Source organism: Pseudochaenichthys georgianus, chromosome 7 (assembly GCF_902827115.2).
Source record: "Pseudochaenichthys georgianus chromosome 7, fPseGeo1.2, whole genome shotgun sequence".
Lineage (NCBI taxonomy): Eukaryota > Metazoa > Chordata > Actinopteri > Perciformes > Channichthyidae > Pseudochaenichthys > Pseudochaenichthys georgianus.
The window spans coordinates 27953853-28242210 of NC_047509.1; the positions used below are offsets into that span (position 1 = coordinate 27953853).

Genomic DNA, 288358 nt, shown 5'->3' on the forward strand with positions numbered 1-288358 from the left:
CCACGCCGCTCCTCCGCTCCCTTCAGTGGCTTCCGGTAACTGCTAGAATTCACTTCAAGACACTGGTACTTGCGTACCATGCTGCAAATGGATCTGGCCCTTCCTACATCCAGGACATGGTTAAACTGTACACCCCAGCGCGTGCTCTACGGTCTGCATCAGCCAAACGACTCGCTGCACCCTCGCTGCGAGGGGGACCCAAGTTCCCATCAGCAAAAACATGTGGGTTTGCTATCCTGGCTCCAAAATGGTGGAACAAGCTCCCCATTGACATCAGGACAGCAGAAAGCTTACACACCTTCCGGCGCAGACTGAAAACTCATCTCTTTCGACTCCACCTCGAGCGATAGAATTACTAACAAATAACTGCTAACAGAGCACTTATATACTAATAAAGGACTGGCTTATCTATAGCCAGTTGAGTAGCACTTGAAATACTTGGCTCTATGAAACCTGATGTACTTATATGATTCTGTTTTCTTCAAGGTTGTGTCTTCCTGGTCGAATGTACTTATTATAAGTCGCTTTGGATAAAAGCGTCAGCTAAATGCAATGTAATGTAATGTAATGAGATCAATTAGGGAGGATTTATTAGGGGACTTAATGTTAGGGCGAGTAGGACTGTCAACAATCTGAGTAACATTCAAAGAGATACAAAGGTTTTTAAAATCCTCTGATACTGCAGTTAACCAGTCCCAGTTAAAATCTCCAAGTAGCACTATTTCCTTGTAGTCTAGTTGCGATAAAAGATTTGCTAGCGAAGACAAGGAGTCCTTGCCAGCTGAGGGGGGTCTGTAACAGCCCACCACCATGACCTGTTGACCCTTTGCCACTTCTATATTTAAGGCTACAAATTCAAATTGCTTTCTGATAGATTTGGAAACTAATGTGGTTACACTGAACTTATTCTTAACATAAATGGCAACGCCACCACCTTTATTAGGCCGGTCGGAACGATACACATTATAACCATTTAAGGCAATGTCAGAGGCCAAAATAGATTTATTTAGCCATGTTTCTGATAAAACAATGACGTCAGCATCAGTCGAGCTCGCCCAGATGCGGACAAAATCTAGTTTACCTAACAGACTGCGCACATTCAAGTGGATGAGACCCAACCCAGACCTAGCTTTAAAATCAGCAGGAGTAGCGATCTGACTACTACTACTGGGTGGACTAGGGTTAGGTTGTACATTTCCTGACAGTAATAACAACAACAAAAACAGGCATCTTTTCCTCTTAAACGACACACATATATTGTCATCTACTATAGAAACACCGGAAAAGTCTGCAAGAGTGTGATTAGAGCTTAAGAAGCAGTCCTAAAGAACCATCATCGCAGGAAAACAACAAAAAAAAACATATTTTGTCGAGCAGATTGTCTGTGGTAACTGGTAATTGTTTGTGCAACACATCCGAACCTTTGCAGGGGATGCCCACTGCGGGTGGCAGAACAGACCTGAATCCAGTAGACTTCTCAGAATGACTAGAGATCTTCTCATAGTCCAAAACAGTTAACAGGCACAGCAGAATCCTGATATGGGCCATTTTCCCAGACCAGCACACAGTATCCGCGATGTTCCTGGAGCAAAATCAGCACAGCAGCAAAGGACAGGCGAAAACAGCAGCGTGGAAGCGCTCCGGTCCCTCCGTGGTATCCCCGGGGTGAAAGCAGGCCTCTGCAACAGCAGAACCAGGACAGGTGAAAAGCAGGCCCCAGCCGTGGTAAAATCCTCCTCCGCACAGCAGCACACGCCCGGTGGAAGCAGGTCAAGCCCGAAGCGTGGATCCACTCCGTCTCTCCTCGACGACTCCGGGGTAAAAACCTCTCCAGTACAGCCGTATTCTACAGGTGGGAGCAGGCCTCCGTAGATCGCAGATCTCAGGCAGCAACAGGTGCCTGCGATCTGTGATTTGAGGCTACTATGCTGGAAGAAATATAAAAATGTAAAAAAAATTGTGCAGGCCGCTGTGTCTGTAAATGCTTTGGCTAAACTTGGTGTATGACTGTGTTGTGATTGTGTGTTTTAAAATTGTCTGTAACTGTGCTTTAACCATTCTTGGGCCAGGACTCTATTAAAAAATAGATTTTTAATCTCAATGAGACCTATCCTGGTTAAATAAAAATAACGTTTTTGAAAAAACTGGAACTGAAAAGAGGCCCCCCTTTGTGCAGGCTGGGAGAAGGTTTACATTATCTGGGATATATGGTTTAATCTTCACTGAACTTTGGCATTAATTAAGAGAAAAAAGCGTTGCCTGTAAGGCCACAACATAACTGCAAAAACAGATGTTAAGTTTGTACAAAAAAAGAAAAATCATAAAACGAATGACTAATTAAAAAGAAATATTGTTGGTATTTTTAGGAAGAACTTAACCCTTGTGTTCGAAAGCTGTTACCGTTCATGGTGTTCACGTGTCAATTCTGACCCATGATTTATCTCAGTCCAAAATAATGACTATCATCCAATATTGTTTTAATTACATCATAACTAACTCATTATGCATTCATAACCGTAGAATCCTGTTGTTTTTTTATTTTATGGCCCCCAAAAACATTACATCACATATTTAAGTAAAGCATGTGATTCAATTCACTCATTATATTTCCTATAGTGAAGACAGTGGATCATTACGTTATCTGACTATAATAGGCTCATATTAGAATACAATCTCCTCAAAAAAAGTTTTCAATTATTGTTATAGTGGGTGGGGGGAGGTGTCTAAAGTCAAAGATGAATCTTGATTGGGCCAAATTTGACCCCGAGTCACCCAAACAATTCTGCTGGGTCTTCCCAGACCTGAACACCAAATTATACACTTTTCTTTTTAGAGACCTTCAGACTTGGCTAAAATTGTCCAAATCAGTTTTGTAGTGCTTACTGTATATAGCTGTTGTGGAGGATATCATGAAGCCTTGCTCCGTAAAAAAAAACTAGAGCGTAGTTATTATACAATTGTAACTTGAAACGGGTCACGGGAGACCCGAACACAACATAAGGGTTAAAAGCAGAATCAACAATAAATTAATACGTGCTTCACTTGTCCATCCACTGCATGCGCGTCTTTCTGTTTAGTTCAGTATCTGTATATTATTGGCACAATAAACCACAACCCACAAACATACTCACTTGAAAGCAGACCTTTATACATATTTACAAAAAGAAAAAGACTCGCATGATGAGAGGATATCAGTTTAAGACAGTTTCATTCCTGCAAAGCAGTCGTTGTGGAATATCACACAAGAGAAATATTGACACTGAGATGTAATTACAGGAAAACAGAGTGAAACACAAGAGGCCGTTGTAATGAAAGAGGAGCAGCTCTGCACTTACGTCTTAAATATTTAAAATGGTGCGCAATAAAAATGTGTCTTAGGACCTCTGCCTCCTACTCGTGTGCTGTTTGGATCTGACACAAATAAAGACTTACACACACATTACACACTCATACTCACACTATCTCCTCAGGCTGAACACCATACACGCCTTGAGGTTGGATTTGATGCTTGCTTGTCAATATATTTGACCAGCCTGTATTTTGTATTTGCCAAGCCTAACTTACATACCATTAGCTTTTGTAATGTAATGAACAAAACCATTTGTTTAACTCTCTTCATGAAAAGTTAAACAGTCCTTTAGGTTTATGACGATTTTTAAATGTTTTTTTCCGACAAGGTAGCTGCACTTCCTGTTTTTAATCTTTTTGCTAAGCTAAACAATTTCCGCGGTAGCTTTACGATGAAATAAGAATTGTATTAATGTACTCAGCAAAATAAAAATAAACATATGTTACAATTTTAACTATTCTTTGTAGATAGATTGGTATTTTTTAACTGAATTGGATGATAGCTCCAAAAATGTTGGCAAAGATATTTCAGATGTATTTTGTTAGCATTAGCGACAGCTTCCATGAGGGAATATGCTAATATCTAAAGGCTTGGAGTCATTGGATATGTTGAATTGGATGCTAACAATGTAACTGCCACTTTTATGTTGGTTACAAAGTGTTTACATTTTATTACAATTATGGATAGTTATTTTTCGTGTACAGAAAACAGCAATATCATGTTTACAATACCATTTTTACTCAATGAAGAACCTCATTGAGATATAGGATGCTAATGGATAGCAGAAGCTAAGAAAGAAAAGCTAAACTTTCTCTTTCTTGACATTTATGTTGTTGTTAACATTTATCAGCCCAGTTAGTAGCCTATGTCAATGTCTACGACTCATAACAATATTTACTTTTCATAACCTACATTTCAGATTTGCCAGCTGTCTGAGAACACACTGGATCCTACTGCCAGCTTCACACTCACACCCTTTCATTTTGAGGTGTGTCTGCACCTGACACTTTTAACATAAACTCTCTCTTTCTTTACTCAAATACACATTCAGAAGTAGCTCAGCGCTGGTTAGCTCTTTCATGTGGCCAGAGCCAAGAAAGCCAAGGAGCCCAGCCCATGTTAATTTTCTGCTCTAAGTCAGTCTGGTTTATTTTTCTTACAGCATCAAAAGTGTCTCCGATCCATTGCTGAGATCCCTGTTTGGCAGATTTACTGGCTGGCCCCTGCATTTCAGCTCCACTCACTCCGATCCTACTCTGACAAACACACACAGATCTATACTTTACAAGAACACACACAAATATTCAGAAATACATACAACCAGCAGTGCAAAGGGTTCAGGATCCTGCAGGACCCAGCATGGGTAATATGTAATCTAATATGTGCAGAATTGCGTGCATGACTTCATCGTTGTTGGGTGAAATTAAATATATGGAGATATTGGAGGCTGTAATTGTTGGACTAAACCAGGCATGGATAGTCTTCCCGTGAAGTAAGTTTTAATTAAATTAGTTGTCTTGCTTTCTCCATGTCCCTCTATTCTTACTGTTTATTAAAAATCTGAGTTCAGAAGTTTCAGCATTTGGTTTCTATTAGTTGTTCTGAGGAACTGTCAGAGAAACAGGAAGACAAAGCATCACATTTGGAAAGAAAAGTGTAGTTCCTGCTGCTTTTTAAATGCTTGCCTTATGGGACGGTTAAAAAGATAAAATAACCGTGGTTGCAGGCAGGTACAATCTGAATTTCCACAGGTGGGAGTGGAAAGGTGCGTCAAGAGAAACAGATGGTAACATTTGGAGATTTTACAAAACAAAAAAATACTGTGCAGAGTTCAATGTGTGGGCATACAAACATACAGTACATACATACAAAGACAAACCAACACAAATGTTAAATTAGCAGCCTGTTTGTGAGACATCATGGCTGAATTGGCAAAAAATTACCACAAAATATCTGACCTCACAACTTCTGAAACAAGCTGTTTCATTCCAGACTAAACAAATAAATACCAATAAGAAAAAGTTAAATAGAGGTGGAACGCTTTGTGTTGGTTTAACATTTAAACATTTAGAGAAAATCACAATTTACTGCCTTGGAAAGTCACTGTAGTCGTCTAAATCCCTCACGTCAGAGTCCACTTGACGCCAGTCCTGTTCAGCACTTTCTCAGGTTCCACTTTGTATAATAAAGGCGTCTTTATTAAACATCGGGCCTGCTTCATAATTTACAACCAAATGTCATTACCAGCTGCAGCTACGGGACCAGCGGTATATTACTCCACAGTTTTAATTTGGCTGGAACCCACACAAAGTCACCAACGGCCCATTTTAGGTCCAAAGCCATGGGTAAAACATGCATTTTCTGTACAAAGTCTATTGGCATTTCAGTTCACACCTCAATCCTCAATGAAAACATATTTTTAAAAGCATCTCGATATTTTACTCAGACATGTTCAAAGTTCAGCAAAAACAGATTCTTTTTAAATAGCCTCTAGAGGTTTTCAAGTGCTAGAAATATCATTTAAAATACTACCAATTAAAATATCCGTGCCTTTTGCCAAATAACCCTTGTTATGTTAATCTAAAAGCGAGATTTCAAGAAACTTAAATAGCAAATATTCAAATGTGTACATTGGTGTGCAGATGTTACTTTTGTCCTACAATAAACATGTTTTCTAAATCTGTACACTGTACTCATGTGGGAGAGCAGGGAAACTAAACCAACACCCAGAATAGGATTTTCTCTGACGTTATAAAACCCACCAGATCTACTAGGTCCTTATTTTCTGTTCACTTTTTCCCACACCTTTATTCAGCTGCGTGGCCGTGCCATAAATGAACACTACCAGCCAACATTTCTGAAGCTTTCAGGAGAACGGAATGGAAACATCTCCTGTCGCGAGTGTGTAAAAGAAGATGTGTAACCTCATCAAAGCTGTCGCCCTGCACACTCAGACCCCACCTATCTGAAGAAATAACTCTCTGTACTGTAGGTGAATTGTTGGTATATAGTAAACTATCATTTTGGTTAAAAATATGCATAATCAGTGCTATTTACCTTCTTAAAGGTCTTTAAACAAAATATCACTGCTGATTATTTCCCCAAAAATACCGTTAAACTTATTTTGACAGTGAACAATAGTTTACTTTTTGTCCCCATGTTTTCACTTTCCAACAACAAAGCTAGACAATCAAAATGTTTTGAGAACACCAAGGATGGACTGTCCTTGAAACGTGAACGCCACACATAGCAACGTTTGTAAAATGCTGATTGCAACTTTCGAAATAATTTTGCATGTTCCTGTGCGATGGTTTTCAAAGTAATGTAATGGAAACCAGTGTCTGCCTGGAAGGTACGAAATCAATCTTAAAGACATCTGTTCTGCTATGGAGGATAATTGGCAGACTCGATATGACTTATGATCAAACATGCAGAGCCACCGGTATGGTGCTTTAAGGCAGCAATCATTTCAGAAGGGTTGGATGATTTTTCAAATGTGGAATATCTACGTTTGGATTTTTTTTTCTCTGTAGAGGCTACACATCCAAAATCCCATGTCCTTGTCACGACAGGTAAACTGAGACGTGTTGCTTCATCCTTCATTCTACACGCTACGCAGCCTAAGGGTTTCTACTTTTTCCTTTTTATTCACAAGTCTTTTGTCCAAGTGTCTCTGTTGTTCTCCCCCTCCTGTACATACTTCAGTCAGACAGTTTGTCACTATAATGAAAGGATGCCTTTTTTGTTTGTAGATAAGTGCATGCGCATGTCATAGTCTCTTTATGTACAGTGTGTGTGTATCAGTGTATAAGTTAAGTGTGTGTACGTGTGTGGACGTTTATGTGTGTGTTTTTTTAAGTCACTTAAATCCGCCCTCCTGTTCCGCTACACATTCAAGCGCTCCTTGGTGCCCTCTGCTGCGGCTTGCTCCTGCTCTTCCTCCCCGCTGCTCTTCCTCCCCCTCCCCCTCCACCTCCTCTTCCTCCCCCGTGCTTGTGCCTCTCCCCCTTCTCTTTCTCCTTCTTCTGCTCCACCTTGATTTCAGTGTAGTGACGGTGGTTGCGTGGGGGGCGGTATCCTAGCGCCTTGCAGTGCTGGCCGATGTTTCCGGGGTGAACCAGCGCCATCACGTCTTCGTACCAGGGCTGGCTCCCTGTGCTCTGATAGGATGAGGCGGACCAGGAAGCGAGGACGCGATTAGCCGAGGGGCTCCAGACGGCGAGGCGCACTGTGACGGCGGTCCAGTGGTAGCCGTGCTCCTCCACCTGGCAGTGGTAGACGCCACCGTGAGTCAGCTCAGCTCGACGAATCAGGACGCCCCGTTCAATTACCACCAGCTGGTCACCTGTCACCACCTGGGGGGAGAGACAGAGGGCATTTTTTTAAAAAGGTTGCAACCTGCGTTCTTTATTCAAATACAGTACATGGGTGGTATAGGTATTTGAGAGTATCTTTAAGTGTTGAACAAACTGTGTATCTTGTCATATTCTCATTGTATTTTCTTTTTTGTATATTTATATTTTTTAACATATTCATTTTACTTTTATAATAATTTTTAAACTAGTTCCATAACATCACATTATTACATGTCATAGCCTGACACTTTTATCCTAATGGACACTATACACTTCAATAACGTAGACATGCCTACATGTGCCATTATACACCAAAGTAAATTCTAGTATATGTAAACTTAATTGACATTAAATCTGATTCAGATTTTCATATTGATATTTGATATTGTCCAGAAACAAGGGTAAGGCATGTGTGTGTGTGTGTGTGTGTGTGTGTGTGTGTGTGTGTGTGTGTGTGTGTGTGTGTGTGTGTGTGTGTGTGTGTGTGTGTGTGTGTGTGTACCTGGTTAAGTTCGGGGCTGTTCTCCCCTGCCTGTTTGTACCAGGTAACAGCAGCGTGTCTGGATCGGGGGAGACACTCAAGATAAGTGCTGTTGCCCTCAGCAACCATCATTATCCTCTGCTCCGCCTCCACCTGCAGCCCGGCTGAGTGACAGCAAAGGACAGATGTGACAGGTTAGAGATATGCTTTCTTATTTCCCTGTTCAGATTGCTTTCCTTCTTGTTGCAGAAAAACATTATTTTGTCAATGTATCACTGATCTTTATGTGGCTTATTCACAAAATGCATGTTCTTTGCAGGTTTTGCTCATTGTGAAGCTTGTTTTAATTCTAAGGAAGGAGGGTCTCGTATGTTATGTAGTATGTAAAGCTCATCAGGTTTTCAATCACATAATTGTTACTTTTGGTTATATAAATAAAATGACTAGAATCATCTAAATGTATCTGTAGCTGAGGCATTATTAGAGATCAAGTATCACAGTCAATGCTTGCCAAAGGTTACACAACAGTGATTGTATTTGTTAGCATTTGTAACTGAACAAACACTTTAGAGTGAGTTAGCTCCTCACCTCCCTGTCTGACACACTGCGTGAGGGGATCCTCTTCCTCCCCTAAGTGACGAGCATTCCTTCTGTCGAGAGAAACACGTCAAATGACAGTAAACAAAGAGTTACAGCCTGATAGTTGATCTTGACGCTTAATACACCCTGTAAGGACAAAGTGTTGGACTTGGACTTACACTGACATTAGTAAGAAGGTTTAATTCACTTGGAAGTGGAAATGTTGGCTAATAAGTAATAATGGTGGCACTAGAGGAAAGGGCGTCGTCATCAAAATATTATCATTGGGAACTTTTATGGAAATATATCCAACTGTCATACTTGGAAATGGAATAGTGTTGGTCAAGTGGAAAAAATGCCTAACATTTAATCCTAAAGTAGTTTGGATGTGAATTTGAGTCACATTCTAGAGACTATCAACACATGTGGTTTGAATTTGATTGGAAGAGATTGACTCCATGTGTTTGTCCTTTATTTTTTCAGACATTAGTGGGATAAAAACATATCTTACATATTCCAATTAGTGCTGTTTGGAAGGACAGATCTAACCTGCGCACGGTGGGCATGTAGGGGCTGCAGGCGTGTCCGTCCCAGGTGCAGTATGGGTCTCGGGCGAGGCAGCACTCAGCACAGGCCTGACCGTACAGCTCACACTGGTACAGGGCCAGCTGGGAAACACCCTCCCTGGAGCCCACAAACAACCACTGCTGGAGGAGGAGGAAGTGAGAGGGGGGGATGATGTATAGGAATACAGATGTACGGAAAAACAGTGGACATGGATGGTGGAAGAGAAGACGGAGAGAGGAAAGGGAAAAAAGAAGTAGGAAAGAAGAGGAAAGTTATAAATGAAGAAGAGCCCAGAGAGAAAGAGGGCATTCAGTTTGCTCCCGTGAAACAGGGAGAAGTATTGACTATCAAGCAGATACATCTGCACTGCGAGTCACACATCCATCTCACGCTGTAACAATGTCAGTGTGTGGCCACAGAGTGTGTGTGTGTGTGTGTGTGTGTGTGTGTGTGTGTGTGTGTGTGTGTGTGTGTGTGTGTGTGTGTGTGTGTGTGTGTGTGTGTGTGTGTGTGTGTGTGTGTGTGTGTGTGTGTGTGTGTGTGTGTGTGTGTTGAAGACACATCATGATGCTTGCTTCTATAATCTTGACACGTGTAGGCGAGTGTGAGCAAGCGTTAGATTCTTATTTCATGAAACTCAGACTATTTTAAAAATGCAAAGGGTGTTTCTATGTGTGTGTGTGTGTGTGTGTGTGTGTGTGTGTGTGTGTGTGTGTGTGTGTGTGTGTGTGTGTGTGTGTGTGTGTGTGTGTGTGTGTGTGTGTGGCATATCATCATTACTGCACCGACTGAGGTTGGGTAACCATAGCAACTGGTGATGAAGCTGTCCTTGGAGATACAAGGTGGAGAGATGAGTGATAAGTGTGATGTTGTGTGTGTGTGTGTGTGTGTGTGTGTGTGTGTGTGTGTGTGTGTGTGTGTGTGTGTGTGTGTGTGTGTGTGTGTGTGTGTGTGTGTGTGTGTGTGTGTGTGTGTGTGTGTGTGTGTGTGTGTGTGTGTGTGTGTGTGTGTGTGTGTGATGTAGTTTGGAAGTTTTAAAGTTTCTGTCTCTCTCAAATCTGTTACCTTTTTCTTTGAGAGCGTCATGGCTGTCACGGGTGATTTGTGCTGCGAGGAAAAGACAAAGAAAATTGAGTTTAAATTGAGACAAAGACAGAAATACACTGGCTCGAAGAAAGAGACAAACAGAAAGACAGACACACAGATATAAATGTCAACTAAAATATTGAATTTGTTTCTATGGAAAAATAAGGAATGTGTGGGTGCGCCTGCAAACCACAATAATGTTAAACAGTCTTATATTATTTACAGAACTGATCTCATCATCTGGTTATCATCCATTTCCCTTTATAAGGGCTTAACAAAGCACAAGCTTCACAGTGAAGAGCATTAAAAAGAACCTCAGACCTCACTTAGACAAAGAAATCTCGACCACATCAGTCGAGAGTGAAAACAGAGCCTTCATTTGAGCCTCCGTTGGACATAATATTGAGCAGAACTAACTGTGAATATTGTGAACTGTGGTTAGAGGAATCATAATGTACTATAGTCTGACAAGATATCTATGAGGCGTGTGGCGCAGTGGATAGAGCTGGTCACAGGTTCAAACCCCACTGCAGCCAGCATGTAGTTGTGTCCCTGTGCAGACACTTCGCCCCACATTGCTCCTGTGGGGATTGTCCACAGTATTGAGTATGTAAGTCGCTTTGGTTAAAAGCGTCTAACATGTAATGTGCAAAACACAGTGTTAAAATGTGTTACAGTCTTGGTGCAGTTACTTTTTAGATAAAAGCTTTTACTTAATTTCCTGTTTAATGGTATATATGGGTGAAGATTTAGGTATGATAAACAGAACAAAAAAGATTATTTCATGCATGCTTTACTATATTTCAGATACTTTGCAACGTAAGCATTGATGTCAAAGTGCTTCAGACTGTTTAAGCTATTGGTTGCCATTTATATGCATATCATATGAACAGCAGATCGTTTTTAGTGTAGAACACAATGTTTGCATTTATTTCGGTCGCATGGCAATGCAGTCTAATGTGCAGACTTATTTAAAAGGTCTGTGCTGCATTACCTCTTGACAATAACGTAACTGTTTAAGCTTGAAGAGCCTGATACTTGAGTTTTAAACCGCAAAGAAATGGTTAGAAAATTGCTGCGTGAAAGCCAGGAAAAAAACATTTAGAAAGCAGTTTATAATAAATGGGTTGGAACATACACAATGGTATGGAGATAGCACTGTGTTTTGTTCAGAGGGGGCTGTACCTGGAAGACCTGCATCTGCTCCAGAGTGACCTCCTGACCCTGACCGTGTTCTCTGGGGAGATGGATGGCCTTCAGCACGAGGCCCGAGTCTGCAGAAGTATACAAAAATATCTTATCCATTGTGAAAAAAACACACACATTAGAGTAAAAGCGCAGGGTAAAGGTCCAGCAAAGACAATTTACCCGTGCCGATGAACAGGACGTCGTAGGTGCCGTCCACGGCCTCCACTCTGTCCACCAGCAGTTTGCTGAATTTGTAGTGAACACCCACTCTGACCAGGAGGGGGCGCTCTCCCAGAGGCAGCACATTTTCCTGAAACACAGTCACAGTTTAGGGTTTTGAATTTTAAAATGCAAAACATGTGGACGAACAATGGGGTTTGTTTTATAAAGTTTTCTCATATTTAACAACGCTAATTGCATTTCTAAATTCCACATATGAATTGGGACAAATAAAAGAGGTTTGAGGCCATGCAAAACTAGAGTGCAATCTAATTGAATAACATTGTTGTAATTTAAAACAGTGAACTATCATTTGTACCTGCAGCAGGGGGTGAGTCCTGCTGAAGAAGATGACGTCGTCAGGATATTCTCTGGTGGAGCTGTAACTTCCATAAGTGCTGCTGGGACACTACGAGAAGAAAGAAGAAAGTAAAAGAGCGAACAACACAACATGGCACGTGTGGAAGACATGGAGTTTTTGTATTCATGCCTGAAGGAGTAACTTACAGTTCCTGGTCGCGGGTAAGGCACCTTGCCCGTAAACTCTGCCCACTTATACTGAGGCCCCTCCTTATGAAGGAAGTTTCCTTTGAAAGCCCGAACAACATCCTCCATCCGGTAGACGCACACTGCTGAACCATTCAGGATATCACTGCGGAGACATGAGAGAAGGGGAACTGTTAGTCCCTGCGGCGCACATGAATAAAAACATAAACTGAGCAGGTCTTTTAGTAATTCACTTGAGCAGTTACCGTGGTCCTAAAGCAGTGCATTAAATAGGAGAGTGATGTAGTGTGTGCACTGCATGGAGGCTGTGAGTCATTGTGGCTTTCTCAGCTGGAACGCATCAATTCACTGAGCATGGTCCAACCCAAAGTCCAGCCTGGATGAATGCGCTGCTTTCAGCACATCATGGTTAGGATTTTTGCCTAAGTGTATCTGAACTACAGAAGGCAGTTGATGAGCAGAGCTGCTAGAAACAGAGCAGGGAGAAAGGCAGGGCTGTGATCATGTGACTGACACATACAGTTTCTTTAGTCTCATGTTGCTCTGGAGAGAGTGTGTAAAAGTACTTGGCAATAAACTGGATTCTGATTCTGAAACAAACCACATACTGCATATGATAGATGGTCAATCAAATGAAGAAATACAAAAACTAAATGATACAAGTAACAGTGAGGGATCTGCAGCCTGTGCACTTAACTTCCTCACAGGGGCACAAACGCCTGTGTGTGCATTCATGGTTGAGCAGAGGGAGAGGTTTCCATTCAGAGGCGATGACCTCTCTGCATCCTGCAGCTCTGTGGTGGGGACCCCACCCTGGGTGATGCTTTGGATTTCTGTCCATTCCCCGCTGAGATTTCAGACACTTTCCAAAAGCCAGAAGCGGACCCCGCTCCGCCGGCCAAGTGGCGTCATACCTCTGTTGCTACTGTGGGGCCCTGGCTGCAGCTCTGAGTTACTGTCAGTGCGTGAGGAGCTTCAGTACGTTTGGAAGAAATGAGAAAGTGCAGGCCTTCTTGTTGCTCACTCGCTCATATGTTCTGGATTTTCCTCTCTTTATAATACCTACCCCTTTTTTCAACCACTGCTTAGTTTTCAGTATATGTATTGTTTGAGTGTGAGACATTTTTTCTAACTAACTGGCTTCTATCGTGCAGTCTGATGTGCTTGCGTCATTGCTGTGAGCCAAAAACAATATTTGTTCTTCCTATTTGTTATGATTACCATTTTGTAGATACTAACAGAAAGCATATTGTCTATAGTGTCTAATCAAATCAGTATTGCTTCATATTTTGAACGTTTTGTTCAGGCATGTTTCACAGCCTGTTGTTTATCTGGTCTGATAGAGCATATTGCATTTTGAAATGTCTATTCCTGTGTTTCTCTTCATGTTTCATGTTGTCTCCTCAAACAATCCCAGAAAGAAAGGAACAATAAAGGGAGAACAAAGCGAATCCAATGCCTAGAAAAAAACATTTCATGCTACATTATCTCACACACTGTACATACTTTGTGCATTACAGTCGATACACTAATGATGATGATGAGAGGACGAAGGCTCACATGAGCTCATTACAATGAATGTGTTTCATTCATTGGTCACAGGGACGGTGGACTGTGTGTCTCTCCCAGTGTGTGACATCATCTCTGTCAGTGTGACATCGCATCATGTCACTATGTGAGCTTCTTCTCCATACAACATACACCTGTTTTATAGAAAAACAGTTTCTTTGTTTCTTATATCAACTTTTTCCTCTTTTAAAATAGTTTTTTTTTTTTTAATTATTATTATTGTTTTAGTATCCTCCATAAAAATGTCATCTTTCTGTCGGGTTGTGGATTATTGATCAGGTCAGTTGTGGCAAATCTTCACTGCATGAATCCTGAATAACTTAAACGTCATAATCATGTATTGCCTAATGCTGTCTTTAACAGTTTCAGTCCCCATGATCAATAATTGATTTCTAATTAAAAAAAAAAAAGATGTATACATTTATACCTAAGGGGCCTGTAGTAACTCACCTAGAGCTAAATGCCTTCTTTAAACTCAAGAGTATTTCCTTTTCCAATCAAAGTTAAATAGCATTTGCAGCTACCACATCCCAGCTCAGCCTCAATGTATCTATAGGGGTTGTAGGGTGGCTTGTTTATTTTTGTTATACATGTTTAACAGCAATCAATTCATCAAATGCTCTCACAAAAAAAGAAACAATCTGTTATTCACAGCTGTTGCAGGATTGTAATACTTCTGCCCAATCATTTTATGTATCCTGATCCTTTTCATAATAGTTATTTTGGTGGTGGCCTGAAGGGACGGGCTCTCAGTGTTTCCATCTATTTTCTTGCTTGGTTTAGCAACATTTGAGCCAGTGCTTGGAAAAGCTTTGGCAACATTAGGCTGTTGTTTAAGTTTGATCATCTTTTTCCAATCTTACCCACCCTGGATTAAATCACCGATGTGTCAATGTATTTCTTTCCCAACTATGAGCAATCTCTGTAGGAATGAAAACTCTCCACTCAGAGGAAATTCAAGACACTCCCAGTGCCATCATACTGGGACTCAAACAAGAGTGCACAGACGACAAAACGCTGTTTAATTGATCTAAAGCAGGGGTCTCCAACCTTTTTTAGGATGAGAGCTACTTTCAAAAAATAAAACGAGTCGTGAGCTACTTTTACTCCTCTTTTTTTGTTTTTTGCAGATTTATTATATTTAGCACATTTTCACATTATTATATTCTTACCTTTAACCTTTGTGTTCTGTTTGGATCTGTAGGACCCGTTTTCAGTGTTTACTAAAAGAAAACGTATGCAATTTAATGATTTTAACCTGCTTTATTTGGGGGCATGCTCCCCCGGGAAGATTTTTTTTTTTTAAATGTTGAAGTTAAATGCATCAATCTGGTGCACTTTGAGCACAACATGAATTTATTGATACAGCTCTCAACACTCAGATGATAGAGAGCTGTATACTTTTCAATAATCTCATAACTTTATAATTTAGGGTTTAATGTAATTGTAAATTCATTGTGCCACTGAAAAGACAATAACAACTCAGGAGGGAGCCAGTCTAGGGTTGCGTTCCAATAGTCCATTTAGCTTAGGAACCTTCCTAACCAAGTGAAATGACCCGGAAGTACGTTAGTGGCAGCCATGATAAGCGCCGTTCCAATTCTCCAAATGAAAGGAAAGGAGGTTTCAAACTTCCTTTATAACCTCCTTTAGCTTAGGAACCACTGGACCTCCCTTGACGAAAGGAGAGGAGAAAATGCTGCCCCACAATGCATTGCAGCCGCAGCATTTGCCGTCACTCAACAGTCGGCCGTTCACGGAAACAACCGATTATGACCGAGAAATGATATCATGAACGTTACGGTGCTTATTAAGCATTTTAAAATGTATGTGGTAAGTTGCCAAAGTGCTTTGTTCTGAACGTTCATCAGTATTATAATCAAAAAGAGAAATATGAACGTTAGTTTTTACTGAAATTATCAAATAAAGTCAACATTTCACAGTCTTTACTGAGCTGTGTGGGGTTTGTTCAACTTTTAAAAGATGTTTGAATGGTGATGTACACAGTGATAGATGTTAAGGACTAACGTTTATAATAAATACATTTGTATTGATTTTAAGATATTTTCATAGTTCATACAATCATACGTATTGGGATCATTTGTATTAATGTGGACCGGAGGGAGAGGGTGACGAACATAATTTCACTTTCCTTTTTTGTTTCAATTCCAACTTTGGTCCTGAAGAATATGTTTCTCTGTTGTCCACGTTCATAAAGCAAAGCAGCAGCATCAGAGCACGGTGCAGAGTCTCTAGATGAGTTTACAGTAGTCCCTCCTTCTTATTATATATCCATGTTGTAGTCCGCTATAGAAAACTGTAGTTTCCATAGTTTCCCCACAGCAGCAGACGCACATTCATGACGTCCGCTGGCGCATCATAAACACGTCAGATAGTGAAAGTGCATTCGGATTCTCTAAAGTACCGCAGTCTCTTCTCCTAAGTCCTTTTGAATTCTCCTATCCACTATCCCTTAACCCCGTGACGTTTCACTCAGAGGTCAAGGAATAGGAGATAGGGTTAGAATTTAGGAGCTGATTTTTGGATTATCGGAACGCAACCTTGATTTCCTTTTGAGGGCCACCAGCTGCAGAGAGTTAACTAATTAAAGGGGCGTGGCCTCACAGCTGTAAGAACTCAGCAATCAGGTGTCCATGTTAGGTAGCACTTTCCTGGAGCGTCAGACGAAGACTGACAAAGACAAAGGAGTCCTGCTGGAGTCAAAGACTGACAAATACAAAGGAGTCCTGCTGGAGTCACGAGGGACGCAAAGAGGAGGCAAATCCAACTTTGATTGAGCCAAGTATTGCTGGGGTTTTATTTTCTTTAGTTTTTTAGCCCCTCATGCTATAATTATGTGTATTTTCTCCATCCCTGTTTATGTGTCGTCTCGCAATTATCACTGGCCCTGTGTATCTCCTAATCGTTATAACCGGCCTGCTCTCGTCTATCCCACATGCTCCACTGACATCCAACATCTAGTTTCAGGCGGCCTGTGGAACTGCCAGTCAGCTGTTCCTAAGGCTGACTTCATTTCTGGCTACGCCTCCCTGCAGTCTCTGGATTTCCTTGCTCTCACTGAGACCTGGATTACTCCATCCAAGTCCAACACATCCACCCCAGCAGCTCTCTCCACAGCATATTCCTTCTCCCATACACACAGACCCACTGGCAGAGGAGGGGGCACTGGTCTCCTGCTCTCTCCCAAATGGAGCTTTTCTCTCTTCAAGCTACCTAACTTCACTCCTTCCACCTTTGAATTCCATGCCGTCACAGTAACCCATCCTATACAATTAACCATTGTTGTTCTCTACCGTCCACCAGGCGCCTTGGGGGACTTCTTGGAGGAGTTAGATCATCTCCTCTCACACATCCCTGAAACTGGCCCTCCCGCTGTACTTCTCGGAGACTTCAACCTCCAGACAGGGAAGACATCTGAACTAACATCTCTTTTAACCGCCTTTGCTTTCTCGCTGTCTCCATCCCCACCAACTCATAAAGCTGGCAATGTCCTTGATCTCATATTCTCAAGGAACTGCTCTACTTCTAACCTCTCTGTAAACCCGCTACACACATCCGATCACTTCTTCATTTCATTCTCTCTACCCCTTTCCAAACATAACAAACTAATCTCTTCTCATCCTGCACCTGTCCGCCGTAACCTTCGTTCCCTCTCCCCCTCTACCTTTGCCTCATCGGTGCTCTCAGCCCTCCCTTCATCTGACTCGTTCCAACTTCTGCCTCCAAACTCTGCTGCAGAAACTCTCCTCTCTACACTCTCATCCTCTCTGCACTCTCTCTGTCCTCTCACATCTCGGCAGCCTCGTCAGTCCCCTCCTGCTCCCTGGCTAAATGACGCACTGCGTGCTAATAGAACCGTCCTTCGGGCAGCAGAGCGGAAACGGTGGAAATACAAACACCATGACGACCTCCTAACCTATCAGGCTCTCCTCTTTCTCTGCTTCGATCTATCAGGCAAAAAGCACTTTCTTTCAAGATAAGATCCAATCTTCCTATTCCAATCCCAAAAAACTATTTTCCATCTTCTCCTCCCTCTTGGACCCTCCCAAAGCCCCTTCCCCCTTCTCCCTTCTGTCAAGCGACTTTGTTAACCACTTTGAAAAAAAGGTTGATGATATTCGCTCTTCTTTTTCTGACTCACCTTTACTCACCACTGGGTCACCTGAGCCACCTTCAACCGGCACACTAACCTCCTTTTCCCCTCTCTCTCCAAGTGAGGGTCTTACCCTCATTACCTCTGCCAACCCTACCACCTGTCCTCTGGACCCTATCCCTTCAAACCTCCTTCAGACTATCGCTCCTGATATTGTACCGTTTCTCTCCCATTTAATCAACACTTCTCTAACTTCTGGTCACTTTACAAACAGTCTCAAGGAGGCAAGAGTAAACCCTCTCTCAACCCGTCCGATGTTATAAACTACACGCCTGTCTCTCTCCTCCCGTTCCTGTCTAAAACGCTTGAACACGTTGTCTTTAAACAACTCTCCTGTTATCTCCATCAGAACAACCTTCTGGATCCGCATCAGTCTGGTTTCAAGGCAGGTCACTCAACAGAAACTGCCCTCCTTGCTGTCTGAGGAACTGCACACTGCTAAAACAGCCTCCCTCTCCTCTGTCATCATCCTGTTGGACCTGTCTGCTGCATTCGACACGGTGAATCATCAGATCCTCCTTCGCACTCTCCAATAACTTGGAGTTTCAGGCTCTGCACTTTCCCTCCTCACCTCATACCTCAAAGACCGCACCTACAGGGTAACTTGGAGAGGGTCCGAGTCCGACCCTTGTCAATTAACTACAGGGGTCCCTCAGGGCTCTGTTCTTGGTCCCCTCCTCTTCTCCCTGTACACAAACTCGCTCGGATCTGTCATTAGCCCGCATGGTTTTTCATACCACTGCTACGCTGACGACACCCAATTAATTCTGTCCTTTCCCCGCTCAGAGACCCAGGTCGTCGCACGCATCTCTGCTTGTCTAGCTGACATCTCTCCGTGGATGTCTGCTCATCACCTCAAGCTCAACCTTGACAAGACTGAAGCCCATCCGCTGTATGAGGCGTTTGTTTACATACAATATATATATATATAATAACAATAGAAAATCGTTACCACTCTTATTATTGTGGTCTTTCATTTTTTTATAGTCCTGCCTGAGTTTCTTTATTTTTACCCGGCATCCGTGTGCACTGTGCACGATTCCCAGCTCAAGTAGCGAACATCGCTCAAAACATTTGGAGTTGGGAACTGCTTTCTGTAGAAGCTGCTGTATCCCGTCCTTGGAGTAAATTGCCAGAAGCGCCGACACTTCCTCATCATTCCACCGCTCCGGTGTTGTAGTACGTGTGGTCATAACTGCTTTAAAGTACAAAAAAACTACTCGCTCAGGTGTGGATGTGGTTTTGTAGCGAGGAAAAAAATGGCTGCCTAACAAAACAAATTCAGAGTCTAACGGGGCGTGGTTTGCAATTCGCCCAGCCAATAGAAATAGAATAGAAATTGGCACTCTTTTGTCACCAGGTTCGTACCACCTCTCTAGCAGGGACTAAAAAGTACCAAAAGAGTTCCAAAAGAGTTCCCGGCACTGAGTAGTCCCGGCGGTGTGAACGCGACATTATTGGTACTAACGGAACTAAAGAACTAAAGTACCAGGGAAAGTCCTGCGGTGTGAACGCGGCTATTGGTACTTGCGTACCATGCTGCGAATGGATCTGGCCCTTCCTACATCCAGGACATGGTTAAACTGTACACCCCAGCATGTGCACTCCGCTCTGCATCAGCCAAACACCTCGCTGCACCCGCACTGCGAGGGGGACCCTAGTTCCCATCAGCAAAAACACGTGGGTTTGCTATCCTGGCTCCAAAATGGTGGAATGAGCTCCCCATTGAAGTCAGTACAGCAGATAGCTTACACACCTTCCGGCGCAGACTGAAAACTCATCTCTTTCGACTCCACTTCGAGCGATAGAATTACTAACAAAGAATTACTATCAAAGCACTTATATACTAATAAAGGACTGGCTTATCTAAAGCCAGTTGAGTAGCACTTGAAATGTTTTAGCTCTATGAAACCTGATGTACTTATATGATTCGATTTTCTTCAAGTTTGTATCTTCCTGGTCGAACGCACTTATTGTAAGTCGCTTGGATAAAAGCGTCAGTAATGTAACAATCCAAGTAATGTAACAATCCAAACATCTTTAGAATATGATTATAACAAATCATTTAAACTTGTTTATTCTTATCTTATGTTACCTAGTTAGCATTAATTATTTTTCATTAAGCATATTTTACTAATCACATAATTTTGAAATTGTTTTTTTTTTTTTTTACTCTCTTATAGTACACTTTATTTTTTACAACTATATTAAATAGATAATAGTGTGCTCTCTCTCTTTCTAGCTCACAGAGGCAGTGTGCTCCTCCGTGGCGATGACGGCTTGCGGTAATAAATAATAATAAACATATTTGTAAAGTGGGGGGACACAAACGGGATTTTGAAAAGTGGGGGGGACATGTCCCCCCTGTCATGCATGTGTGTGCGTCAAGTGCAATAAATATATATGCAATACACACACAGTAAAACTCTGCCCCTCATGTGCTGTATAGAATGGCACGACTAGGCTGTTCAATGGGGCTGATGTGTAGTGTAGATTCTGCCAGAAGGAAAGGTCACACTCCTTATGAAGCGGTGAAGTGCCGCTCCACACTTTTCTTCCCGACTGCAACGCTGGTCCCGCAAATCAAGCAAGAACGTGATTGGTCGATATTCATTGTGGGGTGGGGGGAGGAGGGATGTTAGATAGATATAGAGTTGTAGTAAGTAGATAGAGTTTGCTATGATTGAGGTTTCGTTTATGCATAGGGTAGATTATTTTAATTACATTTCCTTTTTTTTGTGTGTATTTTTTACATTTTGGATTTGCTTGGCGAGCTACTTATTGAGGGCTTGCGAGCTACCGGTAGCTCGCGATCGACGTGTTGGAGACCCCTGATCTAAAGTATATTCTATTGTTTTCTGCTTTACATTTGGTACAAACCTGGAAGTGGTGAACAGGCCATAGATGAGCGGGTTATTCTTGTCTTTGGCCTGGAGGATAAAGATGTCTTCTGCATTGAGAGAACAAGGAAAGGAGGAAGAGGAAGGAGACAAAGAGGTAAAACATTAGTATAGTATTCAAACTAATGGAGAAGTTTTGAGAAAAGTCACACCTGTATGAGGGTGTGTGACGTGTGCATCTATCAGTGTGACTGTGTGACTAATAGCGCTGGGCGAGCTGGCAGCATGGCTGACTGACTGCTGGAAATGAACCTGTAGCCATTAATTACAGGCCGCTGTGGGAGAGATGAGCACGGGATCCGCCACAGGAGAACAACACCTGCTGCGCACGCACACACACACACACACACACACACACACACACACACACACACACACACACACACACACACACACACACACACACACACACACACACACACACACACACACACACACACACACACACACACACACACGATCATAAAGCTGATATGTTTCTCTCACTCCGACTGCTGTGCCTAACGCAGCGCAATCAGGAGGAGTCGGTTATTGTCTCCATCTGTCTGTCTTAAAAACGTGTTGCATGAAAACGTGATCTCATACAACACTGGCAGTAGACTATAGATTTTTTTAATAGTCTTCTAGCAATTGAGTTACAAAAATGACTCCTTGGCGATGTTTATATAAACATATATAACAAAGTGAATAAGTTCTTTATTTATTTTTTCCAGTTGTTTTTCTCTTGCTTGTGTAAAGTGTTTTTTTCTATTGTAAGTGTCTTTGAGTACTTAGAAAAGCACTATTCAAATTAAATGAACTACACTGAACACAAATATAAACGCAACACTTTTGTTTTTGCTCCCATTTTTCATGAGATGAACTCAAAGATCTAAAACATTTTCTATATACACAAAAAAAACATTTCTCTCAAATATTGTTCACAAATCTGAAAAGATCTGTGATAGTGAGCACTTCTCCTTTGCCGAGATAATCCATCCCACCTCACAGGTGTGGCATATCAAGATGCTGATTAGACAGCATGATTATTGCACAGGTGTGCCTTAGGCTGGCCACAATAAAAGGCCACTCTGAAACGTGCAGTTTTGCTTTATTGGGGGGGTCCGAAAACCAGTCAGTATCTGGTGTGAGGGGTAGGGTTAGGGTAATGTTATGAATCGAGTGGTCCAAGGTGGTGGTGGGGTTATGGTATGGGCAGGCGTATGTTATGGACGACGAATGCATTTTATTGATGGCATTGTGAATGCACAGAGATACCGTGATGAGATTCTGAGGCCCATTGTTGTGCCATTCATCCACGACCATCACCTCATGTTGCAGCATGATCATGCACGGCCCCATGTTGCAAGGATCTGTACACAATTCCTGGAGGCTGAAAACATCCCAGTTCTTGCATGGCCAGCATACTCACCGGACATGTCACCCATCGAGCATGTTTGGGATGCTCTGGATCGGCGAATACGACAGCGTGTTCCAGTTCCTGCCAATATCCAGCAACTTCGCACAGCCATTGAAGAGGAGTGGACCAACATTCCACAGGCCACAATCAACAACCTGATCAACTCTATGCGAAGGAGATGTGTTGCACTGCGTGAGGCAAATGGTGGTCACACCAGATACTGACTGGTTTCGGACCCCCCCAGACCCCCCCAATAAAGCAAAACTGCACGTTTCAGAGTGGCCTTTTATTGTGGCCAGCCTAAGGCACACCTGTGCAATAATCATGCTGTCTAATCAGCATCTTGATATGCCACACCTGTGAGGTGGGATGGATTATCTCGTCAAAGGAGAAGTGCTCACTATCACAGATCTTTTCAGATTTGTGAACAATATTTGAGAGAAATGGTTATTTTGTGTATATAGAAAATGTTTTAGATCTTTGAGTTCATCTCATGAAAAATGGGAGCAAAAACAAAAGTGTTGCATTTATATTTTTGTTCAGTGTATTTATTATTACTAAGATATACGTATATCATACACCAAATCTGATTTGAAAAACGTTTAAAGAGATGGTGTATCAATGCATTGCACTTAATGTCCTTTTCGAATGAGAAATTACATTAATTATAGCTCTCTGAAATAACTCGGCACAATCAACAATCTCCACAGGAGGTCAGAATCAATCAGCTGCAGCATGGTAAATGAGAATTTACTTAAAATACTTTGATCACAAAAACGTTTAATTAAAAGCTATCCTGCAGAGCTTTTGATCTCTGGTGGTACGATAGAACTAGGCTTTGATGAGCAGGTCCCAGATTTGTTTCTATGTTTTTATATATCAGCATTACGTCCATCAAAAGTAAAGGGTTTATAATTAATGTTGGCAGACTTGGAGAAAAAAACATTAAAGTGGTCCCTGAGATGAACAAAGCAAACTGCTATTCCAAAAACTCCATATCCTATCATTGATCTCCTGGGGCTAATCACTGTTTTCAAATGAAAGTGCAAATGAAGCATGTCACAAATCAATTGAAATAATAATAAACAGACTGACAGGAATGAAAGAAATAAACAGATGGCAGCAGTCAGGAGAATAAAAAACATATTTTAAAAGTCTCTCACTAACAAACTAAATAACAAATAAAAAATACATAATTTGTTTCCAAGAAAACTCTACAGGGTCGGAGTGAATTCTTTTCTCACATTTGAAAAGGCTTATAGTTTAGTATTGTAAAGTATAGAACAGTATGCTATTGTATAGCATAGTATAGAATGGCATAGTTTAGTATAGTAAACTATTGAAGTATATATATATAGCACAGTACAGTTAAGTATAGTATGGTATAGTATAGTATAATTTTGTATAGCATTGTAAAGCATAGTATATTATAGTATAGTATAGAATAGTGTAGTCTAGCATAGTATAGTTTGTTAAAGTACAATATAGTATTGTAAATGATAGAATAGTATAGTGTATTATGTAAGGGATAATGTGCAGCGAGGGGGTCATTATGGGTTCAGGAGCCGGACGCGAAGCTTTAACTGTTCGACCGGGCTTCGACCGGGCTTCTTTCTGCAGATGTGAGAGCATAGTGTAGCATAGTATAGTATAGCAGTGTAGCATAGTTAAGCGTATTATAGTTTGGTATAGTTTGGTAAAGTATAGTATATAGTATAGGTAAGGATAATGTGCATATTACTTATATCACTACTTACTTCGAGTTCAGTTGACACATTACTAGCCCATTAATCAACAGGTTAGAATTACACATTTTGGGGCTCACAAATTGAAAGGAATCTTGGAACTGTTTTCTTGTGTTTAAAAATAAATCACAGTCGCAGAGACTTGAAATGCCAATCATATTTTCATCCTTTTTGCCCCTGTGTTTCTAGTGTTGTATAATTCAGTTGTCAGCTGTCACAGCACAGAGGCCGCACAGTTTATTTAGCTCACAGGTGTTTTGTTTTGCACTTTTGTCTCAGCTAAGAGTTGGGGATGTTTTCATCATCATATCACAACGGAGGAGAACAGAGCACTTTGTCTCCGGTGTGGCATGCTGTGATAACCTATAAATACACAACTTGACTCTGCTCCTAGGTTACGGCGGGACACATCACTTTAAAAGTCTTAGAAACTCTATAAAAAGGCACAAAGAGTTTTATAACCTTTGTAGCCGTGAAGGTTGAAATAAGATGTTTTAAAACAATGTTTGGGTGCGCTCTACACGTCTCTGATTTTATCCTCCTCTCCTTGTTTCCTCTCCGATGAAGCAGAAATGTTGTTGTGGTGGCGGAGACAGTGAAGCGTATCACTGTCCCCACATTCCTGATGTTCCCGCTGCTCTAGATGGCCTCCATGAAACTACAGCCCTGCAGGACGTCTAATCTCATCTCATCACACACACCACACACACACACACACACACACACACACACACACACACACACAACCACACACACACACACACACACACACACACCACACACACACACACACACACACACACACACACACACACATACACACACACACACACACGCACACACACACACACACACACACACACACACACACACACACACACACACACACACACACACACACACACATGCATGCACACACACAGGGATTCAGGAGCGCATACACATCAAACAAAGAGATATAAAAGCATGCATTGCCCCCCACACACACCAAGCAGCAGGGACCAGAGCACAGAGACGAACACATGCTGATACTGTACGTATAGACAGACACATATACAATCAGTAGGGCCCCTCAGGGCAGAGCAGAGAGGATTATGGGTAGTCTGCAGCCTGCAGCATATCACTCCTTCCATTCTTTATTTAAGGTTTCACTCCTTTATAATTAAGTTTGCTTTATCGCTTCTGCTTTTAGTAAATGACAAGGCAGAGGTCTCATTTGTGCATCTTTACTTCTGTTCTGGTCCTCTATCCTACATATGTTAGTCATATGGTAAATCATCCCTTCTTTTCTTCCACCTCCTTTCTATAATCTCTAACTAGTTTCCTTTCCTTCTCACATCTTCCAAAATATCTCCCTTCTTCTGTCATCAAAGCCATTATCTTGGCTACATTTTCTATTTTCCCCTCCTTCTACTTTTCTTTATAGTATTTTTTATCTGGATAATATATACACTCTTTGGTGACGCTTCCACCCAAAGCACATCAAAGTGTTTTCTACGGAGGGATGAGTCAAAAGAAGGGCACAGGAAGATTTACATCTTAACCTGCAGATGTGAGTTTTATAGCCACACATACAGAATGGTGGAAGACCTTTCTGCACAGATCAAAGAGAGAATGTCTTTAAACCTGGCACAAACAACCCCAAGAAAACCCATTTGTAAGTGTGCACTCAAACTCTAATCATCAAAATCACATCTTTAGAGGCAGTCAGCCATATTTGGCCACATTGACGACAAAGTGTTGATGCAGTTTATCTGAGGAATGGTAAATAAACCTTCATGTGAAAAGGTAATGAACAAGAAAAGAAGATGCAGCCAGTTCAGATACTTGTTTCTTGTTACTGGAACCTAAGCTCCAAGTGTTTACTTTAACATTTACAGAACACATCTTTTCTAGTCTGTGCATGAGAGAAAAAGTGTCCCGATTTAGTCGTCTGATGGCCGAAAGACATTGGTTCATATTAAGCTAGATTTGGATTAAAAGTGACCAATTTAGTGTACTTATATATTGTCTGTATCTTTAATTTGGTAGAAGAGTCTTAACAAATTGGTTTTTATAATAGGTGATATAACAGCACTATGTTGCTATGTATTATTTTTTCTGTGTCTTTGTAGCACTACATACTGTATATCAGAGCAAATGTGTAAACCTATTTGGTAATCAAACCGATTCTGATTGTGAATCATTCTAGAGATTAGCTGAGGTACCTTAAGTAGATTACAAAGCTTTAAAGGATTTCCGGAATAGACCTCCTTTGAAATCAATTGAATCACAGTGTAATGAAATTAGCCTTTGGGAGGCCTAGTTGTACCTTCCAGAAACCATTTAAGAGGTCTCATCATTTGCATGGTTATGAAATGGTTGACAAGCCCCCGAGTCGCCTTACATTTTGGTCAGTTGATTCACTCAAATGTTTTCTCTTTTTTAGCAGGGCCACTGTAAACAAAGCAACGCCGAATACTACAACAGAGCCTCTTGGTTAAAAATAATTGTCTACACTATTCTGTTTGTTTTTAATATCATTAATGACCTGTGTTAACGAACTCATGAGAAAAACAACAGATTGAAAAGAGAATTAATCGCACAGAAAAAACGTACTGGTGTTTTAAGGCGTGTCTTCACGCTAAAAACAAGTTACAGCTGTGGGTAATGGGAACATCAATTTTCTTTTCAATTCTTGGATAGGGACATTTAACCTGTTAGAAGCACTAGATGAAAAGTGTGGCTACATCAAATTTCATAGCAATTATTTTAACAGTTTTTGAGGAACTTTAGTCGAAAGTGGTTCAACTGAGAGAATCAACAGACTGCTAGCATGGCTAAATATACTCAACAAAATGTTGAAAGCCATGTAGAAAACGATTCCACGTCTCAAATAAAGTTAATAGACTCAGTTCAATATTGAAAAATAACTTTGTGAACTTAATACAAACTTTGGTAAAGCCTGTAGGGAGAGATTCAACACCTGCCTGCTGCTTGAAAGTTACCCGGTGTCTCTTTCTTCTCTGCACCTCCCTGTGCATTCAGCTTCACATGAATACAAAGTTAAACTTCGGAAGACGAAGACAGAACAACAATTTGCCTTTCCAGACTTGAAGAAGACGTCTCGGTTATTTACAGCTCAGTTCGAGAAAAAATCCCATCTTATCTCTCCGTGACAAGTTTTAAATCATGTCCTGATTTAGTGAAGTTCCTCCTTGCTTATACATCTCCTGCCAGTTTGATTTATTAAACTGTAGTGACTTTCATGTCATTAATCTTTAACGGGGGAGGGAAAGCAAACACACATTCATCACAGTGCAGTAAAATATGAAGCCAATCTGCTTCTGTCTCAAAGTTATCTGACCAGGTGAGGCAAGATGACCGTTTAATCATTTATCAAGTTGAAGGAGTGCAGAAATAATGTTAATAATGTGTCAAATAAAGCATTTTAATGGTGTTGCAGTAACAGGAAAGATATGCATGCCTTTCTCCTCTCTGTTCTTATCTTTTTAACCACATTATTTTCTTTCACTGTCAGACAGCAGGCCACTATCATTACATGTTACTCATATACTATCGTAACAGCAATCTCTTGTTTTGAGCTTCTTTTCTCTCTCTCTGAATCCTCTTCTCGCCTTTTCTTTCTGTCTCCTTATCTTTTCATCAGGTGCTCATCCCTCGTCCCTTCTGCTCAAATCCACCTGGACTTCCCATGATCCCTTTGGGTGTATCTCATTCTCTTTGTTTCTCACTTTTCACCATCTTTCCCTCCCTCCCTCCTGCTATCTCTCCCTCCCCTCCTCTCCCCGTCCATCTATCTGTCTGGCCTATATTCTCGCTCTCTTGTGTCCTCTTCTCTATAAACAAAGCGGCTGTGTTCCCCTGAGGGCCGATAGTGCTTGTCTGGCCCGTAGACCTGCAGCCCGGCCCCTATCATCATCTTCCTCCTCATAATTGTCTGGCCGCAGCCTCCCAAGGCGTACACCCCTATCTTCATCATTTCTCCACTACTCCCTGAATGCCAGCATCCTCCCACCTCCCTCCTCCTGCTTGTCATCTATCTGACCACACTCCCTTTCTTTTGTCCCTCCTCGCCATCTTATAGTAATTTGCCAATAATAGCCCTGCCTCCATCTTGTCTGGTTCTTTCCCCCTCGGCTATTGGCCCTATTCCTTCTGGCCACTGCACCTTTTTTGTCTCTGTGACACATTTTCTTCCCCTCCAGTGGCTGCTGTTATCCCCAGCCTGATGTCTCTCTCTATTTCACCGTTTATATCCACCAAGGGATCCATTTGGAAGAAGCCTACTCTTCCAAGGTGGCAATGAAGGGCGTTTGACTTGGCGGTAAATGTCATTGCCAGGAACCTTTCATCTCTTAAAATGCCACTGATCAGCAAATCTAAATGAGAAAGAATATATAAATCGACCAATTATGTATTATGCTGGAGGACACTTTGAATAGTATGGCAGTCCTTTCGACGCCCATTTCGAAAAAAAGATATTTCTTGAACTCTCATTAAAGACTGGGAATCTAGCCAGCAGCTATAAGGCACTTGGCTGAACCCATCCGTAGTTTAAGAGGGTTATGACTTTTAAAAGCGTCATAATCTGCTTTACATTGAAAAAATGTGTAAAAATCCATTATTTCTGCGCACTGCATTTCCTACAGAAACCCTTTTTGTTGTCGTCCCCCTCCTCTCCCCTCACTCTGTACCTCACTATCCTTCCCTATTGATCCCATTCCCTCCCGTCCAGTCTCCCTCCCACCACTCCTCACACCCTTTAAGCTTCACTTCACCTCACTCTGCCCCCCTCCGTGTCCTTTGAGGAACAATGCCTTTTGTCTGGGTTGGGGTATTTCCTGCTGCATAAATCTCACCTTCATTATTTTGGGTGATTCCTTCTCCTCCTATTCTGTCTTTCCATTGCACCATTTTTATTTAATTGCAGACCTTTTGGTAGCATCAGCACTTAAACTAATTTCCAACACTCGAGAGAGATTTAAGGAAATGCACTGCCAACGTTAAGTGTGGACTTTTCTTACTTTGATTATTCTTTCTCATCCAGACTTCTGCACTTAGCAATCAGCCATCTCATTCCTCTTTGTAATAAGACTTCACTTGTGTCACTTTAGGGCCACCATAGCTCAAGGGGAATAGGAAACTGGTGCCAGCGGGGAAGGCCGGAGAAGCCTCTTAGGCATATTCCGCCCATGCTACTGCAATTTCCACCTAAGAAGTCTTAAATAACCTTTAAATACCAGACACATCTCACTTTCTTTATCCCCTTGAGGAATAGACTCTTTAGACCAGAGCTCCTCTCTAACCAAACTTCTTCATCATCCATTTTCATTGTGTATCCTACCCTGAAGACAAATGTATTTCTTATCATCTTCCTAATCAGATATTCCTTCTCTTTCTCCTCAACCTTCTCTTTCACAGTGTTAACACTTTGATAACAGTTTCTACTTCTTTCCTCGTCTCCTCCTCCTTTTTTCCTTTCCTCTTGCTCAACACCTTGTGATATAACCTCTACCCTCTCCCTACTTGTCCTACTTTTATTCGCTGTCTCCCCCTCTTTCTAAACCCACCTGCCTCCTCTCACCCTCTATCTTTCTCCTCCGTTTCTCCTTCTGATGAACGGGGCTTCCATTCAAGTGTTTTCACACAAGCTTTGACGGATTAAGAAAAGGCTGAATGCAGGCGTCAAAACATGATTAATTTCCTTCAGTATCACAAAACATGTTTTCATACCTGCTTTAAACAGAGAGTGTTTTGGTTGATGAGGTAATTAAGCAGTAAATAGTGGAAATGCATTACTCAGGTTAATCTGACAGGACCGAGCGACCTGGTGACTCAGTAATACCGGCAACTGCTCTTTCCTCGGGTTAAATATGGACTGAGATGTTATCGCCCCCTCCACTCTATTTTTTGACCTTTTTATTCCATCTTTATTACCCAGTAAAGTAAATGGACCGAAAGGAAAATACAATCAATCCAAATAAAGCTTTAATTCCAAACTGTCTAAACATGTGTAAAGTGTTGTCTACAGAATCCTGCAAAAGCCTCTTAGTGAGGTCCTTTGCACTGATGTTAGTGAATGTATGTGAACTTACAGGCAGGTCTTATTTGTTCTTCTGATTTTCATATCATTTTCTGACAAAAAAAATCCACGACTGCCTTTTTGAGATAAATATTATGTCTGTGTAGAAGCACACTGTGGTTGGTTTATTTGTTGTGGCATTTCGAACCAATTTCCATTTGTTTTGAATTGTTTACGACTATATTTGTATCCAAGCTGTCTTAGGGTAAATATAGCTACAGTCTATCTTTCTCTTCATCCTCCTTCAATCCTTACCACTCCCTTTTTTCTTTTTCAACTCTTTCGATTTGTCCAAGACTTTTTTCTGGCCTTTGCAGATCTCATCATAACGGGGTGTGAAGATGACACTTCTCATGTTCTTCATCTTCCCTCCCTTCCATTCGTCATGTTTATCCTCTAAGCTAGGAAAACACACTTCATATTCTTACTCTTCTTCTGCCCAATTCTTCTTTAGTCCACTCATCTCCCCAGTGACGTCCAAATCACATTTAAATATTATTTATTTCCTGTTTGCTCCTCTCCCTATTCCCTGCCATCGTCAGTGGGTGATGTAGTGACACAGATATGGGTGTTGTCCTATGACGGGAACATTGAATCTATCAGACACAGACAAAAATAGACTATAAAAATGCCCAAAAAATACCTCAGTGTCTCTACATGCCATTACGCTGAGTCCGGCCACAGAGAGCTGTCTGTCTCCGGGCAGAACAACCTCATAGCATGACTCTCCTTCACAACAACTACCACAACAGGGACAACAGCAGTAAACAGCCCAGAGTCCTCTTCCTCTGAGCTGGACTCGTGAGTCATCTCAGATTGAATGGGCAACAGGAGGAACGTCTGTCCTCCATGACAGAGAAAATATGAAACACACGACTGGAGGTTTATTTGAACAATTGTGGCTCAATGACGCTGGACGTATAATTTCACTCAATAAGTGACATCGTAAACATGTGCGGTGAGCCTCATGAAAGTGAACCTCAGACACAAAATAACTGAACAATCAACTTCAGGCTGTCCTGTGTCATGAGTCAGTCCCTGTGGCCATCACTCACCAGATGCTCGTTTCAGAAGAAAGCCAACATGAGTTCAACATCTTAAATATGTGAGTCAACAATTACCAAAATAACACTAAAGGAAATACAATTGGTATTCCTCCAATATCTTGTGCTGATCTAGTGGCCCTATTCTGCTTTATGGTGGCAAAGTCCATAGGGACTTGGCTTGGGAACTGGAAGGTCACAAGTTCAACTCCTGGAAAGACCAAGTGCTCCCGAGGTGTCCCTGAGCAAGGCACAGTTTCCCACACTGCTCCCCGGGTGCTGTACATAATGGCAGCCCACTGCTCCTAACACTAGGATGGGTCAAATGCAGAGACCCCTTATATTTCCCCTCTGTGGGACAAATAAAGGTATTGTGATTCTGATGTTGATGAATAGCTGAAGGAGTTGCATCTTGTACAATGTACAATATATATATATATATATATATATAATGTGTATAATACAATGTACAAGTACATTGATTTATTTATCTGTATAGCTATAATCTGGCATATAACATGTCTTCTCTTTTTGAGATTAATGTATTTGTATGCATGTTCTTTGTTCAATAAAGACATACAATAATCCAAGTAGGGAATGAGTCCTTACCCCAAGTGAAGGAGTTCAAGTATCTCGGGGTCTTGTTCTCGAGTGAGGGAACAATGGAGCGTGAGATGGGCCGGAGAATCGGAGCGGTACTGCAGTCGCTTTACCGCACCGTTGTGATGAAAAGGGAGCTGAGCCAGAAGGCAAAGCTCTCTGTCTACCGGGCCATTTTCGTTCCTACCCTCGTTCCTACCCTCACCTATGGTCATGAAGGATGGGTCATGACCGAAAGAACGAGATCGCGGATACAAGCGGCCGAGATGGGTTTCCTCCGCCGGGTGGCTGGTGTCTCCCTTAGAGATAAGGTGAGAAGTTCGGTCATCAGGGAGGGACTCGGAGTTGAGCCGCTCCTCCTTCGCGTCGAAAGGAGCCAGTTGAGGTGGTTCGGGCACCTAGTTAGGATGCCACCTGGGCGCCTCCCTAGGGAGGTGTTCCAGGCACGTCCAGCTGGGAAGAGACCAAGGGGTAGACCTAGGACCAGGTGGAGGGATTATATCTCTTCGCTGGCCTGGGAGCGCCTTGGGATCCCCCAGTCAGAGCTGGTTGATGTCGCCAGGGAAAAGAAAGTTTGGGGCTCTCTGCTGGAACTGCTACCCCCGCGACCCGACCACGGATAAGCGGGAGAAGATGGATGGATGGATGGAATAATAATAATAGTAATAATAACAACTATTTGTTGGGCTTCTTCTCCATAGTACAGTAACGTGTACGTGTACATGTACATGAACACAGCACAGCACAGACAGTGAAATGTGACCTCTGCATTTAACCCATAGTTCTAGGAGCCATGCTTAAGGGAACCACGGCAGTGCCCAGATATACTTGTAGCTTTCCAACTATCAGTTCACACTGCCTACTCGTACACTGTCTGTTCGGGCAGAGAACCTGGGGGGTATACTACGAAGCAGGATTTTCGCTTAGCCGGCTAAATTCAGGGAAAACTCCGGCTTTCCGGTCCTATGAAGCTGGTTCTCTTTTTAGCAGGCTAGATCTCCATGGTAACTTATGCTTAGCGGCTAACCTGGTCGGGACCAGGTTAGGTTGCAGGCTAAGAGCTCAACTCAGTGAAAGCACCGCCTGCTGACCAATCAGAGCTCAGTGTGCGGAGTTTAAAGCGATCAAGTCATATTACAGGAGAAAGGAAATACAGAAAAGCTGCCGTTGCAGGAAAGACGGCCGGCAAAAATCACCGACTGTGTGAACGTGAACATTAATAGAATATCACCTCCATCTTCAGAGCAATCTGACTATTATAACATTAGCGTTAAGAAAGCACTTAAATATCTGTCACAACATAAGTAACCGGATCAGAGTAACATTAAGTACAGTCCACAGCATATCACTTCATAATGTATCATATATTTCCTTATCTGAGTCAGCTGAGCCGTATCTGGCCGTGCAACACTCACAGTGTCACATACTGTATGCAGAAGTATTATTTTAAGCAACACATTAAGTTGAGGAAACACTCGAGACAAATGTAATGAAAGTCAGATCGTGTTTTAGACGGGCAGTGATATCATAAACCTGTTAATGTACGCATTCAAACACTTTTTCTGTTACCAGCTGTATTCACCTTGCAGGTGCAGCTCTGTGGCTTTGATCCTGGATAAAGTGTTTAAGTCATGTTTAAAGTTTAACTTCTTCATATGTCTAATATTATAGTTGACTTTTCATTCAGGAAGTATGACGCTGCGCTGTCAGTGCGCTTCTCCATGTTTGTGATTGGTCGAATGCTCCAAATACCACCCCTGTCATATGAACGTGCACCTAACTAGATAGGACACGGCTGGCTTGTGCGATCCACTTGATAACCCGCGTCGTAGGACCGTTTAGCGAGAGCGCGTATGTTTTGGATTAGGCCAACCGGCTAACTCAAACATATCCAGGTTAGGTTGAACCAGCTTCGTAGTTCAGGCCCCTGGTCCCTACAGACTGAGCCTCTGCCGCTCCAAAAGCAATTCGACGAGGATGGGATTCGAACCCACGCGTGCAGAGCACAATGGATTAGCAGTCCATCGCCTTAACCACTCGGCCACCTCGTCCTGTGTACCATCATTTTATGCTTATAGATCGAGAAGGACTCTTGCTGGCCAGAGTATTTGAAGAGACAAAATGTATTTTGCTGGTAAGTGAGAAGCAACTGTGCCATCCAATATGTGAACAGAACAAAATAAATAAAACGTTTGTGATGGATTTGACCCACATGGTGTTGAATACTTTCACCTGCAAAAACAGTATCAGAGCTGACAGGAGCTGAAACTAAATATGGCTGTTTTTTTGTACCTGGTTTGTGTTTTACACAAATACACACGCAGAAAAAAAGCGCAAAAAACCCACTCACATTTGTTTCACTAAAACGCAGCAATTACATAAACATACATTACAAACATATGTAATTATAACAACATAGCACACTCAAAATGTTTAGCAAATTGTAATAACTTTCACACGCCCTCTCACCAGGTGGTAACCTGCTATGAGGGACCCGCACACTGTCAGTGGTTTATGGGATTTGTAGTGTTTCTGTGTGGTGGAGCGTGGCAAAAACACAACACTGACCGCATTCTTAACCTGATGGGTTCATCTCCTGTATATGGGTTTGTGGTTTTGTGTGTGTCTTGCTGGAGTGTAATCACAAACAAATCTATGCACACCCTTATCAGATGAGTAAAACATGGCCACAGGCATGCAGGTCAGAGATGTTTATGCTCCTGACAAGTCAGAACGGTCTTGTGTACACAGGCGGAGGCGTAAGTATGTGTGTAACAGCGCGAAAGCTGTGCGAGTGCGTTCAAATGTGTTTCTGCATAGAGGTTTGACTATGTAAAAGAAAGAGTGTGTGATTTACAGAATGCGTTATTGTACTGTATATGTTCACATAAACAGTAATTCTGTGTGTGTGTTATGTCGTTTATTCTAAGAATCTTCTGTTTACAAAAACAGCAAAGATAAGAAACCGGTCCTGTCTCCACAGCGCTCCCGCTCTCCGTCTGCCAGCTCTCACCGAGCAAAAGGTGAGCCGTGTGGGGCTGACAGCAGAGAGGTGCAGCAGAAGTGATTTGTATTAAAATCATCCTCTTTCAAAATCAAAGTGAAATTATGGCCCTGTTTTATACCTAAATAAATCATTTTCTCGGTTGTCTCTCTTGCACTGGCCTCCAGGGGAAAACGCAACAAGCAGGAAGAGTCATGGCAGAGAAGAAGAAACGCTCCAGACAACAGTGCTGATTGTAATGTCTGCAAAATGCTAATTACAAGTCAGATAAAAAAGTAAGGTTAGATTCTAAACACGGCGGCGCAGTGACGACACATTTCAAACACCAGACATACACAACGTGGACCTTCGGCTGCCCACCCACTTTGGACAGGTTTATATGAGGCAACCATCTCGCCCATCCACATGAGCGTCCACGCCCCCCCTCTCTCTTCTCAGGGAAGTCGAGCATGTTATTTTACCATGACAAATCCTCAGTCCAGACATTACAAGTCAGCAAAACAGGGTGCGCGGCAGACAACGACTGCTGAGCACGATGGCATTGTTGCTTTACTACAACACTCCTTTGTCTCATGTTCCTATTTTTGAAGAGCTTTGCTTTGCCACGTTTGCTCCCTACTGTGAATGTCCCTCTGTGCATTGTCTAACTTGTCTGTTTGACACTAACAGGTACGCCCCAGTGGCCTAATGGACAAGGCACTGGCTTCCTAAGCCAGGGATTGTGGGTTCGAGTCCCATCTGGGGTGATTGACAGTAGGGTAGAGTGGTCCAAGAATTCCATGAAACAGTATGCGCTCTTTAAAAAAATGTATCCTACAAATCATAATGAACACAACTCTGTTATGGCAGTCTTGGAGTACAAACAGAACGATTTGAGTAGAAAGTCCTCTTCATTATTGAGACAGAGAGAGAAATATTGCAATCAGAAAATAATGTTCTTCCCTATTTTACAACCTGCTCTTCTAATCACAATGTCTGCTTGGATCAGATCCACAGACATGCATAAATCAACACTATGGGGTAACCAGCTGTGGGGCCATCTTGATCAAAATCATAAAGCTCAAGACTCCAATCTGCAGAGTTGTGGGGGAATCTGGCAGCTTCTTTGCCGTCCTCATGTATTGTGCCATGAAGTGATACCGAGCAGATTTAACTTGGCAGTGCATTCAAGATTTCTGCAGTAAAATGTGGGAACACTCCTGACCTGTAGGAATGTAGTGTTTAACTCTTTCTGAGCCAGCTAAATCAAACCATAGTGAATAACTAACAAAACAGATTCATTTTTATCAATTCGGGGGGTTTTCAAAACACAATTTAATAACCAGTATTAAACAACTGCAGACTCCTGTGTGGGTGTGCAGGCCCTTTGAAATGCTACTCTACTTTAAAGGCAGGAGATAACCGTTCACACTTTGATAGTACTGTGTTCACCACCACTGAAATATTACAAACTGGTACATCTTCACCTACAAGTTCAGACAGAGAGCAAAGGCAGGCTTACATCCCAATTTGCTCAAAATACACATGAAAAACCCATGCTTCCTAGACCTCCTGCTGAGGACACACAGACACACACGCAAGGACACACACACGCACGGACAACCGGAGGACACAGGCGCGAATCTTCGATAATGAATAAACCCACAGCAACTGAATGTTGAGGCCAGTTTCCTTGGTTACCGAGGCTGAGGCACGAAGACGGACCTAAGGTGACCGACAGGGCTGTTGATCACCTTGGTAACTGTGGAGCCAAGCAGACTCATGCCATGCAAACTCTCCTTCGTCATTTCAGAATGTTTGTGAGAAGTTCCGTCTCTTTGTGCATCACGCTCATAAACACAAACATACATACCGGGTGGTTTTTGAACTCAATTCCTCTTTTATGAAGCGTTCAGTGGTCGAGATCCAGCTGTTGGTGTGACTGGTGGCTGTTGAGGCCTGTCTGATGTGATTAGTTTTACTGTGCATGTAATGGGCTTCTCATTGGATGCTGGTGTGTACTCACGCAGCTGGTCGAAGTGTGTCTGCAGGCCGTCTGGTCCCGGGACCGAACACACCATGCGGGCCTTCTGGAAGGTACTCCACTTGTTGACCAAACTCCTCTGACCTCCGATGTCATTCTACACACACATACAAATATTAGTCTGATTAAAACATGTGTATTTTATATCTGCTTTGGGTCAATCATTACTAATCGCTCTCTTTTGTAACATAGATGTCACTGATTTCACCTTATTTTCTAAGGAGATTAAATATGAACCTCAGGATGACTAGTCAGCTTGTTGAAGCTAAAGGGGATTTAAAGAAAGAGTAAAGAATACAAGCTAACAACATACTAACATTTATTTGTCTATAGTTATGACCTAATATAACTTTAATTTACAGTTTTACACAAAACACTTACTTTGCTAACACCAAATACAAAAGCTTTTTTATGGAAAAATGTGACTGGCTGATTATTTCCTGGTTATTTAATTAGTTGTCTGGTCTGTAAAACATCATACACATGTAAAAACATTACATTATGTTTTCAGATTCTATCTATTTCTACTATCTTGGGCCAGGACTCTCTTGGAAAAGATCCCAATGAGACCTATGCTGCTAAAATAAAATAAAATAAACATTTTTGGTTAACCAACAGCATAAAACTTAATTATATTCAATTTACTAAACAATTATATATATGTAATACTGATAAAAGCAGAAAACCTCACAAGAAACCTAACACCATAATTTATTTTGTTGCAGATTATTGTGTTGTTGAATAAGAAATGTACTATTTGATGCAAAATGTGTTTACTTAATAAAACATTTTTAACATGAACACAAAAATGTGCATACATAACAAGGCAAAAAGAAATCATACAAACACAGCCATGTATGTTTACACATATCCACATAAAAAGGCATGAGTACAAACAATCAGTGCATCAGAAGACACAGCAAACATAAACCGTCCCATATACACAGACATCGAAAGGCCCATCTATACGAGCCGGCAGAGCTGCTCTTAACGTAAACACTCTCTGAGCAGCACGTAGCTTCTCTATGCCTTTTCGGACCATCACGTGTTTACGTAAACTACATGCAGACAGTTTCTGATATGAGCACACACACACAAACCTGGTGCCTATCTTTCTCCCACAAACACAGTCCATACCTTGCACACACGTGCCACTCTGGAGTAGAGCACCTTCCCAGCAGCCCCGTCTGCCTCCTGAGCGCGCTCGGTGAAGAACACGTAGACCTTATCATCTTCTGGGTTATCAGTTTCAGACAACGGCACTACCCGTACAAACTGGGCATCTGCGGAGAGACAGGCAGAGCTGCGTTTACAAACAGCGGAGAGTCAACATGTGTCTTGTTGTTATCAGCTGCACCCGCCGACAGACTGGCCTGAAAAAGCACGAGATGCTTTTAGAGATGTGGATTTAGAGCAATATACATTTGGTTTACAAAGCAAAATGTAAAGAGAAAGACGGTTGTTAAATGAATATCAATCTATTGACAACAAAGAGAAAACCTCACATGAGAGAAGATGCAGAAAAGGCACAGATAAGTATCTAGGAGTAGATGTTTAAAATCTACTGATTATTATTTGTTTACCTGCAAAAGAGCAGTAGAAATTAAAATGTTGGTCTGTAAGCTATTAGCAGTGTGCCACATGTTTTATAACACAACGTAACTAACACAGTACAAAGAAGGCAATCAAGACAAATCCTGGGTAGCATGCTTACAAAATGACTCAACTTTTTGGTCCTCTCAAGATGAAAAACGATTTAAGTGAAGTTACAATAGTGGCTGAATTATAAAAGGACCAGCCATCCCAGGAGTCTTGCAATTCAAAAACTGTGTTTCAAAGAAAAATAAATCCATTCCTGCACGCTTATCTTCTGTGAATTGATCGACCTAAAAAGAGTCGATGCTTGTGATGCTTCAGTCACAAAGAAGGTGGCAGTACTTTCTAAATACATCAAGAGAGAGGTGATAAGTGTTCGCTTTTTTCTTTGTAAAAGAGACCAGCAAGTGTGCCTCTTGCCTTCTAATCATCTTCTTACAAAGACTTTGAATCTTCTTGTGTCATGTGACCTTATGTTACAGATCAGTACATGTAGGGACTTTTTAAACTTTTCTTTTGGTTCTCTTTGCCCTTACCCTGCAGCCAGGTGGAGTCATACTGCTCGGTGCGGATGACGTGGCGGTTGCCGAGACTACGGAAGAAGGCGGAGTCCCGGCTCATGAAGTCCGAGGTGATCCCAGCATACAGCTCTCCGTCTACACACATTAACAACAGTTTATTTAGGTCACACAGAATGGATAATGTTTAATGACATTTGAAGGTGAAGTTTATTCCAAAAATATTCTCCTCTTTTTGTGAGAGCCCCAGTGCAGTTTTTTTTAATGCCAGCACCAAACAGACAATAGTGTACGAGAATAATTGTATGTCGGTACTGTCTGTAGATGTCAAGAAACGGTGTGCAGCAAAAGAAGACTGTTGTTTCAGTACATTACTGCTTCTGTGCTATGTTACCATGTTTTCATTCATTTGCTTTTTTGTTTGCTCCCAGTTTAACGTCCTTTTGAGTTCAAGTCCCATCTGGGGTGATTAACCAGCACTTATTTGGAAATAGACAATACATTTAAATCACATGAAGAGGTATAAAGTTGGGATTGAACATCTTAGAACCTATAAGTCAGCTCTTACAATTGACCTTTTTAGGTAAAGTTCTTACAATTCCCATAAACCTGAAAGTATATAACCCACAAACTGTTTCTATGACTACAAATATAAAGATCGCCAGTTTTAAGGTGGCTCCTGCCCATGCATCTCAGAAAACATCACTATGCTGTCTCTTTATTGTTGTGCCATCTCTGACAGTGGCTCAGTAACCTGAGGGGCCATTATGGACTAAAGCCTATGTTTGTGGCACCCCCATTGCACTAGGGCGGCTGTGGAACCCTTTGTTTGTGAACGGAGTCGGTAAATACAGTGGTGTGCAAAGCCCCAGTGGCCTAATGGACAAGGCACTGGCATCCTAAGCCAGGGTTTGTGGGTTCGAGTCCCATCTGGGGTGCTTCACAGCTGCTATATGTGCTGGAGAGAACCTCAACATCATACTTTCACTGATTCAAGCATTTCCACACCATGAGCTTCTGTTGAATGCAGAGGAACACTAAAGCCTTTGGAATTTGACATGATATTTCAAATAAATAAAGAAGTACTTAAGTTTGTATTGCACTTTCATAAAGAGTTACGAGCATCTTAGTTGACCTTAAATAGGTCAAGCTCATAAAACATTTGGTCTGAAGCCTGAGAGTATATATTCCACAGACTGTATCTGTAGACTGTGCCAATACAAAGACACAAAGTGGAGTCAAATGTCTGACCACATCGCATCTTTTTTGTTTGATCCACCCTTACTGGTAAACGTGCATGTCTTTCAAACACAATGCAACCAGTTTGTAACACAAGCTTTTTTGTTCAAATGTGTACTGTCCAGCCCATGCTAACTTTGAAAAGACATCACTATGCTGTCTCTTCATTAATGTGCCGTCGTCCACCTCAGTGGCCTCAGGTAACCTCAGGGGCCATTGTGGACTCAAGCATATGTTTGTGCAATCACATTTGTTCATTTGTAGTGGAACTCTTTTTACTGAATGGGTCAAAATTATGTGTGCATAGCCCCAGTGGCCTAATGGATAAGGTACTGGCCTCCTAAGCCAGGGATTATGGGTTCAAGTCCCATCTGGGGTGATTGATAGCTGCTATTTAGCTCTATGCTGTCAGGGATTTACACATTTCTCCCAAGTCTGTGTTGCATGCAGTCAACATTCAATACTGTGCCTGAATGCATCCTGTGTAGAAACAGACGGAGCACTAAAGCTGCTGCTCAGGCTGCGCCTCCTGTAGAGTAGTCAGGGTGTAGGTATGTGTTATTCCTCTTTGCGCCCTCAGATTTAATTGCAGATATTATGTTAAGATGGCGTAAAAAAAAAAAAAAACATCCAATCAAATTGGTTGTATGATTAACAAAGTCAGTGTACTAATATTTGTCCCAGTAGGTGTTTTATCGTGCTGCAACAACAAGCCTATAACTTTGTCTCAAACTGGTCTTCCACACCAACCTGAAAAGTCACAGACAAGTCATATCTGTTCCTATGATAACTTACCATTCAGTTTATTTGTGTTGCTGTTTGAGGAGAAAAACGGTCAGCTTACCAACGACAGCAGAGGCTGTTTTCTGGAACGGATCATAGGGGCATTTCCCTTTCCCACACTCTGTCTGGCTGTAGGAGAGAGTCTGGTGCTCCGCCTGGCAAGGAGAGCAGAGACAGAGGTCACTCAGGCAGAGAGGGAGAAAATCAGCCGGACAGAAGAAGACACACCAGAGAGAACAAGTTGTTTGGGCAGACTGACAGGCTGTGACTCTTTAATTTACTCTTTCATCTATGAATTATTTCATTCATCCACACAGAGAAGCATAGAGACTTTTTCAGCCGGTAGAATTAGTCTGCCACACACACACACACACACACACACACACACACACACACACACACACACACACACACACACACACACACACACACACACACACACACACACACACACACACACACACACACACACACACACACACACACACAATATGGGCGCCTAATTGAGGGTAACCAGGGTAAGTGGGGGATTTTAAAATGTGTGAAGTCCAATCTTAAACCTGCCAGCAACACTAGCTCCTTTAAGCACCTCGTCTGAACCGTTCGGATCTCACACCACCTTTCATGGTATTAGCTGTTCCCTGACACACACACCAATACAAATGTAGGAATTCCACATTCCACTCACACATAAAATCACACATGATGTCTGATCCCACAACTACAAAGGTTTAAACCTCACACGGATTTTTTTGTATTCTATAGCGGAAGAATATTAAGAACCATTAACCTATTTCTGACAAATTACATCCCACATGTTTTTCAATCATGTATCAGCTACTCTGGGAGTAAAGGACACACACTTGGGCTCTAGAATAACATTCACTTTAAAGTGGACCTATCATGCTATTTTTAGGCAGTAGCATAGGTCTCAGATATATAAAAACATATAAAAAACATGTCTATGAAGTGTTTTGCTCAAAATACCAAACAGATCACCCATTCTAGCCATGCCTTATATCCCTTTATTTCCTAAAAATTGATAACAAATAAAAAAGGAGGGGGCTGAGCTCATGCGGGACCCGGCAGCTACTGTACTGTCTGAACTAAATACTGCGGTGATGAAACGCCATATCATGGATTATCAAGGATCCTCTCTGAAACAGTCTGGAGCTCAAAGGCTTTCTCTCTTGCCGGTTATACCACAAGGTGAGTTCCTGTTTATTTCCTGCTTCTTCACACACATGCTCTCCAGTACAGGTTAGCTCTGAGTGTTAGCGATGTTAATGTGAACATGCACCGACCATATGTGACCTGCTCTATCGAAATCAGTCGCATTGACCAGAAGACACATTTTGAGTTGTATACACTGTTGGAAAGAGGATATTCCAAGCTTTATGATGATATCAGGATTGTTGTTGTACTCCAAATACAAAATATGTCACATGACTGTATATAATGACTGTCACCGAGTCATCATTTTGAGAAAAAGGCCTTCAAAGTTTCCTCTTCTCTGAAATCCATTGATCTGATTATTATCGGAGCAAATGATCAAAATAGTACGGAGGGAAAATATTTTTGTTTGGATTACTGGTCTGGGGGGAGCTCGTGAGTGTGTGTGTCTATGTATTAGGGATGGGAATTTGAAAGCAAATGTATATTTGAGTATTCAACCCCCAAAAAAACGGTTAACCAATTAACCGAAATGTACATATCCTATATAAAAATTCAAAATAAATGTGTAAAAAAATAAAAAAATATATATAATTTTGAAAGATAAATAAATACATGTTCAAATAAGTATAGAAACCAAGTCGAATTTGTCAAATGTATTGAACTGGTGATCACAGTTTGAATAGTTGACAGCTATAGGCTTTCATGCTTAAAACATAACTTGGTTTTTAAATGAAAGAGGGATCAAACACGAACAACATAACGGGTTAGGGTAACGTAACCCTATTACAACAGAGATCAACAACCTATAACAGGGCCTATGCACAGAATGCAGCTATTCAATACTCATTCTTGTTTAAGAATATGAGCATGTCTACATGCTCAGCGGTGAGGCGGGTGCGGAGGCGATTCACAATCAGGCCAGCTGGAGAGAAGACCCTCTCAGCTGGAATGTGGGCATAAGATGAGGTTTGAGTCTGCGTGATCTGCGTGTAGGGAGGGGCAGCAGCCATATCATTGGCTAGAACTAGCTAGATCTGATGGATTTGGACATAAACACGAGTGAAGTATAACCGGACGCAAGAGAGAGATCAGCACCTGCAGCTCTGCCCGCTGTGAGGGACCGGTGAGCGGAGCAAAACACACCTTTAGACCCAACACATTTAGCTATGGCACTGTCGTATACATTGAATTATTCCATTTGATAATATGTAATCAACTTAGGCACCCCTCCCAAAAAAATGTAATAAAATAAATAAATAATAATTACAATACAAATATTCATAACTCATATTCTCATATTTGAATGCCTGAATAATTTCGAATATTCTAATATTCGATTAATCGTTCCCATCCCTAGTATGTATGTGTGTGTGTGTATTTTTGCGTTTGTGTGTATTGTGTTTGTTTCCCGGGGAAAACACTCACGAGAAACACCGGCTGTTGTTGTGCCTGCTGTGACGTCAAGTTACTCCGTTCTCCGCTTGTAATTATGCCGTTACAAGCTTCAAAGTTGTATTTATCACCTGAATTTGCCGAAACAAGTTTAATATCCTGAAAGCCAAGACTTTGTTTATTTGAAATCAGATGAAAACAAACTGTCCCGGACCCTGTCGTGTTATCTATGATTACTATACGCCTTACATTCATAATTTCAGCGGAGGGAGGGGAAGCAACGCTGCGGAAGAGCAGAGCGCGAGGGAGAGCTGTCATCTTCCCTTTCCAAGCTTCAAACATGTATTTATCGTGTGATTTTGGAAATAAAATTTCATATTCTGAAAGCCAAGACTTTGTTTATTTCAAATCAAACACAACACCAGAACCCCGAAAAACTTGTTTTTTATGCAAATCCACGTTTATTTTTAAATGAGCCATTGCGACTTCCGACTGATTTCGATAGAGCGGGTCACATATAATACGTCCAAAACAGTCAGGCATTGTTTCTGATAGCAACGTTTCTGATAGGCCCGTGGGTGTAAAGCCAGCCTACATTTCCGATATAACGTCATATCGGACGCAAATCTGGATCAGCTTTGTTGTTGACCCGTCTTTAGAGATTTGCGTACGGAGGAAAAGAGAGAGGGTTTTATTTTCTGACGCTGTGTGAGTTCCCTGACACACCGGGGACACATATTTATGTATAAAAGACATCAAAAAGTGCATTTTGCATGATAGGTCCCCTTTAAATTTGACGTAAACATGTTCCCCATAACATGTCTAAAGTGTCAGGTGGTACCAAGAGTACAGCCTGAAAAGGTACACTGTATATATTTTAGACAGATGGCACAAGATGACCTTAGTACATGTAGATATATGGGCATGGGGGCAGACACCACACACATGATATTTCAGCTGCTGATAGGTAACTGTATAGGGGCTGGGAGTCAGAACACACACACACACACACACACACACACACACACACACACACACACACACACACACACACACACACACACACACACACACACACACACACACACACACACACACACACACACACACACACACACACACACACACACACACACACACACACACACACACACACACACACAGGATGGTGGGTGGCAGGAACAGCATTGCTTCCTTTATTTGGCTTTTTTCATGTTATTTATTTAAAACCTGTTTATATATTATAGATCATAGTAGAAACAGCTTGAAATTTGCTTATAGGATAGCTAACTAAGGAGTTTCATCGTTTGAATGTGATAAAGGTGAAAAGGCCAGTTACATTTTGTGAGCTAACACATTTCATCAACTAGGAAAGCCTGCACACATTTTATATTTTAAGGCGCAGAAGAAGAGACTCAAAATAGTGATATCCAGATCAAGGTTTTTAAGCTGCTAATACTGATCTGATTGTATACAATAATATATTTAGCAAATAAACACCCATGTCTTTCAAACACCATTCAACCAATTTGTAACGCAGGCCTTCTATTGAAAACGTTACCCTTCAGCCCATGCCAACTCTGAAAACATCACTACGCTGTCTTTTTATTGTTGAGCCCTCTCTGATATACCCCTTTCCCAAAGAAGCGGTTCGAACAGAAAATTAAGCGACGTAAACTGTGATGTCATGACGTGGCTCCTAAAGGGCTTTGGTTGGTGGAAAAGCAGACAGTTGGCTCAGCATTGCGAACCAATTATGAACTGAACCATCGCCAGTACTGCTGAACAAGCACGTAACTCATTTCAGTGGAAAAGGGGTAACAGTGGCTCAGACCCTGAGGGGCCATTGTGGACTAAAGCCTATAACCCTTATTGTCACTTTGTAGTCAAACACATTTTTGGTGAGATGCTAAAAATGTGGTGTGCAAAGCCCCAGTGGCCTAATGGATAAGGCACTGGCCTCCTAAGCCAGGGATTGTGGGTTCGAGTCCCATCTGGGGTGATTGACTGTCAATTATGCTGAAAACATGACGATTTTTTATGGAATAAACCTTGGCTGCAGTCGAATAGTCCAAAAATCAGCTACTATCGTCTATTCCTTGACCTCTGTGTGAAACGTCACGGGGTTAAGGAATAGTGGATAGGAGAATTCAAAAGGACTTAGGAAAAGAGGCTGCTGTACTTTGAGAATCCGACTGCACTTACACTGTCCGACGTATTTATGATGCGCCAGCGGATGTCATAAATGTGCGTCTGCTGTGGCGAAACTACAGTTTTCTATACAGCGGACGACAACATGGATGTATAATAAGAAGGAGAGACTGCTGTAAACTCATCTAGAGACTCTGCGCCGTGCTCTGATGCTGCTGCTTTGCTTTATGAACGTGGACAACAGAGAAACATATTCTTCATGACCAAAGTTGGAATTGAAATAAAAAAGGAAAGTTAAACTTATGCTCGTCGTCACCCTCTCCCTCCGGTCCACATTAATACAAATGATCCCAATGCGTATTATTGTATGAAAAGATCTTAAAATCAATACAAATGTATTTATTATAAACGTTAGTCCTTATCATCTATCACTGTGTATATCACCATTCAAACATCTTTTAAAAGTTGAACAAACTCCACACAGCTCAGTAAAGACTGTGAAATGTTGACTTTATTTGATGATTTCAGAAAAAACTAACGTTCATTTTTCTCTTTTTGATTATAATACTGATGAACGTTCAAAACAAAGCACTTTGGCAACTTACCACATACGTTTTAAAATGCTTAATAAGCACCGTAACTTTCATGATATCATTTCTCGGTCATAATCAGTTGTTTCCGTGAATGGCCGAATGTTGTGTGTCACTGTAAATGTTGCGGCCGCAAGGCATTGTGGGGCAGAATTCTCTCCTCTCCTTTCGTAAAGCAAGGTCCAGTGTTTCCTAAGCTAAAGGAGTTTATAAAGGAAGTTTCAAACCTCCTTTCCTATCATCTAGAGCAGGGGTGTCAAACTCAATTTCATCGCGGGCCACATCAGCATTATGGTTGCACTCAAAGGGCTGGTTGTAACTTTAAGACTATATAAAAATACATATATAAATATATCATATATATATGTATTATATTACATTATTGCCTCTGCATTGGATTATCGGATAAGGTAATAATAACTTCATGATTAACTACGACTGAAAGCAGAAGTCTAGGGCAAATAATTGCAAGTCTCTTCAGTGAGAATGTCACAAAATGATTTAAAAAGAAAAGCCAAATTCTGGAAAAAAAGTCACAATCAAAAAAAAGAAGTGACATTTTGAAGAAAAAAAGTGAAATTCTGAGAAAAAAGTCAAATTTGAGATGCATTGTGCTCCAAGTAGGGGCAACGTGTCTCTGTAAATCGGCATGTAACCGTATAATAAACATATATATATTATTTGCAAGCTCTTGTGGAGCCACATAAAATGAAGTCGCGGGCCGGATTTGGCCCCCGGGCCTTGAGTTTGACACCCCTGATCTAGAGAATTCGAACGGCTCTTATCATGGCTGCTACTGAGGTACTTCCGGGTAATTTCACTCCGTAAAGCCCCTGTCACACTGTCCCGAAATTGACACCAGATGGACCCATGATAAGCAGCAACTTCGTGAGCGGTGGCAAAATCGTTGGCACGCCAAAACAATTGCTGAAAGGTTCATTTTCGTGTTGAATTCGTGTCCATTTTGCCCTTCGTAAGGCACTCGTGAGGGCATCTTGTCCAATCGTGTCATCGGGCATTTTCCGCCTCACGAAGACAATACGAAGGAAACAAGAAGCTGCCCGATTGTCTTAGAAAGGCAACACGACTACGTGAAAACCTCGCAATTCCGTCGTGTAGCCATCGTATTATAGTACGATAACCCTTATTGTCACTTTGTAGTCAAACACATTTTTGGTGAGATGCTAAAAATGTGGTGTGCAAAGCCCCAGTGGCCTAATGGATAAGGCACTGGCCTCCTAAGCCAGGGATTGTGGGTTCAAGTCCCATCTGGGGTGATTCACAACTCATATTTTCTCCATACTGTCAGCAAGTAAGTATGAGTTACACCATGCAAATTGTAGTTTTCTGTTCCTAGCACCCGGTGTGGTCTTCCCATCTGCTTCAAGGTTCCAAGTGTTGTATGTTCTGTGGTGGTCTTCTGCATACCATCGCTTTAACTTGTGGCTATTTGAGTTACTGTTGCCTTTATATCATCTTGAACCAGTCTGGACATTCTCCTCTGACATCAACAAGGCATTTTCGCCCTGAGAACTGGATATTTTCCCTTTTACGGACAATTCTCTGTATACCCTAGAGATGGTTGTGTGTGAAAATCCCAGTAGAACAGCAGTTTCTGAAATACTCAGTCCAGCCCGTCTGGCACCAACAACCATGCCACGTTCGTTCACCTTTCTTCCCCATTCTTATTTTGAGTTTGAACTTCACCAGATCCTCTTGACCATGACTACATGCCTAAATGCATTGAGTTTCTGCCATGTGATTGGCTGATTAAATATTTGCGTTAACCACCAATTGAACAGGTGTACCTAATAAAGTGGCCAGTGAGTGGCCGTTTCTCAATGTCGAGTATACCTGCTGCAGAGCCACTATTTCAAGTATACTACGTCATAGAGTGACGCCGAATGCTGGGCATTTAACATGCATTTTTAAACAGTCCTTCAGCGCCACTCGATGACGTAGTATACTTGAAATAGTGGCTCTGCAGCAGGTTTACTCGACATTGAGAAACGGACAGTGTATGTTAAGGCGCAGAAGGGGAGACTCAAACTAGGGATCTCCACATCAAGTTTCTTTGGCTTCTGATACTGATCTGATAGTTATATACAATAATATATTTACCAACATTCTGAGTACTATAAATATGTATCTGGGAAACTGAAATAAAAGCTATTTTCTTCTAAATGTGACAGGTGGACCACTTTCTAACTGGTGAAGTGTCTTCAGAAAGTCATTGTTTGTGTGCATATGTGTGCTTGCAGTATTACCTGTTGGAAGATGCTTGTAGCTATGAAAGCACATCGGGGGTTGAAGGCGCCAGTGCCACAAACGTAGAGGTGGGTCTGATTAAAAGGCTGCAGAACTCTCAGGAAGTTAGCACACTCCAACTGGACAGAGAGAGAAACACACAAACATTGAGAGGGAACAATGTGAGTATGAAGAAATTATATTTGTAAATGCTTTATTACATATATGAGTAAGTAATGACTTTATATGAATTGGTTGCATTTCTATCAGCAAGTAACAATATTGGGAAAGTAGTAACAAAACGAGCCTGGTTGAATTATATTGAAATAACATAATGGAGGGCAGGATCTGTTGGGCATGTGACAAGTTTCTATGAAAAAAGGTGGCTCCACCAAACAGAAAGTAAGATTTGATTTCTTGATAAGCATCACCTGTTTGTCTTTTTCTTCTCTGTCAAAGTCTTTCCATTTAGTCCCGGACATGTTGTTTTGTCGCCTGAATAACTGATGCTAACCTGAATCTTGATAACTTTGCCAGGATCAGAGCTGTGTTGTCTGTTTATTGTTACCAAATGAATCAGATGCATTCAGCTTTAGTTCCGCTCCAGATTGTAATCTACCATGCCACTGTCTTGCTTTATTGATGCTGATCTCTTCGCTGTTTTTTTTTATGTGAGAGTATATCATTGAATATAAGAAAAAAATATGTTAAACCTGAACTCTGATCTGAACAGATATATAAATGTTCACCTGCGTTTACGGCTACACACTGTAGTACATGTTGCTTTGCTTATGCAATCGTACTGTTGTTGTGTGTGTGTCTCTGTGTGTGTGTGTGTGTGTGTGTGTGTGTGTGTGTGTGTGTGTGTGTGTGTGTGTGTGTGTGTGTGTGTGTGTGTGTGTGTGTGTGTGTGTGTGTGTGTGTGTGTGTGTGTGTGTGTGTGTGTGTGTGTGTGTGTGTGTGTGTGTGTGTGTGTGTGTGTCTCTGTGTGTGTGTGTGTGTGTGTGTGTGTGTGTGTGTGTGTGTGTGTGTGTGTGTGTGTGTGTGTGTGTGTGTGTGTGTGTGTGTGTGTGTGTGTGTGTGTGTGTGTGTGTGTGTGTGTGTGTGTGTGTGTGTGTGTGTGTGTGTGTGTGTGTGTGTGTGTGGTTGTGTTTGTGTTTGTGCTGAATCACCTCTGGATCCTTCCCAGCCATCAGACATTCTTGGACTCGGTCTGGACTGGCTGGCCAGTACAGCTACAGAGAGCGAGAGAGTTAAAGAAAGAAAAAGAGGGGGAGAAAGATATTTAAAAACAGTGTTTGTTACTCACTCAACATTTTCCTGATAAAAATATGTCACCATTGTGTTGGGAACGAGGCAGCGAAACATGACTAATCTAGATTTTAAACAACATGAAGAGACGAGGCAGATTTGAATACCTCTTGGGAGGCAGCTTCAGGGAGGAGAATATAAAAAGTAACTGGCAGCAACGCAGAGTCCTAATGATGAGGCAAGCTGTCAGAGCGGCAGTGATGGTGGCAACATGACAAATGCATCTATTGTTAGACTGTGACTGCAGTGTTAGCTACAGCAACATGAGCACAATAATGCAACTGTTGTCATTAGATTGGAAAAAGCTATCAGTTCATTTTCTTGTTTAATGAATAAGCAAGCCTCTGTCTAAATGTAAACCATTATCATTCATGTGCATACACCAGTCCTAGTTAGCAAATCGCTTTGTAACAGCAGTAAACTATGGCTTAGAGTGGCATTATAGCAGACTCCATTGTTAAAATGCTAATCAATCCTGCTTATAGACAGAGTTTGAGAGCACTTTTTCCAAATCTAAGGACCCAAACTGAATTTCAACTCCTCTTTCTATGTCATGTCAACTTTATTTTTTCTTTGCAACAAGTTTTAAGGGTTTTTCTGACCTAATTTCTGAGAATGTAATTATGAATATTATGTTAAAAAGAACAGCACTCTGGCTAGGTAATAAAAATGTGGGCTGATTTGTTTATGTTCAGCAATGTGCCCACACAGAAGCTAACATTCATGAGTCATGTCTTTTTCCAATCGTGAGCCGTTCCACAGCAGACCAGTTCACTATACTTATAACATCTGTATATTTTCATAATGTATGTAGGCTCTTTGCCCTGTGCATATCTGCCAAAAAAATGACACTTTTCCAGAGGTTAAAAGAAAGACAAATCTGTAATGCAGAAATGAGGTACGCAATGGAACCTGTCAGATGTGCCCCGAAGCCACATATTCAGACGTTAATTAAGGTATTTCGGGAAGGCATGAGACAGTGTTTATTCACTTTTTTCCAAACTGTCTGAATAAATAGGTTGTTCAGGAATCAGGTTACATTTGCCTCAGGCCTGTTTAGGTTTGGACGTGTGTGTGTGTGTGTGTGTGTGTGTGTGTGTGTGTGTGTGTGTGTGTGTGTGTGTGTGTGTGTGTGTGTGTGTGTGTGTGTGTGTGTGTGTGTGTGTGTGTGTGTGTGTGTGTGTGTGTGTGTGTGTGTGTGTGTGTGTGTGTGTGTGTGTTTGCTTTTTTAATAGATTCATCCTGGGTTCAGTTAAGAGAATCACTAATGAAAAGTATTATTTCTAATCAAAGTACATATTAGTTCACCAGTGGACGTATGGACTAATGGAACTAATGACATGTTTCCTTCAGTTGTTGTCTCTATTTCATAAAACTGCCTTGTTTGTGTTAATGATAAGTATATATATTTATAAAATTCCCTGCTTTCATGTCAAGCGATTAGGGCAACAAATAATAGACAGGGCTTTGATAAAGTAAGAGAGAAAAAGAAAATATGGCTTCATGGGAAATGGCAGCTACATGACTAATCTAAATATTTCCCTGAGTCAGTCATTCAAGCAAAGATTGAATTGATATGATAACTCATCATTCTCATCTATCTCTACATACCATAACAACTGCAAAGTTCACTGAAGGAAATGCAGGAACTTAACTCTAAAATTAAAAGTGGCAATGAACTAATGAACTTCTCGAATATCATCATTAATACTCACATAAATAAGATGCGATATGTGCGTGGATATTGGATCCAGAAAATGTAACATCAACTGTTTGAAAGGGACTAATGACAAATGATGGTGCGTTCAGGAAACAATTTATTCTGACCGTCCAGTAATGGCTCTCTGGTGTAGTCATTCCCGCAGAGCCTTTGGCGGAGCAGAGACGATCAGATTAGATTAGAGCCCACGTTTCCCCCTTATCTTCAAATACCACACACTGACCACCACTAAAGGATTCTCACCAGGTAAGGACCCTGTGTAATGGAAATGTACCTCTCTGAGAAAAGCGTGCTGGTTGTCAGTTTATGCGAAATATAGAACTCACCGGGAGGAAAAATCTGAAGGTAATAGATTTTTAGAAATTACTCATTTAAAGAAAGAAAGAAAGAAAATAAATTGGAAACAAAGAAGTACGGAGAATGAATAAAGAATAAATATGCAACAAAAACCACAAACACACACTCAAACTCTCTGTGACCCTTTGTGTAATGTGGGCTGCCAGCTGCACACTCACACAGAAGGAATGTATTGAGGGTTTTTGGTCTGATCAAAGTGAAAATGCAACTGAAGGCAACCGCGTCATGTTTGGCACTCTGCACTGCAATGGGATGAATCGGAGGATCTGGTTACGTGTCCATCTCTCGGTGCCAAAATCAGTTCGATTGAGTCAGTAAGACTGCACATATATAAAAAGTATGCGTGAGGTTTAAATCATGAAAAGAAAGCAATACATAAGTAGGAATGAAGTGGCCTCAAGCTGCACTGATACGGAGCTCTGGGTGTCAGTAGCAGAGAAAACAAACAGGAATGTGGAGAATATGGCACTGAGTGGTTTGAACACCACAAGGGAAGAACTGCACCGAGCTGGAACAGTATACACAGACTATAAATACTGTATGTACAGATGTATGACTTTACAGCCAGCACACCGTTGAGTTACGAGTTTGATATGACTATCTATCTTTAGTTGGCCGGTTGCCGAGCTGAGTGGGTGGCTGGCCAGCTTGACTGCTGTCTGTCTGTCTGCTTCACTGGTAGTTTGTCTGCTTGCCTCCCTGTCAGTTATCTGATAGCTTACGTGTACAACGGACAGATGAGGCTATTGATTAGAGTCTGCAGGCTTTTAAAAAAGCAGCACAGACACTGTCCTTTCTGTAACCCTGAACCTAAGCAGACTGGTTGAAAGAAATGTCACCTTATCCGTCTACATTCAAAATCATAGCTGCAGCATGAAACTGGATACGGTAACAAACCTGTAACTTATGTAACAGTTTGCATCCATATTTTATTTCCCTATGCAGCTATAAGATGCTCTGTTTTCTAGGAATCATGGTTTGGGCCTTACACCCGGGTTGGACATGTTGTGTCATTTAAACCTTTGTCAAGCAGCACTGGAGGAACTAAGTGTGTAGCGACCATATAAGGAGAGTTTTACAGAGTTGGACACACATTAAACGGTTTGCCGTGGTACTTCGATTGGTGCTAAAGAAAATGTGGATTGTTGTAAGTTGTTATGATGACCTCACAAGTCAGTGGGGACAAAGTAAGGTCACGTCTCGCCATGAAAAAGAGTGGACCCAGCTCTGGAGTCGCATAGTTAGCTAATTAGCTTTCCTTTCTCCGGAGCAGTGGAAGACTGGGCAGAGGGGCCGTTAACATCTACCCAGAGTTTCTGCTGGCTAACAGTAAGCAAGCTACCTAGCAGCCTAGCTGGCTTGTTAGTTAACTTGCTAATTGGACCATGTTTTAACGCTTCACAGACAATTATAGCAATGTGTTTTCCAATGCTGTGAGTGTGTGACTGACGCATAAAGTGAATTCATATCACTTATTTCCTCTGGCTTTGTATGTTTACTGCCAAACCTCACCTCTGTGAGTCCTTGACCGCTCTACAAGTCGCAATGGCTCTGCAACACATAAAAATGGCCGCCGTTGTTATCATTATGCTATGTTGATTTAAATTAAAATGGTGGTTCTGCTGTATTATTCTTATGGTAACAACACACATAAGGAATAGAGACTTGTGTCAGGGTGAGAACTTGACCAGCTGAACTCCGAGAGGTCAGAGCAGGGGGTCCACCTCAGGGTTTTAAGGTTTATATCATGAAGCTGTATATGATTGTCAACATGGTAACATCCTGGTCTTTAAACTGTTTATATAAACTTAAAACGAAATGGATAAATCCACTAAATCAGAAATGGCAAGTGAGCAGAAGCCCTCACTATTATAATAAATCAATAAAAAGGCTTCCACATGTCTGCTGTTTTTCTTTAAAGGTATAATAGTGCCCGGCAGAGGTAGGAATTTGGAAAAAGTGAAAGAAATTATTTGTTACTGGAACCCATTATCTTGTTATGTATTGGTCCGTTTTGGAAAGTGACAAATAATGAGACAACAAAAGAATGCTATGCTTCATTGCTAGTACAGTAGTAGTTAAGTCGTTTTGGTTATATTTAAGCTTCAAAAGGCTTTAGTAGACCTCCATTGCCCTATGGAAATGTTTTTGCAATGAGTTAGCCTCGATTTTGTTTACACACATAAGGACGGACACGCACGCACACGCACACACACACACACACACACACACACACACACACACACACACAGAGATGCATCTTGCCAATGGCGTCACAATATTCCAGCGATCAACGGGTTGCAGTAACGTGCCAACATATGCAACAATGCGCTACGTAAGGCAGGGAAGAAGACGACTGCAAGCTAGTAAATGTGGATGTACAAATTGATGGATTTAAAATGCTTTTGCGGTTTTGCAAATGTTTTACGATCAAATAAATGCATTTGACGTGCTTTGAGACCTCATGTTTGTACACAATGTGTTTTGGTGAGTAATATTGAATATACACATCCCTTTTGTTTGTTTACAAGAAAAGTCCACAGGGCACCTTTAAGTCCTACAACTAACACAGGCTTTTTAGGCTTTTGAAATCCCTCCAACTATCAGTGGATAAACTAAACAACACATGGTGGAGAGGCCAAGAAATAAATCCACATTTAGAAGATGTTTTATAGAACAGTCTGCAGCTTTTATGGAGAGGCCAAGTTGGAGCGAGGGACAGATTGTGTAATATACTACTAAACATTGTTTCTGTATATGTGGAAAGTTATTTCTTCTTGATTAGAGTCAAAGAAGGTAAAAACCAGGAAGCAGGGGACTCAGGAAGAAACTGATGTAATAAGAGCAAGGAACTAGAGACAGATAGGCGCTCAGAGGGGTGTGAGTTTCCTCTTCCTCATATTAATCATTAGTGCCATCAAAGCCCTCACATTCATTATCTGTGTTTATCTCCAAGCATTCATCAACAATCTTTGGCATGTGTGTAGTAATGCACCTTGCCGCAGGTGGTATGTGCAAATGAGTGTGTGTATGTCCTCCAGCTCTAACCTTGCGTGGGTTCTGCGTTATGTCATCCAGACTGGTAGACAGCAGGTTATCTTTCATGGCCACGTAGAGGCGCTTCCTGTCTTCGTCAGGCAGCAGATACTGCATGTCTCCGGCCACCAGGGGCAGCGTCAGCAGGCGGCCATTCTGGATCAGCTCTGATTAGGGAGAGGAAGACAAATGAAGGATTAGAATCGAAAATGTGCAAGAAAATCTGAAGGAAGTGAACAATAAGCACTTCTTGCAGGGAGTTAGATTAGAAGACTGACTTCACTGCCATCTGTATGCATTAACTATGGAGCTTATGACAGGATTTGATTCGAATTGCAAAGCTTAAAGACTGGAAGTCCGTTCACAAACAAATGTAAAATTGAAGTTGTTGTTATAACCCAAGTAATGAGTTCCAGACTGCTTCTAGTATGTATGCGAAGTAAAAGTTTGCTAATTGACGTCTAATTCTGGCTTAATTTGAGCAAATAGAGTAAAGTTATCATAAAAATTAGAAATTTGGTTTACACACATGTATGGTGGCAAACAGGTGCAGACACGCTACTTTGGCCAAAACACTTCGATTCACAGATCATTTGTTCACAATTCACAATCTTTACAAAAAGCACTACAGTGAGGACATACTATCATCAGTCCAGTGCAGTTATTTGGTACGGCCAGAGTTTGAAACAGACTAACTCTGTAAACAGTGACAGTTGGCCAACTTTATAATTCCCAAACGTCAACAAGCGCTGCGTTCCCAGCTCTGTGCGGTCCTTTTTAGTGTCCCCATTTCCATTTAGTTTTGAGCTTCTTGCAATTTCTTTTGCAGCAGCAGCATTTTATATTTACAGCGTTTTCATGAGGCAGCGTGTTACTCCTAATGGAAATGTTTTGTAATGCATTTCCACCTGTTGGCAACCGTATGCATGGGTATATGGAACAACAATGAATCCAAACATATTTTTTAAAAGACAGCACCGAATGCAAAGATTTGTTGCGAGAATTCTTTTTTATAACAGACAACCACCTAAACTTAGAAAATGGTCAAAGACTAACTTTCACAACACCCTCAATCTTCCTCACACGGACTATTGGTTTGATTTATTCGTCTTATCCTCACACTATACACACTCAGGTCAAACCAAAGTAGCTACAATCTCTTTTTGTGAATAATCAAACACACTGTACCTAAACTACATCTCCAGACAGACAGTTTGATGACACAGCAGGCATCTTAAACGCTTTAAAATGATAAGAATATTGCACCGTGTAAACTATGAGAACTATGAGAACTATGAGAACACCACACGTCTGTCTGTCTGTCTGTCTTGTGTTAACTTTTATATTTTGACTGCCAAGTGTTCTTCAGTGGATCGGACTTGGCATGGCCTCACAAAGCTAAAAGCACAAACATATAGGCTCTGAAGCAGAACCGGGCTTCACACGTTGGCAGCTCTAAATAGCAGTGAGAGGCAGACAGAGCTTATAAAACACGGTTTGAACTTCAAAACACCGAACAGTGGGCACATTATGTTAGTGAAACGCACGCAGCATTCTCCTGTTAAGCAACCTGGCCGTTCTGCTTTTAGCAAAGGATACCAAAGGGACGAGAGGCATAAGAGTTTCCACTTTGAGTGTATAAACCAGACCCAAAGGAGGAATGGGATTTATGAGATAATAATACAGCTTGTAATTAAGATGAATTATTCCCCAATGTTGCCTTAGCACACAATGTTGGTTCACTCAAGGGAAGATTTAAAGAAGTTATTAATGATTTATCATCTTTCACTCAGCTCACTCTTATTAAAAAATATCATGTTTAGTTTTATATCGTTCAAGTGGTGCTTCCTCCTCTGCAGTGTGAATCCCTCAAGCAGATGAATCTGAACTGACACTAAGATCATCAGAATATGATCGGGTCAATAAAATCCTTTAACATTCAATGACTTTCTATCAGTTGTAAGGATCAAAAGCAAACATAAACCTGCAATGGAAAGCTTACCAATGTACTTTTCTCATAAAGCTTAAACCTATGAAATGATTTCTAATTAGCCAACACCATCCTGTTGTAGGACGATGGGTTATAAAACTGCTAGTCACACTACCTCTGCCTTTTTGAACAGCCTAACAAACAGAAATATCAAGTATTCATCACAATATAAATGGGTTTGCCGCTGACTGAAGCAGACGTGGGCTCTCAGAATGAGGTAATGAATGACTCTGGATGTCTTCAACATGTTGCTGTATGTTCTTGATTTGCTACATATCATGTTAGTAGACATGTGAGTTAGAAAAAGAAAAAAGAGTTTAGAAAAGCTCAAGAGACTTATAGATGAAGGAGACTGGTTGAAGATTGAAACTGGAAGAGAAGGGAAACAGAACAAGGGGAGAATGGATAGGTTGAGAAGTGAGACCCTGTTGAGGTGCAGGAGATCGATTCGAAAGACTTAATAATAAATGAGACGACACTTCTGAGAAGGACCCTGAAAGGGTGACAGACTGGAATCAGATACAAGGATGGATGAAGACATGGCAGGAGAGACACGGAGAGAGTCTTTTATCAGTTTGTACAAATATAATACTCAAGAACAAGACAGGGCCATGCTAAATTCTGGTCTTATCAAATAACCACATTGGACCATGGAGTGCTTTTTGTGGGATTTTGAATGTAATCTGAATAAACGGCACAATAACCATGAAACAAGTAAAGGGTCAGCTACAGCACTCTGGGAATGCAAGTTCTTCTTGTTTATCTCGTTGCCTCGGTAACCCAAGTATTGATCTTTCTTCCTTTGGTAACTATAGCTCCAAGGCTATAATCAATTGACAGAAAAACAATTGCAAAAAATGAAATGATCAATTGATCGTTTAGTCATTTTTGCCGGCAGATGGCCAGGGGCTTTTTTTAGGATCTACAATATGAAGATGTTGTGCTTTTCTCTGTTTAATATCACGTTAACTTTGTATATTTCCGTTTTAGACTGCTAAACCCTATATCACCTTGGACTTTAAGAAACTATGATGCTATTTTTTACTATCTTCTCACAAATTATGGACCAACCGATTAATCGAAAAAACGAATCGATCGATAGTACCCTCGTGTTTTGCATATTAAACTTCATATTCAGCCATCTCCTCACGTGCTTTTAACTGCCATGAGCACCGGACAAAGAGAATGTGGAAAGTCCATCATGCTTAAGTCGTAAACAGGAACTTGAATCAGGACATTGGACCTGGTCCAACTTCATCAAAATGTCTAACAAGGTGGAGTGACAGGTCTGGAAAAACACTGCCCAATTAACAAGCTGCATGCTGGGAGCCCATGTGACTTTTATTTTACAGTTACTGGCTGGTATTTAATGTCAGCAATGTAATTAAGTGATCCGGACAGGACCCACTATTACTAGAGCAGTTTCACTTTTCCTTTGGTACAGAGAAAACTTAGTTGAACTTGTCCGATCTGATCCTTGTATTGCAATGCTGAAATCGTTTTTGAACATCTGTATTCTTCACTATGCACACAAAACAGCAAATCAATGTGAGAAGGGTACAATAAAAAAGCTAAAATCCCAAATAGGAGGAGGGAGGGATGTGGGCATAACGACAGGGCAGACTGACAAGAAGATGAAAACAGTCCGATGGGCGAAAACAGATACGAGATGAGAATAGGAAAAATGTCAAAACATGACATGATGACAGACAGATGAGAGGAGAGGGGAGGAGGAGAGGGGAGGAGGAGAGGGGAGGAGGAGAGCGGAGGAGGAGAGGGGAGGAGGAGAGCGGAGTGAAAGGAAATCTTGATGGAGGAAATTAATAAAAATTGATGGATGATGATGAGGAGGAGCAGGAAGAGGAGCGATGGGAGAAGACAGGTGGAGATTGGGCAGGAAAGGTCAACAAGGATAGAAGCGAGAGCTCATGTGGAGATGACAGGGCTGGGGGGGGATGATGGGCATATGGGAGGATTGAGGAGGAAGTGAGAAAGGAGGATGAAGGGGAAGAGTAGCCCAGAGCGGGAGGGGAAATGGCCCCGTAATAACAGAGGGAATAATGATGGATAGAGAGGTGAATTGAGGAGGAAAAGGAGAGAGGCGGAAGAAAAAAGAGGCAAAAGTGAGAGGAAAAGACGATATGCTGACAGGGTGAGAAATGATGATTGGGTATAGAGGTATAGAGAAAGAGGTGGGAAGACTAGGTGCTAGGAGAAGAGTAGAACAAAGTTCAGAGAAGAAGGGAAAGTATGCAAGGCAGAAAAAAGTCTGATGAAGGGGGAAGAAGAAGAGAAAGATGGCCCGATGCTGCAGACAGTAATAAGAGCAACAACATGCTGACAGTCGGGAGAAAACACAAGAGATGGATGAGCAGAGAGAAAATGAGGAGAGGAGAAAGAGAGAGGAAGACATGACTCCATGGAAATGGCGAGATAATTTGAAACAGTCACAGTAGGAGGAAAAGCTTTGCAGGCACAAAGTAGAAACCTATACTTTAGCTCAGTGGGAAATCCTCGCTTATGAGCCACTGGGTATTTTGTGATTAATATTCAGCCAACGGTCAGAGAGGTAAATTGTTTTTGCCTCACACTGATGTTGCCTTCATTAATCACAGTGGGCGCATCAGCACAGCAGCATTCAGGATTTCTGTTTGTTTGGTTTAAACGTTGCTTTTGTTCCAGAGTCACCACATCCCCACATGCTAGCAATGCATTTTAACAGCCAGATTGTATCACAATCAGCTGGAATGATGACCAAAACTATGGATTTAAACCCAAGTTGTCAACATTGTCTTTTTTATATGTTCCAAGAACTTTTGTTGGTTTTTGAGTTATGACAACGACTTGCAACACAACACTGATTACCAACTTAACCAAATGTCCCAATGTTGTCCCATAACATGTCCCTATACCTTGATGACTTCCCTTATTGGCCTATTGTTACCACTACATTATTAGGTCTGACACAACCTTCTTGTTCGCAGTTGTATTTTGTTTGACTTACATAAGGGTACTTAAGGCAGAGTACAATTACCTTTTTACAGAGAAGGATATTGACATCGGAATGATTAACATAAACCTATTTTCTGGTTGGATAAGCAATAATCTGCATTATGTCCAGATGCATTTCCAGCCGCATAATTGAGACATTAGGATCATCTATTGAAGATGATGCCTGTTTCAAAGTAGTAGTACAGTTAAGTAGTAGTACAGTTCTACAGCTAGCTCGCAAAGTTAGCTGACATTTAAACAAACATCAATATCATGATGGACATTTGAGTGCCAAAAGTTATTATTATTATTATGTATTTATTTATTGCTTTTTTACCTATGCTATTTTTAACTCATGCTCGCCTCTTATTGTGTCACATTTCTGAAAGCTATGATTTAAAAAATGTCGACACTCATTCCGTTATGTGATTGCTTTAATCCACAAAATGGGACTTGCTAAAGTACTTCAACAGTCGTCGATACCATTTTACCTCCTTAACATTTTTCCAAACATGGTGTTGAATTGCAAACATCACACAAAGAAGTAAATACAACTTTGAAAACAGCACAAGGCAATGTCCCTTTCTGTTTCCTGACCGTGTTTTCATGGGTACAGCTATTAGAATTCCAAGCATATCCTACTTAACTTCATAAGATGAAACTACATCCCAACGCCTATCAATAAAGACGTTTATACCCTCGTCTTCACAGGGAATCTAACCCTGGTGGAATTCATGCCTTGCTCTGCCTACTCAAGCATCAGGCACTTCATCTGAATTACAGTGTGTGCCACAAGAACGCCATGACCTTGCCTAATTCAATATAAAAGGAAGAGCTCAGCTTAATTGAATGTGAAACCACGTCTTCGGTGGAAACCCAAGTGACGTTCAGCAACTGTTAGCATCACGAGATCCTATTGGCTCCGACAGGCTGAAATCCAGCTCGCATCTTCACTTAAGAGTGCATTAAATCAGCATTATGGCATAAAGATGACACTCAGAACTAAGAGGGAACTAGGAGTTTCTTTGTAAACACATGCACACACATTTACAAAGATAGAAAGTGGGTGCAATGGTGAGTCAGCAGCACATGTTGAAGACTGAAACACATTTAGATTTAGCTTCCACACACACACATCACAACCTCCCAGTTTGTATACACCTCCTTTATCTATGTCACACCTTCACACATACGCAGAATTGTTCAGATTGTTGTTGTCTCCCATCTTGACCTCACAAAGATGAATGCCTCCTATTGAGTATAAAAACACACACATTCTTTCCCCCTGCCATGCGCACACATACATATGCAAACCGGAATAAGTCGAGAAACACCAGCTGCACCCACCCCACCCTAACTCTTGGGACAGTTGCCTTGGAAACAGCAACCATGCCGACATAATTTTTTGAGGGGGTATGTGTGGTGTGTGTCGAGGAGTGTCTCTTGGCATTGGCTCCATGCCCCACCTTCTCACACACACACACACACACACACACACACACACACACACACACACACACACACACACACACACACACACACACACACACACACACAGTTATGAAGGATTTGGCTCACACCGCTCATCAACACTTTGGCTAAAACACAGAGGGCAGTTTAGAATAATGGAGTGTTTTTCCATGAGATGAAATATGTTAAGTTAACAGGAGGGCACACACACACATACGGTTACGCATTCAATTACACACACATTTCCAGAATAAAAAAAGTGGCAACCTTGCCATGCTGCCTGGCTATCTGTCATGATCAACATTCAACAGGATATTAACACACGCCTGCCAAGACCAAATGAAATTGTTGCAAACACAGTCAGGAAAGGTCGAGCGTTTCACCTCACACAGTCTACAGTCACTTCTGTCTAAATACTTCTAGAAGTGTGAAAATGTAAGTGCATTTTTTTCTAGCATTCATCCGTCTGTTTGTAATGTTGTTATCGACCCTGAGGCAATCTGTTTTTCCAACTCTGCAGCCTTTTCAAAATCTCTGAATTACATTTATTTTATTTTTTTTCAAATGACTTCTCAGCTCCTGAATGCCTTTAAATTGCATTGAAAGCTGGAAGAAAAATCAGATACCAAAAAAGCGAGTTGTGGTACAGAGAGTACAAGACAGAATAACCGAAATCATCGGAAAAATCTATTTAATAATGCTGGAAAGGCTGGTTTAAGAATAAAGAGCGACTGTAATTATATTCTATGAAGAGGTTGTGTAAAACTTCTCTGCGCAGTGTTTCTTCAGAGCTTAATGTTGCAACACTTAAACTATCCTGTAGCCAATGGTGGATATACACTCTAAAAACAAATGCCTTGGCTCAACAAAGAAAATCAACAGAGCAGTTTGCATCGATGTTTATTGAGTTAAGACAACTTCTAATGAAATTGTGTTAAAGCAACAAAGTTATTTGAGTTAGGGGAGAGCATCAGAGGTGTTTTTAATTACCACTTACTTAATAATTGTTATTATAAACACAAGTTTTGAAGTTGATTACTCAAAAAATTAAGTTGTTCCAACTTGTTTTACCGCATGATTTAAAAGGAATTTTAGGTTGTATGTACTTAATTACCATCATTGTGAACACACATTTTTAAGTTGACAACCATTTATAAATGAAGTTGCTCCAAATATATTGTATTCAATAGTTTTTTTCTTAGCTTTTTAATGTTTTTGCCTTTAAGAAATAAACTAATAGATTCCACAACAAAAATATTAGGCAATTCACTTTTTATTTTGAACTGCAGTTGTTTATTTCAACACGTGATGTTTCAATGAGGAGAGAATTCATTTAGTTTGAACATTTATTGACAGATGCCATATGATAAGGTGCATGAACACCTGAAATCACAGCTGACTGCAGGACAGAGGAGAACCATTTTATAGTTTGGCTGCAGCACGTTGATTGGCTGCTGGAGAATGAGGTGAAATGTAATAGGTTAAAGAGAACGCCTGTGATGAGCTGATGATATGCAGCTGCGGAGTGAATGTATACACACCCAGTCTTCCTGAAAGAACTTGCACTGAGCTTCATTTCAATGTTGAAAACATTTTTTATATAGTTCTCTGCATACTTCAATTGTATTTTGCTATTTTTGAAAAAGGAAAAACAGATAAATGACCTAAATGAATATATTCTGAATGGATGACCGCCAACAACTTTCATTTCAATGACAACTCTAAATAACGATCCTACCTCAAGAAGCATGTCCTTGATCTGCTTCACGAGATTTATTTTGAATAAAAAGTTATATCACAATAGTAACCAAAGTAATTTTAATCTCACAGCAGCCTCTACTACTTTGTATCCTCTCACAGAACTATTCACAGTTCAAAGGCTGCTAATTTTGGTCAAACAGCAATTTGCCTATACAGTGCACTATAAGGCTATCTACTGTATTTCAATGACAAGAGATGACACTCACCTTAAGATGTCCTTTGTATATTTCTATTTGTCTTAACTGTGGGAACTTGTCCAGGCATGTTAAGTGGGAGTGGACTTGAACTCCTTAACTCAAGGTGTAGAACAATTAAGTTATCAAGCCAATTGCATTACTTACGACAACTTGAATTTAGTTTTAAGTCAATTAACGCAGAAATCAGAGTTCAAATTACACATAATATTAAGTTGATGTAATTACCAACATTATTACGTCAACACAACTTATAAATTAATGTTTGCAACTTAAAATGTGTATCTAAATCAATTAACTCACATTTTTATCTTGCAACCATGCATTTAATTAAGTGGAGGTGAAAGGTCGCCTGAATTCGTTTTTAGAGTGTAGTAACACTTTTACTTTCATGTGCCACTAGTTTTACATTCTTTAAGTATATTGTAATGCCTATACTTTTGTACTTTTACATTAATGCAAGACCGTTAACTTGTCACAAAGTATTTGTTTAATGTATTATTGCTACCTAAGTAAAAAAAATGGGTTTAACACAGACCACAACACTACAACATTCACCAAGATGTCTGTACTTCCATTTCAAATTTCTAAAAGGGCACATTATGATGTGCCCTTTTAGAGTACATCTAAGTATTTATGGTACGATGGATACTCGTTGCTTTGGGGAGAAATTGTAAGTCTAGGTAGGAGTGATGTGGAAAAAACGTTTTAATCTACTATATTTTCTATAAAAGCAAATATGCTCATTCTGCCCACACGCACGCACACACGCACACACACACACACACACACACACACACACACACACACACACACACTTGCAGCACACACACGCCTGCTGAGAGCAGCCACTCTTATCAGCATCAAGTTGACAGCGGGGTCAACGAGGGTCATGACCTCTGATCCGAGCCAATTGGCCTCTGACTCCTGTCGGTGTGAATCAAAGACGGAAAAGGTTAAGACATAAAAGAACAGAAATTCTAAGACATAATCCTACTGGTATATGCACGCACATGCGGACACACACGCTGAAATGTGTGTGAATGGTTCCTTTATAGCAGTGCATGGAATCAGCCTGTCCAAATTTGCCCCCTTGAGTTAGTTTATTTACTGTTTGTGCATTTATACGTACATGGGTGTGTGTGTGTGTGTGTGTGTGTGTGTGTGTGTGTGTGTGTGTGTGTGTGTGTGTGTGTGTGTGTGTGTGTGTGTGTGTGTGTGTGTGTGTGTGTGTGTGTGTGTGTGTGTGTGTGTGTGTGTGTGTGTTAGATATTTTTATCCATGGTGAATATTAGATTAAAGGCTGCTGGTCATGGGAGCTGTGATGGACCTCTATGTGATTAGAGCAAATGTGTGCCGTGTGATACAGCTAAGAACATTCCTACATTGCAACACACACACATACACACACAACACACACACACACACACGGCAATGCACATGTGGACGGGCTTTCTCATTAACACACACCCCTGCACACGGGCAAACAGACTTAACTTGCCGTGCATGTAAATGTTTCTTGCTCGGTGTTAATCTAAAGTAGATGAATGATGCTTTTGTGCTGATCCAGCTGTTTTTCAAATATTGTTCTGACTGAGATTTTTTGTTTGTTTATTTTACCAGTCATTATGTGTCTCTTAATCACAAGACAGTTCCAGACTAGTCGACTCCAACTATTTATATTAAAGCTGATTGAGGCAACTTTCCTCACTTGGATACTTGTGCAGAATGTACAAGAGGAACAGTTCCAGCGAGCTTGTCATTAACACAGATTAGGCGCAGATGAGGTCCATCAGGACTCTTTTAAATCAATGATCAGATCTGTGTGCATTATCGCATTTACTACATGACATGCATTGCAGACTTTAATCAAATGATCAAAAGAATGAAGCTAATAGTATTTGCATTAGCAGACAGGCAGCTATAGATCCCAGGAGCCATGGCTGCGCTGTAGACACATACCTCATTCACACCAACGCAACTCCGGTTCAAGCTCTGTGCTAGAGCTTTTCAGGTTCAGAACCGGTTCTTCGGTTTAGCTCCGGCTCTTTTCACACCGCCCAGAGTCCGACTGGTGCTGCGTCGTTGCGTCATCGTTTGCGTCATGACGTAACCGTTTGCGTGTCTGCTTCATAAAGCCAAACCGCGCGGAAACCCCTCACAGCTGACACCGACAACAACAACAATGGCCGATTGTGCTCCAGCTTCCTCTGTACCTCTTCGGAAGACCAGATTCCCAGTAGGTAGCTGGTCTCTTCAGTGGACCACTGCTGCTTGTTACGTTTCTCCATCGTTGTGTACAAGCTGGATAAAACGCGGGCTTCTTGTTGTTGTTCAGGAGTTGATCCCGCCCCTGCCCCTGCCCCCGCCTCGACGTAAGCGTGACGTATGCGGTGCTTTTGCTCTGGCCGGACAATTTTTTGGTGTTTGAAACGAACCGGATTCCGGAGCTAAGAGGCTGCTCCGCTGCGGTGTGAACAGGTAAACCCGGTGCTTTTCAAGCTCCAGCTCCGAACCGGCCCCGAAACACCGTTGGTGTGAATGAGGTGACAGAGTCAGAAGCAGACCGAATGTGATTAACAATAAGGAGCTGATCTAAAGATTCCTCTTCCGTTTCTTGTTGGGAAGGCAGTACCTGCTAAAGTTGTTTGTCAATATGTCTTTAGTTATGGTCGACAGTTTAATATCAGCTCTCAACCTATATTAGGTTGCAAGTTACCATAGCAACAGTACTAAAGAGCTAAAGCCAGAGATTCTCACATGATAGTTATCGGCTTTGGGAAGCCACAAATATCCGATACTCACGGACAAATGTGCAATCCTGTTAGGTCTGTCGTGCTTCCAAATATCACAGCTCAAAGCTTTGATGCTCTGGTGCTAATATTGGTATGTTTGTCAAAGTATCTGTCTGTTTGAAATAAGGTGTCATGCCTATTCGGGATGTGTTGGGAAATCAAGATTTATATTTTGACAAATCATTAAATACAAATAAAAGACATGAATCATTGAATAAAATGCTGCTTAGAAATAATCAGTGGTTTGGTAAAAATGTCTGTGTCCTTCTCTGAGCTCCTCAAGTCTTTTTTTAACGATGCTTGAGATGCCTGCAGGCTTTGAGCTCAAGTGGGACTGTGAAGGTGAGACTGGCAGCTGAGGTGCAGGGAGGTCATGGCAACAACAAATCAGATCTGACCACTCTGATAGGTATCCATTATGCAAACAGTGAGCGTTAGCACTGCTTTCCATGCTGGCAGCGCAACACATCAAGGCTGAGATGACAACCTGCACAATGATGGACAGGTAGGAAGTTCGCTAATCTGGTTAGCATGTATGCAGGGCCGGGTTATTCCTGAGTTCCTGACAGTTACAACTTTCCCAACAAAAGGCAGGACTTGCAACACATCTGGAGTAACTGTATGTAGACAAAGTAATAGGTCTGTAAGTGCAAACCAGCAAAGTGAAATACGAGTGACATAATAGATACAAATGAAATAAAAGATGATAAAATAAGTTTATTTTTCAATGGTTATCACACTCCTAGGAATCCAATTGAGTTATTTTCCTGGTGTTTTACAGCATTTCCTCCTGATTTCCAATCACACACACTACACGTATCATTCATCTATCCAATTATTCCCTCAGAGCCGACAGCTTCCTCCATGTCAGTGTGTTGGTAAGCTACACACGAGGGTATTTTGTTTCTGATGTCTGTTTGTGTGTCTGTCTTTGTCCGTCTGTTCATCTACTCGCCGAGCAGCAGGGAACTTTAGCTGTCTGGTGCAACGTTCCCAGGGGGAGGACTTTGTTGGCTGCGCCACCAGAGGGAGGTGATGGTGGCGGGGGCGAGGAAACCGGGGCACATTTCCTGTGGAAATGGGGTTATCACTTCACCAATTACTGGTGCAATTACAGCGGGGGGCCTGCAGAAGCATGGGAACAAAGCCCATAGGCACACAGATGGGCACTTATGTGGAGACATGCACACAAAATCATTTCTAACACATGTACACGTGCATACAGCAGTGACAAAAATCTCCCTCTGAACTTCTCTGTTACGTCAAGATCACATCGCACTACATTTATATCTTTACAAATGGTCACTTTATTAGATCAGGTGTTCTTGGTGCCTTAAATAAAACCACAATTTGTCGTGTCAGAAAGGGAAACCGGCAAGAAAAGTCCGATTTCAAGAATCAGGAACAAACAACAGAGGATAAAATACCAATGTATTATGCTCAATTCAATTCTCATATTACTCCTGTCCTGATGCACCGAGCCTTCAGATTGTACCAGCATCAGGATGACACATTGTATTCTCTGATCCAGTGGTGCCACTGGTGTTTCAACAGGTTAGGCCACGCATTATTATTGCAATATACAGGTTCAGTCTGTACAAAAAGTCAAGCGCATCTCCATCTTCACCTTGACTCATGTACATCTGTGGAATGTGCAGTTCTATCACCTCATTTTTCATTTTGTTACGTGTGTGTGGTTTAAGTGTGTGTATCGCTCCTTTGACATCATTTAAAATGCTTTTCAAATAAATGATTTCATCTACATTAACATGTCTATTTATATAAAATAAAAATAAAAGGTCAGATGCAGTGTTTCCCCTATATACTATTTAAATTTTCTTTGTGGCGACCCTTTTTGATTTGTGATTGTTTGTTTTGTGGATTTGTAGTATTTGTGTTACTGTATGTTCAATAAAGGTGTATTTTGCTAAATCTTGAGACATTGCCACTGTATGTACTAGGCCTCAAGAGCCCTTCTTGTGCTGGCAGACACATAGAAACATATTGGCGAGTTTCGCACTTCACACACACACAAAAATTCCACGCGCTCCGCGCTCACATTTTCCTAGGCCGCGTGCCTTAGCACCGCTGCTATGACTCCATCCTAGGGGAACGACTCATTCTCAAGTAAATTCTTCTTCCTGTTCCACATGGGCTCAAATCATACATACGCATGCACACGACAGAAACATTATACCCAAACACACAGTTGCAGTATGTCTGGACTGTGTCACAGAGACCAGACCCACGTGGACAGCTTGACCTTTGACCTCAATGCGTATGATTATTCATCATCATCAGACTGCTCGGCCCAGCTCGCCCTGCTGCTGCACACACACATTGCAGTCCTTTCACTGTTTGCTTTCTATCTTCTACATCTTTATTTATCCAGAGAAGGTTCACTGAGAACACCCATTGTTTTCTCTGCTGCACATTCACACAGGTACATGGTGGAGCGGCCCAGTGCTGAAGAGTGTTGGCCCAAATGCTTTGCTCATGGCTAGACGGTTAGGGCTAGTTAACAGACGTTTCTCATTGGAAGTTTTATAATAAGTTACTTTTTCTCACACAAATAGTCGGAATGGAATAAAAACAGAAAAGACTGCAGATGATCCCAGTTACTGTTGTGTCTCTTACTAGCATTGAACCCATGGTTTAATTCTTAAAGGAATGGTATGCTCATGACACTCATTTTTTAAAAATTATCATCCGATAAAACAGACCAGTCTCTGCCAGTCTCTCTTTTTTTTTTTTTAATCCGATGACATTATCAGTGATTTTAAACTGATTATATACCGAAATAACATCAACACTGTGGGCGCCGCCATTTCCCGGACGTGACGTAATCCATGCGTTTGGTTTTCGAAGACACGTTGATCTCCATGTTATTTACTGTAGTTTCTCTCTTCAAATATGCCTCACTGTATCGCGAAATATTGCCATAATTCGGATAGGAACAATCCACGGAATGCTCGGTTCCATCTGTTGCCAAAAGGTAAGCATAAGAAGTACATTCGGAGGCAGTGGCTAGCGAAATGTGGCCGGCCCGAACCGAGAGATTTACAGGCTCATGTATGCAGCGAACATTTCACATTTCCGGACGACTACTCTGAGAGTATGATCAAACATAACATGGGATTTAAAGAACAACCATTACTCAATGGAGATGCAGTACCATCGGTCTTTCTGGTGTCATCACCGACCAGGACACCAGTTCGGCCAGTAGAGAAATCGCCCTCTGCAAGTGTGAAGCGACGGAGGAGCAGAAGTAGTGCTCGGAGTAAGAATAAGGTATGTTATAGCGCATTTCCATTGCAGCGGCTAGCCCCGTTTTAACGTCCAGGCCAGGACAGTTTTTGGTGGCCTTTCCATATAGCGTAGTACCGGCTAGTGTGTATTTCCCCCCAGTTTTTCCGGCCCCATAAAATCGTGATTCTATGGCCAGGGACAACGAAGCTGAGTATGCTAAACTAGAGAGGGAATCGCTAGCAAGGGTGGTACTACATGCATACATATAGTATCTTATATCATCTTCCCATTATACACACATGCATTTCCAAACATTTGGACTACCTATGTTGCAAATGTATTATCTTTTCAATTTACACACGGCATCTATTGCACGTCTGTCCGTCCTGGGAGAGGGATCCCTCCTCTGTTGCTCTCCCTGAGGTTTCTCCCATGTTCCCTTTAAACTGTGGGTTTTCTTCGGAAGTTTTTCCTTGTACGATGTGAGGGTCTTAGGACAGAGGGTGTCGTATTGTCATACTGATATGTATGGATGAATTCCCCCATCCAATCTCTTCACATTGGTCAACACTTGTTCCTCTGCTGACGAGTCCGAACTGAAATACTCCACCATATTTCCGTGTGTTGACAAAGTGAACGCATGGATGACGTCACGACCATCACGTGACTACTGAAAATGGCAAACATGGCGGCGGCCAGACGGAATATACAGGTCTTGATAAAAAAGAGCTATAAAATCATTATTTACCGGGGAATATCGCTGATTTCTTCAGGGTATGTTTTAAACATCCATCCATCCATCCATCCATCTTCTCCCGCTTATCCGTGGTCGGGTCGCGGGGGTAGCAGTTCCAGCAGAGAGCCCCAAACTTTCTTTTCCCTGGCGACATCAACCAGCTCTGACTGGGGGATCCCAAGGCGCTCCCAGGCCAGCGAAGAGATATAATCCCTCCACCTGGTCCTAGGTCTACCCCTTGGTCTCTTCCCAGCTGGACGTGCCTGGAACACCTCCCTAGGGAGGCGCCCAGGTGGCATCCTAACTAGGTGCCCGAACCACCTCAACTGGCTTCTTTCGACGCGAAGGAGGAGCGGCTCAACTCCGAGTCCCTCCCTGATGACCGAACTTCTCACCTTATCTCTAAGGGAGACACCAGCCACCCGGCGGAGGAAACCCATCTCGGCCGCTTGTATCCGCGATCTCGTTCTTTCGGTCATGACCCATCCTTCATGACCATAGGTGAGGGTAGGAACGAAAATGGCCCGGTAGACAGAGAGCTTTGCCTTCCGGCTCAGCTCCCTTTTCGTCACAACGGTGCGGTAAAGCGACTGCAATACCGCTCCCGCTGCTCCGATTCTCCGGCCCATCTCATGCTCCATTGATCCCTCACTCGAGAACAAGACCCCGAGATACTTGAACTCCTTCACTTGGGGTAAGGACTCATTCCCTACTTGGAGTGGACAGTCCATCGGTTTCCTGCTGAGAACCATGGCCTCAGATTTGGAGGTGCTGATCCTCATCCCAGCCGCTTCACACTCGGTTGCGAACCGATCCAGTGAGTGCTGAAGGTCGCAGACCGATGAAGCCATCAGAACCACATCATCTGCAAAAAGCAGTGGTGCAATCCTTAGTCCACCGAACTGCAGACCCCCCCCCCCACGACCACGCCTCGAAATCCGATCCATGTATATTACAAACAGGATTGGTGACAAAGCGCAGCCCTGGCGGAGGCCAACCCTCACCGGAAATGGGTCCGACTTACTGCCGAGGACCCGGACACAGCTCTCGCTTTGGGAGTACAGAGATTGGATGGCCCTGAGTAGAGACCCCCTCACCCCATACTCCCGCAGCACCTCCCACAGTAACTCCCTGGGAACCCGGTCATACGCCTTCTCCAAGTCTACAAAACACATGTAGACCGGATAAGCGTACTCCCAGGCCCCCTCCAGGATCCTTGCGAGAGTAAAAAGCTGATCCGTCGTTCCACGACCAGGACGGAATCCGCATTGTTCCTCCTCAATCTGAGGTTCGACAATCGGCCTGACCCTCCTTTCGAGTACCTTGGAGTAAACTTTCCCGGGGAGGCTGAGTAGTGTGATGCCTCTGTAATTGGCACACACCCTCTGATCCCCCTTTTTGAAAAGGGGGACAACCACCCCGGTCTGCCACTCCTTCGGTACCGTTTCCGACTTCCACGCAACGTTGATGAGACGTGTCAACCATGACAGTCCCTCAACACCCAGAGCCTTCAGCATTTCCGGGCGGATCTCATCCACCCCCGGGGCTTTGCCACTGTGGAGTTGTTTGACGACCTCAGTGACCTCCCCCCGGGAGATTGGCGTTGATCCCCCGTCATACTCCAGCTCTGCCTCTAACATAGAGGGCGGAGTTGTCGGGTTCAGGAGTTCCTCAAAGTGTTCCTTCCAACGTCCCAACACTCCATCAGTTGAGGTCAACAACGTCCCATCCTTACTGTACACAGCTTGGATGGTTCCCTGCTTCCCCCTCCTGAGGTGTCGGACAGTTTTCCAGAACAACTTTGGTGCCGCCCGAAAGTCCTTCTCCATGTCTTCTCCGAACTTCTCCCACACCCGCTGCTTTGCCTCGGCCACGGATGAGGCTGCTGCCCTTCGGGCCTGTCGGTACCTTGCAACTGCTTCGGGAGTCCCCCGGGATAACAAATCCCTGAAGGCCTCCTTCTTCAGTCGGACGGCTTCCCTGACCACCGGTGTCCACCAGGAGGTTCGAGGGTTACCGCCCCTTGAGGCACCTAAGACCTTGAGACCACAGCTCCCCACCGCGGCTTCGGCAATAGAGGCTTTGAACACCGACCACTCTGGTTCAATGTCCCCAACCTCCACAGGAATGCCCGAAAAGCTCCGCCGGAGGTGTGAGTTGAAGGCCTCCTGAACTTGGGCCTCCTCCAGACGTTCCCAGTTCACCCGAACTACACGTTTGGGCTTACCAGGTCTATCCAGAGGCTTCCCCCGCCACTCGACCCAACTCACCACCAGATGGTGATCAGTTGACAACTCCGCCCCTCTCTTTACCCGAGTGTCCAAAACATACGGCCTCAGGTCCGATGATACGATAACGAAATCGATCATGGACCTTCTGCCTAGGGTGCTCTGGTACCACGTACACTTATGAGCATCCTTATGTTCGAACATGGTGTTTGTTATGGCCAATCCATGACTAGCACAGAAGTCCAGTAACAAACCACCACTCCGGTTCAGATCAGGGGGGCCGTTCCTCCCAATCACGCCCCTCCAAGTGTCTCCATCATTGCCCACATGTGCGTTGAAGTCTCCCAGCAAGACTAAGGAGTCCCCTTCAGGAGCCCCATACAGGACTCTTTCCAGGGTCTCCAAGAAGGCCGAATACTCTGAACTGCTGTTGGGTGCATAAGCACACACAACAGTCAGAGTTTCCCCCCCCATAACCCGCAGGCGTAGGGAGGCGACCCTCTCGTCCACTGGGGTAAACTCCAACAACGAAGCACCTAACCGGGGACTTGTGAGTATCCCCACACCCGCCCGGCGCCTCACACCTTGAGCAACTCCGGAGAAGAATAGAGTCCAACCCCTATCCAGAAGTAAGGTTCCAGAGCCGACGCTGTGCGTAGAGGTGAGCCCAACCAGATCCAACTGGTACCGCTCCACCTCCCGCACAAGCTCCGGCTCCTTCCCCCCCAGAGAGGTGACGTTCCACGTCCCCAAAGCCAGCTTCTGCCGCCCGGGTCTGGTCCGTCGAGACCCTCCGCTTTCACTGCCACCCGTCTGGCAGCGCACCCGACCCCATCGATGGATGTTTCCCGTAGGTGGTGGGCCCGCGGGACAGAGAAGCGGAGGTGTTGCCCACGTTGCCTTTTCGGGCTGGGCCCGGCCGGGCTCCGTGGCAAGCCCGGCCACCAGACGCTCGCCGACGAGTCCTCCTTCTGGGCCTGGCTCCAGAAGGGGACCCCTGGCTTCCTCCGGGCCGGGTATCCTCACTTCTTGTTTTTCCTTTCATGAGGTCTTTTGAACCAATCTTAGTCTGGCCCCTTGCCTGAGACCAATTTGCCATGGGAGACCCTACCAGGAACACAAGGTTCCAGACAACACAGCCCCCAGGTTCATCAGGGCACACAAACCTCTCTACCACGGTAAGGTGCTGGTTCTTCTAGTGAGGTTATGTTTTAAACATAACGTTTCACTAAATACTGAAGTTTTGATTAATTATCTAATGAGTGGACCATTCCTTTAACCTGATGGAATCTCAACTTTAGTGGGTGCGTTTTCATTTGACAAAAACACTTATATGTTCCTTAGGTAGGAAGACTTGTTGCACTATAGATAAACCTTCAACAAACAATAACAAAACAAAACCATGACATTTGAGCTATGAATGTACCTAAATAAGAACTGCATCATGCTGGTGAGGCTGAGATTAGAAATGTATGAAGTTGACTTATACTGAAGACCAATATTCAAGGAAATCGCTACTCTGTCCCCCGGCATACGAATCAGTACTCAGTACTGCCGCAACATTAATAGCATGAATTGAACTACCTAGGAGTTAAGTTGACACCGTGGTAGAGATTCAGAATGAAAAACCACTGCAGTCTTTAAATTGTCTGTTGCTTCCACTTCTTGGCCTAACATCAAAGCATGTAAGACATTCGCTATGCTTCGTGGCCGTTTGCCTTGGCGAATGGGCCATAATCCAATTTCTACATCTTATAAATGGCAGCCCATAAACAAAATGCTGTCTTGTGACGCTTATGGATGTCTGCAGTGAGTTCAGATTGATACATATTATCAGCTTTCAATGTCAAATGTATGACGAATCCCTGCTTTAAAGCCTGGCCAGACGATAACACCACTATCCGTAGCAGTACATCCTCTCTATTTTCTGATAAGACTTGGATCTCTTTAAACAGGAAGAGGAAGCCTGACTTCCGACCCTTTGTGGCACTTGTCTGATGTTTCCATCACTGACAAAACAGACAGAAACCACAAGAATCTGATTCTTAATTCTTGTGGTTTCATATTGTTTACGCAGCCATGGGAATGTCAGATCGCTAACAGCAAGGATTACAAATATCAGTGGTTTTAGTCACAAAGCTACCCAGTAAAAGAAGTTGCTCCTAATAAAAAAATTCTAAGAAATATCTTAGAAATAATGATGTCCTACTGTTGGGACTGGATCCTGGTAACGATACATGTTTTTCACAGATGATATTAGCCCATTAGAGAGAGCCTTAAGTGGAAGACTACAAGGGAAAAGAAGGAGGACTTTACAGAGGCTTAGAGTTTCTTAAGCAGAGGTTTATGTAGATCTATATGCCAACCAGTGAAATTGATTCCAGCAGAGCTATTTTTCCACTGTTATTATCAAATAGATTAGGTATTCAAATGACCAGGATGGTGCAAGTAGGGACAGGAAGAGCAAAGATTGTGTAGACTCATTTAAAAGTACTGCTCACAACTTCAAATCATTAGCTAGGATATCTTGGTAGATTGTTTGTGAATACAGACCAGATGTGTTGTGCCGTGGGCATGCAGCACTAATCTAAGGATTGACTGGGGCCTATGTGCTGCACCTTGATTTAAAGTCATCTTAGACTTGATGAACTGAATTGATCACATTCTTCACAAACCTACTAGAAAATCTCACAGCTTGATATTTCCTTTAGGAATGAACCTCTGGGATCGACACGCCCCTCACATCCTGCGTGTCCAGCCTGCCCTCGTCTGCAGCTAATGAGGTGAAGTGCTGGTTAGAGTAAGCGCTGTTGATCCTGTCTACTGCTGGCTTTCAGCTGGCCAACGAGTCAAGTGTGTCTTTGTGGATTACATCCCCTCAAGCAGCTAAAATGAAAGGAATGCACTGCAGTGAGAAATCTACGTCTGCACTGAAAAGAGAAACTACCTAAGACATCCGGATCAGGGTCAATACACTTTATCCAGCCAATGCAACCTAAAGGATTCATTTATTTTGCCTCAGCTCATAATAAGTCCCCTGGCCACGTGTGCACCACTCCTGACTAAGGAGTTTGCTGACGCACAGTCAGAGTCACAGGAGAGCTGAGAAACTCGTAAAAGGTCTCAATTATTGACAGCAAATTAATACTTTAGGGAAATAGAAGAAATATGAAGCTTGTGTTTTTTTGTGTTGCTTAATTGCAGGCTTCAGGCTAAAGATAGCCCCTGATATGAACACCAGTAACCTCTTGAGGGTACATTTACCACATGTCCACTGTTGTCAGGGGCTGTTGTTGCCAAAGCAAGAGTGTAATTAGACTCCTTTACTGTCTCTGTCCAGAGAGGAGAAAACCCTCAAACTCAAAGACCCTTAATTAGGGTTTTTTATGTCATTCTAACGAAAAGTAATAGTTATCAGGCTTTAAATACTTTGGAAAAGTTATTTAAACAACAGAGGAGGCTTAAGACTTTTCAAAGACCTAGGTTACAGCTATACTTTATATTTGCAATATTAGCCTTCAAATGACAAAATAAGGTCTTATTCCAAAGAAAACATCCGCTTTACTCTGGTGTTTTTTGAACTGCGGGATGAGCAAAAAGCCGCCGTTTGACTTCAATAGTGACAAGTAATGGTAGCGCCACCTTTGGGGAATGCCTCCATTAAAATGTATAATAGAGAATAGCCTGATCTGTGCCAGATAACAGACCCATTGAAATCCGCAGCTCAGCAACATCCCCAGCCCTGAGCCTGGAAAGCACTGGCCTAGATAGAAAGAGATCTGAAAGAATAATGAATAATGAAATATCTCTTGATTTTTAACTTCCTTCTAAAGGCTTTTGGGCTTTATTAGTACACAGAGAGGAGAGAAAGGTGATGCTGGGCCAAGTGGAAGAACCAGGACTCAACTCTCAACTTCAACGCCACGAAGAAAGTTAGAAATACATAAATAATCAAACAAAACTAGGGCTTATTATATATGTATAGTTGTCTATCTGTTACTTAAGATTATCGTTTCCTTTGAAAGCAGAATTCTTAGACGACAAAACAAAAACAAGCTTTTAGAATCAGTCTATCCTGTAGAAAACGTGTACTATTGTGAAGTCACAACTGATCACAATAGCTTTTAAAAGTAATGTCACCAATGCCATGCCAGAACACGTGTGTTAACAGTTCATTTGCAATGTGAAGTGTCACTTTACAGTTGATTACTTGCTTAAGTTGTTACAGTTTGCATTCGTTGCGGAAGAATTGTTTTTCCTTGGGAAGAGAAAACCAGGCAAGTATTTATTTGTATTGCCTGTATCTCTGAGCGGGATCTTCAAAAAATATATATTTCAAGGCTTAAGAGTAGGTAAAGCTATAATGTCTTAAAATTCTAAGGAATTCCACACTGAGCTAAGGAGTTAGTGAGAACAGCAGACTTTCAAGCAATAAAACATATGATGAGGTTGATATGTTTGACGTGGCCTTTCCACAAATTCATCAAAACAGCTAAAATGTTTAAATACTATGAGCAAATGTATATCCGATCCCCTGTGCCATGAAGGGGATTTAAAATGAACCCCCAAATCATTTGAATCTGTTGTAGACTGTTGTAGTGTAGCTACTGTACAGACACACAACACAGCAGCTGTAGCTACACTACGCCCTCCTATTGTATTACAAACAGAAAGCTCATCTTGGATTCGTATGAAAGCATCCGTCCATGGCCCCTTCAGATTCCTCAACGGTTTTGTTGCTGAGGATAACTAGGCAACAAATGGGCTTTAATCATAAAGTCACAAAATATATAAAAAAATAGGATAGTTAGTAATTGAAGACATTGAGATGCACACTTTTCACTCTCTGAGGAAATCGAAATATAATTGTACAAACATGCAGATGAGCAAACATGCATCTGGACCCTGATGAACTAATCTTACTGTTTAGTATAACCAAGCGATTTGCATGCTAATAGCTTGAATATAAAAAAGGACTCATTTGCATTTACATTACAAATTGGACATTTCTCCAGGAAGACACTGGGGGAAACAGCAGGATCAGTTTTAACGTCTGAATCCCAACCATCCCAAGTAATCAGCCGTAAAGAGGTCAAAGGTCAGAGCCAATGCCTCCTTTTAAACAAGAGAGACTCATAGGATTCAATTCAACTCATCTCCAGTCAGTGAATTACATTCAAATGTGTACAGCAAAACAATTCGCTACGTGATTGTTGTATGAATAAAACATGAGTGTCTCCGTGTGGGGAAATAGATTCACAATGACGTACAGTAATAACTGTGAGGCATCTATGGAGCTTTACAATGACTCTTTATATTCTCATGTGACAGTTATGTGTTTGAAAGTAGCTGCAGGTGTAGCTGTGACAGCTTAGGGTGTTGTGTGTGTGTATACATTTTCCATAAATGTGGGTTTGCATAAGTACTTGCTTCTCTGTGTCGTGCGTGCCTTTTGAATGCTGCTTCTGCTTTTGTTCGGCTTGCAGGAAAATGTCCCTTGTTATTTTGTGTGTGTGTGTGTGTGTGTGTGTGTGTGTGTGTGTGTGTGTGTGTGTGTGTGTGTGTGTGTGTGTGTGTGTGTGTGTGTGTGTGTGTGTGTGTGTGTGTGTGTGTGTGTGTGTGTGTGTGTGTGTGTGTGTGTGGTGTGCAGAGACAATATCTCTAACTGCCATCTATAGTCAAGAAAATGACACTACCTTCCACTGAATGGCTGGGATAATGGACTCATTACACACAAGTTAGTGTGTGTGGCCGTGTGTGCGACATGAAGTTTGAGTGAATAACTGGGATAATTTAGTCATTAAGAGAAAAATAGGGGGGGTTTAGGAGGTAATCAGGCATGTATTTAAGTATTTAAAGCTGTTTTTTTCCCAGACACATGAAGCTGTCTGGTCAGTCGGTCTGATTACACTCCACCAATCAGAACAAATCTCTCAGACAGCGAAAGGGCTGCTCTCTCTCCGGACTAACAGCTCTGAATGCCTGGCTCTGATGGCAGTAGCATCTCCATCTCTTTTATACTTAGTAAATGAAATGATTGCACTTCAAATGTTATGCTAAGACATGAATAAATGATTTGATGCATTTAATTTAAACTACGACTTTGCAAAGCTGCTGTACATTTTGTTATTTCATTTTGCACTCATGCAGATAATTCTAAAATGTAATGCAGCAGAGCACGGAATATCCTGAGTTTAAATTCCTTGTTTAGGTAAAAGTCGAGGAACACTAGATCCTAGCCTTGCCTGCCATTCGATAGCCTCTTTAGTTAGACCCTGGTAAACGCCCCTATCTTTCAAACTCCACGACCCCTGTTTTCATTGTAGTCCCATACTCAAACGGAGATACTTTAAGATCCTCCCCATGGAGCCACAGAAGACATTATAGCTCTTTTCCCCAGGCCAAGACAAGACAAAATATGTCATGTATGACATCTTTTGGAATGTCAGTAATTTAATTGTGGTGAAAGATAAACACAGCTTATACTAGTTTAGAAATTACAACATCTCTATGTTTTCCAAATTTGCAGTATCCTCCTACTCTCTGTGTTTCTCTTAATTTGTTTTTGTTGTCTCTCCGTTTCTTCCCGAGCAGCATCAGGGCCCTTTGTTGCTTTTTTGAAAGCCGATATTTGTCCCATGATGCTGCTCTAATATAAACACATGACTTGATCAAAGCCCCAGTGGCCTAATGGATAAGGCACTGGCCTCCTAAGCCAGGGATTGTGGGTTCGAGTCCCATCTGGGGTGATTCACAGCTCATATTTAACTCCATAATGTCAGAGATTTACACTAAGTTTGTATTGAGTGCTGCCAACGCTCAATACTATGCCAGATGCCTGCGCATCCTGTGTAGACACAAGGCTCATCTCAATTGAATATTTCACCTCCTCCTTTCCCTCACTCAAGTCCCTTCCTTGCGTCTTAGCTCCACCTCCGTAAGACACGAGGAAGAGACTCGAGGACAGAGGAGTCCTCACGTATTAATTGGGATTTTATATGTGAGTAGTGAAAACACTTCCGCGTAGTCTGCTCTCCTGTATCCTCCCTTTCGTCTCCTCTGGAAGCCTCCTCCCTCACCCCTCCTCGACTCCTCCGTGTGCATTTCAGCAATTGGGATGTCCTTCAACATGGTGTGTCTTGATCGATTTCCGGATCAAGTCCCGGAGGAGGGGGAGAGAGGAGTCGAGGAGGGACATTGAGATGAACCTATGAATAATATAGGATTACTATTGCTGTATTTTATTGGCTATTTGTATCTTTTTTGGTAATGTATAAATAATTAATGCAAAAAATCAAACAGAAAACCAAATAAAATAACTTTTTGGGACCGAGCACCATCCGCTCTGCTAACATACTTACTCTACGCCCCCTGTAGAGGAGACACAGGTGGCCTATAACCCAGATGAATAAATCATCCTCTGGTAATTGTTTGTTAGGGGCTTTCTAACTAACTAACATGTTTAAATCTGTGTTTGTAGTCACTCTGCATAGTTAACCGGTTTCAATCCAACCAAAGGTAATGAGTGGATATCACAAAGATGGTTGGGTTGTCTCTCTTTGTGTTACCTGACTTCACCATGCCTAAAGGCCCTAACACACCAATCCGATTATCTGACGTCGGACAATTTTGAGCTGTAAGTGAGTGTCTGTCAAACTGTTTTCTGCACCGTCAGCACTTTTCGGCCCTGTCCAACGAGTGATGGAGCCTAAGCGAAGCAGTGTAACGGACATGAGAAAAAACTAATATATGAATTTTCATTTTAATGTCATCTAATTTTCATGGGTATTTTCACACTAGAGAATGAATGAAGCATGGAGGTGAGTGAGAGGGTGTCAAAGTGGTCGGCAAGCTCTGCTTAGTTCAATGGTAGTATAGTAACAGTTTGTTTTTATGACAACGTCCTCTGCCAGAGTTGTTTACGCTCTGCAGGCGTAGAGTTTGCACTGAGTCTTTGTTGACATAACTTGTCAATTTAGTCTGTCAAAAGCCCCAGTGGCCCAATGGATAAGACACAGGCCTCCTAAGCCAGGGAGTGTGGGTTCTAGTACCATCTGGGGTGATTGGCAGCCAATATGCGGGCACATTTCTACTTCAATATATTCTTCTTCCAATATAGTTGGAAAACTGAAATACATACTTCCTTGTAACTCCAAAAAAGAAAGCTTTACACAATGCAGTCTTTGCAGGTGCATCACAGCATAACTTGGCGTGTTACGCGGCTGTTGATCGATGGATTGAGTTGGTCACAGGCAGCTATTTTTACCAACAAGTTTCTTTTAGATTTCTCCAGATGTGAGCAGCCCCTCCATCTCTGTTGGGCTTTGCATTCTGGGACATTAGCGGAATCAATAAGAATGACAAAGTGAATATAGTCTGCATACAGACATCTGACTGAGTGAGTATCAAATCTGTCCATTCCAGAGTGAATTCAGTTCATACCTAAAGCCCTGTTAGACTAAGAAAGCAGCGCAGACTTGGGACAGCTTCAGTCTTATGTTTCAACCGTAACGGCTGAAAGGAATATAGTTTACAAGTGCTGGCAGGTGAAACGTAACTATGTCAAAAAAGCATACTTTTCAGCTTGATGGATTTCAGACGTTCTACAGTGTGGTTTTAAACATGCTTTAAAAGCAGAGTGGCCAGAGCAGCCAGTACAGGAAATCTAAATGAGAAAATCAGCAACATTTTTGCTAAACAGTCTTTTTTTGCCAGCAGAATTTTACAGAGCACCATTTTCTTCCAATCATTGACCAGTTGTACAGAATCGTTGCAGGAATGAAAGTAAAGCAACACTATTACAGTGATGTGACAGATTAACATCCTTGTTTGCTAAATATGCAGATGTACTCATGTGTCTCATGCCGTTTGTACACTGGTTGTCAGCTATGCATTCAACAGATGAAGGGAAATCCTAATGAGTGTCTCTGAACTGCCAAACAACCTCCGAGTCAAAGTGTTTAAGTTGAGCTGAAATCCTTCGGTAATTACAGCGATTCCCCGACAAAAATCTCCTCCCTCTTTCTGAGGAAAACCTCCGTAGAGATGGGAAGGGAAATGACCACAGCATGGAGCTCCCAGAGAGAGAGAGGGAGAGCGCGCACACACACAACTCACACACACACACACACACACACACACACACACACACACACACACACACACACACACACACACACACACACACACACACACACACACACACACACACACACACACACACAGGCATGATGGTGAACAGAATCACTGCACACATCATCACATCACACATTTCTTTTTGTTCTCTTCCCAGGCTGAGGTGGGCAGAGATCCTGGAACCTAAAACTGCTCAATTTAAGCTCACACACTTCATACACCCCACACACACATGCTGACAAACACAATATGCAGCTACTTCAGCAGCTCTTCACATTTTCTCCTTCAGACTTCATTAGAGCTAAATTCCCACCTGGGAGAATCCAACAAGGTTTCCCTCTCTCTGTACTTTCTAGGTCACGGTTGGTCGACTTCATCCACTTCACAGACCCTTTGTGTTTGTTTGGCTTATGTCAGAACGTGTAATCAGTTGCTTTCTTATTCTACGGTGTCCTCTGGTAAACATGATTAAAGGGACATGAGTGTATCGCCCCGTAACTAAAGGCCAGGATACCTTAAAGCAGCTTTTCATTTGAAGGCGATTTGCTTCAAATATGGCTGAGAGGGCAAAAGACTGAACCCCAAATCCTTTTTTAATGAGAAGATGCAACCTTTGCTTTCTCATTACTTTTGACCGACACGTTTGTTATACCCAAACATCCAAACACTCAACATGGGTCAATGTGTTGAACCCCATCCTGCTTGGAGGAGTAGATGCTTCAGGATAGGGCTGCTCGATTATGGCAAAAATCATAATCTCGATTATTTGGGTGCTCACTCACACCAAGCCCTGGCAGCACATCAGCCCCACCCTGATCCACCTCCACTGGCTCCCAGTCAAGCACCGTATCACCTATAAACTCCTTCTTCTGACTTACAAATCCCTCCATGCCCTCGCCCCCCAATACCTGTCTGACCTTCTCCGCTACCACACTCCATCCCGGAAGCTAAGATCATCTGGACAGGATCTCCTCTCCACCCCCTGCGGGGGGTGGAGAGGTTGCGGACTTTTGGTGACAGAGCCTTCAGTGTGGCATCTCCCACCCTCTGGAACTCTCTCCCCCCCGAAATCCGCAGCGCCCCAACCCTGGACATTTTCAAAAAAGCCCTCAAAACGCACCTTTTTACCAAGGCTTTCCCCACTGTATAGTTAGTTTAATAGGTTTATTTTTCCGCTACTTCCCCCCCCCACCCCCTTAACCTGTCTGCCTTTTTTCCCCTATTCCCCCCCCCTGCCCGACTTGTAAAGCGACCTTGGGTTTCCTGAAAGGTGCTATAAAAATATTATATATTATTATTATTATTATTAATAATTGATATCACGATTATTAAAAACGATTATCCGTTTACTTTGAAAACATCAATTTATTGGAGAAGAAAAATGTGAAAAGTATGTTTTTAACAGTTGATTACCCTGAACTTTAAGTATAATTCAACTGAAAAACCAAAAGAAAAAATTATTAAAAAAAATAAAGTAATAATAATAATAAAAAAATAATCGTTTTATTTCGATTACGGTGTTTTCGTAATCGTTGCAAGCCATAATTGTAATTGCGATTACAATACGATTAATTGAGCAGCCCTACTTCAGGACATCTCAGAGCGCTTCAAAAACGTGTTCAATCTTCAGTTTATTCTCCAGTGACGATAACCACACCCCACTGCTGCACCAACAAGGTAAACAACGCAAACAACTAATATATGATCGTGGGGCACGGCTGAACAGAAGTCCTGTTGTTTCTATCCAACCATGCATAAGCTACTGACTATGCTTCTGTTAAACAGCGACATGTTGATTAAACAACATGTGTTTATACAACGTGCTGCACAGAGGCAACTAACAAGTGCATGAAGGTAAAGACATTGAGGAAAAGAATATTCAATACAGTACATCAGAATACCGATGCACAATCCACAATGCTGAATACAAAGCTGAAGGTTTGTATTTTACTCAAAGAATAAATATGGCTTTCTTTTCCCGCTCTGCAGCAACCTCTGCATGGATTGCTCTGCGGTTGACGGATCGGCCTGAGGCCAAGAGATAATTAATTTGGTTGTGATCAGGATCTGGGACTTCTGCCATCAGATAATTATTTCTTTGTTAGCCATTACTGAAACTAACAGACATAGACACTCGATTTTAAATCCTGAGGGGGCGTCTGCCTTGTCAATGAATGACAGTCGCCATGTCTTTGGGTGTGAGGCTTAATTGCTCAATTGATTCAAAGATGTTGATTTGACTTCTATAGAAAATGTAATGTGTATCTTAATTAGATACAAATGGCCTCCTATCTGCATAGATGTTGTAATTGATTCTTTTTCTTGTGAGCCTTGAAAGGCGCCTATTTAAATAAATGAATTATTATTATTATTATTAAAGACACTACATTTAAAGGTCCCATGTCATGGCCATTTCTACTGATCATAATTCCATTGTTGAGGTCTACTAAAATAGATAAATTGTGCAATTTTCCAAACTCACATTGGTTTCTCATACAGCATCTCTGTATAGTATTCACTCTCTGTCCTAAACGGCTTGTTGGAGCCCCCCCCCCTGTGAGCCCAGTGTGCTCTGATTGGTCGGGACGTTGCGAAGCTCATTGCTGCTCGCCGCTGCTTGGAGCTGCTCCGAGGATCGGACAGGTTTCCAGGTCGGCGATACAGCGAGAACAAGCGAAACTCATCCTGAGCACACACAAACACTCACAGCCGAAGTAAAAACAATAAGTGTGGCTTGATATTGAGTAAGAAAAAGGTTTAGGAGAGCATTTCTCCACAGACCCAACTCGTCTATTACTCTATGCAAGTCAATGGGGACTCCCTGTTAGTTAGCCAAGGGATCCTGGTGTGTGAGGTGCTCCGCGGATTGGTCACAGAACCCAGGAAGCAAACAATGGAAAATGAGAAATCTCCAACGAGGCGTTTTGGGGAGGTATTTTCTGTTTTAGAGTTTACTCGCTACAGGGTGTACTTTGAGGGTTTTTGACTCTGCAGACCGTTCACATGCATAAAAACCTTCATAACACACAAGGGGACGGGTAATAACCGGAAAAGCATGACATGGGCCCTTTAAGATCTTTAAATAAGAGATTACATTTTCATACTTTTGTTCATTATGTCTATCAGTAAATTGAAGTTTTGTTAAACAGCACGAGAAACAAAAAGTCAGGCGATTAGAACCCCGTGATAAATGTAGAGAGATAATATGTAGATAGTAAAGCTTTAATACAAACTGTCCTTTGTAAACATCCACCTCAGATTAAAGCCTGACTCACTATTGAACTTTGAGGCACTCTACTTTCTGTAAGTGTGTTTGTACACAGTTTTGATGTGTAATCATAGAGAAAAAAGCAACATTTCAGTTTATTTAGGCTACAATTACTTAGTTATTAGTGGGTTTGGATCATCTGGTTACAGTATTTGCTTGTTTACAACCTGTTTGACTTGTTTTTTGTCGCAATGTAACCATATACCCAGATCTGAGGAATGTAAAATGTTATCATACCTGAAAGAAACGGGCATAACTCTGAGATCAGACCTACATTGGAATAAGCTCAAACTGTGCTGGAAGGTGTCTTATATACCCGACAGCTGCCATAACTGTGCTGTGGGAACCAATTGAAAAGACAAAGGTGTCATTAGGGGGGAAAACTCAGTTTCTAACACTGCGAGTGTGTTGGAGAGTCAAAATAAGTAGTTCAATTATTCATGTCACTTCTGAAGACCAGGCTTTTACAGCGAAACTTGAGTACTGGAGATAGATGAATGTAATGCAGGTGATTGAAAGGATAGAGGAAGTGAGAGAGTGTGGGAAAGAACCAAAACAAAGAGGGACAGAAGGGCAGTGGTATCATTTCTGCTCAAGATATCGCATGACAGTTAGTGGGCGAGAATCCAACATGAAAGAGAGACACGTGAAACATAAGAAGGTGTGTGAAACCGGTCACCTGCATGGTGTGTGTATGGGAAATGAGAGCGGGACAGATTAAGTAAGAGTGAAGAATGATGGCAACAAAAAAAGTGTCTTACCGGAGTGGGTGAACTGCAGTCTTGGTTGAGATGCCCTCCATGCACCCGTAAAGGAAGCCCCGAGGTGGGCGAGCAGCACCGCTGTCACCAACCGATACATCCTCCTCCTCACACACACACACACACACACAAACAAACGCACACTGAGTCCAAGTGCTGAAAGTGTCAGTCAAAATCTCACTGCTGCATTCAACACACTCTTTATCCAAAGTGTTGCACTGTAAGAAAAAGTCCAAAGATGCTGAATCCAAACGCGCTTGAGTGAGTCCAGATCCTAAAAATGATTCAACAGCAGCACTCACACTTCCCCATCTGTGTGTGTGCGTGCTTGTATCCTTTGAGTGTGTGTGTGGGCTTCAGAGATGGAGGGAACATGTATTCCAAGAAAAAACGAAGTTGTCTCTCCGCTGCCTCCTCGCAGCTTGACAGCTCTCTTCTGTTCTGTCTCTCGTCCCAGCTCCTCTCTGCGTGTGACTGCTCTCTCTCTCTCTCCCTCCCTCTCTCTCTCTCTCTCTCTGGAAGGCGGAGGGAGCAAGATCGCAGATCCTTGTGGCCACCCTGCAGACACACAGATGCAGGCACACACCCCTATTCACTGCTCCAGTAAAACCTAGTTAGAGTGGACAAATGAGCTTTCATCATTATTCACAATGTTTCTAATGCTCTCACTCCCTCTCTTTAACTGTTTTTCCCGTGCTCTCACTCACTCATTTTCTTTGCTATCATTTATTTGTTTCTTTATAATATTTAACTCTTGAGCTTTGGTTCCAGACAGAGGGTGAAAAGAGGTGCTGCAGCACAGGCAGTATGAGGAGAAACACTTCCTATTTTTAAATCCCGACTAAAAACGCACCTATTTGCCGCTGCTTTTAATTGAGCTGCCCATACTCACACTACAGTATGCCTTTTTAGTCATGTATTCTGTACCTGCTGTGTTTATTTATTTATTTTATTTCATTACCTTTGCTTATTATGCCTTTTTTTAAATGCCTTTTTAATAATGTATTTATGCTGTATTTGTTCTTAAATGTCTTTTGCTTTTAATCTGTAAAGCACTTTGAATCGCCACGTGCTGAAAAGTGCTATATAAATACAATTGCCTTGCATTGCCTTTTGAACATTAGAGCATGTAAACATGTCACAGTAGAGGCATACAATACAAATAAGAACCTTGAAAATGAGCGTAATAGGGCCACTTTGAGATATTCAAAAATGCAGATCAGAGTTGAGGTGCCCAACAGCAAAAGTTCTGCACTGATTGTTTCTGAAGGTTTCATGGAAAAGCCAGTAGGCTCTTCTTGCCTCAGGACCTCAGAGCCGGCTGGGGAAAGAGACTCAAGTGAAACTGGGGCCCAGTAATGAAGAGCATTAAAAGTAATGAGCAAAATCATTAAATCGATTCTAAAACAAACATTCTCCTTAATATTCTCAGTACCAAAGTCTCTCGATGAGTCTCTTTCCTCCTCCTCCTCCTCCTCATTATTATTTTCCTTCGTTTCGACTCCCGACCCAGATGCAATAAGTAAAGCCCATGCCTCTGTTCTCGCTCTGCTGTTGATAGCTGCGCGCTGGGCTACGGCAGCACTGACTGCATTTTTCACCAGCTTCAAGTTCAATCACGGGCTAACCGGGACAATTTATTCATTCTCCGGGATAAATAATGAATTTAGGTTGTGTGCAAATGAACAAGTATAGACTATCTCCAAGGATTTCTGAATCGTAAATGATGTATTCTCCACACTTGTTTGCAATTAGTGAAGATTGTTTGTTTAATATATGACCCAGCAGTTTAACATTACAATTAGAAGTTCTGTAATGTGTTGTTTAAACAGCCTTATACAGCTTTGAATGGGCATATCTGCTCAGACCTGCTGGATCATTAAATGACTATTTAACAGAAGAAGAGGACGAGGTCGCTTCCTGGTTCTCCTCCACTGATGGCACGTGCCCTGCTAGAGTGACCCCTAATGAAGCTTCATGTTTTAATAATTACATGAGATGTGTGTGCATGTGCAGCTCAGTATCATTCCCTAAGGATGAAAACACTTTTGCTCAGTTTTAAGATCAACAAATATACATTCAGTGTTTCCCCTACCATTGTCTTGGAGGGGCGCTGCGCCCCGCCAACGGAGCCCCGCGCACCCCCTGATCTTTTTTTATATATATAGCACCAAATTGCAACTAATCTATATCTACTGTCACTTTTCACATTGAACATGTGCTCTTTTATTAAATAAACTAAACACTTTCATTTTAAGTTGTGTTTTTGACCCTAAGAAACACTGATAAATTAATCAATAACCACAATCCACAGCTCCTCTCTCTGCTCCAGAAGATTTACAAAATATATATCCCAGTCCCCCCCGCTCAGGCAGCACCCCCCCCCCCCCCCCCCCCAAAGCAGTAAACCTAGGGGACACACTGACATTTATTATTGTTATCAGTAAGTAGTTATATTCTCTGCTGTCTACCGCTCATTGTTGTAATGTCTCTATTGTGGCCCAAATCTTCTGTCAGTCACCGTAAAGCAACATTATACAACTGGAACTGGTATTTTTGCAATTTGTCACCCTCCATTTGTGCAATGAACCTATCCACCACTGTTGTAATTATTGCATTTGTATGATTACGTTCCTTATGATCAATGACTAGCAAGACAACAACTTTGCTAAGACAGCCAAATAGCAAGAAATAGCAAGCTTGCAAATATTACATACGAGCATGTTACGAGATAAATAACTTACATAATGGCAAGATCTTATATACATTTTAAATTATTTGGTAACATAAGAGTCACCAATCCTGTGCGACAGATGATATTCAACAGAAAGTCCTACAACAAGCTGTGTGTTTGAAACTGCAAATGTAGAGGCTGAGTTACCAATGTGTTAATCCAGTCGGTGGTAAAACACTTGCAAAGTGCACACGTAAACTATTTCAAAAATACAGTATAAGAGAACTAAAATTGTTAAGGTTGAGATCTGCAAATTAGGGAAAACCTGAATAGTAAAGTGTAAAGGTTAAAAGTGTAAAAATAGGTTCTGATATTTTGAACTGGCACTATTGCAATATCAAAGCAGGAAACAGCGGACGCTGCAGTCATCATTTGAACATGTGAGAGTCACTATGAGTCGCTGCTGCTTGTTGCATGTTTTATAATCATGTGGTTGCTAGTAACAAGAAAACTGCAATCATCTCATAAAGCTTTCATTTGACCTGATAGCCATGTACTAAAAAGCCAACCCTAAAAAAGATCACGAGCCACTTCAGATGCAGATTCTTCTTTGGAGGTGGGATATATGGCCAACAAAACAAAAGAGTTGTTCTTACTGCTTAAATCTCCCTGTGCATCACATCGTTAAGAAAGATGGAAAAGACAGGCTTTTAGCAAAGTGTTGTCGGTTTAAAATCTCCTAATGACACTTCTCACTTTAAGCTGTCGCCAGAAAGCTGGCTAACATGGACATCCTAAACTCTCGAGTCATGGAGACAGGATAATTACAACCTCTTTACAAACTTTTCCTGATCAGTCAGCTTGTTAATCTCAACTAATGAACTCCTAACAAAGGTGAACAAAAAGCCTCTGATTTCTCTGACAAGGGACGCAAATTTGTTAAATTAGCGTAGGAGCTCTGGTCTCATTACTGGCCTCAGATCTCACCGCTTCTATTCTGTACAAGCCAGAGACACGTCCATTTACTCATGGACATTGCCACATTCCCTGTGTCCTGGGTTGAGTGAGAATGCATCATTTAATGAGCGCTCTTTGTCTTCTCCTTCTATCTTGTTGTCCTTTATGTTGAGTTTCACCAGGCTGATATGAACCCTAATGTCATCAATTCACAGTGTATATGATATGATGGATGATGCAAATGGCAAAGAGAAGAAAAAGTATCAATTAGGCTGTTTGAAATATGACTGAAGGTTGTCATGTTGTGCATTTGTGGCAACCAGTGCAATCACAGTGGTGGTTGGAAAACAGTATTGGGTTGGTTATCACAATGGTACACATCTATAGTAGCAGAAGAAAAAGGGGCAACCAACAGACATTTTTTAACATAAGATTCAAACAAGAACAAGAAAACTTAAAAAAAGAATGATTACTAACTCCCCTTTCAAATCGATTTAAATCTTTCAGAATCCCCAGACCAAATAAACATTCAAAAGTAAACACAAGTACATTAAAAACACGAGTGAACCAACTTAATCATTCGACCTAACTTTGTGACTTTGTGAATGATGCAATCCAACTACGTCACCTATCACAGACTTGAATATGTTACAACTAAATTTAGCTAATTTATATATCTATTAACTGCAAGTAAAACATTTTACATAAGTCCACAGACCATTTTTTAGAACTTACTACTATGAAACTATTAACCTAACCAGAACAGTTTGGGTTTATAGCAGAACAGAAATATGTTGATCAATTATCTCCCCTACACTACACAGGTGTAATTAGAGACGAGAGGGACATCAACTTGCTGTCTTCTTTTCAGACAGTAATGAAGAAACAACTAAAGGGTTATGTTCTTAAACATTTTTACCACGTGTAATTAAGAGATAGTTTACAGCACATACATTGTACTTAATGATATAGTCATTGTTAAGCTAGGTCATAGGCCTCTGTGACTGTGAGACTAAAGTGCTACTGTACCAGTTAGCTAGTAGCCTAACATGGTTGTTTAAACTTTGATTATTTCATATATTTAATGTCATTGTGAGACAATTGCATAGTTAGAGAGGGCATACATCTGTCATAAAAGGATGGGAGTAACACAATCTTACCAAATGTGGCTGTGGACCGCCGCAATGTGCTTCTCTAACTGAATTAAACTGCAGTGAGTGCATAGTGATATTAGGAGTTTCTGCTCCGCACAGGTGAGTCTGTGCTGCCATCTTACGTTTCTTCGCGCCACTTACCTGATTGCGAGATCCCTCGTCTCGTCGACTTCCCATCAGAATGTGCTTGAGAGTAAACTTCCAACGAGACTTGATTAGTGTATTGTATTTTTTGCTCAATTTGTAAATCTTTCTTCACGCTGTGAGTGAGCAAAACAGGTCAGGACAGCAGAAGTAACTTGAGAGGATAAACAACTTGTTATAAATACATTAAAGACGTAATTACAGCGTTATTTCACTAGAGGTCAGTGTGTGATAGGGGCATTTTGTTTGCCGAGGTGAGGGGAAATTGTTAGGCTACATTAAATGTGGTTCCGAGTATGTTTGACATTTTAAAATGAATATTTTATTTTGCTGGCTTAATACTTGCTGTGAATCACACAGGCCAAAACTTGTATTTCAAGAGAGACTTTGCTTCATTTGAGAAAATTAAATAATAAGTGAGATGTTTATAAAGGAGAATTAAGCAATAACCACAATTACTATTTATCATAGACTGTATAAAGCTATTTATACGGTTTTTAATATTTCTGTTCCATTTTAATCACTACATATCAAATAATTGACAGGACACCAGGCACCAGCACACAAATGGTTTTCCATTAAGATTGTTCTTCTAAAAGAAGGTTGCTATTCTTACTATGTCTTTTTTAAAGCATGCACCCAATTGATATAATGTGTTTAAAGGTCTCAGTGGGGAGTCTTAATCTCTAAAATTATTTACATGTTCTGTGCCTTTTGTAATTTTATCAGAGAAAAAATAAATAAATAAATACTGTTACAGCATTGCCTTACACTATTCAAGTATAGTTTATGCCTTTGCATTTTATTCTAATTAAATTTAATCCCAAGGAATTGTTTGGATTTAAATTATTCAGCAGATGTGATGAATTTTATGACAGGGTGCAGGAGTCGGTGTTTTGGAGGGAGCGGGTCTGACCGTCCTGCGCGCTCCCGTTGTGGTGTGTTGGAACCGGATGTTGGAACCTTTTGTGCGGGGGCGCGGCTGACGGGAGCGCGACTGGTGCTAAACGGAATAGGCAGTGGTGAACGAACCTACAATAATATATGAACATCTGCATTGTGGTTGAGTAATTACAGTAAGTCTGAAAAGTTGAATAATACATGATGTTTGCGGACTTGCGGTCAACTGTGGGAAACACAGACCAGTCTTTTTTTAGGTTAAATGTGTCATTGGGACTATAAACTTGTCCCACCGGAGGAACAGAAACACATGGGTCACAGGGCGTTGTGTTTCGGTGCGGACTGTCTAAAAATAAAACTTTGGGAAGCAATTTAGGTGGGTGTGCATGACTCACAGTCACGGGGTAATCCTTGTCATAGCCTTTCTCCAAAGTCTTAACAAAAAACACACCTCAGAGCAGCGAGACCTACCGGTTCAAAGTCATCCCCATAGATCGTCTACAAAAAAGATGAATTTTCATCAGTAGTAGAAACAGGAATTTATTTCATCATTTTTCAATGATGCAGCAGCATACATGATCACAGTGACGGGACATCTTAGGGGTCATCCCAAATTCTCTCTGTAACTGGCTCTGCGTATGTGGGTCTCACAGTGTCACAGGTCAGAGTTCAATTATGTTGAACCCTATGTTAGAAAAATTCATGACAGGGTGGAATTGTCCTCAAAATGTCATAACAATCTTAAGCTGACAACTAAAATAGAAAAGCAAACATGTAAAATATTTACAGTTATTTGTGTATAGGCTATTTGCTGTCCTTGTCCTACCTGTTTTGTCTATTTCAGTTAGTGTAAATTGAGCAACAACAAAAAAAGGTTTCCTTATTTGTTTTTTTGAGCGAGAACATGTTATATGTTCTTAATATGATAAGACAGCTCTAATATTCATTGTTTAACTTATTGGGATACAATTCCCTGCTGAATGCATTGGCCCCCTGAGGTTAGTGGAATAGTTAAAAGTGTGTGGTGCCTTGGAAAAGCGGCAGAGTGAGAGGTCTGTCTCTCTGACACACTGCTGTCTGTTTAAGTGCAGATGATAGGCTCTTGTGTAGGCCCGCCTCTTCTCCCCTCTCTCTCCCTACCATTGGACGGCCTATTCCTCTGCCTCTCATCCCATTGGACAACTCGTGTCGGTGATGAGCTCATATTGGTTTAAAATAGTTGGGCTTGCGAAGGGCTAAAAATAGACTGGTATATAAAGCCGGCTGTTGAGCTCCAATGCACGCTACTCCTCTCCAGCCGGCAACCGCAGGAGAGGAAGGGAGAGAGGGGGAGACGCTGAGAGAAACTGGGAACAGCGTCGTCTCCCTCTGCGGCTTCCCTCCAGCTCATTCCTCTAGTCTATAACATAAGTGTTGCACCTTAGGCACTTTAGGCAGCGTGTCTTACATGATGCCCGGCCACCAGTTTTGGGTGGAGCAGGCAGTGACGGACTTCCTTCCTTTCCCTTTGACTGTGGTTTCGCTCTGAATGTCTCTCCAGAGAGCCACAGTCACTTCCCTCGCATAGACTCTGTTAATAAGTGATGAATAACAATAATACTAAAGCTGAGATTGAGGTGAACCACTGTGGCTCCAACAAGTTGCCTCTTGTGTTAAATAAGTGTCTATTCAAAGCCCAGTAATGTGTCAGCCAGTCAACATGGTTGTGCATTATGTGGCAGTTGTGTACCATTAACCAGAAAGAGATGTAGATAGCATCATGTAGCATCTGTTAATATCATGTATGACACCATTTGGGTGTAGCCTTGTTAGAGTGAAGCAATGTGAATAACAGCAGTTTTATTCATGATGATGATGATGATGATATTGAAGTTGCTAATGAAAACACTGAAATGCAGCAGTTTAATGTAAGAACATTTAGTCAAACTTTAAGTAGCCAACACATTTTTAGGTACTTGTACTCTTTGAACTTTTTTACTGCCACTCAAATGGCGAAAAGATCTGTAGCCTTCTTTTTACTCCACCACTTTATCCAAAAGCTATGGTTACTAATATAGATTCGTTTTTTATATTCTTCCTGTCCAGTGAATGCTATTGATCTCCACATGTGTAGATTAAACATTTAATTTTGTTCCTATAAAATTGTCTTTTTCTTAGTATTTTCTCCTTCTACATACTTTTTCCATCATGCTATTATGTCTTTGGAAAAAAACAGAGAGAAATATTGGAACAGCCTCAGCAGCTGCTATTTGGGCAAAAAAGAGTTTGCTCTCGAGGACAAATGCCCTATATTTCGCTACAAAGCAATCCAGCAGATGTGCTCTTTGAATCTCATTGAAGCTAACACATTGCAGCTCTGTGGCCATTAGGTACTGACATTGTTCTGGCTTGTGGTGATGTGATTGAGGGAGTCACAGGCTGACTTCTTGTTTCCTCTCACATCCACCCACTACGCCTCTTGTAAACCATCACTGGAGACCTCCTCCTGCTATCCATCCTTACATTTACAACAACTTGAAATCCCTCCTCCACATCATTTATACAAATGTGATATGTGCTGCACATGCAGCTAAATATATATGTTTCTAGACTAAAAGGTTACTGTAAGTGCTTACTTCTTGTGAGTGCCATCCTGCACACACATCCATTTTATTCCCACTCCTCCGCAGTGACTAAATACAACTCCCGATGTTTGATATTGGCTATAGCAGTTCCTCACTCTCTGCCAGTGGATGCTTCTGCATATTACTCCACAGCATCCAGCTTCATCCCACACAGGCTGAAAAACGGCTCACCTCGCCATCCCACACACTTCTCTCTGCAGCACTAGTGTAGTGAGGCTGTGGTGTGGTGCTGCTTTCTGCTTTCCTTTCAACAGTCATCCTGATTAACTGATTTGTATGTGTTTTAATTAAACGTAATTTATGATAATGAGTGGACACAATATTGATTTACTTTCCTTTGAAATGAAGCTGTCTGATAGGAAAACAGTACATATGTAGTTTGTTCATTTTGGGATAAGACTGTTGCTGTTTTTCTTGGCACACTAAAACACAAGTCAAGAGGAGGTTCACATTCTCAAGAGATGCCTGCTGGTGTGGGCTTTGATATTTATCTGAAATCCTAAAAACTAGCATTAGGATTCAGTTATTCAAGGGTGTTTGGGCGACTGATTAATGATCAAACAAGGCTCTGCGTGGGAGTCCCTCTAATCAAAAGGAGGTGCAGTGGGATTTCAGTTTCAGAATGATCTGTGCCTCTGCACCAGAAACATGGAAAACCCACTCAGCTTGCATTTCGAATAACTATACTCATTATTCAATGCATTGTTTTTTCACATTAGGAGTTGTAGCTTTAAGGGGTTTGAAAAGCAGTTGCTTGAATTAAAAGTATATTTCAAACATGAATACAACAAACTCACCCCTCATTGCATGTTACTCACTATGTGATCCTTCCTTCAATGTTAAGTGTCAACCATGGATGCATTAAGGTGGTCAAATTCCAGTATGTTGCACTGTCTGACATTCAGCATAACCGTGACCAGTCAAATTACAACTAATTAATTGTAAACTATTTTGGGTGGAAAGTATTTAATTTGAGTCTTAACACTTTCCCATTTTTTCCTCTAAAATTGTTGCATTATTTTCAGTTTATGATTCAGGTGCTCAGCCTGGAGTCTGAAATGAATCCACCATTCATTCATGCTTCATGTGTATTGATTGAACTTGAAGAGCCTTCCCCCATGCCCCACTTGAGACAACAATGAATAGGAGCTGAGTGTTATAGAAAGTAATTTATTACACAAACCAAAGCTAGTTTACAAATAGTTTCCAGTCATGTGCGTGTGTATAGTCTAGTATGAACAAACCCACATTTCATATTTACAGACTTTGCATACAGCTTGGTTTTCCTGTTCCTTTGTTTACGTCACTGCTTCAGCACCCAAAAATCAGGATTTATGAAAAATACAATAAAAGTAGAAATAAAAATGATTTGTACATAATAAGGAGACTTGCATTGTTTTTCCTTTTTGTCTTCTCAGCCGTGTTCAAAACAAAGAACAGACAAAGAGCCGGCGATGCTCTAGACAGGCAGCCGAGAGGCCAGCCTTTCTCCTGACTGCCTAACAACAGCATTTGGCAGGGATGATTGACGGGTTCTTACAACCAATTGTAAATCATCAGAAAGAAAAAAAATCAGGTAAAGCACAAAAAGTAGAATAAACTAAAGCTACGACACAGAAGCAGTCCCATAGTCTTACACCTCCTATTTTAAATACTGATAAGACAACATGAGTTTTTCTCTTCTTTTTTTTAAAAGCAGGAAATAAAGTATAAAAACAAAAACACGAGACCAAGTTTCTGGAACAGCCTGTAGGCCAAGAAGAACAACAGGAGGGTCTGAATCTGCCAGCTAAACACGCAGACAAGTCAAGGAAGGCTGGTAGCTGATGAATCCCAAATATATCTGCACACCCTTACAATTCTTTGAATGGAAAGACCTTAAGAAATACCCCAAATAAAAAATATCCAACATACAGCAGGTGATAATGCTCACTGTGCTAGTTAGTGATACAGATTTTCAGCACGTTTAACCCAAACATCTATCTGGCTGCCTAACTTGACAATTCTGGCATTACCATGGACAGGATATATATATTTTTTAAAAGGTGTCACGTGTGTCATGTTAAAGCAGATGGCTACAGCTGACCAGTATAAATGTATATTGTAGATAACCTTTATTTCCCCTCCAAGAGTTCTAGGTTGTTTTACATTTGACCTTCAAACATGCGCACACAAAGAAATAATCAATAGTCGTTCATCCCAGATAAGGAGATCAGTGGTGTAAACACGGTCCTCTCCTCTCCTTGTTCTTTGTCCCGGTCTATGACCAGAGGAAGATGAGCACCAGCAGTCTGTGGAACAGGAAGGGGCGGGAGCTGAGATGCAGCAGAGTCTGGTCAGCTTATGAAGATCATCATCCAATGGGAACACAGATCACCTTCTTCCTTCAATTTGATATTTAAGAAGACAATCCTGAAGTAGACAAACCAACCCCAGTAGATTCACCAGCGTGTGGGTACTTTAATGCCTATCATATGGAGTAAACGTTTCCTCTGAAACACTGCACTGTGAAGATAGAATACAGGTGGCAATGAAAGCCAATTTGATTTACAGATCAAGTGATGATGCACAGGAAGTAGTTTTACATTAAGGCCAGCGCTATGGACACATTTCTCTCAATTAAAAATGTGTGAAATACAGAGCATTCACTACGAGGCGGCTCTGTGACAGGTCACCTCAGTAAGAGTACGGCTCGATGGGTTTGTCACTGCGAGCACAGGATTAGCGACCGCCGTGACTAAATGGCACCGAGCTGGACATGTGAGCATGTAGCTCCACGACACCTGAGACTGACTGTCCGATAATAACCCAATCAATTCAATTAAAATGCAAGCTTATAGAAGATCACTGTTTACTGGTGATTTGTCTACTTTTGGGGCTGTTCAAATATCCTCCCCAGGAAACTAAAGCACCTGTGGAACTTCACACTGCCCGCCCCCTTCTCCCAGGTAGAAACCCCTGATGAAGAGTCCACTGGTGGCTGTTTACAGTGGAACTCATTTACTGTGCCGTTTGCCCCTATCCATGTCAAGTCATCCAGGCAGAAACTAGACCTTTCTAGTTTGTGCCGTCTCCTTATTGTGTTTATCAGTGTAAGTGGCTTGTTGAAAATACAAACAGATGAAGAGCCCAATGGTTTACAGCGGTAGTCAGCCCCCCCCTTCCCCAATCTTCCCCCCCCTGTCCATCGAAGCTTCCCAAACCCAAGTCCCAGGGCAAATTCAGTCCAACAAACAGCCATTTTACAGCGGTAGTCATTTACTGCACTCTTTTCTCCCCGTCTCTCCCTCCCTCTCCCGTCTAGTAATCCCCCCTCCGCCCCTCTCGAGCCCTAGCCCCCTGGGAACAGTTGCCCCGGGGGTTGAAAACAGTCCAAATGTGTCGGCTATTTTACAGCACTACACATTTATTGTTCTTCTTCCCGCGGCGGGCCTGCAGGGCCGCCCTGGTGGCCATCTCGAACACCTCCCGCACGCCGTCCTTGGTCTTGGCGGAGCACTCCATGTAGCCGAAAGCTGCGATGCGGCCGGCCATGTCCCGCCCCTCCTCCGACTTCACTGGTTCCTATTGGATGAAGAGAAAACCAAGAATATGGTTCAGGGACACATTCGAGACATTTCCAAGTCTGGAAAATGCTAGCTGATAAAGCCAACTGCTACTAAATACTGGTGAAAGCTGTGGTATTTAATCATTTGAATAACTACTCTTTGCATTGTTTATTTTAATTGTTTGGAGTCACACATATGAAACAGGAGACAGGTATTCTCGTACCTGCTTCATCTTGGCCAGCTCCCGGCGTGTGTGGTCGTCGTTGCGCAGGTCTTTCTTGTTTCCTACCAGGATGATGGGAACGTTGGGACAGAAGTGTTTGACCTCTGGGGTCCACTTCTCTGGAATGTTTTCTGTGAAGGAAAAACGATAGATCAATATTTATTGGCCGTTTCATGTTATGTGTTAATGTATAAAGGGTCATTTAGTTGTCACATTGAAATGTATTTCACAGCCCATTTGTATTTACTTGTATTTACTTTCCTTCACTACAAACTCTACTGTACTACAACTTGTATAGCGTGCGCCACCATTGTGTCCATTATAGTATTTAACCTAGCCGTGTAATACATAGTTTTAATCTTATAATGCACCCTATGACACATTCTCTTCAGTGTTGACGAATCAGAAGCAATGATACATTTTTCCGAGGTGTGTAGTTTGGAGACACTGTCCCTAAACGCACAAACACGTTTAACCGGCGGAAACGCTTGCCTCTCCGTGTATGCCTCCATAAAGACATTCTTAATTAGTATGTAAATAATCCCACGTATTCGTAGGAAATGTTGGTATCATTTGTTGCTACAATTGAAAACCCACATTGAAAACCTGACAACGGAGCGCTCGCACAAAAGCTCTTTGATGGCGCAGCAATTAGCCTTATCTTTAAATTAGTTAACAGAGTTAAATCACAAGATGGCAGCATTTTTTATTTGATTTAAAATGTGAGTGACTGCAAAAATAATTTTGTGACTGGAGACCGGGGAAAAAACCTAAAACATAAAAAGAGCCTCCATATCTCAATTGAGCATCAAGTAAAACAAATCTAGCATGGTCAGCAAAAGCACAGCTTTAAAAGGGGAGCTGTATGTCTGACAAATGGTCATGTACAACGATTTGATTACCATTAGTACAATAGGCCTGTCATTTGTTAAAATAGCAACTTCCTCTCATTTGATTTATGTCTGGACCTATAATAATCTTCAGCTTATATCACCTTATTTTGATGTGATCACAGAAGTACTGTTCATAATCATTAGGACGGGAACTGGATGACTTTGTTACGTTTCCAGCATTGCTGCATGCCCTTGAATGACACACGATTTGTCTAGACTCTAGGGTATGTGTGTATGTGCAAATGTAAGCAGTTCCTCTGCAATGTGGTATTTTATGTCATGTATGAATGTGTGTGTGTGTGTGTGTGTGTGTGGTTTGTACTCACCCAAGCTGTCGGGGCTGTCTATGGAGAAGCACATGAGGATGACGTCAGTGTCTGGATAGGAGAGAGGTCTCAGCCTATCATAGTCCTCCTGACCCGCAGTATCCCACAGAGCCAGCTCCACCTGACACACACACACATCGAGAGGAGAAGGACAAAGAGAAGGGGGAGAACTGAAGTTAATACACCATGTCCAATATGATCAACACAACTTTCACATTGAAGCCCGAAAGTAAATGAGATAATGAACAAGGTCCACAACGGACAAGAAGAAATGATTGCGCCATGATCACAAGATTCCTGCTGCAGAGCTCAAGGCTCGGGGGCTTTCCCCCCCATTTTCATGAGGACGGTATTCCATGATAGGAACAAGAATTACAAGTCTAAAGAAAAGAGATTCAATCAGAAACTCATGCATTTCTATTGGTGGAGCATCTCTGTAATGCAAGTAAAATGTTCATTAAAAAGGTGGTCCTGTTTTACAATAACAAAAAAAGGATTTTCTTTGGATAACTGACAAATGTGACGTGTTTTTTTTCAAGAGGTCTTACGCTGACAAATAAAAACCGAGCAGACTGCAAAGCTAAATCGGGTAAAAGGAGCCAGATTTGGAGAGTTTGACACTTGACAAAAAGTCAGAGTTCACCCCAGCAGCGAAAAGGGTTAGAACCAAAAAGGCAATAAAGATTCAAAATCCGAGCATCCCATTACCCAATAATGAGGTCATGACTTGGAGCTGTGTGCTTAAAAAAAAAATACAGTACACCCCGAAGCTGGAAGCCACAAAGAGTCTTACTCCAGAGAGCAAATGCCTCTTAATTTGAGCTATACATGTTTTAAACAGACATATTCCTACAATGTGCTGGTTCTGGGGGTATAAAGGATTCATTTAGATTTGGCATGTAATCTTTCATCAATGTGTATCTACATAGGACGTCTTTACATTGTTATAAAATCTAATACATAACAATTCAAGAGCCCTGGTTAGTGTGAGCAAGCATAGCAATTGACTGCATTTCTGATGGAACACATAAACGTAAAAGACGACCCAGAAGCCCTGACAAACATTTTGCCATTCAATCTGAGAGCCAGTGACTCAGCCCAAAGGAAGCAGTCTCTTTAAACAGGCCCGACTTAGCAACAGACTGCTGCAATGTGAGGGAAGATGTGAAAAATGGAACAGTGGCGTTTTATCCACACGTTGCCCTCAAGGTAGAATTAAAGCCGGAGCATGATTAAGCACCAAGGAGAAAAGTAGTCCTTGATTCAAACACAAAACATTTGAAAGATTAAAAAAGAGAGGTGTTGCGGCACTGGCCGGTGACGTTGCCTCACCTGTTTGCCGTCCACCTCGATGTCAGCGACGTAGTTCTCGAACACAGTGGGCACGTAAACCTCGGGGAACTGATCCTTGCTGAAGACAATCAGAAGGCAGGTCTTTCCACAAGCTCCATCCCCCACTATCACCAGCTTCTTGCGGATGGCTGCCATCCCTGGAGGACAACACGGAGGAGGAGTTTAGGATCAAGGAGCCATGGGAACAACACGACATTAAGTACAATCAGAACTGTTGTTACTGACTATCTAAAACTGTTAAAGTGTGGTCGTCAAGGGGAATACACAACAAATGATCCTATATGATGCATACACATTAGGGGTGTAACGGTACACGTACCGAAATTATTCGGTATGGGCCCTTTGGTTCGGTACAGGTGTGTACCGAAGTGTACCGAACGAATATAACGTTAAACGTAAAAAAAATTGAGAATGTGAACAACTTTTTGGAAGTAATCTCAGGTGCTGCGTCGCAGCGTTCAGTGTAATTTGCTCACATTGGGTTCAACGCGTCATAGAGCGACCAAGTCATTTCATTGGACGAGAGGGCATGCTATGAGAGCTGGTCAGAGGGATGCGTTCAAATGTAGTCAGTAATTTGAGGAACTGTCGAAATGGCGAACGCAGATAAAGTTGAGCTCGAAAATCCTCCAGCATCATTGAAGTCTCCGGTTTGGGAACATTTTGGTTTCGCAGTTACGTACAAGGATGACGGACAAAGACAGGTGGACCGAACCAAAGCTGTTTGTCGGCATTGTTCAACTAACATTGGTTATGCGGCTGGCAATACATCAAACTTGCACACTCTTGAAAAGGCATCACCCGAACGTGAATATCACCGGTACCAAAAGAAAAAAGACTGAAGTGCAAACCCAACTCCCACTAGCGTGCAAACCCAACTCCCACTAGCATGTAAGCCTCCACCACTCGCAAAAAGTTCAGACCGAGCCAAAGCTTTTACAAACGCCAAATATCCTTATGTTGCCATGTTAGCAAAGCCCTACCTGGCTGTATCTGCCATCTCTGTCCCTAGCGAGAGGGTGTTCTCCACAGCAGGAGACATTGCTAGTGCCAGCAGATCTGCCCTTTCGGCAAGCAATGTGGACAAGTTCATCTTTCTTTAAAAAAAAAACATGAAAAGACAATGGCAAGCAAGTCCTAATGTCAAGCTGGCTGCTTAGGTACTAGTACAGTACAGTTCAAATACAGATTATTTCAGTTCATTGAAATGCTGCACCTTAATGTTCATTTTATTATATTTTGTATTTATTTGAGTGAATATTCACAGTTTAATAATAATTAAAAACCCAAAATTAATAGTTTATGTTTTGTGAGTACTAGTACAGTAAAGTTCAAATACAGATTATTTCAGTTCATCGAAATGCTGCACCTTAATCTTTATTTTATTATATTTTGTATTTATTTGAGTGAATACATTATTCACAGTTTAATAATAATAAAAAATATTTATATACGTTTTGTTTTGTGAAAAAAAATTCTGCTGTACCGAAAGCGTACCGAACTGAACCGTGACCAAAAAACCGAGGTACGTACCGAACCGAAATGTTTGTGAACCGTTACACCCCTAATACACATCAAATAAAAAACATACAATTGTGTGCATCATGTGTGGCCTGTAAGCGAGACTATGTGTTGGGTAGAGTTGCACAGAGCAGGTTCCCAATGCAACACTTCACTTAACACATTTAACCACAGCGCTGGAAAAAAAAAGCAGGTTTCAACCTGAAGTTCAGATTCTCTCAGGGGGGTTAGATTTGAAAAATGAAAAAGTGCCAAGACAGAAATGTAATAGTTGTGATTATGGCTTTTCCCTTGAGTTAAGGAACACTTGCAAATGGCGAGGCTTAATAAATGCACATGTGGCCCCACGAGAGCAGGAATCACTTCATATTTTAGGGCAGTATGTGTAAAAGAAAACCTGAAATCACACAGACACCCTTCAGACTAGCTGCATATGAGGTAAGAGTAACCGATTAAGACAAATCAATAAGACAGATGTGTCATCCTTTTATCAAGTATCTGATCAGGATGTATGCTGATGAGCATGTACTGCTTGAGTAAGGAGTAAAGTACAATAGGAGAGCCGTTTTAAGATTGCACCAGTACCGCCCAAGTATCTTTGCACGTCTCTGCCCTGCAGGTTCCTGTCCCATCCTTAACAGCATACAGGTGTCAGCATAAAAATGGCATTACAGAAGAGCACACCATGAGCTACGAGGAAGTAAAAAATGCAGCTGTAGTTCCAGTTGTTCATGACAATAAACAATCTTGCAGACGTGTCAGCGTGGGTGGAAGAGAACAAGCTTGCCCAACAGCGTTAAGGGAAGTTGGGGCAAATGAATGTCAATCATGTAGTCTTGTGTCATTGGCTGAAAGCAGCTTCGAACACTACATATCAGGATATTCCTTTTGAAAATCACAAACACAGGAACTAGGTTAAAATGCCTAACGTTTTCTCTTGAAGTCTTGCCGGTGTATGATAAAAAGAATAAGGGCCACATTTTGCAGAATGTGATCACAACATAAAACAGGAAGCGGCCATTTCCCTTCATACACAAAGAACTGTGTCCAAAAGGCACAGCGACTTTATGCACCAAGAGCACATCAAACACACCTCATTTGTCATTGAGGCACTGCTGCAGAGACACATTTCACACTTACACAGTACATGCACTGTGTACTTACTAACTGCACAAGGACACGCGGACCCCATATAGAGGGTAATACATCATACGCCTGACGGGCTGTTTCCTCCTTGATCCGGAAAGGTGCAGCACCGTGCGCCGTCAATCATGTATTCCAGCCTGCTATCTCCTTCACAGTGAGTCAGTGGGAGGCTTGATAGAGAGCAAACTCCCCGATGCCACTCCTGTTCTTTCTGAAATGATCTCTGGAGCTTTAACATGGCGCTATCACAGCCCAGGTTAGAGCTTTTATTTCCTTGATTTACTTTGCCCCTTTGGATAGAGACTGTGGGTACCAGGAGTTTAAATGTTTCTGTAAAAAAGGATTTCACTGCTAAAAACGGGTTATAAATCTGAAACAGGCTTTGCATAGGAAGAGTGTCAGTCTTCCTTCCCCCTTGATTTGTTTTAGTCCATACAGCAGTTTGTAAGCAACTGACATTTTCCACTACTGTAAGCTGCCTACATTTCTACTGTTTCAGTTTGAATTTCCAGACCTTTTAGATGAAAAGCTAACATGTTGTTCCCAAACACCTGCTGTGGCACATTGGGCATAACACTAATCCCATATGTTGAAGGATGAATAATTAATGAGTTTATGGCAAGAATACTGTAAAACCTCTGATTAATCATTACTCCCAAATAAAATTGCCTTAGATTTGACAGCCTTTTAGCCCTCAGGCCCATTAGTTCCGCACCCTAAATTGCACTTAAGCACTGTGAGGTGCTGCAAGCTTTCTATAAATGGTAGATGAATCCTTAAAGTAGGACAGCAGTGTCGAAAAAGATTAGACCATTCCCCCATGATTTGAAAAAAAGAAAAGAGAAGACAAAAACGGGGGCAGCTGTAGCCTCGAGGTTGGTGTCTGGTCAATGCTTGAAACGTTTGACCAGCGGGTTAACCATGGTAAATAACAATGTGCCCTCATTTTTAACAAATGCTGCCTAGGTGCCTACAAGCAAATCATTGGCGCCACACATGATTCCCACAAAGCAGCTTACCAGACAACAGGAGCCTACAATCTGGTGTTCATATAAGGCAAATAAGCTTCTAACATTTACAGTATTCAGAGTACAATTTCCCACCAAGTACGTAGAAAAATGCCTGGCCAACAAAAATGAGGCAGGAAATCCCTTAACCGGAACACAATAAGGACGGGGCACAACAGGAAAATCTCCATAAGCAGCGGAGACTGTCGTGTCTGAACTGTCTGAACTCAATAACATACAATTGTCGAAGCACGAACTCTGATGTGAATAAAAACGATGAGCAAAGTATCATTTTGGAGCAAGCAAATTGAGCGAGGATAATCTAGCGCTGATTAATTTCTGTCGAGTAGACAACCACTTGACTCGCCGTGTGTAGCAGGAAAATTCATAGACACCGTTCCATAGAATAAGGGGTTACACCAAACTACTAGGGGTGTAACGGTTCACAAACATTTCGGTTCGGTACGTACCTCGGTTTTTTGGACACGGTTCGGGTTCAGCAGAATTTTTTTTTACAAAACAAAAACATATATTTTTTTATTATTATACTGTGAATAATGTATTCACTCAAATAAATACAAAATATAATAAAATAAACATTAAGGTGCAGCATTTCGATGAACTGAAATTATCTGTATTTGAACTGTACTGTACTAGCACCTAAGCAGCCAGTTTGACATAGGGCTGCACGAATTTGAAAAAAAAAAATCTAATTGCGATTTTTCTGACAAATATTGCGATTGGCGACCCAATGGAAGTTTATTGTAAAATGCGGCCATAACTCCGACTAGGAAGGTCGTATCAACATACTCCTGTCTCTAGCACCCCCGCAGCCCGAGCTACGAGTGAAAGAACTAAACTTACATGAAACTTCCGTTGGGTTGCTTTAAAGTCAAGCTTCAGTTAAAGATTCACCCTTTTAGATGTAGAACATGTGATGGAGCATTACTAACTTGACTCGGATGGTTTGTTTCACCAAACTATCTAGGAAAGCTCCATTGGAAGCCATTCGGAAAGGGCAGGCACTTTCAAAAGCACTTGGCAGGTGATTGGATCAATCTGTCTATCACCTTCTATCATGGGCCACTTCTGATTGATTAACAATGGCTGGTACATGTGGAGCACAGCACTTCTGATTGGTGTGGATGACTGACACACAAGAAAAAGAAAAGAAAAAAAGTAAAAATAATCGCAGGCTTTGCGATTTGATAATCGCATCATCTCGAATCGCGATTTCGATTTAAAATCGATTAATCGTTCAGCCCTAGTTTGACATTAGGACTTGCTTGCCATTGTATTTTCATGTTTTTTTAAAGAAAAATTAACTTGTCCACATTGCTTGCCGAAAGGGCAGATCTGCTGGCACTAACAATGTCTCCTGCTGTGGAGAACACCCTCTCGCTAGGTGCGAGTGGTGGAGGCTTACATGCTAGTGGGAGTTGGGTTTGCACTTCAGTCTTTTTTCTTTTGGTACCGGTGATATTCACGTTCGGGTGATGCCTTTTCAAGAGTGTGCAAGTTTGATGTATTGCCAGCCGCGTAACCAATGTTAGTTGAACAATGCCGACAAACAGCTTTGGTTCGGTCCACCTGTCTTTGTCCGTCATCCTTGTACGTAACTGCGAAACCAAAATGTTTCCAAACCGGAGACTTCAATGATGCTGGAGGATTTTCGAGCTCAACTTTATCTGCGTTCTCCATTCATTTTCGACAGTTCCTCAAATTACTGACTACATTTGAACGCATCCCTTTGAACAGCTCTCATAGTATGCCTCTCATCCAATGAAATGACTTGCTCGCTCTGACGCGTTGAACCCAATGTGAGCAAATTACTCTGAATGCTACGACGCAGCACCTGAGATTACTTCCAAAAAGTTGTTCACGTTCTCAATTTTTTTCCTTTACCGTTATATTCGTTCAGTACACACCTGTGGGCAGAGCTACAGGTGCTGATCTCTCTCTCTCTCGCGTCCGGTTATACTTCACTCGCGTTTATGTCCAAATCCATCAGAAAACCAAGTTATGTTTTAAGCATGAAAGCTGTAGGCCTATAGCTGTCAACTGTGATCACCAGTTCAATACATTTGACAAATTCGACTTGGTTTCTATACTTATTTGAACATGTATTTATTTATTTTTCAAAATTAAAATATATATATATTAGGGGTGTAACGGTATACGTATCGAACCGAAATGTTTGTGAACCGTTACACCCCTAATATATATATATTCTTTTGTAAAAAATGTTCCCATTATAGGATATGTACATTTTGGTTAACCGGTTTTTTTGGGGGTCGAATATTCGAATATACATTTGCTTTCAAATTCCCATCCCTAGAATGCATGAGTGGTTTATCCCAAGAATCTGGATAAAAATGTATTGCATCTGGGTAGTTTTCGACACATTGGAATACAAATAAATCCATCTGAAAATGTTAACTATTCCTTTTCTAAAAATTTAAATATATTTCCAGTGAAAGCGCTCCCAACTCTGGAACCATAGCCTGCAGCTTCATGACACCAACAAACAGAAAGTAAAGCTACCACCAACCACACACGTCATCTTGGGATGTTGCTAATATGTTGGCCATGTCTGCCAGACACTTTGGCCAACAGCCAAGCAAAACAATATTAAACGGGCTTGTCAAGAATTAAAGTGGTGCACGTGTGAAGAGTAACACCAACTACAGCCTGCAGACCACAGCCTGCAGACCACAGCACGGCTGGCTGTCTTCATTGGTGAATAGATATTAAATGTTTACATACACCAAGAAAAGGAAAAGGTTGTTTATGTAGACTAGGCTAATGGTCACAGCAACATCAAATTGAGTTCAAATCCAATTTAATCCCCTGGGCCCAGGAGTTCAACATTTGTAATCCCCTATCTGATCAGATCTGGATTTTGGGGAGTTCAAAACCAAAAAACAGGATTAGGATCACTTTGATATCCAATCAGATCAGGAAATCCAATCCAAGCTTTAATCTGGATCAAATCTTCAAAACGGGTAGTTCAAACCGACAACACGGGCTTGGGATCAATTTGATCCCAAAAAACTGGATTATTCTGATCCTACCAGAGAGGTGGATTTCCAGAGCAAAATGTACTGTACCATTTATTTAAAAATATGTTTCAATATAAATAAGATGGCAAAGTTTGTTAACTGAAATAATACACCATTTTTAGCCATCATGGCAAATCAATTTTATTTTTCATTTTTTGGTCACGTTTGTGGTGGCCTATTTTGTTTTCAACCAAATGTTGATGACATAAATGTTTATGCTCATGAAAGTATCACAACAAAGATTGTCAATCACAAATGTAATTTAGATTAAGAAAAAAATATCTTCAACAAAAAAAAAATCCATCATCTGTCATCACCTTTCAAAAGTAATTGCGGACAATAGATGTCTGCAATGTGGTCTCTTGTTTTCCTTGTATTATTTGTCATGTCCACTAGATGGTGATCGGTAGGATTAAAGCACTGATATTCAGGATCTAGTCATCTTGAAAAATCGTAATCTGGATCAGGGTGATCCTATCCTGAATTGCTTTGAACTCCAGGGACAAAATCTGGCCGACTTGTCTGATCCTGGATAACAAAAAAAAAAAAAAAAAAAAAAGGGATTTCAAAATCTGATCGGATCTGGTTGAGATTAAAAGTTTTGAACTCCTGTGCCCTGGTAAATTGTAATCATGGTCGGTAAAAAGGACAACGCTACAAATCACCACCCCACCTGCATGCTAGTGAAAGAGACCCTGAGAAGAAATGAAGAGACGGACAGGGATAACCCAACAGGAGAATATGAACAAATTAGGATAGATACAGAGAGAGCAACAGGGAATACTCCTGACTAAATAAACCACGCAATTATTCAAAGGAATGCCATGTTTGAGAGGTCTCGTCTATTGGGATTGTTAAGTAAGCCGCCAACCTATCAAGCTAAAACAGACAACATTTGAGACAGCAGGCCTGCCAGTCAAACCCACTCATGTGTCCACACAACCAGTTCCCATCAAAAATGAATCACTTGTATGGCATGTTCGCTGCTGAAGAAAGTGTTAAGAGAAACACTATAGATTCTGCATTGTTATATTGTATGACAAAGCTTTATTGCACTTCATGATTCATCAGCCTGTTCTTTTAGAAAACCCCGCACAGGCAACAGTCGCATCAAAAGGCATGTGTGTGTTTATGCCAGGAAATACCCCACGCATTCATAAGCGCGGAAAATTAGCCCCGGCTTAGTGGTGGTTCACTGACTGTTGGCTGATGAATATTTCAGTTTGACAGAAACGTGACAGGTGGTTTTCGTCTGCCACCTGACATGCATTTAAGTGGGCAGAAACATTATGAATATATCCATAACTGTGACAGAAGAATGTTCTTTTAACAATGTGTGCAGCACACACACAATGGTAATACAATCTCCCTTGAGGTAAGTGCTGTGTGCACCCAAACAATCAATCAATGTTTATTTATATAGCCCAATATCACAAATGTTACATTTGTCTCAGTGGTCTTCACAGTTTGTAAAGAATATCAGCCTGACAATAAACAGGGCAGTTAGCTAACCTGTCTTATCTACATGATACAGATGAATGCTAAAGCATGCATGTGCTCACGAACATGTCATTTTTTATTTAATAAAAGTCACCCAGATTGATCATATCATACTGCTAATAGAAGCATTGAATTATCGGACCGTAAGACACAATGTCCCTGATTCTTCCAAACAACCTGTGTTATGATTGAGATCCTTGTTAATAAGCGCAATCGGCTCACAATATATGATCTAATATTTGTAATAACCGCTTGAATAGCTTAACAAGTAGATCCATAAGGTTAAACATAGCAACAGGGACACACTTCTAATACAATGCAGCTGACTAACTGATTGATTTGGCCCAGATTTGGCCATTTAACAAAATTGGACATCAACAGTCAACATTATCTCCCTTCATTACAGTAAAGGTTATGATTTTAATTTTAATAATTAAATCAGTAAGAAAAAAATACCAAAAGATTGGACTGAGTCATAACAATTGGGAAAACCATCTTTTGTCTGCTTGCTATAAATCCCTATTTAGATCAATGTGTGTGTGCCATATATCTTTATGACACTGTGCTCTGAGACACCATTTTATTTTTGGTTGAATTGGCTTTTAAAAAGGTATTCTATGCTTTACACTTAAATGAGAACATTTTCTTTAAGTCTGTCCAGGTGAAATTGACAAGAAATGAATCCACCAGTCTAAACAGCATGGACATTAGTGCTGTTTTCCATAATATCTCTGACTTTGATTTACTGCTACATATTACAAACTCACAGCCAGAATACTGTCGTATGATCAATGAGCGTTGTGAATATAAAAAAGTTACATAATTTGATCAGTAACAATGAGCCATAGGAGGTCAAATATGTAAGACTTTAGCATGACTGGTTAGAACATTCCCTAATACTTCGTGAAACAAGCCACCATGGCTCAGAAGAAAAAGAAAGTTGTGTTTCTCGCCTGTGAGAGCTCCCAGTGTTTAGTCAAACATTGTTTTTAAACCAGCTAGCTACTGGGTGGGTCACCAGAAAGATGGCGTCATCACAGCGGCAACAGATGGCTAGTGTGTCCGCAGTGGAAGAATGGGTGGGTGGCCCCGATCCAAACTAAATACATAGACCCGTATATACTTTCCACATGACTTCTCAGAGTGAAAGACTGCTAATAACAAAACATTGTATTAGAAAAACTTAAACGCCACTATAAACTAGAGACTGCCTTTTAGTCACCGACATGTCCTACATTCTACAACACAAGAAAATACTGCTTTGGTGTTTAAAGGAAGCACATGGTGCTTTATCCGTTCCTTAGTATTGTCACGTTTCTAAACCATTAACGTCTAACTTTAACAAAAAAACGACCTAAAGCAGGCACATCTGACCGGTTGGGAAGCCGCCTGGTCAGCCGGGCAAGTCAGGAAAAGAGCCTCATTGTTTGGCTATGGTTGGATCGCCAATGTAGGCCAGTTTTACCGGTTACATTTGCAAACATCACGTAAGTTCTCGCAGATGAATAAAAGCCCATGGTGTAGTCTGGCCATGGTGTTTCAGTCAGAGAAGCGTCTACACTTAGAATACAGCAGTTTTCTCCGTAGCATGAGTGTGTGTGTGGCAAGTGCGGAAGCGGCTTGAAATCGAGGTCGGTTAGGCGAAACGCTAACGTTAGCTAACCTCGATAGCTTTGAGCCTCGCTAGCACGGCCTCTAAACGCTCCGGACAACTTTTAAAAATACTCCCGTCCACTTTAGAACTTTAAAATACGAGATATGAGCACTTTATAAAGGTCTGGTACTCCAGAAAGTAGTTTACCTGCAGTTGTATGTGGCTTGCAGTCGGAGTTACAATGTTTCCCGGAGCAGAGTTGCTTTGCCGACCAGTCGAGTCGCTCTTCCTCCCGTCTCAATCTGATACAATGAATTACTTCGCGGGACCGCGCAGCCATGGTTTGTAGTTTGTAGCTGGGGGGAGGGGTGGCGGGCACGAGCCCGAGAGCCACACCTGCGCGGGCACGAGGTGTACGAGCAGAGTTACCGGCTCATCAACTGTATGGAAATTAGTAACTAAGGTAACGGCGAGCTATAAACGGCGAGTCTATTTTCAGACGTGACATTTTCACAACTTTTAGAGTTTGTAACAGCAGGGTGTTGTTTTACCTTCCAACACAACTTTATAAATGTAAGGGTTTAAAAAAAAGTTATTCTTAGTAGTTCTTACCTGGGTCCAACTTGAGTTACTGTAAATAACTCCTTATATCTGAAGTAGGCTACCACTGGCATTGTTTAGTAAGCTGTCCCATGTTAAATTCTTATTTAGTTTAGCTTCTGGAAAAACAAATGTTACATAATAATGGACACTGTACTTATCCATTACAAAATGCTGGGGTTATGTCCTTAGGAGAAACATATCGTTTTCAGTCAATTGTGTTATTCCCCCAATCAGAGTTAATTGAGCCAATTAAAGCTTGGCCAACACTGTAACGTTGTTTCGTTGTATCCGTATCGCCTGCAGTCATGAGAAAACTGTGGTTACTGCCCCACCTGGCGGGCAGATGAGGTAACTCATCAAATTCAGAGAAACAAAGGGAGAAATCACCACAAATATAAAAGAGAATAAAACGAATACAAACATGTAACCAACGTTAACTAAGTAGCCTAACTACTGTACAACTCCGATCTTCTGCATTATGATTTTACTCCACTACATCTCAAAGAGAAAATATACTAATTATTTTGCTACTACATTTTTAGATTCTTACATGTATTTTTACAATGTTATGCATTTACTATACTGGGAAGTTGTGCACAATATAAAATTACTCACACATTTACAAAAAAACAAAATACTATTACATGTACTGGTCAGTGATAACATGTTATTTAATATTATATAGTAAAATACAATTATAAAACACTGTGCATAACACTTAATACGTTTGTCTAATCAGACGTCCATGTACAGTAAAATGTTTCGTAATATAAAGTTCACTAAATTGATTAGTGCCTCTCTGAAGAACCAGCACCTTACCGTGGTAGAGAGGTTTGTGTGCCCTGCTGAACCCGGGGGCTGTGTTGTCTGGAACCTTGTGTTCCTGGTAGGGTCTCCCATGGCAAATTGGTCTCAGACAAGGGGCCAGACTAAGATTAGTTCAAAAGACCTCATGAAAGAACAACAAAGAAGTGAAGAAACCCGGCCCGGAGGAAGCCCGGGGTCCCCTTCTGGAGCCAGGCCCAGAAGGAGGACTCGTCAGCGAGCGTCTGGTGGACGGGCTTGCCACGGAGCCCAGCCGGGCACAGCCCGAAAAGGCAACGTGGGCAACACCTCCGCTTCTCCGTCCCGCAGGCCCACCACCTACGGGAAACATCGATGGGGTCGGGTGCGCTGCCAGAAGGGTGGCAGTGAAAGCAGAGGGTCTCGACGGACCAGACCCGGGCGGCAGAAGCTGGCTTTGGGGACGTGGAACCTTACTTCTGGATAGGGGTTGGACTCTATTCTTCTCCGGAGTTGCTCAAGATGTGAGGCGCCGGGCGGGTGTGGGGATACTCACAAATTCCCGGTTGGGTGCTTCGTTGTTGGAGTTTACCCCAGTGGACGAGAGGGTCGCCTCCCTACTCCTGCGGGTTATGGGGGGGGAAAACTCTGACTGTTGTATGTGCTTATGCACCAAACAGCAGTTCAGAGTATACGGCCTTCTTGGAGACCCTGGAAAGAGTCCTGTATGGGGCTCCTTAAGGGGACTCTTTAATCTTGCTGGGAGACTTCAACGCACATGTGGGCAATGATGGAGACACTTGGAGGGGCGTGATTGGGAGGAACGGCCCCCCTGATCTGAACCGGAGTGGTGGTTTGTTACTGGACTTCTGTGCTAGTCATGGATTGGCCATAACAAACACCATGTTCGAACATAAGGATGCTCATAAGTGTACGTGGTACCAGAGCACCCTAGGCAGAAGGTCCATGATCGATTTCCTTATCGTATCATCGGACCTGAGGCCGTATGTTTTGGACACTCGGGTAAAGAGAGGGGCGAAGTTGTCAACTGATCACCATCTGGTGGTGAGTTGGGTCGAGTGGCGGGGGAAGCCTCTGGATAGACCTGGTAAGCCCAAACGTGTAGTTCGGGTGAACTGAGAATGTCTGGAGGAGGCCCAAGTTCAGGAGGCCTTCAACTCGCACCTCCGGCGGAGCTTTTCGGGCATTCCTGTGGAGGTTGGGGACATTGATCCAAAAGTGGTCGGTGTTCAAAGCCTCTATTGCCGAAGCCGCGGCGGGGAGCTGTGGTCTCAAGGTCTTAGGTGCCTCAAGGGGCGGTAACCCTCGAACCTCCTGGTGGACACCGGTGGTCAGGGAAGCCGTCCGACTGAAGAAGGAGCGAGAGCTGTGTCCGGGTCCTCGGCAGTAAGTCGGACCCATTTCCGGTGAGGGTTGGCCTCCGCCAGGGCTGCGCTTTGTCACCAATCCTGTTTGTAATATACATGGATCGGATTTCGAGGCGTAGTCGTGGGGGAGGGGGTCTACAGTTCGGTGGACTAAGGATTGCACCACTGCTTTTTGCAGATGATGTGGTTCTGATGGCTTCATCGGTCTGCGACCTTCAGTCCTCACTGAATCGGTTCGCAACCGAGTGTGAAGCGGCTGGGATGAGGATCAGCACCTCCAAATCTGAGGCCATGGTTCTCAGCAGGAAACCGATGGACTGTCCACTCCAAGTAGGGAATGAGTCCTTACCCCAAGTGAAGGAGTTCAAGTATCTCAGGGGGTCTTGTTCTCGAGTGAGGGAACAATGGAGCGTGAGATGCGCCGGAGAATCGGAGAAGCGGGAGCGGTACTGCAGTCGCTTTACCGCACCGTTGTGACGAAAAGGGAGCTGAGCCAGAAGGCAAAGCTCTCTGTCTCGGCCATTTTCGTTCCTACCCTCACCTATGGTCATGAAGGATGGGTCATGACCGAAATAACGAGATTGTGGATACAAGCGGCCGAGATGGGTTTTCTCCGCAGGGTGGCTGGTGTCTCCCTTAGGGATAAGGTGAGAAGTTCGGTCATCCGAGAGGGACTCGGAGTTGAACCGCTCCTCCTTCGCGTCGAAAGGAGCCAGTTGAGGTGGTTCGGGCACCTAGTTAGGATGCCACCTGGGCGTCTCCCTAGGGAGGTGTTCCAGGCACGTCCAGCTGGGAAGAGACCAAGGGGTAGACCTAGGACCAGGTGGAGGGATTATATCTCTTCGCTGGCCTGGGAGCGCCTTGGGATCCCCCAGTCAGAGCTGGTTGATGTTGCCAGGGAAAGGAACGTTTGGGGCTCTCTGCTGGAACTGCTACCCCCGCGACCCGACCACGGATAAGCGGGAGAAGATGGATGGATGGATAAATTGATTAAGGCTATTTGCATATACCTTTTTCCTGTTTTAAATTTTGATTTGATGAATGATCAAACAAATACTGTACCCTTGAAAGTTGCATATACCATGCCATACATTTTGACAAATAAATTGGGTTTAAAAAACAATTTCATTTAGATTGATTAACCCTCCTGTTGTCTTCGGGTCAAATCTGACCGATTTACTATTTCATCATAACTTTTTTGTTTTACATTAGATTGCATTAAGGCTTTATGATATCCTTCACAGTAGACATTTGCTGGTCAAAATGACCGCCATAAAGAAAAGGAATTAGTAACCACCCGGATCAGATAAAACACGCACGCACGCACGCACGCACGCACGCACGCACGCACGCACCACGCACACACACACACACACACACACACACACACACACACACACACACACACACACACACACACACACACACACACACACACACACACACACACACACACACACACACACACACACCCTTATGTGCCCATCCCCCCATGGATTACACCTGGCACACGCAATACATGTTTGGTGTCTATTCTTTGTATATTTACTGCAGTTTTTCATGTATACCAGTAGTCTGATACAATATTTACAGTTTGAAAGGGTGTTAAATGAAATGTGGTGATGATTAATGGTTTTTGTGTAAATGTAATAGCAGTTAAAACAGGACCGGTCAAATTTGACCGTGAAAAACAAAGTAAGGGGGGTAAAACGAAGACAATAGAAGGGTTAATAGAAATGTTATTCTAAACCTTGAAAACTGTAGGTAGTTGAGTATTATGTCTGAATTAAACATATTTCTGTAATTATGAATGACCCTAATAGTCATAAGGGGGTCATATATGATATGAGTAATTGCTATGCTAATTGTATGCATATTCAAGATCTGGTAGAACACTTGGATTTCCTCCTATCGATCATTCTGTAAGGTTCCTTATAGGATTGTACAGGTCACATCATCCCACCACTATCTAGCCCACCTTTAATGTCAAATCACATCTACAGAAGGAAAGCAAATGTCACAAAAAATAATGAAAAACATATTTTTATTTCATACAATCGTCTTTTATTTCATATAGAGATAAAGTCAAATATCTGAAAACCAAAACAGAAAAGTCTGTGCAACAGAGATAGATAGAGAGAATGACTGTCATTAGTATGAACACGATCTGTTGGTGCAAAAGTAGGGACAGAAAAGGAAAATGAAAGTAGTGAAAACTATTTATAAAACATTGCTGTGAATGAACCCCCCCTTCCCAACAGGACACACACACACACACACACACACACACACACACACACACACACACACACACACACACACACACACACACACACACACACACACACACACACACACACACACACACACACACACACACACACACACACACACACACATTTCAGGGCCGGAGGACAGCTTTCTATTACAAGATATTTCCACAAAGTCTCCAAACAATTAGATTTAATAGGATATTTGTTGCCAGCCTTAAAAATAAGCAAATTAGCAACTTTGAAATGTAAATTGTCCATGAGCTTTTGTCTCCCCGGCAGTGTCATTAAAACACGTTTTTTTCCAGTTTAAATAAAAAATGATAAGAGAAACTGGACTTGAATTGGCCACTTTGACAGGATACCATCCAGGGAGAATCAAATTGTCTGGGCGAAGCTGCCAAAGCACTCGTTAAGGGTTTCAAATGGGCTTCCTGTCTGCGGTGTGTCTTTAATAATGACATTGAGGATGTTTACAGCCAGAACAAATGTAAATACAGGAATCAGGTATGGAGGTGTGGCCAGGCCACCGGATTACACAACTGCATCGTTGGCATCCATGTAAGAACGTGTTTCACTGCATTGCTGACTTTAAGGTATGATGCAAGCCAAGCAGCTAAGCCAAACAAGATAACATGTCATTTCCAGAGTAACTCGCAATTCAAAAAAGGTGCGAGATGACACCATAAAAGTGTCATTGCGCGGTTAAAATCTGTAATTAGTTTTGACACTTTTCCACCCTTGCTACTTTTCTACAGACATTTGAACTCTGCCTTCTACAACCTGAAGCTGTGTTTCATTTCTGTCCCTTCAGTTATATCAATAACGCAGCTCATTCATATTGAATTAAAGCGTGGACACCGACGTAAACATCTTGTTGCCAAAATAAGAGCAGAGTGACATGAACAGAAGGAGAAACACAGAACACACAGAATCACATCACTCTATTATGGCTTATCACTTCCCATACATTACACCTTTCCATACGGGGAAAAGCAACCGTTTCTCAATGCTAAACTAAGAGTTCAAACCGTATTTCACATTGTTCATCTGGAGCAAACTGTCAGATTCAAACAGAAGCACGGGTTGGAAATCTAAAGGGGACAAAATGGAAGCTGTTGAAAGTTTGAACGTGACTTTTTTTTGTCAAGAAAGTCAATAATTTCCCAGGAGCATGTGTTTCTTAACTGGTAGCATTGTAGCATTAACACATTGAGTCAGAGGGCACCTTTTGTCAAGAGCTAATCTTGTGATGCGATTACTCCAAACTACAAATGATCAAATCAAGGAATCAGACTTTTCCGCCATTTCCCCGCACATACCAAAATATCCTCCACTACACACACCATTTGCTCGATAATCAGATATCAATAAATATCCGTCCCAAAATCACATTACAGATCAAAGGCCAATATATCCGGGTGAACAGGGGTTGGACATTTATAATAGAGGGGCGACACATGGAAGAACAAAACCTGTCTTCTGTTTGTTATTATTTGTTGTTTAAATGAATGCCAACTCAATTAGTGACAAATAAAATGATCAGTAAGGCCACTGCAATAAATAACACATATTAGATGTTTAGATATAAAAACCATAACTCCTCATTTGAATTGAACATGTATTAAAACATTTAAATTAAAAATGTTTTTCTCCAGATTTAATGTTAGTAATTTGGAATGCTTCTACTGAGGTGATGATGGTACTTGAAATCAAACAGTTTCAGTTTCCAGGATGGTTTGTGAAATAAAGGACAAGTGACCTTAGTCAGACTGTCAATAATCCACTTTTGTCCCAGGAAGACTTTGAACATCGCAATTTATAAGATTTGTCATCACCGTGATCGTATAGCTGAAATAATGTATTGGCTGCTTCCGACTTTAATCAACGAGGACAGGAGGGAAATTGGGAATGTAATGGCTTGAACGTTAGCATAATCTGCGGCTACATCGACAGCGATGACTGTCAACAAAATGAATAAATCATCTGACCTTTTTGGTCTGCATATAATCTATGATGCGTTTTAAATGGGGACAATTTAGCTGCAAGTCAACCTCCCTAGAAAATAATTCACCACCAGCTCTGTTAGGCATCGCGAGTTTAGAAATGACGGATGTTATAAATTCAAAGGACGTTGTTGGGAAATGGCCGGGCTGATGTACCGTTTCATGTCTGCGCAGTCGTTTATATAACAAGTGACAGCACAGATACAAACTGCTACTCTGTAAATACCTGTATGACCATCACGCCTCATCTCTCCCCTTCTCTGCGAATGGCGCACACAATCTCGACAGACCCCTCTCTGCATCACATGCACTCAGATAGTTAAATAGCTATTGATGATCCTTGTGTCATTTCAGATCGTAGACGGTGGAAGTGTAAAACAGTACAAGAGGATGTTTGAAATGAACCTAAAACGTATAACTCGTAAAACATCCACACAACAGATCTGTGTGTAGGGGTAACGCCATTCACGTATCTTGTTTGTTTAAAAGGAACAGAAAGGTGTTTTTTGATTTTGAATAAAAAAAAAGAAATCAGAATTTTTCTCCACTGAACAACAAATGGGATCAAAACAGGTGGAGGAGGCTTTCCATTTGTCTGCCTGTTGTTTCAGAGACACACCGGGAAGCCTTTGAACCTGGTCTGGATTCCTCTCATCTGGCACCTCTTCAAAATCTTGAAGTTTTGTATCATAGATTTTCAGCAGGACGGACCTGCAGCAGCTTCTTTCCTCCGGGCAGCACATCTCAGAGTACGTGCTTTCCATACTTCCTCCGTTACACACCGGGGTACGCTTCAAGGCCCAGCGAGCGCTCCTTGGGGTCAACCTTCTGGCAAGAATTCAGTGTTTGTCACCGACGTATTTCTCAGGCAATCAGAGAACAACTACGGCTGCTCCGAAAAATAACTATAAAAAGAATGTTGTACACCCATTTTGTTATTTATTTAGAAAGCAAGAGAAAGAGACATGAAGCAGAGGAGCGAGTGTTGAGCTTAAGTCCACAAAGACAGAATTTCTGGTCGCCTTTGAAGGAAGAAGGAGAAGAATTTGAGGGTCCAGTTTGCCCTACTACACTGAGATTTACAACATGTCTGAACTGAAAGCACTGGACAGTTACCAACAGTGTGTTTGTGAGCGCACGGCCGTGTGTATGAGCTGGTCATGTTGTGTGTGTGTGTGTGTGTGTGATATCGAGTGTGTTCTCACTGTCATTGGAGTCACAGAGCGAGGGTTTCTCTACGCAGCGTGTTCAATTTGTTACGATCTAGAAGGGGCGTCCTCGAAGCTAATGATGCTGGACTCGGGGTGCTGCGCTCCGCCCGTGGATGCCCCCCCGCTGCTCTGTGACATTGAGGATGAGGAGGTGGAGGAGAGAGAGGCGCCGGCAGGTCCCCCTGAGGAGGAGGGGAGGAGCGGCTGCGTGTCCGTCCTGATCTCGTCGTCCTCCTCGTCGTCTTCGTCGTCCATGCTGGGCCAGGCCGACTGGTCGTCCACGCGCTTCAGACGCTCGTTCAGAGCCTTCAGAGCCAGCTGCCTGGAAGGAGGGAAAGAGATGTTAGTTTCAGCTTCAACGAATAGTTAAAATGGCAGAAAATGCAGATTTCAACCTCTCAAAAACAAAAAGGTTTGTTTTACATCATAATAAACAAAAAAATGTGGACTGAAAACAGGACATTTAAACATTGGACTTTAAGAATATTGGAATTCTTCTTTGAATATACATTTTAGATTATCTTTTATATGTTTTGATATTAGATTCAAGGCACCTATGCTCTCTCCACTGCGCCACACGCCCCCCTATCCTGCCACAAAGGACAGAGTTGGTTGAAAGTATCAAATTACCCCGTGACAATTACAGGGTGTGAAAGAGAGATCTATCTCTGTAACTGAATCTGTGTGACAGCTTGCGAGTGTGTCTGCTGGACAAAGGAGCAGAAGGAAAGGCCATAGACTGTAACCTCTGACAGAGAGAGAGATTAGGGAGTGTGCTTAAGAGTGTATGCATGATCTGTTTGAGGAGTATGACTGGAAAAGAGCACAGAGGTTAAATATACACTGCTTTTGTTATTCGTCTCCTCTAGGAGTATTTATTTGACTATATGGGTGAGTGTGTATTTATTATATCAGTCACGGATCCTTGTGTGCATTCTGTTTCTTTCTGATGACAATGGTATTATATCATTAAACAATATTTCACTGCTGAACAATATGTGACATCACAGAAAGCCCCAGAACAGCTACTTAATGACCCTTATTGGGAAAATGTTAGAAGTCAACAATATTTTATATTTATCGACAATAATGAAATAGAACATGATCATTATCCCTGCACTGCAGCCGTGCCTGCAGTCCCTCCCCTCTCAAGCACGCTCCAAGTCCCTCCCCTCTCTCGTGCACGCGCTAGCTGCCAGAGCATGTGAGAAAACGAGAAGCATGGCTGCAAGTGGGAGTGAGACTGCCGCTGCTCCTCGGCTTGTTGACAAAAAAGACGCCAGAAGCTAAATTTGGAAGTACTTTAGCTATATCTCTGACAGTGAGGGCAAGCCTACGGACACCACGAGGCCTGTCTGTAAGACATGTTTTATATCCCTGCAAACCAAGGGAGCCAACACATCAGACTTGGCTAAGCACCTGCCGACCGGCATCCAGAGCTGTTTAAAGAATTTAAAGACAGACAGGTTAACGAATGTGATAGATAACATAATTACATCATGCTCAAGCCCATGCCCTCAAATCTAAGTCAAACAAGTGTAATATATTTTGTGACAAGCAAACGTTTTCGTAGTTTCAGGAGGTAATTAATGGCAATGATAACTGTCTAATATGGCTATCTTTTTAGCTAACTTACCAATGTGGTTCTGGTGTGAAATAAAGCACAATTTTTTTTTTTTTAAAGTATCGAAAAAGAATCGGAATCGCAATTCTTCTCTTGGTATCGGTATCGAAACCAAAATGTTGGTATCGTGACAACACTAGTCCCTATTATGCTTTTTTGGGTTTACCCTTTCCTCTAGTGTGTTATATACGTCGACATTGAGAGCCTGGAAAGACGCCTATATAAATAAAATGCATTATTTGTATAATTATAATGTAGGTTGTTGTGTGTGGAAATGGGCTGCAAAGGCTCAAATACTCCATTTTGCCACTAGAGGGAGTTTCTCTCCCTGTCACTCGTAGTCGAGTATGACTGTCCTCCTTCTTGGTCCTTGTGGGTCTTCAGGTGGGCGTAGAGGCCGATTCTGGACCCGATTATTCTTGTGCAATGTGGACATGGGAATGTAGTGGTGGAGGGTTTGGGTTGGACCTGTTTGGTGGTTGCTCTACAATTTACACTAAACGCTTTAATGAAGATTATTGTAAAGGTCAACTAAACCATATGCAAAGGCTCATGGAGGTACCTGAACCCTACTAGACTGTAACAGGCCAGTGTCATACATTTAATGCACCAATATACCCAACCACCCTTTCCATGAGATGACTAAGAACAGAATGTGACTCACCTCCTCCTCTCTGCATCCTGGGGGTCTGTCCCTGGCAGGCTGATGGTGATGGAGGAGGGCGCCCCCACGTCATATCTCTTCACCATCTTCCTGCACACCTTCAGCTTCACCAGGGCGGCGTGCACCAGCCCCGCCAGCAGCCCCACGGCCGGCTGCAGCGCCTCCGGGAAGAAGCTAGCGAAGGCGAAGTGGTCCGACATGTCCCCGCGGCCCCGGCTGTGCCTCTGGTAGAAGCGCAGGTACACCCACCCGGACAGGGCGCCGAAGCTGTACGCAGCCAGGGGGGCGGAGCTCTCCAGCAGCCCCGACAGGCGCAGCAAGGAGAGGAAGAGGAGGACCAGGGCCGGTGCTGCTTTGAGTCTCACCTGAGAGGAGAGGGGGAGACAGATTTGAGGTCCTGTGAACAGAAACCATCGGGTACAGGGAGAGATACTATTGGGTCCACAGACCACCGTGGCTGCCAGTTCCCACAATTCACTGAGGTCAGCAGGATTGAGGAAGTGGAACATCAAACAATAGCTGGTTACACGCCAGGGTGGCAGGCGAGTCCAAATGTACCAGGGTTTGTTTTGATACAGTTCCAAATGTGCTTTACTGAAATGAGGGATTTTAAAGGAAGGCTTTCACAAGTTGAAGAAAAAAATATATAACTTGACTGATATTGAGATATGATTCCCGACATTAGAGGGAATGATCATTTAAAATCCACATAATCATTACAAATATATACTAAAAGGATTATGGTGTGATTTTGGATTGAATTGAGTCTAAAAAAAAATGGCATTTGTAGGTCGGGACTTAATGCATCACCACAATACTTTATTTAAATATTTTTTAAATGTTTCCATCTACCAAAATTAGAACTTACTGCCATTTGGACACAGCACAAGTCGATATTGCCATTTTGATTAAAGTTTCATTAATTGTGCAGCCCTACTGCTGTTGATTTATTTAATAGTTAAACATTTATTTTCTGGCTGTTTTAGTTTATTGTATTAAATGTACCTTATATTTAGTGTAATTATTGAAGTTACTTGAAGTAGTTGTTTATGCTTTTACTTTGAAGGCGGTTTGGGGCATTATGTACCGTACACATTGGGGACACGTGTAGGTGGGATTGGAAACAAGAGGGCACATGGATTTTTTGCAGGAAATGTAATCATATTCTTGAGTAAGGTTCTATATGGTGCCCCCGTGGCAGTTTCATTTTCTACACCTACATTACAGTAAAGTAACCTAGTGTAATAGAAACTCATAAAAAGCACCAACGATGGCCTGGTTTAGAGACACATTCAGAATGTGTAGCTAATGTGTGCTTCAGCAAAACACTAAGCCCTTATCGGGACATTAAGTGTAAGCTGCTCTGCAGAAGAGTATCAGATATCATCTTTAAATGAACAGATCACTCTGTAGCCCACATTTGGAAGAGAATCACAGACAACACAAACTAGGCACTGAGCGATCTAAAAACCACAGGCCTTTATGGCTTTAATACAAGAGGATGGCAATCATTTGACGTGTGTTTGTTCATAAAAGGATTACAGCCATTACTAACGATATCACACTGTCATTAAACAAACTAAAAGAAGCAAGTGCTGTATACTATGTGACAAGAATAAACCAAACAAAAATAGGTCACAGCATAAAATCCCAATTCATGAAACTGGGAAGTCATCCCACTAAAACAGGCACAAAGAAATGTAAACATATTTTGTAGAGAAGTCCTGCAGTAAATATAAATGTCTTTGTTGTCTTTCTTACTGCTGCACTTTGTAGTGTTGTTGTGTTTCTAGTATCCTTTTAGGGTTTTCACCAAAGTGTTATTATTAAGCATGCAGAGCAGAAATGACTTTCAGTGTGTGTTATGCTCACCTGAGGCACTCTGAGCACTGTAGTGTCTCCCATGGTCTGCTTCAGCGCCACCAGCACTCCTCCCAGGAACCCGGCTGCTCCGTAGGCCCGCACAGCAAACAGGTAAGTGAGGTCAAAGGTGGCAACATATGTGAGGAGGTAGGCGAGGCCGGCCAGGAGGCCTGCAGAGACGTTAACCACTGCGAAAAAGATCAGGAGCTCCAGAGCGCCCCAGAGAGGCTCTAGCAGGCGCCCACAGGCCATCACTGTCCCCACATTCACTGCCACACCCCAGATGTGCTGCTCCACCACCCCATGGGTCAACAGTGTCCACACCCAGAAGTTGGGTGGAAAGAGGTAGCCTGGTGTCACCCCCAGTGCGTATGGAGTGTCCACAGCCCATGACAGTAGGTAGAGGAGAACCACCACAGCACTTATACTCTTCACCACCACACTGGTGCTGGCAAGGGCAGCCAGGAAGTGCTGTCGGGCCACCGGCAGGTAACGATTCATTGTGGTCTCTTTGGATGAGGATCCTTCTTGAGCAAATCTGCCCAAGGGAGCAGCAGATCAGTGGCTTCTGGTGGAGCAGATGTCGGTGTGATATTAATAATGCCAAGAAGAACAGGTGACACCTGTAGGTCCTGACAGCATCAAAATCCACACTTCTCTGTGAGCCTTCATCCGGGATACTGTCTTCCAACTGGTCAGAGATAGCGTGGATGATCAGCTCAGTAGGACTATTCCTTCTCTTAAAACGACTAACAAACTATGGGCAGCAATAGATAAGATGTGATAACCTTAACTAGGAGACCTTTTGATCAAGCTGCCTGGCTGGCGACCTTCAGTCCGCGTATATAGAAGTACAAGCAGGTTACAAATCACCACCAGCTAGCATGAAGGCGGAAGCACCCAAGTACGCAAATCCTAACAGAAACAAATACACCTAAGAGACAACTTCTCCAGACTGTCTGGGCTGGGCTAGCTTGTAAACAGAGCAGAGCTAATGTTAGCTAGCTGTCAAACTGAGAGCGCCTGGAGTTTCGCTGTATATATCCGACACCCGGAGCAGGAGAGGTTACGTCTTCGTTGTGTTATAAGATAGGACTGGCAGGGTCAGTCAAACCTGGTCGTTATCCCGCGGAGCTCCTGTCCCAGCCCCTTGCGCTCTCTCGGCCCGGTGTCTACAGGGCTAGCCCGAGGATCCCCCGCAGCTAGCAACAGGCCTTCAAAACAATGTTAGAGAAGCTCCTGAAACAGCGTCAAAACGGGTATAGTTCCCGGGCTTTAATATAAGCTTTGTTTCACTCGTTTGTTGTTTTGTTCCTCCGTGTTTTCAGAGCAAGTCGTCGGAGTAAATTATTTTATCTTGGCAGGCACTCCTCCCAGTACACCGCTCAGCTACTAACCTGTGCTGTGTCTGCCGTCGTCATCAACAATCGGTGAAAAAAAACGTCAAGTCACGTAACAGCAGAGAACTCTGGGAAACCGAGTTTTCAACAAACGAAGCAGTAGGTCTCGTCTCAGTTTGACACCACAAAATACGTTGAGCTGGGTTAAAAAATAGTCAATCGATGACTTTGAATTGTGCTTTTCGCAAAAACTCTTAGACGCTTTACATAATTTAAAAATATAACAATTATGATGATAAAATGAGTGTGAATAATCATAGCCTTTAGTTGCCTTTGGTGGAATGCAGCCACATGACATTAACTCAGTTCGGTAAAGTTAGACAGTTACTACCGGATTTTATCTTGACGGTCAATCAATAACTCATAAACAAATCAAAGTATCTTCACAGCCGTTGTAAGGGAGACACTGAGCTATCATATCTAACATATTTGTTTTAATGAAAAAACAATGTATGGTAATTGATGGTCTTCTGTTGGTTTTAATTCGCCAACAAGTTAGGGGGAAATATTTTTTTCATAATTTGTTTGATTCATTTTTATGGAAAATATTCTTTAACTTCACTACTGGAGGCAACACAGTGTAACTTATCACTGCACACATTAATAATAGTCTCCTTCTGGTAAGGATTTAGAACAAATCCAATACTTTTTGTAACAACTGTTCTAAACAGGCAAAGAATGCAACAGAGACAAAGGCTGAGGACTAAAACAACTTCACCGAACTGAGTCAGTACAAAGTTAAACAGTCAGAAAGGCAACCAAAACAGACAAGTAGTAAGCAGGTTCTCTGGCTTACACTATACATTTGATTAGGAAGCATATTTTTGTTTCAAAATCCTAGTTCTACTTGGTTTGACTTTTGCAATTGACATTAATTGAATATGAGGGGCCGTTGCAGATGGTACATTTGCACAAAAGTGTAAAGGATCAAATTAAATCTAACGAAAAGCACAGGTGTTGTACATACACATCCATAACAGGTAGTGCAAGTTCTGTAATTGAACAACCATGCAAATCAACTAGTGGGCTATTTGTCTATGAAATAACATCCCCTTCTGTGTGCAGGAAAATACCATAAGAAACTTATTTGGATTACTGTGACATTTGAAACTTGTTACTGTCATTTGAGGTCAATGCATCCCTTATACTTAACTGTTAGTCCTGTTTTGGTGTTTGGAATTAACTGATAACAAACCAAGAACTCAAGTTACCTGCAAAATAAAGTCTGCAAACTTTCAGATTAACTCAAATTGTTCAGGAGACAAATTTGTTGATTTCATGTCCTTATTACAACTTTAGGAATTCAATTTGATGTCTTCACTTTTTATAAAAACATCTGCTTGTTAATGGAGGTCTCACACACACAATAATATTTGAGCAACATTTTTTACGAGATTAAAAGCGGATCAGTACAAACCCCAACCCAGATTTAACTGTTAATATTACGTTCCATTGATCTTAATCATATATACTGGCAAAAGCAATGACACTATGGAGAAGGCAACAAGAAAGTTATTTCTAACTTGTTGGGATATAATAATAATCTAAAGCAGTTTCTGCGATAGCATCCCCCTTCTAACTTTATTTTATAAAAGCTTTTTTTATAAAAATGATCTCATAAGCCATAAGTAATTTGGTAATTTGTCATGAAAATATAAAAGGTCTATCCCATTTCTCAAAATCTAAGATGAGTTTTTTTAAATGTCTTGTTTTGTCAGTACTAAACCCAAACATGTGAAAAAGAGAAAAGACTTAATGTTCTGTGTGTATGGGGAATACAAAGGGGGTATGCACTACGCCTGCTACTCAAATTGATGTAAAGAAATAAGGACAAGTGTTATTTAGAACATGTTTCTTTTTATTTACAAACTTCAAAAACCAAAAAAAGGATCTAAAAGTAATCCAAGGTCATACACATTATCCATTGATAAACGACACAACAGGCTTTGACTAGAGCCAATCCTCAAAGACAGCAGCTTTAATCTTCTCCTCGGCTAAAATGGAATTCAGACGGTCGGCTCCACTCGTCTTACCGAATCGATTTGTATAAATAAATATGTAAATTCAAGTAGAAAGCGGCGAAATAAAAGAGCAGTCAGTTGGCGCGGCAGACGCAGAGCTGACAACAGTTCAACAGGGAGGAAACTCGCCTCGGATGTCACCATGGACATTTCTGATGATAATAGTAATGGACAGTACAAAAAAAAAGTAAAGAAAATGAACTGATATCATTATTTTCTTGTCCTCTCAGATAATAAGTGGTTGGACTGCTTCTGTTTCTGACCCATAATGTGTGAATGAGCTTCATTTACCTGCACAAATGGCTCCTAATATTAAATATTTAAGATTTGTACCCCAATTGTTGAGAAGCTTGATATTCTCACGAAGAATCTTAGCTCATAGAATCGAGAAAAACAGGTTTTTAACACAGCTTAGTAATACCAATGTATCCCTGATGTTCTTCTGTTGGGTTTATCGTAATGAAGATCTGATCACAGTTACCCTGACCTATAATGCGTACAGTAATGCACTTATTGGTTGGTCCCCACGCAAGTTCTGCACAAGTTCACATGTTCTGGGTCAGACTCGCAGATTGACACCCAAAGACAAAAATAAAAATGACCAGAAACCAAAGTGTTTCCATCTGTAGTAACAACAAAAAGTAATAGGACTGTACATTTTTTAAAAACAAGATAAAGAAGAGCAAAAAAACAATGTACAAAAAATGAATAAATATGCACCATCATAAATAAATACATTTGGTTAATTCAAAGAGCACAAAAAAAAAACAAGTAAACTAAAACATGGAAGATAAAGAGGATGACATGCTGATGTCTTTACTTGATGATGTCACAAAAAGAGCTGGTGGGTTTTAAAGCTCTTCGCTGCAGCCGTTTTTGAGGAGAAGATTTTTCCACTTAAGGACAGTACACACCATAGCCGATCCGTTTGTGTGATCAGAGGGGATCAGAGAGATGCTTCATGGGTAATCTAGGGGGAACTTGGTCACATGCTGAAGCTTTCGCAGCTTTTCTACAGACGCATACAGATTTGTGTCTCTATAACAGTGCAGTACAGTGTACAGTGTTACCTGCAAGGTCATACAGAGAGATGGATATGGACGTCTCCACTGTGCTTCGTGAGGATAATGTAGAGAGAGCGTGTTGCCGTGGTGGCGTTTTAAATCCTGTTGGTGACATTATTTGGTCTTTTAAGACACAATCCTCTTCGACGGAGGTCTCCGATGTGCTCTTGTTTTTGGCAAAGCTACATCGTCCCCCCCAACAAATAAAAAGAAGTTTGGTTTCACAATGTTGAATGAGATGAGACAGAAAGAACAGGTAACACAAGCTTCTATTTTGTTTAAACGATTCCTTTTGTAACCCGAACACAACGCACAGATACGAACACAGTAACGACACAAGCGTAACCAAAACTCAGGGTTAATTCCTACGGGGGGTTCGTACGTATACATTTATAGGCTTGAGTGAGTGTTTTGCATCGCTTTGCGCTAGGCTACAGTAAGACTGTGGGTGAGATTCAGAGAGCCGCAGTGGCCGTCCGTCTCTCTTCACCTCTCCTCTCTCACAGTTAACATTCAGAAAGATGGAGGCAGAAAGGCATTTTCTGTTGGTGGTTTCTCCGCTACGAGGAGGACACCTCACAACAACACAGTTATTTCCCCCCCCCGTATTTTCACCTGGCTGTTTTTAGGCAATGTTTTTCTCTAAAAAGTACAAGAGATTACATCAACATAAAAAAGAAAATCAGATCTTCCCACGTCTATAGCCTAAATAGGAGACTTTTCAAAAAAAGGCCTGGTTTGAAGGCATTTGATTTAGCATACATTCGTTCAATCGAGTTTTAAGGTTTCAGTAAATGTCTCCCACCTCATCCTCAACAAGCCTTTTTGATACTTCAAGATGCTCTCGTTTCTTTTCTTTTTTTCAACTGTACAATACCCTTGTCCTGGCAGTGAATTATTCAATTCAATCAAAAATGCTCTTTACATTTCTGTGATCTTTTTACCTTTTTTACCATTTGAAGAAATATTCAGTAGCAATATTCAACAACTGAAACAGACACTACCAAGTTACTGATATTTAACGAACGTTACTACCAATAATCAAACCTTTTTTTACGTAAGCGACTGAATCCTACCATCATCTTTTTAACAAGCTGAAAAAAGCGAAAGAGTTTCGACATTTAGCAAAGCTGCAGAACTAGGTTCTCTAAAGTCAACACTACACCCACTGCAGGCCCACAATCAGCAGTTCAGTCCAGTGATTTGTTTTAAATGCCAGTAATGGACTAAACTTGGAGGCCCAAAGTCCTCTTGGTTTTCATTTTCTTCCTTAGGTTTTATCTTCTGATAGTCAGCATTGAGATTTGTCGCTCTGTGTTCAATCCCTTCAGGCCGTTTCTCCAAGGCAAACAGGGGAAACACTCATTTGTCCTCACTTCAATTTCTTTTCATTTTTTGTCCATTTCCCTCAAGGCACAAGCCCTTTTACACCTTCCTCCCGGAGGACTTGATCTTATTTCAATAATTTTTAAATAACGCTCAATCATTGGTCTGTCACTGTCCCCTCACCTCGATGACATCGTCGTCGTCATCATCATCCGAGCTGCTGGCGCTGCTCACGTTCCTGCCGTCTACCAGCACCGTGCCCCGATGGCCCTCCCCCGAGGGGGAGAAGGAGGAAGGAGAAGAGGAGGAGGAGCTGGAGGCGGCAGTGGAGGGGAACTGGGAGAGGAAGCTGGCTCCGGCGGGACCTGGAGTGGCGGCAGGACCCGGCAGCCCCCCCGGCAGCATGGACCCCGTGTAGAGGCTGGCCAGGGAGGGGCTGTAGGACAGAGGGAAGCCTGCGGGGAGCATCCCGGCCATGCCCACCATGCTGGGGCTCAGCATGAACGGCGGCATGGCTCCTGGAACCGAACCGGCCCCTTTGACTGAAGCAGAGGATGACGAGGAAGATGAGACGGAGGTTGCGGTGTTGGTCGTCGGGCAGGAGGAGGAAGTGGTGCCGGTTCCACCTAAGCTGAACAGATCTGGGTACATGTAACCGGGGTCCCTCAGCTGGGTGTGAGGGGGCTGGAAGTAAGGCGAGAACATAGAGGTGTTGATACCCAGAGGAGGGAGGCTGTAGCCCCCGTTGAAGGGGAAGGAGAAGCCTGTGCTGGCCAGAGGGGCGGAGGAGTGTTTGCCCATGTGGGGCTGCTTACTGGGAAGCTCCTCCAGGGACGGGGTGCAGGCTTGGCGCTTGACGCCCTGTCTCAGGTCAATGGCGTCCATGTTGGGCTGGATGACATTAGTCACAGAGGCGTCATGGTGGTGAGTTTTGCCATTGGTCTGAAGCAGTTTGGTGCAGGGCAGGTTGGTGGGGGGGCTCTCTGGTTGGGCTGCGGGGGGGGCGGCTCCCGTGTAGCGCTGCAACTCGCTGATGATCTCTGGGCTGTCCGGGGAGAGGGGGCGGGGCACAGTCTTGGAGGGCGTCTGCTGCTTCCCGTTGCTGCCATCGGTTGACATTTCCTGTGGTAGGGCCTGGGAGTCTGAGAAGAAGAACCAATATATTAGCTCTTGAAAAGGAATACACTCCTAACATGGACTGCTTTATTAATATTATAATGTCAGTATTATTTTTTTTCTGCATGCTTATAATTAAATAATGCTCATTTTCAGACTAATTTTTCTTCTCCCTCTTTCGGGTTTGCTCCATTTTATCAGCTGTGTCTTCAAGCCCCCCCTCCCAAAACCCTGCCCTTATCGGTCAGTATTTCTGTCTTTGGTCTTGCTCATTGCTACCTCAGCGCCCGCATTTTCTGGAGCCTCTGCACCAACTTTACTGTGAGCAATGACTGTAACTTTACGGGACATTTGTTTGGATGTCAGCTCTGGTAATAGATCATCCTACCTTTGGGTGGCGCTGTACTCTCTTCTTCAGGCTTGGGCTTGCCAGCTGCTCTGATGGCAAAGATTCGACCATCAGACGACCTGATGTAAGTCCCTAAAACAGACAGAGGTGCAAGAAAAGGTCACTACACACAGAAAGTTTACTGATGAGCTTCATTAAGTTAAGCATAAATGGTTCTCAGAGAAGCGGCAAGAGCTACAACTAATGAATATGTTTATTATTTATCTGCAGACAATATTTTGTCTGAACAACTGTCCAAAACCCAAAATATTCTGTTTAGTATCATGTCAAATATTGGCGAAAACCAAATTCTCCCATTTTGAACGATAAGTTGAATATAGGAGCCATCATGCAAATATTTGTAAAGTTTAGTAAAGGGTCTTTGTACCTTTGGTGCCCCTGATGATGTGGATGCTCTCTCCAGCAGTGATCCTGGCCTGGACATCTGTTGAGCTGTTGGTTCCTGGAATCACTATGTCTATAAAAGACCAAGGAAGACACATTTGTATTATAGAGTATATAAAAACATCAATTATCTTTCAGCTCATATCAAAATACTCGAGAGGCGGAGAACAGGAGAAAATAAGATCAGGCAGTAAACAGTTTGCCTACCAGTAGTGGTGACGATCTTCTGTACGAACACCCCGGCTTTTTGAAGGCACTTGACAGGAAATTCTCCGAGGCTGGACTCTGATGAGTCGTTGCCAGGGGCGGAGCCTGCAGACGCCTGTCTGGGAGTCATGGGAACTGGAGTCGACTGGACCGGACGGACACTGGCCACCGACTTCTCTTCAGTACGAGGAGGTGGACGCCTGTGTACAGATTTTTTTAACTCAAGACTTCAGTTCATTTTTTCAAAACTTGTAATAAGTTGTTGCTGAAAAGTTTCTAATAAGAATAGGAAAAAAAGTAGATGTTTTGTTTCTGCTGAAAGCACTGACCAGTTCCTCTGACTGAAGGCGGGGATGTTGGTGAGGCTCTGGTCACTGGCAGGGTAGTAGTGAGCGTAGGACGGGCGGGTGTACGGCACGGACGCCCTCTTCTCCTCTTCGTATCCTTTCTTCGCCGCTTTCTTCTCAGCCTTGCTCAGCCTCAGCTCTCTGCGGTCTATCAGCAGGGACTCGTGGGGGAAGGGTTGCTGGAAAAGACAATAAAATAAAGATGTGATGGTCAATCATTTTTTTTCCATATTCGGAATATTAACAAACAAAGGTTATATGGGTACCACTTTACAATAAGACTACCCTTATACAGGATTCATAAAGGGTTTATAATTAGGTTGTAAAACACTTTATAAACCAGTTCTAACAGTTTTCATACATCAACACAGGCTCACTATTTGGCAAGATTACTAAGCCTTATAATGGCACTAGCTTACTTTGTCTTCATCAGCCAGCATCCTTGGTATCTGTTGTTCACTGAGTTGATTCTCCCCCCTTCCATCTTGATGTTTCTTGGCATCTCTTATGACCATTTATTTACGAGTTACTAACATTTATAACTGCCAAAAGGGAGCCTTGTAAAGTGTAAAACAAATCACCATTTATTAATGAGTTACTACCATTTATAATTTGTTGAAGTTATATTAAGCCTTAAAGTTATGCATAAATTAGGGCGTGGTCACATTGAGTGACAGGTAATTCCGGTGACTGCTGTTGTTTGCTAGCAGCTCCATGATGTGAGGGCCTAAGATATTTAAAAAAATAATATTTGAAAACATAAAAAAACCCATTTTTTTTCTACATTCACAGAGGGCCAGCTATAGTAACTCAACGAGAGAGTAATGTCAAAGGACTGTACAATTGACCAATCATATCTTCCCTCTAAATGGGCGGGCTTTATTTTCACGGACTTTATGACAAGTTCCGCCCGATGTGAGGTCTATGCAAGTGGTGCAGTGACGCGTCCTAAAACCCGGAAGTAAGCTGCGCTCGGATTCCCTCGACAGAAAGCAACGGGATTTCTCCATAGGATTTTGGAAAATAGCTTGAAATAAGTTCTGTAGAAAACGAACCTGTTAGATAAATGCACGTTTTGTTCAGCCGGATAATATCCACATGTCTACCCTACTTTTATTATTTTCGAATCATAAATCTAATCGATAGATTTATGATCGATAGATTTATGATCGATAGATTTATGATGAGCATAAGTTCGTTCATGATGGCTCAGGGGGGGTCAGAGGGCCTAGCTATAAAAGTCACGGCTCGCCACTGAATTTGAGTAGGCCTACTTTATTTATGTGTTGCTTATGTTTTGAGTCAGCCAACGTTAATGAATGTTAAGGCTTGGGTTAGCATGTAAGCAGGGCTGCCAACATTTGAGTTCAGCTTGGAGTGAGATTTTTATTTTGGTGAACCGAAAAAAATAAACGTTCATGTGTACAGTGTTACAAATGTATTGAACGTGTACAAACTAGGGTTTCCCATTAATGTACCGGGCGCTACAGTGGAATACGCACATACACAGTGTACCCGCGACTCTTACAATGAAGGCTCGATAATCAGCTCACAGCATATAAAATGGCACATAGGTGTAAGCAGAGGTATAGTGCTATTTTATAAGTGTGTGGGGGGGGGGGTCCTCACCTCCTCTAGGGGGGTCCGGGGCATGCTCCCCCGGGAATATTTTTTAAATATTGAAGTTAAAAGCATCAACCTGGTGCATTTTGAGAGCAACATTAAGAGATCTATGGATACATCTCTCAACATCCATATGAAACAGAAACAGATTTTCTTTTTCTTTATGGATATTTTACAAATCTCTCACCTTTTAAACTGTATTCTTGTTTTACTGTCATATAGTATTTCATAACTGTTTTTCATTTATTCTCAAAAATGGTGACCAAACCGTTTGAGACCCACTGAGATAACTAGACTAAAGTTAACTATCTAAACAGAGAGTCCCTTACCTCACTGAGCTGTAGTTATCTCTCTCAGTCTGACAGGAGAGAGTTCTCCCTCTCCTTGTTTTAGAAACAGCTTCTAATATCCGTTTGCGCAGCTAGCTAACCAGATGCTAACAACAACAATGCAAATAGTGAGTTTGGTAGAAATATACTGTATAATAGTAAAGTTATTGAAGATGATGCCATATTTATTGAAGATTTTACATTATAAATATTCCCCAAAATTATTCAAAAGCATATTCTTCCAAACTCTTTGCTGTAGTATGAGCAACAGGAGACTATTGATGTGTGTAGTGAGTTTGGTACTAATAAGCTGTATAATAGTGATTGAATATGATTGCAAAGTGCAACTCCGAAAAAAGAGAATACAGACGGTCCATGAGCACTCGTTTCTTCTCCGGCTGCGGATAGAGACCAATGTAATGAGTCCAGCGCGTAATGGCTTTTTTTTTATTATCAAAATGTGATTGTAGTTCGTTGTCAACCTTACCACGGTACTTAGGAGACGTCATTTGTGTGTGAATAACGTTTTGTTCATGAGTTATTGATCCGTGAAATCCGAATCTCCCAATAGCGTTCCAACTTTACTGAACTAAGCCAGAAGACCGTCTCATTTCGTAGACCGCTCGGTTTGCTGTTCCTTCACTTTATTTTTATATTTATATACATTTATTTTGGATGAAAACTTAGCGTGAGGAAAGGCATGTGTGGCGTGAGTGCATGAGATATGGGTTAATTGCGTGACTCTCACGCTCAATGCGTGAGTGTTGGCAGCCCTGATGTAAGCAAGCTTGCTTACATCAGCTCGAAGTTAAAACGTAATAGAGAAATATTAAGCATTAAGTGGGATAATACTGTAGAATAAACGGCTTCTGTTTGAGGTTGGTAAAATAAGGTCATCCTTGTAAGTTAGAGATATTTTATTAGGTAGGTAACTTTATGCATTGCCAAGGTTAATTTAAATTCGCTATGATCGATTATGTAGACAAGCTAACGTCAAAGTAGTGTTGAAGAGCAGCGTAGTGTATGTGAAATTAACCTCACAATAAGCTGTGTGTATATTACAAATATTAATGTCATATTTCAAGATGATTACTTAGATATTACAAATAATATGGCAGAGGAAACCGTACAGAGAGTTTGTTGGAGGAACACCTCTAGGTTCTTGAATGGTCATCTTGGCTTGGCTCTGCTCACCCTGATGGACTGCTTGGACGCTTGTTCAAGAATATACACAAAGCCTTTCCAGTCTGAGTACCATTATGTCTTACCAAGTATTTAATGTATGTCTGAGAAAAGCTAAATATGTGTATCAGTCATACTAAACAGTCATTACTTTGAGTGTGAATAAAATATTTTGCTTGGCTCTTTTGCATCTTACTTTGCATTTCATGTGAAAAATGTGTATTAGTTAAGCGTGAATGTTATAACTCATTCATAAATGGACATGTGTATTAAACTTAAAAAGAACGTACCCTTTCAGTAGTTATAAATGTTAGTGACTCATCAATAGATGGTCATGAGAGATGTCAAGAAACATCAAGAAGGATGGGGGGAGAATCAACTCAAAACAACAGATACCAAGGATGCTGGCTGATGAAGAAGACGAAGTAAGCCAAGTAGCCAATATAAGGCTTAGCAGTACAGATAAATGTGGGCTCACTATTTGGCAAGCAACCGGTCACAGTTGCCCTGTTTATACTGTCTTATAAAAGCTTATTAATGATTTATAAAGTGTTCACAACGTAATTAATAAATTAATTACAAACTATTCATAAACCCTTTATAAGGGTAGTCTTATTGTAAAATGGTACCGTTATATGTTTAGCACGTATTCGGTAAGAATTTCCATAAGTGAGCACCAAAAGATGTAGATGATAAAAAAGAGACAGGATAGTATTTTATATAGAAAATAAGTAAAGCAAATAAAAATGAATAAATAAGATTGACAAGAATACAATTTATATAATCTAAGGATAGTTATCAATCTTTTTTACACTTTCAAAAGAAGGAGAGGAACACAATGCCGTCGTTGTGCTTCAATGTGGAAGCCTTCACCTGCTAAATTAGTTTTGAAGGTGAAAATGTAATTATGAATTACATTTTTACTAGCTTTTGCCAGTGAATGGGCTGAAATAAACACATGGATGCTGACAAATGAGATTATTTGCCACACAAAGCAAGCTTGAAATATTATAGGCTCAGTCTTTTACTACGAGAGTTAAGTCTGAAAAACATCTGCAAGGATACAGTGGGTGATTCAACAACCTCTCACACTGTAGATCATTGGGAGCTATTTAAAACAGTGTTATGAATATAAAAGGACGTGCAAATGCAACTACTTGGGGTAGTTCTAAACTCAGATGTAATAAAAAAAAGACTAAGATGGATAATGAATGAGATGTTTGACGAATTCAAACATGTTCATTAATACAGCCATGATGACTTGATTTGTTGTCAATCATTTTTGCTACAGTCGAATAAAAAAAGACACTTTTTCTTAGTAAATTGACTAAAATACTGTTAGAGAATATTTTAAGGATATCTCTTTGTGTTTTAAGATTCTCAGTCTTTCTTGCATGTTCCTGCAAGTAATTTCTCAGGAAGACACAGGTCAAAAGGTCTTTTGCCTTTCCTGTGGGGGAGGGATATGGGCACATGAGAAGTTGCCATACAAACAGTTTTTTGAAGTCAAACACTGAAGAGAGATGATTTTTCTATTATGATTGACTGTGTTCATTCATGGTGATTGAAATGTTTTCAATGTTGTTTTACTTTTTTGATGTAATTGATGTATGTGAGCCCACACAACTCTGAAGACGCTTATTGATTAAGGGACTGAAATATTCTAAAACTAATGTTAATTGGTTATCATAAATTGATAAAAAGGAAGGAACTGTCAGAGAATATTTTAAGGATATCTCTTTGTGTTTTAAGATTCTCAGTCTTTCTTGCATGTTCCTGCAAGTAATTTCCTTTCCTGTGGGGGAGGGATATGGGCACATGAGAAGTTGCCAGACAAACAGTTTTTTGTTCCAGGGTCTGGTATTGATTACCAGAGGCGGGAATATAGGCCACTCCTTTCTTTAATGTATAGTTCTGCGCTGTGCCCTTTTGTCTTCAGAGTTCGCGGGGCAGGTCATCTGTAGAGATGTGAATATGCCTTGTGAACCCTCCGGCCGTTTGGTCTCTCAATAAATATCAGTGCTTGACATTCAGAACTCCTGCTCATCCCGTGTCTCTCTGAGTCCTGACTTTCCATTGCAACAGAAGTTTCCCTTACAAATACAAAGTGTTTTTTTCTCAGTATCTTGCGAGTGTCTACCTTAGTAATCTGGCGAGGATAGAGGTGCAGAGCCTTCCTCAGCACGCTCTCCATGCTGTCCTCGGGCCGCAGCTGGACCTGGGAGGGGTCCGGCTCCTCCTCCACGAAGTGAAGAAGAGACTCCACCTCCCTTCTGGTGAAGGTCAGCACAGGGTTCAGGTCATCCACCACCCGGTCTGATGGAGAGAAGGAAAAAGGGAAGACAGAAGAGAAGTAAAAAAAGGAGCAAATTGTGAAAAACTGTTGCTGATTCCTACAGCTCTGCAAGGCCTAAGCAGCCTCAATATGTTTTACCAGTCAAAGCTTAAAGCAAACACTTGAGACCGTTTACTCTGTCAGACAAGAGGCTCTTGGCAGAAGAACTCTAGTTTCAAGGCAAAGCTGAATATTTAGTCTGGTTACGAACAGCAGTGAATGTACATGGATTGAGCTTATTGTGTTTTAACATGTTTGATCATTTCCATTCTGATCTGTATGTATTTTTCCTCCTTTTTTGTATTTCGGTGATGGTTCACATAACGTGTTTGTGCTGTTGACAAGCTCTCAGGATATCAAATAAAAAAAATGCACCAAAAGCATTTTATGTTCCTTTGCAATTGCATCATGTTTTTATTGGTCACCAATCTGAAAAGATTATTTCACAAACTTCGCCATACCATTCTGTTTTTGGTATGAACAATAGGAAATAATTGTCTACTGAAGGCATATTCAAACTCATCCATGCATTTTCCGACTCACCTGACATGCCCTGCTTGGAGATCTGGCGGTCGTAGATCTTCTTCTCCAGCGTGAAGTCGCACACCAGCCGGTAGATGTGGCACTGCTTCCTCTGACCGTAGCGGTAGACGCGGCACACGGCCTGGGCGTCGTGGCAGGGGTTCCAGGAGGCATCGAACACCACCACCCGGTTCGCCCCGATCAGGTTCACACCCAGGCAACCAGCCCTGACAGAAATCAGGTTATGTTTATTATTGTTATATTGTTGCCTGAACTTTTACTTCTATTTTCTTCCATTGATTTGATTGTGTTGGTGAGTTTTACCTGGTGGACAGCAGGAAGACCCACGCTGAGGTGTTGGCCGGATCGTTGAACTGGTTTATAAGTCTCTCTCTCTCTGAGGCCGCCGTACTTCCATCCAGTCCTTGAACACATCACACAACAGAGAGTTAGAAGAGTCCCTAATGAATGTCATCAATAGGTAATAAAACAACATTTGTGTGTAGAGGACTCAAGTTTAGATTAAAACGTTTAGTTAGTTCATAGTTAAACCCATTTTACTTTAAGGTGGTTGAAAAATTAGCTTGGTGGACAAAACACATATTGTACCAGTGGTAGTTTGTTACATTTAGTAAGTACTGTACTTAAGTTCAATTTTAGTTACTTGTACTTTGAGTATTTTCATTTCTGGCTACCTAATTCCTTATACTTCACTACATCTTAAAAGCAAATATTGCACTTTGTACTACATTACATTTATTTAAAAGCTTTAGATACTTGACATTAATTCAAATTACTAATATAAAAACATAATGAATTGTGTATGGAGGTAATAACAAGCTAGGCAGCATTGCAAAGTATATTATGTTATTTTTGTACTTTTACTAACAACATTTTTGAAAGCCCACTGTTGGATGTAATTCTTTCTTCACAGTGGTGGTAACACTCCTTTTACTTTAGTTAAACATGAATTCTCCCAAGACTGCATTTACAAGATATTTCTTTAGATATCCTTGTAACATACAAACAAAATCTGTGAATTTCTGTCTGATCCTTTGAGAACTACGGACTAAAGTCTGGCTGTTATCAAGAATCACCAGCAGAGGGCAGCACTCATTGTAAGTCAATGAGAGAGCAGTACCACTCAGTCAGAAATATACATATAAAGTATAGAATGTACCATTAGTTAAGCATGGTTTATAAACAGGGCTGCACATAACAGGTGCGCATGCGCACCCCCCGCCAAAAAAGAAGCACCGGATAATTTGAAAAAAGGCACATTTGCGCACCAACATTGAGAGAGAGAGAGAGAAAAGAGAGATGAGAGAGATGAGAGATATTTGCGAGTTGCATAAGATCTGGTAAGATAGCAGGGTTTCCCATACATAGACTTTACTTGGGCGGGTCCCTAGCTCTACCCCTCGCTATCGCATGAAGGGTCTGCTTTATGCGCTCCGCAGTTCCCGTTAGAATATTTTTTCGCTGGTCAACATGTCCGTTAAAGTTTAAATCTTCCGGACAAAATGAGAAAAGTTCCGGTCAAAGTCTTCTTTGTTATTTATTGAGCTTTAAAAAAATTGATATGATTCAATATTAAACTAATCATAGTAGATTAACTACATTATTCAAAAGTGAACAGTAACTTAATAACAATTATAATAATAAACGGAGCGCTCTTTCCCTCTCCTGACAGCTCGTCAGTATCATGCAGCTCGCGGATCAGTAATGAGTGACCCGACAGTGAAACTAAACATATCTATAACTAGTTTAGGTAGTTTGAGAGGTAATTAAAATAGCTACGTGTGATATTCTAACCTGAAGTGTGTGTTTTGTCCGATCACCGCTGATCATGCAGAGCTGCGTGTCGACTCGTCAGCAGCAGCTGATCTCTCTCTCCCGTCAGATTAGACTTCACTCACGTTTATGTCCATATCGATCAGATCTAGCTAGTTCTAGCTAATGATATGACTACCTGCTTATTAAAAGACACCTAAACAATAAGTGTCGCTATGCAAGCGGGTGAGGCCGCAAAGTAGTGTTGCACGGTGTACCGATACTTCAAAGGTACCGCGATACCCTGCCGTTAAAAACGGGACGATTCCTCCGTTTCATTAGTATCGGTACTTTAAGAATGACGGGGAAAAGTACTCCCGTGAAAAAGCGCCGTTTTTCCATATAATAATAATAATAATCACCATCTGCCTCTTATATAGACCACCCTCGGAAGCCAGCCTCTTCGACCTAGGACCAGCGATGCGGGAATGGCTACACGACACCGAGTTGGACATCTAACGTTATACGAAAGAAGAAGCTCAGTTTTTAATAAGAGCCGTGTGTGTTCAGCCAGCCTGACCAATTTGCCGCCCTAGGCAAGATTTTAGCTGGCGCCCCCCCCCCCCCAAATGCAGACACTCACTATGATTCGCACGTGCATGGTTGTGGCATGACCACAAAAACAAAGATATTGACACAAGATGTGTGCAACTGTATTTAGTTTCCTATCCAATTGAACATGATTTAAGTGGGGGGGGGGGCTCCTCTAGGGGGGTCCGGGGGCATGCACCCCGGGAAGACTTTTTTTTTTATATTGAAGTTAAAAGCATCAATCTGGTGCACTTTGAGAGCAACATTAGGAGCTCTATGGATACATCTCTCAACACCCAGATGAAACAGAACTGGAAGCAGATTTTCTTTTTCTTTATGGATATTTTACAAATCACTCCCCTTTCAAACTGTATTCTAGTTTATTAATAACAACTTTTTTGTACTGTCAGTATTTTATACCTGTTTTTCACCTGTTTTTGTATAACTATAATGATCACATAAAGCTGTGCCTTTACCTCACTGAGCTGAGGTTATCAGAGCCGCTCAGTCTTTCAGGAGAGAGCTCTCTAAAGCTCTCCCCCACCTCGCGGCCGCTTACACAGTAAATTCCAATGTCAATAAAAGCACACAGAAGCTGTGTACGTTTTTTGGGAGTTTGATTTATTTTAAATGAACACAAATACAAAATTAAAACCTATAATTGCACACTAAAACCATTATTTCAAAAAAAGAACAATTTCACATAAACCTTTGGTTTTTACTGGGGCTGGGGCAGTTCAACTTGATTTGGGGGGGGGTGTGCCATAGTTTATGGGTGCTGTACGCAATATAGGCGTAGTTCTGTTAGTATAAGATAATAAGATGTACTTTGTTGATCCAAAATCGGGAAATTGTGTTGTTATGAAATAAAATAAAAATATATTTTTTTTATTTCTAACTTTTTCTTTTTTTTCAATTTTCGGCGCCCCCTATGGGTTGATGCGCCCTTAGCATTCGCCTATACTGCCTATGCCGAGGGCCGGCCCTGTGTTCAGCGCTCTGGTTCCACTCCCTGCACTGCAGCCGTGCCTGCAGTCCCGTTCCTCTCAAGCACGCTCTAAGTCCCTCCCCTCTCTCGTGCACGTGGCCACGCGCGAGCTGCCAGAGCATGTGAGAAAACGAGAAGCATGGCTGCAAGTGGGAGTGCAACTGCCGCTGCGCCTCGGCTTGTTGACAAAAAAGACGCCAGAAGTCTGTGAACGGGCCGTTCAGAGCAGAGCTCCCTGTCGGAGCGGCAGAGCGTGATGTGCACTGAAAAGTTTTTCTGTCGCAATATTATCGTTGAGCAAACTTAACTAGCAAACTAGCATCACTATCTGCTAACGTTAGCTTTAGCCTTCGTTTCTATTAGTTTGTTTTTCATAGGCTATAAACGGAGGTGGTATAAGTATATATCTTGTACTTGAGTAAAAGTAGAAGTACCCAGGTCTTGTACTTGAGTTAAAGTAGAAGTACCAGAATGTAGGAATAATCCTGAAATCAAAATGTTCCTCAAATAAAAGTACAAAAGTATTCTCATCAAAATATAGTTAAAGTAGCGACAGTAAAAGTAGAAGTACTCAGGTCTTGTCCTAGAAGCACCAGAGTGTAGGAATACTCTGTTACAGTAAAAGTACTGCATTCAAAATGTTCCTCAAGTAAAAGTATTAAAGTAGCGACAGTAAAAGTAGTCATGGTGCAGATTGGTCCATTTCAGAATAATATATATGATATGTTTTATAATGATTGATCATGAAAGTGTTCTCAAAGCTGGTAAAGGTGCAGCTAGTTTGAAGTACTTTGTAGACTGCAGGGTAGCTGGTGGATTTACTCCAGGTGGAACTAAAGTCTGATTCAACACTTGGTTAGATTTCACATCATTCATCCAGATCTGTGAAGTAACTAAAGGGATTCAATACATGTAGTGGAGTTGAAGTACACCATGTACCTCTGAACTGTAGTGGATTAGAAGTACACCATGTACCTCTGAACTGTAGTGGAGTAAAAGTACACCATGTACCCAGGGGCGCCGTAAGGGGGTGAAAAGTTAGGACGATTCTAAGGGCCCATGACTGACAGGGGCCCCAAAATGTTCAGAACATTAAGAAAAAAAATGTAAGTAACCTTTCATCAATCCTCAATAATTAACATTAATAGAACGTTATATTGATAAATTACTCAATAAACTTACGATTCATTTAACTTATTTTCTTCCAAAAGTTAATTACCCAAAGCCTCTGTACACCCCCTTCTATTTACATGTAATGGTTTGGTCCTGCCTCCAAACGCGGTGCGGCACCGGCACTTGCAGAGAGTGAAAGCATGTGAGGAGGGATGCTAGCCTACATACATGTGTTGTACCATGTTTCAACGACCAACAAAGTCAGGCTCTCAGAAAAGAAGAGAAAGGAGAGAAAGACAAGAGAGAGGGACTAAGGCTGCGGCCCCACGAGGACGAATTCGGTCGTTTGCGTTACTGTTTAGTGTCATATAGACCGTTCGGCCACACGAGGACGACCGGATATGGCACTAAACGACTGAGGAAACGACAACGGGTCCCAAGGTGGATAGAAATGCATACGCCACTCTCTGGGGGGTCAAACAGCTCCGTGTGTGCGCCCTATACGGACATTTTCAGATCACTGATAGTGATTGCGCAATAGCCCCGCCTCTCCCCACCTCTTCTGCTCACCTCCGCTTACCCCGCGCCAGTGCTGAAGTGTTTCGCCACCAACAACAACAACAACAATGGCGGATCGCAGAGTTGCTATCGTGCTCCGGACGCTATTGACCATGCTACAGTTGTTTGTGCAACATCTACAGCAATAATGATGAGGCAATAGCCCCGCCTCTCCCCACCTCTGCTGCTCACCCCCACGTCAAAGTAAACTGCACCCTGAATTCAGATTATTTATCTTTCTCTCGCGAGTGAAGTCTAATCTGACAGGACGGAGACACGCAGCTCTGCTCACCTGCAGCTCCTCCCTCTGCAGCAAAACACACACTTCAAGTCAGATCATCACCCTTAGCTATTTTAATTACCTCTCAAACTCCCTAAACTAGTTATAAATATGTTTATTTTTACAGTCGGCCGGGTCACTGATTACTGGATGAGCTGCTGCATGAGACAGACACTGGCGCTGTCCGAAGAGAGGGAGGAAAAAGAGAGGCTCCGTGTATTTTATCATTATATTATATAGAGTCGTTATTCATTTGTTTTAAAGCTCAATAAATAACAAAGAAGACATTTGACCGGCACTTTTATAATTTTGTCCGGAAGATTTCAACTTTAATACACGCTGACTGGCGAAAAACTCTGCCCGGTTCCCTCGGCCCCCACCGCGGAGAATAAACAGAAGGGCAACCATGACAACCTTCTTCTTCGCTGCTTTTGTGGAGGAAGTTACAGCGCCACCTACAGGCTCCTGCATATGTACTGCAGCTTCTCCAGCGGTTGGAGCTAAACGGAGCGGTCTCGTGTGGGCAGACACTATCCGGATAATTATTGCATGTGGACGGAAGCCGTTTGCGATTGCGTTAATCCTATGCGTTTAGCTGTTTTCGTCCTCGTGGGGCCGCAGCTTAAAGGGCGACAGTATGTCACCCAGTTTTTCACAAGAAAAGGTGGGTGTGGTCCATGAGTGGTGGAAATTAGTCTGTTAGCTAATGTTTTTTTGTTTACTAAGCTGACATTAAGTACTGTTAATATATTTACAGAAAATTCAGAGGTCTTTAATTTCACTGCTCTTTTAGCTGATATTTAAAAGGTATGGTAGGTAATTCACTTCAGAAACACTTTTTGTTATATTCCATGGAATGCTCTTAACATCCCGATAGCAATGAATATATTAAATGCTTTGACAATAAATACATACAAAAATGTCATCTGTGGAAGCCGTGGCGCTGTCAAAAGCACGACCAATCATCTGAGCCGGCCCGGCTAAAATGACTGGACTTTTGGAAAAATGACTTCCATCTGCCTGTCAGCCTTCCATCTGTGCACAAGCTTATCTCGTGCCCTCATTGGTTCGTGTGTGTTGGAGGAGGGGCTCTGTAAGGAACTCTGAAGGAAGGGGCAGATTTGTTTCGGTTGTGTACTTTCAAATTCTAGCGCACTTGAGCTGGTTTCTCCATTCTTACCTACCTACCTTTAATAAATGCAGGCACATTTTTAGCGCCTATTCATACTAAATCAGTTGTCCCTCCCCCTGGTGCCAGGTCCAACAGATCCATCTCTAGGCTCAGCAGCCCTGTCCCCCCATAAGGCTGAACCTGAACCAGCTTTTCTCCCAACTGAAGGAGGTGAGCAGCATTGTGTTGAATGACATACCACTTAACATATCTGAAGGGAGACTGGAATACAATATATACATAACAAAAAAGCTAACTAATCTAGCTGTATAATGTATAATTTAAATCTAATTTAAATTATACATTTCAAACACAGTATTTTCCCACATAGCCAATAATCTAAATAAAACAAAAAACTGCTTTTAGTTTATTTAGGATGATGGACAGTTTGAAGCATTGAGTGATCAGTCTGTAAACAAAATGTTAATCACAGACATTTTGGTTATGATATTAATACTAATACTTATATTAAAGCAGGGGTGGGGAACCTCCGGCCCCCGGGCCGTATACGGACCACTAGACCATTTGGTACGGCCCTCGAGGTAATTTATAAACAAAGTGGCCTGTGCCTGGTGGCGGGGCCCAATGTGATATATTTTCATGGGGCCCAAAATCTCTGGCGGCGCCCCTGCATGTACCTCTGAACTGTAGTGGAGTAAAAGTACACCATGTACCTCTGAACTGTAGTGGATTAGAAGTACAAAGTAGCAAAAGAAACATTGAAATACTTAAATAAAGTACAAGTATCTCAAAATTGTACCCAAGTAGTACTTGAGTTTATGAACTTAGTTACTTTACACCAGTGGCTATAAAGATAGAAAGACTAAGCCTTGCACAGAGGCATGAAAATACATTTTCAAAATGCTCAACAGTGCTGCCAAAATGTTAAACTCACTGCTACACAATTAAAATAAATGCTTTTATATATATTTATATTAGATGTGACTCTTTGGCGTTTCTGTTCTTAGTAACACTGCTGCTTTAGTTGTTCTGACTGCTAAAATCATCTGTTATTCCTAATTTTAAAGCCGATATTCCATATTTCCATTTTTTTAAGAAAAGTATCGAAAAAGAATCGGAATCGCAATTCTTGACTTGGTATCGGTATCGAAACCAAAATGTTGGTATCGTGACAACACTACCGCAAAGTATAGCGGAGGATTATGCATTTGTTTACATGCCCACCAGAACCCAGAGGCATTACCAACAGATCAACGCACAATCAACCCATACAGGACATCTCTTTCTCCACATTACGTGTTAGACACATAGACTGTATATATAAAGGGTTAGACCAGCGGTTCTCAACCTGTGGTACGGGTACCACTGGTGGTACACCAGCTCTCGCTAGTGGTACACGGAGGAATCTGAAATCAAAAAAATATTTATTCCTTTACATTTGATTTATTAAAATTGAGACAAAATCTCATTTATAATGCTGACGTACATAAATAATGTTATGAATACATTTGCCTCCGAGTCCTGCATGAACTTTGCATAGACTGTATTTTAACATTGGTCATATGGTGGTACTTGGAGAGCCAACTATTTTCTCAGGTGGTACTTGGTGTAAAAAGGTTGAGAACCACTGGGTTAGACATTAGAATTGACTATTCTTGTCTGTCACATACTCTTTTGTCTGTCACATAAATGGTGCAAGTTGCGCAACTGATGTGGTGTTGCGCTAAGCGGAAATTATTTTGAACGGACACTTTGACCGGAGAGATTTAGATTTGCCGGTCTTCAGCATATTTTACCGGTCGTAGTCCGGTAATTTCCGGCTAATGGGAACTCTGGCGCTCCACACAGTAACCCTGCTGCGAGGCACGGGCGAACAGTTCATGAGCGTGCTCACTAGCGCACCTCCCCCCACCCCCCCCGTTCATAAAGTCAAGTACCCCTCAAAAGGTCCGGTTTATTTCATTTTAAGGATGCGCACCAAGCAACATCTCCAGGTGTTCCTTTGAGAACCAGGGCACAAAAGTTATGTGCACCCCTGTTAATAAACTGACACACATATTTAGACCATCTTTCAATTAACCACTGTGATCAAAATAACCTTTCACCTTGTCTCCTTATGAATACTGAATAAGAGAAAAGCATTTTTAATCATCATTTCTGAGGACTTACTGTAGTAGTTGTGGTTGCGGACCCAGTTCTGGTTTGGTCTGTCTCTGCTGGAGGTGTTGGGTGAAGGAGGCACAGGTCTCTTAGCCAGGAAATTCTCAATCACCGTCAGCGTGAACAGACTCTGACTGCAGGAGGCACACAAACGGTTGGGAACATTACTGATTGGGTCACATGTCGGAAAGAAGTTTGAAGGTTCATAATGAGTTATCTTTTCTGCTATAGTTTTGAGTTTCATTTGCGTAACAAATGTTGAATTATCCAGTTGAAACGCTCTTGTTTTGTCTGGTCTCGTACCTGAAGACGAGGATTTTGTCTCCCTTCCTAACGCTCTCCTCGATCAGATGGAACAGCAGCACCATTTTGGCAGAGTTCTCCAGGATGCCAGGCTTGTAGTCATACAGGATCTCCTTTGCCTGGCCATGTGAAGAGAAAGACAACTGTTAAAATGTAATGTACTATTAAATGTCACCTTTATATTCATAGTTCAGCTGAATAGTTGACCTTATTTCACAAAGCTGCTCTGCACGCCTTATAAGTCAGGATGAGATAACAACCACAGCTATGAACTTTATTTGAATGCTTAACATAGCAAATGTGATCTTAAAAACAAAAGTAATGCTCCATGCAGCGCTAAATGTCAGAAAGAGATCAGCATTTTCATTTTGCAGACTTAAATGCTTAGAAATGACATACTTTGATGTGTGGATTAATGGGTAGTTAAATAATTATTTTTGTATTTTTCTTCATTTTGCTGTGGGTGGCAGCACTGGACTGTCAGCAGTATCTCAGGCAGGGGGAACACAATGTTCTGTTTACCATCAACTGAGATTTAGGGTTAAAGGTGTACCTGAAAATCAGCATTTGTGTGTAAAAGGAAGCTAAAATACTGAATAAGATCCAACACACTCAGTTTTTCAACGTACCCATTCGTAAGTGATGACCTGATTGGCCCTCTCCTGCAGCTGGTTGAGGCTCAGTCCACCAATGGGGTTGGGGCTCTCCAGGGGCTTGGACTTTTGATTACTTGCGGTCGTACATTGGGAGGGACCTGTGGTGGTGATGTCATCCAGGTCCAGGTCCTGGTCAGTGGCCAGGTTTTCTTTCTGTAACGCCTCGTACAGCACGTCAGGATGGTTCCAAATCTGAAGAACGACAAACAGTCAGCGGTGTGAAAACTCTCTCAAAGTAGCAATCACTGGATTTGCCAAGTATGATAAATATAGAGGAATTCATTTTGGTGCCAAAACATGTTGACTTGAATGGTAACTTGTGCAACTTATATTACAATGACTGCCTTCAGAGAGAAGAAAACAACTATTTTCACAGTGATTTTTGAATAATGATCCTGTAATTAAGGATAAATTGTGTCATTTTTTATGAAAAGGCTTCGCTATATTTTTTTCCAGAATACTTTCTACCTGGTAGTACGGATCAAGTTTTATTTTTTTCATGGACAATTTTTACCTCAGTAACACATGAAAAAAAAAACCAGTCCAATAAATGTCACTAATGAATATTCACAAAACTAAGTAACCAAATAAATAATTTAAATAAAAAGTGAAAAAATATAAAGTGAAAATACAAGAGCAGCAAGTATATAAAACAGCTAAATAAAATTGAAATGAAAGGACTTCTGTTGAAGGAGGCTAAACCATAGATGTTAAATAGAGGTCGTATCCAGGTAGTGTTCTGTTCCACACCCATGCGCCCCCCCCCCTCACCTTGCAGCAGACGGCGAACGCCTTCAGGGCGTTGAGGCTGAGCCAGCCGCTGTTGCCTGCCTCTCTGAAGCGGTTCATGAACTCTGTGTAAAGCGCCCTCTGCAGGGGAGACAGACGCACCAGGATCACATGTTCCTCTTTGGAGGGCAGCTGGTCCTTCAGGATGTCGTGACCCCGCCTGGAACCAACACAGGTCAAAATGTTTAGAATGTTACTAAAAGTGAAGAATATCAGGTCTAAGAGGGTTAAATGTCTGTAGTCTTTTATTGGGCTCACCTCTGTACGAAGCCCTCCAGCAGGCTGTGCAGGACGTGGGTCCTGTACCTCATCAGCTGGTCGTCCTGAGGGGTGCTGTCCACACACTGCCCGTTCAGAATGGGACGTTCAAACATGTTACTGAACTCCTGCCGCGTACCTGAAATAAATATCGTAAAAAATTAGAGGATTACCAGAAAACCAAAGTATTTTGATGACCAACATTTACATGCTTATCCCACAAAGATATGGGAAAAAAACCTGAAACTAATCGCTGACGTTGCCCCATACCTAAGAAGTCGGGTCTGACGAAGTCGACCATGCACCAGTACTCGATCAGGTTGTTCTGGAGCGGGTAGCCGGTCAGCACCACGCGGCGCAGCGTCTGGATGTTCTTCAGAGCCTGTGAAGTGCTGGCGTGGCAGTTCTTGATGCGATGGCCTTCATCACAGATCACAAGGTCTGGACCAGGCCGGGCCAGCGCCTGCTCGATACCTGGAGGAACAGGGAGATGTATCTTTAAAAACGGTTCTTCTGAATGCCTCTTGTTCCCCCCTGTCCCTATCATCCCTCTTACCTTTGAGCAGTTCCTGCTGCCTGTCCTCTTCGTCCAGGTTGATGACCACCGGTCCCGTTGTTTTCTTGCTCTTCTTCTTCCTCCCAGCCACAAAGCTCTTCTTCGTCGACAGGAGGCGGTACATCTCGTAGCCCATCAGCAGCACCCCTCCGTCCTGAGCCCAGTCCTCCACCACCTTGGCCCTGATCGCTGTGTTCCTGGGTGACATAAGGAAAGGTAAGTTCATTTGGAACAATCCAGACCTCATTCTTCCTGTCACAGAGAGGATTTCACTTATTTCTTAATGTTGCTTTACTGTATTTTTGCACAAAATGAACCCTAAAGCAATGCAGAAAGATAAACACAGGTAAACAACTAAATATTATTAAAATGTAAAAAACTGCGCAGTTGAAAACAATGTAAATTGTGACAATGGTGTCTTTTAAATTCTCAGTCGTGGCTTAAAATATATGTATAAAAGAAAAGAGGAGGAAAAAAGCTTGGCAGATAAAACATACATGGTAATCAATCATCTAATTGAAATAAATGACCAATTAACTATGAATGAATAACATTAGTAGAGTAGAGTATTGCTTGACTAGTTGAATAATTGCGTGTGAATTTTGTTAATTTTCAACGCTGTTAAGATCATTTTGAACTGAGACAGAATGAGGTTACTGTGTCGCTCTCAGTCATGGCTGTATTACGAAAAACTGTGCTCTCATCTTACAGCGTTTCCTCTCTAATCCTGAAACGCACACAATGCGTGCGAGAGTCAGGAAATGTTTCCGGCACAGGCAGCTGGCCAGAAAGAGGATGATGGAGAAGAGGAAGAGAGGAAGAGCCAGATGGGGATAGATTGCAGACGCAGGTCAGATCACAAGGCCAGCGATGCCTTTTTTTGAAAGAGATAAGGAAAGTCTGTGCTTTGGATGAATGGAACTGTATCCAGCCTCCTGAAATGAACACGTTCTTTCTTCTCTTCAGAACAATGTAGCACCGAAAGTCTCAAATTCTCATAAATTAAACATTTTCTGACATATAAACAAAGCAGGTGGGTGAAATTATTTAGGTTTCACACAGGGAAAGCGTATGTTCCCGTTACTCACTTGTGTTCGTCGTTGAGGATGTGAACCTTAAAGGCACGCGGCGTCACCAATCCCGGGTCACTATCTCGAGGTAAAGCCTCTGGGGGCGGGACCCACATGTTGAACTCTGCCAGCCAGTTCTGCAGCGTGTTTACCTGGGAGGAAAATATAGAAATAATCTAACTTAATTTTCTACTTTTTAGAAGTAAAAACACCAGAAAGGCGTTTGTTACATCTTTACAAATGTGTTCAAGTAAGTCATTTTTAGATGATTAATGACTTTTTTATTTGTGACAATCAATGGGCTACAAAGCTATTGATAATTTAACCAATAATGAATATAACTGCATCTCTTTTTATTTACCAAATACTAATTTAAAAATGTAAAATTAATATTTGGTAGAAAAATGGCATATCCTGCCATTTTCTTATTTTATGACAATAAAAGTAATGCAAAATGGCAGAAATATTGTGCAAATCACCCATTCTAGCCATGCCTCATATCCCTCTATTTCACTTCCTGTTTCAAAAGTGCTGATTTTCAGTATAAAGCTTTAAAAAAAAAAAAGAGATAAAAAAAGGAGGGGGCTGAGCTCATGCGGGACCCGGCAGCTACTGTCTAAACTAAATACAGCCGTGATGAAATGCCATATCATGGATTATCAAGGATTATTTCTGAAACAGTCTGGAGCTCAAAGGCTTTCTCTCTTGCCGGTTATACCACAAGGTGAGTTCCTTTTTATTTCCTGCTTCTTCACACACATGCTCTCCAGTACAGGTTAGCTCTGAGTGTTAGCGATGCTAATGTAAACACCGACCATATTACATCCAAAACATTCGGGCATTGTTTCTGATAGCAACTTTCTGATAGTGCCGTGGGTCCACATTTCCGATATTATGTCATATCGGACGCAAATCTGGATCAGCTCCGTTGTACCCCCGTTTTTAGAGATTTGGGTACGGAGGAAAAGAGAGAGGGTTTTATTTTCTGATGCTGCATGAGTTCCCCGACACACTGGGGAGGACACATATTTATGTATTAAAGACATCAAAAAGTGCATTTTGCATGATAGGTCCCCTTTAAGTCATCTTCTGATTCAATCAACATTTATTTTGTGTGTGTCTACATCTGAGCACTAATCTATCCACATTTTTTTGTATTCCAACAGTCAGCAGAAAGGTGCTTACAGGTACGATGGCGAGCACGGTGTGAGCCTGGGTGTGCCTGAACAGGACATCGATGAAGGCGATGACCTGCAGGGTTTTGCCCAGGCCCATGCTGTGAGCCAGGATGCAGCCGAACCCGCCGGTGCTGCCGAACCGCTCCACCGACTCCACCAGGTTGTCGTACAGGAAGCGGATTCCACCGATCTGAGCAGAGAGGGAAGAGAGGGAAAAGAGGCAAGACAGTGAAGAAACGGGAAAGTTGGAGAAGTAAGAAAAGAGAGCAAGGTGATGGAGAAAGAATGAAGAGAAAAATTGAGACATGGGAAGAACAAGAAGAGAAGGTCAGCGGAAAAGAAGAAGAGGTGATATCTCATTAAAACTGAAGATCACACTGCAGACTCTCCCTGACATTAAAAAGGTCAAGAAATAGGAGTTTTAAAGAAAATGATTTTCACAGTATGACTTTACAACACTACAAAAAAGTATGTACTTTTTTCAATTTTTTATTCAGAAACGTATTTCCTTAAAAACTTCCAAAAACCTTACAGGATAACCACACACAAGTTGATTTGCCCTCAGGTCATGAGTACTCATACCTGGTGAGGTTTGACAGCTCGTGCCAGCTGAGGAGACAGGAAGATGTCCGTCTCCACGTCCGGATGGTTCAGGTTGACCAGCACCCTACCCCGGCTGTCCGGCCAGTTGAGGGCATCAATGACGTGAGCTCCGCACGGCTCGCTGTCTTCCTCCTCGATGGGGGATTCGCTGCTGACGTGGACAATGGTGTCGTCTTCCCCCGAGCTGAGATCGATCACATCTGCATGAGGGGAGAATTTCAAATATGAACACTTGCAAACACATTTTGACCTCAAACTATAGTAAAAGTAATTGTATATATTTTCATTCCTGCAGGTTCAATACATTCTTACACACCAACTTAAAAGAAAAATTCACCTTAAAAGGATAAGAAACTTTTTTATGATTAGTATATCTTTACTGGCCTTGATTCATTCATTACAAGTCATTTTTGTATTTATTTATAGAAGGACCATGCATACAAAAACATTAATCTCAGCAAAGAGAAGAGATGCAATATGCCAGATTATAGCTAATAGCTAATTTCCATCTGTGGTCCTCAGACAGGTTCATAACATCATGTTGGGAACTGTGGCTCCATCACGAGTATGTTACATCAAACATGGACGTCACTCTGCGTGTGTGTGTGTGGGGCGGACATCTGATAAAAAGGAGTTTAACGTCAACGGTATTAGTTACACAAGCTGGCAGCCTGCGAGGGCACGGTGGGGAGAGGAGGTGTGTGTGTGTGTGTGTGTGTGTGTGTGTGTGTGTGTGTGTGTGTGTGTGTGTGTGAGGGAGGGGGGGAGGGAGGGAGGGAGGGAGGGAGAGAGAGAGAGAGAGAGATCGCTTATATAACTGCAGTGAATGGCCGGTTATACAAGTAGGATTAGAGTGGAGGGGGAGACTGGTTATGCAACCCCAACTAGAAATGTCACTGTGCCACTGCGTGAGTGTGTGTGTGTTGGGTGCGTGTGTGTGTGTGTGTGTTCTGGCTCATAACCAGGATTAGCCAGCTTTATTGCTCCACAGTCCTGCTCTGATTTGCCCCGCAGACGCTCTCTCCCTTCATCTCTCTTCCTCCTTTTTTTCACTCCTCCGCTTTTGTCTTTCTCCCAAATCAACATATGATATGTCTTTGTTCGTCACAACACTCTCCCCATCTCTAATTTGTATGTATGTGTGTGTGTTAGATGTATGTGCCTGCAGTCTGCCTTCTTTCAATGCAGAACATATGTGTGTTTATCCCTGACTGAGTGGTGGTAAAAGTATTTGAGTGGCTCAGTGAGAGTCTGTGTGTCTGTGTGTCTGTGTGTGTGTGTGTGTGTGTGTGTGTGTGTGTGTGTGTGTGTGTGTGTGTGTGTGTGTGTGTGTGTGTGTGTGTGTGTGTGTGTGTGTGTGTGTGTGTGTGTGTGTGTGTGCACTTGGGCAATAATGGAACGGTACATGATGTACCCTGAGGAGGATTCAGATATTGTGATGCACATGGCAGCTAAGCTAAGAAACCCACCCCCTCACACACACAAACACACACTTAAAAGTAACCGAGGAGATGTTTGACCTTGGTTGTGTACATCTTACAAGTGAAACTTAAATGGCTGTTCATTTATACAAAAATGTGGCTGTACAACATTGGAGGGATTCGAAATGAGCCCCAATATGCTCATTTTCAGGCTCCATTTTGTGCCTCTACTGTGTTCACAAAGTGCTTGCTGGCTCTGTTATGATTGGTCAAGTGCTTAGAGATGTCCTGCCCCTTAGCCTATCATGTACAATGTGTTGGAGCGCTAGCCAAAGTAAAAGTGTTGAATTGAAACTTGAAATGAGTGTAGAAGTTCCTTTTTGGTATAAATCGAGCCGTTAACACTAGACTGTCTCTGAAGACGCGAACATTATCCAAAACATTTTTTACAGTTCATCCTAACATTTCAGATGAACAACTGGCCCAGATATTCGCTATGTTTTTAGTTTTTTATTATAATTTGGGTCATTTTTCAATCCTCCATGTTTTTTTTCTTCCTGGAAATTCAAGCTGATGCAGCCTTTTAATTCCCAGACGCTCTACAGCCCCATGGCTCAGAAAGCATTTTGAAACAGCGTGTGTAATTTAATAAAAGCATGGCTGTCGTGAGGCTATTAGGGCTGCTTTGCCTGATCTTTGGAGATGAGAGGATTCAGCCCGACAGACAAACTAGCAGAACTGTAAATTGTGTTTTGCTTTGACTGCCTCAGTGTGTGATGGACATGCCCTCGAGCAAGTTATTGGACCCTAAATTGCACGAGTGGATTACCTTTATGGCCTATGGCTGAACTCGGGTGGCTGACTTTTCCAAATGTTGTAAAAGGCATAAGAAGAAAAGCTCACAACACTCGGAATTTAATCATTTATATCAAGAATGTAGCTATAATCATAACATTCCTTTCTATTAAACCAATGAAAGAAAACTGAAAAGCCATCACTTGAAAGCAATGTTACAGATTTCCATGACTGAAAGGGGCTTAAATCACTCTCTCCAAAAACATAGCTCGCTATATTAAATTCCTTTATTAACAACTTTGATCTGAAAATGGATCATAAATGTGCAAGGTTGCATTTTAAACAACCACCTGCTTGTGCTGCAGTGATAAGTTAAGAAGGGGTTTTTACAAGTGAAACATACATTACATGTCTTCATGTCATGTGAGCATCTGCTTCTTAACACTGATATGGTTTAACACCCATTAAGGTTTTTATCTGTAAATCATATGTGGGTTAAATCTCAAACTAGATAAATAGGTAACAGTAAACACAATATTCTACTAAATGCTGAGTTGAAAAACTGAGAAACTATTCTTAAATTCAATCTTAAAAAAGTTTAACATTGACATCTGAGACTCTTGACACGATGTACCAAAGCTCACACTTGGCTCTTTAGCATTTGCCCTATTTAATATTTGCCTAGCTATGTGGACAGCCGAGAATATACTACTGAATGATGGGTACTAAATAATCTTCTCAGCCCTGTGTCCCGATCCGCTTAATGACCCCCCCCCCACAGCCATCCGACACACTAGCCCACTTACACACTCAAACCGCAGTCTGAAAGCCTGGTTAACATAAAAAGGGGCTTTACTTTTCTCTAGCAAAATTATATATTTTTTTATCCTGACTATAAGTTCATCCCATAAACTAATCCTGCTTTTAAAAAAGTACAGTTATACACATGGAATAGTTTGGAAATAGTTTCTGCATTATAGTTTTTCAGTATTAGTTGCTGATCCGAGTTGCTCCAAGACGACTGTATGTATTTGTGTGTGTGTCTCACCTGTTTTGTGTCTGCGCTCGGTGGAAGCAGAGGCCGATACGTTGGTCTTGCTGTCGTCCTCGCTGATGCCGGTGCTGCTTGAGTCCAGGCAGATCGCTTCAGGTCTGACAGACTTCACTTCCTTCAACACTGTTGATGCCGACGATGACGACACATGCTTTGTCACATCACCTGGAGAAATGGACAGTTATGACCCAGCAGTAGAGAAAGTAAAAAGAAAAGAAGATACAAAATATGGAAGCAGTGATCAAGGGTTAGTTATAACATTATATGTGTATCATGGCTTAATGTATAGTCTTCGCTGAAATGTTAAACAATGTTAAACCTGGTTTAACCCTGAATTATTTGGTTGACAGTTTGGGTGATATTATATTTTATGGAAGCCTTTTCTGGGGTACATGCTCTCACCAGTAGAGTATTCAGGCAGCAGTGGTACGGGGAAATCCTGTTTGCTCTGCTGCTCCAGGCGTCTCCTCCTCTCCAACTCGTCCTGCTGGGCGCTTTTTGTAACTGCCTCTAACTGATGCTCCCTCAGTAACTTCCTGCATAGACACAGAGAAAAATAAAAATGTTTAGGCTATTTACAGTCTTTTAATAAACTTAGCCATGTCAGTGTCATTTGAACTACAGGAAGATATGGTTTTCATTGTATATGCATTAAAACCCACTGCATGCTACCTGGCTAGGAGTTTTATTTTGTCACTACCTCCAGCAAATGTTCCTACATTTTGTATAACCCTGCATACTTTTATTTATTTCGAGTCCCCTCATTAACACGTGCACAAACAAACATTAAAGCAAGGGTTTAAATATCTGGCATATGTTTCATGTTATCTGAAAAAATGCTGTTGCATAAAAAAAAATCAGCATCATACTTGAGGTTGGAGGAATGGAGCTGCAGACCGAGCATACGCACGGATAAGCATTGACAGATTTCTGCTCTTTTTTCTTTCTTTTTTTAATCGGAGGACTAAGGCATAAAGACAGATGATAAATCCTATTATGCAGCCAACAATGAACATTATATAAAATACAATATGCTAAGGAGGAACAATGCGGATTCCGTCCTGGTCGTGGAACGACGGATCAGCTTTTTACTCTCGCAAGGATCCTGGAGGGGGCCTGGGAGTACGCTTATCCGGTCTACATGTGTTTTGTAGACTTGGAGAAGGCGTATGACCGGGTTCCCAGGGAGTTACTGTGGGAGGTGCTGCGGGAGTATGGGGTGAGGGGGTCTCTACTCAGGGCCATCCAATCTCTGTACTCCCAAAGCGAGAGCTGTGTCCGGGTCCTCGGCAGGAAGTCGGACCCATTTCCGGTGAGGGTTGGCCTCCGCCAGGGCTGCGCTTTGTCACCAATCCTGTTTGTAATATACATGGATCGGATTTCGAGGCGTAGTCGTGGGGGGAGGGGGTCTGCAGTTCGGTGGACTAAGGATTGCACCACTGCTTTTTGCAGATGATGTGGTTCTGATGGCTTCATCGGTCTGCGACCTTCAGCACTCACTGGATCGGTTCGCAACCGAGTGTGAAGCGGCTGGGATGAGGATCAGCACCTCCAAATCTGAGGCCATGGTTCTCAGCAGGAAACCGATAGACTGTCCACTCCAAGTAGGGAATGAGTCCTTACCCCAAGTGAAGGAGTGCAGAAGGCAAAGCTCTCTGTCTACCGGGCCATTTTCGTTCCTACCCTCACCTATGGTCATGAAGGATGGGTCATGACCGAAAGAACGAGATCGCGGATGCAAGCGGCCGAGATGGGTTTCCTCCGCCGGGTGGCTGGTGTCTCCCTTAGAGATAAGGTGAGAAGTTCGGTCATCAGGGAGGGACTCGGAGTTGAGCCGCTCCTCCTTCGCGTCGAAAGAAGCAAGTTGAGGTGGTTCGGGCACCTAGTTAGGATGCCACCTGGGCGCCTCCCTAGGGAGGTGTTCCAGGCACGTCCAGCTGGGAAGAGACCAAGGGGTAGACCTAGGACCAGGTGGAGGGATTATATCTCTTCGCTGGCCTGGGAGCGCCTTGGGATCCCCCAGTCAGAGCTGGTTGATGTCGCCAGGGAAAAGAAAGTTTGGGGCTCTCTGCTGGAACTGCTACCCCCGCGACCCGACCACGGATAAGCGGGAGAAGATGGAGATGGACAATATGCTAATAGTGGAATAGGCTGAGTGAGTGTTTCTGCACCTCAGCAGAAACACACTTTTCATCTCTGGCAAGCATGAGTCATTTTCAAATATCTAGTTTAAAAAAAAATGACTTACAACCTTGTAGTTTGGTTGGATTTTTGTTTTGTTTTATATAACATCTATAGTCTATTTTTAATGCTGTATTAAATACCTTTTTTTTTTAAACTCTTAAGAGACTCCCCATTTTGATTTCAGATTAAATATAACTTTGACCAACATACGGTTAATACTTTGCATTGACCGTTAATAGAATAAATAAAAGTGCTATCTATGTGGCCTTATATTTTACAAGCAAATCCCTTCAGATGATTCATTACTTAGAAACATGTGTTTAAATGTCATGGCAACAATTTCCAAGTATAGGGATCAGTTTCTTATTAAAGCTCCAGATGAAGGGTTCAACCTGCTTTATATAAGAGATGATGGTGGGTTAATTTCTGCGGTTTCTTGAGGCTCCCTACAGAATCAACGCGTCCACTTGATCTCTCGATGGTTCCTGCAGTAAGCATGTAGAGCTCAGTACCTGATGTTGCGCCTCATGTGTGCCGGTTTGGAGTTTCTCTTCTTGGTTCCTGTCAGGGCGGAGGGAGAGGAGGGGCTTCGGCTGGCCGGCCTGGAGCGGGGTCTGGACACAGTGGGAGGGTGGGCCGGTGTCTCCCCTGCAGGTGAGGTAGATGGGGGAGGGGTACACTGCCACGCGGCCGAGTCGCCTCCCTGAGCCTCATTCTCCAAGGTGAAGGGGGCTCTGTGGGACTGGTCTGTGGGAAACAAGAAGGAAGAGAATAAGTAATAGTTATTTTAAAGTTTAAGAGAAGTAGATTCTTCAGCGGGACATCATGTTTGTTATGAGTCAGATGTTTAACATCTACGATTTAGAATCTTTCAACTACCACATTTAAAGAACCTGGTGTCATTTCACAACAACGGGTTAAAGTCGATGACCCCGGAAGCATGGTACGGAACTGCTTTTCACTAATACAGCTCAATAAAAAATGTTTCAAAATGGTAAAATGTGGTTCTACATACAAATCCTTACAGGTATTCTGATATTTATGAGGACCTGTTTTTAAAGAGCTGCTGACGTACTTCTAATGATGCATGTTTACGATGTTTGAAATGGAAAGTTTCCATCAAACTGGTTCGACACATTTAAGCTGTGGTTGCCAGTCGGAGCCTTTGAGGATTTCAGTTTTCATTGACATTAAACTAAACTACATTTGCTAAACACCATGAAAAGGATTCTTCTCATCCTATGCCAGAGCATACTTCAGTAAAAACCAACAACATAAGACTGCACCATGTGGCAGCTTTAATTTCTGCTCGTTTTCTTTCTCCCTCTTTTTCTAAACTTCTTCTTTATGTCAACTTCACTGTTTCTTCTACCATGTGTATCAGAATTTCACCTTTCTTCAACCAGATCTGAGGCTTATGTAAGAGCTGGATCATAAATATGGACGGCTTATGAAACACAAGACAGGACACAACACACACATTCCATGGGACAAGTGTTTAAATAAGCATATACACACACACACACACACACACACACACACACACACACACACACACACACACACACACACACACACACACACACACACACACACACACACACACACACACACACACACACACACACACACACACACACACACACACACACACACACACACACACACACACACACACACACACACACACACACACACACACACACACACACACACACACACACACACACACACACACACACACACACACACACACACACACACACACACACACACACACACACACACACTTCGATTGCCCACATTATGAGAACACACCCACAAACATACACAACCTTAACGCAGCATGGGCGCTGGTGATGAACACACAACGAGTTGATAAACAACTTACATAAAACACCTCTTCAGTACATCGCGTGATAACAAGCTTCTCCATCTCGCCTTCTATGACACCAGCCTGTCTCAGTAGTTTGTTAATGTGTGTGTCGCAACACTTGCAATCTAATTAGTTATTGCCCATGGAGGAAAAAAAGAAGGTCTCTAGCTTAAAGAGCCTGTGACACGGTTTTCCCCTCATCATCCAAACCCATCAATTTGAGTACATATTGTCCCCTTGAAAACCGTTACTGAACTGATTTTGGATATTTGTACTTTGATAACCATTAATCTGCCTTCAATGTTGACAATTTTCTGGATCTTCTCGCGGATTCTTCAAGTCCCGCCAAATGATGGGTGACGTCATTGCGGGCACAGCGCTCCTGCTGCACCGTCCAGGATCCCAGCTTCTGCATGTAAACACACGATGGTGCACACAGCAGCAAGCTCAGACAGCGATGACAGGTTAATGTTGAACGTGTCTGAGAGCTCATATGAGGCTGAAGGATCGGTTTATGTTGTATCTGTTAGGAGTTTAGGAATGAGGTGCGTCAATATGGGCGATCATATGGTCATGTAGCCAGTGGGACTGGGACTACAAATCATCCCGGGACTCTCGACCGGCCCACTTCGGTACCGCTAGTAAATTGTCAACGGGGGGAGTGGGGATGTCAGGGGCGGCAGGTGCTGTAAGTAAATGTAAATATGTAAATATTTGTGTCACTGCATCCTGGTAAAATACAAATATAATGTATAATGTCTGTGTCTTTGACCTTAGCGCTGCTAGCCACCTGTGCCCTGTACTACGAAGCCAGTTCAACAGACCCTGGATATGTTTGAGTAACAAACAAACTAACAACAACAAACTAACAAACGAGATCTCGCTAAGCGGTCCGACGACGCTGGTTATCAACTCGGTAAATCAAGCCAGGGGTTCTCTCTCCAGCTGAGAGCGCGTTCACGTCTAAGACACGCGTGGATCTGACTTTAATTACATTTGTCTCGAGTGTTTCGTCAACATAATGTGTTAAAAAATACTTCTGCATCCAGTCTGTGACACTGTGAGTGTTGCACGGCCAGATGAGGCTGGAGAAGCTGACTCAGATAAGGAAATATATGATATATTATGATATTATATGATCGATGATCGACTGATTGATGATGTAATATGAATGATAAGTGCGACACGTCGGCGTCTTCTCTGCATGGCAGTTTAAACTGTATTTCCTTTATCCTGTAATATGACTTGAGAGATTTAAACTCCGCACACTGAGTGGATCTCTTTTCTATAGACGCCGGAGGCGGGCAGCGTCAGGTAAAATAAGTTATTTAGCCTTCTCAAACCTGAGCCTCACGCGCCGCCTATGGGGGATGTGCTAGTGACTTATCCGACCGGCCCACTTCGGTACCGGCCCATCGGGATTCGTCCCGATGGCCAGTCCGCCACTGCACCCAGCCCACGTAAACTGTCAACGGGGGGAGCCTCACTGCGGGGAAACGGTGGACCTAGTGTCCCGATCGGAGTGGGAATAATAATAATAATCCGTGCATTTTATCCATTAATTTCCCCAAAATTGTAGTAAAAAAAACACACGTTTAATCCATGTTGTTGGTGTACTACAACTACAAAAAGCATCGGTTTGTTTTCTCATCAGGAAATGCAGACCGGCTCAAACAAACGATCATTTAATGTATCATATGTTCGCCGAATTGACATGAAAGCACTAATAAATGTAGTTTCATCCACTTGAGTTTACAACCACAAAAATAATCGATTTGTTTTTATATCACATCCGACGGGAGGAAATTCAGCAGCTCTCACTCCCGATTTGTATGTAATCATCATCTTCACCACGATCATTTATGTTTATGTCGCCGAATTGACATGAAAGCACTGACAAATATGAATATACTGTAGTCAACTTCATTAAAACGTTATTAACGTGCCTAATCTCAGTAATTCACCATTTCTACGCATAACAACACACTTTGTCCGTGTTTGGCTCTCGAAGCGTTCCCGCATTGACGTCACTTCCGGCTTCCCCCAAAACTTCAAAATGAGTGAAGGAATTTCCCCGCGATGTTCGAAATTATTGATATTTAACGGAACGGTATCGCTTTTTCTTTTTTAAACTGACGGTTCGAGATTACTAGTAGACCAATATTTCATTGCACAACAGTTGTTGGGATGGTGTCACAGGCTCTTTAACCAATTCAATCTCAAGCATACTAGAATACATTAAAACCGCTTTGGCACATTTTTGGTTGCTAATGATTTAAAAACTGTTCATCAACATTAATTTGAGCGGTAAATTACACCCAGTGACAGACATGAACAATTAGAGGTCTTCACGGGTTTCACTCAGCAAGTAAACAAGTGCTGACCCCGGCCCGGAGTTGGGCTTGGTCCAAATTATAAATACACACAGACTGGACCTGTGAAGACCTCTGTGGAATATTATTAGCAATGCTAGTGTCACCTGATTGGATTAATTCCTGCAAATAAAATCTCAAATTAAAATCACTGCTAGCAAACATAAAAGAGTAGAAAGAGAGCTCTTGAGTGAGTTTAAAGAGGTCTATTGTGATTGTTGGTGTTTTCCCATTTATTTAGCGTATTATGTAGGTTTGTGTGCATGTAAATGGTCTGCAAAGGCTAAAATCACAAAGTGAACTTTTTTTCACTTCTGTAACATAATGACATCACTACGTTACACGTGCATTTCTATTTTCTAGCGCCCTGAATAGAAGCATAATAGGGCCCCTTCAACAGAAGGACAGATTGATATTCGTAGTTTGTTTTTTCTTGAGCAAGATAACATTTATCCTTGGCTTATAGTTGCGGTTTTAAAAGCTTTAGTGAAATGTGTTCCAAATAATGAGTTGTGAAAATCTAAAACAGACAATGCCTTCCTTTGCCAGCCACTGTTCTTCTTCCACTTATTTCAATAAATCAAACAGCAGGAAGCATACATCAGATCATTTTCTGTTCACTACATGATTTTTTTTCCAGGAAAGAGCTGCCAAACTTGGTGTGTTTACAACAGAAAATGTAAAGCTTTAATAAAACTGGACACGAGTTAAATGGTTGCTATGTATCAGTTAGAGATAAGAGCAGGGAAACAAGACGTTTCTTTACATGGAAATGTCCCAGAAGTGATTTATACATCCGTTGCACCCTCGACTCAACCTTACAGAACAGTTATATAACGATTCCACACACACACACACACACACACACACACACACACACACACACACACACACACACACACACACACACACACACACACACACACACACACACACACACACACACACACACACACACACACACACACACACACACACACACACACACACACACACACACACACACACACACACACACACACACACACACACACACACACACACACACACACACACACACACACACACACACACACACACACACACACACACACACACACACACACACACACACACACACACACACACACACACAGGAAGGGAGAGAGCAGGAGGGAGATAGTAATAATAATAATAGCTTGGATTTATATAGCGCCTTTCACAGGACCCAAGGTCGCTTTACAAGTAATAGGGCAAAAACAAACAAACAAAACAAAACAAAAGTCAGACAGACACAACAGATCGATTTAGGGGCCGAAAGCCTTGGCAAACAGATGGGACTTGAGGGCCCTTTTGAAGGCGTCGAGTGTGGGGATGTTGCGAATCTCCGCAGGAAGAGCGTTTCAGAGGGTGGGGGCTGCCACACTGAAGGCTCTGTCCCTGAAGGTTCGCAGTTTGGTGCGGGGGGTGGTAAGCAGGCCAGAGTCTGAGGACTGCAGGTTTCGGGGTGAAGCATGTGGGTGAAGGATGTCCGATAGGTACTGGGGGGCATGGGCATGGAGGTACTTGTAAGTAAGGAGGAGGACTTTGTAGGATATGCGGGACTTGACCGGCAACCAGTGTAGGTGGATGAGGGTGGGAGTGATGTGCTGCCACGGCTTTGTGTGCGTGAGTACCCTAGCAGCACAGTTTGAGACATACTGGAGCCTGTCCGGGGTTTTGTTGGGAACCCCGAACAGGACACCATTGCAGTAGTCCAAGCGGGTGGTGACAAACGCATGCACTAGGGTTTCGGCAACCGACTCCGAGAGTGACGGTCGGAGTCTGGCAATGTTCCTTAGGTGGTAAAAGGCCGATTTGGTCACAGATTTTACGTGGGAATGGAAGGAATGGGTGGAGTCGAGGATGACACCCAGGTTGCGGGCTTCAGGAGATGGAGCAGCCGTCGACCTCGAGGACGAAGTCACCAACCTTCTGGAGCAGGGCCTTGGGTGCCACAACCATGAGCTCTGTTTTACTGCTGTTTAGCTTCAGATAGTTTGAAGACATCCATGTCTTGATGTCATGCAGGCAGTTGATGAGAGACTGAGGGGGGAGCTGGGTGGATGGAGTGGTGCTGAGATACAGTTGGGTATCATCAGCGTAGCAGTGGAAATTGAGTCCATGATGTCGGATGATCTGGCCGAGGGGGAGCATGTAAATGGTGATCAGGAGGGGGCTAAGGACAGAGCCCTGGGGTACACCGTGGTGGACTGGGGCCGGGGGTGAGTTTGAGCCACTGATGGAGACAAACTGTTTCCTGTTGTGGAGGTAGGATGTCAACCAGGACAGCGCTGTGCCAGTGACACCTAGGAGGTCTGAGAGGCGGGTGAGGAGGATGTTGTGAGAGATGGTGTCAAACGCTGCAGAGAGGTCCAGGAGGATGAGGATGCTGAGGTGGCCAGAGTCAGCAGCAATGAGGAGATCGTTGGTGATCTTGATGAGGGCGGTCTCAGGGATGAAAGCGAGGTCATCATTCAAAAGAGAAAAAGAGATGCACTTCATAGGTAGGGGGGGGTGGACACACACACACATCTAAAATAAATGGTGGTGACGCATAGACGTAGATTCTGGGAAGTGAGACTGTTTCCTCTGCCCTGGGTCAAGAGGAGACAGAGAGATATTGGCAGGGACTTACGCAATATGTTACATAATATTGTATTTTTGATTGTATTAGTTGTTAAACACACCTTGTGTCCACATTTAGTTTCACTGTACGGATTCAACGCATCATTTCAATAGGATTTAGTATAATTGATATGTAATTGTAAAATTATTTATAATAAATTCAGTTCTTTTTAGCTAAAAAAAATATATACTTTGTCTTTTTTTAGTTGCAACTATTAGGATGACTTGTTTTTGGAGCATTGCGATCAGCTCAGCAAAATATGTTCGTGGTTCCTCGGTGCAGGAAAAAAACCCGAGGTGACAGGGCTTTCAGTGTTGCAGCTCCCAGATTGTGGAACAGCCTCCCAGTAAATATCCGGACTGCTGAGTTAAATCTCAGCTAAAAACTCACTTCTTTGCACTGGCTTTTAATACTAGTTGAACATTACATTTTTACATTTGTATGTGTTTTTTTTATATATGTTTATAGTTATTGTGCTTTTTATCATGTATTTAATTATTGTTTTATTATTGTACTCCCATTGTGTTATTTAATATTGTAGTTATTGCCTGTACAGCACTTTGGTCAACTGAAGGTTGTTTTAAATGTGCTATATAAATAAATAAAGATTGAGATTGGTATGTGGCCTTTGTTAGAACCAATGTGAAACCGTTTTCATAATGAAAAGGGGGATTAATAGGAAAATGATACAGATCATATTGTAGTGCAAGAGAAGCGCCCGTTTCCTTTTTTTGTTTCCAGAGCAAATTGGACACAGGAAGTCCAACAATTAACAACCTCTTTTATGGTTTTACCAGGAACATGCATCTTGTTTCAGAAAAGAGAAGGACCTCTGGCTGGCTGTCTGAGAGGCGTGAAGAAGAGTGTCAACAGCAGGTTGATTGATTGATTGATCATGTTGTTTGGCTCGTGTTCCTGTGTCTACAGTGCGAACAAGTTAGTTGAGTTGTTGACATTAAAGGTGGGGTAGGTAAGTTTGAGAAACCGGCTCGAGATCGCTAGAATTTTAAACCGGAGAAAATCTGCCACTTCCTTATAGAGCCCCTCCTCCAACACACACGAACGCGCACATGACCAATGAGGGAACGAGATAAGTTTGTGCCCCGATGGAAGGCTGACAGGCAGGTAGGCCATCCAATCCGTTTAGCCGGCTAAATGGATTGGTTGTACTTTTTACAGTATTACGGCTTCTACAGATGACATTTTTTTATGGATTTTTTGTCAAAGCACTTAAGATATTCATTGCTATCGGGATGTAAAGAGCATTCCATGGAATATAACAAAAAGTGTATCTCGAGCCGGTTTCTGAAACTTACCTACCCCACCTTTAACAGTTGATAACTAAAAATATTCTGTATTGTATATTCAGTAAAGTCAATTCAATTGAAGAACACAACATCTTTGTGTACAATATCATGATGGCAAACTATGATTCTTAATCAAATGAAATGTATAATAACATTCATATTGTTTCAGCAGCACACACACAGTGTTGTCCAATTCTAGAAAAAGGAAGGAAAGGATATAATTAAATAGATGCGATTGGATGATGTCACACTGAGCTAGAGGACAGTATTGGATTTGTTTCTGTATTTCCTGCCATCATATGAAAAGCCTTGGATAATACAACAAATTGTAATGTGTACAGTTACAACAGAGTTCTCCAGCTTTTATTATTGAGGGTTTTATATGCAAGTGAAGACACACTGGCGTCACTCTTATGTAACATTGTTTGTCCCTGTGATTACAGGCTGGCATTCAGCCAAATCACTTGTTGATCCACAGGATAACAAAATACTTCTAAAAGAACAGAGGAATCACGCTAGGAAACATGCAGGAAAACAGGAATTATAACCTCAAAGTACTGACAATCGCTCTATCATGGGCGCGGGAAGGGGGGTGCTGAGGGCGCTGCAGCACCCCCTAGCGGCAGGCAAGGGGTGCGGAGCTCCCCTGGCTGAATTAGTATTTGACGGTTATTGCTGCTCCCGCTGTGCATAATCTGTGTAATATGTAGCCAATAAATTCCACATTGTTGGCTACAATTCTGTAGCCAACAATTCTACCTCAATAATATAATACATTAACCGTGCTTTACGTGAACCTCATCATGACACTAGAGAGGACGGCAGGACTGTAATTTTCAGTGTTCAGTGAATGCAACAGAGGCAAGACACCAGACCAATCAGAGAGTTGCATGGAAATAAAAGTGTGCTTGTGTCATTCAAGCTCGGCTCTGTGTGTGTGTGTGTGTGTGTGTGTGTGTGTGTGTGTGTGTGTGTGTGTGTGTGTGGAAATAGCGCATTTAGTGTGAGAGAGAGAGAGAGAGAGAGAGAGAGAGAGAGAGAGAGAGAGAGAGAGAGAGAGAGAGAGACCGGTGCGAGCAGCAGGGACCGTGTTGTTAGCATCTGGTTAGCTAGCTGCACTAACGGACACAAGGAGCTGTTTGTTCCACAACACGCTGGAGGAGAGCTCTCCTCTCAGACTGAGAGGCTCAGGTGAGCTAAATGACTCTCTGAGTGTTTAGATAGTTCACTTTAGTCTAAGTTATCTCAGTGGGTCTCAAACGGTTTGGTCACAAATTATTCAAAAGATTATTTCCGCGGCACACCTTCATATGATCATTATCGTTATAAAAAAAATAAGAGAATAAAGGAAAAACAGTTATGAAATACTATATGGCAGTAAAACAAGAATACAGTTTGAAAAGGGAGTGATTTGTAAAATATCCATACAGAAAAAGTAAATCTGCTTACAGTTGTGTTTCATCTGGGTGTTGAGAGATGTATCCATAGATCTCTTAATGTTGCTCTCAAAGTGCACCAGATTGATGCTTTTAACTTCAATATATAAAAAAATCTTCCCGGGGGAGCATCCCCCCGGACCCCCCTAGAGGAGGTGAAGTCCGCTCCCCACACGTAGAAAATAGCACTTTACCCCTGCCTATATGCCGTGAGCTGATGATCGAGCCTTCATTGTAACAGTCGCGGGTGTACTGTGTGTGGGAAGTGCTTTTGTGCGTGCTCTATAGTGCCCGTAATAGTGTTCACTGGAGTCCAGCACCTCAGCACCTCCACTCAAAATACCTTCCCGCGCCTCTGCGCTCTATGATCTTTTACTACGATAACAACGTGTCGTCATGATGGTGAAGGATCTGTGATTTGAACATAAAACTTGATTTAAACACAGACACATGATGAGGGTGAGGACAGCTTATAGAACATATACAAATGCACACAGGTTATATAACTAATGAATCATTCTATATTGAGGATCCAAGAAACTGAACACATTCACACATTTTGGGTGCAGCGGAGATTATACTCAAGAGACACAAGAGCAGCGGACCTCAAATCCAAACAGCCCCTCAGATAAAAGGCGAGTCCCACACATTACATAATGCTGTGATAATAAACACAATGAAGTCAAGACGTGTTTTAAACTGCAGAGTTGAAGAAGACACTTCTTCCAAACATGAAAACTAGTTAAAGTGGAGAATTTGTAAATATTAATAAGAGGTATCCGCTTTCTTTGTGTTAGCAAACAGCCATATGTATGCATACAGAAGAACAGTGCATCATTTGAATAGTAGCATTCAATTTGTCCCATTAAGAGATTAAGAGATGTTTGTCTAGAAATAGCTTGCTTGGTTTAAGGCTAGACACAATTTGCTTGTGGTTAATGCAAACTTAAATGATTCTTTGAAAATATACTTTTTTGTTTTACTTTAACTCGGATAACTGGAATCACTTTTTTTAAATCACGTTTTTGTGGCTGCTATATAAATAAAGCTTCAAACTCCAAATTCTATATTTTGTCTTTATCAAAGTTTCAACACATGTTTTTTAGTCCAGAGAAACTTCTTGCTGAACAGCCGATTGACAATTACCTCCAGTAACTACATGCTGCTTAATCTTCAGCTTCACAGGTGGCCCGCCTCATTAAGAATCACTACCACATGCACGAGTCCATAGAGGTGTTTTCTTAAGGTGAAGAATGGATTTAGAGAGCCGATTGTTGCTAGGCGATCAAGTCAAAATCAAATATTCAGCTGTTCGTGATGAGGAGGAGATGAAAAACAGGATAAGGGAGCAAAACAATAGTGATGAAGTGCAGGCAAAATGAGACGATACAAAGCAGCGAGAAGAGACAAAAGTGGGAAAGTGTCACGATGAGTCAGCGAGTGTCACAGAGCATATACACACCCGCAGCACATTTTCTAAGCCATTAATTTCTTCTGTTGTGTGTCATAAACAGGGGCTGCAGTGGACAAACGTCTTCTGTGACCATGAGGTTATGTAACATCATAAGTATACAGTATGTTAAGTGATTATATAACCTGTCACAGAGTACTGCAACGGCACTGAGTATGTGTCTGCTGGGGGTGGTCCTTCAAGTGTGTCAGGTTTTTAAAGAGCATTGATTGAAAAACAAGAACAAAGACATCTAATTTCCCCCCTGTCTCCACATAATTAAAATGGCCCTATTATGCTTTTGGCTTTCCTATAGTGTGTTATTTAAGTTTTTGTTCAAGTAAATTGTCTGTGAAGGCTAATATTCCTCCTTTGTTTTATTTCCTTAACATAATGACAACACTATAGGCGCTTTAACACCGGTGTACTTTACCCAGTATAGTTCCGATAGTTCTTGAAATTTTGCGTTCACACCAAAACAATCCGGAACTAGAACTTAGTTCATGAGAACCTTTTCAGCCCCTTTGTAGTCCCTGCTAGAGAGCAGAGGCACTTTCATGGGAGAAAAAGGTTCCCATTTCTGATTGGCTGGTACGGCAAAGTACTTACTAACACTCGCACTTCTTTAGCACTCTGACACTTTGCACGTGATAGGTTAAGGGGTGTGACATCTCAAAGAGGTTGACCAATCAGGACAGAGCTGGCCAGCTAACCAAAAGGAGAGGTAAGAAAAACAACACACTTTTTGAACATTAAAGCATGTAGGCGTGTCACAGTAAAGGCACAAATACAATTAGGAAACCTGAACATTACCATAATAGGGCGCCTTTAATTTATCTAAAAGCAGTAATATACCATGAAAAGTGTCTTTTCCTGTGTGGTCTGATAAATCTGTTACACTTTTAGGTGTGAGAAACCTTTTAACCCTCACTTGATGAATTCAGGCTGTTTTCTTGGCTGTTAAAAATCTGTTAATAATACCAAGTGTTCACCCAACAGTGAAAAAAACAGCCTGAGAAATCCACTGAATAAGGTTTTTTTGTGTGAGCTGTCTCTTAGTATTCAGAGAAGAAGAAAAACTTCTCTGGAACAGATGGATAAACGTCTGCCCTCGAGCTGCAAACACAAGTAAAAGATTTGAATCTGATAAAGTCGCCCGCTAACATTTTGCCGAGCTGCTCCATTAATAATTACCGTACACAGACTGTGACAGAACAGACTGTGAGTTCCTCTCTGCGATATGCTTTCTTAGAAAACGAAATACCTTGACCAAACCCAAAGCCACTGAACTGAGGATCCACTGTTTTCAGGTGTGTGTGTATTCTCCAGTGTTAATGTCTACATTTTCCTGCCTCTTCACTGACCTATATGCTGAAGTCAACTAAAGAGACATAAGTGGACAGTCTGTCTGTGTCTTGCCCTCTAATGGTCTACATAAACAGATTATGGCAGGAAATGGAGGGATACAGAATTTATTGTAATCAATGGTTTCCAGAAGTAAAGGTTAATCAGTTTCATGGCCCCAAATTTATATTTATTCTGACGTAGTTATTCAACAGGCTTAGGGAAACTTCAATGGGATTTATGTAACGGCTGACTTTTGAAATGCCAGGGAGAGGGAGGGTAGCTTTGGTTACAAAACAAGCGTCACACACACACACACACACACACACACACACACACACACACACACACACACACACACACACACACACACACACACACACACACACACACACACACACACACACACACACACACACACACACACACACACACACACACACACACACACACACACACACACACACACACACACACACACACACACACACACACACACACACACACACACACACACACACACACTAAAGATGTACAGTGGAACTGACAGAGCACAGTCGAAGGAGCTTCTAGACGAACAGGGATATTTAAAGGACATCTACATTAGACTTAGAGACACACATTCACATGAACACACACTGGCAGATATTGAGAAAGCGCTGTGTGTATGTGTGTGTGTGTGTGTGTGTGTGTGTGTGTGTGTGTGTGTGTGTGTGTGTGTGTGTGTGTGTGTGTGTGTGTGTGTGTCAGAGAAAGAGAGAGACTGCAGGCTCCTGCTGCTGGGATGAGTTCATAATGTTCTTTCAGTTTTACGACAACAGGAACAAGAACAACATGGGAGAGGATTTCAGATTTGACAGACAGCACAGTGATAAATAGGAAGACAATTGACTCAACTCTTTCAGTCATTATTGACTTAATATTATGCTCTTTGGTTGGTATTAGGTTTGCAAAAGAGAAAAACTGCAAATTCTCAAATGTACGTAGGGGTGAACTGAGGAAAACATCACAAAGTTCAGTGAGACATAACAGGTTTAAAAAAAAAAAAGTTGGAGTGGAAAAACAGTTGTGGGAAAAAACCAGGATTTAACTGGGTTACATAACTTGTCTCGAGAAAGACAAACCAATTCCTGCCGTCCACACACACACGCACGGCTCTCTTATATAACAGACTGCCCTGAATGAGTTATTAAGGCTGCTTTATTAGAGCGAGGCAGGTGAGTTATGAAACCCTCCACTGAGTGTGTGTGTGTCACAGAAATAGAGAGATTAGACAAGCATTTAAAGAATAAAGGGACAGACAAAGACTGCGATGGAGAAAGAGCAGCAGGAGGTGATACGAGGTTGGACGCTCTGTTTGTGGGCCAGTGTGTCAATGCTGCTGAGGAGGACGAGGAAGAGGAGGGAGGAAGAGGAGGACACACACACCGCCACACACATACACATGGCTGCAGGCTACCAGCCATTACCATTGTGCTGGACATACTATAACCTGTTACATAAACGCTTGTTGGCAGCATTTTGGACCCTGTGTGTACTTTCGACCTCTCAGAAAAATAAAGTGTATAATCCAATATGATCAATTAGTCTGAAGCATCTGCCAAACATTCTGAAAAAAGGATTCCGTTTGTTTTAAAAATGACTGGTTGTAATCAAAGGTTTTGTGGCCATGTATAATAATGTGACTGGCGTCAGCTTGGCACAGGCTCTAACCTCATGACCATAAGACTGCTGTAATGTAACACGATACTCTGCAGACATTTAATGTGTGGGAGAGAAAGGACAAAGGGGGTTGTTTAAGGTAAGACAGAAATGTCCTCATGAGCAAGAAGAAAAAGGATTACAGAGACACAACAGAGTTAGAGATGAAATCTAAAGAGCCCCAGGACTGAGAAAGAAAAAAAAGAGAGTCAGAGAAGGGAGGGGCATCATCGTGCAGCGGCAAAGTAACAAAAAAAAATGGACATCACCCAACAAAGAGAACTAAAAAAGGAGAACATTTACATTAAAAGAGAACAGAAAAGGCAGCTCTATGATCTGGAGGAAGCAGAGGGATCAAACATTTGGGAAGACATTGGGGAAGTGGTAATAAGAGCCATGTGGCCGGACTGGTGAAGCCTACATCCTCTGAGCCGCGGAGTTATAAAAGCAGCCAGACCACACGTGTTCCCGGCGTTTAGCCCGACCCGTCGCTGCTCTGAGAATGGACAGGTTGTTCCTGTGCATCGTGCTGAGGCAAATTACAACCCAACAGAGCATGCAGGGGGGAAATAAACAACGCATTCAAACACTATTTTGTTTATAATGACCGTAAAAGGTGTTGCTGCTGTAAAACATTCATTTTCAATTCTTTTCACAATAAGCAGTGTGTGACTGATGGACAGATTGTATTCACAGGATGAAAACAACCACACAATGTTTTGAGGGAGAACAGCGTGTTCTTTTAGGCTTTATCACTACTCGCCATGCCACGGTTGAGGCGATGACAAGGCATCTAGTGTGTCTTTTCACAACGAGCCACACACCCGGAACAAAGCCCAGGGAATTAGGAGCATGTAGGCATCAGTTATTCCTTCATAAAGGCTCCTCTAAATACATGCCAACACAGTGAGAGGCATCTGAACACAGTGCACCCTGAGGAAAACCAGAACAAAAGATTCATAGAATAAAAAGAATAAATCGTGATTTGATTTTTTTTTTGGAACAATTTTGTCAGATTTTGTATCCTTTAGTTTTTCATTGTTCTGGGTCTTTTCCTCAAACAGTATTAACATATGGCTTCAATTTATTGGGCCAACACTGTTGGACATTAAGGTCAATGCAACAGGTAAAGGACCGGTAAGGTAAGAGTTTTTTAGGGTAACATTCAGTCACCTTATTCCACCTGATTATATGTTTAACCATCTGGGGGAGACATTGGATGGTCAATTTACAACTGACATTTCCACTTACTCGAGTACCCTAACATTGTGCCACGTGTATAAAAAGGCTTTTACTTATTGTACAATATGTCTCAAGTAGAATTGAACACACTTGGATTAAAGCTAAAAGTCACCTGAATGAATTTAACTTTGAATCCAATGCGCTGAGACATTATAAGAACTCGATGTCCTATATTTACAGACTGCATTTAATGTAACAATTATTTGCTTATCAGCTGGCTAATCTATAATTTCTCTGAACTTTTGGGCTGTTAATGATGTATCTAAAGGTTTATCTGATGATAAAAGGGACAATTTAAAAACCAATAAACATGTAAAGAAAGGATTTATTGACCTATATTGATCCGTCATGAACTTTTACAGAGTAGATTCATGTCACAAATCACTCAATCTCACATTAAAATATTATGGAAAAAGTTGGTATAATATAACACTACAATCTAATTACTAATACTGATATCTCTCTTTTGATAAAAGGTTTTGTGTATTGCCTTTGCTATGTGAATACATTAAGAAATAAAGCATTTCACATCCAAATAGAAATCCCCTCTTTGAATAGATATATCTTTCCAGATAAACTGCCAACTGCAGCACTCTGACTCCCTCCTCACACGTTTACTTGTCTCACAGATGGTCTGATAAACGATATGTTTTCCTGCCTACACATGCTCACACTTCCAGCATGGCCCAATGCTGATCGGATCCACCAATCACACACCGGCATTGGTTTAGGTAACCATAGTAACAGCCAATGGGAGGAGCGGGCCGGAGACAACAAGACGAGAGAGAGACAGCCGGGCATGCGGGGGACATACCGGCTTAAAGATGGAGGGAGGGCCGACAGAAAAAAGGGAGAAAATCAAAGAGGGAGGAAGGATGGAGGAAGAAGAGGAGAGAACTGATGGAAGTTCAGAGAGTGAAAACAGCAAGGTAGATGTAGCATTTAAGTAGGTATGGATCCACTGTTACACAACAATGTTAAGTAACGTCAATCAACTCTGGCTGCACATTGCAGTCACTTCCAAGATGTTTTTTAATATCAAAGCCCCCCTTCATGTCCTCTTTTTAACACATTCATGAACTCTCCGTATGCCACTCATTAGATATAAAGTACAGTGAGTATTTCTTCAGCTTTCCCGGCAGCATTTCTTCCTGTAACTCAAAGCATCGCCCCATCTCAAACCTGTCCTACTTAAAAACAATTCTTATTTCTCGCAAACTTTTTTTACCCCTTTCCTAGAGGTCAGGGATTCATCCCAACACCAACCTTTTCTCTGGGGTCATGATGGTGATGTCACTCACCTGCAAAAGACTCCGTTTCATCCAGGAGCAGCATGGTTATCAAGTTAAGAAGAGCTGGGTCTTCTCAGCTTTCCTTCTTCCTCTCAATCTACCTGTCAATCTCTCAATACTGCCTCCTCTTCTAGGCAGTAAAAGAGGTGTTTTTCTCCTGCTCTCAGCCTTGTTTTACACCCTGCTGGCCTTAAATATATCTCCTCAGTGACTGACTTACTGACTGACTGACTGGCTGGCTATGTTTCGCGTGCTCTGTGTGCTCCTCTCTGCTCAAAAGCAGTGCGAGTATGAGGTAGAGGCATGAAGGAGAGATGGCAGCTGAAAAACTTGCATAACCCTTCATGCTGGAGCTGGGGCCCGCTGAGGGGGGACTGGTACGGACGATCATCCCCCATTCTCCCTCCCCTTTTAGGAAAAAGCCACTCCCCCATAACACGCTCTGTAATACAGAGCATGTACGGAAGCAGCCGCCCACACACGCATGACTGTTAGTTAACAAATGAGTGATTATAGGAAGAGGCTCAGATTTAAACTCCTCAATGACATTTGAAATGGGTTGGTTACGTAAAATGAAAATTATTTTAAAAAATGTACACAATTACAATTTGAAAGTATTAATATGAGATTGATGCTGGTTGCATTTCACACAAATCCATGGATGAAGAATTTGATTGTTTTAATTATATGTCAAACTATTACCTCCTCTCCTCTCATCTGTATACAATGGAGGCAACGCACAGCTGACCTGAGAGACAACTGTGTGTCAAGGTTCTCTACAATCCTAGATGGTAGAAGTGTGATGTTAATTTACCCTGGACTCAGTCTTGAATATAATTTGTCAAACAATGGCAAGTATTGAAAAATACTCACTAACTGTTACCTCCGCATGTTACTTAACGTAAAATAGTACAACAAATATGTACAATAAAGTACAACAGCTTCCATACTCATCTACTGTTGCATAAGGAGTATTTTAGTATCACCATTCACCAACACTCGTTTTTTTGTCTCGAAAATAAATGCTGCAGAAGAACACGGACACTACACATCATTTATCTGATTTCTAGTTAATCAATCAAATATGTTAAAATGTTCCAAATAACTAAAGGACTTATGTTACAAAATGTTACAGAAAACTCTTCACCCTGGATTACATGTTGCATTGCGCCAACAATATAAACTACTTTTATTATGGCAAAAAATTACTCGTAATGAAATTAAAAAAGATCAAACTAAATCCATGGCTTCATCCAATTTCTGCGTGAAAAGATGACAATGTAACTTAAAAATGTTTCATCCACTTAACAAGCATTACGAAACCTCTGAGTTCTGCCCGGGTCACAGACTTGGCACTGCCACACATATAGGTCAGTGTGCCTGCATACAGCCCTGACAGAAAGACATACAGCAGAGGAGATATTGGGACTAAAAGAGATAAGTAAGTAGAAGTGTGAAAGACTAAACAGAAAACAACTTACACACTGAACAAGTAAAAGATTTAAACTGCTCACCCATGTCATGTGGTTTGGAGTTGTCTTTTGTCATCGCTGGTGATACATCCATGCCTCCTCTACACTTTCACTCTTAGAAACTCCAGCTGTTCCTCCTTCCTGCCCCTAACACACTCCAAAGGGAGTGTTTCAGAGTGTGTTGTTCTCAACATCTAGCGCTAGACTTGTTTCCCAGCTTTACCGGCGCTCCAACGAGGACAGAAGGCCAGTGGGACAATTACAAAACAATGAGTCGCTTAAAATTTTCCCCAGCCTGTCGTTTGTAGGAAACCCCCCTTATTGTGCCGGCTTTTCCTGTCTACTTCCTCCTCCTCCCTCTCTTTCTTCCCTCCCCCCTATGACAGGCTGACACAGGAGTGAGTGTGATGTCACCAAGCCATGCCCCCTCCAGAGAGGCTGCCTTAGGTAACAAGGGTAACGGGTTCAACCAGGAAGTGGTGGACAGACACAGGACAGACTGAGGGTAAACAGAGTTTACTGTCACATCTGGTCCTGTTGACTTGTGATCATTTCACTGTAATCATGTAAATATCAGGACTTTGTTTATATTAACTGAAATACAATTATATTAAACTGATGTGAAATGTAGGAAAATGAAGGAGGAATAATACAGAAGAGATCATGATTTCAACCTGCCGAAATCAGCTATTATCAAAATATGAAGATGCACAGAAAAACTTGAGGCACTCATATCAATTATATTTAATTTTAAACTATAGTGCGTAGTAATATGTATTGACAGAGTTGTGCAGTAAAAGTAATAAACTTATCTGTGTGAAGCTTTTAATGTAATATCCAATGTTGAAAATGAAATATATTGGGAGGGGAGGATAAGAAAGACGGGGGAACAAGGATAAATAAAGTCATATGATACTACTTTATACTCCCAGCATACACAATTCAAAGACTCTTGTTTGGCTTCACATGATGGTATTACACATCGTAAATGGTAATAAACACATCATAAACACTGAAATTGCAGTAGACGGTTCATTTCAGCAACATCATAATGCGGAAACCATCAATGCTAAAGTTGGGAGAGGAAATAGGGAGAATAATAAATCCCAGAAAATTATATACATGATAGGTGAGATGAAGATGTAGAAAAGAGCCTGGTGAGCAATAATGAAAGGTAGAAATAAATGCATAAAAGAGGGGAAATAAATGGTAAACTATAGTAAAACTTAACCAATGAAATGATGAAGTCACCGATACAAAAAAACCAGGAACTAAGAAATGAGTGATAACAAGGGGGATCACTAATTTCAGAACAATCCTGTGAACCTGAAGACCCCATTAAACTCTTGTTGGTGGTATGGAGACGGAGACACACACACACACACACACACACACACACACACACACACACACACACACACACACAACACACACACACACACACACACACACACACACACACACACACACACACACACACACACACACACACACACACCACACACACACACACACACACACACACACACACACACACACACACACACACACACACACACACACACACACACACACACACACACACACACACACACACACACACACACAGGTGAGAGCCCAGTCTCACATGGCTACAGTACATACAGTAACCTACATTGCTGTGGAGCTCGGGGGAGGGGTAAGCGGAATGAGAAATACTGAGGTTGGGGAGGAGATAAGAGGAGGCGGTGACAGCAGCAATGTGGAGCGGAGGACTGGATGGCAAATCGCAAATATCACACACACACACACACACACACACACACACACACACACACACACACACACACACACACACACACACACACACACACACACACACACACACACACACACACACACACACACACACACACACACACACACACACACACACACACACACACACACACACACACACACACACACACACACACACACACACACACACACACACACACACACACACACACACACACACACACACACACACACACACACACACACACACACACACACTCTGGTATCCAGCCACGCCTCGTCCTGTGTGAAAGGAAGGCTCACATTTCACTGTTTACATAACCTACTTTGACCAATAAAAAGTGAGATAGCATTTTGGTTCACAATATATTGTACTTTTGTGCTATGCTTGAGAAGAGTTCAGGCCCTTTGACTTATGGGACAAAAAGCACTTGTGACACTGACTAGAGCAGGAGATTAAGTCAATATGTTACGTTGTCTGACAAAGCCCTAACCGCTAATCACAGAGAAACAACTATTGGTACTCATGTGGCAGTCTTTTAGAAACCCACTTCCATTAAAGGGGCCCTACTATGCTTTTTGGAGTTTTCCCTTTCCTGTAGCGTGTTATATAGGTTGTTGTGCATGTAAATGGTCTGCAAAAGCTAAACTCCCAACGTTCCCGCCAGAGGGAGTTTCTCTCCCACACACTCCGGACTGCCTGAATCGCCTCCATTTGACTCCTTTGTTTACTTCTGCAATCTGGTGACATCAATAAGTAACCCTCGCGCTTCTATTGGCTAGCGCTGCAACACAATGTCCACGAAAGGCTTAGGGTGCGGGACATCTCTAAGCAGTTGACCAATCACAACAGAGCCGATCAGCTAAAAAAAATCAGAGCAGACTGGGCTCTGGTTTCAGACAGAGGGTGAGAAGAGGTTCTGCAGCCCAGGCAGTATGAGAAGAATAAAGATCTTTTTGAACATTAAAGCATGGAGACATGTCACAGTAGAGTCACTAAATACAAATATGAAACCTGAAAATGAGTATAATACGGCCCCTTTAAAATAAATGTAATGGGTTTGTTCCTTGGCCTATACTACAACCTTCCAAAAAGTTTCATTAATATCTGTAATCCTGCTGACTAAACACAAACACTTCCTTGGCCAAAGTAATAAAGACGTATCACTAACTGAGTTTTCACCTGAAGCTTCATCATCGAGTGTATCCTGCAGTGTGCAGATTCAAAGGCTTAAACACCAACAATTAGATCCATCCCCTGTCATGCAGCATCAGACCATAACACCTCTGTGTACTTGCAGCTGATAATAAACACATCACATATGCTGCTGCTGCTTTTGAAATGAAGAGACACATGCTGCCATCAGAGCAACATGGCATCCGACTGTGGCACCTGACAGGTGTGAAGGTGTGCACAGGTATATTGTACTCCATCGCTTCTATTTCTATTGTTTAGTTATGAAACAGTTATGCTATTCATTTCTATATACTCAGTATAACACAAATCACATTTTGTTTTAAGATACAGGAAGTATAATCCATCAACATAGTTTTAGTCAAGTAAGAGGCAACACTGGACCTCTGGTTTACATTTACTACTGACTTTAATGGTTAAGTAAACAAAAGATATTTAGTAGATCTCATGCAGATTTAAAATAAGCACCTAAAGGACTTTTGGTTTATGTTGTCTTGTGTTAATCAGAGGTTCAGATGACCCTGCGCATTTGCCATACCTAAAAGTGACCATAATATTTTGGTTATATTTTGGGATAACCATACCACCTGATTTTGAGATACATGCCCATTATTGATAAGTCTTTTGTTTATACTAAACTGCTACAAACGCCTGAGATTTGTTGAGAATGATTATTATGATTATTTTAGACTAATATTCAGGGGTTTAGGTTTGTAAAGATGATATCTGACGAAACTCTCACCCACTCAGATATTCTCCACTCCTGAACGTTGTTAAAAAGGGCTCACCACTATCTGATTATATTAAACTCCTGTCAATCACATGAGTAGGACTCCACATGAGTGATGTGAATATGATGAGAATAGATAATGAGAGTCTGCAGGATGGAAACCTGTTTCTCTGGAGTAGCTCAGTTTGTAGAGATGTGGTTTAAATCAGGGGTTCCCAACCTTTATTGTGCCAAGGACCGGCAGATACATTAAAAAAGAATCGCGGACCGGTTGTCAATTTTAACTGATTTTAATATTTACTCACCACTAGCAGGTAGCAACAGAGGCTAATTGTATGTAACAGCCTGAACAAATACTAGAATAATATGCATCCAAAACATATTAACGTTTAAAAAAGAACCGGTGTCGTTTTTTGGTTTTTCGGAAAAACGGAAAACCAAAAAAACAGACGTTATTCAGTTTTTAAACCAAAACGGGAAAACAGATAAATCAACGTTTTGCTTTTGTTTGTATGATTTACGGATAATCCAGTGAATGCTGGGAAAACGAGGAGAAGGTGCATTATGAAGTGTGTGTGTGTGTGTGTGTGTGTGTGTGTGTGTGTGTGTGTGTGTGTGTGTGTGTGGTGTGTGTGTGTGTGTGTGTGTGTGTGTGTGTGTGTGTGTGTGTGTGTGTGTGTGTGTGTGTGTGTGTGTGTGTGTGTGTGTGTGTGTGTGTGTGTGTGTGTGTGTGTGTGTGTGTGTGTCTGTCTGTGTCACTGGCATTTGTTTTCAGAAGATATTATGATAGTGACGTTCGTTCCGGTGCACGTCCGACAGCATTTAGCACTCGGGCCTACATCGAGATTAAGATTAAACTAATTTATTTTGGGAACACCAGCATATAGGCTACCTATGGAGTTAGCCAGATGTGTGTACATTACTGTTCATGGTCATTTGAAAACAAATGCCGGTGTCGGACAGACACAAACACACCGAACACACAGAGCTGAGCAGAGCACATACACACATCATGCGCCTTGGTGACTGGACATCTCCTTCATAAAACTAATAAAAGGGGGAGTAATCGGGCAGTTCGATGTGTGTAGAGGTGTGTGTAGAGGTGTGTGTGGTTAACACGTAGCAGCCTGCAGTCACTCTTAAGCTGTTCTGATGAAGGTAAACACAGCGAAGGCGGTGCGTAAAAAGGCACAGCTCTCGGCGCGCTGGTGCTGCACTTCTCAGAGGCGGAGTATACGTCCCGCTGCCTCCTGATGCTGCCGGCAGCCATTTCATGAAGTGAAGGAGGTTTTCCTTCTATAAAACAGCTGCGGGCAGCAGATACCGTGAGAGTCCCGGACATGAATTCATAGATCAAGGCAGACTGGTTTATTCTCCTGTTTTGCCAATCCGGTGCTTAAACAAATAGCTCTGGCCGACATATCCTTAAAATGAAGTCCGAGTTTGAAATATATCTCAAATAATGTGTGCACTGCCATTTCCCCACATAAACATAACAGTCAGGGGCGGCAGGTACTGTAGGCTAGGGAAGGCTAAGGCTTTTGTCGCATCCTGGTAAAATACAAATATAATGTATAATGTTTGTGCCTTTGACATTAGCGCTGCTATGCAGCCACCTGTGCCTTCTTCTACGAAGCCAGTTCAACAGACCCTGGATATGTTTGAGTTATCTTAACTAACCCTAACAAACGACATCTAGCTAAGCGGTCACGACGCTGGTTATCAACTCGGTAAATCAAGCCAGAGTTTCTCTCTCCAGCTGAGAGCGCGTTCACATGAAAGGGGCGAGGTTAGCAACATTTGACCAATCACAAACAGGGACAAGTGTACTGACAGCGCAGCGTCATACTTCATTAATGAAAAGTAAACTAATATTAGACAAATATGAACTTTAAACATCCATGACTTAAACATATAATCCAGGATACAAGCCACATAGTTGCACCTGCAAGGAGAATACAGAACAACTGGTTAAAAAATAAATAAACTACGAGTGTTTGAAAGTGTCACTGTCACTGATATCACTGCCCCGTCTAAGACACGAGTGGATCTGACTTTAATTACATTTGAGTTGAGTGTTTTGTCAACCTAATGTGTTGCTTAAAATAATACTTCTGCATACAGTATGTGACACTGTGAGTGTTGCACGGCCAGATACGGCTGGAGAAGCTGACTCATAAGGAAATATATGATAGGCCTATATGATATTATATGATCGATGATCTGATTGATGATGTGATATGAATGATAAGTGCGACACGTCGGCGTCTTCTCTGCATACGGCAGTTTAAACTGTATTTCCTTTATCCTGTAATATGACTTGATAGCTTTAAACTCCGCACACTGAGCTCTGATCAGCGTCTGGCCCACCCACCGCCAATCAGCGCTTCATAGCGCAGAGCCGGGAAGCCCAGAAGGAAGTGCCACAAACTGCAGTTCATCTAGTGGCCGACAGGGGATGGATGCAAAAAGGAGCAATTCCCATAGACCCCCATGTTAAAATGCCCAACTTTACAGCAGAAATAAACATGTTTCTAGCCCGGATCCAATAAAACGTATTCTGGATAGATTCTGGTTAGATTCCACCTTCATGACAATGGAATAGGGAGTGCATTTTTTTTTTTAAAGTAACTTTTGCCGTGAGTGAATGAAAGTATTATTTCTTCTTGAGGTCTGCAGTTTAGCGTGTACACATTTGCTGAATATGAAAACACTCAGTGTGTGCCCACTGTTCGACTGTCAAGGATAAACAACCTGTGCCCCCGATATATGTTGTATGTATTATTGCTACACAAACATTACATTGCAGTTTAAGTGTCGCCAACTCCGTTTAAGAGATCTATCCCCCGTCTGTGTGCGAGGGGGCGGGGCAGTTTACACACACGCAGCTGCTACATGCAGCTACATGCAGCAACACACACACACACACACACACACACACACACACACACACACACACACACACACACACACACACACACACACACACACACACACACACACACACACACACACACACACACACACACACACACACACACACACACACACACACACACACACACACACACACACACACACACACACACACACACACACACACACACACACACACACACACACACACACACACACACACACACACACACACACACACACACACACACACACACACACACACAGGAGATGGCGGAGAGAACGCGCTCCGAGGTGTGGTTAAACTATAGCCGTGTCGATGTGGACAATACTCGTTACCAAAAGTGGAATAAGTGTTTAGCATGTAAGGGCGGAAACACGAGCAATTTGTCTAAACATTTAGCAAATGTACCGGGTTCGACTGTCTTTAGATCTGTAGCCCCATCCACGAGTAACGTTTCCACGTCAGGTGTTATGTATGCTGGCAGCAACACACGGAGTTAACTACATTATACAAACATGGGTTAATGATTAGAGGAAACTGAGTTATTTATTTTGTTAAAGTTTCAGCTATTCTGTTTACAGTTCTGTCATCACATTATTTAATACGATTTGTTAAAACATTGTTGTTTCTTTTGATGTGAAATATTATGTATTTAATTTAAATAAAAAGCAATGTTAGTTTTGTTCACAATTTGTTTAGTTAGTTTACCTTATTTTTTTCTCCAAAAGAACCGATAAAAGTAATGTTAAAGGACCGGATCGATAAGACATAGACATACTTTATTGTCATTTCAACAAGACACAGAGTGTACTATTAAAACGAAATTTCGTTGTACTGGCTGCAGGAACAGGACAATATAACAACTTGCTAAAATTGTACATATACATAAATAATAGTGACGTGGTGCTGATAAAATTAAAGATAAAGTGTGCGTTTAAAATATAAAGACTTACTATAGATATAAATACAATAGACATACTATATAACACATATGTGCTCTTTACACAGTGTATGTAATCTTTATGTTACTGGTCTACTTGCTGTTCAGCAGTCTGATGGCTTGGGGGAAAAAGCTATTGCAGAATCTGGCTGTTTTGCTCTTAATGCTGCGGAGCCTCTTGCCGGAGGGCAGCAGGGAGAACAGAGCATGGTGAAGATGAGTGGGGTCTTTAAAAATGTTCGGGGCTTTTGTCAGGCAGCGTTTCTGAGCGGTGTCTCTGATGGGAGGGAGAGAAACTCCGATGATCTTCTCTGCTGTCCTGACCACTCTCTGCAGAGACTTCCAGTCTTTGGCGTTGCAGTCTCTCGACCAGATGGAGATGGTGCTGGTCAGCACGCTCTCTATGGTTCCTCTGTAGAACGTGTTGAGGATGGGAGGGGGGAGCTGTGCAGGAAGTGTAGGCGCTGCTGTGCCTTCTTAAATAGTGATGTCGTGTGAGTGGACCAGGTCAGACTGCTTGTGATATGCACCCCCAGGAACTTGGTGCTGTCTGTAGTCTTCACTGCTGTGCCGTTGATGTGGAGTGGTGGGTGACAGTGCTTTTTGTTCCTGAAGTCGACAATGATCTCTTTTGTTTTATCGACATTCAGGATCAGGTTGTTGGTGTTACACCAGTCTGTCAGATGTTTCACCTCCTCCCTGTAGGCCTGTTCGTTGTTGTCCCTGATGAGTCCCACCACTGTTGTATCGTCCGCGTACTTTATGATGTGGTTGGTACTGAACCTGGAGCATAAGCATAAGCGCTATCGATAAAAGTAGTAGTACCCTTAAAGCCTTAACGATACCCATCCCTATGTGGATGTCAGTTTTACACACATTCTGAGGCCGCCGTGCCTATGTTTTTTGTTTTCACTGCTAATGTATGCTTATGTTCTATTAGTGCATTAAAAAATCATTAACATCATTAATGAAGTTTCAGCTCAGACCCCACGCTTAATATGTCTCCCCCTGGCCCACCTACATTTCTCCAGGCCCACCCACACAATAATTCCTGGCTACGCCACTGGCTCTGATTGGTCAGCAGGCGGTGCTTTCACTGAGTTGATCTCTTTTAGATGCCGGAGGCAGGCAGCGTCAGGTAAAACAAGTTATTTAGCCTTCCCAAACCTGAGCCTCACGCGCCGCCTATGATAACAGTCTGCAATGAAACGGTTGTCTCCTGTGCGCTCCACTTCCTACTTGGTGCACCGGTAACTTTCTCGTGCGCACAAGAGGCTGAGATCAGGCTGAGCCGCCGAATCCCTTGGAACATCATAAAAGCCATTTTCAACGGTTTTCTGGTGAAAGATTAACTAGGCTACTGGATGAAATAATATCACTGGTATATATGTGTGAAAATTATTATGATAAAATATTTTTATATATTTATAATTCTGCAAATATTACGATAAACTCACAGCTATTTTGCGGCCCGGCTGTAACACATACACCTCCGGACCGGGGGTTGGGAACCCCTGGTTTAAGTGATGAGTTACTCAATTATTACATTAAGTTGTTATTAGATATTATTTACTGATGCTTTCGTCCAAAGAGACACAAAAACACTCTGGCAGTCAGTATGTAGACCAGCTGGTGCTTCACCACCTACACTTCACTCTGTGCAGCCCTTAATCACATCAATTTCAGAACTGATTTTCAGGTAAACTTTTAGAAACAGGCCCAGGGAAACATACATCTTCATTACCGACGTGACATCCAAGAGAGACTATCTGAAGAGAGGTAACACCAAACTTAACACCATTTATTTAAAATGCAGTGTTGGAGTTTGTATCTCATCTTTGTTCACAGAAAGGTGTTATTTCTATTAAGCTGACATAAAGCAACATATTTAAAGATCTGAATGAATTTCACAAATCTAAGTACAACACATAATCAAGGTTTGGTCTCCACCTCCAAAGAAAACGTTCAGTGCCTTTAGTAGTCTATTTTCTTTCTTCTTTGATTATAGAAAGTTGTGTTTTATTTACACATTCAGCTGACATATAGCAACATACGTATTCAATTGTATGCGTTTTTTACCTCTAATTTCACAAATCTAAGTACAACACATACTCAAGGTTTGGTCTCCACCTCCAAGGAAAACTTTCTGTGCCTTTAGCTGTCAAATGCTTCACTGGCTGAAAGTTTCCTTCCCCGTGACACATTTCTTTGCTAAACATTATTAAGACCATGATGCTCCTCTGCTTTGTTGTTAAGATGTTTGTTCCGCACTACCTTTGTTCATATAAGGTTGTACGTAGACACGTAGCACGCTAACAATCAACTCTTTCAAAAACTCACTACCTGGGGTTGGCAAGGCGATGCATCTTGCCGTGGAGGTGTCAGTAACATTCGTGGGAGGAAACATGTTTACCTGTTTTTCTTCCCAGAGTGTGAGAGTGTACTCTGCGTACCCACGCCTACACACAGGCGGGGGAGCAACAGGCTAATTAACAGACTATTACTCTCCCGCTCTCTGGAGGCAGCGAGTGTGTGTGTGGGTCTTATGAAAGATGTGACTAAACCTCATGGCAGCCTCATCTGAGCTCAATAACATGCAGCACACACACACCTCAATCTGTTCACACACAAACACACACACTTGACCCAGAACAGACATCCCGATACATGTCTGTGCTTCAGAAATAGCTAAAAACGAAGGTTCTTTATTGACTTTACATTTCAGTGAAGTGCTACAGAATTATTTCTGAATGAGGAAAGCATGATGGCAGAGGGGAAACTGTAAAACCTAAACAACACAGATCCAACAGTTGGCAGATGGCTCTAATAAGAAAACTGCCTTTTATACAATCTTAATTCAAATGACTTCTATAAATATTAACTTAGCAACATGTTATTTCATACATGCGTGTTATGTGATGCAAGTGGTCACCATGACAACCTAAAACTTGTTTTCAGAGAAAACCCAACACTCACAAGCAAACACAATATTGACCTGACCTTCAGCCGCAAAAGAATACAACCAAAAACATATAAAGCACAGCTCCATGTGCGTCAGATAATTTAAAAAACCGTTTCCAGATGCAGAGTGTTCACGACCACCAGGGTGAAATCTTTTAAGAAATATAAGAGTTAATCGCTTTTGGAATAACTATAGCAACAATGTGACAGAATCTCATGCACATATTGTAATCTGTAATAATCATACAATAAATATGTTCACAACTGTTTTTCTTCAGTGCTGTGAGAGTGTTATTCTTGTGCTCATAAAGCTTCAAACCTTACACATTTTAACTGGCTATGTTCTCATATTCTACTATTTTCTGCTCTATAAAATCACATCTCTTTCCTATTTTCTTTCTATGGAATGGCAACAAGACATTTGAGTTTTCAAAGTGAAGGTAAAACACAAAAGGACAGAGAGCAGAGGAAGAGATGATAATATAGCTTAAATCAGCTGGAAAGCCCTATATAGTTCCGTACAGGCAAACATTTAAAATAATATTGACGTAAGTGAAGACACAATTAACAATAGAGTATTTAGAAAAAGAAAGAAAATAACGTGTTAAATGTAGAGGAATGGAGGTAAGCCATTGAAGATCAGAAGGAAAAAAATGAGTGAACGAAACAAATGGGGGATGTCGATCCTCGAAAAGGAAACGGTCACAACTCGGCGGGGGTCAGCTTCCTGATGACAGTTGTCATGGAAACCATAGGACAATGAGACGGCGGGGGGCTGACGATGTCAACAGAGCAAAATAGATTTGCAAATGGAGGAAAATAAACATGTAAACTTATTTTTTCTCCATCAGACTTTTTTTTTGAGGGTTTTAAATGTAGCTGCCAAACCAAAACTTAATTTAAGAAACTGCAGTAACTGTTTGTCTCCTGTGCTCAACAACAGATGTTGGATGTTGAGACATTTTAGAGTAAGTAAGTATACACATAAGTAAAATACTATGTGTATTGTACGTATTTGTCAATTCCGATAAAAATCGACAGGGTAAACTTGCACCACCATCACTTGTTCCCTCTTACCAGGACTTTTCCACACTAAGGGAATTAAACCAGCAACCTCACAACCCCACTCCTGCAGCCTTAGGGGCCTTAGGGGTGTCTGTCGCCTCTGGGTCAGTTGCACAAAGAGTGGCACAACTTGTTTTGATACAAATGTTTTATAAGCCTGAACATTAAGCAAGAAAGCAGGAGGACCGCAACTCCTTTTTGTCAGATGATTAATGGCACATCATTTATGTCTCTCGCACACAGAGCCTAAATAACACAGCCAGCATTACCCACATATACTGTAGCATCAAACAGGCTACTGCTGCTGTAATTAGGACAACATGTACAGACCGGGAGAGTGTGTGTGTGTGTGTGTGTGTGTGTGTGTGTGTGTGTGTGTGTGTGTGTGTGTGTGTGTGTGTGTGTGTGTGTGTGTGTGTGTGTGTGTGTGTGTGTGTGTGTGTGTGTGTGTGTGTGTGTGTGTGTGTGTGTGTGTGTGTGTGTGTGTGTGCATGTGTGTGTCAAGAGTTCTTCACAGGTTCACAGGGCTGTGTTCCCTAGGCCTGAACATATCAGGCAATCTGCTACATTAGAGGGTTATGTAATGCTGACTCATAGTTCTCTATAGGCAGAACACTTTACACAACCATGTTTTGGTTCCACAGGAAGCACTAATAGATCTATGCATGTATCTATACTGCAGAAAAACAACCTGTTAACCATGACTTGAGGCTCTACAAAAGAAGCCAAATACAGCATTCAACATGTTCTAGATCAATCGAATTGAGGGTGACCAGCAGAGGTTGCCCTAGACTTTTTAGCTGCCCGTCATTTTGACAGACAGGATCGCAACATTTCCGTCAAAATCCATTATTACCCATACTGTTAGCGCTGTGTTATGCATGCCCACAGCACCTTGCGGGAACGCGCACAGCGTAAAGCTGTCATTATATATCAGATATAATTTCCTTTTGGCATGCATAACACGACATAATACCGGAGCCCCGCTGCAGGGAAACGTTGGCGCTGTTCGGAGTTGTTCTAATCTGTCAAAATGACGGACGGCTTTCTGATTTTTCCGTCATTGTTAAAAAAAATCCATCATAGACGGAAAATATTCGGTTAACGCAACCTCTGGTGACCAGACTCTTAAAGAGGACATATAATGCTCATTTTCCAGGTCATATTTGTGTTTCATTCCTTTACAGCAGGGGTGTCCAAACTTTTTTCACTGAGGGCCACATACAGAAAAATATACGAAGGTCTGGGCCACTCACTAGAGATTAGGTATATTGCCTCATAAATTAAGTTATAAGTTGGCTAAATTAATCAAATGTAGGTAAATGATGCTTGTTACTTCAATATGCTTAAAGAAGAAACAGCCTTCATCCCAGCTCTCCATAGGGTTTCATGTATCTTGTTGGCAGCTCATTCCTTAAAACAGGAGCCTGAGATTGCTTATCATAAGAGGAAATATGACGGGTCTATTTCAAGCTTGTTATGATAATAAGTTATTGGGCTTTTTTCTTATCAACTTAGATTTTTTAGAAATTGTTTTCAACTTGAATTGACTACATTTATTTGAAAATGTGCATATTGATACATGACAATTACTGTGTAATATAGGTTTACATATTTAAGAAGTACAAGACAAGCAAAAGTTAAATTTGCAGGCCATATTACATTATACTTCGAGCCGCATTTGGCCCCCGGGCCGTAGTTTGGACACCCGTGCTCTACTGTGACATGTCTCCATGCTTCAATGTTCAGAAATCTCTTTATTATTCTCATACTGCCTGTGCTGCAGCACCTCTTTTCACCCTCTGTCCCTTAGCCTATCATGTGCACAATGTGTTGGAGCGCTGGCCAATAGGAGGGCAAGTGTTACGTAGTGATGTCACTATGGAGGCGTTTCAGGCAGTTTACATGCAGACAAACCTAACACACTAAAGGAAAGCGAAAACCCAAAAAAGCATAGTGGGGCCCCTATAATGGAAGTGGGTTTATAGAAGACTGCCGCATGATTGAGTACAAAGTGAAATATTGACTAATCGTATCAGCTTAATCTTCTGCTCTAGTCAGTGTCACAAGTGCTTTTGGTTCCATAAGTCAAGTAAAGGATCTAAACTCACCAAAAGAGCACAAGATGTACCCCACCCTTAGCATATCACGTACAATGTGTTAAAGTGCGAGCCAGTAAAAGAGTGTTACATAGTGATGTTATTATGATACGGATTAAACACAGGCGTTTCAGAAAGGCCCTGATGTATATCTTTGGGCTACATGAATTATGGCTCTGGTAGTTTTTATTGAGCCATGCACAGTAGTGACCTGAATGGATAAAGAACTACTCGTAGGGCTCAAAGCATTAAAACCTTTAAGGAAGGGAAATCAAATTGCTGGCATGGAGCGCAGTGAAAAAAACCTCACAGAAAGTTCTGGGAGGAAGGTCTTAAAACTCAAGTTGGTCCTCACAAAGATAGAAGTATGAGAAAAAGAGTTGCTATTAAACGCCCCTGCAGTTAAACTCACTTTTATCTTTATGCATTGAAAGTTAATTACTTCAGAGCATGAGATGTTTATATAAAGCAAATCACCTGAAAAAGCAGTCTGAGTGTGTAAAGAGCGTTACTATGGTAAGTTAAGTTGATGAAATGTGATGCGACGAGTTACCAAGGTGCTCTCTGATCGCGCTGCACCCCCTCCTTTAATCTTTCATTTAAATCTAAGAAACTGTAAATACTAAGCTCCTCTCTACGGGTAATGATGTCAAAGTCATCCAAACACTGACGTCATTAAAAGGTATCCAACTAAAGTTACATTTCACCTCCTACACACACACTGAGGCCCACAGACGACTCAGCATCTAACACAACAATGACGATTCACTGCGTTATGCAACGCAAACTGGCAACAGAAGAAATGAGGAGACGAGGGAGTTTAGAGGAGATCAAAAGGTTCACGTGGAGAGCTTGTCTGGTCTGTAAGTGTCTCTAAATGCAATTTAATATTTTAGGCAGATGAGATATTAGAAGCTTTAGTTAGTGTTGCAAGTAAAGAATGAAATGATAATTGAAGCCAAACTGTGGCAAGTTTCCTAGATTTGTCCTATTATCCTCGTCAGTTGACAGCGTCAGTCTTTTTACCTATAAACCTTTGTTTTGTAGGGTTGTATGGATATAATCAATGCTCACATTATTTCAGATTTAGGCATTTAGTGTGTCAATTGTTATTTGGAGTGCTCATATTTCTGCTAGGCTCATCAGTACTTATTTCATACATAAATTACTCCACACATCTTTCAATTGCAACCTTAGTTAAAGCGATTATTTGGTCATAAACTACCATTCTGACTCACCAGGTATCCACTCATCTTCATCATCTCCGTCGTTGTCATCGTCTCCATCAGTGATGTAGCAGACCTCCATCTCCCTCTTCCTCCCATGCAGCCGCTCCTCTTCTTCAGCAGACATCCTGACCTGCAGGCTGCTGCTACCTCAGCATGGCCGCACTGCACACCTGAAGCAGAAATACAAGGTGAGGATGAATAGATGACCGAGTACAGGTATAAACACAGAGACACTGATTTAATGAATTTGAATGTATTTGTATTAGCTTGTCTCGGTTGATCTTCAGCCTCAGGTTTGAAGATTTTCTTCAAAGTAAAAAAGTGCACTTAAATAGAATAAAATAACTGTGTGTATTGGCTATACATTTTATGCTTGGGTAACATTTGTCTGTAGGCAAAATTTAAAGTGGAAAGCTGGAAAAATAAAAAAAATAAAATGTTTGGAGAACATTTTATTTTACAAGACTATTAAAATCTGTTTAAAAAGCTTGTCACTGTTTTTTATTTAGTTTAAGACGTGTATTCACTCAATTATTCCCTGAATTACATTGAAGCATGTAAACATGCAGTGGCGAACCGTCAGGGCCTTCAAGGTATTCAGAGAATACCCTGGAACACTCAGATAAAACAAACAAAGAATCGATTTAATTATATAAATAAAATGTAATAAAATGAATAAATGAGAATCGCATCTGTGTTGTTGATCTGTAATATTATGGCGCGTTTCCACTGCAGCGGGTAGCTCGCTTTAAGCATGCCGAGCCGTGCGAGGCCCGTTTTTGGTTGCGTTTCCACTTGGCCTAGTACCAGCTAGCGGGTCCCAATTCACAGTTTTTCTGGCCCCATAAAATCGTGGTTCTAGGGCCAGGAACAACCAGGCTGAGTCGGGCTGAGTATGCTAAACTAGAGAGAGAGAATCGCTGGCAAGGGGGCTACAACTACAACAAGATGAACATATTTTACCGTGATTTAATTGTAATACACGTTTCAAAATGATGCCGAAGTAACAACATACTGATACCGGTTAGTAAAAACCATGAATTAATGCTTTGACAAGTCTGCAGACAGACGGCAGGCGAAAAACCTTTTAAAATGCGTGTTTTCTAAATGGAGCTTGGCTAAGCTAACGTTATATATGCGCCGACCGTCCACACTCACAACAACGGCCTATACAGACATAAATAAACCAGCGACTGTATTCGCCATGACACAGACAGTGGTGGTTTGTACTTGTTTAACTTTTGTCTAGTTTCTGAACAGATATGAAGAGCTGTGAGCTCTGAGTGCTAAGAGCTAACGGCTGTGTTATTTTTCTGGGGCGCTCATTGAAGATGACGTCACGGCTCCGCCTACACTGCGTTACTATAGTAACTACCCCAGTTCCTAAACTGTAATGGAAACGCAGCATTAAAGTGAGCCGGGCCTAATAAGGCCTAACCAAACCGAGTGAGGCCGAGCGAGGCCTGCAGTGGAAACGCGCCATTACAGTGTTACGTTGATTTGTTTGTCCTTCTCGGACCATGCACTACGCATTTCAGTGGTTTTGTGTTAGAAAAGAAATGCAACCAATCGGATCTTGTTCTGGGTCTCTGGGTAGAATATCCTTGAACCAAGGTATTCTACAACCTTGATAGAATACCCTGGCCGTTGCACTAAATGAGAGCGTACGTTTGGATTGACAGTTTGATCAACCAATCATATATTGATTTGTAGCCAATGGGCGTATTCTTTCGGAGTTCCCCTCGGTTCCAGGGTACTCTAGAAGGCCCGCTAGTTAACTGGCTCGAGACAGAGGATCTAGATGAATGCGACGAAGCAATTAATTTTCCGTTTTATTGTTTTTAACGCTGAAATGGCAACAGGTAAAGATGAGGTTGTTCCGGAATTGTTGCGAGTACCCTTTTCAAGACGACAATTCAGTAAAAATATGGACATTATAACGGTGGCGCGGGTGTGCTTGTCTACAGAAAGTCCAGTTGTGATAGACACGGTTCGCAACTGTAAACATGTCACAGTCGAGGCACAAAAACACAATTATGAACCTGAAAATGTGCACAATATGTCCTCTTAAATTACAAAAAGTATTTCTGAATTTTCTTGTATTTGTGTAATTTGTGTTTTCGATGGTGGAAATAAAATACATCACATCATTTTGATTCTGTATAAAAACGGTTTACCTCCAGGGTTTTTATATTACTAAAAGATAGGACAGGAGCATATAGCAGGTTCTTTGTGCGAGACGTATCAAAGATGACCTGTGGATGAAACACAGAGCTGCAGATGGACAGGAGGAAATAAACCTCAGAGAGACACAGTGAGATAGCTCTCAAGACTCTGTGATGCTTTTAAAGCTCCATCTCTCAGCAGCAGGGAAATTACCCTGGTATTACTCACATGCTTTTCTGTGTGCCAGAGTGAAACAACCATAAGCTGGAACCACAGACTGCTGCCGTGCCGTTCATTATCAGCTGTGAAGCGGCAAAAACAACGTTTTGTTTTGCTTTAAAGCACAATGATAACACAAAGATATCATTACTAATGTCATAATTCACAGCAGTATTAAAGAAACCTTGACTATAGCAATTTAGAAGACAAAGACTTTCTCCATGCAAATGACACAAATATATAAATCACATGAATTCTCCCAGGCAATGGCCTATAACCACCACCATAAACAAGAATTATCGCTTTTGTCTTCTTGCTTTATTCAAAACAAAGGCTTTATAATATTCACCCCGGCGCAGATGAGCCCAGACTCACAGTATCACAGCACGGTTTACCCTTGATCCCCTGCCAGCTCACCTTGCATAACATTACATAGCAGATTACACAACAGGTGACACCAGCCAAGTTCACCAATTGGCCTCGGATTGACAATTTCAAAAGCCTCATAAATCCAGCAAAGCTAGACTTTGAACCCCAACACCTATTTGATGGATTTCAGATGTGTTGTAGAAAGACATTCAAAAAGGTAGAAGTGCTAACTTTTGGAAGATTTGTAATTTGGGACGGCACTGTGCAAGTAGAATTATGTAGCAGTAATCATCAAGCTCTCTTTGAGTTTCATTATATTCCTCTTGTGTTCAAGGGAGTGAAATTAAACTGTGGCTCATTTTCCTGAGAAACCTCCTCAAATCAGCTCAAGGACTGTGTGGAGGACGCACAGTGGATATCATTGCTGCAGCACTGATCCTCTTCAAGACTAAATAGACCCGGGCTAAGGAAACAAAACCCCTTCTGTCAAAGAGAAGCCCATACTTGTCCATGAGAGTATGTGAAACGAGGTTCAGCTTCTACATCCTACATTTCCTACAGGGTTTGAACCCTAAAACCAGGGGCGGCGGGTGCTGTAGGCTAGGGAAGGCTAAGCCTTCCCAAATATTGTTGTCACTGCAACCTGGTAAAAGAAAAATGTAATGTATAATGTTTGTGTCTTTGACATTAGCGCTGCTATGCAGCCACCTGTGCCCTGTACTACGAAGCCAGTTCAACAGACCCTGGATATGTTTGAGTTATCTTAACTAACCCAACAAACGAGATATAGCTAAGTGGTCCTACGACGCTGGTTATCAACTCAAGCCAGGGTTTCTCTCTCCAGCTGAGAGCGCGTTCACGTGAAAGGGGCGGGGTTAGCAACATTTGACCAATCACAAACAGGGACAAGTGTACTGACAGCGCAGCGTCATATTTCATTAATGAAAAGTAAACTAATATTAGACAAATATGAACTTTAAACATCCATGACTTAAACATATAATCCAGGATACAAGCCACATAGTTGCACCTGCAAGGTGAATACAGAACAACTGGTTAAAAAATAAATAAACTACAGAGTGTTTGAAAGCGTAACAGTTTTATGATATCACTGCCCCATCTAAGATCTGACTTTAACTACATTTGAGTTGAGTGTTTTGTCAACCTAATGTGTTGCTTAAAATAATACTTCTGCATACAGTATGAGACACTGTAGGTGATGCACGGCCAGATACGGCTCGAGAAGCTGATCGATGATCTGATTGATGATGTGATATGAATGATAAGTGGGACACGTCGGCGCCTTCTCTGCATACGGCAGTTTAAACTGTATTTCCTTTATACTTAATAGATTTAAACTCCGCACACTGAGCTCTGATCAGGCGGTGCTTTCACTGAGTTGATCTCTTTTCTATAGATGCCGGAGAAAGGCAGCGTCAGGTAAAACAAGTTAGCCTTCCCAAACCTGAGAATCACGCGCCGCCTATGCCTAAAACCATTACAATTAATAACCAACGCAGTCTTCACAAAAGGTCAGAGAACCGGCAAGTACTATATACTATAGTAAACACTAGGGCTGTGCATCTTCACTGGTCTCACGATTCGATTACGATTATCCTGTCAACGATTCGATTCGGTTCGATATCCCGATGCATCACGGTGCATCACGGTGCATCACGATTCATACCAATGCGTTGCATCCTCAATTTTCTATATTACTGCACATGGCTTATTTTTCATCAATGCATACATGCAGTAAATACATATGAACTCTCTTTTTATTATTTAGAAAGTGCTTCAGAAATCAATAACATAAATGTCTTGACATTAATTTATAAACCAAAATAAATGGATTGTATAGGTCTAGCCTCCGTGTGTGAAGTTGTTCCATCCTCAAAAACAAAAAGCTAATGCTCCTGCAGTCTAGCTGCAGCTTCTAGCAACGGTCTTCTGTTAAAAAAGGACACTGAATGTCCTGAATGTGGCATCACACACAGGACTTGAGTCTGAACACAGCAGACAACAGGAGTATTTACAACAGCATATACAAACTAAAATACTGCATGTGGGTGCTCACTTATATTCTCTGTCTGTGATTCTCAGTGATTAAGTGAATAATAAAGTTTCTATCGGGTCACTATCAGCCTGTCACTCATTATTTTCAGGGAGGGGGCGGGGTTTGGAGGAACGGAGAGGAGACGGTGATCGCGGAAGCTTTTTTCCTCCTGCCTTCACAATCTTTACACACGTATATATCGTCTGAAAATTGCTAGAGGACATTCATACTCTGCAATCCAAGACTTAATTAAATCCACCAAAAACCTGACATGATTGTAACGCGATTATTTTTGAAAAACATAAATCCCTGTGTGTCTGAGCCGCAGCGACATGGAGTGAGTCAGAGCGGGTCCTTCTGCTGCTGGTTCTGGACTGGTGGTGTTGTGTTGGTGGATAAAGCAGACTGCTCCGTGTTGCTGTGCCGCTGTCACGTATGTTCCCTGATCTCTGCGTCACCGACCGATTTGATATTAAAGTGACAGAAAAAACGTTATAGTAAAGCCGCGGCCGGAAAATCAGGAAGCAACGTTACTACTCTATAACCGATTATCTTCCGTCACTGCATCGAGACCGAATCGTCCACGTCCGCATCGCAATGCATCGTAGAAACGATTATTTTCAACACCCCTAGTAAACACTATATCATCACATCATATCAAAAGAGCTGACTAATGTCATTTTTTTTATTTTACAAAAAAAACGTTTTCCTTTTAAAATGGTCCCCTATTATACTGTTTTTCATTATAGGTCTCAGATACAAAACATGTCTCTGAAGTGTTTGGCTCCAAATACCAAACAGATCGTGCATTGTAGCATCCCATCCCTCTGTTTCAGCCCTGTTTCAAAAGTGCTGATGCTCTGTCTTTTACTTTAGATGAAAATAAGGAGCCACTCCAAACGCCCCTCTGACAGATATTTGGTTAAAAATAACACAATAGGCACTTTCACACCGGAGTACTTTTCCCAAGAACTATTTTAAATCTCAGATCTGATCACGTGAACCTGTTAAACAGGGCTCAGTAGGCAATCAAGCGTGCATTAAAATAGGCACGGCCTCTCAGCTGTCGCCCATCAGCTGTAGAGAGTTAACTAATTAGAGGGGCGTGGCACCACAGCTGTGTGAACTCAGCAATCAGGCGTTCATTTAGGTAGCTCTTTCCTTCAGCGTCAGACAGCCGAAGACGGACAAAGACATTGGAGTCCTGCGGGAGTAAGACGGACAAAGACATTGGAGTCCTGCGGGAGTCACGAGGGTGGCAAAGAGGAGGCAAATCCTACTCTGATTGAGCTAAGTATCGCTGGTGTTTTATTTTTATTTTCTTTAGCTTTCTAGCCCCTCATGCTATAATCATGTGTATTTTCTCCATTCCTGTTCATGTGTCTTCTCGCAATTATCACTGGCCCCGTGTATCTCCTAATCGCTATAACCGGCCTGCTCTCGTCTATCCCACGTGCTCCACTGAGATCCAACATCTAGTTACAGGTGGCCTGTGGAACTGCCAGTCAGCTGTTCCTAAGGCTGACTTCATCTCTGGCTACGCCTCCCTGCAGACCCTGGATTTCCTTGCTCTCACTGAGACCTGGATTACTCCATCCAACACATCCACCCCAGCAGCTCTCTCCACAGCATATTCCTTCTCCCATACACCCAGACCCACTGGCAGAGGAGGGGGCACTGGTCTCCTGCTCTCTCCCAAATGGAGCTTTTCTCTCTTCAAGCTACCTAACTTCACTCCTTCCACCTTTGAATTCCATGCCGTCACAGTAACCCATCCTATACCATTAACCATTGTTGTTCTCTACCGTCCACCAGGCGCCTTGGGGGACTTCTTGGAGGAATTGGATAATCTCCTATCACACATCCCTGAATCTGGCCCTCCCGCTGTACTTCTCGGAGACTTCAACCTCCAGACGGGGAAGATAGACGAACTTACATCTCTGTTAACCGCCTTTGCTTTCTCACTGTCTCCGTCCCCACCAACAAAAGCTGGCAATGTCCTTGATCTCATATTGTCAAGGAACTGCACTACTTCTAACCTCTCTGTAAACCCGCTCCACACATCCGATCACTTCTTCATTTCATTCTCTCTACCCCTTTCCAAACATAACAAACTAATCTCTTCTCATCCTGCACCTGTCCGCCGTAACCTCCGTTCCCTCTCCCCCTCTACCCTTGCCTCATCGGTGCTCTCAGCCCTCCCTTCCTCTGACTCGTTCCAACTCCTGCCTCCAAACTCTGCTGCGGAAACTCTCCTCTCTACTCTCTCATCTTCTCTGGACTCTCTCTGTCCTCTCACATCTCGGCAGGCTCGTCAGTCCCCTCCTGCTCCCTGGCTAAATGATGCACTGCGTGCTAATAGAACCGTCCTTAGGGCAGCAGAGCGGAAACGGTGGAAATCCAAACACCGCGACGACCTCCTAACCTATCAGGCTCTCCTCTCCTCTTTCTCTGCTTCGATCTCTCAGGCAAAAAGCACTTTCTTTCAAGATAAGATCCAATCTTCCTATTCCAATCCTAAAAAACTATTTTCCATCTTCTCCACCCTCTTGGACCCTCCCAAAGCCCCTCCCCCCTCCTCACTTCTGTCAAGCGACTTTGTTAACCACTTTGAAAAAAAGGTTGATGATATTCGCTCTTCTTTTTCTGACTCACCTTTACTCACCGCTGGGTCACCAGACCCTCCTTTCACCCGCACACTAACCTCCTTTTCCCCTCTCTCGCCAAGTGAAGTTCTTACCCTCATTACCTCTGCCCGCCCTACCACCTGTCCTCTGGACTCTATCCCTTCAAACCTCCTTCAGACTATCGCTCCTGATATTCTACCATTTCTCACCCATTTCATCAACACTTCTCTAACTTCTGGTCACTTTCCAAACAGTCTCAAGGAGGCAAGAGTAAACCCTCTCTTAAAGAAACCCACTCTCAACCCGTCAGATGTTATAAACTACAGGCCTGTCTCTCTCCTCCCGTTCTTGTCTAAAACACTTGAACGCGCTGTCTTTAAACAACTCTCCTGTTATCTCCATCAGAACAACCTTCTGGATCCACACCAGTCTGGTTTCAAGGCAGGTCACTCCACAGAAACTGCCCTCCTTGCTGTCACTGAGGAACTGCACACTGCTAAAGCAGCCTCCCTCTCCTCTGTCATCATCCTGTTGGACCTGTCTGCTGCATTCGACACGGTGAATCATCAGATCCTCCTTCACACTCTCCAAGAACTTGGAGTTTCAGGCTCTGCACTTTCCCTCCTCACCTCATACCTCAAAGACCGTACCTACAGGGTTACTTGGAGAGGGTCCGAGTCCGACCCTTGTCAATTAACTACAGGGGTCCCTCAGGGCTTTGTTCTTGGTCCCCTCCTCTTCTCCCTGTACACAAACTCACTCGGATCTGTCATTAGCCCGCATGGTTTTTCATACCACTGCTACGCTGACGACACCCAATTAATTCTGTCCTTTCCCCGCTCAGAGACCCAGGTCGTCGCACGCATCTCTGCTTGTTTAGCTGACATCTCTCAGTGGATGTCCGCTCATCATCTCAAGCTCAACCTTGACAAAACTGAACTGCTTTTCCTTCCGGGAAAAGATTGTCCCACTCTTGACCTGACTATCAACATCGGCACCTCTGTTGTTTCCCCGACCCAGACTGCAAGGAATCTGGGTGTGATCCTAGATAACAACCTGTCCTTCACTGCAAACATCGCTGCTACAACCCGTTGCTGCAGATACACGCTTTACAACCCGTTGCTGCAGATACACGCTTTACAACATCAGGAAGATACGTCCCCAGCTGACCCAGAAAGCGACGCAGGTTCTGGTCCAGGCTCTCGTCACCTCACGCCTAGACTACTGCAACTCCCTCCTGGCTGGTCTACCTGCATGTGCCATCCGACCTCTGCAGCTCATTCAGAATGCAGCGGCTCGTCTGGTCTTCAACCTTCCTAAATTTTCCCACACCACGCCGCTCCTCCGCTCCCTTCATTGGCTTCCGGTAACTGCTAGAATTCACTTCAAGACACTGGTACTTGCGTACCATGCTGCGAATGGATCTGGCCCTTCCTACATCCAGGACATGGTTAAACTGTACACCCCAGCGCATGCTCTACGCTCTGCATCAGCCAAACGACTCGCTGCACCCTCGCTGCGAGGGGGACCCAAGTTCCCATCAGCAAAAACACGTGGGTTTGCTATCCTGGCTCCAAAATGGTGGAATGAGCTCCCCATTGACATCAGGACGGCAGAAAGCTTACACACCTTCCGGCGCAGACTGAAAACTCATCTCTTTCGACTCCACCTCGAGCGATAGAATTACTAACAAAAGAACTGCTAACAGAGCACTTATATACTAATAAAGGACTGGCTTATCTATAGCCAGTTGAGTAGCACTTGAAATACTTGGCTCTATGAAACCTGATGTACTTTATGATTCTGTTTTCTTCAAGGTTGTGTCTTCCTGGTCGAATGTACTTATTGTAAGTCGCTTTGGATAAAAGCGTCAGCTAAATTCAATGTAATGTAATGTAACTAGGCCGAAGTTTTGTGAAGCCGCCATTTTATTGGCTCGCATTAGCATTATTAGCATTAGCCCAGCGCACCAACGGAGAGAGACTAAGGCTGAAGTCGAATAGTCCATTTAGCTTAGGAACCTTCCTAACGGAGTGAAATTACCCGGAAGTCCCTCAGTAGCAGCCATGATAAATGTCGTTCGAATTCTCTAGATCAGGGGTTCTCAACCTTTTTTCCCCAAGAGCCCCCCCAAAATGCTGCCCCACAATGCCTTGCGGCCGCAGCATTTGCCGCCACACAACATTCGGCCGTTGACGGAAACAACCGATTATGACCGAGAAACTATATCATGAAAGTTACGGTGCTTGTTAAGCTTTTTAAAAATGTATGTGGTAAGTTGACAAAGTGCTTTGTTTTGAACGTTCATCAGTATTATAATCAAAAAGAGAAATATGAACGTTAGTTTTTACTGAAATGATCAAATAAAGTCAACATTTCACTGAGCTGTGTGGGGTTTGTTCAACTTTTAAAAAGATGTTTGAATGGTGATATACACAGTGATAGGTGTTAAGGACTAATGTTTATAATAAATACATTTGTATTGATTTTAAGATCTTTTCATAGTTCATACAATCATACGTATTGGGATCATTTGTATTAATGTGGACCGGAGGGAGAGGGCGACGAGCATAAGTTTCACTTTCCTTTTTTATTTCAATTCCAACTTTGGTCATGAAGAATATGTTTCTCTGTTGTCCACGTTCATAAAGCAACAGCATCAGAGCACGGTGCAGAGTCTCTAGATGAGTTTACAGTAGTCCCTCCTTTTTAAACATCCATGTTGTAGTCCGCTATAGAAAACTGTAGTTTCCATAGTTTCCCCACAGCAGCAGACGCACATTTATGACGTCCGCTGGCGCATCATAAACACGTCGGATAGTGAAAATGCAGTCGGATTCTCTAAAGTACCGCAGTCTCTTCTCCTATCCTTTTGAATGATCCTATCCACTATCCCTTAACCCCGTGACGTTTCACACAGAGGCCAAGGGATAGACGATAGGAGCTGATTTTTGGATTATCCGACCGCAACATATGGCAATACAAAAAAAAACATGGGAGCGGTGAAGTGATGAGGAGGTGTCGGCGCTTCTGGCGATTTACTGCTGGGAGTCCCAGCAGCTTCTACGCGATCTACTAAGACAGTTCTGGGATTAAAGAGTTCGGTGGGACTAAGTACTGGGGACTAAGTACTGGGAACTAAGTACGGCTAAGTACTGGGAACTAAGTACGGCAAAGTACTTGGTGTGAAAGCGGCTTAATGGTGCTCTAGGAGGAGATTCAGGTGATAAGGTGGGCGGGTGTTAACTTGGTTGCTGATTGGTGGTGGTGACTCTCTGTGCACAGGGAGACCGACTCTGTCGTCCGGTGATCTAACCGCCTTCTGGAAAAGCTTCACAAGTACGTCGGTACGCAAATGCGCTTTGTGACACAAGCGACGGTACGCATTTCAGATTGTTGCCGCGCATGCGTACCTGCATACCAGTTATGAGCACCCCTGGATATAGAGTTGCAGCGGGGGGGTTGAGACGCACAGGGTGCAGTGGAGACGCTGCGCACAGCTGATCGACAGCTGGAACAAAAACCACAAAAAAAAATTCAGATCCAATCGTCATGACTCCACACCGGAGGGATTCCCCGATCATTTATTTCAGTTTCTCATCAAGGGGCGGGGGGTATCCTGTCCCTGGCACAAACACACTGACACACTGCCTGTCCTGAGGAAGGTTATGTGTATTTTGTCATTAACTTTTTTCGCACCACTTATTTATTTTGGTGACGATCCGACCTCCATGCTGCTACTCTGGTTCATCCACCAAACAATATGATTTATCTCCACCTTCCCAAAAGAACCAAAATCTGACACGGTGTGAAATGTCTTTTTTAGCTGTTCTGTCGTCATTTCCTGCGATCTTCTTCATGCAGTCAGTCAGAATGAATATTAATACGGGGCGTTTCTTTGATTATTTATAGGCAAATATGGGCGTTACGTGAAGCCCGCAAAAGATGCGCCGCATTTTGAGTTGATTGTGATTTATAAAGGGAAAACGGCGTAGGACGTGCGTGCGCAGTGTTTTAGAAATCGGAATATCTTTGTGCGTATTTATTTGCTTTGTCCTACGTAAGCCACCTTCCCACGTGAATCCTAAGCAAAGCTTTATAAATGAGGCCCCTAAACTTTTGAAACAACATCCATAACATTCATCTGGCTGCAACTTACAAATTATTTATCCAATATATCATATTCCAATCACTTGTATACTATATAGACTCTTATTGCACTATTTTTCTTTTCGTATTTACTTGCACTATTTTTTCCGTTTTTTGTGTTGCACTGTTGGAGGAGCCTCTGACCTAAGATTTTCATCGTCATAACTACACTGTCGCTATGTACGTATGACTAATAAAAGCCTTGAACCTTGAAAATCTGATCAACTAATTTTCAAAAAAAACATCAATGTAAAAAAGTAGATTGCACTTAAGCAATAAATGTATAAACTCTTAAACTATGCTTACAATAACTTCGCCTTTACTGGTGCACTTTTTACTGTTTTAGTGAATGACCATATGTTTAAAAGCAGGTTCTGTAAGAAAAAAAGAAGCAACACTGGGAAGAAATTGTCTTGTTGAGACAGTTTTTTTTAACTTTCCCTCGAAGTAACCTGACTTGACTTATACATTGTGAAACGTTGGTCACATGACTCTCCCGCAGACATGCTGCACAGATTGTTATGAGCCTACACAAATTGAAAGTCACTTCCAACCAAGAAAACTGCTGTGTCATCACCATCAGGCCTTATGTAGTGTTAAATACCAAAGGAAGGTGAGCCAAGCTGTTGAGTTCACATCAGGCCATTAACCTGTTAAATGTCACTTGCATAACATGATATGTTTGCTGCTCTCAGCAGCACTGCGTTAATCCAGCAGGTTAGACGACCCTTTTTAACTATGCTTAGCTTTGGCACATCAACACTTGTACAATAAAATGCAACAACTTTGTGAAGGATGTCCAATGGGCATTGTAGCGCCATACATTTTTAACAAAGTTTTCATTCCAACCACTGGTGGTAGATATCCATCATCTAGTACAGCTGCAATGATTTGTAGACTCATCCATTAGTCAATCGACAAGTCTTTTGAAAGTCTTTTCATCTTTTAAGTAATTATTAATGCACAAATCCTCTCAAATATAGAGATTTCATGCTTTTCTGTGTTTTACATCACATTAAAGTGAAAATCTTTGGGTTTTGGACTGACAAAACAAGACACCACGTTGCAGTTTGAGACATTTTCACTATTTTCTGAGATTCTATAGAGCAAACTATCAATCGGGTCAGTTCCAGCACTTCATGGGAGCAAAAGTGTGACATTAAGGGACATTTATTCAAGATGATTACAACCATTTCAATTCACAATCAGGCTAATGTTAAAGGTGGGGTAGGTAATTTTGGAGAAACCAGCTCGAGTGCGCTAGAATTAGAAAATACACAGCCGGAAAAAATCTGCCACTTCCTTACAGAGCCCCTCCTCCAACACACACGAACACGCACATGACCAATGAGGGCACGAGATAAGTTTGTGCAAGAAATGGAAGGCTGACAGGCAGGTAGGCCATCCAGTTATTTTAGCCGGGCCGGCTAAAATGATTGGTCGTGCTTTAGTACTACGGCTTCCACAGATGACATTTTTTTATGGATTTGTTGTCAAAGCACTTAAGATATTCATTGCTATCGGGATGTTAAGAGCATTCCATGGAATATAACAAAAAGTGTATCTCGAGCCGGTTTCTCCAAAATTACCTCCCCCACCTTTAAGTCAGAAAAAATAGCATATTCGTATTATATTCTTATAATCCTTTAGGGTTTTTATTATACACCATTTGTCTTGGTCAGCTTTTTTCCAGGGACAGCCGTGACGTTTATTTGCATTTTGTAATTGCCTCTTGTAGCCGTCATTGTTATAGTGGAGTCGGCATTAATAGAATGGGCATTACATTGCCTACACATGCAAAAGGAATACTCACAAACAACAGGCATACTTGATGTGATGGAGAAAGGCAAAGCTGATGCAGGCAAGCAAACATTTAGTCACAAGCTTAATATCACTGTCGGATCACAAAAGAACTACAACAGAGGAAGAGCCACAACAATGTAAAGACTTTTAAATGATATATCAACAGAGAGATATCTTTATTTGTGTTAAAGCAGCTTCCACCAACTTCCAAAAACTCTCTTGAAATGTCTCACACACACAAAGAGTTGAAACCATCGACACCCTACATCACCTCACCTGGAGGACCACCAAGGACATCTCATCAGCTTGCATTGCATTGTGGGAGTGCAGCATTGCCAGCTAGGATGAGAAGCCATTTCAATTCAGTGAATATAGAGGCAGGATGCTGATGAGGGCAACATATAAAAAGACCAGAGAGAGGAATATAAATAAAGAGACGGAGGCATGATGAAGGATGACGGTGGAGATGGACATAGACAGGATGATGAGGGAGGGGGGGGGTGGGGGATAAGAGGTAAGAGGCAGGGGAGCAGTCTGATATCCTAAAACACCCCATGATCAAAAGGGGGGAGGGGGTGAGACAACCTACATTTCTCTGGTTAGAAAATAGGACAAGCCTGTAGCCTGAACCAGCAGGTGGTCATATACATGAGACCCCCCCCCACACACACAGATAATCCACTGCTGTGAATATCTCAGGGCACATGGACACTGAAGCTGCTGTAAAACACTCCGATGCCTTGTGACTATAGCATATCTGGATGTTTTCGATAAAAAATCATTTGTTTTGCAATTATAACAATCTAGCAATCTAGCTCCAGCTATTCAACATGACAATATGTTTTTGTAGTGTAACATCAGACAACAAAAATATTCAACTACAGTATATTCACAAGTCTAAAGGTTTGACTGATGAGCTATGCTTTTGATACTTGTTTCATCTTATATTGTTGTTTTAATGCAAAGCACTTTGAATTGCCTTGTGTTGAAAAGTGCTATATAAATAAACTTGCCTTGCCTTGCTTCACGATCCAAAATGGTATAATTTAACATAAAGACCACAGCTGCAATGTTTTTCTTCCAGCATCCAACTGTAAAGGGAAAACTCTTTACTTTGATATGAAATATCAGTCAGTCATGTGCCTTCAATGGGATAAAAGTTTGGTCCATTTTTTTTTTACAAAATCTACACACACAATCCACCCACCCCATAGGCCTTCTTTGTTTACTTCTGTAACATATTGACTTCACCACGTAACACTCGTGCATCTATTGGCTAGTGCTCCAACACATTGTACGTGATTTACTAAGTGGTTGGACATCTCTAAGCGGTTGACCAATCACAACAGAGTCGGCCAGGTTAACAATTAGAGCAGCACAGGCAGCACAGTACAAGTACAAATAAAGCACTTTTGAACATTAAAGCATGTAAACACGTCACAGTAGAGGCACAAAATACAAACTCATGTGAAAATCTGCACAATAGGGCCCCTTTAATGTTTTGCTGTCTTTACTTGTACTAAGCACATTAACACAACTCATCTTCTGGTACATTGTGGTGAACATAAAGACTATTTTTCTCATCGCGGGCCGTGTTTGGGATTTAAATTGCCAGCACATGTGCTCTCCTACAGCTAGGTATGTCCTTCTCAGGGTTTCATGTACAAAATACCTCACATATGCACCCACTTAATTAAAGAGAGAGAGAGGACATAAAGAGTGATACGTAAGGGAGGGGGCAGTGAGAGGACAGCTGCTTGCATAAGATCTGGCTAATAATGCCACTCTTTAGCTTGCTAGAAAAAGTTGACACACACACACACACACACACACACACACACACACACACACACACACACACACACACACACACACACACACACACACACACACACACACACACACACACACACACACACACACACACACACACACACACACACACACACACACACACACACACACACACACACACACACACACACACACACACACACACACACACACACACACACACACACACACACACACACACACACACACACACACACACACACACACACACACACACACACACACACACACACACACACACACACACACACACACACAGGAGATGGCGGAGAGAACGCGCTCCGAGGTGTGGTTAAACTATAGCCGTGTCGATGTGGACAATACTCGTTACCAAAAGTGGAATAAGTGTTTAGCATGTAAGGGCGGAAACACGAGCAATTTGTCTAAACATTTAGCAAATGTACCGGGTTCGACTGTCTTTAGATCTGTAGCCCCATCCACGAGTAACGTTTCCACGTCAGGTGTTATGTATGCTGGCAGCAACACACGGAGTTAACTACATTATACAAACATGGGTTAATGATTAGAGGAAACTGAGTTATTTATTTTGTTAAAGTTTCAGCTATTCTGTTTACAGTTCTGTCATCACATTATTTAATACGATTTGTTAAAACATTGTTGTTTCTTTTGATGTGAAATATTATGTATTTAATTTAAATAAAAAGCAATGTTAGTTTTGTTCACAATTTGTTTAGTTAGTTTACCTTATTTTTTTCTCCAAAAGAACCGATAAAAGTAATGTTAAAGGACCGGATCGATAAGACATAGACATACTTTATTGTCATTTCAACAAGACACAGAGTGTACTATTAAAACGAAATTTCGTTGTACTGGCTGCAGGAACAGGACAATATAACAACTTGCTAAAATTGTACATATACATAAATAATAGTGACGTGGTGCTGATAAAATTAAAGATAAAGTGTGCGTTTAAAATATAAAGACTTACTATAGATATAAATACAATAGACATACTATATAACACATATGTGCTCTTTACACAGTGTATGTACTCACACACACACACACACACACAGCGATGAACAGTGTGTACCAGAGCTCCATTATAAACCCTGCTGAAGCTCAATGGGGTTTATAATGGGGGAGGAGATACATAGTAATAAAGAGTTAGAAGGGGATGTGCGGTGAAGGGCCAAGAAAATAAAAAGAAATAGCGAGTCAAACGGCGCAATCTTTTCAAATCCTAAAGATACTGATTTCAGGTCAAATTAATATCAGATTTACTTCAAGTTCAAGGCTGTTTTGAAAAGAAATAAAAAGAATAACGGACTGAACGGTGGCTTGGGTTAACAATTTAATTAAAGTGGACCGACCATATCTGATACCTTTCACCTTCACATCAATAACCCCTGTCGAACCTGTCAATACTAGACATGTTTTTTTATTTAAAACCACAAACAGCTCAGTCTTCTCCTCTGATAAACAGCCTGATGATGCCCTTCACCGGTTCTCCAAGAGCAGGCTTTTTGCAAGATTTCTAACACTTGGGTTTCTTGCTCTGAAAATGTATATTGTATAACACCTTGCTTTTCTATTGGAATGGCTTAGAGACGTAGAAGATCTGCACCACATACCCTCGCTTGTGTAACATAATTACACAATACTGAAGGCTGGTGGTGGGGGGGCAGCAGGAGGTTGACCAATCAAAGGCAGGTTATTTTCACTCAAAGGCAACATCATCACACACATATACTGGTCAAAGACACACACAGTGCTTTGAGATAAAGGAATGTATTTATGATTATAATGGTGGAGGTCTTTTCAAAATCTCCTTTGCTTTAGTGACATCAAGCCAAGAACTAAATGCCAGGATGAACGATATAAAAAAAATTATACCTTGACTAACCATCAAAGTCAAGTCAGTGTGCGAAAAAGTACACGTCCCACCGTCCGGGACGTGTTATTTACAATATCGCACAAGTAGATCTTTCAATTGACTTGTCCGGCGGACAAGTGACGTTTTTCGTCCTGATTTATTGACAAATTATAGATAAATTCAGTTTACAAAAGGCAGAACTCATTCGCAAATTGTACGTGTCCGCCATTGTTCGTTTAGAAGTGTTAGTTTCGGTTCTGCTTGTCGATTCCTAAGGAAATGCATCTCGCCGCTTTCTGTACTGTTAGACGGGGGCGGGGCGGGACGTGTAGCACAGTGGCAGGTAGGGATGTCCCGATCACCTTTTTTTGCTCCCAATCCGATTCCGATCATTTGATTTTAACAATCTGCCGATACCGATTTTTCCCGATCCGATCTTTATGAAATGCATTAAGAGAAAAAAAAGGTAACAGATAACGGCTGGTCATCCAACGCGATGAATTCAGCTATCTTGGCTGTTATTGTGTTGGCCTTTTCACTGTTCTGGGGCAGTTTCTCTTTCCTTTTGAAAGTCTCTGAAAGTGTCGGTTGTTTCAGTGCCGTTACCCGAGTGGCCGCTGTGTACTCGCCGTGTTGTTGTTGGTGTTTGTTTCTCAGGTAGTGTATTAGATTGGTCGTGTTGAACGTAGCTCTGTTCTTTCCACCACGCGGAACCTCTGCCTTCCAAACATTGTATCTGGCGGTTACACTGCCTTCGCTTTCAATTTTATAATGCTTCCAAACTCCTGACATTTTCTCTGTCCCGACTCCCGAGTCACCAGCTGAACGTAGCCTCTCGTTATCTTGCTGCTACTATTAGACACTGCGCCCACTCCGTTGCCAGCTTTCAGAGAAATAAGCAACCAGGTCTGAAAACAAGCCCAAAGAAAGCAACACATACATGATGTTGTGTAATTTTAAACCAAAACTAAGTCCTCAGGATGACTTTAAGACGTGAACATGATCATTTTTGTTTTGCAACATTAAATAAAAAAAAAATATTTTATAAAAAAAAAAAAAAAAAAAAAATCCCAATCCCCGATTTTTTTCTCCCGATCCCCGATTTTTGGAAAATCACGTGATCGGCTCCGATCCCCGATCACGTGATCGGGACATCTCTAGTGGCAGGGTTGGGAAGCAAAACTCTGTTCCGTGTAGGAACAAATAACAATTGTCCGGTCCCGGGATTAATAAGAGTTGTGAGGACAGGAGGCGAGGCCGAGCCCCGCGGACTGCAGCTCTCTCTCTCTATGCTCCGTATCAGCTGATCGCTGCACGGTGCAGCTCTGCGGCTCTCTCTCTCTCTCTCTCTTTCTTTCTACACACAGCAGATCTGCTGCCCGTTTAACAGCCTCATCTTTGTCAAACTTTCTTATGTTCTTTCTCTAACATGTAATGAAGGTTATTAAGCGTTTTAGCTCCTATGTTGTTACTATTGACCGCCATTTCCTTTATGAAGTGAAGCAGCCTCCCTGTCTGTGTCCTCGCGCTGTCCTCACATCCCCGGACCCCCAGACTCGGAGGAGCACAGGGATGTCAGTATTGTTTATGAAGCAGGGTATAGAAAGTACATTATTGAAATGAAAATACTATTTATTTACTTTTACAAACAGTGAGCAGCTGGGCAGCTGCAGCATGTGTATTGCAGGACATGTGTAAGCGTGCAAGCGTCTTTGAGTTGTAGAAAAGCGCTAGGCCTTAGGCTATAAATATAATGTATTATTATTATTATTATTAGTCCTATGTGTTGGACATGTGTGGTTGGACTCTGTCTCACAGACAGGTTGCAGTGTAACATCAGAGGAGACTGGGCCAATTGTACATTCTCAAACTGCACCACTTAGAACTAACTAAACAATGCAGAGATTATTTTTATATAATTGTATTCAATAACCGTAATAAATTAAACAGTATGAAGTGATTTGTAAATAGGAATACAGATTTGACTTAATGTTTTCATAAATATATTTTTCTCCCAGTTTGTCATGGGACTTATTTTTACCCTCTCAAAGAACCGGAATCGAGAACCGAAAATAACCGGAATCGAAAAGCAGAACCGGAATCGTTCAAATCCAAACGATACCCAACCCTATGTGTGATGCAGTAAAATGTTACCGCTCACTTACGTTAGCGGTGCCGTAAAAACCGTGGGAAAATGTAAGATACGATGGCGAAGAAGAAGATTCCAGTGGCCCCAATTTTTGTCCATTCTGGACAAGTGAAAAATGTATTCGGACAAGTACATTTCCAAACTCACTTGTCCATGGACAAGTACTCTCTAAAAACTTTTTCTCACGCTGCAAGTAATTATTTGACTAATAGAATCTTTTCAGCACTAACCGGAAACATTTATTCAAACCCTTAAAAATGCTTCAACTCAGGGACAGAAATGTACAATTTCTCAATTTCTTTTCATGTTTCTGGGTCGTTTGCGAAAGTCTTAAATAACATTTAAATGAGACGCTTCAGAGTTTATCCAAGCTCAATGTCAGACTTGCGGCCTTCTGATTCTAATTTGGGCCTGAAACCGCCCACACACACGCTTTTTTTCTAATTCTGTCTTTGAACCTATAAATACCTTCAACTCGTACACAAGTGTATTCAGGATTAGCCTGCATTTAAAACGTTGGCCGAGTGGTCAGGCACAAACGACTGACCTGGATCAGTGAACCGAGGATATTTTTAAACTCAGGGCTCCACAGTAACGGTTGCCATTGGCAACCATTCAGAAAAAATGTCAACCACTTCTTGGCCTTTGGTTGCCATCAGTGGCAACCACTTTTTAACATGAAGAAATAAGGACAGAAAACAGCTAAATGTGCACCCCAAAATAGATAATGTTAATTAGTTGTTGTATTAAGAGTGATATTTAATTGTTGTTGTTACCAGTCGGAACCTGATCCTTAAGTTGCACGTGCATTGGTGTGATTACGGAGCCAGAAATCGATGCACGTTTACTCGCGTGGGCAGTGTGCCATGTGTTTGTTTTTACAAAAAATGGCGAAGCAAATTAAGTTGTTTGACTCCGGGGTAAAAAGTTCAGCCAAACCGTCAACATCTCAAACGAATGTTCAAAGTTATTCAACTGATAAAGCGCAAGATGAACCCGAACGAAAGCAAAGAGGAAATGTGTAAAGACTTGGGAGGCGAAATATATATGTACATTCTGCTCCGTTGTGCATTCACTTCCGGTAAAAGTTCCTTCAAAATAAGAGTCCCGATCTTATTACTACCAAAATAAAAGTGCTAAACGAAACTTTACCATAGGAAAAATATTGGCATACAAATATAAATCACTTCTATAAAAAGGTAACCCATTTTAAATATAGTTAGACATATCAAAGGTAATTTACAGCATTAATAATTAATATCTAATTCTTAACTGTGAATGGTTTTCATTTATTTAACATTATAAATGTATTAGTCTGGCCAATGACAGAACCACAATCAAGACTTCAATGCTAAAGGGCCAGTGGATCTATGGTGGGGATCAGCACAAAGGTCAAGAAAACCCCCATTTGAAAGGGAGACAACGGATGACCAAGAAACTAGTGATCTGTGAAGAACAGAACAACAGATGCACTACTGGTGTTTTGTATACCAGCAATTGAGGGTGGACAAGTTTACTACCACTTCAAATAAGTGTGTTAATTACTTATTGTAAAGCATTTGAACATTCCTTTGTGTCACATTTTCATTATTAAGTTGATGTATAACCGTATAGTATCTTAATTATTTAAAATATAAGGTGACTAAAAATGGCAACCGTATTTTCAGTTTTGACAACCGAAAGCTGATGTCTGGTTGCCAGCCTGGCAACCACTTTTAAAAGTTAGCGTTGAGCCCTGAACCCTTGGGTCAATCTCACCTGGGTGTCATTTCTAATCCCTGCCCACCTGCAGCCCATGAGCACAGTTAAACAAAATAGGAAGAAAACAAGAAAACCCTCACCTATGAATGATCACATCGCTTGTTGTGGGGTTTTTAGAAGCCAGACGGTGAAAACATCGATTTAGTTCTTCTAAATTCTTATTGACAATTAAATTAAAACAATGTTATTTTCTTTCTGATGTCGGCATAGCTTCAAATAAAGACAGAAGCAGGAGCTCACACACTTTATCATTGTCTCCTGGATTCATGCAGAACTAGTAGGTGTTGAGAGACGTGGGATCACTGCACCAAGATGATCTCTAATTGGATGCTGCTGGCTGTAGTCCAGCCAATCAGTGAGGGCTTAGAGGGTTCATTGGGTTTGTTAAGGGTTTACATAGGGACAGGGGAGGGGGAGGATCTCCTCTGCTTAACCTATAGAATCCATAGTAGGATGGGCTTATTCTGGCAGCAGTCAAAACATAACTGCTGAGAAAAAAGCATGTTATACGTATCAGAATAAAGAGAAGACTATGAATAATTAAGTTCAAAAGCAGATATACAATTAATTAAAGTAAAATGTTGGCACCGTTCTGTGGTTGATGTAATATGTAAGCTTGTGATTGGATACAAAAATCTTTATAAAAGCTAAACAGATCAATTATATGCTGTATTCTGTTCACTGGCTATCATTCTCTACAGGAATCCATTTCCTTCCACTAAATGTTTGTTTATCAAAAAAAAATCCAATCTCAGATTTTCCCATCCCTCTCTGCCAACATCCATCTCCTCCCTCAGGTCTATCAGACACATCTTTAGGGGTATGTGATCCAACAGGGAAAACAAGTGTGTAAGACAGATCCTTTATCAAACAGAGTAGAAAACAAAGGTATTGATTGATAACATTGTTTTGATGAACTGCAGGGAAGTTAAAGGTGTTCTTTCACAGCTGAGCTAAAATGATCATAAGCCAAAACAGTCATTTAATTAGTCATTTAAATGTGTCTTATTATCCCTCGCTACAAACTCTTTACAGACTTTTGCAATGATTAGTCAATTTGTGTATCAACATACAAACTTAAAGATGTCAAGTATACTAGACACAGAGTTCATAAAGAATTTCAAAATGTAAGGCAATGCAGCTTTTGTCTGAATTATATAATACAGAACTTGAACAGATGGATAATACAAAATTATCAATACACTTAATCATTTTCAACCACAAACATTACATTTAACTATGATATAGGAAAAAGTCTTGACTTCATTTGACAATGCAAAACTATTAGCTATCATCACTGAAATTGTGTTTGGTGTATCTGCGCTGACCCCGCGTGACTTCTGAGATGAATCATTAATGGGATCATAACAAAGTCTGCTGAGTTAGAGAACTACGAGTGAGCGGTTATCTGAGGAACTGGAGTGGGAAGAGAAAAATCTTTTGGGGCCATCGCTCCGCTAATACCTTAATGTGGCAGCACACGCAGACGCCACAGCTGTGTGTCTGGACGGTGGCATTTAAGCTGTCTGTGGTAATTATTACAGATGGAAAGTGCAGAGCTGTGGTGCAGCAGCTGCACCCGAGGAACGTCTGGGAACAGACCGTAGCTCAGATTTGTTACAGCTCAGAACAAATGAATGAGTTCACAATTGGCTGCCATTACATCATCAACGTGGAAAAAGTCATGTCAGTTTCCATGTAAAGCAACAACTACACAAACAGGCCTGTGACGCCTGTCTCTCTGAGGCTATGGAACGACCCTTAAAAACACATGCTGATATTTAAAGTAAACTGAGACAACTCTGACGCAGACTTTACTGACTGACAAATGCACACACACACACGAAGAGGGGGGGGGCTGATCAACAAATTAAAACATCAACACTAACAACGACTGTTCCACACACACATATACACACAGTTATGTAACCTTCACACAGACAGAGCTGCTCTATAGTTACACATGCTCCCAAGGAAGGACTAACGCAAAACACACACAAATGTCCTTCTGTACTTAAGAGGACCTTCTCCGACTTTATGCAGTACCTTGCAACTAATAACTTTAAAACGACATGCCTCACCTAGGGCTGCTCAATTCAATCGTATTTTAATCGCAATTACGATGTTGGCTTGCAACGATTATGAAAACAACATAATCGAAATAAAACGATTATTATTATTATTTATTTTTGTATTGGTTTTTCAGTTGAATTATCCTTAAAGTTCAGGGTAATCAACTGTTAAAAACATACTGTTCAATATTTTTTTTCAATAAATGGATGTTTTCAAAGTAAATGGATAATCGTTTTTAATAAATCGTGATATACATTTTTGGCCCAAATAATCGAGATTATGATTTTCGCCATAATCGAGCAGCCCTAGCCTCACCCAAACCTCACCTTATTCTGAGTTGAAAATAAATTGGTTAATTACTTAATTTGTCTAATTTCTGGTTCCAGGATCTCACTCGTTTGAATCTGCTGCTTTTGTCATATGAGAGAATAGCAACTCTAAAGGTTTTGCACTGTTGACATTTAAAGAAATTATACAGGCTTAGGGCTCATTTTATTCATTTTTAATGAGAAACCTGGAAAATAATTAACACACAAATAGAAAATGATAATTAGTTTGATTCAAACCTCAATAAAGTAGTTGACGCAATTTGAATTGTCACATCTGGCTGTCTTTGTGTCCATAGCAACTCTCATGGGTTGCATCGACAGCCATATGCAGTACCAAACTGAAGAAATGAGACATGATTGTCAGATCATTAAAACTGATGGACACAATATGAACCTTAAGTACATTATTCGATGTGACTTCTGGGTTTTTATGTAAAGGAATGTTGAGAGTGTCATTAAGGGTATATTTAGACTAATAAAACATACAGTATCCCATGTTTCACCTTTATCAGCCTTCACAAAGATATTAAGACAAGAGCAAGACCCAGAGAAAGACACAGTCCCTCTTTTCAGAGATATCTAGCACTACAAATCTAATAAATCAAAACAGGCTTGCAGCCATCAATAAAAGCCTCTACGCTCTGAGAAGAAATTATGAACATGCACATCTCGAGAAAGACATTAAAGCATTACAAGTTTAGATATTCCTCGCAGCATGAGGCCTGGAAGGAAGAGAACCCAGAAGTATGGGGGACTTTGAATAACACTAACCAATTCTTCGTTTAGAGCAAAAAAGGCCACCGTAAGCATTCATTTATTATATAACAACTACCAGCTTCTTCAACTAACAAGAACAAATAAAAACAGCTGCGTTGATGCTGAAAACCAGCGGAGGCCTTCTTCATTTTGGGTAATCTTAAATTGAGGAATCGATAAAAAATCAGACTAATAGGCTATTCACCTGCACAATATAATGTAGTTAAGTAAATCCTCTAAATAGTGCTGATTCCATTTTCATTTCCAGAGGTGTAATAAACAGAGCAAATGTCAGAGTTAAGACAGTTAGTCAGGAACATGAATTCAGTCTGTGACCTTTCCTGTTGTAAGGCTGTTCCTCCGGTAACTAAGCCTCCCTGCTGCTGTGGTGGCTTACATCGCTTTATCCAACGTTACTTTCATTGATTTACGTTTAATATTCTGCAGACATGGAGGAAAGCCTAGAGAGACATAACCTTTACATAGGGATATAAAATGACATGTATAAAAGGTTTAATGCCAGACAGCGGCTACTTGCTTTATCAATTAATTCATCTTTTGTAGTTTCACACAACATGTTTGAGGAAATGTATTTTCTCCTGGGTTATTTCTAGGGATGCACGATATTGGTTTTTTGAAACCGATACCTTCCTGCTTCTCAAGACCGATACCGATAACCGATAATAAAAAAAGATTTACGCCACTAATTATTTTAACGCGATTAACGCATGTGTATTTTTTTACCTTGGCCGCCCCGTAGTTTCAGAGCGCATCGAGTTTAAAATACCATCTACAAGCTGATGCTGCTGACAGCCCCGCTCCTGCCGCCCGCTTGTGGCAGACCACACTTCCACGCTCACCGGCAGGCACCGACTGGCCATCGGGAGGACCGGGAGGGTGTGTGTATGTGTGGCCCGAGCGAGCGAGAGAGAGACCTTACGTGCATTACCGTACCGCAGTGTGAACGCGGCTATTGTTGTTGTTAGCATCTGGTGCTAGCTAGCTGCGCTAACGGATATAAGGAGCTGTTTAAATGAAAACAGAGGAGCGACATTTCGCCACAACTGCGCCGAGCACTTGACTTTATGCAGGAAGCAGACAGCGGGACATTGTACGAAAAGTCAGCACGGATAGTGTGCGCAACATGATTGCAGCGTCCAGGCAGCTCCGGTTCGAGCATATGCCTTGAGTTGCACATAGCTCCGACACTCCGACACACACACACACACACACACACACACACACACACACACACACACACACACACACACACACACACACACACACACACACACACACACACACACACACACACACACACACACACACACACACACACACACACACACACACACACACACACACACACACACACACACACACCACACACACACACACACACACACACACACACACACACACACACACACACACACACACACACACACACACACACACACACACACACACACACACACACACACACACACACACACACACACACACACACACACACACACACACACACACACACACACACACACACACACACACACACACACACACACACACACACACACACACACACACACACTTTTTTAATAACCATTTTTCCTCCTGGTCTCTCGCGCCCCCAAATACATATTTATTTTATCCCAAACCAATAATGTTTACTAGACCTTTCCACATAGCTTTGTTAAAAAAAATCTAAGTTAGCATTGCGTTTAAAAGTGTTATCATAATCTGTAATGCTCCGTTGAAAGAAATGAAACGACCATCATCTCCCATGAAACATAATTAGAAACACAGTTTTGTTGTATGGCAACATGATTTATGGGTCATTCCTAGCATTCAGTGCCATTTAGGTCCCCAACACATTATATCATATATTTTGCATGTAAAAGGTCAAATGCTTATTTTTAAAAGCTTGGTTTTACATGTTTATTCCCCTCTACTATAAAACATCAATGTTATTTTTCCAGAATATTCAAAATGCTAAATAACTACTCTGATTTTAGCACAAGTAGGCCAAATTGCTGTGTCCCAAATCATGTTTGCTCAACTTCTCTAACAGATATAAACAAAGAAATTAAACAAATACAAACAAATTCTACATTTGTGTCACTGTTGTGTAACAACTTTTATTAATATTCCTCACCAAAAAAAAAAAAAAAAGGTAATTCATTTTTATTGATTAAAGTTTTTTAAAAAGTGTGTGTCCCCTGTTTTAATGTCCCCCCTGTTACTCTGATTTGAATCCCTCTGGACACGCCCCTTTACTATTTGTATGACTCAAGAAGAAGGATACATTTTGAGCGGGAAAATCATCTTCAAGAAGCAGAGTAAGTATGCACTCTTCCTTCAACAATTTTTTTATGTTTTTTACTAACTTAACTGTTGCGGTAAAGCATAATATGTCCACCCTGTTATGCTCATTTTTTGTGGAAACTGATCAAAATGTTTACATTTAGAAAAAAATGTGAATATAGCTATCAAATATCTTTCTCTGTTGTCACAAGTGCTAGCTTGATCATCATCAGACATGTAGCAATAGCCAAGTTTAGCATAAAATGTCCACCCTGTTACTATTTTTCACAGTAACAGGGTGGACATACAGTAAGGGGTTGTTAAAAGGCTAGATGATTAACTATTTCCAGCATGTGCCGTTATGTATTGTTTGTTTAATATGCATATATGTTATATATAGTCTTATATGATATCTAATGGTATGAATGTATTTATCAGGAAATGGCAGCGTTGTCTAATGCAGAAAAGCAGCGACGCTACAGGGCACGAAGGGATTCAGACAATGAAAGAAGGCAGCAGTACCTGGATAGAGAGAAGGCAAAGTGGAAGAAAGACAGAGAAGAAGGGGAAAAAAAGAAAGTGTCAGACCTCAGTGAAAGAGAAAGGAGAGAACAGAGAAAGAAGTGGCAAGAAAAGAAGAAAAAGCTTAGGGATAAAGCAAGAGCCAGCGTAATGACCACTCTACCTCGAAGTCGAGACAATGCAGCACAACAAGGGACCTCAAGGTTAGAATAAAGTTATGGGTTAAATGCTTTGCAGATTGTGTGTATCTGGATTTGAATTATCTTACATGATAAAGCAAACCATTTTGTGTTTCAGTGATTGTAAATTGTGACAATAAACTTTTTGAAATAAAATAAAAAACCTTCCTGTGTTATAGGCAATACGTTGTTGGACGGAGCAATGTCAGAAGGGGGAGAAGGAGGCTCCAGAACCAGATTGAAAAACTAGAGGCCACATTGAAGAGAGAAATTAGAAAAAAATTACAAATACAAAAAGAGAGACCAGCGTTTGGCTGGGGAGAACAAATCCCCTCGGTCTAAGGTGAATTACCTGCTTCGCAATCAAATAGTTAAGGACACAATTAGAAAAAGATTGTTATTGCAGGAAGCCATAATTGAGAAATAAATACAAAAACACCCGGAAGGAACGAGAGAAACAAATAATTGCTAAAACAACAATAGGAAAGATTATAAAGAAATACAGGCTGCAGAGGGATGCACAGAAAATTCTTGGCTTTTCAAAAAAGCGAGATCAAAGACCAGATGGAGCGCTGTTGACATTTGAAAGAAAAGTGAGCAACAGATTACCTGCTGAATGCAAAGCAAAAGTAAAAGCTTTCTATTTGAGAGATGACGTCAGCCGGATGACAACGGGACGAAAACAAACTGTCACACAAAAGAAGACGAAAAATCAAAAACGTTTGCTAACTGACACGATGAAAAATCTGCACCAGAAATTCCTTTCTGAGCATCAACATCGGGTCTCTTACTCGTGTTTCTGCACCGTGAGACCATTTTGGGTTGTGGTGCCAACAGAAGCTGATCGAGAAACCTGTCAGTGTAAAACTCATGAGAACTTACATTTCATGGCCAACACTCTAAACAGCCAAGGCATGTCAGCTACAAAAAATATTGAGGAAATGGTAGATGCAACCATGTGCAATCCAAAATCCAAACTCTGTGCATACGGCGAGTGTAAACACTGTGTTTACACAACACATAAAATGCTGAGAGCTCCTGAAAACATAGAGGTAGGTATTACCCAGTGGTCTTTGGAAGCCAACATCCATAATGGAGAGGAGCCAGGGAAAAGGTCAACAATCACTGTTAAGAAAAATGTGATGACAACAGAGGATGGACTTGCATGTGACTTTCATGACCGACTGTTCAGATTTAGAAGGCACATATTTAACATTCGGTGGCAGTGTGGAGCCTATAGACAACTAAGGGAAAACTTGAGGAGCAATGAATGTCTAATTCATGTAGATTTCAGTGAGAATTACTCCTGTAAGTACTCTAAGGAAATTCAATCTGTCCATTTTGGAGGTTCCCACCTGCAAGCAACCCTGCACACTGGAGTGCTTTACACAGCAGCTGAACTGTCTCCAGTGACTTTCACCACCATTTCACCTTCCAGACGCCACGATCCCCCAGCCATCTGGGCCCATCTTGACCCTGTTTTGGACATGGTGAGGGAGAGACACCCTGATATCAATCACCTGCATGTTTTCAGTGACGGCCCAGCAACTCAGTACAAACAGAAGGGTAACTTTTACCTACTATCTCAAGAGCCGTTCAAAAAAGGCTTTCAAGCCGTCAGCTGGAACTTTTTTGAGGCCAGCCATGGAAAGGGTGCTCCAGATGGTGTTGGGGGTACCCTTAAAAGATCTGCTGACAGAATTGTGAAACATGGAGAAGATATCCCCAATGCGGAAACCATGTTCCACCAGTTAAAAAAGTCAGGCACTTCAGTGGAGCTTTTTCTCGTGGGAGAAGAAGAAGTTGAGAAAAAAGGGCAGGAAATGTTGGATGGGCCCCAGCTTGTGCCTGTGAAAGGAACTATGAAAATACACCAAGTAATTTGCCTCTCTCCAGGGATTATCAAATACAGGGACATAACCTGTCTTTGCCAGGCTGACAAGGGCAAACTGGACTGTCCGTGCTATGGGCTAAAGGAGGTGAGCTTGGTAGAAGAGCCGATTCAAGAATGCACCAGAGAACCAACCCGGCCTAAGGTCCTCACTAAAGAAGAAATTGGGCAGTGGTGCATCATTAGGTATGATGGTGAACCCTTCCCAGGAATCATCCTGGAGGTGGAAGAAGACCTGAAGATAAAGTGTATGCATAGGAATGGCATTAACAAATTGTACTGGCCCAGTCCACGAGAAGACGTAAGTTGGTACAGAGATGACCAGATTGTATGCCTCATTACAGAGCCGCAACCAATCAATAAGAGGTCTGTCCAGCTGGAAAAGTCTGTTTGGAGTTTCTTAGAGAAGCACCTGGGTTGCTGGCTAATGGAATAGATTGTTGATGTATAGATGGAGAATGTTGGTACTACATATGTATTAACTGTTGAATATGTTCATGAATATTGTATTGGGTGGACTTTTATGGTTGAAGTTTGGAGTATGTGTGTATTTGTCAGGGCCTGGGGGATGCGGGGCAGGTGGGCTGTTATCGTTAATTATAATAATTCTTGTTAGTAATCTTGGTAAAATGAAATGTAATTAAATAATATAACATTTTTAACACCATTAATTAAATGTCATGTTTACAGATGTATGTTCTTAATTGAATATTTTTATATCTATTAACTGTTGAATATGCTCATGAATATTGTATTGGGTGGACTTTTATGGTTGAAGTTTGGAGTATACGTATTTGTCAGGGCCTGGGGGATGCGGGGCGGGTGGGCTTTTATTGTTAATTATAATAATTCTTGTTAGTAATCTTGGTAAAATGAAATGTAATTAAATAATATATAATATAACATTTTAACAAAATTAATTAAATGTAATGTTTAAGGATTTATGTTCTTAATTAAATATGTTATTGTATTCACTGATGTGAAGTCCCCCCTGTTACATCCTGTTTCTCTTGTGTCCACCCTGTTACCTGTGTTTCTTTTTATAATAATTAAATGAAATTAACAAATATGACCCATGTCTTTGTAGTCCTTTGCAGGGAATGATTTGACAAAATTAATTTACTAAAACATGCGGCCACATTCCAATTAAATTATGTTTTATTCTAAAACAAATGGGTTGAACTTACATTGTGCCTCAAAATACAACAAGTATTTTTCTAAATAATGCTTTTTTTTTTTTAAATGTTTTGTTAAATTATTTTTGAGAGGTTAAGTAAGGAACATTTCAGCTGTTAGATAATTAACATTTATAATGATTGTGTAGTCAAAACACTTTAATAGACATGAGAATGTCTGTAACAGGGTGGACGTTTTGCCTCGTTTGCATCCGATTATTAGGTCACAATTATTTAAACATAATATCCTGAGCTTGACCAAAACATTTTTCTTATACTTTAACAAGCCATCATTCAGATAAAATTTTAAAAAACATGGAAAATTATGTTTTTTTATTTTTGATTAACCTAACTGAAATGACACCGAATGCTAGGAATGACTCTTATAGGACATAGAGTTACATAGTTTCATGACTTTGACAAAAAAATCAGCAAGACCGGGATTCCATCTTTTCCAAAAAACTTCTCGCCACTCCTGAGGAGAGAGGTGAACTAGAAATAGCAGACTATGTACCTACACATTCCTCCCCCATTAAAGATTGAAAAGTTATAGTAAGTGAACACGTAGAAGTATTAGTAGGTCAGACACAGCAGTCCATCCTCTCCCTACATGTTGTTTTAGGAATGACTAAAACATGAGGAGCAGTGGAGGTCTGAGAGTCTCTGCCCTATATTCCCCTCTCCCTTTCTGCTTCAGAGAATTCAACTCTCAGGCCATACGGAGGGAAACACTTTAAATAAATCTCGACTTTAATCCACATTCCCCGCTGTGATGTTTCAGTTCTCTGAATATTAGCAGTGGAGGTCAGTCAGACCGCTCCACCCAGCTTCACTCGCCCTCTGACAGTTTTACAAGGAGAGGAGGTCAGCCGATAGGGGGCTGCCGCCCCTCCCACACTGTGTCATGGTGTAAGGTCAGGGAGACCCACACTGCCTCCCTTCTTGTCCTCATTTACAGTATGGCTTATAGAAAATTGTAGGTATTGGTTTCTATTTAATAGGGAATCACATGTATCGGTTTTTTGCAAGAGACAACATTTTGTGCATTTATATCCTTGAATTTTCTTCCTATATAACAATAAAGGTCTACGCTGTCTTAGTGTACAGGAATTTGTTCAATAATCCATTTTTCTAATTTCAAGATGCAGCTTACCCAGGGTGAGCCCTGGTTTGTTTCAAATCTCTCTAATTCCAAACAAGACTTTGCATTTCCAACGCAGGGCTGATCAGGGTTCTTTACATCTCTGCTCATTGCAACATTTTTCAAATTCCTTTTTTCGAAAAGGATTTTGGTTTGCAAAATTGCACTAAACCAAAAATCGAAATATGACAGAATTAGAAGTGAATTATTAAAACCATTTTGTATGTCCTATGTTCCATCAATATTCATGCTCTTTTTTCTTGATTGTAACTTATATTGAAAATACCATTGCATTTTTCCCGATAGGAGTGGTGCCGTTTCGCATCACTTGTTCAAATCATTTCCTTACATAATTGTGCTGATTAACCAAAGACAATGAATTCTCTTCATCTCCCACTTACAGAACTAACTTTTATTTGCTAAAATGTGAAATATCTCTTTACTTACAAGTAGTTGTAACTTTTGTCTATCACACTGCAGGTCTGATTGATATTTCCAACCATGCCGTCAAGCTTTGCACACTCCCCCACTATCATATCTACCACTATTCATCATCATTTCATTTCAAGTTTGTATTTTGTTGGTCGAACGCACTTATTGTAAGTCGCTTTGGATAAAAGCGTCAGCTAAATGCAATGTAATGTAATATACAACCACATTAAATAAAGTCAGACATTAATGTGCATAACCGTCAATGAGATCAGCGGTAGCCTCCATCACTCCTGTCTGTTGTGAGCTCTCTGTTCCTGCACTCTGCCTCCTGCTGAGCTGGGTAGCAGGAACAGACTGAGGCAGTGATGACAGGGTGAAAAGGAGAGGGCCACAGTAGATCATCCTTTTCAAATGAAACAGAAAATGGTCTAAAACAGGACCAAAACCAAACACCTTGACTGTTGTTCAAGCATGCAACAAATCGAGAACATTATAATTTTCTTTGACATTCTTATCTAAATACTAGCTTTAGCATGCCAAGAGTGCAACTCATCCATTCCAGACACTCTGATGTAAGCAAAAATGTACTGTGACCTTCACACATATCACCACCATGAGTCCAGGTATATAACAAAATACTGGAACTTCAGGTTACAGACTAACCTTCACTAAAGAAAGCACACAAACAAGCTAACCTTTCCCAATGACGACAGTAAACACACTTTATGCAACCTCTTTTTCACTCCGTTCGTTCTGAAGTTGCCTGAAGGAATAACCCAACGTTTTGAACAGAAGAGACAGAAAGCGAGACGGTTTCATCAGCTAAGGTTGCATCTGGCTGAAGTGATTCACTGGATACCTGATCCAAGGTCAGACTAAAAGAAAGTCCCAGGATCAACACTGACAGCGGAGGCAGACAGAAAAGCCGGAGAATCAGACCATTAGAACATAATCTTCCTGCCACGGGTCGATCACCGTGATACAGTATGTGACTTGGAACCAAAATGCCTGTCAGGGTTACAAAACTCCCGCAGATTTAAAAGACAACAGTGAAAGCTGCAGTGTGATACATCTTTGCCAAATCAAAGCCATTGTTTCAAGTAAAAACACACCAATGTACTTTTAGGGGATCAAAGAACTCAACCAAAGCTTAAACTCAACAACTAACTAAATGTTTTGTCTTTTAAAATCAAACAAGGCTTTCTATCAGAAGCTGCCATTTTACATGTATATTCAACAGCTATACAGACAGAAAGTCAACATAAGGCGCTTTCACTCCAAGTACTTTGCTGTACTTAGTTCCCAGTACTTAGTTAATCAGAACTCTTTAGTTCATCAGAACTAAAGAGCAGATCGCGTTCACACCGGAATAAGTCCCTGAGGGAGGATTAGGCAAATGAAGCCGCTGACATCGCTGACCTGACATCACTTCTTCTTCTTCTTCTTCTTCTTCTTCTTCTTCTTCTTCTTCTTCTTCTTCTTCACTAGCAGGCTGGAAACAACTTTCATTTCCAGCCAATCAGAAATGGGAACCTTTTTCTACCATGAAAGTACCTGCTCTCTAGCAGGGACTGAAAAGGTTCTCATGAACTAAGTTCTAGTTCCGGATTTTTTTGGTGTGAAAGCACATTTTCGGAAATATATCGGAACTATACTGGGAAAAGTACTCCGGTGTGAAAGCGCCTATTGAATACCCACTGAAACACCAATTGACCAGAATGCCCTGCAACTAGAAGCCATATTTGCACGACTCAAGTTACAAGTTAGGTCCAAATTTAGTATGTAGACCTAGTTGCAATGTAAGTACTCAGAGCAAGCTACCCAACTACATTGCTAAGTGGAAGTAATGGGATGTTTAGGCTAGCAGGCTAACTGTTTCCAGCATGAGTTTACACTGACAAAAGATTAAGTTAACAGCATTTCCCTCCATTGTTCTGTATGTTTGATGAAGATGGAAAAAGTCAAAGCTCCAGAAGACGTCATCCGCAAAATAACATTAACAACTAGAAGACATGTGGGGTATTGATTAAAGGGCATGACTCTCTCAACTTCATGTCTGTATAGCACAGTATTTCAGGCTCATTGAAAGCTAGTTCATCCAGAAAGTGGTAAATCAGCTGATCACACACACACACCTGAGCTCCTACTTGATACACATCTCTGTTGGCTGTTTAGATAACCTGTCTAAAGTTGTGGTGGTGACATTCCAATCCTTTCAGTCTGAGTACACAGAAAACATATTTAACTAACAGCACTTTAAGTCATTGACCATTTTATGTCCTACTATTACTTGGCTCAAATCTTTGCAAATACAACCAATTCTACCAATAAGGATGAGTATTACCTCAAATACAACGTGCTATTGAGCAGGGAGCCACCCTTTAGGCTCACCGTCTGATCGTTAACCTTTGAACTGCAACCCAATGGGCTTTAAAAGACTTCCAGAGCTTATTCAGGGGTTCAACTAAAAATAACTAACTAATTTGAGTGATGATGGGAATGTATATTTAAAGCCTCAGTTTACATAACTCTTTATATAAGCCAGACCCCTTTTTTAGTTTGCCCTCATAGCCTAGCAGACTGTTAGGTAACACATTAGGCTCTCGTTGCAGTTAGGGGGCAATACTAACCCCGCAGAGGTGTCTGTCAGCCCGGCGGTGTGGTCTCCGTGAGCCCCGCTGCGTTTATGTAGACCCCAGCAGGGTTAGGAAAGAAAACAGGCGAAAAAGAAAGCAGCGTGCTCGCATCTTTCATAACACGGAAGCAGAATGTATAAGCAATGCAGTCAGGAAGAAGCGGAGGGGCACAAGTGCAGCGTGCTCCTCTATTGTCTGCGGCTGAATTAACGCCCCGGCAAAATGGAAAGAGAAAAAACCGAAAGAAAACACTTTCAAGCGGACATTAAAACCCGGTGTGGGGCTCACCTTCCGTGTCTGCGCAGAGTTCCTCCGAGAGAAAAAGCTAATATTTGTGAAGTGGTAATGAGATGCAAGCCAGGCCCGGTCGCTTCCACTCATTCATCAGTTTCTTGCTAAAAGAGGAGGGTCGGTGCTGATGGTCCCTGCACGCGCTCTGCACAAAAAGCCATTACGAAAGTTCCGGAAGTGCACGAGCATCCTAACTGTTGGGGGTTACAAAACCTGCTTACATAACAACAGTGCATTGCAACTCGGGAAATTAGGTTTATTATTAAGATATTGTTTAGTATCCTACCACATTTGTATTATTATACATATTTGGGCTATTTAAAATAAAAAAAATTACGGATTTTTCAATGTTATGTGCATAATTAGCCTAATTTCCTAATTGTGTTGTTGTCATTGACTCATTCAACCTTTGCTTAGGGGGAAGTTGGGTGAAGTTATGCTGGAGAGTATATCATTCACCAATCTCTGAGAATAAAAACAACAAATATACCAGGATAGTGAGACTGATGTCAAACAAGGACAGTGTGATCCACGTCCTGAGCAGCAGTCTAACAATAATATGTGAATTACATTAAAAACACAGCTTTGTATCTAGAGTGTACTCAAATCTTTAACATGAACTGACGTAAAAAAACACCTGTTTGTAATTTGACTCATTACCCAGCCAACCTCTTGAATAAAGATGACTGAGGAGTTTAATAACTTAATCTAGCTTCCACCTGATGCTGCGGTCATACCACAAACCTCTCTCTTGGGAGACAATACTTGTCACACACAGCTGTGATTAACAACTCATACTGGCTTTATTCCATATAAGTGAACCGGCCTGCTAGACAGAAAGCAATGGCAAATTTGACACAACCCTTACTTGAAGAAATTAGTGAAAATTGGACTGCAATATACTCTATCAGGTCTACCAGGCTAAATCTTACCAAATTGAAAGTAGCCACTGTAATGATCAGTGAGCAAATTGTCTTTATCCTTGTGAACATATTCAGTGGTGATTGTCTTAAAGAGATGGCAGTGTCTTTGTTTCCCTTTGATTGCTCACATGAAACAAACCTGCATTGAGCATGTTACTGTTATGAAACAGCTCAGCAGGTGGACTGCAGCACACCTAATGACAGAACATGCAGCAGCATTCTTTACCTGATTTTATTGTAGGCTACTGCACTGTGCTTTCTCTTTCTCTCATTCATATAGTGCCCCCTATCGGCCAACAGCCCACTGTGCTTCACATTACTCTGGATTATGCCATTTTAACAGAGGGGTAAGACTGGAGGGTAACATGGATAGCTGTTTGGACAAATAACCTTTAATTCATTATTGGATTTTTCTAATAAATATGTAGAAAACTGATTTGATTATGAACCTTGATGATTTCCAAGATATGTTCAAGCTGATATACAATAGATATCTCCATATTCAATGTTGTTAACCTGAGAAAAAAACATGAAACCCAAATAAATGGAACATGTTTGTTCATGATTAAACTTCACCCCCATGACTTAATTATACAATTACACCTACAACAGCAATACCTTCAGCCTTTCCATTAGTTGTTTTTCTTTTCATTGGCAGTACAATTGACAGAGATATAGCTGTATAAAGTTCAAGGACGCTTTTAAACTGCAGTCACAGAGACACAGAGCCATGCACACACGTGATGGACAGAGAAGACAATAAAGGGGAGGTGGCTTTTCAACCTTTTCCAGGCAAGTGTGGCAGCCAACCTTGTTACGTAAACAGACTTTTCTATTGTGTAATGCAAAAGGACATGCCTGGTTTTGTGATGAAAACATTCTTCAGTCTCCAGTCTGCGCCAGGGCTGCCAATTTCCTTATAATAATCAGCTTAATCAGATCCATGTTTTCTTCCTAAAATGGAATGCGGGGTTCCTCATTACATTGCCAATAGAGTACATATGTTTTGTACATTTCTATTTTCTGTCTGGTAATGGTAATCAATGCTGTTTCTAATTATTCACTCTTTAAGGTTCAAGGTTCAAGGCTTTTATTGGTCATACGAACATTATGACGATGAAAATCTTAGGTCACAGGCTCCTCCAACAATTTAACTTTAACTTTAAATTCTCCTATCTAGGTTTTCTACACAGTGCCATGCCCAGACATGAACTCTTGATACATATCTGGGTGTTTTTTGGATCAGCCATATTTCTCACACATGAACAGGTTTCTACCTGGCATCGTGGACGTGGTCCAGTGCATGAAAAACCAGGAAAAGCACTTCTACAATGGTGCCTGCTGTAGAGACCATAGACTGTATGTATACAAATAGAGACATGTTTGCATATGCTTGTTGCACCATTCTATACCCATACAACCCTTTAATTAGGGAAACCCAACAGTTATTTGTTATACTTGTCCATGTTCACCAAAAAGGCTTATGTTGACTTAGTAATTTAAGATATGTTTAAAACAGCGCTACGGCTTCAAGAGATGTGTGATTTTAATCTTTGTAAACAAGTAAAATCATGTATTTTTTACCAGTATGAGGTGTCCAATACAACTCACTTAATGTCTAAGACTTAGACCTTTATTATGAATCAACTTCCCTAATACTTTGAAAAGATTGTGAAGGATGCACAACTTGCTTACAAGGGCAGGGGTTAGGCCAATGTGTTAGGAACCCTTACAAACATAATTCTGGCACACAGAGAGGATGAAATTATTTTGTATAGATTTTTTGTTAACTTTAAAATTGTATCCAGTTCTAAATTAAAGCAGGAAGTGTAGAGAGCATCCACAACATTGATCCTGAGCTAAAATGTTGGATGAAGGTTACAACATGTGAAGGTTATTAGTTATACATCTGTTACTATCAGATGTTGTCCGCTGGATCTCCATGTGTGAGTCCTGACCATGACCCTGTAATTCACAGACTGCAGCAGAGTTGTCCTTCTTGTCCTAAATGAAAGCCCTATGAATAAAAGCCCGTCAGTGCATGCCCTTTAATTGTAAGCTTCCAAGTTTTAATGTTGACAATTACGTCAAAAATGTTTTATTCCTGCGTGTCTTTCTAGCACAAAGACATCAGATTTAATTAACTTGAGAACACAAAAATGTCTGCAACATTCAATAGTTTTCAATGCCAATTTTGCAGCATTTAAAAAAAGCTATGATGATCACAGCAGAGCCATATGGATCACAGGTAACACGGGCTTTAGTTAAATAAACCCTTAATACTTAGAACTGGAAATTAAAGATGGATCTCTTTTTTATCTTTCTTCATCTTATGCTTCAGTCTTATTATTGATTTTCTCTCATCTTACTCATATCTCCACTATTAATGCATTTCCTCTTCTTAATCTATCTTTATATGCCCATGCCCATGCCCATGACTTGCTATTTTGACACCAATTATTGTACATACTTCTCTTCTCTTCTTTGAGCCTCTCCTCAATTAAGTTTCCTTCTGTCTTCTGTATTTGTGACGTGTCTGTGCAGGAGCAAGTTAGTCAGAAAATAAGGGGCCAAAAATAGAATCCATGTCAGGATAGATGAAGGGAAGGTGTTTTTTGTGATTGATGTTGGATATCAGCAACAGGAAAGATGGACGCTACTGGCTGCTCTGGAAATTTGAACAAGCTCTGAGGCTCGGCCATCTTACCTTTTATTTTATTTTCTCACATAATGTTCCTGTTTTAAATCAGTTTAATGTGTTTTTCTTAACTGTGATGGCTAAGTTCAGACCCACACACATAGCATACAGGAATAAACACAAACTGAATAAACAAGCAGGCCCGATCGGTAATGCTTTATTCATCGTGCAATGTAGCTAAAAAAGCTTCTGCCAAATCAATATGCTCTGAGCTCTTTTTAGAGATAATGATTGAGTTTATGTTGCATTTTAAATTATAAAGGCAAACATTTATATAGTTTTATTAAAATGCTTAAACAAATTAAGGAATATTTTAAATGTATTGAGTGTCAGATCTAATTTAATTTAAATGTATTTAATACAATCAGTTACTGTGAATTCATTTTTATAGTCAAAGGGACACTTTTATGGTCTTTGGAGTTTTTCCTTTTTCCGTAACTGTTATATAGGTTTTTGTGCATGCAAATGATCTGCAAAGGCATAAATAAGAAGTTCCCTCCACGGGGAGTTTCTCTTTTCATTAAAGCATGGAGACAAGATGAGGCTCAAAATAGAAATTTGAAACCTACAAATAAGCATAATATGGCCCCTTTAAGGATTTCTGTAAAGGGTATTCGAGGCATATCTCAGAACACACTGTGATGAGTGTCATGCTGCATTCACATCATGTGGGATGAACAGTAGGGACAAAGATGGTCTTTCTTGTTAATGTCTTCTGACAGCTCAAGATTGTGACTAATATCTAATTCAATCAAAGACACAGAAAGGAAATCAGGCAGTGTGAATCTTCCTTGACCTCATGTACACTAGAGGGAGACACTTACCATGCTAATATCGCTACATTTAACTAATTTCCAAAGCAGGTTTAAGTATGTCGTGTTTTCACACTGGAGTGACAAGTGCGCAAACTCAAAGATGACACAGAAACTGTCGGATTATTCAGCGCCCTGCTGATTGACACTGCTGTCCTACAATGCAAATTCATGATAAACAGACGTGCTGAGTGTGCACAGATTTAAGGATTTGCCATCGAGAAGCTGGCTAGAGCTCAAGGACTCACACTGTGGTTGACTTTTTGAACTAGTGATGTGTCGGTTGCGAACGTCTTTTAAGTGAACGACGGGAGCCGGCTCTCGCCCGCGAACGAGACGTTTTTTGTTTTGTTTTTGCGGAGGGATCTCGATCGGCATGAAGGCACATTATGCAATGTGCACATTATCCCGCTTAATACACATGGCCACATTCTCAATAAAGTAACGAAATGACTCCCAATATTAATTGAAATGCTTTTATGGATTTAGAAAATGATTTGATTGATTTAAAAAATAGTTGTATGTATTGATTTAAATGTACATGCATCCGCTAAGAAAAGTAGTCCGTTGTTACTGTTTTTGAGCTAACGTAACAACGGCAGAACTGCTTCGATAGTGTTTTTGAGGAGCTTTTTGATTACAGATTTGAAAACATCGTTGCTTGCTTTAAAAGTAGCACAATTCATTATGTCAAACCTTGGAAAGTATCTAGATATCCCTGCCCTAATGCCAAACGCAAACTGATCTCACCAGAATGCGTGACTCCACCACGACTCCTTAACACCGCATTGCGTGGTGGAGTCACGAACTTTGTTACATTTACGTGTCTGCACCACGCAAACAACCCCAATGTAAAGTGAATGAGGCTCCTTTGTCGTGGTGCACACACGCATTTCTACAACGTCCTGCAGTGAGCTTTTATTCTATAAAACGTTTTTAAAATTGACTTTATAGCTGTAACTCACGGGAGGCTTCTTTTATTTTATTTGTATTCATAATAATTTTATTTTTCGTCAGAATGTATTATGGTGCATTAGTTACGAATTTTTGTTCTCAAAAAACAGTGCATTGTGTGTAATACAACTGTGATTTGTATTACATTGGTTTGTTTTTAAGGAAGGCCAGAGCTTCAGCTGTGTCGAATAGATTGTTCCCTTTAGTTAACGTTTTTTAAAAGAACATTATATTCCTATTTGATCATGTCCCCTTTATTGTATTACGGAGAGCAATATGAGCGTCCATTCCCATTGGATAACGGAGGATTTTACACCCGGAAGTAAGTATTCTCTTTACTGTCGATTGATTTTACAGTGATATCTGCATTACTCATCAACTCAAAAACACCAGATTACCCTTGTTGATTACACAACATTGATTGGTTTAAGTTGTGTACAATGCTTTTGTAATTTTCCCCTTCGATTCGGAGAAACAAATATTTGTTCAGTTTAGGATGGCCGAAGACACTACACTACCCAGAATTCTCAGCTATTGTTCCGCGTTGCCTCAAACTCTGTGATTGGTTGACCTCCAACTGCATTCCATATGAAAAAAACGTTTCGTAAGAGATAAATCATACTTTATTCAGCAGTGCTTGCTTTACTCTTTGAAAGTCATGCATTGTAATAAATGGTTTGGCTACATTAAATATTACACATCTGTCCTAGTTCTTTATTTGTATTTATCTACAGAGATCGGGCTCAGAATAGACCGGAAACTATTCTTTTACCGTTCTGTTTTAATTTCACAATAAAGTTAGTAGTAATAATTTGTTTTGATATTGTTGTTTTTTATTAACTACTAGACCCCTGGGTCATGTTAAGACCATATTTTCTGTGTTGCTGTGGGGTTTTTCCATCGCTTGTGTGTTACAAATATCAAAACAATAACTAAATATATGTGTCGTAAACTAAACCAGAAACAGCAGTATATTTTATTTTGTTAACACTGTAAACTTGACAGCTTTTTAACCCAAAATATGCATAGTAATTTAATACCTTCCAACACACATTGTAAGAACAGTTCTGTTTCATATGAGTGTTGAGAGCTGTATCCACAAATCTACTAATTTTGCCCTCAGTGCACCAGATTGATGCATTTAACTTCAATTTAAATAAAAACATCTTCTGTTGTAACAACAATAACATTATAAATAGTAACATAGCGGTATTGCACATTTACTGTAGCTTTGAGTGTTACTGGCCTGAGATTTTTTTATTACATGAATGAAGGCTTTTTAATATAGACTTTTCAGTGTCCCACATTTTGCACAGAACTGTCCCACATTAGGAAAACAGATAGTCTGAGACAACTTGGCACTAAGAGTACTAATATGTCTACCATTTCTTTTATGAGTTTAATATCTGCATGTTCTCTTTTGGTTTGATTAGGACACATCCTGGGGATTTCAGAATGTTACTGGATTTTGATTTATTGTATCGGCTTCATGTCGCAATATATTCCCGAAGTCTGAAATGCAAAAATGTTCCACATTAGGGCAATTCACCCTACATTTAATCATTTTGTTTATTTTTAACGAAATAAATGTGGTTTAATCCATCATGAAATTAATGTAGGCTATTTACTTAGTACATATCTGACATTAACGATTAACACACTGTTCATACTGCTCACAGGCTGATATCTAGTGTATTCATACCCCTTACTGTTTATTCATCATTCAATTCATTATATATTTTATTCTGTAGATTGTGAACATTACTTTTCACTTTACTGCTTGTTGCACCTGGTTAGAAGTTAAACTGCATTTCGTTGTCTCAGTACCTGTAATCTGTGCAATAACAATAAAGTTGAATCTAATCTTGAGCAGGAACTAATGTAGGCTATTTACTTAGTACATATCTGACATTAAAGGAATGGTATGCTCATGACACTCATTTTTTAAAAATTATCATCCGATAAAACAGACCAGTCTCTGCCAGTCTCTCTTTTTTTTTTTTAATCCGATGACATTATCAGTGATTTTAAACTGATTATATACCGAAATAACATCAACACTGTGGGCGCCGCCATTTCCCGGACGTGACGTAATCCATGCGTTTGGTTTTCGAAGACACGTTGATCTCCATGTTATTTACTGTAGTTTCTCTCTTCAAATATGCCTCACTGTATCGCGAAATATTGCCATAATTCGGATAGGAACAATCCACGGAATGCTCGGTTCCATCTGTTGCCAAAAGGTAAGCATAAGAAGTACATTCGGAGGCAGTGGCTAGCGAAATGTGGCCGGCCCGAACCGAGAGATTTACAGGCTCATGTATGCAGCGAACATTTCACATTTCCGGACGACTACTCTGAGAGTATGATCAAACATAACATGGGATTTAAAGAACAACCATTACTCAATGGAGATGCAGTACCATCGGTCTTTCTGGTGTCATCACCGACCAGGACACCAGTTCGGCCAGTTGAGAAATCGCCCTCTGCAAGTGTGAAGCGACGGAGGAGCAGAAGTAGTGCTCGGAGTAAGAATAAGGTATGTTATAGCGCATTTCCATTGCAGCGGCTAGGCCCGTTTTAACGTCCAGGCCAGGACAGTTTTTGGTGGCCTTTCCATATAGCGTAGTACCGGCTAGTGTGTATTTTACCCCAGTTTTTTCCGGCCCCATAAAATCGTGATTCTATGGCCAGGGACAACGAAGCTGAGTATGCTAAACTAGAGAGGGAATCGCTAGCAAGGGTGGTACTACATGCATACATATAGTATCTTATATCATCTTCCCATTATACACACATGCATTTCCAAACATTTGGACTACCTATGTTGCAAATGTATTATCTTTTCAATTTACACACGGCATCTATTGCACGTCTGTCCGTCCTGGGAGAGGGATCCCTCCTCTGTTGCTCTCCCTGAGGTTTCTCCCATGTTCCCTTTAAACTGTGGGTTTTCTTCGGAAGTTTTTCCTTGTACGATGTGAGGGTCTTAGGACAGAGGGTGTCGTATTGTCATACTGATATGTATGGATGAATTCCCCCATCCAATCTCTTCACATTGGTCAACACTTGTTCCTCTGCTGACGAGTCCGAACTGAAATACTCCACCATATTTCCGTGTGTTGACAAAGTGAACGCATGGATGACGTCACGACCATCACGTGACTACTGAAAATGGCAAACATGGCGGCGGCCAGACGGAATATACAGGTCTTGATAAAAAAGAGCTATAAAATCATTATTTACCGGGGAATATCGCTGATTTCTTCAGGGTATGGTTTAAACATAACGTTTCACTAAATACTGAAGTTTTGATTAATTATCTAATGAGTGGACCATTCCTTTAACGATTAAACACGTTTGTGCATTCTTTATGAATGCAAACCGAGTCATTTCGTTTCTTTTTAACGAAATAAATGTGATTTAATCCATATAATTTACTGTGTTAATTGTTTACTGTACAGTAGTATTGTTTAACTTGAAGGTGCCTGATGTGAACATTTCCAGAATGTATTGTCTTCACTTTTTAAATGCCTCTGTGATGTGCTGCAGACCATACCGTTCACCAGCCCAACCCCCCATGTGTCCTATGTATGTTGGGGACCCTTTGTTTAAAACTAATTGGCCATCGGAATGTGTGGAGTTACATTCCACAGCTCTCCCCCCCCCCCCTCCTGTGATCCCCCGCACACAGAGAGACACAGGGAGAACGCTCTTCTGGAGTGAAGAGAGCGGAAATAATGATATTGCAAGTTAGAAACGTAAAATGCATTTTGACAGACACTTGGGGGAAATATGCTGCATTTTGAATGTCCGATAGTCCACCATTAACACCTTAGTCCGTCTCGTCTTATCAACGAAAACTAAATATACATGACATACTTTGTTTTAGTAGATTTCGCATGAGAGCAAAAGGAGAATATCCATGTGTAAGAGTGAAAATGTATGTATGTAAAATGAGAATATATGTGTGTAAGAGTGAAAATATGCTGCATTTTGAATGTCCGATAGTCCACCATTTCCACCGGAAATATCAAACATTTAATAAAAGTGAAAAACAATGAACAAGACTTTATCTGTGCCACGCTTCAAAGCGGTTTCTGTCAACTACGACACAGAGGGCAACATTACAGATTCCTCCTCCTCCATGTCTAAAAACAAGCTTAAAGCTTGACTCACGTTCAAAGTTCTCTTCATCATAGTTGAGTCTTCAAAACTCTAAATCTATCTAACTATATCTAAATTCTCAATGTTTGTCTGTCACTTTACTTCAATCGCAGTCTCCCGCAGCCTCTCTTCGTCTCCCGCCGCCTGTCTTCGTATATCTTCGTCTCTCTCCATTTCCCGCCTTCTCTCTTCGGTTCCCGCCGTCCCTCTTCGTCTCTTTTCGTCTCGTTTTGTATCACTCCGTTTACCTGATTACCTCACCCCTCCCTGGTAAATACATCCTGTTGAGCAGAATCTACAGTTTCCAGTATTTTCCGTTTCGTAAAATGATAAAATACGGCGAAGATATTAAAATATGTGCTTCCATTATTCATACTTCTGAAATATATCTGTATTAACTTTATATCATCGTATGTCCGTGTTTATTGGGTATTTTTGCATGAAACAAAGACTGGCATATAGTTTCAAGCCAGTACTTTCGACAGAAATACACATATACATCCTGTTGAGCAGGATCTACAGTTTCCAGTATTTTCCGTTTCGTAAAATGATCAAATTCGGCGAAGATATTCAAATATGTGCTTCCATATTTCATACTTTTGAAATGTATTAACTTTATATTATCGTATCTCCGTGTTTACTGGGTCTTTTTGCATGAAACAAAGACTGGGATATAGTTTCAAGCCAGTACCTTCGACAGAAACACACGGCAATGTTGTCCGGACTGTTGTTTTTATGCGGCACCGGTGTCAGTACCAGATGTGTTCGGGGTACCAGATATGTTCGGGTGTATTTCCGTCCCACCCGTCATCCGTCATATCCGGACATATTGATCTCTCTGTCTATAAAGACAAACTGAGTAAGATAGACAATAAAGTTGACTTTGAAAAATATATATATTCTTTATGAAAATAGTTGACTGTTGTCAAATGAATCAAAATGAAATGTTGGACTGAACTACAACTACGCCTTTAAATCTCTACGGACTGATTTTCAGTGGGTTTGCAAGTTCCTATCTTTAAACATTTATTATTTTTTTCTCAGAACAGATTTGATTTTCTGAAGTTAATTTAACTTTGGCGACCATGTAAGGTCATTATTAAAAGGTACAATCAATTTGTTTAGGGTTGACTAAAATAATGAAAAACATTCATTTGGATAATTTACTGACAGAATAAGAAACTCACCTGTTCCTTTTTTATAAAGTGAAACAGTTGAAACGATAGATTTTAGTAAACTTAAAAACAACCTTCTCCAAAAGCTATCAAGGAATATACCGAATACTTGTTTTAGAACTTTATTACATATTTTTATATAGTTTGAATGATCCATAATTGACAGAAGCTTGTGTTTACACTGACCTGTTACTCATATATTAATGTCTTTGTAACTTCAGTAAACCACTACCTCACTAATTTCTTTCATTCATCACGGTTCAGTAAACTAAGTGATACATGAACCAGTTTGAAAACAGCTAAGCTCCCTTTCTCTTTTGTCCATACACTTGGCCCTTTCTCTTTTCCATGTGGAAAATGGCAGCTGCATATTCTGCTTTTCTCATCTGGCTCCCTGTCTGCTCGTCTACAATGAGAAAATTATATGATTAATTACTAATAATCATTTAAACCTGTTATTACCAATATTTCACAAATTCTTCATGTAAACTTAAGAGCACAGCTGTATGTTGAGTATGTCAACTTTGCTTGGTTCATCTTACTGGGGGGCAGCTATGGATGTCGGTGTAGTCCACAATAATTGTGCAGTTGAAGGCAGAATGAATTTATTATTGACTCAGAATGAAGCACAACTTCATGTCATACAATACATTGACTTTATTTGTAATTGTGTAAAAAAATATGAGCATTGATTAGCAAGCAGGACCAGCAGGAACAGAGAATGGTGATGGATGGAGCTGGGAAGAGAGAAGAATAAATAAAACAGATCAACTTTATTATCGGATATTAAAAATTCAATTTCAAAACAAGTTGCCGCTCCTACAGTTTTCTAGTATGTAAAGATGATTTCACATGACCTATGCAAAATATCACACTCAATACATGTGTGTCTCTGGGGGGTCCATTGTGCTTTTGATGTATATAAATAATATACCATAACCAAATACTATTACGTACAGTGGAAATCAGGTTGCCAGCGCAGGTCAGTGTGCATGTTCCTCAGGGTCTCAGCAGTTACAGGTGAGGTAAAGAAAATAAAAGAGAAAAAGGTCAGTAACAACACTTTAAAGTAACAACACTTTGAATAATTATCTCTTTTAATAATTTTCTCTCAGTAATCACTCAACTACTGTCTTTCCAACAAACAGATTGACTCACCCTCACTGTCATCACAATGAAAAACGTCCAGAAGAATGTCATGCAAAGCTGCCTGCCTGCCTTCCTTCGACTCTCCCTGAACTGCCTGATCTTTTAATGTTCAATGTTAACCATTTGTGCAGATAGCATTAAGTAGAAAAGATCGCCGATGCTAATGTGCCATTAGCCTACCTCCCGCCCCCTTAGCACCTGGCGATAGGCTACTCTTCAAATGTTTCACAAAATACTTACCATCATGACTACTCTTACTGTTTAACATTTGGGTTTACTTCATGTTAAGGCTAATACAAATGACAAGGCTAAGTAATGTGATGCTAACTAACGTGCTCGCTACTAGCTAGGTAGCTAACTTGACTATGTTCCATGCAAAACATGTATATTACCTGATATGTTTGGTCCAACGACTCCTGGTCCTTTCATCAGACAGGAAGTGATAGAACGAGCAAGTGGTATGATCACTTTTGTGATTCCAACCTGGTACAAAGCACACAGGCATCTTATAAAAGTGAATTTATTGGAGCAATCTCTTATATTTATTGGAGGGAATAAATCAGTTATGAGATCTTCTTCTTCTTTGCTTTAATTGCGAGTCGCAACCAGTCTTTATCGCCTATGACATCACTTACGCGACCCAAAAAATGGGATTTGTAGTCTTTCTAGTTGCGTATTTTTCATAGTCTTATATTTCAACAGTTTTACGACAAACTGTGACTTTTTTTACATGGAAATGATTGTTTAAGATTGACAAACATCATATGTGTAATTCGTGGCACAATTCAAACGGGATCAAAAGATAACTTTTCTCTCTCCATTGACTTCAATGTATAATTTTCCGCTTCCGGGGTCCCATGGACCAGAAGTAGATGGGCGTGACTTCGCCTCTCTATACAGAGCTTTGGCAATACCAGAGGTGTGGACTCGAGTCACCAATTTGATGACTTGGACTCGACTTGACAAAATCACAAAACACTGGCGATTCGACTTGGACTTCCACACCAATGACTCGGGACTTGACTTGGACTTGAGCCTTCTAACTTGAGGTGACTTGATCATTTAATTCAGAGGTCTCCAACACGCCGATCGCGAGATGCCGCTAGAAGAGCAGACTCCCGTTGGGGAGAGCAGAATCTTCAGCCGCTCCAACTCTTGCTGAGAATCCTTGCAGGCAGGGGCGGGTCTTTATCTATGGTCTTTATTTAGCTTGCACCACCATGCGGCCAATCATATGCGAGGACACACTAGGATCATACCATTATGTGAAAGAAGGGTGGGGGGCACAGCAGGTGTAGTGGTACAGGCCAGCTACACAGAGCGACGGGGAGACGGATTTAAAGGTGGGGTAGGTAAGTTTGAGAAACCGGCTCGAGATACACTTTTTGTTATATTCCATGGAATGCTGTTAACATCCCGATAGCAATGAATATCTTAAGCGCTTTGACAAAACAAATCATAACAAGATTTTATCTGTGGAAGCCGTAGTACTGTAAAAAGCACGACCAATCATTTTAGCCGGCCCGGCTAAAATAACAGGATGGCCTACCTGCCTGTCAGCCTTCCATCTGTGCACAAACTTATCTCGTGCCCTCATTGGTCATGTGCGCGTTTATGTGTGTTGGAGGAGGGGCTCTGTAAGGAAGTGGCAGATTCTTTCCGGTTGTGTATTTTCAAATTCTAGCGCACTCGAGCTGGTTTCTCCAAAATTACCTACCCCACCTTTAAATGCAAGCGCCTCGGAAAAAGTCAAGAAATTAGCGAAAACCGAAAAAAGAAGCAGCATCTGGCTGCATTTCAATGATATTTCAGAAAGCAAAGCTGAGTGCAGGATTTGTAAAATGAAAATAACCTTCAGAGCAGGGTTTTCTTTTTGGTAACCACTCAGGATTTATTGTCAGAGGTGGGAGAAGTTCAGATCTTGTACTTGAGTAAAAGTACCAGAGAATACTCGGTTACAATAAAAAGTCCAGCATTCAAAATGTTACAAGTAAAAGTACAAAAGTATTAGCATCAAAATATACTTAAAGTACCACCTGCAGAGGGATCTTGATTCGGGTGTTCTTTTCCCCATAGAGACCGCCTCACTGCACATTATCCCTTGCATAAAGATAGATTGTGGGTCCCTTATAACATGTTGTACACAGTGGAAATAAACATTCTGGTCACCTCAACATCAGGGATCTTATACATTAAACTCCTTCTGAATCAAACCGTCACGGTAGCCTTACCTTACCGATTCCTCTTAAATTAGAAAAAAACACGTTACTTTAACAGCAGAGAGAAAATGGATTATTAAATTATTAATGTGACTAATAAAGAGCGGTTTGATTATTAAGTATTATTCTGTTGATCGATGTCATTACATTTGGTGAAAAGCACATAATGACTTGTTTATGACTCGTTTTGTCAAAGTTTAAGACTTGGACTTGACTTGAACTTGCCCATCCTGACTTGAGACTTGACTCGGACTTGAGCGCAAAGACTTGAGACTTGACTCGGACTTGAGCGCAAAGACTTGAGACTCGACTCGGACTTGCAAAACAATGACTTGGTCCCACCTCTGGGCAATATATGTAACTGAGGTCATGAAAGCTATTGAATTGAATTGAGAATACCTTTAAGTGAGCTGTCAGGAGGAAACAAAGGTTCGCCAACACATTACTCTACTGCTGAGAAAGGCTGTAAAAAGACGTGAAACGATGTGCTGCAATGTCTGTGTATTTTTGAAGAATGCCAAGTAAAGGAAGAAAGTAATAACTCGCACTGAGTCTTAATACATTACTTTATTTCATTATTTCCCCCCTTCATTTGAGAAACACTATCCAATGATTTATTATGTTTGTGTTACACACACACCATTACTGAATTCATTCTAAAACCAAGAATAACCTACAACAATAAGGAGCCCTGGCTCACGGACGGACAAAACAAGGACACCACACATGATTCTGTTCCAATTACAGTATATTTATTTAAAGAAAGTACCTCAATTGTGATATCAGTTAATCAGTAATGTGTGTAGTGTATGGGTGTGTGATGTGTCAGCAGGGCCGGACTGGGACCATAGGTCAGGCCGGGAATTATACACCCAGCCAGGCCATACCCATTTTTTTGGGGGGCGTTTTGTTGGATGTATCGTCAATATCTACAACGTTGCTGCCCTTAGTGATAGCCCTACAGTTTAAATCTACTACTTAAATAGAAACATATGGACATAGGATATTGTTAAAAAAAAGTGTGCATATGTATTTGGGAACCTTTCCATGTGAACATGTTTTATTTGGGGGTGGACCTCAAATCCTATATGGGGTCCGGGGGCATGCTCCCCCGGGAAGATTTGTTTTTTTTATTTTGGAGTTAAATGCATCAATCTGGTTCATTTTGAGGGTAAATAAAGAGACTAGATCTATGGGAACACCTATGAAACAGAACTGTACATTTAAATAACCAGCAAATCATGGCCATAACCAATAACACCATATCCAATATGAGAAAAACACTGAAACTTGTTTATTTATTTTGGTTCATTTATAGTTGTGAGTGTGTCTGGGCTCCTGAATCAGCCTCTCCTCTCCCCCTGCTCCTCTTTGAGGCAGCAGCAAAGACTAGTTTTTAGCTCTCAATACGTTTTAAAAGTGTATCTTACCTTTCTTCACCTATTTAACATTTTTTCTTTTTATTCATGCATATTTGACTAATCACTACCCCCTCAAATGGAAATATGTGTCCATAATCAAATACTTAATTCACTTCAGGGTGATAGCAGGAGACCCCATCTAGTCAATCAGAGAAAATCAGGACAATCTGATGTAGAATTTCAAAATAAAAAATACTTTTGAAATCTCATATATGGGCTAACGTCCTTCTGTTTTTATACAAGAATAAATAAAAAACTGTCATATTATCAAATACTTATTTCACTCCAGGGTGATAGCAGGACACCCCATCTCACTCAGAGAGAATCTGGACAATTTGATGTTACTTGGCTCTATGAAACCTGATGTACTTATATGATTCTGTTTTCTTCAAGGTTGTGTCTTCCTGGTCGAATGTACTTATTGTAAGTCGCTTTGGATAAAAGCGTCAGCTAAATGCAATGTAATGTAATGTAATGTAGAGTTTCAAAATAAAAGACCTTTGAAGTCTCATATATGAGCTATCTTCCTTCTGTTTGTATCCAACAGTTCAAATGTTCGAATTACATTAAACCAGAATTGTCCCCCTTTTTTCTTTAACAGTGAAGAAAATTGGATATGTTAATGATATATTGACCGCAAAACTCAAAATGTCCCCAGTTTTAATTTGGAAAATCTGGTCACCTTAATTTAGTTTCCTATCCATGTGAACATGATTTAAGTGGGGGGGACCTAACCTCCTCTCGACGGGTCCGGGGGCATGCTCCCCCGGGACGATTTATTTTTTAAATGTTGAATTTAAAACCATCAATCTGGTGCTCTTTGAGAGCAACATTGAGAGATCTATGGATACATCTCTCAACACCCATATGAAACAGAACTGTAAGCAGATTTATTTTTCTTTATGGATATTTTACAAATCACTCCCCTTTCAAACTGTATTCTTGTTTATTAATAACAATTTTTTTTTACTGTCATATAGTATTTTATACTTTATTCTCTTATTTTTTTATAACTATAATGATCATATAAAGATGTGCCTTTACCTCACTGGTTGTAGAAAAGGCTTCTTATATTCGTTAGCATAGCTAGCTAACCAGATGCTAATAACAACAAAGTTATTGACTGTATGATCAGTATGACAGAGGAACAGATCGCCACTGGGCTTTCAACTAAAGACACAGCCACGCAAAAACTGCGGCATGTGTACGGCTCCTTATGCGTACTGTAATTTTTGAAGTGCGGAGCTATGTGTGTGTGTGTGTGTGTGTGTGCGCGCGCGCGTGCGTGTGTGCGTGCGTAGATGCGCCGGACAGACATCTCAGTTGGTTTGGTGTCCTATGCTTGCTTTTAATTCTTGTAAATAAAACTTCTGGCCCGTAATTTCATTTCCTTATTGTAGCGACCAGAGTGTTAGTGTTACGTTATTATGCCGTGAGTGCTCTCAACATATTTATATATATATATATATATACCTATATATGTGTGTGTATGTCCGCATCTGTAGCCTGTTATTGTCTCATTATACCGCACTGTGAATGAATCAAAGTAAATATATAAGTCATCATGAACACAGTTCTGTCCATCAGACAGAGGGCTGCTGTGCCTCCTGTCATCATTAATGGACGTCTCTTTAAAATGACCGCTCAGAGGAGATGATTTCTCATTTCTAGCCACCTGCTGCTTCCCCTCCTCCCTCCTCGGTTTCCCTCCTCGGCTCCTCCGCTCGCATCTGCTGTGGGCGGGACTAAGACACGAGGATAGGACTCGAGGATAGAGTCGAGGAGGGGAAATTAGTGAAATGAGAAAGGCCCAGGGACTTGGTTGATGACCAAAGTGACACATCGATTTAAGTGAGTGAGAGCTCAGTGATGGATATTGGAACTGAGCCACAGTTTCATGTGCTGTATTAACAACAGGGCTTCTGTACTGATATTTCCAGGAAACGCCTTGTCTCATTCCCAAGTCATTAAAAACCAAGCTTTCCATTCACTCTAATGTAAATGAGTTAAAAATGTTAGGCCAGCGTAACTAAATGTAACTAAGCGTAACTAAATGTAATGTAACTAAGTTGACAAACATAATCATTTAAACCCAAACCACAATTTTTTCCTAAACCTAACCAAGTAGCTTTGTTTGAATTCCTAATGTTAACCATGTGTTTAAAAGCTGAGAATTAACTTCTAGCTTTAAAAAGTGTCTCCAAGGGGCAAGGGCTCCTGACCAAGTGACATTTGAAATGAATAGTGACTGAGAACAGGTTTAAAAGTCTCCACTGGCACAACATCCAACCTTTATTTGAGGAGTGAGAGAACTTTTATTTGTTTGGTTGCATTTCATTCAGGTGTTAAGCTTCTCAGAGTCCTGGTATTCTGTATGCTGGTTTAACAACTCAAACAAAGAGAAGTACTGGATATTCACTCCTCTTTGAACTTCAATTGTCTGTTTGTTATAACACCACAAACCACTGTTTCAAATAATGTGCTTGCTCTTCTTTTTATTTGGGTGCTTGTCTTTGTGTGTATTTGTTGTGCAGCAGAGAGGAAATCATGTGTCCACTCGGTTGCTCACTTATCAGCTCTGCCATATGCTGCTTTATGTAAAAACTGACTCTTGATGAGAGGCCTTATGTCGAATCTAGCACAAGCACTAGTGAATCACTTTTTCCCAAGAGGCTACCTTTACCTCAGCCTTCAACTCAATATGCATAAACAAACTGTGGATTTATTGCCTCCATTATTGCAACATATCTCCTTAAGTATCTTCACTCTCTGTAAAGCATCATGTCCTCCCCCCAGCACTGATAACACAGCACCAAAGCAACAAGCTGAATCTGCAGGTGGAGGTTTCTGCTGGTGTCTGTGGTTTACAGTAGAGTAAAGTACGTGTGTATTTCCATTCTCTCAGTTAACCTTTGGCCACTTCAACTACAGTATGCTTCAATGTCAAGGCTGTGTCTGTCATCATATTTCCCCCCCTCAAACACAGATTAATGCGGCAGTAAATAATAGTGAAAGTAAATAGTAAAAGGTGTCATTTTATTTCCTGTTGTATCTCCCTTTAGCCCGGCAGCGCTACTTTATAGCCTCCTATTGTTAGGAATGGGTGAAGCAGGTAGGACTCAAATGCAGAATAACGAAAAGCGAGCTTTATTAAAATATATAAAGCTGTGGCAAAACAAGGCAGAATCCAAAATATCCAACACCAACGAGCAGCACAAGGAACACAGACCGTGGAATGACATGGAGGGGAAACAGACAGAAAGCAGACAGGCAGGAAACGGGGGTGAACACTTTACACAATAACACAGGAAACCCAAAGACAAGAAAAACACCAACAGAGACAAAACTACAAACGTGACATAATGTGAGAATCGTGACAGAACCCCCCCCTCAAGGGACGGATCCCAGACGTCCCAAAAAAAAAGGTCCAGCAGGGTGGGTGGAGGGGGACCGGAGGGAGGACACATAACTAGGGCCAAGAAAGGGTGGGTGGAGGGGGTCTGGAGGACGGGTCTCGGGCGGACGGCCCGGGAGCAAGGCAGAGACCAAGGACGGGGTCTCGGGCGGAAGGCCCGGGGGCAAGGCAGAGACCAAGGAGGGGGTCTCGGGTGGATGGCCTGGGGGCAAGGCAAAGTTCAAAAAGGGGCGAAGGCCACAGCGGGCAAACTCAGGGGGCCGAGCATGAGGGCAAAAGCAGCAGCAGGAAGAGTCAGGGGGCCGGGCCCGAGGACGAAGACCGCGGCACTCAGGGGGCCGGGCTCGAGGGAGAAGACCGCGGCTCTCAGGGGGCCGGGCTCGAGGGAGAAGACCGCGGCTCTCAGGGGGCCGGGCTCGAGGGCGAAGACCAGACAGCTCCAGAGGCCGGGCAGGACCCGGTGTCGGCCGAACAGGAACCGGAGCCAGTGGGACAGGCTTCGGCAGGATCCCCCACGGAAGAGGACCAGTAGTTGGCAGGACCCCCGGTGAGACAGGTGATGGTGGGGCCTCCAACGGAACAGGACAAGGGGTTGGCAGGACCCCCGGCAGAAGAGTTGTCGGCGGGACCCCCAGAGGAACAGGACATAGGATTGACAGGAGCCCCGGCAGGAGAGCAGTCGGCGGGACCTCCAACGGCACAGGACATAGGGTTGGCAGGACCCCCGGCAGAAGAGTAGTTGGCAGGACCCCCGGCAGAAGAGCAGTCGGCTGGGCCTCCAACGGCACAGGACAAAGGGTTGGCAGGACCCCCGGCAGGAGAGCAGTCGGTGGGACCTCCAACGAGATGGGACAAGGAGCTGGCAGGACCCCCGGCAGGAGAGCAGACGGCGGGACCTCCAACGGGACGGGACAAAGGGTTGGCAGGACCCCCGGCAGGAGAGTAGTCGGCGGGGCCTCCAACGGCACAGAACATAGGATTGGCAGGACCCCCGGCAGGAGAGTAGACGGCGGGACCTCCAACGAGATGGGACAAGGAGCTGGCAGGACCCCCGGCAGGAGAGTAGACGGCGGAACCTCCAACGAGATGGGACAAGGAGCTGGCAGGACCCCTGGCAGGAGAGTAGACGGCGGGACCTCCAATGGGACAGACATACGATTGGTAGGACCCCCGGCAGAGGAGTAGTCGACGGGGCCTCCAACGGGACAGGACATGGAGTTGGCAGGACCCCCAGCGGAACCTCCAACGGACCAGGACATTGGGTAGGGACTTGAGACGTGACTCGAGAGGGGAACTAGAGACGGAACTCCAGAGGGGACTAGAGGAGAGACTAGAGGAGGAACAAGAGGAGGGACTAGAGGAGGAACTAGAGGAGGGAACTCGAGAGGGGAATTGAGAAGGGAACTAGAGAGGGGACTCGAGGAGGGACTAGAGAGGGGACTAGAGGAGGGACTAAAGGAGGGACTAGAGCAGGGACTAAAGGAGGGACTAGAGGAGGGACCTCGAGAGGGAACTTGAGAGGGGACTGGAGAAGTGACTAGAGGAGGGACTAGAGATGGCACTAGGGAATTGACTAGAGGCGGGACTTGAGTAGGAACTAGAGATGGAACTCGAGAGGTGACTGGAGAGGGGACTCGAGAGGGAACGAGAGATGGGACTAGAGAAGGGACTAGAGAAGGGACTAGAGAAGGGACTTGGGAAGGGACTAGAGGAGGGACTAGAGAGGTGACTAAAAGGGGGACTGGAGAAGGGACTAGGGAAGTGACTAGAGGAGGGACTTGAGAAAGGACTTGAGAAAGGAATTGAGTAGGGACTAGAGAAGGGACTAGAGAAGGGACTATGGCAGCTGGGACCAGGACTGGCGCCGGAACCATGGCTGCTGAGACCGGCACTGGAGCCGGAGCCGCTGGAGTACGGGCTGGAATCCTGGCCTTGCATCTTCCAGAGACCTTTTGGAGGCTCCGTGGACCTCCAAACGCCAGACGGGTTCCTGAGAAAAGGTCTGAGGTTGGAACTGGAGCCGCTGGAACCGGAACAGAGGCCTGGACCATGGCTGTGTGGGCCAGGTAATCGAGCAAGGAAACATAGCTCTGCGGGCCGGTACTGGTGCATGGATCCATGGCTGTGGAAACCGGAACTGAAGCCGGGATCATGGCTGTTGGAGCACGGGCTGGAATCCTGGCCCTGCGTCTCCTAGAGGCTTTTTGGAGACTCTGTGGACCTTCAACAGGACAGTAGTTGGATCCCAGGAAAGGGTTAGAAGCTTGTGCCAATTCCTCAGGGCTACTTGAAAAGGTTTGTAGCCACTCCGGCAACAAGCTCCTGAGCCAGGGCTTGCGAGCAACCTCCCGGCGTGCCTCCTTCAAAGCAGCCTCTTTACCCCGTTTAGATGAGGCGTTCTTCCAGGTGTAAAAAATGTACTCCAGAGAATACCCAAGACATTCCGCCTGTGGGGCCAAAACATCGAAATCTGCTGAGTCCAAATTTGGTCGGTTCATTCTGTTAGGAATGGGTGAAGCAGGTAGGACTCAAATGCAGAATAACGAAAAGCGAGCTTTATTAAAATATATAAAGCTGTGGCAAAACAAGGCAGAATCCAAAATATCCAACACCAACGAGCAGCACAAGGAACACAGACCGTGGAATGACATGGAGGGAAACAGACAGAAAGCAGACAGGCAGGAAACGGGGGTGAACACTTTTCACAATAACACAGGAAACCCAAAGACAAGAAAAACACCAACAGAGACAAAACTACAAACGTGACATAATGTGAGAATCGTGACACCTATAGTAATATTTGGGAACTGTCAGTAATTTTTTGGGAGCATCTTAAAGATTCTCTGGCTCAGACACTGCTACACTTTAACATTATTCATACTGATATACAGTTCCCTTGGGAGATATGAAAATATGAAAACATAAAAAATATGTTCAACACACATTCAAGAACTCTAAAACAATACATTTCTAACATTTTAGAATCAAATCACAAATACTTTATTCCAGGGATGACATTTACATTGTTACAGAAAAGGGGATAGTGCAAATAAAAATTATAAATAAAATAGGATGATTAACAAAGAGGCAAGCATTAATAAAACAAGTACACATCCAAGGTAGAAAATAAGTAGCAGTATTATAAAAGTAAGTGCAAATATAAAAGTATTTGAATAGCAGCCATTAAGAACAATATTCAATTGTAATAAGTATATACTGCACATAAGTAGCGATCCTGTCCCCTAATAATATGTTTCAATACAATGAAATGGCATTATCAATAATGTTTGCAGGAAAAGTATTTCCTCTGAAATTACAGTCACAGTGATTACAGTTTGGAATTTAAACAAAACTAAATACAAATACAACAAAGCTCAATGAAAGAACGACTATGTTATGTCTGGTATAAAACAATATGGTTGTTATGGAACCTTGATTACGTCCAAAAGTTAAAACACAATCTCCTGGCTGAAAATCCCAAATTGGACTTGGATTGATGACTTTCCTACAATATTTCCCCCCCCCTTGTGTCAAAAATATCTTGCATTCAAATCATAAATGATTCACCGACATTAACAAAACAGTGGAGGTAAACAGTTAACACGTTTATGGCTTTTAATTCCTGGAGGTTTCAACACTGTGAAGCTGGTTACTGTGCTGCAGGATACGCTGGGATGCTGGCCAAACCGAATGCTGACTAGCGCCAAATCTTTCCCGTCACACACATTACAGTAATTAATTCTGCATTCAGAGGATGAAAAAGGTGGTGCGACTCCTTTCTGAGGGACAGTTTGAGAAAAATGAAGGCAGGAGTCGATGACTGTAGCGCTCAGTCTGTAATTTATATGGGGATCAGAACTGTAAACTAATTTCTTCAGCTTTAAGGTCAATAAATTATTCAGCTCATATTCACATTCAGATGAGTTGAAAGGGTTGCTCCGTCATGACTTCCACAGGGCAGAAAGCAGCTGAGAAGAAAGAGAATTAATAAAAAGGAGAATGAAACGGGAACAGCTTTTCACGTTGCTTCCTGGGCACATTATTATTTATTATCGCAGCAAATAATTGCATTATGCTCTCTGTATTTATGAAGCAGTCACACAGAAGAGAAATCATCTGTGCATCTGAAACTTCTCACAGAGAATCTTTTTCTTTTACCCTCTAAATGATTGTGATTAGGAATAAAAGCTTTCATGGGTTGCTTGCTCCAAAGACGCAGGAAGGAAAACCACCAGAAGCCTTTTCTGTTATTCCCTTTAACCCAGTGTGACTCGCTCACGCACGCACGCACGCACGCACGCACGCACGCACGCACGCACGCACGCACGCACGCACGCACGCACGCACGCACGCACACACACACACACACACACACACACACACACACACACACACACACACACACACACACACACACACACACACACACTTCATTTTATCCTCATTTACTTTGTTGACCTTTTGAGCTCATGCACATACATTAGCAATATATATAAGAAGACACACAGCCAGAGTTGGGACATAGCCATTGGAATGAATGGTGAAAAAAACGGGGTTTGTCAAACAGAGCACATGGTGTAGTCCAAACGATAGCTGGGGATGCTGGGTAGTGTAGTGTCTTCTGCTATTCTTTACTCCGAAAAAATATTTGTTTCTCCGAATCGAAGGGGAAAAATACAAAAGAATTGCACACAATTTAAACCAATCAATGTTGTGTAATTAACAAGGATAATCTGGTGTTTTTTAGTCAATGAGTAGTGCAGATATCACTGTAAAATCAATCGACAGTAAGGGGAATACTTACTTCCGGGTGTACAATTCTCCGTTATCCAATGAGAATGGACGCTCACATTGCCTTTAAGGGCAGTCGACACAAACGAATGCCGTGCTTCCATGAGCGTCCATAGAAGCATATGGACATCCCGGAAAGCTGAAAATGGATGCTAAGGCCCCCCCCTTGCGTTGGAAAAAGCCGACACAGGGGACTTGACATAACGTCAACAAAGGCCGACCTGGGAGTGAGGATGTGTTGAACGTAACGGCTCAGCGCCCGCGGATGTTACGTTAAGTCACTATACCCGAAATACGTCACTATAATAATAATAATAATACATTGCATTTCGAATGCGCTTTTCCAGGTGCTCAAAGACGCTTTACAGTGGTGATAAAACATGATAAAATAGAATTGAAAAGTTATTAGAACAGCAATACAGCATAATTCACAGATTAAAAGCCAGTCTGAAGAGGTGTGTTTTGGTCAGTGTTTTGAAAGTGGGGGGGGGTCAGTGCAGTCTCTGATGTGTTGTGGGAGGGAGTTCCAGAGGGTGGGGGCAGCGATGGAGAAGGCTCTGTCCCCCCAGGTTCGGAGCTTGGTTTTCTTGGGGATAGAGAGGAGGTTCGCTTCTGATGAGCGAAGGCTGCGGGAAGGGGTGTAGTGGTGGATCAGGTCGGAGAGGTAGGGGGGAGCCTGGTTATTGAGAGCTTTGTGTGTTAGCAGAAGGATTTTGAAGTGTATTCGTTGACGAATACACTTTTGACAAGAAGAAACAACAAGTCCTCCAACTCATACGACCAAATGGGTCGATTGTTTAAGCCCTTATTACGACCAAATATGTCGTTTGTTCAAGCGCTTAATACGACCTATAATTACGTTTTAAAATTGTCGGCCTCTAGTGCTCCCGTTGAATGCAAAAGTTACAGAGCGTTGTTTATTCACAGATAACCCTCTCTGTAAAATCCTAAATTATAGGATAGTTTAGCCATTAAAACGCTTTATGATTAGATTTCTAGCGAGAAGTATATATTGTACTTTTAGAATCCACGTCCAGTCGATATGTAGGATCTATAGTTTGATAGATATTACGAAGATGATTTGAGGTTTCGTCAGGAGAACGTGTATATGCGGCAAGCTTCCATGTAAAGTTACGGGTTGAAAACAGTATTTCCGGTCTCGACGTTTTCATAATAAAACCAATGATCAAATGATTTAACAGTGATATCTGCACTACTCATCCACTAAAAAACATCAGTTTATCCTAGTTAATTATACGACATTAATTGGTTTAAATTGTGTACAATGCTTTTGTGTTTTTCCCATAGGTTTTTCTCTTTAGATTCTGAGAGACACATTTCTTTTTTCAGAGGTTTTGATAGGCTAAAATCACGCCGCAATGCACGTCGGGATATGGTGTTTATGTGATATGAAATCGGAAAACATTTTAAGAAAATAATAATAATACTTTATTCCGAGTGTTCTTGCTTTTCTCTTTGAAAGTCATCACATAACGGCATTGTAATACACGGTTCGGCTGCATTAAATATTACATATCTGCCCTAGATATGTATTTATAGAGCCCTGATCAGAAGACCTTTTGACAAACTGGAAGAGATGCCGCCAAAACTGAATACGTGACGTGGACCATAAATATATCAACAATTAAACAACATCTTCCATTTCTTTTCACGCAATACGTCTCCTTGCAGTATCAACACTAATTCGGCTGACTTTTATATTTGATCCAATTCGTAGATAGTCTGTATTTACACCATAACGGTGCACAGCTGATAGAAAGGGACTTTTTTGTAGTTTTTAAAGATATTACTGATTTTCTGAACTCCCTTTCCAACTCCTCATGCAGTTGACTGTTACAGGTCTATACAAGTTCATGGTACAATGCATAAGCTTCACATCGAGAGACTGAAACTGTATTTTCCTTTACCGTTCTGTTTTAATTTCACAATAAAGTAAATAGTCATATTATGTTTGATATTATTACGTTTTATTAACTAGACCACTGGTCTATACCGCACCGCCTAGTGGTTAAAGCACGTTATTGAATGTAGTTGTTGAATAAGTTATATTTGATGAAAACATTTAAATATTAAGAGTAGCCTACATACAAAATAGGGGTCAATGATAGAAATATAGAATAGAAAATATCCAGAAGATACTGTAGTGATATCTACGATAAAACAGTTTAGTGCAGGACGTCCAAAGATATTAACAGGAGGATGTGCAAAACAGACAAACTGATAAGGCTGAATTTTACTCAGGTGTAACTAAAGTCTGATTTAAGGGTTGTTTATATTTCACATCATTAATCAGAATCTGCAAAGTAACAAAAATAAATGTAGTATAATAAATGTATCTCACTAAAAAATCTATTAGAAAGCTGCAGCTGATTCAGAACGCCGCTGCTCGAGTCCTCACTAACACTAAGAAAGTGGATCACATCACTCCTGTTCTGAAGTATTTACACTGGCTTCCTGTGTGTCAAAGAATAGATTTCAAAATATTGATGCTGGTTTATAAAGCACTGAATGGTTTAGGCCCAAAATACATTACTGACCTCCTGCTAAACTATGAACCATCCAGATCTCTCAGGTCTTCAGGGACTGGTCAGCTTTCTGTCCCCAGAGTCAGAACTAAACATGGTAAAGCAGCGTTCAGTTATTATGCTCCAAATATCTGGAACAAACTCCCAGAAACCTGCAGGTCCGCTGCAACTCTTACTACTTTTAAATCCAGGCTGAAGACTTTTCTTTTTGTCGCTGCTTTTAATTGAACTTTTCATATCTTAAACTGCACTGTAACTTTTATCCATGTACTTTTTCTAAACGTAATTTAACTCCATGACATTTATGAGAGGGACTGCTCGAAAGCAGAGATATTTGGAATATCTGGCATCGACGGATGAAAAATAGTGTTTTGGTAACACGGAGTGTTTTGGTAACACGGAGTGTTTTGGTAACACTTTAAAGACTTTGTTATGGAAGCAAAGCAGGGGAGGGGGTGTGTACAGCCTCCTGAGGGTCCGATTGTGGATGTCATGCGAGCAAAATATGGTGAAGAAAGTCTGTCTAAATTAAATCATATTTTAGACTGCACTGTAACTTTTATCCATGTATTTTTCCTTAATGTTTATTTTATTAGCTTTTCTTTTTTAATGCTTAATGTCTTTCATTTCTTTTTTGTAAAGCACTTTGAATTACCCTGCGTCGAAAAGTGCTATATAAATAAACTTGCCTTGCCTTGCCTTGCCTTGCCTAGTAGAGTAAAAATACCAGGTTAACCTCTGAATTGTAGTGGAGTAGAACAAAGTAGTACATGCTGCTGTAACAAAAACATTTCCCAACTTGGGATCAACAAAGTATCTTATCTTAAGATGATCGATGGCTACTGCCATATTTGCTAAATGTGCATCTGAACCTTGACAAGTGCATGTTTCAGGCTTATCAATTAACAACAGGAGGGGTCACAGACATAAGACCAGCTGTTAAATAAAGCTCTTCTGACCTTAGCTGTCATGTGGGTATATTAATGCTGCCCATTATGGACGCAAGCAATTTTCACCCATGTATTAATTATATGTTTTAAATGTGATAACACCAATGTGTTTCGTATCCCCTAAACCTCCAGGGATGTATACAGTTTAATACTGGCAACTTCTAATTGTGGGAAATACGAAAACGTCTTTTTAAAACTACAATTCCCAGTAGAGACGTGCCATAGAACATGTTGCGAAACACACAATAGCCAGCATGTGTAATTCTGGGGGGGGGGAGGGCCGGGCTGGACCCGTCCAAGTCCAGTTTTGGATAGTCTGGCGTAGTTCCATTGCATTTCACTCGGCATAACCTTGTCGCACTGCCACTCCAACATCCAATCACAGAGCATGAGGGCTAATCACGGGGTTTGTAAAGCAAGGCGGATGTTGTAGTCCCAAACGATAGCTGGGGATTCTGGGTAGTGTAGTGTCTTCGGAAACTCTGTCGTGTCTAAACTCCAAAAAAACAATTTGTTTCTCCGAATCGAAGGTTAAAAACACAAAAGCATTGTACACAATGTAAACCAATCAATATTGTGTAATTAACAAGGATAAACTGATGTTTTTTAGTGGATGAGTAATGGAGATATCACTGTGTAATCATTTGACAGTGTGGGGAATACTTCCGGTTTTATTATGAAAACTTCGAGACCGGAAATACTGTTTTCACCCATGCTAACTTTACATGGAAGCTGCCCCATATACACGTTCTCCTGGCGAGACCTCAAATCATCTTCGTATATCTATCAAACTGTAGATCCTACACATCCACTGGACGTAGATTATAAAAGTACAATATACACTTCTCGCTAGAAATCTAATAAAAAAGCATTTTAATGGCCAAACTATTCCACAATTTAGGATTTTCCAGAGAGGGTTATTTGTGAATAAACGACCCCCCGGAGCGTTTGCAATCGACAGGAGCATGTTGTTTCTTACACGACCACTAGAGGTGCTACACTTTAAAACGTGACAATGGAAAAAGAGAAACCTCCAACGAGGCGTTCTGGGGCAGCATAGACAGGGCTTTTCTGTGTTAGAGTTTTACTCGCTACATGGTGTACTTTGAGGGTTTGTGACTCTGCAGACCGTTTACATGCATACAAACCTTCACAAGGGGACGGGTAATAACCAGAAAAGCATGACATGGGACCTTTAATACCTTTATACGTTTTACGTTTGCAGATTTGGATTAATAATGAGAAATCTTAACAAAATGTAAATAAGACTTTAGTTACACCTGGAGTAAATTCACAATCTACCCTGCAGAATACAAATCAATAATTATAACATCAAAACATATCATACTATTCTGAAATAGACCAATTTGCATAATGAGTACTTTTACTTTTGGTACTTTAAGCTCTTCTACACCGCATCCCGATACCGGGGGGGAAAACGTGTCATCTGCAGGAAACAGCGTCTGAGGGCATCTTAATATTCAATAAACTATGAATGTTTTATATCCATGTAACGGGAAGAAACTCAACTAACTGATCTTTTTTTTTTTTTTTTTTTTAAACCACAAGGCTAGCACCGAGCCTCTGAATTAGCTACGAGCGAAACAATCTTAAGGCTGTTAGCACAGAACTCTAGCTACACTGATCAATATACTTATTGGATCTGCACAAATAAGCTTGGATAACATCCTGAGAGTCCACAGATTATAGAAATATAAGGATCATCACTGAGCGATCAGAACTCGTGACAGGGGAAGCAAATACAGACAACACACGAGTAGCTTTAGGTAGCAAAACACGGAGATATGCTCACCTTAGCTGTTATTCTGATCAAAAGTCATGTTCAATGGCATTAAAACGAGAAAAAACGTGGCTGAAGGTTAATCCATAGGTTATAGCAATATGTCTGTCACTTTGACAACATTATTGATGATCCATAATTCAATTTGTATTCAAAAATCGGAGAAGAAAAATTAGCTGCTAATGGTCGCCACCAGAGGTTAGCGCAGCTTCCGGTTTTTCTACGCGTCTCTCTCACTCCTTATTTGGTAAGCTGTGTGTGTATGGGGAACTTTCCCTCGATTCCATTGGCTCTGACGGTTAGAAAGAGATGTCAATCAGCAAAATCGACCACAGGGGGCCAAATATATGGAAAATCCACACAAATGACCCCAGAAGTGTTTATTTTGTTGCTAAACCTCTCTAAAAAGGTCAAATGTCACTTGTTTTGCATCAATCTTGATACAGGGTACTTATTATATGTTGTACTTTGGATTCCTAAAGCTTTTAGTCTACCTTACTATCATCCAAGGGTAGTTTTCACTGTAAGTAAAAAACAAATTGGACGGACACTGTAATTTACAGTTTTTTACTATGTTCAATCTGAATTTTCTTTAAAATAAAAAACATCTATATTGATTCTGACTTTTCTACATCCAACTCACAGGTTTATCATTACTTTGAGAAACAAGATTATTAATGTAACCCTTTTAGAAGGGAAGATATGGTCATTTGTTCTGGGAATGTAATTTTCGAGCCTGAGACCTGACAAACAGGCTCAGTGCTTAACAGTAAGTATATTTTGAAGCTCAAACTTTTGTACTTTTACTTGAGTAACCCCTTAAAGCAGAGCTGATAAATACAGGAAGTGGCCAATCAGAATGTTCCAAGTGCCCATAAATCATGGGGTGGATTGAGATGTTAACCTTAGAGATGTATTTGTATTTCTTTAGACGATGATAGCTCTTAGATGTGTCAATTGAAGGGTTAAACAGATAGTGTTATTGTAATGTAGGTGGTTGTGTTTGTCTTTCTGTTACCCTCTTGTTAAAAAAATTAGTGTGTGCAACCGTTATATGTCCCTCTTTGTGGTCTGCTCTGGCTGTTTAGCCTGTTCATTTTTTATTAAGATCATGTCAAGTTAGCATAGCCTGAGTTTGGTTCTGTTAAGTTGAGAACTTTTATGTCAAAGGGCTGCCTTTTTAGCTGTATGAACAACAAACGTATGTAATGTACTTAAGTTTTAAACAAAGTTACTCTTAAGAGGTACCTAGCCCAATAAAATATGGCGCCAAGGGTTCCTGATTGAGTGTCCATACTTTCGAAGTGCCTTGAGACACTTTGATAGACATGTCTGATATTTTCAAATTGTTTGTAAATGTGGAACGAGGAAAGAAAAAGTATTAAAGGAATGGGGAAAAGGTAAGAAATTAATGGTACAACCCACATTTTCCTGTAGCAAAAAAAAACAATCCCCTTACCTCTCTTACTGACATCTTCATTTTATTGAAGTTAATGGTCAGGGAAGATAGAACGAATATTTCTGTCAAAGCATTATATTGACCTAAATTCCTCTCGAGAGGAGGAATTACTTCCTCATGTGACTCAATCCTGATATGGACAGAGAGGAATCTATAAAAGGAAGAATCAATTTGAGTAAATGATACAGATCCATTACATTTCCTGTCCACCATATGTTTAATTATTTTGGGCTTATGTTCAAGCAAAACAGTGGTTTATGATGCTGTGGAGATGTGAAAATTAAAACAGAATGCTTGTAAACGGGCTAGACGTTTGTAAGGGGAGTCAATTATAAAAACAAATTGAACTGCCAGAATCAATAGTGATGAACTTTGAACACTTTCAGGATTGCAATGCTGTCATTGTTGGATGCTTGTAGGAGAATATTTGTTTTGTTTCTGCATGCTATAGCCCATGATTCATTGTTTCATGTTTTGACTAGTGGTTTTTAAATGTGAAGGTGCATGCTGTACTGTTTTTAAATATTTACCTCTTGTCTTTTAACTGCAAACCAAATCTATAAGTACAACATAATCTGATAATTTCAAATACCTTTCCAAAGCATACACACACAGCGTTTCACATTTAGGCAAAGATTATTTTCCAAAAAATTCAATACACATAAATGGAAATAAACGTGCAAATGATTGCAAAATATACTTATTATACTTATTATTTCAAATGTGTGATGTTCATGGAGGAGCCAAAATAGTTGTGTGGTCCTCTAATTTCTCAATGCCTCGTTTCCTGACTTGCTGGTGGAGGTAGGTGAAGACAAAGGAAGGATAGACACCCTGGAAGGAGATGAATGACCTGAGTCTCCTCTGTTTCTACCTCTGGACTCGGGCAGTGCTGATGGGGGTCCAACCCCACCCATAAATCCTTCTATCAACCGTCCCCGGCTAACCAATAGGGTTGCCCTGCCTCGGCCTGTTGCTTGGTATGAAGTGGAGCGCTGGCACGTTGCTCATTTTAATCTCCTTAAGTATTCGCCCCCACAGTCGCGTCAATGAGTCAGTCTGTCAAAGTGATCGATCCCGGTGTCGCAGGTTTCCCGAGCAGGAGACTGTTCACTGGATGAGAAACTGTGTGTTGGGTCCCACAATTCACCAGCCACTTCATGATAGCAGATTGAAAAGAGACCGCTTGGAGTCTTGCCTAGTACTTAGTCTAGTACTGTAGAATGGTGGAGGCTATTTTATGGCCTCCAAGGGTCAATTAAAAAATGTCCCTAAGCTTACTGTGGTCAGTAAAGACTGGCAGGCGTTAGCTGTGTTTGAAGTCAGTTGACAAACATTTTTTCATGGGGGCTTAGAATTTTGAATCTTAAGTCTACACGTACATAACGTGTTACATTCATATACCTTCATATTACTTCGTCAAACTTCTAAATTACATATTCAAAAAAAGATCCACCCCCCCAGATATATCACTTAGTTAGCAGATTATATCATATCAGATTTCAAAATGTATATTTAAAACTTTTAAAAAACGACCTTTCAAAACTAAACAGCCACATCTATTAACAAAACAGGTGTTCAACTTATGATAAAGAGAACATAAGTAATCCATAACTGACGATTTGACACTTATTCGGAAACTATTCTGGTCAGCAGCTAGCCGGTAAACATAGTGGAGCTTTTATCAGCTTAAAAGTCAGGTATTTCTCTCAGGAGTAGGTGAAGATTAAGCAAAAAGTAAAGGAAAGACTCAAAATAAATGCTAACTGTTTGCTAACAAGTTGCCGAATATTGGTGTTGTGTTCACCCAAGTGGCCCTACAGTTAATACAAGTTTTAAAATCATGCAAATTAAAGCACGGAAGCTAATGAATTGACAATTGTTTTTTAATTGTATCCTGTTGCCAATGGAATGAAAAAGTTTCCTCAAATGTCCCATGCCATAATGCTCAGATCTCTCTGTAAACAAACTGAGAATGAAAAATGGCACTAGACCAAACTATCTGCATGAGTGGTTTTGTGATTAATATGTAACATTTACCAAATCTTACACACATGACAAAGATAGCAGGGCACCCAAAGGTCACGCTTGTGCTTTTTCACCTTGTTGTTGTGTATTCACTGAAGTGTGTAAATTAGACAACATTGGCATTATTATCCAACAAGCATTTCTCTGCCGCTCTATGCAGAGTGCTCTGTGGAGGCACAATGACTTACTATACGTATGTTGGCACAAAGCCAGAATCTGACTACGTTTGGCACTTAGTTGGGTTGTCCCTGTGGAGTGCTTAACTTTGCATTTGCTTTGCTGTGAATCAAATGAGCATTGTTGCGTTTAAGAGTCTCAGTTCTCTCTTTAACTCTGTAACTTCATGGAGGAGAGCTTTGTTGCGTCTCCTCAAGGTCTTCGTGTTTTTGTAAATATGTTCTGGTCTTTTCAAGCCTGTCTGTTTAAAAGGCTGCGTTATGTATGACAGGCAGGTGTCTGTACTGCCTCTGTTGTGTCCCATAAGCTCTGCTTTAGGTTATGTGCTGCCATTTTGTTCTTAATGTAAATGTGTCTATGTTGCTTTTGCTTGACGTCGTGCTGATGAGTATGTGTGGATTACCTGATGCTTTCAAGTGCAGTGGAGTTTACTGTTATCCCGATAAATCATATTCATGAGTCTGTGGTTGGTACTTTTTAGCTAGCTTTTAGGTTTTTGAGTCATAGGCCTTTTACCGTAGTGTGCACATTGTTGGAGGCAATGGCATTTTTTAAAAATGTATATACATTTCTTCACTTTCCTTCTTGTTTGTAGCGTAAATTGTAAATGTTGAAAACACAATGTGACATTTTTTTAATGTTAATTTCTTACATAGTTGTGCCAATGAAGACCTTTAGATCTCAGGCTTTCGTTGGCTGACAGAGGCAAGCGCGATACACTTACGCGATGAAGTTTAAAAAACATGGAAAATATAAAAAACACCAATGTGCCAAAACACATGAAAATGGACGAACATCTTTACCAACTTGACAACAAATGGGCAGCATTTAGACATGCACAAACTTGAGGAAGCATGCACACAGTTTACTAAAAGCTCTGCATAAACGAAATGCTCCAAAAACAAGGAGACACTAAAAAAGAGATACACAGCTGGGACCGGAACGCTTGTTGAGGGATTATAAAACTGGCCAACAGTCACTGTTGGCAGAGTTAGTCTGTTCTGTACACGTTTTGTCAGCATGTTTGAAATGATTAGGTTACCTTCGTTAGCTAGCTAGCAGATCTATTATCTATCTATTATTATTATTATCTATCTATCTATTATCCATTATTAAAATTTGCCAAAAAAACATTTCCTTTACGTTTCTAGTGACAGAGAAGATGTTGTTTTATTTGCATCGTTCTTGAAACTGTAGAGGGTATCTCTTATTGGAAGTGTTTTGGGTCGTTTTACCGCGTTGGCCCCTGTCAGCCACCGTACAGGCTCTCCTCAACAATGCTCATTTAAATGTAAAAAAGACAATCTCATTCATAAAATAGTACAAGTTAAAGCTTAATTATAGGAAATAAAAAATGGGGAAAATATAAAAGTTGACGAGGAACTTAAGCAATCAGCCCCGGCGTCATCTTGACCGACAGTAACAAGGGCATGCCTGTTTTTAGCCCTGTTAACCCTGGGCTGAACAAACAGTTTGACCAAAAGGGAAAAAAGTTTCTTAAAATGAAACTCATGGAATTATTTGTGAAATCGGAAAGAAGCTTAGAGGAGAGTTGTTTTCCTTTATCTTTCATAGCTGCAGCACCACTCTGTCTCTTCCCTTGACGCTGAGAGAGTCACTGCACAGTGTGCAGCTGAAGTTCGCTGGCAGCTTTTATTCCTCTCTGTAAAGTCTGACCTCAGAGGGAGACACTTGGCAAGGGAACAGAGAGTGGGCCTTTTCCCAGAGGCTGGGGGGTGAGGCGCTGCTCGGAGGCGGTTATCTGACCGACTTTGTTGTTTTTGTTGTGGGAAGGATGGATGTAATGCCCTTTGTTTTTCTCTAACTCTCCCTTTCTCTTTAACATGTTTGGTGTCAATGCTATTTTGTCCTCACTGCTGTTGTTGTTGTTGCTGCTGCTATGACAGGTCACTCAAATTAAATATGGTAACGGTTAAGGTCTTTCTAATGTTTGGAATGGGTGAACTGAACAGGAAACATTTCAGTTGCTCTTGGTTAAATAGAAACCTCAGCTATGAAAGTAAAATGTTTCTGCGTACGACAAACAGGGTTGGGAGGGTTACTTTGTAAATGTAATCAGTTACTGATTACTGATTACATGGCTCTGAAAGTAATCCGAATACAGTTACAGTTACGTGCCTTAAAAAAGTAACGTAATCAGATTACTTTTAGATTACTTTTGGATTACTTTCTTTTTCCTGGGTATTTTTTGGTGAACAGGAGACACAAAAAGCAAAAGGAAACTGAACGTGTTTTTACTGTTTTAATGGCGTATCAAGAGCACAACTGAAACATCACATCTGAAACGATGTAACAACATAATACACTTTTTGGGGATGCAGCTTGGGATGTGAGGAGTGAGGGACATGGCTTAGAACGGGCGTGTCGCCTTCTGTCCTGTCAATGTTGGCAGGACATTAATTAAAATGTCGAACTCGGACTTCATTTTAAGGACATTTCGGCCAGGGGTGTAGAGCTATATTTGTTTAAGCACCGGACCATGTTTCGCCGGACCATGTTTCGTTGTTATTGTTTCACTGAGCGAGCGGACCCGCGATTTTTTTTCAAACGCTTTTTTGGTCCATCTGCGGCGGCTCTGATGATTCGAATCGGCTGTACCTACTAGTAATGAATATTACATGTTGAGAGGAAATCTTTCCACCAATAATTCCAATAAGTAATCCAAAATGTATTCACTTCAGGTTTACGAAAGTAACTGTAATCAGATTACTCGTTTTTCAAATGTAACACGAGCTGAATATAGTTACTTGAATTTTTTATTCTGATTACGTAACGCCGTTACATGTATTCCGTTACAACCCAACCCTGACGACAAATGCTATTGACATTTGACCTATTCTTTTTTTGTTTGGCTTATTAATTTTCTAGTTGTTTGATACACACTGATGTTTAAAGTTTTGCTTTATAGTGATGAATATAGTGGCAGCCTCAGGATTTTTGGACATCACAAGGAAGATTTTACATTCGAATTAGATATATTAAACATGTTTTTTGTTTTTTATTACATTAGTTTGTATTCTCGATCATAATAACATACCTGGCACAAATATAAATAATTCATTATTTTTGACCAGCTATAGAGTCACACATTTCTGGCTACATTCCTGGACGCATGCATAACACAGGGACTGCCTCTTGGCTATTAAGCTGACTACAGTAAGTGCTTTAATTCTCAAACACAATTTTCAATCAATCAAAGGACCATAAACCAACAGTTACATCTCATAATTAATTTATAATAAAAAAATAATCGATACACAGCCTACAGAAGCCAGTCCATTAAGAAATCATTCAGGTTGAATACTGCCAGCAGGTGCAGAATCCGGTGCAGTTCATCCTGACGCCTCTGCGCGTTCGTGTCACTCTTTTAGCCCTTCTTCAAGTGAGAAAGTGTCCCGTGAACGTGCACGCATACAGAAGCTCCCTTCATCCCTGCCTCTCTTCACTCTCACCTTCTCTCGTCTCTTAAACTTCAAGAGCATATACAGCCACATAGCTCGTGCACGCGTCTGTGTTGCGCAATTCTGCCTTTCAAAGCTGTGAGAAAATCCAATAACGTGATCACGGAGAGTGTGTTGCTCATGTATGCGGAACATTCATACATTGAAATTACTCCCTTCTGTAAGCAGACTAGATATTAAAGTGTTATTTTTCTATTGTGTGATGGGTGATTGGTAATTTAGTTGAACATAATTGTGTAATTCGGGTAACAGAAGCCTTTATGACAGCATACATCTGAATGTGGTATATTAATATAAAACATTGTCCAAGGTATGAACAGGGACAATGAATGTTCAGGAAGAAAACAAGATATGAATACCTCCATTATAGCCTAAGTAATTACATTTTCTTTCAGTTTGTGTCTATTTTCCTTGTGATGATCGCCAACCTGAGGTCATATTGTGCAACAGTTTTCTCTCCATATTGCTTGTTGTATCCTAATCTTGCTGCTTCTGCGACCCACTTTCGCTCACGGGCAGAGGCGCGGGAAGGTATTTTGAGTGGGGGTGCTGAGGTGCTGGACTCCAGTGAACACTATTACGGGCACTATAGAGCACGCACAAAAGCACTCCCCACATGCAAACACACAGTACACCCGCGACTGTTACAATGAAGGCTCGATCATCAGCTCAAGGCATATAGGCAGGGGTAAAGTGCTATTTTTTTACGAGTGGGGAGCGGACCTCACCTCCTCTAGGGGGGTCCGGGGACGTGCTCCCCCGGGAAGATTTTTTTTAAATATTGAAGCATCAATCTGGTGCACTTTGAGAGCAACATTAAGAGATCTATGCATCTCTCAACACCCAGATGAAACACAACTGTAAGCAGATGTTCTTTTTCTGTATGGATATTTTACAAATCAATCCCCTTTCAAACTGTATTCTTGTTTTACTGCCATATAGTATTTCATAACTGTTTTTCCTTTATTCTCTTATTTTTTTTATAACGATAATGATCATATGAAGGTGTGCCGCGGAAATAATCTTTTGAATCATTTGTGACCAAACCGTTTGAGACCCACTGAGATAACTTAGACTAAAGTGAACTATCTAAACACTCAGAGAGTCATTTAGCTCACCTGAGCCTCTCAGTCTGAGAGGAGAGCTCTCCTCCAGCGTGTTGTGGAACAAACAGCTCCTTGTGTCCGTTAGTGCAGCTAGCTAACCAGATGCTAACAACACGGTCCCTGCTGCTGGCACTGGTCCCTCTCTCTCTCTGCCGCACGCACACGCACACACACACACACACACACACACACACACACACACACACACACACACACACACACACACACACACACACACACACACACACACACACACACACACACACACACACACACACACACACACACACACACACACACACACACACACACACACACACACACACACATACCATGTATACATCACTTCAGGGGACATTACATTGACTTACATGCATTTCCTGGAGACTTATCCTAACCTTAACCATAACCAACACATGCCTAACCCTAACCCTTAACCTAACCCTTACCCTAACCCTAATCCTAACGGCCCGTCCACACAGCGGCGTGCGTTGAAGCTTCCAACGCTTCTGCCCATTCACTTTGAATGGGGTGACGTTACTTTTAGCCGAACTACATCGTGGGAAGCGACGCGGAGCGTTGCTGGCGTGGCTCGCTGCAAAAGTTGAGCAATGTTCAACTTTTGACGCCTCAGCAGAAGCGTCAGCCAATCGAATCATATGCCAGTACAAGCTCTATCCAATCAAACCGCTGCTTGTGTGTCAGGGGCGGGAGATTCATGTGATTGGTTGTTGGTCGAGTGTCAGACACGCCCGCCGGCAAACGTCAACGCACGCCGCTGTGTGGACGGGCCGTAAACCTAACCAAGTCTTCACCCTAAAATGAATGATTCCCCTCATGGGGACCTCCAATTTGTCCCCATAAGGGAAGCCAGTCCCCACATGTGACTATGTAAACAGATGTAGGTCCCCACAAGTATAGTAATGCTAGACCACACACACACACACACACACACACACACACACACACACACACACACACACACACACACACACACACACACACACACACACACACACACACACACACACACACACACACACACACACACACACACACACACACACACACACACACACACACACACACAGTGCCGAGCTTGAATAACACAAGCACACTTTTATTTCCATGCAACTCTCTGATTGGTCTAGTGTCTTCTTGCCTCTGTGCATTCACTGAACACGGGAAATTACAGTTCTATCGTCCTCTCTAGTGTCATGATGAGGTTCACGTAAAGCACGGTTAATGTATTATATTATTAAGGTAGAATTGTCCGGGGCTACAGAAAAAACATTCGGGGCAGGCCAAAATATTATTTTACCAACAATGTGGAATTTATTGGCTACATATTACACAGATTATGCAGGGTTGCCAACTTTGGGTACCTGGCTGGAGTGAGATTTTGATATGGGTTTAATTACACATATGCGCACAAAATGACTGCTATTGTGTCAGCAGCGAGACCTTAGCATATAAGATATATATACAATGTATACAAATACACAATATTGGACACAGACTATAAAGGGCACAACGTTTCATTCACTAATGAAAGTCAAACACATGTTTGTTTCCACTGTTTTATTGTGTGCCTGTCGGGATAAGCAATTAATTGACTTATCGTACGATAAATAAAAATGAACTCGATACATTTCCATTTACATGAGGATGTGACTAGCAGTTTGAAAGGATGTACCTCAATTATTATTATATATTATCATTATGTCAGTGGTCTAAATGGTCATACAACGGTGCCGACAATAATTTCCGGGAAAATGTATCCAACAAAAATAATTATTGTGAGAGGCAACATGAAACACACACACACACACACACACACACACACACACACACACACACACACACACACACACACACACACACACACACACACACACACACACACACACACACACACACACACACACACACACACACACACACACACACACACACACACACACACACACACACACACACACACACACACACACACACACACACACACACAAACAAATCTACAGACTTACTCCAAACTGCCAAACATATTAATTAACACACTCTCACTCTAATATACTCTTTGACTCTATGTTGGCCTAGTAGAACAATAAGCAGCAGACTTTTACTTTTTTATCATTTTTACTGGATGTTATATCTGCGCATGCGCAATACGGATCGGCAGTTGCGGCTCCAGAGTATTTTTGTTGGGTAATCTATGGTAGGGCTAACCCATACAGTGGTGGGGCTCAAATCAGTATTTGCAATGTAATTACACACTCCCCTTGACAGTGAAACGCCACGCGTGAGGTTTAGATTATTTACCTGTCTCAATCCAAATTGAACTGTATGAAATAAAAAGGCACATTTGTCCAATCCTGCAATTTCTCCACAAGTGAAAGAGTTGACATGCTGAAAACCCAACCCCTGCAGTGGGGTCTGGAGGGATTCTCCCCCAGGAGATTTTTTGAAATACTAACATAAAATACACATTCTGGTACTCTCTTGAGAAGAAAAAAAAGAAATCTATTACTACACGACATATTTAAAAAATGAATGCCATTTTAGTTTTGTGTTACTTTGTTCTGAAAGCTGAACCTGCTGCTCCTCACAGAGAGAAGAGGGAAGAGGCTGTGTGAATTACTTTACATTGTGGATAAGGGTGGATACTGAGCCCCCATTGTTCTGTGTGTCAAAATGAAAGACAGCCCACACACCTATCAATCATCAAACCGTGGGGTCTTATTTAATTACGTGTTGATTTCTATCAACACGTAATGTTGTATCGATGTAGAGATGAACTACAGCAAAAGTATTCTCCGTCGGGACTTCCTGCAACAACACCACGCTGTTATCTTGATTCTGATTGGCCAGGAGACATTATCAAAGATGTTCTATTGAGAAGACGATCACCACACGTGACAAAAGTTTTCAAAACCGTTTCTAGTCTTCGGTATTCTTGTTTTTGGCGTGGGAATAGTTTGGGCAGCGTGAGAGCGTGAGATTGAGAGTGAAAGCGTGTGTCACACGCCAGATGCGTGAGATTTGGCAACCCTGGCACAGCGGGAGCAGCAATAACTGTCAAGTAATAATTCAGACAGGGGAGCTCCGCACCCCCTGCCTGCCGCTAGGGGGTGCTGCAGCGCCCTCAGCACTCCCCTTCCCGCGCCCATGCTCACGGGGCTAATTTAACTTTGATCTAATCCAATCTCGGTTCCTCTCGCCTTTATCCCCCCCCCTCTCAGTCGCCTTGGCCGCGCGGCGCGCTCCCGTCATCACGTCAGGAGGCAGCCCTGGTCCTGAAGCTGATGATGATGATGGCGGTGTTGGAGGAGCAACGCTGAGTTCGCTCTCCCAGCTTTTGCTCCCCCCTTTTTCCATTAATTCTTTTACCGATTACATATAAAAATAGCGACATATATAAGCGACACCGCCGCTTTTGACCGTCCACCTTTTCCTTCTCCCTCCCGTCTCCTGAGCCGAGACCGAGATGGGGAACGAAGCGAGCATGGAGGGTGACGGGCAGCCCGGAGAGCCGGGAGCCGCCGTCATGATGCCCGGAGGACCCGCAACAGGACCTGGGGAAGGACAGCACATGAAGCCGGTCAACGGAACTGCTGCCGGGGGAGGGATGGGGGTCGGAGGCCCCGGGATGGGAATGACCAGGTAGGAGTAGCAGTACTTGAGGTTGTTAGAGTAAAAAGGGGCTGGGTGAAATGCATCCCGATGTGTGTTTTAACGCGGAAACGGTTGTTGGATAAGAGGTTTGGATGAGATTTGAGAGAAATGGGATGTACAACTAAGTGTGCTTTCACTCGTGCATGCTTTTAAGCATGACATATTCAAATATTAAGAGGAGTGACTTCCCGGTCTGAATGCTGAAAACCCCGAGAGCTGTCCGTGGTTCTCAAACGCTACAGCTGCACCGCTGAGCGTTTTTTTTTACGTGATTCCCAAAATAGGTTTGACATTGCATGTTAAGGTGGTTTACCAGCACCTTGCCCCTGCAGGTATGCATGTAATGTATCTGTTACAGTTATCATCAGACAGTATCTTTGGCTGTTTTGCTCTCAGATTGTGGTTTTGTGTCATGTGCTGTAATAGTATTTCCTCCTACCTCCATCTCGGGTTGTGCTTTGGCGTATTTTCTTGAATGGGACGTGTCTTTGACAGCAGAGGGAAAACACACAGCCGAACCGTTTTTTCTCTCCATTATCATTATAAACCGTGACCATTTTTATGGTTTGAGCTGGAGATTATGCAGCTGGATGCTTGAAGCATTCATGTTTCCGCATGGGCGAGAGAAGGGTGCTGGATGTGTGTGTTTGTGCATGTGTGCGTGAGTGTGGGCGTGTGTGTGAGTACGTTAAGGGGCTTGCCTGGCTATGTAGGCGCGTGTTTGACGGTGTGTACGTGTAGTACTGGTACTATCAGCAACGGCAACGCTTCCCGTTAATGACGTAGAAGACAGATATATGGTGCTTACCGACATACCTACCGTGCCGTACCATTACATATCAAACCCTTTCCGATCAGAGCCGACTGCTGACTGCCACATCCATGACAGCAAGATATAAGATGTTTGCAATGACAATAAGCAAAATCCAAATTCTAATCTCATCCCATGTATTAGATTATACAATATCCCAGTTCAACATCATAATGTGCCATAACATACAAAATATACACCATACATCTAATGACACTAAATCATGCTATTCCTTACACTTTCAAACATTAATGTGTATTTATGAAAAATATTCAACCATTCTCACTGTCAGCCTTTTTCAAGTATTCAAGTAACCTGATTGGAATTGGCAAATGTAGTGCATATTTGTAGTGGTGTTTTTTTCATCTTTCTAATTAAATGTCATATTTTAAGAATTTCTTGATTGTTTTCTAAATTCTTTAATTTTCTATTGGATTAATTTGACTATCCTTATGTTATGCACTCATACACAATAGCAATCTCCTTTTTTGGCAATCGGCCAAATTATGATTCATATACCAAAACATGCAATGGCGTAACCCTGACCAAAACATGTGTATGTATCCTGACATACCTTATCATGACCTGAAATAACATCTGCACACATCAGCAGACACACATTATACAACACAACCAATGTGTTTCAAATGTGATACAAAGTTGTAGTTTTCTTGAATATGTTGGTACTCATTTCATTTCAAACCTTTATTTACCCAGGTGTATCCCATTGAGATCAAGTAGGTTCCACATGAAACATAAAAACATAAACAGAACAACAAAAAGGACATCATACAGCATCATTACAGGGATTACAATTTACAATAACTATCCACATGAACAGGTACCAAAAGCTTCCGATTGACTAGCATCCAACCAAGCTTTAAAAACATTTAGTGGCACCAGATTGCTCAGTTTCCATTTCAATTGCAGAATATTCCATGACAGTGGAGCTGCGCATCTAAATGCTGTCTTCCCTAAGACAGTCCTAGCAGTTGGCACATTTAATAAAACTACAGCATTCGATCTCAGGCAGTAGCCACTTACAATTCTCCGTGAGATCAGGGAGCAGATGTAGGATGGAAGTTTCCCTAACATGGCTTTGTATATAAAAATGTACCAGTGACTGAGCCTCCGTACAGTTAGTGAAAGCAAACCAGCCCTTGCATACAGGGTACAGTGATGGGTTAATGCTTTACAGTTTGTTACAAATCTCAGTGCGCTGTGATACGCAGCATCTAACTTGACCAGGCAATGGGCAGGTGCATTCATATAAATCAAATCACCATAGTCCAGCACAGGTAAAAAGGTCACAGTGACTAGCCTACTGTCTCCCCTACAGCTCAAATCACTCCTTTAGCTTAACTCGGCTAACACATATGCTAAAATCTCTTGTCTTTATGCCAATCCTGGTTCACTGTAGCACCTCAGCCTTAAATTCAGTCGGCAGGCTTTTGTAGAGACACTTAATCAGGTCGATGTTTTGTGGAAACAATGCAGAGAAGGCCTACAGCTGGCCTACAAACACCAGTGTGTGTGTGTTTGTTGAATTCAGGAATTCAGGACACATCCTGGGTTTGATTCGTGCCGCTGTAGGAGAGAAGAGCACTGAGAAAAGGCCTATCCATCGTTATATAACAGAGACTCAGAGAGCGGATGACAGCTTCAGCTCTCTTCCGTGAACGACAACAGAGCTGTACATGCTCTGATGCATTATTTCTGCATTCCTCTGTTCAGGGGATTCACGGCGACGTTGTTGCTTTCATCCAATATTCTATATGAAATAAAAACAAATATGCACTGCAGGTGTCTGCCATGCTGCTTTCAAAACTCAAAATCCATTCTGAATAAAAGGTGAGGGGTTTACACGGCAAGAAGCCCCTTACATCAAGTATTTATAACGTGGCGTAATACAAGGCCATGTGAACAGATTGAATCACGTGCAGAGCGTGTTTTGCTCCCCCCACTCTCTCACACTCCCTCCCTCCCTCTTTTGCTCTGCCTAACTGCCTGCTCCTATCACTTTCGTTTCCTCTGCATGCTCTGCTACTCCCTCCTCCTTCTGCCCTTTTCTCTCTGTCTCTCTCTGTATCCTGTGCACACTCGCAGTCTTTATATAGGAGAAGAGGATGTCCTTCTCTCTCACTTCCCTTTCCTTCACTCTCCCTTTCCTCCCATCCATAGCACTCTATTGTAGCTCCTTTTCTTTTTCACTCAATCTCTGCACATTCCCATGCTCCTTCAGTCCTTTCCCTCCATCCTTTTCTTCCCTTGACATTCACGACTGAGTTATCAGTCAGTCATGTTGTGCCGTTGACACTATAAAGCGTTATGGCAAAGTGATATGTGTGTTTTCTTGAAGGGATAAGGGGGCCGACTAGCCTTCCATGTCTGTGGCACTTAGGCTGCGGCCCCACGAGGACGAATTTGGTCGTTTGCGTTACTGTTTAGTGTCATATAGACCGTTCGGCCACACGAGGACGACCGAATATGGCACTAAACGACTGAGGAAACGACAACGGGTCCCAAGGTGGATAGAAATGCATACGCCACTCTCTGGGGGGTCAAACAGCTCCGTGTGTGCGCCCTATACGGACATTTTCAGATCACTGATAGTGATTGCGCAATAGCCCCGCCTCTCCCCACCTCTTCTGCTCACCTCCGCTTACCCCGCGCCATTGCTGAAGTGTTTCGCCACCAACAACAACAACAATGGCGGATCGCAGAGTTGCTATCGTGCTCCGGACGCTATTGACCATGCTACAGTTGTTTGTGCAACATCTACAGCAATAATGATGAGGCAATAGCCCCGCCTCTCCCCACCTCTGCTGCTCACCCCCGCGTCAAAGTAAACTGCACCCTGAATTCGGATTATTTATCTTTCTCTCGCGAGTGAAGTCTAATCTGACAGGACGGAGACACGCAGCTCTGCTCACCTGCAGCTCCTCCCTCTGCAGCAAAACACACACTTCAAGTCAGATCATCACCCTTAGCTATTTTAATTACCTCTCAAACTCCCTAAACTAGTTATAAATATGTTTATTTTTACAGTCGGCCGGGTCACTGATTACTGGATGAGCTGCTGCATGAGACAGACACTGGCGCTGTCCGAAGAGAGGGAGGAGAAAGAGAGGCTCCGTGTATTTTATTATTATAATATATAGAGTCGTTATTCATTTGTTTTAAAGCTCAATAAATAACAAAGAAGACCTTTGACCGGCACTTTTATAATTTTGTCCTGAAGATTTCAACTTTAATACACGCTGACTGGCGAAAAACTCTGCCCGGTTCCCTCGGCCCCCACCGCGGAGAATAAACAGAAGGGCAACCATGACAACCATGCTTCTTCGCTGCTTTTGTGGAGGAAGTTACAGCGCCACCTACAGGCTCCTGCATATGTACTGCAGCTTCTCCAGCGGTTGGAGCTAAACGGAGCGGTCTCGTGTGGGCAGACACTATCCGGATAATTATTGCATGTGGACGGAAGCCGTTTGCGATTGCGTTTGCGTTAATCCTATGCGTTTAGCCGTTTTCGTCCTCGTGGGGCCGCAGCCTTAGTCCCAAGCCCATTGGTTCTCACTGAATATGTTAATCTTTAGGAATGCTCTTTTAATGAATTATTTCATTAAGAAAGGCTAAGTACCTTTCAAAAACGTCTTGATACCATGTTGTTAGCGTGAGTTACTGAAACAGTTCTGAAGAGTGCATTTTTAGGAACAATTTTCAGCTGGGGAAGAATACATATTTAGTGCTCTTGTGTCGTTTTAAGGCGGCAAGATGCTGTATCTGGGATTGACTTGAAATATTATACAGTGCCCATGTTAACTGTAATGAAGTCACCCATGGCGACAGTTTGTCCCATTCATGGTCATTAAGACTAATTTATTTGGACAAGAATGGTGCTCTGTGCCACAGATAGAGGAATAAGACATATCAGTCTTTAGATATACACATACAATACTTGGTAATAGTCTCAAAGCATTGCTGAAGATCTTCAAATTAATTCACAATAATACAAATGTTGAGTGCTCTTTACAATGATACTTAGTAAAAGGTCTGTTGATTTTTCTTTAACATGCAGAAAGTCAATTAGCATTAGTAGATACAAAAAATCCTTCAAATTATGTAATGAACAACAAAATATATCCATGGCCTTTAGAAGGAAACAAAGATCAGGATACGTCCCCTCCTGACCCAGAAAGCGAAGCAGGTTCTGGCCCAGGCTCTCGTCATCTCACGCGTAGACTACTGCAACTCCCTCCTGGCTGGTCTACCTGCATGTGCCATCCGACCTCTGCAGCTCATCCAGAATGCAGCGGCTCGTCTGGTCTTCAACCTTCAGTGAAGCTCACTTCACTGGCTTCCAGTAACTGCTAGAATCCACTTCAAGACAATGGTACTTGCGTACCATGCTGCGAGTGGATCTGGCCCTTCCTACATCCAGGACATGGTTAAACTGTACACCCCAGCACGTGCACTCCGCTCTGCATCAGCCAAACAGCTCGCTGCACCCGCACTGCGAGGGGGACCCAAGTTCCCATCAGAAAAAACACGTGGGTTTGCTATCCTGGCTCCAAAATGGTGGAATGAGCTCCCCATTGAAATCAGGACAGCAGATAGCTTACACATCTTCCGGCGCAGACTGAAAACTCATCTCTTTCGACTCCAACTCGAGCGATAGAATTACTAAAAAAGCACTTAAACACTAATAAAGGACTGGCTTATCTAAAGCCAGTTGAGTAGCACTTGAAATGTTTTGGCTCTATGAAACCTGGGGCCTGTACTACAAAGCTGGTTCAACCTAACCTGGATATGTTTGAGTTAGCCGGTTGGCCTAATCCAAATCATACGCGCTCTCGCTAAACTGTACTACGACGTGGGTTATCAAGTGGATCGCTCAAGCCAGCCGTGTCCTATCTAGTTAGGTGCACGTTCACATGAAAGGGGTGGTATTTGGAGCATTCGACCAATCACAAACATGGAGAAGCATACTTCCTGAATGAAAAGTCAACTATAATATAGACATATGAAGAAGTTAAACTTTAAACATCCATGACTCAAACACTTTATCCAGGATAAAAGCCACAGAGCTGCACCTGCAAGGTGAATACAGCTGGTAAAAGTGTTTGAATGCATACATTAACAGGTTTATGATATCACTGCCCCGTCTAAAACACGATCTGACTTTAATTACATTTGTCTCGAGTGTTTCGTCAACTTAATGTGTTGCTTAAAATAATACTTCTGCATACAGTATGTGACACTGTGAGTGTAGCACGGCCAGATACGGCTCAGCTGACTCAGATAAGAACATATATGATACATGAAGTGATATGCCGCGGACTGTACTTAATGTTACTCTGATCCGGTTACTTATGTTGTGGCAGATATTTAAGTAAGCTTTCTTAGCGCTAATGTTATAATAGTCACATTGCTCTGAAGATGGGAGGTGATATTCTATTAATGTTCACGTTCACACAGTCGGTGATTTTTGTCGGCCGTCTTTCCTGCAACGGCAGTTTTTCTGTATTTCCTTTCTCCTGTAATATGACTTGATCGCTTTAAACTCCGCCCATTGAGCTCTGATTGTTCAGCATGCAGTGCTTTCACTGAGTTGAGCTCTTAGCCTGCAACCTAACCTGGTCCCGACCTGGTTAGCCGCACAGCATAAGTTACCATGGAGATCTAGCCTGCTAAAAAGAGAACCAGCTTCGTAGGACCGGAAACCCCAAGTTTTCCCTGAAGTTACTTTAGCTGGCTAAGCGAAAATCCTGCTTCGTAGTATACCTGTAACATCCCATCATGTCTGCTAAATTGTTCATGTCATGTTAATCAGGTTCATGTTATTGTTTCACGTTTAGTTCATAGCCCAGGTTAGATTTATGTTTAGTCAAGTCTTTTTGTTCACCTGTCTAGTCCTGTCATTGCACTTCCTGTTTTATTTTGTACTTACCTCTGGTCTCATTTCAGGTCCCCTTACTTCCTCCCTTTGTGTGTTTTCCCGCCATCGTCCGTGTCTGCCCCGCCCCTGATTGTTTCCACCTGTTCCCCCTTACCTCATGTATAAATAGTCCTGTCTCCCTTTGTCCTGTGCCAGTTCGTCTTGTGCCTTGTGCCATTTAGAGATCCAGCTTGTCTCGACAAGAGATTATTGTATTTTGTGACCATATTCAAGTTTATTTAGTTTGTAATTTGCTTTGCTACGTTTTGCCTCTTAGGAGTGATTTTTTGTTTGAACTTTATACTTTTCCAAAGTAAAGACTATTTTGAACAAACTTTCTTTTGAGTCGTGCGTTTGAGTCCAAGTGTCTGTAAGGTCCTTAACAGAACGAACTGGCCAAAAAATGGACTCAGCCGACTCCGGTTCCTTCAAGGCCGATGTGTTAGCGCAGGATGCTAAGCTAACCCTCCATGCTGAACAGCTGTCTTCCATCAACCCAGGAATGATTGGTCTCACGGATCGTCAGGATGAATTCCAATCAGCTGTAACCAACCAAGTAAATCACCTGGCATTCAAATGCAGCAAGTTCTCTCACACCTCAAAGCCGGTTCCTCTGCACCTACTCCAGCAATGCCAGGTCCACCGTCTGTTGCTGTTGTTTCGGATCACACCACCCCACCTGGATCGACGCTTCACCTGGCTTCTCCGGAGAGGTTTTCCGGGGACTCTGGTAACTGTCGACTCTGGCTACATTTTGCTCATAACCCTGCTGCCTTTGTTTCGGACCAAGCTAAGGTAGCTTTTATGTTGTCCCACATGACTGGTAGAGCCGCTGCTTGTGCTACAGCCGAGTGGTCAAGAAACTCGCCCATATGTCAGTCACTGAACATGTTTACCCAGACCCTAAGCTGTGTGTTTGATCACTCATCACCTTCCAGAGAAGCCTCACGAGTCATTATGCAGATCAAACCGGGACAACAGAGAGTGACAGACTATGCAATAGATTTTCGTACTCTAGCAGCAGACAGTGGGTGGAACACCCCTGGTTTAATTGATGCCTTCATGAATGGTATACAAGACTCTATAAAGGACCAGTTGGCACCCCATGAACTACCCACAGATCTTGATTCCATCATTGCCATGTCAATTCGCATTGATAACAGACTTCATGAAAGGCAGAAGGAGAGAATCAGAACCAGTGCACGACCTCCGAGCCACATGGGGTACTCACCTGCCTTTCGACACCCATAGAGCTCCAGTCCACCTTCCTCAGCCTCGCCCAAGGAACCAGCGCCATCGGCTGCACCGGAGGAACCCATGCAGCTGGTGAGCCAATTCTCTGCAACTGATTTCCCTCCACGTTCATTGACCATGGTAAATATTCAAGTGCGTGACCAAGACATTACTGTGGGGACATTAGTCGATTCAGGTGCCGACGAAAGTCTGATGGACTGGAGTTTGGCAAAGAGACTATGCATCAAGACTGTTCCGTTGACTTCCCCTGTTACTGCCAGTGCCTTAGACAACACATCCTCACTCCCAGGTCGGCCTATGTTGATGTTATGTCAAGTCCCCTGCCGGCTTTTTCCAACGCAAGGGGGGGGGGGGTGTCTTAGAGTCCATTTTCAACGCAAGGGGAGGGCCCTTAGCGTCCATTTTCAGCTTTCCGGGATGTCCATATGCTTCTATGGACGCTCATGGAAGCACGGCATTCGTTTGTGTCGACTGCCCTTAAAGGCAATGAGAGCGTCCATTCTCATTGGATAACGGAGAATTGTACACCCGGAAGTAAGTATTCCCCTTACTGACGATTGATTTTACAATGATATCTGCACTACTCATCGACTAAAAAACACCAGATTATCCTTGTTAATTACACAACATTGATTGGTTTAAATTGTGTGCAATGCTTTTGTATTTTTCCCCTTCGATTCGGAGAAACAAATATTTTTTCGGAGTAAAGGATGGCAGAAGACACTACATTACCCAGAATACCCAGCTATCGTTTGGACTACACCATAAGCTCTGTTTGATGTCACGTGATCTTTAAATTTCTCCCTGCAGAAAAAAAACATGGCCGAACTTCTTTTTATTCTCGTGGAAAATGCCTATTTTAAAGTTAGTTTGGCCATTAAAATGCGTTTTGGTGTCATTTGATGCGAGAAATATGAGTTGTTATTTCAGATGATGTGTGCAGTGGATGTACATGATCTTTAGTTTGCTAGTTATTACGACGATTACTTCAGGAAATCGCAACGTTTTCATTGTTACCAAGGTGGTTGCTAGGGACGCTGCTGTCGATATTATTTCTGTTGTGTAACTGTTTAATGGTGTTATCTTTATTGCTACCCCCTTCCCCGTCAATGTATAGTGTTGGTCCACAGCGCAAACATATTAGTTTAACAAAATCCGCATCTAAAGATACGTTATTTTCCCCTGTGCAATTCCAGTCTCACATTTCAGAGAACATAGTCATTAACAAATACCGGAAACAGACCGAAAACATTTTTAAAAAATAAAATAATACCTTATTCCGAGTGTGCTTGCTTTTCTCTTTGAAAGTCATCACATACCGGCATTGTAATACACGGTTCGGCTGCATTAAATATTACATATCTGCCGTAGTTCTGTATTTATAGAGCCCTGATGAGAAGACCTATAGACAAACATGAGGAACTGAAAACGTGACGTGGATCATAAATATATCAGCCATTAAACAACATCTTACATTTCTTTTCACACAATACGTCTCCTTGCAGTATCAACACTAATTCGGCTGACATTTATATTTGATCCAATTGGTAGATAGGCTGTATTTACACCATAAAAGTGCACAGCTGATATAAAGGGACACCCTAGTGGTTAAAGCATGTTATTGAATTTAATTATTTTTATTAATAGGATCCCTATAAAGTATATTCATGACTCGTTATTCTCTACTAATAGTTAATTAAAGACTGTATATAATGACTATTTTGCACATACCGTTCAAGATTTCAAGATTTTCTAAGGTTTATTGACATATCATATAGGCCTACACAACTATGGTGTAGTTCTGCACTGAATGAAAAACTTGGGTCGCAGGTTCCTCAATAGTGCATTACAAGACATCTATCAATATGTGTGCATACCTCCAGCAATGTTAACTATGTTGAAGCACTTATTTTAACTGATATTATACATAATGTATTATACTCTTATAAGATGTATGCAGATATTTCATCTCCGGCCTTGTCAGGTATTGAACAATCAATAAATAAAGAACACAGAATTGTTAAATATAAAACACAGAATTTGTGTGATTATACTAAATGATTTACAAATAAACACCACTGCATATTTACAACTGTTACACATGCTGATGTAACGCAAATGTTCCAACTTGGGATCAATAAAGTATATCTTATCTTAAGCTGATCGATGGCTTCTGCCATATTTGCAAAATTTGCCTCTGAACCTTGACATGTGCATGTTTCAGGCTTATCAATTAATGTAATGTTATCAATGAACAAGAGGAGGGGTCACAAACATAAGACCAGCTGTTAAATAAAGCTCTTCTGACCTTAGCTGGCATGTATATATTAATGCTGCCCATTATGGGCACGAGCAATTTTCACCCATTTATTAATTATATGTTAAATGTTTCCTATCCCCTAAACCTCCAGGGATGTACACAGTTTAATACTGGCAACTTCTTATTATGGGAAATACGAAAACGTCTTTTAAAACTACAACTCCCAGTAGAGACGTGCCATATAGAGAACATGTTGCGAAACAGAATAGCCAGCATGTGTAGTTCTGGGGACGGGGTGGGGGGGACGGGGACGCGGTGGACCCGTTCAAATCCAGTTTTGAACAGTCTGCCATGGTTCCATCCCATTTCAAGTGCTGTTCGAGGCTCGGTAACCCTCGGAGCACACTCTCCAATCACAGAGCTTGAGGACTATCAAGGGGTTTGTTAAACAGAGCACATGGTGTAGTCCAAACGATAGCTGGGGATTCTGGGTAGTGTAGTGTCTTCTGCCATCCTTTACTCCGAAAAAAGATTTGTTTCTCCGAATCGAAGGGGAAAAATACAAAAGCATTGCACACAATTTAAACCAATCAATGTTGTGTAATTAACAAGGATAATCTGGTGTTTTTTAGTCGATGAGTAGTGCAGATATCACTGTAAAATAAATCGACAGTAAGGGGAATACTTACATCCGGGTGTACAATTCTCCGTTATCCAATGAGAATGGACGCTCTCATTGCCTTTAAGGGCAGTCGACACAACATCAAAGACATCAAACATATTTACCAATGGAGGCCCATGGGAACATAGACTTATTCACATTCTGCTTCACATAGTCCCATCTTTCTTAATTTATACAATTTCTTTAACTCAAAAATACATAATACAATTCTTTAAATCCTTTTGTTGAGAATTCCATAATTTTACACCAACCACCGAAATACACATTTGCTTTAGAGTAGTCCTTGCATAAGGATGCTTAAAATGTAATGTCCTCTGGTCTTCCTTGTCTGATCCAAAAACAAACAACTGTTGCAAATATTATACTGGTAACATTCTACTTTTTGCCCTGAGTGTGCGTGAACTGTGAAGGAGTAGGCTACTTTTGTCATACCGATATCACGGTCTTCATTTTCTGCGATTCTTAATTCTGCTGCATCCGCTCTTATTTTCAGCTCTCCGAAGCCTTCTCTCAAGTCGTTTATTTCCTCCTTCAATACTCCAAAATTCCCAGCAGTTTCCATGCGGAATTCTCTGATTTCTTTTAATATTTCTGAGAGGCCTTCCCCTCCCTCCTCAGGTTGATTTGCCTCAGGCGGATTCATTGTGCCGGCCTGTTTCAGTTTTTCTTTCTGGCTGAAAAGTGTTGACATTTTCCTTTCCTTTTTCTTTACCTTCTGCAAGAAAAGTATTTGCGCAGTTAACACGCCCTTTAGTTAAACTCTCAGTTCCAGGATTCCTTCAAAATAACTCAATTGTTTGCAGCGTGTTTCACCTCAGCTCCAGCTAGACAGCCATCTTTGTTTCCTAATCTAATTATGGAACAAAGATACAACAAAATGTATATGGTGAAAAAATAAGTGTGAGGTGAACAGAAACACGAGTGGGGGATGGATATCCAGATGGCTAAAGAGAAATGAGGTCAGAAGAAATAGAGAGAGAGAACCATAGATCTACACTATGGAACAGACCATTCTGCGGCATTAAGATCATGTTTGCAGGCTTATTTGCTGTGTGTACATTTGTGTGTGTGTGTGTGTGTGTGTGTGTGTGTGTGTGTGTGTGTGTGTGTGTGTGTGTGTGTGTGTGTGTGTGTGTGTGTGTGTGTGTGTGTGTGTGTGTGTGTGTGTGTGTGTGTGTGTGTGTGTGTGTGTGTGTGTGTGTGTGTGTGTGTGTGTGTGTGTGTTGCGCACTCTTGTGTATATGATCAGTAACTGTGAAGAGCTGCTCGATGACTTGCGGCACTCAAGCCAATTTATTCCCTATACACCCTTATCAAGCTGTGTAAGTGAGAAAGAGCCAGCTTGTGTGCTATGTTTCTTTCTCTGACATGCTACACACTTGAGACCAATTTTCACTTCCTGTATGTAGGATGTATGTACGTACTTACGTACGTACGTACGTACGTACGTACGTACGTACGTACGTACGTACGTACGTACGTACGTACGTACGTACGTACGCGTGTTGTGCAACTTATTTTTGTCACCTCCTGCAGAAAAGCTACAGCCTGTCACTGCAGAGTTCACTGTGATGTACACAGAGGCTTTCTGCTTATGTCTTGCTCAAAGTGACGTGATTTGAGTTTTTTCCACCCATCAGCAGATGAACGAGCGTTAATACAATCCACTTTCTGCTCTGCTGAGTTGGTTGCTTAACAGCCGTCCTTTCAGCTTTTCTTTTTGAATTCGATGGTGATGTTATACAGTGGGATGCTGAGTAAATGCAGGCCGTTTATACATCAGGCTAGCCCTTTGCATTGTTGGAAACTTAGTTTATACTGTAGCTGTGTTTTTTAGGTCTAACACCGAAGCTTGGCGTGTTTACTCTCAAATAGTGTGATAAACATGGCTGCAACAGAATAGCTGTTGTATTTGTGCCCATGATGTTTTTCCAATATTCCCTCTCCTTTTAGCTCTATTTTGGTCAACACCACCTCATGAGCATCAGTTTTTAAGCTGCCAGTTGCTGCTATTGGGGTTTATTATAGTTGTATTCATTGATCATAGTTGCGTTTACATTATATGCACAAGGCTAATACCACATGGGTAAAGTCAATATGTAAAGCAAGGCGCTAAAAGAAGCTTAAACACCCTGTAGAGCTGCAGAGTTGGGTGAAATACGGTGCTTTCAAGTTTGAGTATTTTTTTCCTTGAACACCAGAATAAAAGCTTTTTTCATTTTTTACATTAGGATTCAACCTTGTATGTTTGATGGCGATAACATTACATCCACTTTCAAGCGATGTTAATGAGCTCAATGCTAATTAGATCTGAATGTGTGTTATTTAAATATACATGCACTTCTAAGTTGCTTTCCAACAGCTTAATTAAAGTCATATTTGAATATTGTATTCCCTTCCTCTTGGGGAAAGATCTGTGACTTTCAGTGAAGCATTGAAGTCCTTTCCCAGCTACATTTACCTTAAATAGCTTCTTATTTCAACCTGAAGCTTTTAATCATGACATCTTTGAAGGCTAGGTTCGGAACAATTTTGAAAAAGGACTCTCCACATCTGAGATCTATGTTTGATCTAGTTTTCATTTTATTACTGACATCTCCTTTATGAAGTTTTGGAAATATCCATCACAGAGAAAATACTTTTGGAAACATGGACCGATTAGAATTTGGTTATTTGTCACATTAAAGGTTGTTGTTTGGCAGCTAAACCTGTGTACCCAAATCCACCAACGGCTTTGAAGCCGTCCCTTAATTCACACAGCAGATACATGTTGACAAAAATGCACACAGAGACCACTAAGGGCTCTGAAAGAAATGCCGCAGCAGGTCAGATTTAGCCTCAGTAAACAAAACGAAATACAGCCATGTTGCCCGAAGCTGTCTGTCCCCAACGTGATCTTGTCACTGTTAATTGTGCGTTGGAAAACACTGTCCTGGGCTGAGATTGTAGGTCAAATGTATGACTTTTAAACAAAAAGGCAGCGAGTGTGTCTTAGTCACCATCCCTCATCACCTGAAGGTTCACAAACCACAGCGATTATGACAGAAAATAAAGGCAGAATGTGTTTCTCAGTAGGCGTGTTATTGTGTGAGCTTGAGATTTTTCGTGTGTGTTTGTGAATGTGTGACAGTGTGGGCGAGAGACAGACACAGGATCTCTATATATTTACACGCCCTGCTTATCAGGAGGACATGTTTGTGGGAGCCTCCAAATACTAAATGTGTTTGGGTGGCTGCATCGGGAGATAAGATGGCAATAAGCGCAATATCACAGCCCAAGACAGTATTGGTTTTCAGCAAATAGATGCTGTCGCTGGAGCTTATGAGTGAAACCCAGAAGTAGACTGAGCAGAAAGGATACTATCTGAGCAGGACCATGGGGGAAATCTGCAGAATCACAGGGAAGACACCGCTGGGTAATGGATTATCTGTTGGATTCTTTAACCAGGTGATCGAAAACTACTGAAGTGGCAAAGTGAGTTTCTAGGAATGTGTCTACATTGTGGTAGACACCAATGGACTTTACCCAAGAGTGGTGAAAAGTCAATTCAACACATTATATCGAAGGCTGAAGAAACTTTTAACATGTACAAATGAAAAGGCTTTTTTCTAACCTCAATCAGACCACAAACTATCCAACCAAAGAGCTTTCTGCCATAATGTTGGTCAGTACCTATAAAAAACTGATGTCATGCATTAAAACTGAGAATAAAACGGGATCCTATCTATGTATCATATACGTTTCTTCTGAGGGAAAACGGATCAACCAATCAGAGCTTTGTGGGCAGAGTTAGGAACTTTGATGGCATCTTCCTGCAAAGCTGGTGACACAAATGGCTGGGATGTGATTGACACAGCTGTACAGGGCTGTTATATTATAATTGGCTATGCTATTCCTGATTTAATACATCACTAATTAGGTGAAAATATCAAATATGTCAATATGCTAATTTATGTTTGGGCCATAACATGAGTTATATGGAATACATGTACAAACAGACACTTGGCAGGCAAAGGCAGCCATTGTTGATTTCCTAGCGGCTGACCCACTAAATGGTGACCATAGTTCCCCTGCCCCTGACAGACAGGTCGCATTAGAAGCTTTATATGTGTCATTTCTTGGCAGAGGTTGAGAATGACAGTTTTAGTGTTGTTTTACATGAATGTACTCTTCCTAGAGGAAGTTCACCACTGTTGGTTTCACACTGAGCGTTTCAGTGATGATCCAACCAAGGGTTGAGGGGTCCTCTCACGCTGCCAAAAAATCCTGTCTGTGCGACACTCTCACGTTCACAAATTGATGGGCTCTGGGGCGAGCTGTGACCCAACGCACTGCGAGAATCTGCAGGGTCAAAAACCAAACAGCTTTTCTGTCGCTGCCAGGAAAGCAACTCAACAGGGGTCCGATGATAAGCCAGCTCTGTTCAGAACTCTCTAGACAGAGAGAGCGACCCAGACAGCAGCCTGCCCCAGTGTATACCTGGGTACAGGTGTGCAGCCTCTCTTTGGCTTGGGTTAGCCATATCCAATCCAACATTTCAGGCTTGGATTGAAGAGTTTTAATCCATGTAAACCTGGCCAGAAAAACAATTAAGCAATAAGCTGCTTCTTGTAATTACTGCTCTAGAAGGAAGCCTTACATTCAGGTGAACCCACACATATTATGCAAACATAATTATGAAGCACATCAAAGTACTTAGTTAATTTAGTTTTGCACACTTTTTCTTTTGACTATTGCTTGATTATAATGTCATTCCTTATTGCAGGGTTCACACTGAATAATAAAACCCCAAATAATGTTGACTTTGAAGTTGGTTGAATGTAATGATGATCAGAAAAATACGGGTTCAAAATCCATATTTATTGATCCCTTAGGTAATTGATTCCTTTGGAGACTCCAGAATGATTGAATGTAATTGACTGAGGTCATGACAGTCAAGTCAGTTTAATTTTGTATTCTTTATTTATTTGATAATGGCCAATCTATCTGCTCCCTAGTGACCATTAAGAGGTTCGGTTTCTTTAATTGACAGGAAAAAATTTTAAACCTACTGTAAGATCAACCTGATGTCTCAGCCAAACCACAACTATCTCCTTACGTACACAATAAAACAGGAATGCACCGTTAAGTACCAAGTTAAACTGCAACTTAAATACTACATAAACAACAGCAACAAAAAGTATCAAGCTTTTAGAATTACTTTTTTTACTTTCATAGATTGTGCAGCAATGACAAAACATGTTTTACTTTCCTCCAGCCTTGTGTGGCATGTTAAATCTGACTAACCGTTATATACTTTTCTAAAACATATTTTTACGGTGACTCAATGCCTTTGTGTATTTATTTGGTTCCATGCTGTGATTAGGGCTGTGATGTGGGTGAATGGCACCCTCCACTCTCTGTTCGCTTCGTTCAGTCCGGGATACATTTCCTCTGACTTTCATTCCTTTGTCAGAGAATATTATGCTGTGCTCTGCAATTTCCTCCCCTGCTGCACTAGCAAAGGTCATGCTGCGTTTTCTCATTAGGCTGTCGCTACCTGACAGTAAATGTTACCTATATTGATGTTTTGGCTGAATATGGTGTGCGTGTGCATGCACTGTGTGTGTGTTTGAAAAAGGTGAGAAGCATTAAAGTACACACTAAAGTAGCTGTTTGTGTAAAGTGTGTGTTTTTGTCACATTAGCTTTTTCCTCCCGTACTGTGAAGCCCATTGATGAATGGCTTTTTTTTTCATAGTCGATAAGTTTCAACCTTTTCTATTTGTTGGTTACAGAACATTAAACTTGACTTGTACTATTCTCCGCTCTCACTGTGGTTTAATCAAAGATGGTGGATGAAAACATGGTTGTTTTTCTTGCTCTGAGTACAAAAACTAGAAAACTCAGCACTCAATAGATGTCGACTGAAAAGTAAACAGAGAAACAAATCTTTTGAAAATTGGACACCACTAGTTAAGTCATCCGTAGAACATTTTATTACAAATCATTGTTAACACATCCAAATGTCTGCCCTGCGTCAGTTTGCAAAGCTTTCTGGGAACTTTTTTTAACTCTGTTTGAGGCCATCCAATCCAGTGTCTGCTTTGATCCCTAAAACCAGACACCTTACTAAGGCTGCAACCAACTACATCTATTTGTATAAATTAATATTAATCCTTTGGTATATTATATAGCAGAAATTGGTGAAACATGTCCAAGATTACATCTTTAAATGTCTTGTCAGTCAGTCAAATACCTAACGATCAGTTTAATATCATATAAAAACTGAGAAAAGTAATTAATCTCCATATTTAAGAGTTTGAAAACAGCATTTTCCGGCTTTCTTGCTTGCAATATACTTTCATTTTGCAATGACTCATTCATCTTTGCAGCTCTAAACCTTACTAATGCAGCAATGTTCACAATGTTAGGAATAGCGCAAGGAGGGAATTCAGATTAGGCCCCAAAATAGCTTTGTTCATGGGGACAGCATGCAGAGTTTAATACAGTTTACGAAAGTTTTAAGTCACTAAATTCTCCATTTTAAATCAGCGGAGCACAGTGACAGTTTCCTCAGCATGTCACAGTTAAATTCCCACAGCAGTGCTCCTGCAGACATTTGGACTCAGTAGGGGGGTTGGCACAGCAAAATACACTCAAATTGGATGTTTTTGTTATCAGCATGAAATTAGGGGAAAATGGGATTTTTGAATTTGGGTCACTTTGGTTGATGAGAGAAGAAAGAGAAGTTTCTCAGCAGCTTCTGAAGGAGCTGCAGCTTCTCTTCCTGTTATCGCGCTGACTTGTCTGATTTTGAACTAGACAATCCAGATCCAGCATGGGGAAACAAAAACCCTCATATTCTCAAAGAAACTCCCTCTGCAGGGGACTTTAGGATGTTAGCCTTTGCAGAGCATTTACATGCACAACAACCTATGTACACACAGGATAGAGAACCCCCACAAAAGCATACAAAGCTCCCTTTAACAATGGTATGCCATAATTTACAGAGCATTACATGGATACACTCAAAACTCTCCTCATCAGTGGGAGGATGAATAACTATTTAAAGAACACTTGATTATTTGATACAAAGTCAAAGGCAGAAAACGGCAAGCTTCAAAACTTGAGAAACATGCAATAACTGAGTAAAAAAAAAACCTCAGCACCCTGTGCACCCCTAACGATGATCTGAAGCTACAACTTACAACACTTTAGAGGAAAGATTAAACGTTCAGCAGATTAAAGCTACTTACTATTGGGTTCTGGCCCAACCTTTTGATGAATTTAGGTACAGATACTGTGTTTGGTTCCCAATTTGAACATGAACGCAGCGTTTGGAATTTCTGGAATTTGCTTCAACTCTGACTTTAAACAAAAGTGAATCAACAATGGGAAATCAACTTCTGGATCCAGCACTTTGCATCTTGGTTACAGGGATAAAAGCTATTCATTTATGATCATTTGAAAACTATTAATAAACATTTAAAAGTAGTTCATTATGTCAAACAAACTGATAAGAGCAGGCTGCCCAAGTGTTCATTGTTTGGCACAAAATCAAAGATTTTAATCGAGAATGTATGCACCTAAAAAATTACACAAATCAAACAAAAATAAAATTCATAGTCACAAGTGAGGCAGTGAAGTGATCAGCCGTCTGCGAGCCCTGCAGCTCCTCTTCACTTTGGGTACAACACCTCCATGTTGTGAAGGCCTCGCTGAGCTGTCTGCTGCCTCTGTCTCTGATTCTGTTTGACAGTCCTGTATGACAGTTAATGAGCAGAATAAAGAGAGGTGGGGGGGAGGTTCAATCCAGCAGAACATATTGTGGCACAGCAAGTTTGATGTGTTGCCAAGGAGAGACCGTCACACAGCAACCTCATAACTCCAGTCTCGTCCTTATTGATTTTATCCTCCCTGAATTAAGAGTCCTCTCTCTGAGTCTCATGACCTTCAGGATCAATTGAAAACCCAGGATCCCGTTTCACACATGTTCACCTGGCACTCTGGGATTGAAGGTCGATGAATTAAACTCCAAAGTTGATCAGTGTCTCACTACACAGTTAAATTAGTTTAGTGCTAATTTGTGTTTTCCAGCTGTGCGCCTCTTGGTTTATAATCTGGTCAAATGTAATCAGCGGCAAATTCTTCACGTCTCAAACCTAAAGACTAAAGACCACTTTCAGCCTGGCAACCATTTCTTCTTCTTCTTCTTCTTCTTTCTTTCTTCATCTGTTTCTGTAGAACAACATTTATTTTTTTCCATTTCAAACCACCAGCCTGCCGGAACTGTACTGCGGACATTCAGGCAACTAACTCTGTAAAAATGAATGATAATAATCCAGATATCAAAGCACACAAGACTAATGTGATATAATCAAATACAGGATTACACTCATTTCAAATAATTCTTGTATATAAAACTGACATAGGTCTGAAATTGAAAACTGCTAAAACCTTATAAAGAAACAGAAAGTTGAATTATTATGTAAAAATGACATAAGCACAATCTTCCATTGCAGTTTAGCCTAACTGCAGCAGCAACAGAAAAAAAATCAGGGACCTACTTGTCAATATTGCTCCATAGCATACTAGTGCTTTAACAATCCACAGTGTACCTTCAATGGAGATTATATAAGAGTAATAGTATATAATAATTGAACATTTAAGCTGCTTGACCCGTCAACAGGGACATTGCTTATGTCAAATATGGTGTTTATTGTCCTCTCGCCATCATATCCTTACATAATGCTTAGCCATGCCACTATACGTTTTCAACATGTTCTCCCACAGTTATTATTCGGGTCCATTCTGATTTCAACTGACAGCAACAGCAGGCAGGAAAGAGAAAAAACCCTCAAAAGCCAAATCAGAGTAAGATGCAGTAATAGAAATACCAAAATTGTGACAATGACGATGAATGTGGAGAAAATATGTTCTTTTGCAGCAATCTGTTTCAGAAAATAGAAAGTGTTGAGCGAGGTAGTCTCTATTTATATCCCTCTGTCCCATTTACTGCCCATTCTGAATGTGAGCAGCACAAATTAATCCTTTTATTACACATGCAGCATGAAATAGCCTGCTGCCGCTTGTGGAGCAAAAAGACGACTGGTTGGGGGAAATAATATAAAACAAATTGAGGAGTATGAGGGGGGGGGGGGGGTGGAATTAGATCATGTATTCTTGGCTGGTGTAAAAGAAAACATGCATTTCTAAAAAGGGAAACATCAAAAACACTGAATGTGTATTTTAATCTGAGAGGGGTGTAAGTGTGACGGGGGTTGGGTTGCCATAGAAACAGCAATTATGCTGAGCATCTAAATAACTACATCAAAAAAACGACTTCAAGAGTCACTGCAAATTAAATTAGAGTTCACCTATTCAATCTGATATTATCACCTGCTGAACATGTATGTTACACTTTTAATGTATATAATATTATTTTACACCAATATAGTCTTTACTATTTAATACTGGTTTTGATTGGTATCGTAAAATTACTTCCTGTTTCTATTTTCTCAAAATATATACATATACTGTATATACATTACATGTCACTTGTTAGATGCTTTTATCCAAAGCGACTTGCATACATTCAGTACTGTGGACAAGCTCTCAGTGAAAAGCAAGTTATTTAAGCATGCACATTCATGTTTAATATTTTTTTGTCTCTTGATTTGGTTTTCTCTCTGTGGTTTTGAACTTTTGGAGGACATTTGCAGAAGTATATTGAGCCCAAAGTTTTATGCTTCTCCCAGAGTTGTGTTAGTACTCCTAATATTGGTGTTGTTAATGCTTGACTTAATGTTATTAAGGCTCGGAGTTTTGATTGATGTGGTGCTTCTACCCCCAATTGAACTCTAAACTGATCCGAGAACGTGTCCAATTCAAACCTTCTACCCAGGTGACTCAGATTTGAAATACAAATAGGTTGTTCCTGCTTTTTGAAAACATGCTGCTTTTTTTTGTTGATCCCCTTTTGGGTCTGTTGGTTGACTTAATGAGTGTAACTTTAAAATGACTCTTATTAAGGCTAAACACGACGCTTAGTACACAAAGAAAGGGAGAGAGAGGAGAAAGAAGGGCAACATAGACTCTGTGAAGGGAAGGAGTCAGATGTGTGTATTTTCATACCCACTCATATAGGAGAGCTTATGGTTTTTTCTCTTATTTTCCACTGACAAAATACATCAAACTGAGCTGGATTACAATTAAAGGTGCCCTTTTATGGTATATATTTGTTGCCTCTACTGTCTCATACTGCCTGTGCTGCTCTTTTCACCCTATGTCTGAAACCAGAGTCGAGTCTGCTCTGATTGGTTAGCTGGCTGGCTCTGCTTAGAGATGTCCCACCCATTAGTCCAAGACCCACAATGTCTTGCCAAAAAAGCACAAGTGTTACACAAGAGGCTTCTCAATTCTTAAATTTCCCCTCCTCGACTCCCCTCCTTGAGACTTAGTCCCGCCCACAGGAGATGCGAGCGGAGGACCGAGGAGAGAGGAGGGGAAGCAGCAGACGTTTAAAGAATTGAGAACTCCTCTCCTCTGAGCGGTCATATTAAAGCGACGTCCGTTCATTATTACGTGGCAACAGCTGCATCAGCTGTCGAGTGTTTTGTCATATTTTATAATCTCTGTTAGATCAGCTGAACATTGTTCCCCCACATATTTACTTTGAATTCATTGAGAGTGCGGTATAATGAGACAATACCAGGCTACAGATGCGGACACACACACACACAAACAAATATATGTATATAAATATATGCAATTTAAAGTATGAGAGCACTCTCATAGTAACGTAACACAATCAGAGACTGGATATATCCCCCCCTCTCTCTGATCGCTGAAATGGGGAATTGAAATTACGGGCCAAAAGTTGTATTTACAAGTATTAAAAGTAAGGACACCAAACCAACTGAGACCCGTCCGTCCGCCACATCTTCGCACTGTACAGTACAACACACACACACACACACACACACACACACACACACACACACACACACACACACACACACACACACACACACACACACACACACACACACACACACACACACACACACACACACACACACACACACACACACACACACACACACACACACACACACACACACACACACACACACACACACACACACACACACACACACACACACACACACACACACACACACCACACACACTGTACCAAACACACCTACACACTATTATGTGAAGCACTAAATGGTTTTAGAAAAATATCGACTCTTTGTTTGTAGATATCTACTAAACTAAAGCAAATAAAGAGAGTAGGCCTGTTATACTGAGTGATATTTTACACACTGCTCTGCTTTCTGCAGGACCTCACAGCTGTTCTCACTGTAAACATCGCGTTGCGATGAGAGCAGTTTCTAAAATAATATCCAGGGGATGCATGCAGAGCTGTCATTGGCTGAGATAAGTCCGGCCGTGCGTCACGCCTCCACTGTTCCCGGAAATGCATCCGCGGAGGAGCCGTGGAGGAACCATCAGTGTATCCTCGGTTATAGCTCCTCCAGAGAGCCTCCTCGACGCTCGATCCTCGGTCCTCGGTGTGCATTTAGAGAAATGAGACAACCTTCAAAATGGCGCGCTGAAATCCATTTCCGGGTCACTACCGGAGGACCGAGGAGTCGAGGAGGGGAAATTTGAGTATTGAGAAGCCTCTATAGAGATGTCATTATGTTATGGAAGACATCAAAGAGTCCACTCAAGGTGTTTCATGCACAAAAACCTATAACACATTTTAGGAAAGAGAAAACCTCAAAAAGCATAATAGGGCCCCTTTAAATGGTTTGAGAGAGAGTCTTTTTATGCTTCTCAACTCTTGCTTATTCCTCTGTGTTTACACTCGCAGTGTCCGTCCTCTCTGTTTCTTTGGTTTAAATTGCATTTTTTCCACATGTCCTCCTGAGGCAGCATGACCACTGATAGGAATTTCAATTAAAGTGCAGAGGAGAGGGTCACAGGGTGTTTTATAAGTTCCCTCTGCAGTGAGAGGGAAACTATAGGTTACTTACGTAACCCCAGATCTCAGAGTAACATGAAGTGAGATGTCTCACTATGGGATGCGCCTCATCGCGGAGCAAACAGAAGCATCAATCTCATTACGCCAATCCTGATTGGCTGGTGATCTTGACGTCAACGTCAGGGAATCACCCCCTATAAGTAGCTTGCGCCACGACGCATGCGTCATTCAAAATAAGCACCTCTTCTCGCTTCACCATAGCAAGGAGGGCCGTCTGGTGAGACATCTCACTTCATGTTACTCTCAGGCCTGGGGTTACGTAAGTAACCTATAGTTCTCATTTATAACACTCCGTTCGATGTCTCACTATGGGATATT

The 288358-nt window shown here is 41.7% G+C and overlaps 5 protein-coding genes and 6 non-coding genes across 15 annotated transcripts in view; 6 read left to right on the forward strand and 5 right to left on the reverse strand.

Moving 5' to 3' along the window:
• Positions 1-3126: 3126 nt before the first annotated feature.
• sema3h (sema domain, immunoglobulin domain (Ig), short basic domain, secreted, (semaphorin) 3H) lies at positions 3127-86059 on the reverse strand. 2 transcript variants are annotated; one of them, XM_034087411.2, is made up of 18 exons: positions 85568-86059; positions 55002-55156; positions 49738-49800; positions 48586-48705; positions 41071-41164; positions 39006-39125; positions 38011-38156; positions 36856-36970; positions 20955-21024; positions 12332-12476; positions 12144-12233; positions 11786-11915; positions 11603-11691; positions 10397-10438; positions 9314-9468; positions 8774-8835; positions 8207-8349; positions 3127-7704 (listed from the first exon to the last, which is right to left on the reverse strand). In XM_034087411.2, exons 1-18 carry the CDS (start codon positions 85665-85667, stop codon positions 7243-7245), a joined length of 2301 nt encoding a protein of 766 aa, XP_033943302.1. In that variant the 5' UTR covers positions 85668-86059; the 3' UTR covers positions 3127-7242. The 2 variants fall into 2 exon arrangements, with proteins under 2 accessions (XP_033943302.1, XP_033943301.1); XM_034087410.2 differs by having other exon boundaries at positions 9314-9471.
• trnas-gcu (transfer RNA serine (anticodon GCU)) lies at positions 33816-33897 on the reverse strand. Its single transcript has one exon. It is a non-coding gene; the product is annotated as a tRNA-Ser (tRNA).
• trnar-ccu (transfer RNA arginine (anticodon CCU)) lies at positions 35524-35596 on the forward strand. Its single transcript has one exon. It is a non-coding gene; the product is annotated as a tRNA-Arg (tRNA).
• On the forward strand, positions 40533-40605 carry trnar-ccu (transfer RNA arginine (anticodon CCU)). The gene has a single exon. It is a non-coding gene; the product is annotated as a tRNA-Arg (tRNA).
• On the forward strand, positions 45507-45579 carry trnar-ccu (transfer RNA arginine (anticodon CCU)). Its single transcript has one exon. It is a non-coding gene; the product is annotated as a tRNA-Arg (tRNA).
• On the forward strand, positions 47523-47595 carry trnar-ccu (transfer RNA arginine (anticodon CCU)). Its single transcript has one exon. It is a non-coding gene; the product is annotated as a tRNA-Arg (tRNA).
• trnar-ccu (transfer RNA arginine (anticodon CCU)) lies at positions 79080-79152 on the forward strand. The gene has a single exon. It is a non-coding gene; the product is annotated as a tRNA-Arg (tRNA).
• Positions 86060-95174: 9115 nt separating the features above from the next.
• rhoab (ras homolog gene family, member Ab) lies at positions 95175-110509 on the reverse strand. The gene is made up of 5 exons (XM_034086460.2): positions 110401-110509; positions 100343-100500; positions 99011-99131; positions 97792-97922; positions 95175-97584 (listed from the first exon to the last, which is right to left on the reverse strand). The coding sequence occupies exons 2-5, from the start codon at positions 100496-100498 to the stop codon at positions 97411-97413; spliced, it is 582 nt and encodes a 193-aa protein (XP_033942351.1). The 5' UTR covers positions 100499-100500; positions 110401-110509; the 3' UTR covers positions 95175-97410.
• A 7651-nt stretch (positions 110510-118160) lies between these two features.
• tmem115 (transmembrane protein 115) lies at positions 118161-124039 on the reverse strand. The gene is made up of 3 exons (XM_034087149.2): positions 122615-124039; positions 120743-121107; positions 118161-118776 (listed from the first exon to the last, which is right to left on the reverse strand). The coding sequence occupies exons 1-3, from the start codon at positions 123104-123106 to the stop codon at positions 118500-118502; spliced, it is 1134 nt and encodes a 377-aa protein (XP_033943040.1). The 5' UTR covers positions 123107-124039; the 3' UTR covers positions 118161-118499.
• A 1803-nt stretch (positions 124040-125842) lies between these two features.
• On the reverse strand, positions 125843-224212 carry LOC117449226 (helicase ARIP4-like). Of its 4 annotated transcripts, none has more exons than XM_034086735.1 (23): positions 224109-224212; positions 189399-189559; positions 156845-157079; positions 154551-154684; positions 154143-154313; positions 150858-151078; positions 150283-150465; positions 149116-149249; positions 148028-148224; positions 147742-147945; positions 147472-147610; positions 147196-147373; positions 146398-146616; positions 145769-145887; positions 145475-145599; positions 137195-137294; positions 136892-137097; positions 136154-136329; positions 130862-131058; positions 130533-130732; positions 130309-130398; positions 129921-130013; positions 125843-129558 (listed from the first exon to the last, which is right to left on the reverse strand). In XM_034086735.1, exons 2-23 carry the CDS (start codon positions 189511-189513, stop codon positions 128585-128587), a joined length of 4410 nt encoding a protein of 1469 aa, XP_033942626.1. In that variant the 5' UTR covers positions 189514-189559; positions 224109-224212; the 3' UTR covers positions 125843-128584. The 4 variants fall into 4 exon arrangements, with proteins under 4 accessions (XP_033942626.1, XP_033942627.1, XP_033942628.1 ...); XM_034086736.2 differs by lacking the exon at positions 224109-224212 and adding an exon at positions 223815-224091; XM_034086737.1 differs by lacking the exons at positions 189399-189559; positions 224109-224212 and adding an exon at positions 174514-174693.
• Positions 224213-264708: 40496 nt separating this feature from the next.
• The window catches only part of bsna (bassoon presynaptic cytomatrix protein a), a 215663-nt gene continuing 192013 nt past the window's right edge, over positions 264709-288358 (forward strand). The window contains 1 exon segment of the mRNA XM_034086861.2: positions 264709-265047. Coding sequence (XP_033942752.2) covers positions 264872-265047 — 176 coding nt within the window. The 5' untranslated portion in view covers positions 264709-264871.

Coding starts and splice junctions, on each gene's coding strand:
- rhoab (XM_034086460.2), bottom strand. CDS start 100,498: ATGGCAGCCATCCGCAAGAAGCTGGTGATAGTGGGGGATGGAGCTTGT. Junction 99,132..100,342: donor TCGAGGTGGACGGCAAACAG/GTGAGGCAACGT, acceptor TGTGTGTGTCAG/GTGGAGCTGGCTCTGTGGGA. Junction 97,923..99,010: donor AGACAGCCCCGACAGCTTGG/GTGAGTACAAAC, acceptor TTTCCTTCACAG/AAAACATTCCAGAGAAGTGG.
- sema3h (XM_034087410.2), bottom strand. CDS start 85,667: ATGTATCGGTTGGTGACAGCGGTGCTGCTCGCCCACCTCGGGGCTTCC. Junction 11,916..12,143: donor GGACTCACCCCCTGCTGCAG/GTACAAATGATA, acceptor ACTGTGTTTCAG/GAAAATGTGCTGCCTCTGGG. Junction 8,350..8,773: donor GCAGTGTGTCAGACAGGGAG/GTGAGGAGCTAA, acceptor GCTGTCACTCAG/CCGGGCTGCAGGTGGAGGCG.
- LOC117449226 (XM_034086735.1), bottom strand. CDS start 189,513: ATGTCTGCTGAAGAAGAGGAGCGGCTGCATGGGAGGAAGAGGGAGATG. Junction 136,330..136,891: donor CTCCAAGCAGGGCATGTCAG/GTGAGTCGGAAA, acceptor TCTCTCCATCAG/ACCGGGTGGTGGATGACCTG. Junction 131,059..136,153: donor ATCCTCGCCAGATTACTAAG/GTAGACACTCGC, acceptor TGTCTTTTCCAG/CAACCCTTCCCCCACGAGTC.
- tmem115 (XM_034087149.2), bottom strand. CDS start 123,106: ATGAATCGTTACCTGCCGGTGGCCCGACAGCACTTCCTGGCTGCCCTT. Junction 121,108..122,614: donor CAGTGCTCAGAGTGCCTCAG/GTGAGCATAACA, acceptor CTCTCCTCTCAG/GTGAGACTCAAAGCAGCACC. Junction 118,777..120,742: donor CAGGATGCAGAGAGGAGGAG/GTGAGTCACATT, acceptor CCCTCCTTCCAG/GCAGCTGGCTCTGAAGGCTC.